This window comes from Balaenoptera physalus (genome assembly GCF_965194825.1).
Source record: "Balaenoptera physalus genome assembly, chromosome: 11".
Lineage (NCBI taxonomy): Eukaryota > Metazoa > Chordata > Mammalia > Artiodactyla > Balaenopteridae > Balaenoptera > Balaenoptera physalus.
The window spans coordinates 89,158,096-89,446,453 of NC_138896.1; the positions used below are offsets into that span (position 1 = coordinate 89,158,096).

At 39.8% G+C, this 288,358-nt stretch overlaps 1 protein-coding gene across 1 annotated transcript; it reads right to left on the bottom strand.

Annotated features, from left to right (window-relative positions):
- Positions 1–106,430: 106,430 nt before the first annotated feature.
- On the bottom strand, positions 106,431–227,732 carry TAFA4 (TAFA chemokine like family member 4). Its single transcript, XM_082412476.1, has 3 exons — positions 227,392–227,732; positions 131,165–131,320; positions 106,431–115,002 (listed from the first exon to the last, which is right to left on the bottom strand). Exons 1-3 carry the CDS (start codon positions 227,570–227,572, stop codon positions 114,851–114,853), a joined length of 489 nt encoding a protein of 162 aa, XP_082268602.1. The 5' UTR covers positions 227,573–227,732; the 3' UTR covers positions 106,431–114,850.
- Between the last annotated feature and the right edge of the window lie 60,626 nt (positions 227,733–288,358).

The following is a 288,358-nucleotide window of genomic DNA, read 5'->3' on the forward strand; positions in this document are numbered from 1 at the left end:
TCCCAGAAGAAGAAGAGAAAAAGAAAGGGACTGAGAATATATTTGAAGAGATTATAGTTGAAAACATCCCTAATATGGGAAAGGAATTAATCAATCAAGTCCAGGAAGTGCAGAGAGTCCCATACAGGATAAACCCAAGGAGAAACATACCAAGACACATATTAATCAAACTATCAAAAATTAAATACAAAGAAAAAATATTAAAAGCAGCAAGGGAAAAGCAAAAAATAACATACAAGGGAATCCCCATAAAGTTAACAGCTGATCTTTTAGCAGAAATAAGCCAGAAGGGCGTGGCAGGACATATTTAAAGTGATGAAAGGGAAAAACCTACAACCAAGATTACTCTACCCAGCAAGGATCTCATTCAGATTCAATGGAGAAATTAAAACCTTTACAGACAAGCAAAAGTTAACAGAATTCAGCACCACCAAACCAGCTTTACAACAAATGCTAAAGGAACGTCTCTAGGCAGGAAACACAAGAGAAGGAAAAGACCTACAAAAACAAACTCAAAACAATTAAGAAAATGGTAATAGGAACATACATATCAATAATTACCTTGAATGTAATTGGATTAAATGCTCTAACAAAAAGACATAGACTGGCTGACGATACAAAAACAAGACCCGTATATATGCTGTCTACAAGAGACCCACTTCAGACCTAGGGACACATACACACTGAAAGTGAGGGGATGGAAAAAGATATTCCATGCAAATGGAAAACAAAAGAAAGCTGGAGTAGCATTTCTCATATCAGACATGTAGATTTTAAAGACTATTAAAAGAGATAAAGAAGGACAGTATACATAATGGTCAAGGGATCAATCCAAGAAGATATAACCATTGTAAATATTTATGCATCCGACAAAGAAGTACCTCAATACATAAGGCAAATGCTAACAGCCATAAAAGGGGAAATCGACAGTAACACAATCATAGTAGGGGACTTTTACACCCCACTTTCACCAACGGACAGATCATCCAAAATGAAAATAAATAATGAAATACAAGCTTTAAAAGATACAATTAACAAGATGGACTTAATTGATATTTATAGGACATTCCATCCAAAAACAACAGAATACACTTTCTTCTCAAGTGCTCATGGAACATTCTCCAGAATACGTCATATCTTGGGTCACAGATCAAGCCTTGGTAAATTTAAGAAAATTGAAAGAGTACCAAGTATCTTTTCCGACCATAAAGCTATGAGACTAGATATCAATTACAGGACAAAATCTGTAAAAAATACAAACACATGGAGGCTACACAATACACTACTAAATAACCAAGAGATCACTGAAGAAAGTAAAGAAGAAATCAAAAAACACTAGAAACAAATGACACTGAAAGCATGATGACCCAAAACCTATGGGATGCAGCAAAAGCAGTTTTAAGAGGGAAGTTTATAGCAATACAATCCTACCTCAAGAAACAAGAAAAATCTCAAATAAACAAACTAATCTTACACCTAAAGCAATTAGAGAAAGAAGAACAAAAAAGAAACCCAAAGTTAGCAGAAGGAAAGAAATCATAAAAATCAGATCAGAAATAAATGAAAAAGAAATGAAGGAAACAATAGCAAAGATCAGTAAAACTAAAAGCTGGTTCATTGAGAAGATAAACAAAATTGAGAAACCACTAGCCAGACTCATCAAGAAAAAAAGGGAGAAGACTCAAATCAACAGAATTAGAAATGAAAAAGGAGAAGTAACAACTGACCCTGCAGAAACACAAAGAATTATGAGAGATTAACACAACCAACTATATGCCAATGAAATGGCCAACCTGGAAGAAATGGTCAAATTCTTAGAAAAGCACAACCTTCTGAGACTGAACCAGGAAGAAATAGAAAATATGTACAGACCAATCACAAGCGCTGAAATTGAAACTGTGATTAAAAATCTTCCATCAAACAAAAGCCCAGGACCAGATGGCTTCACACGCGAATTCTATCAAACATTTAGAGAAGAGGTAACACCTATCCTTCTCAAACTCTTCCAAAATATAGCAGAGGGAGGAACACTCCCAAACTCATTCTACAAGGCCACCATCAGCCTGATACCAAAACCAGACAAAGATGTCACACAAAAAAAGAAAACTACAGGCCAATATCACTGATGAACATAGATGCAAAAATCCTCAACAAAATGCTAGCAAACAGAATCCAACAGCATACTAAAAGGATCATACACCATGATCAAGTGGGGTTTATCCAGGAATGCAAGGGTTTTTCAATATACACAAATCAATCAATGTGATACACCATATTAACAAATTGAAGGGTAAAAACCATGTGATAATCTCAATAGATGCAGAAAAACTTTCAACAAAATTCAACACCCATTTATGATAAAAACCCTCCAGAAAGTGACATAGAGGAAACTTACCTCAGCATAATAAAGGCCATATATGACAAACCCACAGCCAACACCGTTCTCAATGGTGAAAAACTGAAACCATTTCCACTAAGATCAGGAACAAGACAAGGTTGCCCACTCTCACCACTATTATTCAACATAGTTTTGGAAGTTTTAGCCACAGCAATCAGAGAAGAAAAAGAAATAAAAGGAATCCAAATCAGAAAAGAAGAAGTAAACCTGTCACTGCTTGCAGATGACATGATACTATACATAGAGAATCCTAAAGATGCTGCCAGAAAACTACTAGAAGTAATCAATGAATTTGGTAAAGTAGCAGGATACAAAATTAATGCACAGAAATCTCTTGCATTCCTATACACTAATGATGAAAAATCTGAAAGAGAAATTAAGGAAACAGTCCCATTTACCATTGCAACAAAAAGAATAAAATACCTAGGAATAAACCTACCTAAGGAGACAAAAGACCTGTATGCAGAAAACTATAAGACACTGATGAAAGAAATTAAAGATGATACAAACAGATGGAGAGATATACCATGTTCTTGGATTGGAAGAATCAACATTGTGAAAATGACTATACTACTCAAAGCAATCTACAGATTCAGTGCAATCCCTATCAAACTACCAATGGCATTTTTCACAGAACTAGAACAAAAAATTTCACAATTTGTGTGGAAATGCAAAAGACCTGGAATAGCCAAAGCAATCTTGAGAAAGAAAAACGGAGCTGGAGGAATCAGGCTCCCTGACTTAAGACTATTCTACAAAGCTGCAGTAATCAAGACAGCATGGTACTGGCACAAAAACAGAAATATAGATCAATGGAACAGGATACAAAGCCCAGAGATAAACCCATGCACCTATGGTCAACTAATCTATGACAAAGGAGGCAAGAATATACAATGGAGAAAAGACAGCCTCTTCAATAAGTGGTGCTGGGAAAACTGGACAGCTACATGGAAAAGAATGAAATTAGACCTCTCCCTAACACCGTACACAAAAATAAACTCAAAATAGTTTAAAGACCTAAATGTAAGGCCAGACACTATAAAACTCTTAGAGGAAAACATAGGCAGAACACTCTATGACATAAATCACAGCAAGATCCTTTTTGATCCACCTCCTAGATAAATGGAAATAAAAACAAAAATAAACAAATGGGACCTAATGAAACTTAAAAGCTTTTGCACAGCAAAGGAAACCGTAAACAAGATGAAAAGACAATCCTCCGAATGGGAGAAAATATTTGCAAACGAAGCAACAGCAACTGACAAAGGATTAATCTCCAAAATTTACAAGCAGCTCATGCAGCTCAATATCCAAAAAACAAACAACCCAATCCAAAAATGGGCAGAAGACCTAAATAGACATTTCTCCAAAGAAGATACACAGATTGCCAACAAACACATGAAAGGATGCTCAACATCATTAATCATTAGACAAATGCAAATCAAAACTACAATGAGGTATCGCCTCACAGCAGTCAGAATGGCCATCATCAAAAAACTACAAACAATAAATGCTAGGGAGGGTGTGGAGAAAAGGGAACTCTCTTGCACTGTTGGTGGGAATGTAAATTGATACATCCACTATGGAGAACAGTATGGAGGTTCCTTAAAAAACTAAAAATAGAACTACCATACGACCCAGCAATCCCACTCCTGGGCATATACCCTGAGAAAATCATAATTCAAAAAGAGTCATGTGCCACAATGTTCATTGCAACTCTATTGACAATAGCCAGGACATGAGAGCAACCTAAGTGTCCAAATACAGATGAATGGATAAAGAAGATGTGGCACATAGATACAATGGAATAGTATTGAGCCATAAAAGAAACGAAATTGAGTTATTTGTAGTGAGGTAAATGGACCTAGAGTCTGTCATACAGAGTTAAGTACGTCAGAAAGACAAAAACAAATACCATATGCTAACACATATATATGGAATCTAAAAAAAAAAAAAGTGGTTCTGAAGAACCTAGGGGCTGGACAGGAATAAAGACACAGACGTAGAGAATGGACTTGAGGACACGGGGAGGGGGAAGGGTAAGCTGGGACGAAGTGAGAGAGTGGCATGGACATATATACACTACCAAATGTAAAATAGCTAGTGGGAAGCAGCTGCATAGCACAGGGAGATCAGCTCGGTGCTTTGTGACCACCTAGAGGGGTGAGATAGGGAGGGTGGGAGGGAGACGCAAGAGGGAGGGGATATGGGGATATATGTACATGTATAGCTGATTCACTTTGTTATAAAGCAGAAACTAACACACCATTGTAAAGCAATTATACTCCAATAAAGATGTTAAAAAAAATAAAAAATAAAAATAAAGGCAAGTAACCTCACCTCTTTTCCTTAATTTCTCAATCTGAGAAATATGGATAGTAATAGTATTTATCATTGTTACGATGAGCATTGAAAGAGCTAAGAAGTATCAAGTGATCTAAAAAGCACCTCACATATAGTGAGCCCTCAATACTAAATACTCTCGTTGCTATTGTTATCTTTATTTTACTGACTTCTAACTTCACCAGCTTGTGGTCCAAAATGAGGTCACGGCTTTTAATCTACAAGTGAAACGACTCTGAGCACAGTGCTTCCTGCAGAGAGAATGATGCCTTTCTTCCCTACCTGGGCCAGTCCCCCCCTCACAGTCACTCCAAGGCCCCACGAATGCTTTTTAAAGTCTGGTGGTCAATGACCCCAGCAGCAGCTAAACAGACTGACTGAACACTTCATGTATAGAAATGAATGAATAATAAGCCTACAAGGGTATCAACCAGAAGCCCAAGTCAAGCCACAATGGCTGATCATTCCCCAAAGTTTTGCATTTTGAGCTCTGACTTTTTTCAAGCAATATGTGAGGTTGTGGAGAACTGGGGATAACGTCAAGAATGCCCAGTACCAGTGGTGCAGATGAACCTATTTGTAGGGCAGGAATAGAGATGTAGATGTAGAGAACGGATATGTGGACACAGGGTGGGAAGGGGAGGGTGGGATGCATTGGGAGATTAGGTTTGACGTAAATACACTAACATGTGTAAAATAGATAGCTAGTGGGAACCTGCTGCATAGCACAGGGAGCTCAGCTCGGTGCCCTGTGATGACCTAGATGGGGGGGAAGGTGGGGAGGGAGGTGCAAGAGGGAGGGGATATAGGTATACATATAGCTGATTCACTTCATTGTGCAGCAGAAACTAACAGAACATCGTGAAGCAATTTTACTCCAATAAAAATAAAAAATCCTAGGGCTTCCCTGGTGGCGCAGTGGTTGAGAATCTGCCTGCTAATGCAGGGCACACGGGTTCGAGCCCTGGTCTGGGAAGATCCCACATGCTGCGGAGCAACTGGGCCCGTGAGCCACAACTACTGAGCCTGCGCGTCTGGAGCCTGTGCTCCGCAACAAGAGAGGCCGCGACAGTGAGAGGCCCGCGCACCGCGATGAAGAGCGGCCCCCACTTGCCGCAACTAGAGAAAGCCCTCGCACAGAAACGAAGACCCAACACAGCCATAAATAAATAAATTAATTAATTAATTAATTAAAATAAATAAATAAATAAATAATCCTGGAGATTAAAAAAAAAATTCTGTACAATCAGAAGGAAAAAGAGATAGGGTTATAGAAATGTTTTAAATTTTTCCCCATATCAGAAAAAAAATTTCTTAATTAATTTTTTGTTGACATATAGTTGACTTACAGTGTTGTGTTGATTTCTGCTGTGCAGCAAAGTGATTCAGTTATACATATACATTCTTTTTTACATTCTTTTCCATTATGGTTTATCACAGGATAGTGAATATAGTTCCCTGTGCTATACAGTAGGACCTTGTTGTTTATATGTAGAATCTAAAATATGACCAAATGAACCTATCTACAAAACAGACTTGTGGTAGCCAAGGGGGAGGGTGGCGAGGGGAGGGATGGACTGGGAGTTTGGAGTTAGCAGATGCGAAAAAAAAAAAAAAAAAGAAACTTTTAGGCCATGAAAATTAATTGTTTTGCCTACACAAAATGAAAAATAAATTGTTTACGTATTTAAAGTTAAAAAAAAGAGTGCCCAGTACCAGCATGGGTCCGCCTAAGAGACCTAGAAAGTGGGTGAGTTAGGGGACAGAGTGCTCTGACCATCTCTACGAAAGCATATATAGAAAAGCCTTTGCCAGCCTGAGCTGTTCCCAGCAGGGCTGCGTGCCCAGAGCCTGACCTCAGATTCAGAGCAGAGAAAGTAGGCTGCAGTCTGTTCCCTGACCAAAACATTGTCTAAAGTGAAGCATTTTTCCTCTTTGTTTTGACAGTACACTAGAGGTCTGTGGACCATTCTGAGCTGCGTGATAGGATGCCTGGGGCCTAAATAATTACTTGGAATTGAGAAATGCGTTCTCTTTACGCACAGTCATCGTCAGCGCTATGGCGACTGCTTTAAGACTTTGAGATTTGTTTTGCAGGCTTAAAGATTGATCACACTATCGGTTTTTTACAGTCTTTCTCTCTTTCTCATTGAGATAGAATATTGCATTCGTTTGAAGTATACAATATAATGATTTGATAGATGTATATATTACAGAATGATCACCAAAATAACATACGCCACCACACATAGTTACAATTTGTTTTCTTTTTTCTTGCTATGAGAGCTTTTAAGATCTAATCTCTTAGCAACTTTCAAATATACTATACTGTGTTATTACTTATAGTCACCATGTGGTACATTACATCTCCAGGATTTATTTATCTTATACCTGGAAGTTTGTACCTTTTGACTGCACATTCCTTTCATTTTTTAGTGTGATGGAGCCACGTAGGTAGGAAGAGATAAAATGTATCTTGAGCAAGTGATATTCACTTAATAAGTGAGAAGAATGGAGCTGAACCCCACCTGTGCACAGCTAGTGAACGTTCTAAGAGGAGTCAGGTGTGTCTCCTAAGGGAATTCCTGTTCTCAAAGAACCTGGATGGCAAGCGCTAGCACTGGCTCTTTCATGGGGTCTCATCATGTTACAAAATTGTGGGGATATGTTGTTTGTCTCTCCACTCTCTGTCCCTACTCCGCCCCACCAAAAATCAGGTCCCTGGTTTTTCTTTGGGGACATCATCCCTCAGCCCTTCTCCACGTGTTTCAGGTGGGGTTTACCTCACACCTTTGTTTCCAATCAGAGTCTCTGATGGGCGTAAGTCAAGACCCCTCCCTAAGGAATTGGCTCAAGCATGAGCATCTGACCAGATCAGAACCAATAAGATACAGGAAACATTTTGGAGGGAGGGAGGGTGTTTCCTGGAATGAGCAACCCTGGCTTTCTCAGCCCCTGTAAAGTGAGGTGAGAGGAGATGGAATCTAGCACGGCTACAGAAATACTGCTGCCATTAGAGAGCAGGAGGAGTTACTGAAGGCAAATGCAGAGCCCAAAGATGAAGGAAATTCTGCAGGTGGCAGGACAGAGGAGAGCCACGTGGGTGCTGGCAACATTGTCTGTGCCTTTGTTTTTTTTTTTTCAGTTGAATTATAGTTGATTTACAATGTTGTGTTAATTTCTTCTGTACAACAAAGTGACTCAGTTATACATATATATATATTCTTTTTTATATATATTGTTTTCCATTATGGTTTATCACAGGATATGGAATATAGTTCCCTGTGCTATACAGTTGGACCTTGTTGCTTATCCATTCTATATATAATAGTTTGCATCTGCTAATCCCAAACTCCCACTACATCCCTCCCCCACCCTCCTTCCCCCTTGGCAACCACAAGTCTGTTCTCTATGTCTGTGAGTTTGTTTCTGTTTTGTGTCATATTTTAGATTCCACATATAAGTGATATCATATGGTATTTGTCTTTCTCTTTCTGACTCTACTTCTCTTAGTATGATAACCTCTAAGTCCATCCATGTCTGCGCCTTTGAATGAAGCTTCACTTGAAATATACTATAGTCTCTAGACCAGCGCTTTCCATTGTGTGGTCCCTGGACCAGCAGAGTCAGCCTTAGCTGAGAATTTGCCTAACAATGCAAACTGTTGAGTCCCCACTCCAGACTTCTTGAATCAGAACTCTGTGCATGCAGTCTCATAATCTACATTTTATTAAGCCTTCGGGGTGATTGGGATACACACTAAAGTTTGAGAAGCACTACTGTTGACCGATACAATAGAAAGTAAGCTAATAGAAAGTTAGCTAGTCTAACTCAAGTACAGTTATTCCAGGGTTCTCAGTACCACAAGCCAATCTATGCCTTTCTTATTAAAGCTGGTCTGAATTTGCTTTTTATATTCCTCATCCTAGCTTTAATCTTTTTGTTCTAATAGTAGGAAAATCAGATGAAATGTCTTCATCAGAATTCTTCCTTATATTTCCGAAACATATTGAATTATGTGATGATTCCTGTTCCTTGGGACAGCTCTCTGAAGGACAGCAAGGACGTTCAGTATACAAACTCCTCATTGTAGGGATGAGAAAACCAAAGTGCCATCCCTTAAACCTCCTGGCTGGCTAAAAGTCTGGTCTGGTTCTTTCCACCATACTTGGCTACCTGTGCAGCTGAGTAATTAGACCCACCGCTGACGGAGTCCAGCCAACCCGCATTTATATCCTGATTCTGCTACATGGGAGCGTTCTAGCTTTTGTGTCTCAGTTTCTTTATCTGTGAAATGATGAAGACGGTTCTACTTCCTTCAGATGCCTAGTGTGAGGGATCTGTGAGAATTAGTATGGAAAGGGACAGGCTTTGGGCAAATGGTCAATAAATTGTGTCCATTCAGAATAATATTGTCAAATCCATCATTGCTACTGCACTATAAAATGCAGGGCTGCACCCACAGCAGATTGAACTGAGCCAAGGAGTGTTATCTGCGAGAAGCAGCATGTCGGTCCTGCAGGGAGGTATCCAGCCTGCTGATTTCAGGGAGCCCTCTGAATTCCCTCAGCCAGTCACCTAACTCAAGCGGCTCCAATCAGCATCATAATGTAATCTCTCCCTTCAGCTTCCCATCAGAAGCTGTGTTTCTAAACCTCATCCCCTTTAAGGCCATCTTTCTTCTGAAGGGAGTGAGGCTGCTGGTGATTAGGAGTTGTTTAAATTGCCATCAAAACAATTAAAAGGTGAATCATTCTTACTAAAGAACCGGTCTTTATTCCTGTCCTGCCCCTAGGTTCAGGATAGGAATGAAGACGTAGAGAATGGACTTGAGGACACGGGGAGGGGGAAGGGTAGGCTGGGACGAAGGGAGAGAGTAGCATTGACATATGTACACTACCACATGTAAAATAGATAGCTAGTGGGAAACAGCTGCATAGCACAGGGAGATCAGCTCGGTGCTTTGTGACCACCTAGAGGGGTGGGATAGGGAGGGTGAGAGGGAGACGTAAGAGAGAGGGGATATGGGGATATATGTATGCATATAGCTGATTCACTTTGTTATACAGCAGAAACTAACACACCATTGTAAAGCAATTATACTCCAGTAAAGATGTTTAAAAAAAAAAAAGAACCGGTGTGCTTGAATCAGTGGGTATCTCGCTCATTTCCATGGAGGCTTGATTCATGTCTCATCCACACAGAGGGAGGTGGTTTATTAAGGATTATGACGTCCTGCCTTCTCTGGGCCGTCCAGAGGTTGTGCTGCTCTGGAAGGAGAGGGACCACATTAAGCCCAGTAATATTTTTATAACTGCACTTCTCTTGCCTGGCTCTAGAGAATTCATCTGGCCTTTCAGCATGGCTACAACTTAAGTGACACATCAGGGACATTTTCCTGATAGATCTTATTTGAAGCTGAATCTTGTAGCTGCATGAATAAAATGGATATCTGTTTAATAACTGCCTGGGTTCAAATCCCAGCTTTGCCACTTAGTACCTGTGTGACTGTGAGGAAAATATTTAGCCATTTGGTGCCCTGGTTTGTCCATCTTTGAAACGGGGATAATGGAACCTACCCATAGGATAATGATTAAACAAGTTAACGTTTGTTAAACCCTTCAGTGAGTAAAAATGAATAATAATAATAAATAATAATATTTACCTTTTACTAAGAACTTACTTTGTGCCAGACTTTACGCTAAGCACTTTACATTTAACAGATAAGTTTATCCCAAACATAAATCACTGTAGCAGTGTGATAGTAGTAATAAACAATATTGATAACAGTATTAATAATAGTGGCAGAAGAAATAATAATAATAATGTGTGCACACAGAACTATAGTACTATGTCTAACCTCACAAAACCTTATTAGTGAGGTTCTATTATAATCTCCATTCTGCATATGGGTAAACTGAGCCACAGAAAGGATAAGTATCTTTCCCAAAGTCACACAACTACCAAGTGGCAGAGTTAGAATTCAAATTTCATCCTCCCCGACTACAGATCCCAAGCTTTCAATTGCCCACCAACTCAGAACCACATAAATATTGCTTTATAAAATGAAGATGTCAGTATTCACATTTTCTGGATGCATGGGATAGATCAAAAATGTCAATACCATTTTTTTCTCTAGGCAAATAATTCCAAATGGGAGACACATAAATGGAATGGAGAACTGTAAAGGCTCCCAGTTGGCTGTGGGGCAAGCCCTGTGTGCTCCATGAAAACGAGGGATTGTTTTCCAAGTGAAAAATGACTCCGTTAGTAATAGGTTTTAAAAACTATAGAGTCAGCACCTTTCAGAAGATACTCAGTTGGGTACTAAAAGAAAAAGGAGAGGCTTTTATAGCATCCAATTACATGACAAGTGAGTTACATTTAAAGGTATTGAAAAAAAGTGATTTCAAATGTGAAATGAGGGGTGTGAGCAAATGTAACTGGTCCCCATATTAAGTTCTTTCCAAGCCCATGGGGGAGGTGAAGTCATAAAGGATAAGCACGTAACCTGACTTGAACTTGATAAATCTGCATGTAAGTAAGCAGGTGTGTCTGGTGACCTGAGACAGAAGGGAAGGGTGATGTCTAGAGACATCACTCATCCGCTACCCACTCTGTGCCTACTTCTGTGTGAGGTCCTTCCCAACACGCTGTTCTGGTCCTTCCTAAAGTGTTTCCGTGGGAACCCTTATGAGCCCCATTTTACAGAAGAGGAAACTGGAACTTTGAGATAGTAAGTGACTTGCCCACGGTCCTACTGCCCGGTAAGGGGCCAAACTGGGGTTCATACTGGTGTCTGTGTACTTGAGAGCCAGCTCGCTTCCCGCCACATCATGTTTCCTTTCTAAAAAGAGACCACAAGAGAAATTCCAGGATTTGAAGGCTCAATTTTAGGGGAAATGACTTTTGATTTTCTTTGCACAATGTCACATTTAGATAGAGAGGTAATTTTTTTAGAGGTGGAGACAAATTGAAGCCTTGCTATTGTGGAAATACCTAAGAAAAGAGAGCCTAATGATAAAGATTAGGGAAAATCCCTTCTGGGACTAAGTTCAAGAGAAGCATTTGTGTATTTATCTTTATGTCCTAGTGTTTTATGCCCAGCTGGTGTAAAGTACATTCTCCATAAACGTTCACTCAGTTGGCTCGAATTTTGTTCTTTTAGTTCCCAAACCCCTTAGGCGGAGCCAAATATACTTTAAGTTCCTTGAACCCTGGGAGAATGTCTAGCATTTCTTTGATACCCACATCTGCCCTCCAAGGCACAATGGTAAGCGTGTAGGTGCTCAAATCAATGCAATTAATACAGACCCCATAGGAAATTCTGTTAGGGTTTGCTTCAAGTTCAGTGTACTTTGGGAGGCTACGAAGGACTGAGCTAGACACTGATACCAAGCTAGACCAAAATAGTAGCTGTATTCTCAGAAATTCTGATTAAGCAGGATTGAGAGAATAGAGATTGAAATTTTAAAAATAGGACTCTGTTTACTGCAAATCTGTATACGGAAAGAAGAAATGACGGAAGCCCAAAAGAACGGTGCAACTCTTCCATCTTCTTGGAATCCTGAGACTATAATCATTGTTGTATTCACCCTTATATAGAATTAACTTAGTCGCTTGAACAAGTGGCCAGAAATCTATCTAAGAGAATTGTCTTTTTGTGTGTGGTTAAGGGTGTTGTTATTTTGATTTGTTTTTCTAGAACTGCTTTTTATTTTTCTGTGGTCACAGGATTCTAGTAAAGTAGGGGAATTTGGGGCAGAGGTGTCTCAGAAATCAAGGGTGGTTTATAAATTCTTGTAGTAGAGGAAGGGAGCAAATTAATAGTTCCCCAAATATATCGATGTCCTGATCCCCCAAAACCAGTGAACATGTTACGTTTATATGGCAAACGACATTTTGCAGATGTTTAAGGGGTTACGAGGATTAAGTGAAGGGTCTTGAGATGGGAACGTTTTCTTGGATTATCCGTACGGGCTCAATCATAGGGATCCCTGTAAAATGGAGGCAGGGTGTTAGAGCCAGAGAAGGAAATGTGATTGATGGAGCAGAGGTCAGAGTACTAAGACTGCTCACCTGGAAGAGAGAAGAGAGCCACGAGCCAAGGAGTGCAGGCCGCCTCTAGAAGCTGTGAAAGGCAAGGGACAGTTTCCCCCCTGGAGCCTCCAGAAGAAATAGAGTGAGACTTCTGACCTCCAGAAGTGTAACATAATACATTTGTATTGTTTAAGCCTCCCGGTTTGTGGTAATTTGTTACAGCAGCCATAGGAAACTAAGACAAAGTTCCCCATCAGCAGCCTCGGCCAGAGAAGGGTGTTTCCTGACAGGAGCTTCAGAAAATAGTCTGCCTGATTGGAAGCCTAAGTATCATCTTTGGCTACTTGTGATTTACCTTAGGGTTTCTCAGTCTCTTCAGCCTCAGCACTGGTCATATTCTGGCTGGATGACTCCTTGTTGTGGAGCTGTCCTGTGCATTGTAGGATACTCAGCAGCGTGCTTCGCTTCTACCCAGTAGATGACAGTAGTACCTCTTCCCGTCAATTGTGACAATCACAAATGTCTCCAGACATTGCCAAAGGTCCCCTGGGGAGAGGAAGAGCAGCTAAAGTGCCTCCAGGCTGAGAACCATTGATCTAGCTTGATCATATGCTCCTCAGTTTTAAAATTTCTGGTGACAGTGAGCAAGCCATCTTTCTGCCATGGCCCTAATTCATAAATTAGCCAAACCCTAAGACACACAAAATATGCTTTAGTCAGAGTCATTTTGTTTCTCAATTATAAGGCAGAAAAATCCTCACCTCTATACTTGATAGAATAATCTCATGGCTTGTACCCAAACATCAGACAGGATTTCTTTGTGGATGAAACTCCGCTGATAACCTAAGGCAAGTTATTTATCTACTCAGCCCAGCCAGCCAACACCTTAAGCCTGTTACTCTCAGTAAATGCCAGATAAAGTGTTTTATCAAATTGAGTGAAATGGCTTTGCGGCCCTCCTCTTTATTGGTGGAAGTTAATTGGGAATCCAATTCATAACTGTTACTGGTTCAAAATTCCCAAAATGTATTGGGATGAAATGTGGTAAAGTCTGAGTAGAGGAGAGGGTACACTCTGTGCCTCGTCTGGTTCCAAGATGTGGCTGTTATTGGACATGGAAGCAGAAGCAGCCTCTAGAAAGCCAGTTCTCCCTTCTCCGAATCAACATGCCTGCCAAAGGATGCCTGAATTCAGGAGGTGGTGGGGAGGGGGAGGGGGAGGGAGAACCGATTCCAGTTCATTTACCGAAAGAAATTCACATTGCGCCATGGGTAGGTTTGGCAGAGATAAGGCAGTCAGAAGTGGGAAAAGGACAAGAGAATAAATGACACTGTTACGATCAGCTCGGATGGACGGGTAGAAGGATGTTATAGACTGAATGTCTGCATCCCCTCAAAAATGCTTATTTTAGGTGAAGTCCTAACCCCCAATGTAATGGCATATGGAGATGGGGCCTTTGGGAGGTATTAGGTTTAGATGCAGTCAAGAGAGTGGGGCCCCCAGGATGGGGTTACCGTGCTTATAAGAAGAAGAGACCAGAGCTCTTTCTCTCTCCAACATGCAAGGACACAGCAAAAAGGTAACCATCTGCAAGGCAGGACGACAGCCCTCACCAAGAACCCAACCATGTTGGCACCCTGATCTTGGACTTCCCGGCCTCCAGAACTGTGGGAAACAAGTGTCTGTTGTTTAAGCCACCCAGTCTCTGGTATTTTGTTGTAGCAGCTTGAGCAGGCTAAGATGAGCAACTGAACCACAGAAATTTTATCAAGAGCTAGAAAGATACCAACGTATTTGAGTCTCTTGGAATGACCCCCACCATCACCACCAAACATGAGACCTCTGGCTTTTTAACTAGTTCTTTGAATTTTGTAAACATGAAAATCATGTGCTAGGTTGAAGACTAGATTCTCACTAGCTCTATGAGTGTGTACAGGTCTCTTTCTTGCTTGCCTTTTTTGGTTTCTATATTAAAATGGGCATAATACTACCTGCCTTGAAAGAGCATCATAAAAAGAGAATGAAATCATAGGTGTGAAATTGATAGGTATGTGATAGGCACTCAGTAAAGGTAAGTCTTCTCCCCTCCCATCTAGCCTCATCTTGATCAACTGAAAACAGGTCAGACTTAAATGAGGCAGGTTCAGTTAGTGTATGAGTGTGAATGAGGGTATGTGAACATTTATGCCTGATTTGGATAATTACCAACACTAGTATACTCAAGTATGAAGGGTAGTTCTTCTAAGGGTCTCCTTGTGGTAAATATTTGAAAACACTGCTTTTGTAAACCCAACTTCTAGTCCCCATTCTTCTGGTAATTTCACCTTGATTCTCCTTTGAGAAGTCTCCTTTTTCTCATTCTCAGTCTATGAGTTTCGGTGGGAGCTGAGAACACTCTGTCTCATACACACACACACACACACACACACACACACACACACAAACACATCTAACTCCAGGAAAGAACACTTCCTTGGTTTGTAAATAAGATCATCTGTACCAATTATTTCAGATTCCACATATATGCATTAATTTGTTTTTCTGACTTACTTCACTCTGTATGACAGTCTCTAGGTCCATCCCTGTCTCTACAAATGACCCATTTTCGTTCCTTTTTATGGCTGAGTAATATTCCATTGTATATATGTATCATATATTCTTTATCCATTCCTCTTTTGATGGACATTTAGGTTGTTTCCATGTCCTGGCTATTGTAAATAGTGCTGCAATGAATATTGGGGTGCATGTGTCTTTTTGAATTATGGTTTTCTCTGGGTATATGCCCAGTAGTGGGGTTGCTGGGTCACATGGTAGTTCTATTTTTAGTTTTTTAAGGAACCTCCGTACTGTTCTCCATAGTGGTTGTCTCAATTTATATTCACACCAGCAGTGCAAAGCAGAAATAGAGATACAGACATAGAGAACAAACATATGGATACCAAGGGGGAAAGGGGAGGGGTGGGATGAATTGGGAGATTGGGATTGACATATATACACTATCGATACCATGTATAAAATAGATAACTAATGAGAACCTACTGTATAGCACAGGGAACACTACTCAGTGCTCTGTGTTGACCTAAATGGGAAGGAAATCCAAAAAAGAGGGGATATATGTATATGTATTGCTGGTTCACTTTGCTGTACCCTAGAGACTAACACAACATTGTAAAGCCACTATACTCCAATAAAAATTAAAAAAAAAAAACAACACTTCCTTGCGTCTGGCCAGTGAGTTTACTAATCATTACCCAAACCAGATCAGAATGAATTAAATCTCAAGAATACTGTTAGAATTCATTAAAAGGGGAAAGATTTCTTTCTGCTGGGATTGCTGGTAATAAGTGTAGTCTGAGCCTGGAGTTGTCAGGAGCCACCATAATGAGAAGGCCAGTATAAAACTTATAGGTCATCACAGAAGAAAGCAGAGCTGAGAAATGGAGAGAGAGTGATGGCAACAAGTCTCCTGGATCCAGCTATTCCTGAAGCTAGTTGGTCCCTTGACCTTCCAGGGATTTGAGCCAATTTATGTTTAAGCCAGAATGAATTCAGTATCTCTCACGCTCTACATAAAGACTCCTGAAAAATATATCCTCCCACAATTATTTCAGGATTTCACCTTGGGGTGAAATTCCCTGTGTTCAGAAATTAATTTTCTCAGCCAAAAGGAGACTCTGCGGCTGCTCTTCAAATGCTGTTAGAACCACCTCAGGGCTAATTGGTTGAGAATGTATACTGATGGCCAAGCTCCCAGCACCACCTCCATATGCCTGGGAGACTGACCACAGCTACGGTCTCAGTGCTAGTTGTAAAGAAGTTTCACTGTCAGCCAAACAAGGCCCCAGTTTGAAACTATTAAGCCTAAGCCACCCCTTTCTAATAAACAAGGAGAATTCTCCTTCCTTCCATGTGACACTGGATAAGGGATACAGAGATAGCCTCATTTTATTTAGCTACAAAGATTCCAACTGTTACTTGCTGCCTGAAGTCCCCCAAACATGAAATAGTACGGGCTACTTTTCTCCCTTCTACTCCAACCATTGTCTTTTCCAGAAGACCCAGCCAGCACTTTTCCTGTTTTAATAAGTATTTGAGAGGTTTGTCTAATCAGGGAGGAAAAAGAGACAGATAATAATAGGTCAGAAAAGAAAGCAAGGGAAGCAGAAATATGAGTGTAGGGTCCAAATGATGTGCTGTCATGATTTGTGGCAACATAGCATTTAGAAAGGAGATTCACTAATGAGAGGTTTCATTTTATTCATAAATTTTTCCTGATGTAAAAAATGTAACTTTTTCTTGCTACTTAACTGCCAAATAAACTTGGAGAAACATGTCCATAGGAATAATGACTCCCTCAGATACTGCCCCAGCCCATAACATCAAGATGAGTGCAGATATTTAGGAATCAGCAATACTTGGGTCCGTGATTGACATAACAAGCTAGCCTTTTTGTGTCTGCAATCACTGTCTACCTTTCTGTGCGCAGATATCCTTCTCTATGAATTACGTAAGATGAATCCAACTGTGCTGCTTTGACAATATTTCTTACGTAGGCACAACTTTTGTTAATTTCTCTACATTTCAAGTCAAAAAAATACGTCCTGAGTGAGTGACTATCCTTTGAAAAGGTCTAGACTAGAAGAAGGAAAGTATTTAAAGATGGGTAAGATTAAGATGCCTCTGTAATTCTCTGCATAGGTAGCTCCAGCAACGTAATTATTCTATCACTTTTATGCCAGTAGGAATGCAAAGAGAAGAGTTTGGTTTTGGAAGTGAGAAATGAAAATATAAAGTGGCTTTGATAATTAGACATGCTCTTTTTCCTTAACACTGACTAGTCTTGAAATCACTAACCTGGGAAGGAATCTGCCATGTGTCTGGAAACCAGAGACTACAGTTTCTAAGGGCCCTGGATCCCTCTCTCTCTCTAGATCCCTTTCTGCTTTTTCTAGGGCTTCCTCCAAAGGTTTCAAAGCCAACTCTCTTCCTTCCTCCCAGCTAAATGGAAATGTGGGACTGAAGCTGCCATCAACCTATATCTCTTGAAATGCGCATGTCCCAAGTTCAAGAAACAACAACCATAAATAGATTAGGATCCCTCTGTATCTCATTGCCAAATCCCAGGAGAATCTGATGGCCAAAATCGGGCCAGGTGTTCACCTCTGATCCAATCACCTCATCCAGAGGGGTGACACCGGGAAATACAAACATTGTCATTAATAACCACGGGGTTGTTTTGGAAGTAACTCCGAATCGCAGATGGTAGCTTTTCAAAAGCCATCTCTGTCGTTCCAAAATCAAAGTCCCCATTCCTTTCTGTGCTTTGCTCCCTTGCCATCTTGAGCTAATTACAGCTGTGGAGCCTGCCCTCCAAATCCTAGCCGGGAGAAAGCTTGTTTCCCCTTAAGTAGAGCTTAGCCAAATGTTGCTTCTTCCAATGCAGATTTCATACAAACAGGCCCTGAAGTTTAAGAGGTGTCTTTAAACCCCATTAAATAATGCAGTTCCTTAGCAGGAATATCTCCTGGGACGAGATGTCTTCTATTCAAATGCCATGTTATGACAAGCATGACAGACTTGATGGGGATCTGTTCTGACTCATGACATCCCTTAAATTAAGTTAGGTAGAATGTGTGCAGGCATTCTAAGAAAATCTCCTCGGGGCCCCAGTCCTATTATTTTTCTTAATAGCTCTGAGTTATGACTGTCTTCTCCTAGGGACAATAAACCCTCTTTCCACACTGGCTACATCATAGCATGTTTTTAGTACCTGATACCTTACCAGCAAAGCCAGTTGGCCTGCCACACATTAAATACTAATTTACTGTTGCATTTCTTCTCCTCTCTCTCTTCTTCCAATAGGCCAGAGTAGGCTTTCCCCACCTGAACTTTAATTTCTGCAAATGCTACAAGGGCCCCTCCTGTCTCCAATTTAACCTTCACCAAAGAGAAGAGTCCTGGGATGCCTCCTAATCCCCACCTTATGCCTCAAACCTGATTCACAGTCGCCATTTCTTTGGTGGCAAAGGCTCAACTTGCCTGTGATCATTATTGGTTATATTGGCTCTTTGATCCAATTCAGTGCATCCTCTCCATTGATGACTGTAATGTAAATCTACCTCGTTATTTTAGCTTCAAGGAAATTTGAGGCAGGACTTAATCGGTTACAAGTCATCAGGACTAAGTTTCTCTCTGTTTCTCAGTTCTGCTTTTCTATCAGGCAGCTTTGTGAAGACAGCTGGCAGCTGCAGTGTCACATGCTCCCAGCCTCAAGCCAGCAGAAGGCAAGAGTCAATTTTCCAATAGAGCCAACAAAAATTCCAGAATTTCTATTGGCTTAATGTCAGTCACTGTGGTCAGGAGAACAAGATGTTCATTGGTCAACCCTAGTTCATTGGTCTGCCCTCAGACCTTCTACTCACTAGAGGCCAGTAGCACACTTCTCCCACCACCCCCACCCCCACTGCCTCAGTTTGGACAACTAAAAATGTCTCCAGACATTGCCAAATGTCTCCTAGGGGGCAAAATGTACACCTGGCTTGAAATCATCGGCCTAGTCAAGCCATCTGAGTGGCCAACCTCTCCTTGGTTTACTACGAAATAGCCATTCAGAATCCTGGAACTCTGTCTTCTTAACCTTCTTGGAAGCATCACTTAGAAGGAATCATTGTGCATAAGAATCAACCGGATTCTCAGGGCCCACCTCCAGAGACCATAGCTTAGTAGTCACGTGTAGAGTCATAGAATTTGCAGTTTTTATAAGTACTTTGAGACCCAGTTCCATAGAGTACTATTGGTCATTTTGCCACTAGTTTCTTCATTCAAGATCTATTTACTGAGCATGTACTGTGCTAAGAATTGTCCTAGAAGCTGGAAATACAAATATCACTTCCTTCAGTGAGCTTTCATTCTAGTGGAGGAGACAGGCAATAAACATAATAAATAAGTAAATTATATAGTATAATGAAATGTGATAAGTCATATGGGAAAACATCAAACCTTAAATAGGGGTGGCGATGGTAGAGGGGGAATCCCAGGAGTGGAGATAATAGACATGGTGACCTCAATGAGGGAGTAATATGTGAGCAGGCACATGGAAGATTTGAGGAAGTATTCCAGCATGCATCTAAGGAAAGAACAGATCAGAGCCAGGACAGCCAGTGCAAAGGCCCTGAGGTGGGTGTGTGCCTGACTTACTGAAGGAGTACCAAGGAAATGACATGGATGAGGCAGAGTGAGCAAGAGGAAGAGGAGGAGGGGATGAGGGCTAAGAGTTAATGGGGGGGGGGGACTTCCCTGGTGGTCCAGTGGTAAAGACTCCACCTTACAATGCAGGGGACGCTGGTTCAATCCCTGGTCAGGGAACTAAGATCCCAAATGCCACGGGGCAACTAAGCCCACGTGCCACAACTACTGAGCTCACGTGCCCTGGAGCCTGCGTGCCACAACTAGGAAGAGAAGCCCTCACACCACAACAAAGAGCCCGCGCACCGCAACGACGGGTCCCACATGCCTCAACATAGATCTCTCATGCCACAGCTAAGACCCGAAGCAACCAAAAATAAGTAAGGAAATAAATAATAAATAAATCTTTTTTTAAAAAAAGAGTTAATGGGGGGCAGGGAGAATATCACACAGAATCTTGTATAAAATTATATGGACTTCATACAGTGAGAAGTGATAAAAGAAATTTTCACATATTGTGATATGGGGAAGTCATTTTGGCTTATACATGAGTTAACTTGAATTTTATGCGAACTCAAAGAGCCTGTTTGTGGCCTATCAAACATACATTGTACATTTGCTTTAATTATTAGAGAAAAGGACACATTGACCAAAAGTAAAGAATGTCCACGTTAAAAAAAAAGATTAAATGCCCCTCTTCCTGGGATGCCAATGCTGGTCCTCCTTTGATGATAAGACTCCCTTGCCAGGTGCCAAGGCCATACTGACTCTCTGCGTACATGCTGGTCTGTTCTTCTGGGGGGTTTTTTTCTTAATTTTATTTATTTATTTATTTATTATTTTATGGCTGTGTTTGGTCTTCGTTTCTGTGCGAGGGCTTTCTCTAGTTGCGGCAAATGGGGGCCACTCTTCATCGCGGTGCGCGGGCCTCTCACTATGGCGGCCTCTCTTGTTGCGGAGCACAGGCTCCAGACGCGCAGGCTCAGTAGTTGTGGCTCACGGGCCTAGTTGCTCCGCGGCATGTGGGATCCTCCCAGACCAGGGCTCGAACCCGTGTCCCCTGCATTAGCAGGCAGATTCTCAACCACTGTGCCACCAGGGAAGCCCCTGTAACCCTGACGTTTTAATGTTCTTTGTTCTGACAAGATATAAAAGTGCGCTGGAAACCCTGCTTCTCCAGAACAGTTCTCAGAGTAATCTGGAAAGCGGGCTCCCAGCCTAGTCTTCAGTTTGGCTCAAATAAAACTCTTTCCTATTCTTATTATTGATTGTGTATTGATTATTTTCGTCGACAGAAGACATGAACATGTTTTGAGCAGAGGTGTGACATGATCTGAATTATGTCTTGTTGCTGAGTTTAAAGTACTGTATGGGAGGCAAAGATGGGAAAAGCAAGACTAGTGAGGAGGTTAGGAGAAGCGGTGACAAGGAGTTCGTTGGTGACATCACTGAGAGCGTTTTCAGTGCAGTGATCTGTGTGAAAGCTGGGGAAAACTGATTGAACTGGTTCAGGGGGAAAGTGAAGAGTATTAGCATAAACAATGCTTAGAGGAGGTTTGCTTCAGGGAGAGCAGAAAAGTGGAGCTCCAGGGGGAAGGAGCAATGGGATCAAGGGAAACTGTTTTAAGGTGGGAGAGACGCCCGTAGTTTTACACAGCTGGGAGCAATCTAGAAGAAAGGGACGCACTGATGACGTAAGAGGGAGAGAGAGGTGAGTTGCAGGGGCGGTGTTTTCAAGCCGGAGAGAGAGGGCTGGCTCTTGTGCAAGAGGGAAGGTGTTGCCTTTGCAGAGGAGCGTGGCCAGTTTACCTACAGCGGCGAGAAGGAAGACGAGGAAGGTGAGTCAGTGCTGCGGTGGGACTTTGTGGAAGTTCTCTTGTTATTGCTTTAATCTTCTCAAAGAAAGAAGCAGCAAGGTTGTCAGCTAAGAACGATGAGCAGGAGACGTTAGCATTTTGAGAAGGGAGGAGATGTCAGAAGGAGAGTGGGAGAGGGATGCGGTGTGGTACTAATGCCAGGAGCGTGGCTTTACACCCAAAGATGGGTGAAGGAATACGAAAGTGATGGAGTCACTTTCTTCTGTGTTGTTGGAAGGAGGGTGGGGACAGGATAACGTCTTCAGCACCGGGCATGGGTTTGAGGAATGCGTTCGGGACACACCGAGTTATTCAGTGAGTCTTGGCAAACTATGGTGGAGAGGGCAAACCCTGGCAGGCAGAATTGGAATTGGGAGGCATGTGAAAAAAATGTCTTGCTGTACTGTTCGGTCTAAGTTTGATATTGGCCTTGGACTAGTTAATCTGCTGGAATATACGTGTTTGCCTTCTTGCCCTCACATCACCAGGATTTTCTCAGGGTTGGAGGTGGGGAGAAACTGTGAGAAGGTATTTGAAAGCCGTTGAACCTCTTCAGAGAACAGCTGCTATAAATCACCAAGTAGTGCTCCAGAATTAATACCAGTAGGGTTGGGGAAACACGTCTTTTAAAGTGAGGATGCTTGTAATCTCGTGGTCACCGTGTGTTGAACAATAGATAGGTGCCTATCCCTTCAGCAAAGAAAATGAGATGAAAATGCTTTTTTCCAAAGTTACGCGTTTTCAGAAGAGGACTGAGCCATCACACCCTCACCATCCTTGCATAAAGGAAGGCTCAACAGGATCAATTAAGCTCACCTGTTGACTCATCCTATTAAAATGCCTCTAGGCCTCTAGGAAAAGCTGAGCCCAAAATGCACCGTTGTCAAAGAGAAAATTGATGGATGTAAATAGACCAGCCAACCAAATTGGGTCTGAGAGGCAAGACTAGAGATTGGAAGGACTTACTTGAAAATTATATAAAACTGATGCTAAAAAGGAACTGACTGCATCTTTCTGTGTGTTCCCTTATGTCCTTTAAAAAAAAAGTGCTTTTCTTACCTCACACCTTATAATGTATGTATCCGAATAAGCTTTGCTTCCGTCACAGTAGTTGCCTTTGAAGCTTAGCATGTATCTATCCTAGTGATGTTCACATGAGATGCTGTCATAACGTATGTGGCATCCTTTTGCACCTGCCAGCTTCCCAGTACATCTCCTTCTAGGGGGATTTAATTTCAAGGAGAAGCTACCAGTTGTTCTGAGTCAAAGCTAACAAATAACATGGCTGATCAGATAGGGGATCTGAAATTTTAAAAAGAAGGGGCTTGGGCTTCCCTGGTGGTGCAGTGGTTAAGAATCCGCCTGCCAGTTCAGGGGATAGGGGTTCGAGCCCTGGTCGGGGAAGATCCCACATGCCACGGAGCAACTAAGCCCATGCACCACAACTACTGAGCCTGCGCTCTAGAGCCCACAAGCCACAACTACTGAAGCCCCCGCACCACAAGGAAGAGTAGCCCCCGCTCCCTGCAACTAGAGAAAGCCTGCACGCAGCAACAAAGACCCAACGCAGCCAAAAATAAGTAAATAAAATAAATAAATTTTTAAAGAAAGAAGAGGGCTGATTTTCTAAAACAGAATGTAAATTAAATCTACAGTTTGCAAAGTTGACTCGAGATGGGAAATCGGCTCTAGAATATAATTGTAGCCTCCTACATCTAGATTTCCCCCTAATTAGAAACAGCTTTATATCATTTCTTCTGCTTATTATTTAAACTTTATACAGAAAACATACAGATCAAGTGTAATCTCACTGCCAAGAGGCACCTGTGATTTATAGTTTTGTGTATATCTTTCTTAATTTTTCCTTGTTCCAATAGAGTTCAAAATGAGGAATTTTCTTTTGTAAATGGGATTATTATAATTTATCTTGTCGTTTATGTAAAATGAGTGCCATTCTGTGTCAAATGTAGAACTAGACATCATTTTTAATGGCAGCACAGTATTGTGCTGTAGAGCGGATTCGTAATTTACCCAGCCCGCTCCTGATGGGCGCTTAAGTGGTATCCAAAATGTTGCTACTATAAATATTACTAGGCACATTGCTGTCCTTCCTAATTCTGTTATTTACAAAAAGGCCTTAACCTGTTCTTCCTCCTCACTAATCCTCCCTCAGGCTTTCTTCTTGAGGTAACATGTTTTTGAAGGATGTCTAACTTACAGGGTTTCCATAGTCATCATTTTTTTTTAATAGATTTATTTTATTTAATTATTTATTTATTTATTTTTGGCTGTGCTGCGTCTTCGTTGCTGCGCGCGAGCTTTCTCTAGTTGCGGCGAGCAGGGGCTACTCTTCGTTGCGGTGCATGGGCTTCTCATTGTAGTGGCTTCTCTTGTTGCGGAGCACGGGCTCTAGGCACGCAGGCTCAGTAGTTGTGGCACATGGGCTCAGTCGTTGTGGCTCGCGGGCTGTAAAGCGCAGGCTAAGTAGTTGTGGTGCACGGGCTTAGTTGCCCCATGGCATGTGGGATCTTCCCGGACCAGGGCTTGAACCCGTGTCCCCTGCCTTGGCAGACGGATTCTTAACCACTGTGCCACCAGGGAAGCCATAGTCATCATTTTATAATACCAAAGTTCAAATAGAAATGACCTGTTCTGTGGCCAGCCTTGGTGTGGACGCTGGGGATTCTTATCTCAATGTCGTCCTCTTGGCCAGGAGAGGACAAATTCTGTTATCACCTAAGTCACAGTTCTAGCCAGCTGTCCCCGTGGGAAGCCCGGGGGACACACTTGAACATGTGTCACTGCATCATGCGGTGCTCTCTGGGCTCACATGATAGGGTGATACACTTAGTCTGAGAAAAAATAGAGGAACTGCTTACATATCGTCTAATCCATCCTCTGCATTCTGTAAACAAGATGACCAAGTTCCAGGAAGGTGAAGTCATACCGCCACGGTGTGTAGCAGTACCTCATTGAACTGGAGATCCAGGTTGACACCTTGATTGGATTCCCTGGAGCCCTGGTTAATAGCATTCTGTGAGTGCATTAGTCAAACTCTAAGACTCAGTTTTGGAATATGGAGTTCCAATACTTAACTCATAGGATTATTTCAAGAGCATGGACTATAGTGACTTCTCAATAGATTTTTTTCCAGCAGTAGTGGGACAGTAGTAGTTGTTGACGTCACAGTTGCTGTTGATATTGTTGTTGATATAGAAGTAGCTGCTGTTGGGGTAGAATTTGGGCAGAATTCAGGCTAGATTCCCTATTATTTCTTTCATTTTACCTGTCTTTCTAAAGTTCCCAATTCATTATTTTGAACCCTACATACAAGGCAGAATTCTCTCTGAGATCTGTGTGTGTTTCTATGGGGATAGTAATCCTCATTTTTTTCTATGATGGAGGAGAGCAAAATCACACCTACTTGTAGTTCAAATCACATCATTGGTTGTCAGTTTTCCCCAACCCCAGGGAAACTCACGTTTGGTTGAAGCTATTGGAGTGGCCATATGTTTAAAGAAGGAAGTGAAAATTATGTTTAGGACACTAATTTTTTCTATTTCATTTTTCTGTTTGCTTTTCTTGACAACGTGAGTTCCTTTGGCAAAGTGTGTGTGGCTTTAAATTTTTAAAAGGAAAGGAGGAGAAAAAAGTGTCCATAAGCAGGCAATCAATTATAATTCTCACGAATATAACAAGTGGATCACATCTGAGGTTACATTTTCAAGTCTTGTGTATGGATTTATTCATTGACTCCCCACTGACTTAATAAGTATCACACGGATAAATTACAACACGTAACATTTTTTTTAATTAAGGGCTAGACATCCACTAGGGATGCTCAAAATCAAATTATTTTTTTTCTTATGACCATATTCAGATAACCACTCTGAAGGAGAAAATAATTACCTAACCTTATAAGAAGGCTTGCAGAACTACCCTACAACTATTTTCATTTGGAATGTTCGTGTCCGAGCTTCCTCGAATTCATCTGCAGTGATTCAGCATCCAAAATGGTTGTAAGCAATGGCGCCAGTGTTTGTTTAATGTTCATTACGTGCTGCACATTGTGCTAGGGGTTTTCCCTTATGCTCTGCGTCAGTCTGGAACAGTGATTTTAAGCTGGGCGTGATTTGGCCCCCAAGAGGTACATGGTGATATTTTTGGTTGTCACAACTGGAGTGAGTGCTCCGGCATCTGGTGGGTAGAGGTCAGGGATGCTCCTGAACATTCTATCAACAAAAAATTGTACTCACTTTTTCCCATTTAAAAAAAAATTTTTTTAAGCTTTTAAAATACAATGCATCTTTGGCATGTCATATGAACATTTTTAATGATACAATGAAATATAAAAATATATGGACTATTTGAAAATTTAAAAAGAAACTAAGTAAACAAATCTATTTGACTTTCATTCCACTGAGCTTCCTAGATGTTCTTTTTTAATTAATTTTTTTATTAGAGTATGGTTGATTTACAGTGTTGTGTTAGTTTCTGCTGTACAGCAAGGTGAATCAGTGAGTCAGTTATACATACACATATATCCACTCTTTTTTAGATTCTGTACCCACATAGGTCATTACAGAGTACTGAATAGAGTTCCCTGTGCTATACAGTAGGTTCTTATTAGTTATCTATTTTATATGTAGTAGTGTGTATATGTCAATCCCAATCTCCCAATTTATCCCTCTCCCGCTTCCCCCTTGGTAACCGTAAGTTTGTTTTCTATATCTGTGACTCAATTTCTGTTTTGTAAATAAGTTCATTTGTACCAATTTTTTTAGATTCCACATATAAGCAATATCATATGATATATGTCTTTGTCTGACTTACTTCACTTATATGACAGTCTCTAGGTCCATCCATGTCACTGCAAATGGCATTATTTCATTCTTTTTAATGGCTGAGTAATATTCCATTGTATATATGTACCACATCTTCTTTATACATTCATCTGTCGATGGACATTTAGGTTGCTTCCATGTCCTGGCTATTGTAAATAGTGCTGCAGTAAATATTGGGGTGCATGTATCCTTTAGAATTATAGTTTTCCTCAGGTATATGCCCAGTAGTGGGATTGCTGGGTCATATGGTAGTTCTGTTTTTAGTTTTTTAAGGAACCTCCATACTGTTCTCCATAGTGACTGTACCAATTTACATTCCCACCAACAGTGTAGGAGGGTTCCTTTTTCTCCACACCCTTCTCAGCATTGTTTGTAGATTTTTTGATGATGGCCATTCTAAAATTGTGAGGTGATACCTCAATGTAGTTTTAATTTGCATTTCTCTAATAATTAGTGATGTTGAGCATCTTTTCATGTGCCTTTTGGCCATCTGTATGTCTTCTTTGGAAAAATGTCTCTTTAGATCTTCTGCCCCTAGATGTTAAATTATTTAACACACACAACAACCCTTTTGAGGAAATGTTGCTCATATGAATATTAATCTCAGATTAGCAGCACTGAAATCCAGTTATCTAGGGAACTGCCTTCCAGAAAAGCTGAGGAGCATGCACAGGGTGTGATGGCTAGGAAGTGGCAGAAGCAGGACTCACACAGAGAACCGAGTGTTCACACATCCCAATATAAATGTATCCCACCAGATTCCCTTGGCCTCTGCCTTTCTCTCCCTGATCCAGATGTTCACATCTCCTCTCCCTCTCAGCAACAACCCATCCAGAGGTCCCTGCCCAGCCTTGAACCAGCTACCCAAGATGAACAACCCAGAGTCAGAATCTTTATCTGAATAATAGACTTCCAATCCATTTGTTGCAGTTGGAGATAAATTACCATTTCTAACTTTTTGTAGGAGGAGATATTGCTACTATTTACAATTCCTGACTATCTTCTTAGAGGGCATAACTCAAGGAAAGCCTCTGAGCTAGTTCTGAATGTAAGAAAGCACATAAATATCAGAGAGAGTGCCCAAAACTATACTTCTAATACCTTCCCCAGATGATTCTAATACTCACAAAGTTTGAGGCTCACTTTTCCAGGAGGAGAGAGGAACATGTATCCTGGTAAATTATGGTGTAACCAGGTAAATTACTGTGTAACCAGCCAAATGTTAAAATAGGGAAAATACCCGTCTAAATTCTATTTAGCTTTCAAAGCTGAATTCCTTGTGCTCTATGAAGGGTTTTTTAGCTGCCCAGAATACATTGATCTCCAAAAATACTCATATAAACATAATTGTCTCTGTTTCTGAGTATAACGTTTTTCTTTTTCCATCTCCATGGAATCCCTTTGAGGATCATGATCTTGTATTCCCCAGAGTAAATAGGCTAATCTACTGTAAGCTTAGTCAGCTGAGCTAATTAGCTGAGCTAATCGTGGGCTGAGTGGCTATTGAATGGAATAAGTTGTATTCCTCTGTCAAGGTCCAAGGAGGGGAAATCAAGATAGAACCTATGGGCTTCCCTGGTGGCGCAGTGGTTGAGAATTTGCCTGCCAGTGCAGAGGACACGGGTTCAAGCCCTGGTCTGGGAAGATCCCACATGCCGCGGAGCAACTAGGCCCGTGCGCCACAACTACTGAGCCTGCGCATCTGGAGCCTGTGCTCCTCAACAAGAGAGGCTGCGATAGTGAGAGGCCCGTGCACCGCGATGAAGAGTGGCCCCCGCTTGCCACAACTAGAGAGAGCCCTCGCACAGAAACGAAGACCCAACACAGCCAAAAATAAATTAATTAATTAATTAATTTTAAAAAAGTTAAAAAAAAAAAATAGAACCTAACTGAAAGAAAAATAAAAAATACTTCCTAAACACTGAGATTTGTTTTCCATCCAAAATATGAGTTCACCTGGCCCAATCCTAATATTTTTGAAGTTCTTTTACTAGGGTAGATTCTTCTCCTTTTGAGGGTTTGCCAAAGAAAAATTAGCAGAACCAATCACCAACTTCTTGCAGATTTTGCTGACATGACAATCAAAATAGAAACTGCTGAGGTGTCATGGGTTCGAGGACAAGGAACGGAGACCATGAGAGAACACATCCATGTCCTGAGATCCTCCAGAATCACTTGGAATTTATCAGAGATATTGTAGTAACTACAGGCCCACTTACTAGGACATAAGTCAGGGTAAACACTCCATCTAGGGTCTTTAGGACAGCTAATGCCAAAGCTTGTTTGGATATGTGTGTGTTTATTATTTTAGTAGTCTTCAAGGCCTATCTCACATAGGAGGTAGTGCAGATATCAAGATGATTGTCTGCCATCCTATAGAAAACTCCTCGCCAAGAAAAAAACATACCTTGTGTTAAGAGAGAGTTGTGCACGTCCTCGTGGCTACTACCTGTCTGGTTAGATCTCTGACACAGGAGGGAAAAATTGACTTATTTAGAGTTACCACCATGATTTGCACAGAGCAATTTGACCATGATCAAATTTTTTTCTACACTAACACTTCAAATAGGCAGTTAAGCAATTATTCCCTTATCTGATCCATTCAGGGAGATAGTCCACTCAGTACAGCCCAAAAATGAATTTTGGAAGGTAGAATATAAATACCAATGATTTTAAAAAAGGACATGTAAGATACTGTTTCAGAATAATACAGCATTTTGCTGTTTTAATTTTTTGCCTATTGCATAAGCAACCCCAAATTAATCTTCAAACCATATTAAAACAATCCTTCCATCACTACCAACCAATCCCACCCCCCCAAGCCCAGTACACATGTATAAGATTTGAGCACAAAGTATGCAAATTGTATGCACATTTTAAAATTGTGGGTGTGTTACACTTGCGAATAAGGAATCCAACAAGTTACCAATTTGCATTTTGTGAACTGCCTACAGCTACAGTTCCCAGAACTGATGAGATGTTCAGACCCTAATACACTTTTTTTCATAATAAGGAGGTAAAAAATGGGAAAAAATACAAAAGGAGAGCTTTTATTACAAATTTCTTTCCAGCAGTTTGGTCAGGTTTAGAAATGTTTTATTGAAAGATAGGCAGCCAGAGTCTGTGATAGGGAAAAGGGTGGATAATTTTTCCAAGGCAAATGTATTCTACTTTTTCCCCTTCTTGTTCACTGTAGCACCCAAATACCAACACTTTTATCAGTATGTGGCTAGTAAATCCAACAGGAATGTCAAATTGAGAAAATTACTCTGTTCAATATTTTGTTATTGGCAGTGATCCTTAGGATCAAATACATGAGTGATGTTAGGAGTAATTCTTTAGATGGCTGAAATAAATGTTAACTCAGGGCGAACAGTTAGGAGAGAGCATGATTCATGACCCATCAGGCAAAGCCTCAAGAGAGAAGTTGACTTGGACCTTATCTAGGGTCCCTAGACATGACCTCAAAGTAGAGATTTTGCTAGAAATGAGATAATACCAAAAAAAAAAAAAGGTAGTCCTTTTGGGCACACTTCGGGTTTTGCTGACAAATGTTTATTTCAGGTTTCCAAGCACTGCCCAGATGTCTGCGCTGGTATATTGGGTAATATCTGGCTCGAAACTCACAGGCAGACAAATATGTCTTCTTGAGGTTCCTTCTAGGCCAGTGAGAGTTCAGGCTGACATAACCAAGCCACAGGAGAAGGACTTAGTCCTTCCATGCCGAAAGGAGAACTGCACTATTTCTCTCAAGCTTATAAAGAAAAATCCCCTCTCTTCATCTTTGACCTCGTGATGTTTCTCAGTTTTACCGCATTTCCTTATTTGCTGTTTATACTCATGAAATTCCAAGCAATCACTGAATAGCTGTCCAATGAGAGGAGATAAAACCTTTGAAATTACTATCTAAGGGCTAAAATATAAGAATGGCATTGCTGAACAAACTGTGAGAAACTTGCATACAGGTGGAACGTTACTTTTTATGCATGCGGACATCAGGCAAACCAGGATCAAGTGAAAGGAAATGTCTTGAAGTAACAGTGTTTGTGATTTATGCTTATCTCCTGTATTTCAAGGTAATTATCTTTGAGGTGAAAAACTAGAAAGACTTAATCTGTTTTTGAAGTTCAGCCCCATCAAATTAGGCAGAATATATATGGAGCTTCTTGCTGACGAAACTAGGATCCAGCAATTATTTAAAAATTAATAGCAACTACCTTTGTAATATTTTACTCTTTGGCAAATTTCATTTATTGATTCCTTAGAGGCTTATAATTGTTCTAACTCTCTAGGGAACCAGCTTTGTGTGCCACTGAACTCGCAGCTTCAATTTAAGAGCAGGAAAGGAAAATGGAGACTTTATTTTAATGGTGTCATTTTTAGGTAAAATGTGTAATATATGCAAAAATCTTACATATATAGTTATTAAGGCATTAAATGGTAGTGACTAAAAGTTGAAGTCTGGGATAAGTTAGACGTGGAATACAATAGAAGTTCTGGGCTTCTGTTTACTGTTTGAGCAAGTTTCTTATCCCCTCCAGCCTGTTTTGTGATCAGTAAAATGGGAATGATACAAACTTTCTAATAGGGCTGTTGCAGGTAATAAGTGCCTGGCATACAAATAAGCAAGCGTGTATGAGTAATGTTCTCTTATTTCAAGAGTATTTACCTTCCGATAAAGGAGAGGGAGACTAAATTATTGAACACCTAACTCTATGTAACAATAAAATAGGGGTTATGGCCCTCTTTGCAAATAAGAATAACGAAAAGCAAAGAGATCAATTATATGGCTGCCCTCGGTCTCACAGCTACCCTTTGGTCAAATCAGAATTCGAACTAAAGTTGTTGGACACCAAACCCCTGGGCTCTTATCCAGTGCCATGCACTGATGGGTGCCCCATGGTCCTTTTGGGGGGTTTTGGAAAGCAAACAATGACAAGGATTCAGGAAACCAGGGCCCTGAAAGAAAGGCTACTTCACTTTCTCAGGGCCACCCAGTGACAATACCAAAACTGAGACCAACTTTCTGATTCCTGCCCGTGGGCCTTTCAAATCTCCCTGGCTAGGTCTCGGAGCTTGCAGTCCCCATAATACAAAACATTTTAGGTCCTTAAAGTCAATGCCCTTTCTCATTTATATAAGCCTACTTATGCACTTAATTGTCATTCCTATAGTTAGGAATGAGCTTTATTCTTTAAAGTATAAGCCATGCTTTTCTAAGTGATGATCCCATCTATGTGAACTCAACATAACAGCTCTCTGTATTTTTTTAAAAATCTCTCTGAGAAGTTCACATCTCTACAAGAGATAGAAGCCACTTCCCCTCAAACAGCTGTTGCATTGAAAAACACTAGAATTTGAGGAGGGTTGTCTGAAAATTCATCCTTGGATTTTTTACCTAGCCATTTCAAAAACACCTGCTCTTTGGTCTCAAGAGTCTGAAATAGCAAGCCCCATCTAGACATTCTCTTCATTTATTGCTATTTTAAATTTATTTATTTATTTATTTATTTATTTATGTCTGTGTTGGGTCTTCGTTTCTGTGCGAGGGCTTTCTCTAGGTGCGGCGAGCGAAGGCCACTCTTCATCGCGGTGCGTGGGTCTCTCACTATCGTGGCCACTCTTGTTGCAGACCACAGGCTCCAGACGCGCAGGCTCAGTAATTGTGGCTCACGGGCCCAGTTGCTCCGCGGCATGTGGGATCTTCCCAGACCAGGGCTCGAACCCGTGTCCCCTGCATTGGCAGGCAGATTCTCAACCACTGCGCCACCAGGGAAGCCCCATTTATTGCTATTTTAAATGTACGATTCTCTGTGTCATTCTTTTGTAGTTATGAGACACTAGACACACCCTTTATGTGAGTTGACCTCGGAAGAGAAACCAGTATCAGCTAACCAAAGAACACTTTGTCTTCCACTTCTTTTTTCCTATTGGACCTTTCACTGTTAAGGAACCATGATTGAGTATTTAAGATTGTTTCCATCATTTGTGATTGGTGAAAATCCCTGTATTCTCAACTCACTTAATAAATCTGCTGGAAAAACTATAGTCCAATATACTCTAATTACTAATGGGAGGAGAAATATAAATATTATTCCATTTGGTTAGATTAAATCTATAGTGTAGTCACAGTTGTTTAGAAAGCTTCTGGAAAATGAGTTATTGACTAAAATATAATTGATATACAGTATTATGTTAGTTTCACATGTACAATGTCTAAATACATTATGAAATGATCACCACAATAAGTCTAATAACCATCTGTCCCCATACAAAGTTATTACAGTTTTATTGACCATATTCTTTTTGCTGTATATTATATCCCTATGACTTATTTATAACTGGAAGCTTGTACCTCTTAATTCCCTTCACCTATTTCACCCATCCTCACCCCCACTTCCCTCTGGCAACCACCCATTTGTTCTCTATATCCGTGAGTCTGTTTTCATTTTGTTTTGTCGGTTTGTTTGTTTTGTTTTTTAGATTTCAGGTATAAGTGAGGTCATACGATATTTGTCTTTCTCTGACTTATTTCTCTTAGCATAATACCCTTTACATCCATCCATGTTGTTGCAAACGGCAAGATTTCATTCTTTTAAATGGCTGAGTAATATTCCATTATATATATACACGTTATCCATTCATCCATCATTGAACACTTAGGTTGCTTCCATATCTTGGCTATTCTAAATAATGCTGCAGTGAACATTTTATCTTAAGGCCTAAGGTGGGGAGCTTCCCTGGTGGTCCAGTGGTAAAGAATCCGCCTTCCAGTGCAGGGGACACAGGTTCAATCCCTGGTCAGGGAACTAAGATCCCACATGCCACGGGGCAACTAAGCCCATGTGCCACAACTACTGAGCTCACGCGCCTCAACTAGAGAAGCTGTGTGCCACAAACTACAGAGCCCATGCGCTCTGGAACCCGCACACCACAACTAGAGAAGAGAAAACCCACATGCCACAACCAGAGAGAATCCCACCCGCTGCAATGAAAGATCCCACGTGCCTCAACGATGATCCCGCATGCCACAACTAAGACCTGACACAGCCAAAAATAAATAAATAAATAATAAATAAATCTTTAAAAAAAAAAAAAAGCCTAATATGAATTCTTCATTCTTCTGCCCTGCCTCCTGACTAATGGTTACTTTTGACATTAAAAAAAAAAAAAGAATTAACCTGTTGTTATGAATTTTTCAATATTGAAAATGAAAAAAAAATCTGGCTCTATGTAGATGAGTCCTTAAGCATACTTCTGTATCTTCTCTTTACCTACTGCCTACTAGATTGATTTTTTTAAATATTATAAATTTTCTCTTTCAAGATTTGTTTAATTTTGTGTTGTTTTGTAACCACATTCACATTAGTTATATAGAATTTCTGTTTTATTTCAGTGCTAATTATTCCTATTATGCCACAAGTAATTCATTTCAAGGTTTCATATATATATGTAAATTTTACATATATATCTAAATTTAAATGTGTATCTATATATATTCTATATATACATACATAATTGTTTTAAGGAAAGATATATGTGTGATACACTTTCTGAGCCATTAAATGTCTAAGACCATCTTGCTGTTGTCTTCAGAGATGAAAACTTATTTAGGCAGAAGTAGATTTCTTGAATTGTGTTTTTCTCAAATGTTGGTGATTCACTTATTTTCTAGCTTTAGTATTATAGAGTCTACATACAGCTGGAGTTTTGTTCCTTTGTAAGTGACATTTTTCCTGGTTATTTATAAGATGCTTTTTTAAATCCATAACATTTAAAAGATGTCATACGATAAGCCTACAATTTTGCTCTTTTCATTAATTTTTCTTTGGGCTTTTTTTTAAAGACAGAAAAATTGCCTGCTGTTGTTTTCTTTGTTATTCATTCTGCTCCATCAATTCTGTTGTCTTTCAGGGATTCCTCATATGTATTTCTTCATGTTTCTAACCTTTTCTCCCATTAATTTTATCTACTTTGCTTGAATTCTGAGTGTATTTTACAAGGTTGTTATTTTCTGCAATAATTGGTTTGCTAGGCTATTTTATCATCTTTCACTGTCTTTTTTACTGTTTTATACATTTTATATAAAATAATATTTATGAATGCTACATATTTTATTAAAGAATAATCAGAAAATACAAGAAAAAGGAAACAGTACAGTGCCATAAAAATAATTGCTGCTGTTAATATTTATTTTTCCCATCTCCAAATATTTCTTATATTTGAGAAATATCCCCTTTTAGATTTTATATACATATGTAATGTATGTTTCATAAATGTGTTCATACTACTTGTTAACCTGGTTTTTTTTAAACTTAGGAACAATTTCCCTGATGATGTATATGGATTTAGTTCAACATTGATAATAACTTCACATAAATCTAATTAGATGAATGCTCTATAACTTAATGATCCATTACCTAATTGATAGACATCTAGGAATTTTACAGATTTTTTTCTTTTTTATTGAAGTATAGTTGCTGTACAATATTATATAAGTTACAGGTGTACAATATAGTGTCACAATTTTTAAAGGTTATTTAGACTTACTATAAAATATTGGCTATGCTCCCCATGTCACACAGTATATCCTTGTAGCTTATTTTATACCGAATAGTCTATACCTCTTAATCCCCTACCCCTAAATAGCCTCTCCCCAATTCCTTTTCCCCAGTGGTAACCACTAGTTTGTTCTCTATACCTTTTAGTCTGCTGCTTTTTTTGTTATATTCACTAATTTGTGGTATTTTTTAGATTCCACATATAAGTGACATCATAGAGTATTTGTCTTTATCTGTCTGACTTATTTCACTCAGCATAATGTCCTCCAAGTCCATCCATGTTGCAGCAAATGGCAAAATTTCCTTCTTTTTCATGGCTGAGTGGTGTTTCATTGAATACCACATGTTCTTTATCCATTCTTCTGTTGATCCCTGATGATTAGTGATGTTGACTATCTTTTCATGTGCCATTTGGCCATCTGCATTTCCTCTTTGGAAAAATGTCTATTTAGTTCTTCTGCCCATTTTTTAATTGAGTTGTTGGTTTCTTTGATGTTGAGTTGTATGAGTCTATTTATATATGTTAGGTATTAACCCGTTATCAGTCATATCATTTACAAATATTTTGCCCCATTCAGTAGGTTGTCTTTTTGTTTTGTCAGTTGTTTCCTTTGCTGTACAAAAGCTTTTAAGTTTAACTAGGTCCCATTTGTTTATTTTTGCTTTTGTTTCCATTACTCTAGGAAATGGATCCAAAAAGAATATTGCCACAATTGATGTCAAAGAATGTTCTGCCTATGTTTTCCTCTAAGAGTTTTACTGTATCCAGTCTTACATTAAAGTCTTTAATACAGTTTGAGTTTATTTTTGTATATGGTGTTAGAGTATGTTCTAATTTCATTCTTTTACATGTAGCTGTTCAGTTTTCCTAGCAGCAGTTATCAAAGAGACTGTCTTCTCTCCGTTGTGTATTCTTGATTCCTTTGTCATATATTAATTGACCATAAGTGTGTGGATTTATTTTTGGACTCTATCTTGTTCTATTGATCTATGTATGTTTTTTGTGCCACTGTCATAATGTTTTGATAACTGTAGCTTTGTAGTATACCCAGAAGGCAGGGACTGTGATTCCTCCAGCTGTGTTCTTTCTCAAGATTGTTTTGGCTGTTTGGGGTCTTTGTGTTTACATACAAATTTTAAAATTATTTGTTCTAGTTCTGTGAAAAATGCCGTTGGTATTTTGATAGAGATTGCATTGAATCTGTAGATTGCCTTGGGTAGTACAGTCATTTTAACAATATTATTCTGCCAATCCAAGAACACAGTATATCTTTCTATCTGCTTGTGTCAGATTTAGTTTGCTCTTCTTTTTCTGGTTCCTTAAGATGTACAGTTAGGTTATTGATTTGAGATCTTTAAAGTCTGACTTTGAGATCTTTAAAGTCTGACTTTATAGCTATAAATTTCCCTCTTAGCACTGCTTTGCTGCATTCCATTAGTTTTAATATGTTGTGTGTTCATTTTCATTTGTCTGTAAGTATTTTCTGATTTCTCTTGTGATTTCTTCTTTGATCCATTGGTTTTGTAAGAGCTAGGCTTTTTCATGTTGCCCTTTATCAAACTGAAAGAATTAGCTTCAATTGCTGGTTTTCTTAGAGTTTTTATAATAAATGGATGTTGACTTTTTTATTATGACTAGGCATTAAATTTTGTCCAAAACTATTTATGCATATATTGAGATGATCGTGTGTCTTTTCTCCTTTATTCTACTAATACAGTGGATTGCCTTTATGATTTTCAAATGTTAAACCAAACTTGAGTTCCTCTGATAAACCCCACTTGGCCATAATATGTGATTCTTTTTTATGTATGGCTGTATTTAATTTAATTATGTTGAAGATTTTTGTGTTTTTTCTCTTAAGTGGTATGACTGTAGTTTTCTTTTTTAATGTCTTTGTCTGGTTTGGGTATTAGAATATTCCTGACCTGAAGAAGTTGGGGGGTGTTCACTACTCCTTTATTTTCTGAGGAAGTCTGTGTAGAGTTGGTTTTATTTCTTCTTTAATTGTTTGATAACACTAACCACTGATACTATCTGGACCTGGAGTATAATTTGTAGAATTCCTTTAATTCCTTTAAGAGACCTATTCAGGTTATCTATTTCTTAAGTGAGCTTTGGTAGTTTGCATCTTTCAAATAACATCTCCAGTTTTCCTATGTTATCAAATTTATTGAAATGAAGTTATTTATAATACTGCTTTATTATCCCTTTAATAATGTAGGGTTTGTAGTGCTGTCTTTGCTTTCATTCTTGCTATGGGTAATTTGTGCTTTCTTTCTTGAGGGTCATTCTGACAAGAGATTTGTCAATCTTATTGTTCTATTCAAAGATAGGCCTTTTTTTTTTTTTTTTTAGCTTTCTGAATTCTTGCATGCTTGAACATGACTTAATTCACCCCCAGACGTGATTATATAATATATATATAGTTTCTAAGTTGTTTGACATTGCTTTTCTTCAGAAATAGGAAGGTTCTGTTGTCTTCTCTCATCCAGTACTGCTGGAAGTTGAATTCCAGTCTGATTCTTGGTAGGTGACATTTTTTTTCTCTGCAAGTAGAGGGAATGGTCAGTATGACAATTCCTTTCTTTGTTGACCAGAAGGTTTCTGAATTGGCATCAATTCCTTTACATTTTATACTCTTAGGTCCTTCAAAATAGAGAGAGAGCATAGAGCAGTGGTTGAGAACACAGTTTATGGAGCCAAACTACCAAGATATGAATACCATCTCCATCATTTACTTGGTTCTGTGACCTTGGGCAACTTCTGTACCTCAGTTTCCCCAACTTTAAAATGGAAATGATAGTAATAATAGCACCAACTTCATAGAATCACTAGAATGATTCAATATTTATAGATCCTTAGAATTGTAACAAGTATACAGTAACATAGGGGTTAGCAAGCTACAACTCTTGGACCAGATCCAGCATTAGGTCTCTTTCTGTACTGCCTGTGAACTGAAAATGGTTATTACGTTTTTTATGTTACATATATTTTATTTATTTTTTTAATATCTTTATTGGAGTATAATTGCTTTACAATGTTCTGTTACTTTCTGCTGTATAACAAAGTGAAGCAGCTATAGGTATACATATATTCCCATATCCCTTCCTCTTGTATCTCCCTCCCACCCTCGCTATCCCACTCCTCTAGGTGGTCACAAAGCACCAACCTGATCTCCCCATGCAATGTAGCTTCTGGGAAGCTAGCTACCTAATTTACATTTGGTAGTGTATATATGTCAGTGTTATTCTCTCACTTCATCCCAGCTTACCCTTCCCCCTCCCCGTGTCCTTAAGTCCATTCTCTACGTCTGTGTCTTTATTCCTGTCCTGCCCCTAGGTTCTTCAGAACCATTTTTTAATTTTTTATATTCCATATATATGTGTTAGCATACAGTATTTGTTTTTCTCTTTCTGACTTACTTCACTCTGTATGACAGACTCTAGGTCCATCCACCTCACTATAAATAATTCAATTTCATTTCTTTTTATGGCTGAGTAATATTCCATTGTATATATGTGCCACATCTTCTTTATCCATTCATCTGTTGATGGACATGTAGGTTGCTTCCATGTCCTGTATTGTAAATAGTGCTGCAGTGAACATTGTGGTACATGACTCTTTTTGAATTATGGCTTTCTCAGGGTATATGCCCAGTAGTGGGATTGCTGGGTCATATGGTAGTTCTATTTTTAGTTTTTTAAGGAACTTCCGTACTGTTCTCCATAGTGGCTGTATCAATTTACATTCCAACCAACAGTTCAAGCCAGCATTTATTGTTTGTAGATTTTTTGATGATGGCCATTCTGACTGGTGTGAGGTGATACCTCATTGTAGTTTTGATTTGCATTTTTCTAATGCTTAGTAATGTTGAGCATCCTTTCATGTGTTTGTTGGCAATCTGTATATCTTCTTTGGAGAAATGTCTATTTAGGTCTTCTGCCCATTTTTGGATTGGGTTGTTTGTTTTTCTGATATTGAACTGCATGAGCTGCTTGTATATTTTGGAGATTAATCCTTTGTCAGTTGCTTCATTTGCAAATATTTTCTCCCATTCTGCGGGTTGTCTTTTCATCTTGTTTATGGTTTCCTTTGCTGTGCAAAAGCTTTTAAGTTTCATTAGGTCCCATCTGTTTATTTTTGTTTTTATTTCCATTTCTCTAGGAGGTGGGTCAAAAAGGATCTTGCTGTGATTTATGTCAGAGCGTTCTTCCTATGTTTTCCTCTAAGAATTTTATAGTGTCTGGCCTTACATTTAGGTCTTTAATCCGTTTTGAGTTTATTTTTGTGTATGGTGTTAGGGAGTGTTCTCATTTCATTCTTTTACATGTAGCTGTCCAGTTTTCCCAGCACCACTTATTGAAGAGGCTGTCTTTTCTCCATTGTATATTCTTGCCTCCTTTATCAAAAATAAGGTGACCATATGTGCGTGGGCTTATCTAGGGGCTTTCTATCCTGTTAGTTGATCTATATTTCTGTTTTTGTTCCAGTACCATACTGTCTTGATTACTGTAGCTTTGTAGTATAGTCTGAAGTCCGGGAGCCGGATTCCTCCAGCTCCGGTTTTCTTTCTCAAGATTGCTTTGACTATTCAGAGTCTTCTGTGTTTCCATACAAATTGTGCAATTTTTTGTTCTAGTTCTGTGAAAAATGCCATTGGTAGTTTGATAGGGATTGCATTGAATCTGTAGATTGTTTTGGGTAGTATATTCATTTTCACAATGTTGATTCTTCCAATCCAAGAACATGGTATATCTCTCCATCTGTTTGTATCATCTTTAGTTTCTTTCATCAGTGTCTTATAATTTTCTGCATACAGGTCTTTTGTCTCCTTAGGTAGGTTTATTCCTAGGTATTTTTTTCTTTATGTTACAATGGTAAATGGGAGTGTTTCCTTAATTTTACTTTCAGATTTTTCATCATTAGTATACAGAAATGCAAGAGATTTCTGTGCATAAACTTTGCATCCTGCTACTTTACCAAATTCATTGATTAGCTCTAGTAGTTTTCTGGTAGCATCTTTAGGATATTCTATGTATAGTATCATGTCATCTGCAAACAGTGACAGCTTTACTTCTTCTTTTCCGATTTGTATTCCTTTTATTTCTTTTTCTTCTCTGATTTCTGTGGCTAAAACTTCCAAAACTATGTTGAATAATAGCGGTGAGAGTGGGCAACCTTGTCTTGTTTCTGATCTTAGAGGAAGTGGTTTCAGTTTTTCACCATTGAGAACAATGTTAGCTGTGAGTTTGTCATATATGACCTTTATTATGTTGAGGTAAGTTCCCTCTATGCCTACTTTCTGGAGAGTTTTTATCATGAACGGGTGTTGAAATTTGTTGAAAGCTTTTTCTGCATCTATTGAGATGATCATATGGTTTTAATCCTTCAGTTTGTTAGTATGGTATATCACATTGATTGAATTGTGTATATTGAAGAATCCTTGCATTCCTGGGATAAACCCCACTTGATCATGGTGTATGATCCTTTTAATGTGCTGTTGGATTCTGTTTGCTAGTATATTGTGGAGGATTTTTGCATCTAAGTTCATCAGTGATATTGGCCTGTAGTTTTCTTTCTTTGTGACATCTTTGTCTGGTTTTGGTATCAGGGTGATGGTGGCCTCTTAGAAAGAGCTTGGGGGTGTTCCTTCCTCTGCTCTATTTTGGAAGAGTTTGAGAAGGATAGGGGTTAGCTCTTCTCTAAATGTTTGATAGAATTCGCCTGTGAAGCCATCTGGTCCTGGGCTTTTGTTTGTTGGAAGACTTTTAATCACAGTTTCAATTTCAGTGCTTGTGATTGGTCAGTTCATGTTTTCTGTTTCTTCCTGGCTCAGTCTCAGAACGTTGTGCTTTTCTAAGAATTTGTCCATTTCTTCCAGGTTGTCCATTTTATTGGCATATAGTTGCTTGTAGTAGTCTCTCATGATCCTTTGTATTTCTGCAGTGTCGGTTGTTACTTCTCCTTTTTCATTTCTAATTCTGTTGATTTGAGTCTTCTCCCTTTTTTTCTTGATGAGTCTGGCTAGTGGTTTATCAATTTTGTTTATCTTCTCAAAGAACCAGCTTTTAGTTTTATTGATCTTTGCTATTGTTTCCTTAATTTCTTTTTCATTTATTTCTGATCTGATCTTTATGATTTCTTTCCTTCTGCTAACTTTGGGGTTTTTTTGTTCTTCTTTCTCTAATTGCTGTAGGTGTAAGGTTAGGTTGTTTATTTGAGATGTTTCTTGTATCTCGAGGTAGGACATTGCTATAAACTTCCCTCTTAGAACTGCTTTTGCAGCATCCCATAGGCTTTGGGTCATCCTGTTTTCATTGTCATTTGTTTCTAGGTGTCTTTATTTCCTCTGTGATTTCTTCAGTTATCTCTTCATTATTTAGTAGCGTATGGTTAACCTCCATTTGTTTGTATTTTTTACAGTTTTTTTCCTGTAATTGATATCTAGTTTCATAGCGTTGTGGTCAGAAAAGATACTTGATACGATTTCAATTTTCTTAAATTTACCAAGGCTTGATATGTGACCCAAGATATGATCTATCCTGGAGGATGTTCCGTGAGCACTTGAGAAGAAAGCATATTCTGTTGTTTTTGGATGGAATGTCCTATAAATATCAATTAAGTCAATCTTGTTTAATGTGTCATTTAAAGATTGTGTTTCCTTATTTATTTTCATTTTGGATGACCTGTCCATTGGTGAAAGTGGGGTGTTAAAGTCCCCTACTATGATTGTGTTACTGTCGATTTCCCCTTTTATGACTGTTAGCATTTGCCTTATGTATTGAGGTGCTCCTTTGTTGGGTGCATAAATATTTACAGTTGTTATATCTTATTCTTGGATTGATCCCTTGATCTTTATGTAGTGTCCTTCTTTGTCTCTCATAATAGTCTTTATTTTAAAGTCTATTTTGTCTGATATGAGAATTGCTACTCCAGCTTTCTTTTGATTTCCATTTGCATGGAATATCTTTTTCCATCCCCTCCCTTTCAGTCTGTATGTGTCCCTAGGTCTGAAGTGGGTCTCTTGTAGACAGCATATATATGGGTCTTGTTTCTGTATCCAGTCAGCCAGTCTATGTCTTTCGGTTAGAGCATTTAATCCAGTTACATTTAAGGTAATTATTGATATTTATGTTTCTTTTATCATTTTCTTGTTTTGGGTTTGTTTTTGTAGGTCCTTTCCTTCTCTTGTGTCTCCTGCCTAGAGAAGTTTCTTTAGCATTTGCTGTAAAGCTTGTTTGGTGGTGCTGAATTCTCTTAACTTTTGCTTGTCTGTAAAGGTTTTAATTTCTCTGTCGAATCTGAATGAAATCCTTGCTGGGTAGAGTAATCTTGGTTGTAGGTTTTTGCCTTTCATCACTCTAAATATGTCCTGCCACTCCCTTCTGGCTTGCAGAGTTTCTGCTGAAAGATCAGCTGCTAACCTTATGGGGATTCCCTTGTATGTTATTTGTTGTTTTTCCCTTGCTGCTTTTAATATTTTTTCTTTGTACTTAATTTTTGATAGTTTGATTCATATGTGTCTTGGCGTGTTTCTCCTTGGATTTATCCTGTATGGGACTCTCTGTGCTTCTTGGACTTGATTGACTATTTCCTTTCCCATATTAGGGAAATTGTCAACTATAATCTCTTCAAATATTTTCTGAGACCCTTTTTCTCTTCTTCTTCTGGGACCCCTATAATTCGTATGTTGGTGAGTTTAATGTTGTTGCAGAGGCCTCTGAGACTGTCCTCAGTTCTTTTCATTCTTTTTTCTTTATTCTGCTCTGTGGTAGTTATTTCCACTATTTTATCTTCCAGGTCACTTATCCGTTCTTCTGCCTCAGTTATTCTGCTATTGATTCCTTCTAGAGAGTTTTTAATTTCATTTATTGTGTTGTTCATCATTGTTTGTTTGCTCTTTAGTTCTTCTAGGTCCTTGTTAAACGTTTCTTGTATTTTCTCCATTCTATTTCCAAGATTTTGGATCATCTTTACTATCATTACTCTGAATTCTTTTTCAGGTAGACCGCCTATTTCCTCTTCATTTGTTTGGTCTGGTGGGTTTTTACCTTTCTCCTTCATCTGCTGCATACTTCTCTGTCTTCCCATTTTGCTTAACTTACTATGTTTGAGGTCTCATTTTAGCAGGCTGCAGGTTCATAGTTCCTGTTGTTTTCAGTGTCTGCCCCCATTGGGTATTGTTGGTTCAGTGGCTTGTGGAAGGGACTGGTGCCTATGTTCTAGTGGGTGGGTCTGGATCTTGTCTTTTTGGTGGGCAGGGCTGCATCCAGTGGTGTGTTTTGGGGTGTCTGTGAACTTCTGATTTTAGGCAGCCTCTCTGCTAATGGGTGGGGTTGTGTTCCTGTCTTGCTAGACTTTTGACATGGGGCATCAAACACTGCAGCTTGCTGGCCTTTGGGTGGAGCTGGGTCTTAGTATTGAGATGGAGATCTCTGGGAGAGCTCTCGCCGATTGATATTACATGGGGCTGGGAGGTCTTTGGTGGTCCAAAGTCCTGAACTCGGCTCTCCCACCTCAGAGGCTCAGGCCTAACACCAGGTTAGAGCTCCAAGACCCTGTCAGCCACATGGCAGTTGAGTGGTTTATTACCAAGTATATTACAGCACAGGAACCAACAGCCAGATGAAGAGATTCATAGGGTGAGGTCGAGAACAAAGGAACTTCAGTCCTCTTGGAGTTTGGAGCCCAGCATGGTGGCACGTGGAGGCATTCTGCTTCACCAACCTGGAAGCTCTCTGAAACCCTTCCTTTTGGATTTTAATGGTGGCTCCACTCCAAAGATAGGCTTTTGATTATATTAGTTTTCTCTATTGTTTTTTGGTTTCCTGATCATTTGTTTTTGTTTTTGTTTTTGTTTGGTTGGGTTTTTTTGTTTGTCTTTTGGGTTTGTTTTTTTTTTTTGGTTTTTGGTTTTGTTGTGTTTTGTGGGATTTGGGGTTTTTTTCTTAAACATAGTCTTTATTTATTTGTTTGTTTATTTTTTGGCTGATCCATACGGCTTGTGGGATCTTAGTTCCCTGACCAGGGATCGAACCCCAGGCCCTTGGCAGTGAAAGCGTGGAGTCCTAACCACTGGACCGCAAGGGAATTCCCAGTTTCCTGTATCATTGGTGTCTTTTTTTTTTTTTAATTACCCTCTTCCTTCTACATGTTTGAGTATTATTTAATATCCACTTTACCTTTTCCCTGACTGTGCAGCCCTTTAGAGCTGCAGATTATTGTGGAGAGAGTCTCCTGTTAGAATCACCAATTCCTTGGGCTCTGAATTCTCCTGAGAGCTTTTCAAAGTTGAAGGGCATTGTGTCTGTTATCTGCGTAATTCTCTGCCTTCTCAGTTTTCCTTTCAGTTTTTGCCACCTAATTTCTTACTCTTCTGTTTCTCTTTGTTGTTTTAAGAAGTTTATTTTATAATTTATCCTGCATTTTTGGTTGTTTTTCATAGTAGGATTTGTCTAGAAAAGCTAGCCTTCTGTTACCAGCAGTTGGATCCCTAGTAGTTTTTCCACTTTGGAGGGCCATTGTCTCAAAAGCATTTGTGGCCCTTTCATTCCCATCTTCTCATATTCCATCAGAACCTTGATGATTGTGCTAGTTTCAGGACAATTAGGTTGAATTCAGTCTTCTGTGTCTCACATTTTTATTTTACATTTTTGGGAAAAAGTAATATTTGTATTTCCTGAGAGACCATACATGAAACTGTGTTTTCTTGATTCTAAACATAATAACTCTTGAACAATTTTTTTAAAAATGAAGAGAAAATGTCAATATCTCTTCATCCTAAAGAAAACTGCAATGAATATAATAGTGCGTTTCCTGCCAACAGGTTTTTTAACGTATTTAGATAGACAGATGCTCTGGCCACTGACTGTGTGTGTATGTGTGGGGTTTTTTTTTAACATCTTTATTGCAGTATAATTGCTTTACAATGTTGTGTTAGTTTCTGCTGTATAACAAAGTGAATCAGCTATACATATACGTATACCCCCATATCTCCTCCCTCTTGCATCTCCCTCCCTCCCTCCCTATCCCACCCCTCTAGGTGGTCACAAAGCACCGAGCTGATCTCCCTGTGCTATGCAGCTGCTCCGTGTGTCCTCAAGTCCATTCTCCATGTCTCCGTCTTTATTCTTGTCCTGCCCCTAGGTTCATCAGAATTTTTTTTTTTTTTAGATTCCATATATATGCGTTAGCGTATGGTATTTGTTTTTCTCTTTCTGACTTACTTCACTCTGTATGACAGACTCTAGGTCCAACCACCTCACTACAAATAACTCAATTTCATTTCTTTATATGGCTGAGTAATATTCCATTGTGTATGTGTGCCACATCTTCTTTATCCATTCATCTATTGATGGACACTTAGGTTGCTTCCATGTCCTGGCTATTGTAAATAGTGCTGCAGTGAACATTGTGGTACATGTCTCTTTTTGAATTATGGTTTTCTCAGGGTATATACTCAGTAGTGGGATTGCTGGGTCATATGGTAGTTCTATTTTTAGTTTTTTAAGGAACCTCCATACTGTTCTCCATACTGGTTGTATTAATTTACATTCCCACCAACAGTGCAAGAGGGTTCCCTTTTCTCCACACCCTCTCCAGCATTTACTGTTTGTAGATTTTTTGATGATGGACATTCTGACTGGTGTGAGACTGACTGTGTTTAATAAGAATCATACTATTGTACCTGCACTACCGAGTAGGTTAGCCACAAGCCTCATGTTGCTGTTGAGCGTCTGAAATGTGGATAGTCTTTTTTGAAATGTGCTTTAAGTGGGAGATATACTCCAGATTTGGAAGTTTTATTATAAAGAAAAATGAGTATAAAATATCTCATCTGTAATTTTTATTTTGATCATGTGTTGAAATAGTATTTTGGCTATATGGGTTAAATAAAATAGATTATGAAAGTTAAGTTCTCTCATTTTGTTTCTTTACTCTTTTATTAAGCATGGCTTCCAGGCATTGACAATTATTTATGTGACTCATATCTGTGTCTCTTATAATTCCTTCGGATGGAATTGATATATACTGTTTTATATTCTTTTTCACTCAGCTTTATAGAACAGGACGTTTTGCATACCGTATGAAATTCTTCAAAATTATCATTTTTAATGATAATTCAATATTTTATCATTTAGGGATACTATATAGTGTAGCATAAAGAAACTTAAAAATATTTTTAATTTATTTTATTGAAGTATGGTTAATTTACAGTGTTGTATTAATTTCTGCTGTACAGCAAAGTGATTCAGTTATATATATATATAAATATTTTTTTCATATTCTTTTCAATTATGGTTTATCACAGGATATTTAATATACTTCCCTGTGCTACACAGTAGGATCTTGTTGTTTATTCATTCTATGTGTAATAGTTTGCATCTGCTAATCTCAAACTCCCAATCCATCCCTCCCCCACTCCCCCTCCCACTCGGCAACCATAAGGCTGTTTTCTATGTCTGTGAGTCTGTTTCATAAACAAGATCATTTGTATCATATTTCAGATGCCACATATAAGTGATATCATATGGGATTTATCTTTCTCTTTCTGACTTACTTCACGTAGTGTAATCTCTATTTACATCCATGTCGTTGCAAATGGCATTACTTCATTCTTTTTTATGGCTGAGTAGTATTCCATCGTATACATGTACCACATCTTGTTTATCTATTCATCTGTCAATGTACATTTAGGTTGTTTCCATGTCTTGGCTATTGTGAATAGTGCTGCTGTGAACATAGGGGTGCATGTATCTTTTTGAGTTATAGTTTTGTTGAGATATATGCCCAGGAGTGGGATTGTGGGACGATATGGCAACTCTATTTTTAGTTTTTTAAGGAGCCTCCACACTGTTTTCCCTAGTAGCTGCACCTATTTATATTCCCACCAGTAGTGTAGGAGGGTTCCCTTTCCTCCACACCCTCTCCAGCATTTATTATTTGTAGACTTTCTGATGATGGCCATTCTGATTGGTGTGAGGTGATACCTTGCTGTAGTTTTGATTTGCATTTCTCTAATAATTAGAGATGTTGAGCATCTTTTCATGTGCCTATTTGGCCATCTGTATGTCTTCTTTGGAGAAATGTCTATTTAGGTCTTCTGCCCATTTTTTAATTGGGTTGTTGGGGGGGTTTTGTTGACTTGTATGAGCTGTTTGTATATTTGGGAAATTAAGTCCTTGTCAGTCACATCATTTGCAATATTTTTTCCCAGTCCATAAGTTGTCTTTCCATTTTGTTTATAGTTTCCTTTGCTGTACAAAAGCTTGTACGTTTGATTAGATCCCATTTGTTTACTTTTGCTTTTATCTCTTTTGGCTTGGGAGAGTGACCTAAGAAAACATTGGTACGATTTATATCAGATAATGTTTTGCTTATGTTCACTTCTAGGAGTTTTATGGTGTCATGTCTTATATTTAAGTCTTTAAGCCATTTTGAGTTTATTTTTGTGTATGGTGTGAGTATGTATTCTAACTTCACTGATTTGCATGTGGCTGTCCAACTTTCCCAGAACCATTTGCTGAAGAAACTACCTTTTTTCCATTGTGTATTCTTGCCTCCTTTGTCAAAGATTAATTGACTGTACGTGTGTGGGTTTATTTCTAGGCTCTCTATTCTATTCCATTGATCCTTATGTCTTTTTTTGTTTTTGTTTTGTTGTTTTTGTGCCAATACCACGTTTGGGTTTATGGGGGTTTTTTACACTTTGTTTTGATTACTGTAGCTTTGTAGTTTTGTCTGAAGTCTGGGAGGGTTATGCCTCCTGCTTTTTCTTTTTCCTCAGGATTGCTTTGGTAATTCTGGGTCTTTTATGGTTCCATTAAATATTACTTATGACATACTTTTTCTTGCAGTGTAAATTCTACTCCTGTTACTCAACAAACATTAATGACTCTGTGATTCCTGGTCACATACTTCTTTCTTCATTCCTTCATTGTATTTCTTTTGTTTTCCCTTCTTGTATTCATTTACCAAATATTGCTGAGGGCCCTCATAGGCAGGATAATGTAATGATGAAGCATAATTGCCTCTGGAGCCAGACTGCATGGGTTCAAATCTTAGCCCTGTCACTTAGTGGCTGGATTACTTTAGGCAAGTGACTTAATTTCTCTGGTCCAGGTTTCTCAATAATAACATGAAGCTTATAGTTGTATTTACCTCATATGTTATTAAATAGAATATAATTAATTGTAACAACACATTTTGCACACCGCCTAGCAAATTTTAAGTACCATGTAGGTTATAAGTTATTAATATCGATGTCTGCTACCTTGTAACAGTCTAGCAGGGAAGATGGGCACCAGACAAGTTACTAAAATCATGCTCACTCGTAGGAAATCTCTGAGAGATACCCCAATGAATAAGATATATTCATTGCTCTCAAGTAGTTGACAGCCTGTTAGGGGAGAAAGACATGAAGATAAATAGTCCTAGTACCGTGGGCTAAATGCTAACAGGAGTTGTATTCAAAATGCTACAGGAGGGAGGAAGGATGAGCTCACTTCCTTTGGTGGTTTGTAGAAACAGTATTTTTGAGCTGAGTCTGGAGGGATGCCTTCGGTTTTTAACTCCAGTCATTTGATCACGTGCAAAGACTCACGGAAGACATTAACATCAGTCAGCAAAATAAAATGCATTTTCACAAGCACGTTAGCAGTTGAATTGGACTAGCCAGTTGCATTTTTGTAAACAGAGCAAAGTTCACCAGTACCAGTTTCACACACTGGTACTTGGAATGGAGGAAGGGGAGACACTTCAGCAAACAAGGGATGCTCTTTCATAATAAAAGCATAAACAGATTACCAGTGTGTTGCAGGGATTATTTTCTTCTATTGCTGATGCCTGGTTATCAAGCAAAATACCAAATACCTTATCAGGTAAAGTGGGAAGCTTTTCCCTTACAATGAAAAAGAACTAAAGACTTCAAGTGTGAGCACAAGAGAAGTGTTGGGAGTTTAAGAAAAAATTAACTTAGATAAAAAATGTCCGTGATTTTAGAATGGGCAAGAACAATGTAATGATTGAAATTGATAGAATTGCTACTTACCCAGTTAAATTATCCAATCTCAGTATAATGTCCAGGTGACTTTGTGTGTTTTTCTTTTTCTTTTTTTTAAGTGATAAGAACTATACTTGAATCAACCCTCATTCAAGCCTTGAATCTGCTAAATTAACAGTCAGTTTACTGGGCAAAAACAATTTGACTAAATACTTGTCTTTGTACTGAAGAAAATATATCAGAACTAGAAAGCTTCCTTAAAGTCATATGTCTCTCTTTGTGCTCTTTTCACATCATGTTTATCTACTAAGTTAATTAATAGCAGCCAACTCTTAAACAAATAGAAGGAATGTCTAATATTGAAAGTGATAAAGATTTTGATTAAAAGCTAGTGATACAGTGTGACCTTAACTTTGCTTTGTCATTCAATTACGACTGATGAGGATTTCATTTATTTTTCTTCACCTTTTCATTAGAAAGTCAAGATGTTTATAAATCCAGATTAATGATAACAGCAGTTAGCTACACCTGCTCATAGATCTATTTGTGTTAGTGTATTTTGACAGGTGGAATGTGTTGTAATCTAACTCCCACTGTACGCATTTCTCTTTTCTTTCCAATTTATAACAATCCCAAAAAGAATGCAATAAGGGACACACTTATTCTATAATATGTTTCTGTGCTTTCATTTATTTTGTAAACTCATTTCCAATTTAGTTACAGTGCCAGCTTTGCCATGATTTATGGTTATAACTTCTTTGTTTTGGTTATATATTTCTATCTGCATGAAAATGCTCTGACTAATGTAGGCTGATAATGCTTCAAAATTAAGATGCTATGTTCTGTGCAAGTAGTTAATACATTAAAGACATTTTTAACACAGTAGCTACTTGGGACAGATAGAAATTTCTCTTAAGGCAGTCCTGAGTGATAAAATACAAGGTACATGTATATAATTTATGAAACTATCATCAAGGGATCCTGTGTTGATTTGATGTCTCTCTAACTGTTGGGTGACTAAAAGAGAACAATTGATCCGCTTTTTCCCAACAGGGGTGATTTTTCTCCCCCAGGGAACATTTGGAAACATCTGGAGATGCTTGTGGTTATCACAACTAAGGGATGGGTACTACTGGCATCCAGTGGGTAGAGAGGCCAGAGATACTGTTCAATGTTCTACAATGCACCAGCCAGCCCTCACTCTAACAAAGAATTGTTTGTCCAAAACTGCCAGTAGTGCCAAGGATGAGAAACCCTTATCTGGTCTGAAGAATTTAAATCCCCTTCATATCCTTTAAGTGTGGCCATCCATATTTCTCTAGCTATTAGCCCTTGTCAGAGCTACCCAAGTAACATCTCAGATGCATATTTGATGGTGCATACCTCTCTGGCTTGATCTAAATTGGCAAGAGTCCTGAGAAATTGAGGTGGCTGACTGAACTGGTCCCATCTGTACCTTCACTGGTATACACACACACACACACACACACACACACTCACTCTCTCTCTCTCTCTCTCATCACTCTTTGAACCCAAACATAGAGCCTATCTCTCTCATCTATATCCAGGCAGCCTGAAAGTTGCCACAGTTATTCTGACTTGCTGATAGCATGCCCCTGCCATGTTGGTTCCTTGTGGTTTTTCAATGAACCCAATGAGAGAAGCAGTGGGGAATAAGGAGAGTTAGGTGGCACCGCTGCGAGTAGTCACTTGCTTTCCAAGGTAGCTGTGATTCTTGCCAAGCCTCAGCTCTTGTCAGCCTGGCTTTTGAACACCCTTTCAGTGTGGTTCCTCTGGAGACGAGTGGCTGTGACTTCCCTTTCAAGAGGTCTACTGTGTCCAGCCTGCCATTCCCAAGGGCTTGCAGGACAGAGAAAATAATACTGAGCTATTCAGAATCAGTAATTCTGTGTTCCAGGAACTAATTCTGCAGAATGTGGCAGACGCATCTTTCTTTCCATGTACAGGGTATATATGAGTGTCTTCCTTTGAAAAGTACCAAGGGAGCTGGTAAGGTTTTATATTCTGGGTGTTGAGAGAAAAAATACTAGAAGAAAGGAAGAAATGTCATGTGGCTGCCTCTATTCAAACACCTTACTCTCTGCTCCTGGGTGTCAGTCACTCAGCATATAATTACCAAGTATTTACAGCATGCAAAGCATTCCTGTGGAACTGTTCATACAGGGGAGAAAAAAACTTCTATGAATTCCTCTGAAAGTTTGGGGGATAGGTGAAATGATCTTATGCAGGAGTGATCTCAAGGCAGGATGGGATTTATAACCAATTAAGGTGATGATAATGGATGGAAAAATTCACAAGAGGGACAGTAATACATGACAGTCTCACGTCCACTCCCCACTCCCATGCTTGAGGCAGACATAACATGTCACAGTACTCTTGCCTGCTGTACCCAGACATGGACTCAGAAATGTTTTCAACGTAGCAATGCACGTGGCTATAACCACTCAATGGGAGGAGCTGTCTGAGATGCACTCTATTTGCCATCCATGGAGTGTGGACTCAGAAGTCACAGTGGTTTGGAGAGAATAGACTGGTGGGTAGATGGAGTTTTGGTAGCACGAAGGATATTTCAGGTCTGAGAGTAACACCTTAAAATCATAGCGTACGGAAAGTATTTGGAGAAGATTTCAAAAGCATCTGAGCAGGAATCTGGGGCTTTATTAAAATAAGTGGAACAGTCAGAGAAGCTGCGAGTTTGGGGAAAACATCAATATGGAGTCTTAGAATTATGGACCTCTGCTTCTTTTTTCTTATTCCCTCCCTACATTCTGGGATTTCTTCTCCATGTCTTCTCACTTTTTCACCTTTTCTACCTTTCCTTTCTTGCCATTTTTCTTGCCCTCTCTTTCTGACATCACCCATCCCTAATGATAAGAGTGTTGAAAAGAGGAGCATAAGAATAAAGTCAGAGGCCTCTCCTTGTTTTCCTGAACTAGTTTTATAATTACCAATTTCAGCATTCTGCTTATGTAATTTTTTATTAGCTTGAGTGATTTCAGGTCTCAGTTTATTGATAACAACTATAATGATGGTAAATACTCAGAGCTAACATTTAGCAAGCACATCTCCTGTGCTAGATATACATGCATAAATTCACTTCATCTTCAGAACAACTCTTTGAGGATAGTTACTATTAACATCCCACTTTTGCAAAAGAGACTTAGTTACATAACTTGCCCAAGATCATCTACCTAGGAAACCATGGAGATGCCTGGCTCTGAAATCCATGCTATTAATAATGATGGTGTTCATCCTAGTAGAGAAAGGTCATTAAAATAAAAGATTTATCATGATGAGAAATACAGATGTATTTAAGGAACAGTGAGAAATTAAAATCTACTGTGTGTGTATGGGGTGGGTGGAAATGTGTAAGAGTGCGTGTTTTCCTCTTCATGTTCTTCTCAGAGTTCTGAAGGAAAGGGAAAAAGCTATAGATCTGCTGGATGAAGGAAACACTCAGGTGTCCCCAAATGGATCCATTTGGGAAAAACCTGAGTGACAATCAGGAGATTAACTAACAATCTGGGGGGAGGTGATCTTGTTTAACAGCGGAGGTGATCTTGTTTAACAGCAGAGTCTATTCTTCATTTGGGTAAAGTTATTGTTTCTGAGTAATTCTTTGTCCCAGACACGATCTACTTGGCACGGGTACCCGGCCACCCGTTATGTTTCTTCCAAAACCTTTGAAAAATACATTCATCTATTCTTGCATCATAGTAGTGGCTCATTAAATGCCTTCTCCCGGAGACATACACACACCTTCATTTGCCTCCATGCAAGAATGTGCAGATGAAATCAAGTCTTTCAACACCGTCCCCAGCAATCATGGAGCTGTTGGTAGATATTGCTTGTTGAGCTTTTCTTAGTCACTGCTAATGCACACACCGGCACAGTCTGAATTACTCTGTGAGTCCTTTGGATGTCTGGAAGTCAGCCACCCTTACTGTTACAAGAGTTTACTCTGTCAACGGGACAGCTACATTACCAAGTCTAATTATACACATAAAAAAGAAGGAAAATGTCCACATATCAAGCTGGATATAGAAGTCAAAGTTTAACATAAAAGAGAGGCTTTTAATTCAATATGTAGTTATCTTTTGCTGTCAGCTCATAGTTTAATTCAAGCACTCGCATTGTGAAAACACTGGGTCAAGAATCCTAGGAAAAGTACAATTTTGTTATGGTTTTAACAATATGTTATATGCAGTAAGTTTTCTGATCAAACAGAATTTCTGAATTATAATGAAAATATAAATAAAAATAATTTCACATGTGTATTTTTCACTTTAGAAATTACTTTAGGTATCATATATAGAGAAAGAGATCCTGTTATTATGTCTGATTTTTTAAAATTTTATTAAAAAATCACTTAAAAAAAAAAAAAAAAAAGTCCTTCCTCTGGAGTCCTAGGGAATACGATCATTCTTGTCCAGCTCTAGCCAGATTCTGTTTGGAGGCCATTCCCACTGCTTTAATTAGGGGGAAAAATTTAATGTTGTAAATTCATAGCGTGTCACTCCTAATTTCCACACAATCCATCACAGTCTGAGCCTGTGTGTGGCAGCTCTTTTTAATAAAGGATTTTGCAGAGCACCTGCTGGGGCTAAAACACTTTATCATCTTTGCTAGCTCCAGGAGTCCTAGCATTATTTCATGCTTGACTCCAAAAAAATATTATTATAAGCCCTGGAATTAGAAACCCAACAATGGAACTAGCTGATTTCAATTGCCCGTGAAGCTATCATATTCTGAGGAATAAAACTTGGTAAGTTTTCATTTTAATCAAGACCTATAACAGGACCTGGGGTGCTTGTCTAAAATGAATAGTTTCCACATTTCTGGATGCTATCAGATAATGGCTCTCTCATCCATGAATTAATTATAAAACTAGAAATACTCTAAGAATATAAAATTGTATCCCCCATACTTTCTTTTAATAATAACTTTGTTTCATCCACTCAGAGCTTAAAGGATGGGAGTGAAGAGCCATCAAGAGACAATTTTTAGAACATCTTTTCAGCTGCAATGCCTGGGAAGATCATCAGGGCTTGCCATGTCTCAAGCATCATCCTAGTGTAAATGGGCTTATTGAGGACTCACAAGTTATTAGGGTAACTTTCAGGGAAAACTTTTTTCCTAATAGTAGCCTTCAAGGAACATATGTAAAACTGCCTCTAGTATTTCCCAGCTGAGTAACATCTCCTTTAGTATCTAAGCCCAATTCCACAAGTTTGAGCTATTTTCTACTTATTCCAATGGTCTCTGCAATTTGTGTTGAGGCACAGTCCTGGTTGGTTTTTTTTTGGTTGTTTTTTTTTTAATTTATATATTTATATATTTAATTTTTTTTTTTTGGCTGTGTTGGGTCTTCGTTTCTGTGCGAGGGCTTTCTCCAGTTGCGGCGAGCGGGGGCCACTCTTCATCGCAGTGCACGGCCTCTCACTGTCGCGGCCTCTCCCGTTGCGGAGCACAGGCTCCAGACGCGCAGGCTCAGTAGTTGTGGCTCACGGGCTTAGTTGCTCCGCGGCATGTGGGATCTTCCCAGATCAGGGCTCGAACCCGTGTCCCCTGCATTGGCAGGCAGATTCTTAACCACTGCGCCACCAGGGAAGCCCCGTCCTGGTTGTTTTTAAATCTCATTCTCAGCTTTTCTCTCTGTGCCCCAGACCTGAATCTCACCAAAGTTAGGAGAGAACCTTCTGTCTCTAACCTGTCCCCGACCTACAAAGAAAGTAGTTCTGTCACTCACAAGCTTTAAAAGTGACTTTCCTGGAGGACTGTCTCTTGACTCCAAAGAGGGAGAGTATCTCCCAACACAGACCCCCTGGTGAGAAGTAGAGGCAATAGCTCTTTTTTGTTTTGTTTTGTTTTTTTGTTGTTGTTTGGTTTTAAGGTTTGCTTTTTTTTTTGCTTTTCTTATTGAAGTATAGTTGGTTTATGATGTTGTGTTAGTTTCAGGTGTGCAGCAAAATGATTCAGTTGTACATACATAGATATCTATTTTTTTCCAGATTCTTTTCTCTTGTAGGTTATTACAAAATACTGAGTATAGTTTTCTGTGCTATACAGGAGGTCTATGTTGGTTATCTATTTTCTATAGAGTAGTGTGTATATGTTAATCCCACACCCCTAATTTATCCCTCCCCCCCCCTCACCAATAGCTCTTCTTGCTGTACTTGTCTTATTAAGGGGGTGGAGGTGAGGTAGAGAAAAGGGGCCAGTTCTACAGTGGTGCCCTTAAGCAAGTGCTTCAAGGGAATAGCTGCCCTCTTCACTCTGACTTCAGCATATAGTATACTTCCAGATTCTTCTTCAGCTGTGGGCTTTAGCCACAATTCTGGGATGACAAGGGCAGTCTCCTGGGTACAAAGGAGACTTTATATGCGCTCTCCTCAGCAAATTAATACTGACTTTCTGAAGTAGTTTTGTTACCTTCATTAGAAAGATGTCATGGCTTGGAGAGATAACATACTATAGTGTCTATACTCTAACAGTTAAATGGACAAAGCAGTGTCAGACAGGACTTCAAGTTGTAGGCTCAGTAAATTATAACTGCTTAGTCGATCTAGGAGTTAGATGTGGGTTTGGGGTCTACCCCCTCCTCGTTTTCTATGCACTGATTCTTACCATTAGTTTCTCTACTTCTCTCCAGGCCTATTTCTTATCTGAAGCTTCCAGACATAAACCCTGCTGCTCCTAGAGATCCTGTTAATTTCCCAGATCCAAGCCTTTGCTTATGGTGATGACTTACCTTAAAAGTTTTCCCTTCCCTCTTCTTCACCCAAAACCACCAGAAGAAAAGCAATCATGAAATTATTAAGTGTGGACTTACTTAATGACTACATTTATCAGTTAGGATAAGCTGGGTTTTGCTGCAGTAACAAACAAGCCCAAAATATAAATGGTTGATAACAACACAGATTATTTCATACTCGTATAACGTGTATTAGTGTCAGTTGGTGGCTCTGCTCCAAGGCTTCCTCAGTCAGAAACAGTCTTGAGCATGTACAGAAGCTCTGTCCCAATAGATCTCTCTGTGATGAAGGGAATGGTCTATATCTGCACTGCCCAAAATGGTACCCACTAGTCACAGGCAGCAATTGAGTACTTGAAAAGTGGCTAATGTGACTGAGGATCGGAATTTTTACTTTTATTTAATTTTAATTATTTTAATTTCAGTGGCCACAATTAACCAATGGCTACTATCTTCTAGAGTGTAGGTCCAAATCATCATGCATTGCTAGGGGAGAGCGAAACGTGGACACTGACACACTGGTCCTTAAAAGCTTCTACTCAGAAGTAATAATTGCTGCACTGTCTGACATTTACTGCACCAAAGCCCCATGTCCACCTATAGATTCCAGGGATGAGACAGAGCTGTCCCGTCTTGTCCTTAGAGGAGGAGAAACAAAAGTATCAGTGATGAGCACTGATGAATTACACACCACTGCTATTCAGTATTCTGGATGTTAAGTGCAAAATGAAAGAGACATGCGCCTGGCCCTCATGGAACATAGGGTCTAATAGGGGAAGGAGGATGAGATGATCATTTGAAATACACTCCCCCTTTAACCAAGCTTTAAATGTGATTAAGAGATTGCGCTCTAGAGGCAGACACACTTGAGTTCAACCCTGCTTCTGTCTTAAGTAAGTAAAATGACATTCAATGAAATTACATGACATTTATAAGCTATTTCATTACAGTTCCAACAATAAGTTATAATTATTGTTAATTCAGACTATATGATTCTGTGTCCATAAATAAAATTTTATCTTTATGTAATAAACTGGGGTTTTTTCCCTGAGTGCAAAACAATTAAAAAATCAATAAAAATTAAAATGCACCAACAAATAACATGGTTACATATCTTTGGGACAAAATAACTGACTTATAAATAAAGGCTTGTAATTTAGCCAGGGAAGTAGGAAAGTATGAAAAAATGATGTGACTGATGAGTATGAAACGGTTCAGAGTGTGGTAAAGAGTGTTTCAGACGAAGGGAAGAGCCAGTGTGAAGGCTCTGGATTTGGAAAGTACCTGGTGGTGCCTTTTAGGAAGTAAAGGAAGGCCTGGGAGGTTGCAGCGTAGGCCCAGGGAGGAAATGGCACTGTGAGGTCTGTGTCATACACTCTGTTGTAATCTGTGGTGGGAGTTGAGAGTTGGCTCTCATTAACAGGAGGCCATTAAAGAGTTTTAAGAGAGACATGATCTCCTGTACAATTTTGAAAGGTCATTCTGGCTGCTGCTTGAACAATGGGTTTGAAGAGGCACAAGAGAGAAGGGAGAAAGCCATTTGTGGTGGTTAATTTTATGTGTCAACATGACTGTGCTAAGAGATGCCAAATAGCTGGTAAAATATTATTTCCAGGTGTCCTCTGTGAAGGTGTTTCCAGGACAGATTAGCACTTGAATCAATAGACTGGATAAAGATGATTGTCACTAATGTGGGTGGGCATCATCCAATCCATTACGGACCTGAACAGAACAAAAAGGTGGAGGAAGGGCAAACTTGCTCTCTGTTTGAGCTGAGACATTTATCTCTTCCTGCCCTGGGATATCAGCCTTCCTGGTTCTTGGGCCTTCAGATTCAGACTACATTGTACCACCATCTTTCCTGGTTCTCCAGCTTGCATACCACAGATTGTAGGACTTTCTCTGGGGAGCCTTGGTTAATACACCCCTCCTCCAGAAAGGCTTTTGTATTCATTATCTGTTGCTGCATAACAAAAAAGATGCAAACATAGTGATTGTAAACAACCCTCATTTATGATTTCCCAGTTTGAGTGGGTTAGGAGTCCCAGCATGGCTTATCTGAGTCCTCTGCTCAGGGTCTCTCCAAGCTGCAATCCAGGTGTTGGCAGAGGTACATTCTTTTCTGGAGCTCAGGATATTCTTCAGTTGGTTGTTGCCAGAATTCAGTTCCTTGTGGTTGTAGGACTGAGGTCCCCATTCTCTTAATAGATGTCTGCTGGGGTTCATTCTCAGTGCCTGCAGTTCCTTGTTGTGTGGACTTCTCACAACAAGCCAGCTTGCTACTTCAAGGCCAGCAGGAGAATCTATCTTTTCAGAACAGGCCAGTGTCTCTTTCAAGGTCTCTTACCTGATTAAGTCAGGCCCACACAGGATAATCTCCCTTTGATTAACTCAAAACCAACTGACTTGGGGCCTTAATTACATCTGTAAAAAGTCTTCAGTTTTGACACATAATCTAATCACAGGAATCATATCCCATTATATTCACAGGTCTTTTTCATATGCAAAGGGAAGAAATTATATAGGGTGTGTGTACCAGGGGCAAGAATCTCAGCTGGGGCCTGGAGTGCCATCTCAGAATTCTGCCTACCATGACTTGGTCTTTTGAGCTTACACAGCATTTGGCCTCTGAGAACCTCCCACAGCAGTTATTGTCTGTATTCGAGGGAAAAGAGAACAAAAATTAGGCAGCTTTTGACCCCTAAGAACTATTTCATTCATGTGGGTCATAAGAAGCCACAGTCTACCATTTTTTATCAACTTAACTTACTCATATATTTAGCTCTGAGAGCCTAATGTAGGCTACCCAGGCTCACAAGAGACTGACCAGTAAGCAAGAATGACATCACTATCATTTTTTTTAACTATTATTATTTTTTAATTTTTGGCTGCCTTGAGTCTTCGTTGCTGCGTGCAGGCTTTCTCTAGTTGTGGTGAGTGGAGGCTACTCTTCGTTGCAGTGCACGGGCTTCTCATTGTGGTGGCTTCTCTTGTTGTGGAGCATGGGCTCTAGGTGTACAGGCTTCAGTAGTTGCAGCACATGGGCTCAGAAGTTGCGGCTCACAGGCTCTAGAGTGCAGGCTCAGTAGCTGTGGTGCACGGGCTTAGTTGCTCCATGGCATGTGGGATCTTCCCGGACCAGGGCTCAAACCCGTGTCCCCTGCATTGGCAGGTGGATTCTTAACCACTGTGCCACCAGGGAAGTCCCTTAATTAATTTTTTTTTGGAGTATACTTGATTTACAATGTTCTGTTAGTTTCTGCTGTACAGCAAAGTGAGTCAGTTATACATACACATATATCCACTCTTTTTAGATTCTCTTCCCATATAGAATATTCAGTACTCTGAGCTCTATTCAGTACTCTGGGAAAAGAGAACAAAAAAATAGGCAGCTATTGAATATTGAATAGAGTTTCCTGTGCTATTTAGTAGGTTCTTATTAGTTATCTGTTCTATATATAGTGTGTATATGTCAATCCAAATCTCCCAATTTATCCCTCCCCCCCTTTCCCCCCTGGTAACCACAAGTTTGTTTTCTACAAATGTGACTCAACTTCTGTTTTGTAAATAGGTTCATTTGTACCATTTCTTTAGATTCCATATATAATCGATATCATATGATATTTGTCTTTCTCTGACTTACTTCACTCAGTATGACAATCTCTAGGTCCATCCATGTCGCTGCAAATGACATTATTTTGTTCTTTTTTATAACTGAGTAATATTCCATTGTATATATGTATCACATCTTCTTTATCCATTTCTCTGTTGATGGACATTTAGCTTACTTTCATGACCTGGCTATTGTAAATAGTGCTGCAATGAACATTGGGGTGCATGTATCCTTTCGAATTATGGTTTTCTCCAGGTATATGCCCAGGAGTGGGAGTGCTGGATTACATGGTAGCTCTATTTTTTAGTTTTTTAAGGAATCTCCATACTGTTCTCCATAGTGGCTGTACCAATTTACATTCCCACCAACAGTGTAGGAGAGTTCCCTTTTCTCCACTCTCTCCAGCACTTATTGTTTATAGATTTTTTTGATAATGGCCATTCTGATGAGTGTGAGATTATACCTCATTGTAGTTTTGATTTGCATTTCTCTAATAATTAGTGATGTTGAGCATCTTTTCATGTGCTTTTTAGCCATCTGTATATGTTCTTTAGAGAAATGTCTTTAGATCTTCTAACCATTTTTTGATTGGGTTTTTTGTTTTATTGACATTGAGCTGCATGAGCCGTTTGTATATTTTGGCAGTTCATCCCTTGTCAGTCACTTCATTTGCAAATATCTTCTCCAATTCTGTGGGTTTTCTTTTCATTTTGTTTATGGTTTTCTTTGCTGTGCAAAAACTTTTAAGTTTAATTAAGTCCCATTTGTTTATTTTTGTTTTTATTTTCATTACTCTTGGAGGTGGATCAAAAAAGATCTTGCTGCGATTTATGTCAGAGAGCGTTCTGCCTGTGTTTTCCTCTAAGAGTTTTATAGTATCCAGTCTTACATTTAGGTCTTTAATCCATTTTGAGTTTATTTTTGCGTATGGTGTTGGAGACTGTTCTAATTTCAAGGAACGACATCATTATCTTCTGGCACAAAATAATACTGCCAGGAAGACCAAAACAATTGTGTTAGCTAAGGAAACTGCAGAAAGTTTTCAAAGAGTTTTGGAATCAGAGAAGAAGGTTCAACATGGTCAAGTCCTTTAACTGTTCATAGCCTCAGTTTCTTCATCTGTAAAGTGGGGATCGTTTTAATCACTATGCAGCATTATTTATGGGGAAAATATGAGATAACGTATGTCAAACCCTTAACACAGGGCCTGGCACCAGATTTTTAAAAACTGGTAGCTGCTGTTATCCTCCTTATCCTCCTCACCAGGCACAGCCAAAGCCAGATAAATACATGTTTCTGTAACACAGTGGAAGGCAAGCAGCTTGGGAAGCTGCCAGGTTTTGTCCCAGGAGGGGATCCAGAGTTGAAACGAACAAGCTTACCAGTGTGTCACTAAGCCACTCCGGGCCATCATTTCCAAATCTGTCAAACCAAGATAACCTTTCCCTCCACCTCCTTTGGTTGAGGAAGTTTCTGGCAGCAGATCAACATTTGTAGAAGAAATATGTCATGGGATATTCATATAGTGATAAATACCTTGCTTCCATGTCTCTTGTTTCCTCCCAAAGCATAAAGGTATTCTTGCAGCTCTGACTAACATGGCTTGGTAACAGAACCTTCCTGAGCAATCTATCATTCCATTACTTTATAACTAGAATTTGATTATTTATTCATTTGGACTCTGCTACACACTGCTTCATACCACTGAACAGCAAGTAATCAATTAGCACTCAATTTTCCTGTTGTCACACATGTATGTTGGAATGGACACAATTTCCCCACCTTGCACCTCTGAAACCTCAGGAGTATTCTTGGAATCTTGAAGGCTCAATACTTGCCAGATATTTTCTAACACATAGTTTTATGCATTCTCAGCTAAATATGATGCGTCTTAGGATGCTCTTTCATAATTGATTTGCAGGGATTTGTTCAGAAAACAGATGCGACTCATTCAAATCCACACATAAGGATGTTTTGGTTTGAAATGAGAATATTATGTTTTCTCAGATTCATTATATGTCAGATGTCAATATGCAAGTTTCCAGTAATGTAGACATGGCTGGTAACAAAAATGGAAATGTATTTTCACATCCATGTTTTAGAACTGGAGGCATTGTAGGAGGAAGAATTGTTCTTGTAAATAAACTCATCACAAATTGGTAGATTAGAATCTCTGTAATTCAGCAAAGTTCACAATCAAAATACTTGCTGGAATTATGCAGAGGAAATAGCCCAAAAGAACACAAAGAATGATATTGATAAAAGAACCCAAGTAATAAATCACACTGCCAAAAACCATTTATCTAGACCAGGGGGTAGTAAATATGGTCCAGCCCACTGCCTGTTTTTGTAAATAAAGTTTTGCTGGAACATAATCACACTTACTTGCTTTCATGTTGTCTATAGCTGTTTCGTCACTACAGCTGTAGAGTTGAGTAGTTGTGACAGAGGCCATATGGCTTGCAGAACCTAAAATATTATTGCGTCCTTTACTGAAAAAGTTTTCAGGCCCCTGATCTAGAACATCGGTTATTAAGTTACTTTTGTAAAGACAATTACATACAAAATTCGTTTAGAATATTGCTGTATCTACATTTAACTCACAACAGGGTCCATTATGATCGAAAATGTGTCAAGAGGAGACAGGTGCACCTAACAACACAGTCCCAAAATATATGAAGCAAAAACTGACAAAACTGAAGGAAGAAATATACCATATTATTCAATAATGATAGTTAGAGACTTCAATATTCTACTTTCAATGATGGATAGAACAACTACACAAAAGATGAACAAGGAAACAGAAGACTGGAGGAATAGTATGAACCGAGTAAGCTAAGAGGCATCATCTATAGAACAGTTCCTCTGAGAATGGTTCCTCATTTTTCTCAAGTGCAGATGAAAATTTCTCCAGTCTGGAGTATATGTTTGGCAATAAAATAAGTCTTAAAAAAAATTTTTAAAGAATTGAAACCATACAAAGTATGATCTTCAACCACAATGGAATGAAATTGGAAACCATTAACAGAAGGAAACTTGGGGACTTCATAAATATGTGGGTAGCATACAGCATACTCCTAAATAACCAAGAGGTCAAAGAAGAAATCACAAGGGAAATCAAAAAATACTTTGAGATGAATGAAAACAAAAGCACAGTGTGCCAAAACTCGTGGGATGCAACTAACATAGTGCATGGAGGGAAATTTATAGCTTTAAACACCTATATTAAAAAAGAAAAATCTACAGTCAATAACCTACCCTTACACATTAAGATACCAGAAAAAGAAGAGAAAACTATGGCCAACACAAACAGAAGGAAGGAAATAATAAAGATAAGAGCCAAAATAATGGAAATAGAGTATAGAAGAAAACACAGAGGAAATCAGCAAAAGCAAAAGTTGATTCCTGGAAAAGGTCAGTGAAATGGACAATTCCTTAGCTAGACTGGCCAAGAAAAAAAGACTCAAAATAATAAAATCATGAATAAAAGAGGGGCCATTACTATGAACTTTACAGGAGTAAAAAGGATTATAACAGAATACTATAAATAATTATATGCCAATATATTAGGTAATCTATGTGAAATGAAAAAATTCCTACAAAGAAACACACTACTGGAACTGACTCAAGAAGAAATAGAAAATAGACCTGAATATACTTGTAAAAAGTAAGGAGATTGAATTAGTATTCAAAAACTTTCCACAATAAAAAGCCAAAGAGAAAATGGCTTCACTGGCAAATTCTGTCAAATATTTAAAGAATAATTAACACTCAAACTTCTCAAACTCTTCCCAAAGATAGAAAAGGTGAGAACATTTCCCAACTCATTCCATGAGTCAGAAGTATCCTGATACCTGATACTCATTGGTCAAACTCTGAAAACTTTTTCCCTAAGATCAGGAACAAGACATGGATGTTTACTCTTTCCACTTCTATTCAACATTGCCCTGGAGGCTCTAGCCAGAGTAATTAGGCAAGAAAATAAAATAAAAAGCATCCAGATTGTAAAGAAAGAAGTAAAACTCTCTCTGTTTGCAGGCAACATGATCTTGAATGATGGAAATCCTAAGGAATCCACACAAAAAGTATTATAGTTAATAACTAGGTTCAGCAAGTTTGCAGGATACAAGAACATTATTCAAAAATCAGTTGTATTTCTGTACATTAGTCATGAACAATAAAAATGAAATTAAAAATTCCACTTAAACAGCAATAAAATGAATAAAGGCTTAGGAATAAATTTAGCAAAAGAAGTGTAAGATTTTTAAAATCTTACAAATCATGATCTTAAATCATTGAAAGAAATTTTAGAAGACCTAAGTAAATGAAAAATGACCCCATGTTTATGAGTTAGAAGATTTAATATTGTCAACATGGTGATGGTCCCCAAATTGATAGATTGCATGCAATTTGTATAACAAATCCCAGCTGACTGTTTGACAGAAATTTACAAACAGATCCAAAAATTCAGAAGGGAATGCAAGAGACCTAGAATAGCCAAAAAGTCTTGAAAAAGAACACAACTGGAAGATCCACAGTCACAAATTTCAATATTTAATACAAATCTAGACAAGTGTGGTACTGATGTAAGAATAGACATAAACATCAATAAAAGAATTGAGGGATCAGAAAAAATAAACATATTTATGGTCAGCTGATTGTCAACAAGTGTGACAAAACAATTCAATGAGGGAATTAACAGCTTTTTCAAAAACAAATGCTGAGACAACTGGATAGTCACATGGAAAAACAATGAAGTTGTACCCCTACTGTGGTAAGCTGAATAATGATTCCCAAAGGTATTCCAGTCCTGTTTACAGGAACTTGCAAATGTGACTTTGTTTGGAAAAGGGGTATTTGCAGGTGTGATTAAGGATTTTGAAATGTGGGAATTATGGGTTATTAGGGTGGCCCAAAACGCTATCACGTGTATCGTTATAAAAAGGAAGCAGATGGAGACTTGACACAGTCAAAAGAGTACAAGGCATGTGACCATGAAGGTAGAGATTGGAGCGATGGAGTCACAAGCAAGAAATGCCAGAGGTGGAGGTGACAAGAATGGTTCTGTCCTTGAGCTTCCAGTGGGCACACAACCTGTGGACACCTTGATTCTGGCCCAGTAAAACTGGTTTCAGGCATCTGGCCTCAAGAACTATGAGAGAATAAATTTCTGTTGTTTTAAGCCACCAAATTTGTGATAACTTGTTACAGAAGCCATAGGAAACTAAGAGGCCTATCTTGCATCATGTACAAACAATAGCTCAAAATAGATCAAAGACTAAAATGCAAGAGTCCAAACTATATAACAGGTAAAAAAAAAACACTGTCATAACTTTTGGTGACCTTTTATTAGGTAATGGTTTCTTAGATAAGACATCTAAAGCACATGCAGCAAAAGAAAAAATAAATTGAACTTCATCACAGTTAAAGATTTTGTGGATCAAAGGACACTTGAAAGTGTGGAAAGACAACCCACAAAATGGAAAAAAAGTTTGCAAATCGTATATTTGATAAGGGTCTAATATCCAGAATATATAAAGAACACTTTCATCTCAACAATAAAATGACAAATAACCAAATTTTAAAATGTGTGATTAAAATATCGGCAGAAGAACTGAATAGACAGTTTTCCAAAGAGGAAATGCAGATGGCCAACAGGCATATGAAAAGATGCTCAACATCACTAATCATCAGGGAAATGCAAATCAAAACCACAATGAGATATCACCTCACACCTGTCAGATGGCTATCATCAAAAAGAACACAAATAACAAATGTTGATGAGGATATGAAGAAAAGGGAAACTTCTGTTGGGAATATAAATGGGTGCAGCCACTGGGGAAAACAGTATGGAGATCTCTGAAAAACCTAAAAATGGACCTACTGTATGACCCAGCAATCTTCTTCTGGATATATATCCTAAAAAAACCCCCACTAATTTGAAAAGATACATGCACCCAGTGTTCATAGCAGCATTATCTACAATCACCAGGTATGGAAGCAGCCTAAGTGTCTATCAACAGATGAATGGATAAAGAGGTGCTACATATAATATAAACAATGGAATACTACTCAGCCATAAAAAATTAAATTTTTCCATTGGCAGCAACATGGATGGACTTGGAGGGTATTACCATAAGTGAAATAAGTCAGACAGAGAAAGACAAGTAATGTATGATGTCACTTATATGTGGGATCTAAAAAATACAACAAACTAGTGAATATAACAAAAAAAGAAACAGACTCAGATATAGAGAACAAACTAGTGGTTACCAATGGGGAGAGGGAAGTGGGGGGAGGGGCAAGATAGGGATAGGGGATTAAGAGGAACAAACTATAATGTATAAAATAAGGTACAGGTATATATTGTACAGCACAAGGAATATAGCCAGTATTTTATAATAACTATAAATGGAGTATAACCTTTAAAAATCGTGAGTCACTATATTGTACACCTGTAACCTACGTAATATTGTACAGCAACTATACTTCAACTAAAAAAAATTTTTTTAGGGACTTCCCTGGTGGTCCAGTGGGTGACTCCACACTCCCAATGCAGGGGGCCCGGGTTCAATCCCTGGTCAGGGAACTAGATGCCACATACATGCCGCAACTAAGAATTTGCATGCCGCAATTAAGAAGCCCACATGACGCAACTAAAGATCCCGCATGCTGCAACTAAACATGCCACAAGGAAGACCCCGCGTGCCACAACTAAGACCCGGTGCAGCCTAAATAAATAAATATTTTTTTAAAAAATTTTTTTAAATGGGCAAAGTATTTGAACTGATACTTCTCCAGAGAAAATATACAAATGGCCAATAAGCACATGAAAAGATATTCCCATCATTAGTCATTACTGGAATGCAAATGAAACTATTAGATGAAAGCACTTCATATTCACTAGTATGGCTATAATTTAAAAAAGAAAAGAAGAAGAAAATGAGAATGTGAAGAAATTGGACTCCTCATACATTGCTGATGGGAATGCGAAACAATGCAGTCACTTTAGAAAACACTTTGCCAGTTCCTCAAAAACTTAAAAACAGAAGTACCATATGATCCAACAGTTCCACTACTAAGTGTATACCCATGAGAATTGAAAACGTATGTCCAAACAAAAACTTGAACACAAATGTTCATAGCAGCATTATTCATCATAGGTAAAAAGTAGAAACAACCCAAATATCCATCAACTGAGTGAATAAACAAAATCTGGATAAACAGTATCTATACAATGAAATATTAATCAGTCACAAGAAGAATGAAATATTTATATATGCTACAACATGGATGAACCTCAAAAATTATGCTAAGTGAAAGAACCCTGGCACGTATATATGATTCCACATGTGTGAAATGTCCAGAATAGTCAAATCTATAGACAGAAAGTAACTTAGTGAGGGGTATGGGAAGGAAGGACTGTGGAGTGACCATAATGGGTATGGGATTTCATTCTGCGGTAACAAAAATGTTCTGAATTAGATGGTGGTGGTGGTTATAGAACTCTTTGGATAAACTAAAAACTCACTGAATTACATACTTTAAAATTGTGCATTTTATGGTATATGAATTATATCTCAGTAGAATAAAAACGAAACAAACACAAAGCAGGTGGCGTAGGTTGTTCATCACTGGACCCAAAGCCTCACATCCACTGATGTCTAAGACAGAACAGTTCACTAGAATTTGCCATTTTTCCCCTTTCTCATAAACACATTTCTTCTTGGATTCCCATAAGGTTAAAATCCTGTGGGAAACTTCAACTTCTGGGAAGATGGATTCTATGTACTTTTCCTTATTTGTCCTAATAAGTACAAATAAAAACTCTGGAAAAATATAACAAAATCTGAAAAGTAGAAAGAAGAAGGCAGACTAGCTAGGGAGTTTGGGATTCAGGGAACGTGATAGTGAGTTCCATGGATTTTCTCTCTGCCTCATGTATATCTGAGACTGGGTGCTGGAGAAACCAGCAACCTCAAAACACCAGTAGGTACAGGCAGAGACATCTCAAGGTGCACATGGTTTCACTAGAGAGAAGTCTACCAAAATTTTAAAGAATTAGTACCAATTTTAAAAAGTCTCCGACAGAAAATAGAAAGGAACACTTTGCAATTCATTTTATGAAACTAGTATTATTCTAAATCCAAACCAGACAAAGGCAATACAAAGAAAAAGGAAAGCTACACACCAACATCCATCAAGGACATAAACACAAAAATCCTTAACAAAATATTTACAAATAGAATTCAAGAATTTATGAAAACAAATATACACCATGGCCAATTGGGGTTTATTCTGGGGATGCAAGGTTGTCAAGATATTCAGATATCAATTGATATAACTCACTCTATTAACAGATTAAAGAAGAAACATAATAAGATCATATCAGTCAATGCAGGAAAAAGCATTTGACAACATTCAACACCTATTTGTGAATTTAAATATCTACCAGAAAAATATTCCTAGAATTAATGAGTTCAGTGAGGTATCAGGAAACACAAGCAACTTACAAAAATCAATTGTATTTCTATATAGTACCAGTGAACAAATGGAAAACAAAGTTTAAAATATAATACCGGTTACAATTACTCCAAAAACATGAAATAATTAGGTTTAAATCCATCAAAACCTGCATAAAACTTGTATGCTGAAAACTAATACAGTGCTACAAAAGAAATCAAACACAATCTAAATAAATGGAGAGATAGTCCACGTTCTTGGACTGGAAGACTCCAATTAGTAAAAACCAATTCTCCTAGAATGAATACACAGGTTTAACACAATCATATTTTTTTGGATATAGGCAAGACTACTCTAAAATTTATATAGAAGGGCAACAGGACTACAATAAGTAAAAAAATAATTAGGATTATATAGTAATCTTGACTTATGTTTGATGGAGGGATGAATGCACAGATAAATGGAACTGAATAGAGAATCCAGAAATAGACTCACACAAGTATGGCCAACTGATATTTTTTAATTAAGTTTTTTCTTTTTTTGTCTGCAGCTAGCATTTATTTCATATTTACTCTCTGCTCCATGAAGTCACGCAGGGACTCAAGGTTCCTTCCACAGAGTGGCTCCATCCATGCAGGAGGCCATACGGCCTTTTATTTTATATTGGAGTATAGTTGATTTCCAGTGCTGTGTTAGTTGCAGGTGTACAGCAAGATGATTCATTTATGCATATAAGTATATCCATTCTTTTTCAGATTCTTTCCCATACAGCTTATTACAAAATATTGAGTAGATTTCCCTATGCTATACACTAGGTCCTTGTTGACTGTCTATTTTATATATATATTAGTGTATATATGTAAATAACAACCTCCTAATATATCCTACACCCCAAATTTTCCCCTAAGTTTGTTCTCCAAGTCCCTGAGTCTGTTTCAGTTTTGTAAATTAGTTCATTTGTATCCATTTTTAGATTCCACATAGAAGTTGTATCATACGATATTTGTCCTTCTCTGTATGACTTCCTTCACTTCGTGTGATCATCTGCAGGTCCTTCCATGTTGCTGCAAATGGCAGTATTTCATTCTTTTTGATGGCTGAGTCATATTCTATTGTATATATGTACCCCATTTTCTTTATCCATTCATCTGTTGATGGACATTTTGTTTGCTTCTGTGTCTTGGTTATTGTATACAGGGCTGCAACGCATGTTGAGGTGCATGTACTTTTTCGAACTATGGTTTTCTCCAGGTATTTGGCCAGAAATGGGATTACTGGATCATACGGTAGCTCTGTTTTTCGTTAGTGAAGGACCCTCCATATTTTTCTCCCCAATTTAGATTACCCCAAACAGTGTAGAAGGGTTCCCTCTTCTCCATGCCCTCTCCAGATTGCATTGTTTGGAGACTTTTTGATGGTCATTCTGACTGGTGTGAGATGATACCTTGGTGTAGTTTTGATTTGCATTTCTCTAATAATTAGCGACCTTCAGCATCTTTCCATGGGCTTTTTTGTAAACACTGTGAGTAAAACTGACCTCTTGAAATTGGCTTCTTGTGTGTCTGCCCTGTTTTCAATTCTTTTTTGACTAAATATCTCAGGGCATTTCTTGACGGCAGCTATTATTTATTTCTAGCCCCGTAGGTCTTGTGAATATGAAGTGCCCAAAGCATCGGGTTTCAAGTTGTTGTTACGGGAAACAGCCACAAGGCAGCAGATTTCTCCTTGCCACATTTGGTTCCTTGGGCAACCAGAGCCTTAGCGAAAGAAAGTCCTGATCCTGGGTTGTAACTTAGAGTTGGATGTGCCTGAACAAACACCCAAGGGCTTGTGTCTCATTACTTCTTGCCCTTACCCTTCACCCTCCAGACAAATACTCACCCTGCAAAACTACTATGATGATGGTGCCGAGGGTAATCTTGGTGGGGCAACTCTAAGGCAGGAGGCCGGAGGTGGGAACCTCACCACCGGGAGACATGGAGGCCAGGTGACTTTTGAAAGCTCTTGCAGCCCAGAGGGTCCACCCTCCTTTGGGTGCAGTAGGCTTGGGTTTGGTGTAGGAGGGGCCCCCTGGATCTGGAGATTGCAGTCCCTTCCAGAGTGGACCAGGCACTACAGGTGCAAGAGGGGCTTATTGGCACATTCTTCCCAGCCCCCTCAGCCCCACGACTGTCCAGTCTTGGGACCCAGCCTGCTCAGACTCTAGGGATGGGACACCAACCCAGTTCCAGAAGGCCTCAGGAAATTATGATGGCCTATTTTTTTTCCTTTAATTAAATATGTATTTTATTTAGGAGTATACTTGATTTACCATGTTGCGTTGTAGGTGTACAGGGATGTGATTCTGACATACATATACATACATCGATTTTTTTTCGCCTTCAATTCCCATATGGATTCTGACAGTGTTGAGTAGAGTTCCCTGTGCTGTACATTAGTTCCTTTGGATTATCTATTATATATAGGTTCATGTTACACGGTAATGCCAACCTCCTAATGTATCCCTCCACCCCACCTTACCCTTTGGTAACCCTAAGTTTCTTTTCGAAGTCTGTTGCTGTTTTGTAAATTAGTTCATTTGTTTCAATTTTTAGATTCCACATAGAAGTGATATCATATGATATTTGTTGTTCTCTGTCTGACATACTTCACTTCCTGTGATCATCTGCAGGTCCTTCCATGTTGCTGCAAATGGCAGTATTTCATTCTTTTTTATGGCAGTCATATTCCACTGTATATATTTACCGCATCTTCTTTAACCATTCATCTGTCCATGGACATTTTGGTTGCTTTTTTGTCTTGGTTATTGTATACAAGGCTACAATGAACGTTTAGTGTGCGTGTACCTTTTAAACTATGGTTTTCTCCAGATATTCACCCAGATGTGGGATTACCAGATCAAATAGTAGCTCTGTTTTTCATTATTGAAGGAACCTCCATACTTTTCTCCCCAGTGGCTGTACAAGTTTATATTACCCCCAACATTGTAGAACAGCTCCATTTTCGCCATGCTCTCTCCAGCTTTTATTGTTTGGAGACTCTTTGATGATGGCCATTTTGATGGGTGTGAGATGATACCTTGGTGCACTTTTGATATGCATTTCTCTAATAATTAGTGATCTTGAGTATCTTTCAATGGGCTTCATCGTAAAGAGTGGGAGTAAAATTGGCCTCTTGAAATGGGCTTCTTGAGTGTCTGCCCTGTTTTCTTTTTTTTTTTTTTTTTTTTACAGACTTTATTGGACCATAGTTGCTTTACAATGTTGTGTTAGTCTCTGCTGTATAACAAAGTGAATCCACTATATGTATACGTATATCCCCATATCCCCTCCCTCTTGGGTCTCCCTCCCACCCTCCCTATCCCATCCCTCTAGGTGGTCACAAAGCACTGAGCTGATCGCCTTGTGCTATGCAGCTGCTTCAACTAGCTATCTCTTTTACATCTGGTAGTGTATATATGTCAATGCCACTCTCTCACTTCGTCCCAGCTTACCCTTCCCCCTCCCCATGTCCTCAAGTCCATTCTCTACGTCTGCGTCTTTATTCCTGTCCTGCCCCTAGGTTCATCACAACCTTTTTTTTTTTTTAGATTCAATATATATGTGTTAGCATACGGTATTTGTTTTTCTCTTTCTGACTTACTTCACTCTGTATGACAGACTCTAGGTCCATCCACCTCACTACAAATAGCTCGATTTTGTTTCTTTTTATGGCTGAGTAATATTCCATTGTATATACGTGCCACATGTTCTTTATCCATTCATCTGTTGATGGACACTTAGGTTGCTTCCATGTCCTGGCTATTGTAAATGGAGCTGCAATGAACATTGTGGTACATGACTCTTTTTGAATTATGGTTTTCTCAGGGCATATGGCCAGTAGTGGGATTCCTGGGTCATATGGTAGTTCTATTTTTAGTTTTTTAAGGAACCTCCATACTGTTCTTCATAGTGGCTGTATCAATTTACATTCCCACCAACAGTGCAAGAGGGTTCCCTTTTCTCCACACCCTCTCCAGTATTTATTGTTTGTAGATTTTTTGATGATGGCCATTCTGACTGGTGTGAGGTGATACCTCATTGTAGTTTTGATTTGCATTTCTCTAATGATTAGTGATGTTGAGCATCACTAATGTAAGTTCCCTCTATGCTTACTTTCTGGAGAGTTTTTATCATAAATGAGTGTTGAATTTTGTCAAAAGCTTTTTCTGCATCTATTGAGATGATCATATGGTTTTTACCCTTCAATTTGTTAATATGCTGTATCACATTGATTGATTTGCATATATTGAAGAATCCTTGCATTCCTGAGATAAACCCCACTTGATCATGGTGTATGATCCATTTAATGTGCTGTTGGATTCTGTTTGCTAGTATTTTGTTGAGGATTTTTTCATCTATGTTCATCAGTGATATCGGCCTGTAGTTTTCTTTCTTTGTAACATCTTTGTCTGGTTTTGGTATCAGGGTGATGGGGGCCTCGTAGAATGAGTTTGGGAGTGTTCCTCCCTCTGCTCCATTTTGGAAGAGTTTGAGAAGGATAGGTGTTAGCTCTTCTCTAAATGTTTGATAGAATTCGCCTGTGAAGCTATCTGGTCCTGGCTTTTGTTTCTTGGAAGATTTTTAATCACAGTTTCAATTTCAGTACTTGTGATTGGTCTGTTTATATTTTCTATTTCTTCCTGGTCTAGTCTCGGAAGGTTGTGCTTTTCTAAGAATTTGTCCATTTCTTCTAGGTTGGCCATTTTACTGGCATATAGTTGCTTGTAGTAATCTTTCATGATCCTTTGTATTTCTGCAGGGTCAGTTGTTACTCCTCCTTTTTCATTTCTAATTCTGTTGAATTGAGTCTTTTCCCTTATTTTCTTGATGTGTCTGGCTAATGGTTTATCAATTTTGTTTATCTTCTCAAAGAACCAGCTTTTAGTTTTATTGATCTTTGCTACTGTTTCCTTCATTTCTTTTTCATTTAATTCTGATTTGATCTTTATGATTTCTTTCCTTCTGCTAACTTTGGGTTTCTTTTCTGTTCTTTCTCTAATTGCTTTAGGTGTAAGATTAGGTTGTTTATTTGAGAATTTTCTTGTTTCTTGAGGTAGGATTGTATTGCTATAAACTTCCCTCTTAGAACTGCTTTTGCTGCATCCCATAGGTTTTGGGTCATCGTGTTTTCATTGTCATTTGTTTCTAGGTATTTTTTTATTTCCTCAGTGATCTCTTGGTTGTTTAGTAGCATATTGTTTAGCCTCCATGTGTCTGTGTTTTTTGCAGTTTTTTCCTGTGATTGATATCTAGTCTCATAGCATTCTGGTTGGAAAAGATACTTGATACGATTTCAATTGTCTTAAATATACCAAGGCTTGATTTGTGACGCAAGATATGATCTATCCTGGAGAATGTTCCATAAGCACTTGAGAAAAAAGTGTATTCTTTTGTTTTTGGATAGAATGTCCTATAAATATCAATTAAGTCCATCTTGTCTAATGTGTCATTTAAAGCTTGTGTTTCCTTATTTATTTTCATTTTGGATGATCTGTCCACTGGTGAAAGTGGAGTGTTAAAGTCCCCTACCATTATTGTGTTACTGTTGATTTCCCCTTTTATGCCTGTTAGCATTTGCCTTATGTATTGAGGTGCTCCTATGTTGGGTGCATAAATATTTACAATTGTTATATCTTCTTCTTAGATGGATCCCTTGATCATTATGTATAGTGTCCTTCTTTGTCTCTTGTAATAGTCTTTATTTTAAAGTCAGTCTTGTGTGATATGAGATTTGCTACTCCAGCTTTCTTTTGATTTCCATTTGCAGGGAATATCTTTGTCCATCCCCTCATTTTCAGTCTGTATGTGTCCCTAGGTCTGAGGTGGATCTCTTGTCGATAGCATATAAGTGGGTCTTGTTTTTGTATCCATTCAGCAAGCCTGTGTCTCTTGGTTGGAGCATTTAATCCATTCATGTTTAAGGTCATCATTGATATGTATGTTCCTATTACCATTTTCTTAATTGTTATGGGTTTGTTTTTGTAGGTCCTTTTCTTTTGTGTGTTTCCTGCCTAGAGAAGTTCCTTTAGCATTTGTTGTAGAGCTGGTTTGGTGGTGCTGAATTCTCTTAGCTTTTGCTTGCCTGTAAAGCTTTTGATTTCTCCGTTGAATCTGAATGAGATCCTTGCCGGGTAGAGTAATCTTGGTTGTAGGTTTTTCCTTTCATCACTTTAAATATGTCCTGCCACTCCCTTCTGGCTTGCAGAGTTTCTGCTGAAAAATCAACTGTTAACCTTATGGGAATTCCCTTGTATGTTGTTTGTTGCTTTTCCATTGCTGCTTTTAATATTTTTTCTTTGTATTTAATGTTTGATAGTTTGAGTAATATGTGTCTTGGCGTGTTTCTCCTTGGATTTATCCTGTATGGGACACTCTGCGCTTCCTGGACTTGATTGACTATTTCCTTTCTCATGTTAGGGAAGTTTACAACTATTATCTCTTCAAATATTTTCGCAGATCCTTTCTCTTTCTCTTATTCTTCTGGGACCCCTATAATTTGTATGTTGGTGAGTTTACTGTTGTCACAGAGGTCTCTGAGACTGTCCCCAAATCTTTTCATTCTTTTTTCTTTATTCTGCTCTGTGGTAGTTATTTCCACTATTTTATCTTCCAGGTCACTTATCCGTTCTTCTGCCTCAGTTATTCTGCTATTGATTCCTTCTAGAGAATTGTTAATTTCATTTTGTGTTGTTCATCATTGTTTGTTTGCTCTTTAGTTCTTCTAGGTCCTTGTTAAATGTTTCTTGTATTTTCTCCATTCTATTTCCAAGATTTTGGATCATCTTTACTATCATTACTCTGAATTCTTTTTCAGGTAGACTGCCTATTTCTTCTTCATTTGTCTGGTCTGGTGGGTTTTTACCTTGTTCCTTCATCTGTTGCATATTTCTCTGTCTTCTCTTTTTGCTTAACTTACTGCGTTTGGGGTCTCCTTTTTGCAGGCTGCAGGTTCATAGTTCCCCTTGTTTTTGGTGTCTGCCCGCAGTGGGTAAGGTTGGTTCAGTGGCTTGTGTAGGCTTCCTGGTGGAGGGGACTGGTGCCTGTATTCTGGTGGGTGGGGCTGGATCTTGTCTTTCTGGTGGGCAGGGCCACATCTGGTGGTGTGTTTGGGGGTGTCTGTGACCTTATTATGATTTTAGGCAGCCTCTCTGCTAACGGGTGGGGTGATGTGCCTGTCTTGCTAGTTGTTTGGCATGGGGTGTCCAGCACTGGAGCTTGCTGGCCATTGGGTTGAGCTGGCTCTTAGCGTTGAGACGGAGATACCTGGGAGAGCTCTCGCCGATTGATATTATGTGGGGCTGGGAGGTCTCTGGTGGTCCAATGTCCTGAACTCAGCTCTCCCACCTCAGAGGCTCAGGCCTGACACCAGGCTGGAGCACCTAGACCCTGTCAGCCACATGGCTCAGAAGAAAAGGGAGAAAAAAAGAAAGAAAATAAATAATAATAAATTTAACAAAAATGTTTTATTATTAACATAAAATAATAATCTTTTAAAAAAGAGAGCAACCAAACCAATAAACAAATCCACCAATGATAACAAGCGCTAAAAACTAAACTAAGATAAACGTAAATATCAGAAACAAATCATTCACAGACAGCAAACCCCAAGTCTACAGTTGTTCCAAAAGTCCACTGCCTCAATTTTGGGATGATTCATTGTCTATTCAGGTATTCCACAGATGCAGGGTACATCAAGTTGATTGTGGGGATTTAATCCGCTGCTCCTGAGTCTTTTGGGAAGTCTGAGGTCTTCTGCCAGCGTTCAGTAGGTGTTCTGTAGGAGTTGTTCCACATGTAGATGTATTTTTGATGTATTTGTGGGGAGGAAGGTGATCTCCACAACTTACTCCTCTGCCATCTTGATGGTCTCCATTTTCCCCATATTGTAGCTAGGAAGTTCCATGCCAAAACACTCAGGCCAGGAGAGAGGAGACTAAAAGTCAACACTTCACCCAGACGAACTCTGTTCCTCTGTTTTCATTTTTTTTTTGACTACCTACCTTAGGGCATTCCTTGAGGGCAGGTGTTATTTATTTCCAGCCCCCTAGGCCTTGTGCATATGAAGTGCCTGGAAGCATGGGATTTCAGGTTGTTGTTATGAGAAATGGCCACAAGCCGGCAGGATTTCTTCCTGCCCTCTTTGGTTCCTTGGGCAACCAGAGCCTTAGCAAAAGAAAGTCATGTTCCTGCACTGTAACTTAGAGTTGCATGTGCCTGAACAAACACCCAAGGGCTGTGTCTCATTACTTCTTGCCCGTTACCCTTCACCCCCTAGACAAATCCCCACCCCTGCAAAGCTGCTATCCTGAGGGTCCTGAAAGTAATCTAAGTGGGGCAATTCTAAGGCAGGAGGCTGGAGGTGGGAACCCCACCACCAGGTGATGTGGAGACTAGGTGACTTTTGAAAGCTCTTGTAGCCCAGACATTCCACCCTCATTTGGGTGCAGTAGGCTTGGTTAAGCTGTAGGAGGGCCCACCTAAATCTGAAGATTGTGGTCCCTTCTGGAGTAAACAAGGCACTCCAGGTCTAAGGGCTGCTGATTTCCTGGCAGCTCCTCCCCAGCTACCTTTTCCCCATGACAGTCCCCACTTGGGACCCAGCCTGCTTGGGTTCCAGAATTGTGATACCAGCCTGGGACCCCGAGGCCTGAGGTAATCATAGTACACATTTCTTTCTTTCTTTACTTTTTTTGTCTTTAATTGAACTTTCCTTTTATTTTGGATTATACTTAGTTTACTATATAGTATTTATTTTTTTTGTGTTAAGTAATGTGATTTCTGTTCTACATACACATATACCTATTCTTTTTCATATTCTTTTCCCATGTAGATTTTGACAGTGTTGACTACAGTTTCCAGGTTCTAGAGTAGGTCCCTGTGGATTATCTGTTGTATACCGGTTTATTTGTGCATGGTAATGCCAACCTCCTAATGTATCCATCCATCCCACCGTTCCTCGTTTCTTTTCTAAGTTGTGAGTCTGTTTCAGTTTTGTAAATTAGTTCATTTGCGTCAATTTTTAGATTCCACATATAAGTGATATTATTTGGTATTTGTCATTCTTTGGCTGACTTACTTCACTTCGTGTGATCATATGTAGGCCCTTACCTGTAGCTGCAAATGGCTGTGTTTCATTGTTTTTTATTGCTGAGTAATATTGAATCGTATATATGTACTACATCTTCTTCATCTGTTCATCTATTGATTGACATTTTGGTTGTTTCCATGTTTTGGCTATTGTGAATATTACTTCTATGAACACAGGGGTGCCATTACCTTTTTTTTTTTTTTAACATCTTTATTGGAGTATAATTGCTTTACAATGGTGTGTTAGTTTCTGCTTTATAACAAAGTGAATCAGCTATATTTATACATATATCCTCATATCCCCTCCCTCTTGCGTCTCCCTCCCACCCCACCCCCATCCCACCCCTCTAGGTGGTCACAAAGCACCAAGCTGATCTTCCCACTAGCTATCTATTTTACATTTGTTAGTATATAAGCCCATGCCACTCTCTCACTTCATCCCAGCTTACCCTTCCCCCCTCCCCCTGTCCTCAAGTCCATTCTCAAGTCTGCGTCTGTATTCCTGTCCTGCCCCTAGGTTCTCTGGAAACTTTTTTTTTTTTTTCCATATATATGTGTTAGCATACGGTATTTATTTTTCTCTTTCTTACTTCACTCTGTATGACAGTCTCTAGGTCCATCCACCTCACTACGTTTCTTTTTATGGCTGAGTAATATTCCATTGTATATATGTACCACATGTTGTTTATCCATTCATCTGTTGATGGACATTTAGGTTGCTTCCATGCCCTGGCTATTGTAAATGGAGCTGCAATGAACATTGCAGTACATGACTCTTTTTGAATTATGGTTTTCTCAGGGTATATGCCCAGTAGTGGGATTGCTGGGTCATATGGTAGTTCTATTTTTAGTTTTTTAAGGAAGCTCCATACTGTTCTCCATAGTGGCTGTATCAATTTACATTCCCACCAACAGTGCAAGAGGGTTCCCTTTTCTCCACACCCTCTTCAGCATTTATTGTTTGTAGATTTTTTGATGATGGCCATTCTGACCAGTGTGAGGTGATACCTCATTGTAGTTTTGACTTGCATTTCTCTAATGATTAGTGATGTTGAGCATCTATTCATGTGTTTGTTGGCAATTTGTATATCTTCTTTGGAGAAATGCCTATTTAGGTCTTCTGCCCATTTTTGGATTGGGTTGTTTGTTTTTTTTTTGGTATTGAGCTGCATGAGCTGCTTGTAAATTTTGGAGATTAATCCTTTGTCAGTTGCTTCATTTGCAAATATTTTCTCCCATTCTGAGGGTTGTCTTTTCATCTTGTTTATGGTTTCCTTGGCTGTGCAAAAACTTTAAAGTTTCATTAGGTCCCATTTGCTTATTTTTGTTTTTATTTCCATTTCCCTAGGAGGTGGGTCAAACAGGATCTTGCTGTGATTTATGTCATAGAGTGTTCTGCCTATGTTTTTCCTCTAAGAGTTTGATAGTGTCTGGCCTTACATTTAGGTCTTTAATCCATTTTGAGTTTATTTTTGTGTATGGTGTTAGGGAGTGTTCTAATTTCATTCTTTTACATGTAGCCGTCCAGTTTTCCCAGCACCACTTATTGAAGAGGCTGTCTTTTCTCCATTGTATATTCTTGCCTCCTTTATCAAAAATAAGGCGACCATATGTGCGTGGGCTTACCTATGGGCTTTCTATCCTGTTCGTTGATCTATATTTCTGTTTTTGTGCCAGTACCGTACTGTCTTGATGACTGCAGCTTTGTAGTATAGTGTGAAGTCTGGGAGCATGATTCCTCCAGCTCCAGTTTTCTTTCTCAGGATTGCTTTGGCTCTTTGGGGTCTTTTGTGTTTCCATACAAATTGTGCAATTTTTTGTTCTAGTTCTGTGAAAAATGCCATTGGTAGTTTAATAGGGATTGCACTGAATCTGTAGATTGCTTTGAGTAGTATAGTCATTTTCACAATGTTGATTCTTCCAATCCAAGAACATGGTATATCTCTCCATCTGTTTGTATCATCTTTAATTTCTTTCATCAGTGTCTTATAGTTTTCTGCATACAGGTCTTTTGCCTCCTTAGGTAGGTTTATTCCTCGGTATTTTTTTCTTTATGTTACAATGGTAAATGGGAGTGTTTCCTTAATTTCTCTTTCAGATTTTTCATCATTAGTGTATAGGAATGCAAGAGATTTCTGTGCATTAATTTTGTATCCTGCTACTCTACCAAATTCATTGATTAGCTCTAGTAGTTTTCTGGTAGCATCTTTAGGATTCTCTATGTATAGTATCATGTCATCTGCAAACAGTGACAGTTTTATTTCTTCTTTTCTGATTTGGATTCCTTTTATTTCTTTTTCTTCTCTGATTGCCGTGGCTAAAACTTCCAAAACTATGTTGAATAATAGTGGTGAGAGTGGGCAACCTTGTCTTGTTCCTGATCTTAGAGGAAATGGTTTCAGTTTTTCACCATTGTGAACGATATTGGCTGTGGGTTTGTTGTATATGGCCTTTATTATGTTAAGGTAGGTTCCCTCTATGCCCACTTTCTGGAGAGTTTTTATCATAAATGGGTGTTGAATTTTGTCAGAAGCTTTTTCTACATCTATTGAGATGATCATATGGTTTTTCTTCTTCAATTTGTTAGTATGTTTTATCACATTGGTTGATTTGCCTATATTGAAGAATCCTTGCATTCCTGGGATAAGCCCCACTTGATCATGGTGTATGACCCTTTTCATGTGCTGTTGGATTCTGTTTGCTAGTATATTGTGGAGAATTTTTGCATCTAAGTTCATCAGTGATATTGGCCTGTATTTTTCTTTCTTTGTGATATCTTTGTCTGATTTTGGTATCAGGGTGATGGTGGCCTCACAGAATGAGTTTGGGACTGTTCCTCCCTCTGCTCTATTTTGGAAGAGTTTGAGAAGGAGAGGTGTTAGCTCTTCTCTAAATGTTTGATAGAATTCACCTGTGAAGCCATCTGGTCCTGGGCTTTTGTTTGTTGGAAGGTTTTTAATCACAGTTTCAATTTCAGTGCTTGTGATTGGTCTGTTTATATATTCTATTTCTTCCTGGTTTAGTCTCAGAAGGTTGTGCTTTTCTAAGAATTTGTCCACTTCTTCCAGGTTGTGCATTTTATTGGCATATAGTTGCTTGTAGTAATCTCTCATGATCCTTTGTATTTCTGCAGGGTCAGTTGTTACTTCTCCTTTTTCATTTCTAACTCTATTGATTTGAGTTTTCTCCCTTTTTTTCTTGATGAATCTGGCTAATGGTTATCCTTTTAATTATAGTATTTTCTGGGTATATGTCCCAAAATGTGATTGCTGGATCATATTGCAGTTCTATTCTTAGTTTTCTTGGCACCCCCATAGTGTTTTTTACAGTGGCTGTGCCAACTTATATTTCCCCCAACTGTGTTGGGAGGGTCCCTTTTCACCAAACCCTCTGCAGAATTTGTTATTTTTAGACTGTTTAATGATTACTGTTCTGACCTGTTTGAGATGGTACCTCATTGCAGTTTTGATTTGCATTTCATTAATAATTATAATAATAAAGATGTTCAGCATCTTTTCATATGCCCACTGGCCATCTGTATTTCTACTTGGGATAAATGTTTGTTTAGGTCTCTGCCCATTTTTCAATTGGGTTGTTTGTTTTGTTGTTTTTGTGTTGTATGAACTGTTTGTATATTTTGGAGATTAAGCTGTTGTCGGTTGCATCATTTGCAGATATTTTCTTCCATTCTGTAGGTTGTCTTTTCGTCTTGTTTATGGTTTCCTTTGCTATGGAAAAGCTTGTAATTTTATTAGGTCCCATTGTTATTTTTGTTTTTATTTGTATTGCCTTGGGAGAGCAACTGAAGACAACATTGGTATGATTCTTTTCACAGAATGTTTTGCCTATGTTCACTTGTATGAGTTTTATGGAATCATGTCTTATATTTAAGTGTTTAAGCCATTTTGAGTTTATTTTTGTGTATGGTGTGAGTGTGTGTTCTAACTTTATTGAGTTACATGTGGTTGTCCAAGTTTCTCAACACCACTTGCTGAAGAGGCTGACTTTTTTCATTGTATATTTTGTCAAAGATTAACTAACCATACGTGTGTGGGTTTATATTTGGGCTCTCTATTCTCTTCCCTTTATCCTTATGTTTGTTTTTGTACCAATACCACACCATTTTGATTACTGTAGCTTTTTAATCTGAAGTCTGGGACAGTTTTGCCAACTGCTTTGGTTTCTTTTCTTTCTGGATTGCTTTGACAATTCTGGGTCTTTCATAATTCCATATAAATTTTCAGATTATTCTGGTTTTGTGAAAAATGTCATAGGTATTTTGATCTGGTTCACATTAAATCTGTAGGTTGCTTCGGGTAGTATTATCAGTTTAACAATATCTGTATTTCCAATCCAAGAGCATGCAATATCTTTCCATTTCTGTCAATCCTCTTTAACTTCCTTATTAAAGTTTTATAGTTCTCAGCATATAAGTCTTTCACCTCCTTCATCAGGTTTATTCCTAAGTGGGTTGTTTTCTTTTTTTTTTTTTTTTTTTTTGGTTTTTTGGGGGTTTGTTTTGGTGCGATTTTAAAAGGTGTTTTGTTTTGTTTTGTTTTTTCCCTTCCTGATATTTCATTGCTAGTGAGAAATGCAACAGAATTCTGAATGTTAATCTTGTGTCCTGTTACTTTGCTGAATTCATTTATTAGATCTAGTAGTTTTTGTGTGGAGTCCTTAGGGTTTTCTATGTATAGTATCATATCATCTGCATATAATCACAATTTTACCACTTCCCTTCCAATTTAGATACCTTTTGTTTCTTTTTCTTGTATGATTTCTGTGGCTGGGACTTCCAATATTATGTTGAATAGAAGAGGTGAGAGTGGCCATCCTTGTCTTGTTCCAGATTTTAGTGGGAAGCCTTTTGGTTTTTCACCATTGAGTATTACTTTGTCTGTGGATTTGTCATAAATAACTTTTACTTTTTGAGATATGTTCCCTCTATACACACTTCAGTAAGAATTTTTATCAGGTATGGATGTTGAATTTTGTCAGATGCTTTTTCTGCATCATCTATTGAGATGATCGTGTGGTTTTTGTCTTGTCTTTTGTTTATGTGGTGCCTCACATTGATTTATGTGCAAATGTTGAACCATATTTGTGAACTTGGGATGCATCCCACTTGGTCATGCTTTATGATCTTTTTTATATATTGTTGGATTCAGTTTGCTAATGTTTTGTTGATAAGTCTTGCATCTATATTCATCAAATATATTGACCTGAAATTTTCTTTTTTGGTGGTATGTTCGACTGGTTTTGGTATCAGGGTGATGGCTTCATAGAATGTCTTTGGGAGTGTTCCCTCCTCTTTAATCTTTTGGAAGAGTTTGAGACGAATTTGTTTAAGTTCTTCTTTGTATGTTTGGTAGAATTCACCTGTGAAGCCATCTGGTCCTGGATTTTTGTTTGTAGGGGTTTTTTAATTACAGATTCTATTTTAGTTCTAGTGATTGTTCTGTTCAGATTATCTTTCTTCTTGATTCAATTTTGGTGAGCTGAGTGTTCCTAGAAACTTGTCCATTTCTTCTAGGTTGTCGAATTTGTTGGAATATCATTGTTCATTTTATTCCCCTATGGCTTTTTGTATTTCTGCAGTATCAGCTCTTATGTCTCCTTTTTCATTTCCTACTTTGTTTATTTGGGTTCTCTCTCTTTTCTTCTTGGTGAGCCTGGCCAGAGGTTTGTCAGTCTTGTTTATCTGTTCAAAGAACCAGCTCTTGTTATTTAATCTCTCTTTGATTTATTTCCTCTGTGATCTTTATTATTTCCTTCCTTCTACTGACTTTAGATTTTGTTTGTTCTTCTTTTTCTAATTCTTTTAAGTGGTAGGTAAGCAAGATTTTTTTGTTTGTTTTCTGAAGAAGTCCTGTATTGCTATAAACTTCACTGTAAGAACTGCTTTTGCTGCATCCCATAGATTATGTATGGTTGTGTTTTCATTGTCATTTGTCTCAATGTGTTTTTAAAAACAATTTCCTCTTTGATTTCATCATTGACCCATTGGTTTTTTAGTAGCATGTTGTTTAGTCTCCATGTAATCGTTTTGTTCTCATTTCATTTTCTGTGGTTAATTTCTACTTTCATGCCATTGTGGTCAGAAAAGATGCTAGAGATAATTTCTATACTCTTAAATTTATTGAGCTTTGTTTTGTGCCCTAGTATGTGGTCAATCCTAGAGAATGTCCCATGTGCACTTGAAAAGTATGTGTATTCTGTTTTTTGTTTGTTTGTTTTTGTGGGGAGGGGGTGTAATGTCCTGGAAATATCAATTAAGTCTGTTTTATTGTATCATTTAGTATCGCTGTTGTGTTATTGATTCTCTGTCTGTAAGATCTGATCGTTGGTGTGACTGTGGTGTTAAAGTCTCCTATTATTATTGTATTCCTGTCAGTTTCTCCCTTTATGTCTGTCAGTATTTGTTTTATACAGTTGGGTGCTCCTATATTAGGTGCATATATGTTGACAAGTGTAAAATCCTCTTCTTGTATTGATCCTTTTATCATTATATAGTGTCCTTCTTTATCTTTCTTTATAGCCTTTGCTTTAAAGTCTATTTTGGCTTATAAAAGTATTGCAACTCCTGCTTTCTTGTCATTTCTGTTTGCATGAAATATCTTTTTCCATCCCTTCACTTTCAATCAATGTGTGTCCATTGCCCTAAAGTTGGTCTCTTGTAGGCAGCAAATTGTAGGCTCTTGTTTTTTATTTTTTTAATAGATCTTTATTGGAGTATAATTGCTTCACAATACTGTGTTAGTTTCTGTTATACACCAAGGTGAATCAGCTATATGCATACATATGTCCCCATATCCCCTCCCTCTTGAGCCTCCCTCCCATCCTCCCTATCCCACCCCTCTAGGTCATTGCAAAGCACCAAGTTGATCTCCCTGTGCTATGCTGCTGCTTCCCACAAATCTGCCACTCTGTGTCCTTTGACTGGAGCATTTAGTCCATTGACATTTTAGGTAATTATTGATAGATATGTATTTATTGCCATTTTAAACCTTGTTTTCCCACTGATGTTATATTTCTCCTTTGTCCCTTTCTTTATCTTTTTCTTTTTCCTTTTCTGGATTGATGATTTTATTTTGTATGACACGTTTTCTTCTTTTTGGTTTTTGTGCATCAGTTGTATGTTTTTGATTTGTGGTTACCCTGTTTTTCAAGTTTGTTAACCCCTTCCTATATCTACTTGCCTTAGATTGATAGTCATATAGGCTCAAACACATTCTAGAAAAACAAAATTCTACATTTTCTTACTCTCCCTCCCACCCCATATTTTATGATTTTGATGTCCTCTTTTATGTCTTCATGTTCATTCTTTTGCTGTTCATTGTGGTTCAAACACATTCTAGAAAAAAATTCTGCATTTTCTTACTCTCCTCCCTGACATTTTATGATTTTGATGTCCTCTTTTACATCTTCATGTTCATCCTTTTGCTGTTAATTGTGGTTATCATCACTTTCACAGAAAATTTTTTGATTTTTTTTTTTTAATCTGTGTACTGGCTTTTTAAAGTGATTTATTTTCCAGTTGTGATTTTCTCTTTCCTATAGATTCTTACTTCTTTTCTACTTAGAGAAGACCTTTCAATATTTATTTTAGGATAGGTTTAGTATTGCTATATTCCTCTAGTTTTTGCATGTCTGAAAAATTCTTTATTTTTCTCTTATTTTAAATGACAATCTTGCTGGGTGTAGTATCCTAGATTGCAATTTTTTTTCCTTTCAGGCCTTTGAATGTATCTTGCCCCTCTTTTCTGGCCTGCAACATTTCTGTAGACAAATCAACTGATAGCCTTATGTGGGTTCCCTTGTAATGAACTCTTTTGTTTTCCTCTTGCTGCCTTTAGAATCCTCTCTTTGTCTTTAACTTTTGCCATTTTTATTATAATATGCCTTGGTGTAGGTCTGTTTGGGTTTATCTTGTTTGGGACTCTCTGTGCTTTCTGTACCTGGTTATCTGTTTCCTTCTTTAGGTTTGGGAATTTTTCAACCATAATTTTTTCAAATACATTTTCGATCCCCTTTTCTCTTTCTTCCCCTTCTGGAATCCCTATTATGTGTAGGTTAGCAAGCTTTATATCATCCCATAGGTCTCTTATATTGATTTCACTTTTTTAAATTTGGCTTTCTGTCTGCTGTCCTGATTGGGTGATTTCCATTAGTCTATCTTCCAGGTCACTTATTCATTCTTCTGCATTATTCATTCTGCTATTCGTTGCCTTTAGCTCAGCTTTTGTCTCCGCAAATGAGTTTTCTCATATTTCTTGGATCCTCTTTATAGTTTCTAGTTCCTTCTTACAGTACTCTGCATTTCTGATGATAACCTTCCTTAATTCCTTCAGTATTTTCATTATCTCCTTTTTGAAATCGGTGTCTGTTAGACTGAAGAGGTGTGCTTTATTGTTTGTTCTTTCAGTGGAATGCTCTTGATCTTTTAACTGGAAATGGTTCCTCTGCTTCTTCATTTTATTTATATTTGTCTTACCCTGTGAGTTTAAGAGAAACAATTATGTACTGTGTTCTGGGAGGGCTCTTTACACGTGGAGTCGTCCCTGTGTAGCTTTAGTGGGTTTAATATATTTGGTGCAAGGGCTGTTTTTAGCATGGAAGCCTGTTGCCTCTTTCCTCAGCATGTGCTGGTTGTTATTCCCTTGATAGCGGTGTGCAGATGTGGTGGCTGGTGCCTGGTCTTGGGGATCTTGGCAGCAGTGGGCAGCTCAGGCACACCCCTGGGGCACAGGATGGGAGCAGAGAAGGCTCACAACCACTCCAGGCATCTGGGAGGGAGGCAGCGAGGGTCCATGACTGCTCCTGGGGTCTGGGCAAGTGGCAGCAGCGGCCCGCAACTGTTCCCGGGGTCTGGGTGGGCAGCAGTGGAGGCTCTCGACCGCCCCTGGAGCCCATGCAGGCAGTGTCCTGCCCTCTATGAGCTCACGCACAGGGAAAAAGTCTACAATCTGGGTCTCACACCTCCCCTCGTGCACCCCCCCCAAACAATGGCCACTGGCCTCTAAGGGGACCCAACCTTCCTCCACATACACCTCCAGCCGAGGTCGCACTGGATTCCAACCCCTACCCCAGTCTGTCTCCACACAGCCAACACCAATCCTCTCCCTGATTCTGATCTTTGAAGCCTGAGTTCAAGCACCCAGCCCTTGCCAGCACCGAGTGGACACATGTGTCAGTCTAGGGAGTGCAGGGCCATGGCACTTACCTTCTGTGCAGTACTCCCTCTGCTCTGGTTTGCTTCTGGCTGCAGCAATCCAGTTGCTGCACTCTCCTCCCAGGCTCTGAAGCTCCCCTTAGGTCCCAGCCAATCTCCCCGCTAGTGAGGGGGCTTCCCAGGGTGCAGGAACCGTTCCTCTTTCACGGTTCCCTCCCAGTGGCACAGGTCCTATCCCGATTCCTTTCTTTCTTTTTATTTCTTTCCTCCTACCCAGTTACATGGAGATTTTCTTGCCCTTTCAGCAGTCTGAGGTCTTTTGCCAGCAGTCAGTAGATATTCTGTGAGAATCATTGCATGTGTAGATATATTTTTGTTGTAGTTGTGGGGGAGGTGAGCTTAACATCCAACTACTCCACCATCTTGATCACTCCCCTCGGGTTCTATTTTCATTACTCTAGGAGGTAGATCCAAAAAGATATTGCTACAATTTATGTCAAAGAGCATTCTGCCTCTCTTTTCCTCTAAGAGTTTTATAGTATCCAGCCTTACATTTAGGTCTTTAATCCATTTTGAGTTTATTTTTGTGTATGGTGTTAGGGAGTGTTATAATTTCATTCTTTTACATGTATCTGTCCAGTTTTCCCAGCACCACTTATTGAAGAGACTGTCTTTTCTCCACTGTATATTCTTGCCTCCTTTGTCATAGATTAGGTGGCCATAAGTGCATGGGTTTACTTCTGGGCTTTCTATACGATTCCATGGGTCTATATTTCTGTTTATGTGCTAGTACCATACTGTTTTAATGACTGTAGCTTTGTAATATAGCCGGAAGTCACAGAGTCTGATTCCTCCAGCTCAGTTTTTCTTTCTCAGGATTGCTTTGGCTCTTCAGGGTCTTTTGCCTTTCTGTACAAATTGTAAAATTTTTTGTTCTAATTCCATGAAAAATGCCATTGGTGATTTGATACAGATTGCACCGAATCTGTAAATTGCCTTGGATAGTATAGTCATTTTCACAATATTGACTCTTCCAATCCAAGAACACGGTATATTTTTCCATCTATTTGTGTCATCTTTGATTTCTTTCATCACTGTCTTATAGTTTTCATAGTACAGGTCTTTTGCCTCCATAGGTAGGTTTATTCCTAGGTATTTTATTCTTTTTGATGCAATGGTAAATGGGATTGTTTCCTTCATTTCTCTTTCTGATCTTTTGTTGTTAGTGTATAGGAATGCAAGTGATTTCTGTGTATTAGTTTTGTATCCTGCAACTTTACCGAATTCACTGATGAGCTCTAGTAGTTTTCTGGTGGCATCTTTAGGATTTTCTATGTATAGTATCATGTCATCTGCAAATACTGACAGTTTTACTTCTTCTTTTACAGTTTGGATTCCTTTTACTTCTTTTTCTTCTCTGATTGCTCTGGCTAGGACTTCCATAACTATGTTGAATAAAAGTGGCAAGAGTGGACATCCTTGTCCTGTTCCTGATCTTAGAGGAAACACTCTCGGCTTTTCACTGCTGAGAATGATGTTAGCTATAGGTTTGCCATATCTGGCCTTTATTATGTTGAGATAGGTTCCGTCTATGCCCACTTTCTGGAGAGTTTTTATCATAAATAAGTGTTGGATTTTGTCAAAAGCTTTTTCTGCATCTATTGAGATGATCATATGGTTTCTCTCCTTCAATTTGTTAATATGGTGTATCACATTGGTTGATTTGCAGATATTGAAGAATCTTTGCATCCCTGGGATAAATCCCACTTGATCATGGTGTATGATCTTTTTAATGTATTGTTGGATTCTGTTTGCTAGTATTTTGTGGAGGATTTTTGCATCTATGTTCATCAGTGATATTGGCCTGTAATTTTCTTTTTTTGTGGTGTCTTTGTCTGGTTATGGTATCAGGGTGATGGTGGCTTCATAGAATGAGTTTGGGAGTGTTCCTTCCCCTGAAAAGTTTTGGAAGAGTTTGAGAAGGATAGGTGTTAACTCTTCTCTAAATGTTTGACAGAATTCTCCTGTGAAGCCATCTGGTTCTGGACTTTTCTTTGTTGGTAGTTTTTTAATCACAGTTTCAATTTCAGTACTTCTGATTGGTCTGCTCATATTTTCGATTTTATCTTGGTTCACTCTTGGAAGGTCGTACCTTTCTAAGAATTTGTCCATTTCTTCTAGGTTGTCCATTTTATTGGCATATAATAATCTTTTATGACCCTTTGTATTTCTGTGGTGTCTCTTGTAACTTCTCCATTTTCATTTCTAATTTTACTGATTTAAGCCCTCTCCCTTTTTTTCTTGATGAGTCTGGCTAAAGGTTTATCTATTTTGTTTATCTTTTCAAAGAACCAGCTTTTAGTTTCACTGATCTTTTTGATTGTCTTCTTTGTCTCTATTTCATGTATTTCTGCTCTGACCTTTATGATTTCTTTCCTTCTACTGACTGTGGGTTCTGTTTGTTCTTCTTTCTCTAGTTGCTTTAGGTGTTAGGCTAAGTTGTTTATTTGAGATTTTTCTTGTTTCCTGAGGCAAGATTGTATTGCTATAAACTTCCCTCTTAGAATTGCTTTTGCTGTGTTCTGTAGGTTTTGGATTGTTGTGTTTTCATTGTCATTTTTCTCTAGGTATTTTTTGATTTCCTCTTTGATTTCTTCAGTGATCCATTGGTTGCTTAGTAACATATTGTTTAGCCTCCACGTGTTTGTGTGTTTTGCAGGGTTTTTTTTTCTTGTGATTGGTTTCTAATCTCTTGACACTGTGGTCCAAAAAGATGCTTAATATGATTTCAATTTTCTTAAATGTACCAAGGCTTGATTTGTGGCCCAGCATGTGATTGAGCCTGGAGAATGTTCCATGTGCACTTGAGAAGAATGTGTATTCTGCTGCTTTTGAATGGAATGTTGTATAAATATCAGTTAAGTCCATCTGGCCTCATGTGTCATTTAAGGCCTGTGCTTCCTTATTGATTTTCTGTCTGGATGATCTGTCCATTGATCAAAGTGGGGTGTTCAAGTCCCCCACTATTATTGTGTTACTGTCAATTTCTCTTTTTATGGCTCTTAGCATTTGCCTTATATAATGAGGTTCTCCTGTGTTGGGTGCATATATACTTATAACTGTTCTGTCTTCTTCTTGAATTGATCCCTCGATCATTATGTAGTGTCCTTCTTTGTCTCTTGTAACACTGTTTATTCTAAAGTCTACCTTGTCTTATATGAGTATTGCTACTTCAGCTTTCTTTTGATTTCCATTTGCATGGAATACCTTCTTCCATCTCCTCACTTTCAGTCTGTATGTGACCCTAGATCTGAAGTGGGTCTCTTGTAGACAGTATACATATGGGTCTTGTTTTCATATCCATTCAACCAGTTTATGTCTTTTGGTTGGAGCATTTACTCCATTTACGTTTTAAGGTAGTTATCAATATGTATGTTCTTATTGCCATCTTGTTTATTGTTTTGGATTTGTTTTTGTAGGTCTTTTTTCTTCCCTTCCTCTTTTGTTCTCTTCTCTTGTGATCTGATGACTCTCTTTAGCATTCTGTTAGGATTGCTTTTCCTTTTGTGTGTGTATATCTATTGTAGATTTTTGGTTTCTGGTTCCCAAGAGGTTTTGATATAGCAGTCTGTATATAAAAAAGATTGTTTTAAATTGCTGGTCTCTTAATTACAAATACATTTCCAATATCCTGCATTTTTACTCTCCTCTTCTTATGACTGCTGGCTTTGATATCATATTTGTGTGTGGATGATTTCCTTCCTTTACTATATGTTTGCCTTTACTGGTGAGCTTTCCCATTCATAATTTTCTTGTTGCTAATTGTGGCCTTTTCTTTTCCACCTAGAGAAGTTCCTCTAGCGTTTGTTGTAGAGCTGGTTTGGCGGTGCTGAATTCTCTTCGCTTTTGCTTGTCTGTAAAGCTTTTGATTTATCTGTCAAATCTGAACGAGACCCTTGATGGGTAGAGTATTCTTGCTTGTAGGTGTTTCCCTTTTATCACTTTAAATATATCATACCACTCCCTTCTTGGCCAACTGATTTTTGACAGTGGTGCACAGGCAACTCAATGGAGGAAGTGTAGTCTCTTCAGCACATCGTGCTGGAGCAACTGAACATCCATAGGCAAAAAATGAATCTTGACTTAAATCTCATATATTATAGAAAATTTAACTCAAAATGGATTATAGATTCAAATGTACAACTATAAAACTTTAGAAGACAACATGAAAGAAAATCTTAAGGACCTACCAGGGCTTGTTGAAATATTGTTAAACATGACACAAAGAGCATGATCACTGAGAAAAATTGATAAACTGGACTTCATCAAAATGTAAAACTTGGGGCTTCCCTGGTGGTGCAGTGGTTGAGAATCTGCCTGCCAATGCAGGGGACACAGGTTCGAGCCCTGGTCTGGGAAGATCCCACATGCCGTGGAGCATCTAGGCCCGTGAGCCACAGCTACTGAGCCTGTGCGTCTGGAGCCTGTGCTCCACAACGAGAGACCTGCGCACCGCGATGAAGAGTGGCCCCCACTCGCCACAACTAGAGAAAGCCCTCGCACAGAAACGAAGACCCAACACAGCCAAAAATAAATAAATAAATAAATAAATAAATAAATTTACTTTTTTAAAAACTGTAAAACTTTTACTCTGTGAAAGACCCAGTTAAGAAAAGACAAGCTACAGACTAGAAGAAAATATTTGTATACGTTCCTATCAAAGGATTCCGATCTCTAATGCATAAAGAACACTTGAACTCACCATGCAAAATGGTGTAGCCACGCTAGAAAAAAAATTACACATACACTTACCATATGACCCAGGAATTGCACTCCGGGGCATTTGTCCCAGAGAAATAAAAACCTAATGTCCACCCAAAAACTTACACAAAATTGTTCACAGCAAACGTAATTGTAATAGCCAGAAACTGGAAACAATCAAAACATGCCTTAATAGGTGAATAGGCTAAACAAACTGTAGTTCATCCATACCATGGAATACTACTCAGCAATAAAAATGAATGAACCAGGTCACCTTATCTTTGATAAAGGAGGCAAAAATATACAATGGAGAAAAGACAGCCCCTTCAATAAGTGTTGCTGGGAAAACTGGACAGCTACATGTAAAAGAATGAAATTAGAACACTCCCTAACACCATACACAAAAATGAACTCAAAATGGATTAAAGACCTAAATGTAAGGCCAGACACTATCAAACTCTTAGAGGACAACATAGGCAGAACACTCTATGACATAAGTCACAGCAAGATCCTTTTTGACCCACCTCCTAGAGAAATGGAAATAAAAACAAAAATAAACAGATGGGACCTAATGAAACTTAAAAGCTTTTTCACAGCAAAGAAAACCATAAACAAGACGAAAAGACAACCCTCAGAATGTGAGAAAATATTTGCAAATGAAGCAACTGACAAAGGATTAATCTCCAAAATTTACAAGCAGCTCATGCAGTTCAATATCAGAAAAACAAACAACCCAATCCAAAAATGGGCAGAAGACCTAAATAGACATTTCTCCAAAGAAGATATACAGATTGCCAACAAACACATGAAAGGATGCTCAACATCACTAATCATCAGAGAAATGCAAATCAAAACTACACTGAGATATCATCTCACACCAGTCAGAATGGCCATCATCAAAAAATCTACAAACAATAAATGCTGGGGAGGGTGTGGAGAAAAGGGAACCCTCTTGCACTGTGGGTGGGAATGTAAATTGATAAGCCACTATGGAGAACAGTATGGAGGTTCCTTAAAAAACTAAAAATAGAACTACCATACGACCCAGCTATCCCAGTACTGGGCATATACCCTGAGAAAACCATAATTCAAAAAGAGTCATATACCAAAATGTTCACTGCAGCTCTATTTACAAAAGCCAGGACATGAGAGCAACCTAAGTGTCTATCGACACTTGATGCTGAATGAATAAAGAAGATGTGTCACATATATACAATGAAATATTACTCAGCCATAAAAAGAAATGAAATTGAGTTATTTATAGTGAGGTCGATGGACCTAGAGTCTGTCATACAGAGTGAAGTAAGAAAGACAAAAACAAATACCGTATGCTAACACATATATATGGAATCTAAAAAAAAAAAAAAAAAAAATGGTCATGAAGAACCTAGGGGCAAGATGGGAATAAAGACACAGACCTACTAGAGAATGGACCTGAGGATACTGGGAGGGGGAAGGGTAAGCTGGGACAAAGTGAGAGAGTGGTATGGACGTATATACACTACCAAACGTAAAATAGATAGCTAGTGGGAAGCAGCCACATAGCACAGGGAGATCAGCTCGGTGCTTTGTGACCACCTAGAGGGGTGGAATAGGGAGTGTGGGAAGGAGGGAGATGCAAGAGGGAAGAGATATGGGAACATATGTATATGTATAACTGATTCACTTTGTTATAAAGCAGAAACTAACACACCATTGTAAAGCAATTATACTCCAATAAAGATGTTTTTTAAAAAAATGAATGAACTGTTGACACATGATGATTTCAAGGGCATCAGGCTGAATTTTTATAGAGATAGAATTCAAAGTTAGTAGTTATCAAGGGTTAGGAATGGTGACTGACAGGGGTAGTGTGACAAAAATGGGTGCTATGAGTGAGCTCTGGAGTAATTGAATAGTTTTATATCTAACATTGTGCACACACACACAAACATTGAACCAATGTGAAATTCCTGGTTTTGACACTGTGCTAGGATTACATCAGATGGAACCAGTGGATGATCTGGGTGAAAGGTACAAGGGACCCATTCTCTGCTATCTTTACAACTCCTATAATTATTTCAAAATAAAAAGTTGAAAAATAAACCCAAGGGAAAACCATTCACCCTGGAGGGGCTCAATTGTCAACATACTATTTTCCTAACAACTCTCACCACTATTTAAAGAGTCAAGTTTCCTGAGATTTATCTGCCTACCCTTCAAAACCCTTCAGATTTTAATGGGCAAATTGACTACATGTCTCCTTCAGTATCTTGGTGCTGTCTGGACAACCAAAATTCAGATACAATTGGAAGATGAAAACAGCAGGAAAATTGAAGATGAAGTGCTGTAGTATCTTAACCTCCACGAGATGAGCACAGAATTATTCGGAATGATTAAATCCATGTACCTGTTGAATGTATGTCGCATAGAAAGGCATCCCTAGCGATTGATCTGTACCGCATCACAGATGTTCCAAAGATCAGAAGAAAACGAAAGGAAACTTTTCTTTGTTTAGTGACTCTTCCTGCTTCTTAACTGTGAACTAGAGAGTTACTATTGCTTCTCCATGTCCATTGAAATATTAAAACAGAGCTCACACATTACATATGCTCAAATGTTTAATCATATCATTAGGCACTTTTACCTACAAAGGCTTTACCTTGATTCATTAAATCACCCTCCACTAGGGGTTCTCCCTGGAGGTACCATAAAACAGGGCTTGGTTTTGTAATCTGTCCTTTTGAATATCTATATTTGATTTCAAATGCAGTCATTAGAACTGACTTGATATCAGCCATGATAGCACAATACTTACTATCTTTATGAAGGGAACTTTTCAGATAAAAAGATAAAGGGAATTCTCCTTTGTTAGGGAAAGATTTTGCGAAAGTACAATGAAGATATTTATTGAAAAATAAATATGGCTTCAAGGCTTCATAGGAGATAAAATGAAAATATGCCTCTTTTTCTCCCATGCCTTTATTTTGTTATTGCTTCTCTGGACCAGTGCTTGGAGCAGTGGCCCAGCTTGAGGGGATACCTTTCTCTAACTGGAAGAAATGTTCGACTGACCAAGGAAATCTTATGTTTGATGTTCAGATCACAAAGCAGGTGGTCATCACTTGCATAGCTGCGAAACCAGAAGAGATTTTTCCCCAGGCCCTACCTGATCCTCCTCTTAGCCTGTGAAAAACAACCTCCTTTCAGCTAATTGCATCCTGTTGGCTCCGATTTTCTGCTGAGCCAGGGTCTCAGCAGTTGAAATGACGTTCCATTAAACTCAAAGACATGTACTTTCTCATTTCAGCAGTCTTGCTGACTATACCTCACATAATGTCTTTTTACTAAAACCAATTAGTATCTTATCAAATTTTTAGTTAAGTAATTCTCATTTAAATTTATTTACTTTCTAAGAACTCACATTCCCCGTTCTGGACAGTCTTATGTAATTACAAAATTAATTATAGCATTAGGCTCCAAGTCTCTCTCCTTTTGACTTCTATTATCACCACCCTGATGTGGCTTTATTTTTACAGTGCCTTCTCTGGGGGGAGGCGGGTTGCTCAAGCTCTAAGGCATTGAGAATGACTTGAGGTTCCTGACATTACTATTTACTAACATTTTCTCGCAAATTGCAAACCTCTAAGAAAGACTAGGTAGGAACATGACAAAAGGTGTGAATCTTAGCTCTGACACTTTCTGTGTCTTCAGGGTGGCTTTTCATTCTTTCTAAGACTCGGTCTTTTCATCTGGAAAATACTGGTGAGCTACAATGTTGCGCCTTACTCATACTGGATGTTCAATAAATATCAGTTCCCTTTTTCTCTCTAGTGATTTCTGTACCCTGGAACCAAAGATGTTTTGGGCTTGCGTCAAAATCTAGAATGTGAGGGATCAGATGGAAAGATAACAGATGAACTCTGATGGCTATACAAATCTCTTTCCAAACATTCTGACACATGACATCTCTAGGTTGGTGAGACTTCTGAGAGATCAAGTTGAAAGTGATCATCTTGGAGAGTTTTAACAGCCAAACAGAATGTCATTTCTAGCTACCTGGATTGTCCTCCCTGCAATGGAATAATAACTCAGTTTAAGTTAGAATGACTAGGTAAACCAAGGGAATATCTGAAGGGAGATCAGTTGGAGATTAAATATATTAGTGAACCTGTCTCAAAGAAAGATTGTGTAAAGAAGGAACTTAAAGCCACCCATCCTCCTTCTGCCTAACATTTTATATATGAGATCCATGCCTGTATTTTAATAAACTGGGATTATACTAGATAGTTCAATATAAATCAATACCATTTTAATGGCTCTATAATACTTATTGCTTGGAGATACCATATTTAGCCACCCCTTCTTTATAATAACCTTTTATTTTGAAATCGTTTAAGAGTCACAGATAGTTACAAAGACAGTAAAGTTTATGTGTACCTCTTAACCAGATTCTTCTAATAATAATATCTTACATAACTATAGTATCATGTCAAAACCAGAAAAGTGATGGTAGCTTAATCAGTCCTTATTATTCATGGATTCTGAATAGTGAGGTTCTCAAATTTGTGAATTTGTCTACTGGCCAATATTTATTTGTAACCCCAAAGTCAATACTCTCAGTGCTTTCATAGTCATTTGGACATGTGTCTGCACAGAGCGGTGAAAAATTTTAGTCACCCAAAGCAAATGTTCACAGTGGAGGTTGAGCATGGGGTCACTCTGCCTTCTTGTTTCAGCTCTCGTACTGTAAATGAGTGTCCTTTATGCAGTCTATTTAGCACCACGTTTTCTTGCCTTCTTGTGCTTTTTTGTTGGTGAACTCACTGTTAAAATGACCTCCTGGCTAGTGCTTCTACACACAAGAAGGCTGCGATGTGCCTTATGGAGAAAATATGTGTGTTAGATAAGCTTCGTTCCAGCACAAGTTATAGTGCTGTTGGCCATGAGTTCAGTGTTCATCAGTCCACATTCACATATTACATCGGGTGTCCTTAAACAGAAAGATACATTGAAAAAGGTAATGTACTGATCCGTTGATGAAAATGTTGTGACTGGAGGCCCATAGGAAGATAGTCCTGTGTTTGCCATAGAAGCAGTGATTCAGCATCCATTCATTGAGTGGTCCTGGTGATGCTGCAGATCATAACTACCATGAAAAATCAGAATCACCTGTACGAAGCTGGTGAGGATGTAGAGTAACTAGATTTCTCACACAGTGCTGGTGGAAATGTAGGATGGTACCACACTCTGTAAAAGTTTGGCAACTTATAAAGTTAAACATACATTTACCACGCAACCCAGTAAGTGTACCCCTGGGTATTTATCCCAGAGAAACAAAAACTTACATTCACACATGTACTGTTGAATCTGTAAGTTTATGTCTGTAATCAAATTTGGGAAGTTTTCAGCCATTTTTAAAGTATTTTTTGAGCTCCATATTCTTTCTACTCTCCTTGTGGGTCTCCGAGGACGTGAATGTTAGATCTCTTGTTACTGCATCACGAGTCCCTGGGGCTCAGTTTATTTTATTTCAATCAATTTCCTCTCTGTTGTTCAGATTAGATGATTTCTATTAGCCTATCTTCAAGTTCACTGAGTCTTATTTCAATTCTGCCATGAAACCCATCCAGTGAGTTTTTTAAACTTTTTATCTACTGTGTTTTTCAATTCTAAAATTTTAATTTGGTTCTTCTTTATGTCATCTATTTTATTGTTGAGATAGGCTATTTTTAAATTTGTTTCTTGAGTGTTCATAATTGCCTGTTGCAGCATTTTTATGACAGCTGCTTGAAAAACATTAGAAAATTGCAAAATCTGTGTCTTCTCCATGTTGGCGTCCGTTGATCACATTTTCTAATTTGAGTTGAGATTTTCCTTTTTCTTGGTATGATCAGTAATTGTGGATGGCATCCTAGGCTTTGGAATATTACATTAGTAGAATCTGGTTCCTATTTAAATCTTCTAATCAACCTATTAGGTTCTAAAGGCATATCCCAGTTCACTCTTGTGGTTCATGGTTCAAATATCAGTTTAGTTTTTAAAACCTGTGCAGTGGTTTTATAAACCTGTTCCCCTCACTTGCGTGTTACTTAAATGGTAGGAGTCCACTCTATAGTGTCCCCAGTGGTGGCTGGAGGTGGGAAGGGGAGAGACACATATCATTCCTGCAGGATGGGGAAAGAGGACAGAGTCTTATGCAGTGACAGACCTAGGGCAGGAGGGGTCACCTTGTTCCTGAAGAGAAGATTGAATCAAAATTTTGCCCACAGGCTCCATGGGGCCAAAGTCTGCCCTCATTATCACCGTGGTGGCATGAGGGTACAAGTCAGAGTTCTGCCTACAGAAGAGGAAAGTTGCCTTATTATTTTCCACTCCATGGTGAAAACAGGCTCAGATTTTTGCCAGCAGGCTGTATGCGGAAGGAGTGCTGTCTGATTACCATAGGGAATGCAGGAGACAGGGCTCTGCCCATGGGCTACAAAGGAGGGCGGTACACCGCGTTCCCACCACAAGAAAGCGGAGGAAGTGTGAGTTCATCCCCCAGCCCTGCAGGGAAGGGACACGCTCAACACTGGGAGATGGGGATGAAGGACAGAGTTCCACCCGCAGACCCCCCAGCTGCAGTACCCATTTGGGGAGGGAGGAGCCACAGAGGGTTTTCATGGTGTTCACTCAAGAACAGGCAGATACAGCTAATGGTTTCTGCTCTTTTGGATTGCCCTTTTCTCAGTCCTTGGCGTGAGGGGCTATGTTTTGTCTGCACCCTTTGGCATTTCTGGGTTGCAGGCTTCTCCAGCACCCAGCTGGGTTACACAGAACACAAGAAATTTAAAAAAAACAACTCCAGAACCTCACTCCTGGGTTATTCCTTGTGTCAACTGAAAAAGAAAAAAAAAAAAAGCACAACGTGCGAGTTGTGAGTTATGTTTTATCTGGGGCAAAATGAGGACTATAGCCTGGGAGATGGCCTCTCAGATAACTCTGAAGAACGGCTCTAGAGAGGTAGGGGGGAGGTCAGTATATGGTGATTTTGGTGAAGGGGGGTACGTGCAGTCAAGCACACAATTTGGCAGAAGGTTACAAGAAGTTTGCTGCTAGTTCAAAGGAGCATATATCTCCATTAATGATTTTAGTGCTTTTCTAGATATGAGAAGATGCAAGAATTTGGGCTCATAAAATCTTCTCCTGAAAAATGTCTTACTGCCTGAAGTCCTGTTCTGCCAGTTTTTCCCAGAGCCCAGAGCACCTCCTTCCTGATATCCACCCTGAACTCCTTTAGAGTGTATTGAAGATTAGTGGCTGCAGTGGCCAGTGACTTCATTCTTACATAACCAGATGGCAAGTGACAATTTTTAGTTGGCACTTGAGTCCCAAGGTCCCTAGCTAGTCTGCCTGTCGTCCATCTTTGACCCTGCCAGGATTTTAATGTGTTTTGTCCAGGGATTTCTGTTGAGATCAGCAGGAGTGAAATGGAAGCACTGTGCCCAGAACCAGAAGTACAGCCCTTTTTGATGATGATGTAGGATTTCTGATTGCTTGCCCTTATGAACAATTCTGGGATTCATATTCTTGCTCGTGCCACTTGGCTTCTTAATTTCTTATGTTCCTGCAAGTAGAAACCTTGAGTCAGGAAGGTTGACTGCTAAGCCTCTTGATGCAATAGGTACAGGGTAACATCACACCCCTGCAACTCCTGTTAGATATTCTTTCTTTTTAATATCGGCCAAACTGACTTGAAAGACTGTTCAATCTCAACTACTCATCAAAAAGTGCAAACCATTTGGCCTTTTTGTATTTCTTCTTTTGTGAATTATTACACCATTTGTTTGCTTTTCTATTGAGGTGCTCATCTTTTGCTTCCCAGTTTATAAAAGTTTTGCATGTATGGATATTAATATTTGTCTGCCTATAGAAGCTCCAAATACTTTTCCCAGTTTGACTTTTAGTTGGGTTTATGTGGTTTGGTCATGCACAAAGTTTTGCTTTGTATGGAGTCAAATCTATCAATTTCTACAAATCTTTTCCTGTTGAGTAGATCTGCCTTCCAGGTGCTACTCTGAGCCTGAAGAGATTTCCCTTCCCCCTTTTGACCCCTTTTTGCATTTGAAATGGCAGGAGGGAGAAGAGAAACTGACACAGCTCTCTTTAAAGCCCAGGAAGATGAATGGAGTAACAAATGGGAAAGACCTTCTACACCAGTCTTCTATCTAATCAGAAGTCAAATAAGAGCCCTCCAAGAGCACACGCAAACCCCTTTCTACTTTACTCTCTCTGACCACAGCCCGAGTGCCTACATCACCAAGGCAGAGCCATCTGTACTGATTTGACACAGGCAAAGTCCCTTCCCCTCGAGAATATCAGACATAGCATCTTTTAAAGATCCCCTCCTCTATTCCCACTCTTCATCTGTGCTCTAGTAGCGAATCAGAAAAGACAGTGATTGACATAGCATATGGCAGCATTAAATACCAATTTTTCTGACTCTGACAGTTTCAAGAGTTGTCACTAACTTTTTCTCCAGCTGAGACTTAGTGGTTTTACTCCCCTTTCTTTACTGTGGCACTAAGGATCTGTTTCAGCCCTCTGTCAGATATATGGAGCTCATAAATATTTAAATGTTCCAAAGTATTGTCCTGATTCCTATTTCAACCCATGCCCCCACTGAGCTGACCTAAGTAGTCCACTCTATTGACTTGTGTGTGAAGAGAGACAGTATGAATTATTTTTTATGTTTTCTTTTCAGTTATTGCAATGCTGAAATAGTAAGGGCATGATTAAATTCTCTGTGACATCTGTGAAGGGGCTGTAAAACACTCAATGTTGAACTTAATAGATGTAACAAAGCAAGGCTGAAGATGCAATTCAGAAAGAGGGCAGGCAGGTTCAGAGATGCAGACTGAACTCCTGAGAGTAGGATTTCAGATTTGGAAGTAGAGGACCCAAGTTCATTTGCTTGCTTCCATTCCTTGGTTGTTAATTACAATTATTCAATTAATAATTCAGTGTCCTGAACTATTGTGATAACTTCTCATTAAGAAAATCAAAGCTGATCATTAAGCGACAGGTCACAGACCCTATCCCCAGAGAGCAAAGGTCCAGGTGAACAATACGAAAGAAATACCACTGCACACTCCTCACATGGAAGCAGGCTATGAATATTGATAGCAACAAAGAGGAGAGGAAAAAATCTCAAGCATGAGGTTGCAGTGCCCTGCTTTGTTCACAGCCCCAAATCAATACTACAAAGACTGTCCAATATGCTTCAGTAACTATTCATCAATTATTTAAGGGGCTCTTTTGTTCAAAGTTTCTGTTTACAAGATTACTTTGTAACTTGAAATGATCGTTTCCTTTCATGTAGCTGCTGGATGGGGCTTGAGTTTTTTACACGATGAACCTGAAAGAACGGTGTTCATGTGTATGTCCTACATCTGTCACCTCGGGTTGCAGATTTAAATCAGCATCCCTGTGTAGTACATCTTTCTTTGCAGTGGTGCTCTGACTTCTACCAGGTAGGTATTACAGACTCAAGACATTGACGTGTCCATGCAGAAAGCATAAGCGTCTTCAGTTCTCTGCCAAATAGAGAGCCAACGTTAAGGGGAAGCAGTGTTCCTTGAGTTGTTTGCCGAGTTTGTCCTTGCTCTGCTTTCTCAGAGTTTTTACTGACTTGAAAACAGGGAGAGAACACTTTAAGATCTAGTCTTGTCTGGCCCCAAGTTTCTGTCAGTGGTGTCCACTTAAACCTTACACCCCCGTTTTGAGCCCAGGGCGTGCCGTTTGCTTCTCTTTTTTTGTGTGAAGTGACTACTTGGATTATGAATTACTCATAACAGAGGCACAACTTTATCAAGAGCCTATTATTTGCTCACCACCATGCTAAGAGTTTGTTGATAGAAAATTCTTATCAAAAAACTCCTGCGGGGTGTATATATCATTATCCCAATATCCCCATTTTATAAAGGAACTGCAATTGATGGAGTAGAAAGCTTTGAAAGATGAGTAGCAGAGCCCGTATTCATACTTCGATTTGTCTGCCTCCAGAGCCTCAAATCTTAGCCATTCTGTTACCAGGTTCCAGTGAACTCATACAACAACATCATGTTCTTCCATTGTATAGAACACAAACTGGCCAACTTTTCTGTAAAGGAGCAAAGACTAAATATTTTAGAATTTGTGGGTCTTGTGGGCTCTATCACAACTAGTCTTCTCTGCTGTTGTAGTGCAAAACCCCAGATGCTACACAAATGAACGGTATGGCTGTGTTCTAACACACCTTTATTAACAAACCCGGGCAGGCTGGATGTGACCGCAGTTTGCCAACACCTAGTATAGAAGAACCCACAGGCTTTAGGTACAACTCTTAATAATGCTTTGCCTATTTCAGAGAGACCCAAAATGGTGAAGGTAGTTACCAGACTAGCTGTGGATTAATCCTTGGTCAGTGAGTCCCTAATTGCCCATCACTAGGAATTCTGTGCAGAAATATTTTCCAATCTTGGAGAAATTATCTATGACATAGGCATTTTGGTGAGGTTGTTTCCACAGGTATTGGCAGGAGTCAATTCCCAACCTTGTGCACCAACAAATTCTTTCCAAAATTCCACAGTATGAGCAAAAATTCAAGTGAGGGGGGCTGGCCAAGTAGTCATGGCATTGGACCGGGGGGTGGGTTGTGCATACCCATCGAAGGGGCTGCCGTCTCCCCTCCACCCAATAGCATTGACGTGGAAGAATATGGGCTCAGTGTCGCTGCATCTTCAGGAAACCTTCAAAATCCGTGTAACGTATACCTGGGATGCATCTGCCCTTATGCAGCCTCTAACTAAAAATTATGTGGAGAAGGGCTGGTGTTCTGCCAGTGTGCACAGCGGTATATGGAACCTTATAGTTGCTTACAGTCTAAGTCATAGTAATGAGCAGTTCAATTTTTTAGTCATTTTATCCCAGGCCAACAGTATTTTAATTGTTCTTTGTTTTTTATTTAAAATTTTATTGGAGTATAGTTGACTTAGTGTTGTTAGTTTCAGATGTACAGCAAAGTGATTCAGTTATACATATATATATATATATTCATTCTTTTTTTAGATTCTTGTCTCAATACAGGTTATTACAGGATACTGAGTAGAGTTCCCTGTGCTATACAGTAGGTCCCTGTTGGTTATCTATCTTATGTATAGAAGGGTGTATGTGTTTATCCCAAGCTCCTGATTTATCCCTCCCCCCACCCCATGTTTCCCCTTTGGTAACTGTAAGTTTGTTTCCGATATCTGTAGGTCTGTTTCTCTTTTGTAAGTAAGTTCATTTGTATCACTTGTAAAAAATTAGATTCCACATATGAGTGATAGCATATAATATTTGTCTTTCTCTGTCTGACTTAATTCCCTTTGTATGATAATCTCTAGGTCCATCCATGTTGCTGCAAATGGCATTATTTCCTTCTTTTTTGTGGCTGAGTAGTATTCCATCGTATATATGCACCACATCTTCTTTACCCATTCCTCTGTTGATGGACGTTTAGGTTGCTTCCATGTCTTGGCTATTGTAAATAGTGCTGCAGTGAACATTGGGGTGCATGTATCTTTTCGAATTATGTTTTTTTTCTGAATATATACCCAGGAGTGGGACTGCTGGATCAAATGGTAGCTCTATTTTTAGTTTTTTAAGGAAACTCCATAGTGGCTGTACCAATTTACATTTTCCCCTACAGTGTAGGAGGGTTCCCTTTTCTCCACACCCTCTCCAGCAGTTATTATTGTTTGTAGACTTTTTGATGATGGCCATTCTGATTTGCAGTTTTGATTTGCATTTCCTTAAAAATTAGAGACGTTGAGCATCTTTTCATGTGCTTTTTTAAAAAAAATCGTTTGAGTAAAATTTACCACTTGAAATTGGCTTCTGGCAAGTCAGCCCTGTTTTGAATTCTTCTTGGATTACCTACCCCAGGGCATTTCTTGAGCGCAGGTGTCCTTTACAGCCCTGCAGGCCTTGTGACTCTGAAGTGTGAAATTGTTGTTATGGAAAATGGCCACAAGGCGGCAGCATTTCTTTATGCCCAACTCTGGTTACTCAGGCAACCAGAGCCTTAGCGTTCCTGGGTTATAACTTAGAGTTGAAGGTGCCAGCACAAACACCCAAGGGCTTGTGTCTCGTTACTTCTTTCCCCTTGCCTTTCACCACCCACCCTGCCCCGGGGAAAATCCCAACCCTGCATAACCGCTGTGGCAAAGGTGCTGTCCTGTGCAGGTGAGGGGACTCTAAGGAAGGAGGCTGGAGGGTGGGAACCCCACCACCAGGAGACATGGAGACCTGGGGACATTTCAAAGCTAATGCAACCCAGAGGCTCCACCATCCTTTGCGTGCACTGGGCTTGCTTTAGCTGTAGGAGGGCCCATCTGGATCTGGAGATTGTGGTACCATCCAGAGGGAAGTAGGCACTCCAGGTCCAAGGGGGGGCTCATTTGCTGGCACATCCTCCCCAGTTCCCTTAGAACCAGGACAGTCCTTAGACCCCAAGCCTGCTCAGGCTCCAGGGATGTGACAGCCGCCCAGTTTTTTGAGGCCTGAGGGGAGTAGGGTAGGCATGTCTTTATTTTTTTTAATTAATTGGGGGTGGGTGCTACAGATGATTTATAATGTTGTGTGTGTTTATGGTGTGCAGCAACATGATGCCATTCTATATATACAGATATCTGTTCTTTTTCGGAATCTTTTCCCATATAGGTTATTACAGAGTGTTGAGTAGAGTTCCCTGTGCTCTACAGTAGGTCCTTCTTGATTATCTATTTTGTATATATTAGTGCATATATGTTAATCCCAACCTCCTAATTTATCCCTCCTCCCACCTTTCCCCTTTGGTAACCATAAGTTTGTTTTCTAAGCCTGTGAGTCTGATTCTCTTTTGCAAATTAGTTCATTGGTATCAATTTTTAAATTCCACCTGTAAGTGATATCATATGATACTTATCTTTCTCTGACTTACTTCACTTAGTATGATCATCTCTAGGTCCTTCCATGTTGCTGCAAATGGCAGTATTTCATTCTTTTTTATGACTAATAGCTCATTGTATATATGTACCATATCTTCTTTATCCACTCCTCTGTTGATGGACACGTAGGTTGCTTCCATGTCCTGGCTATTGTAAATAGAGCTGCAATGAACATTTTGGTACATGACTCTTTTTGAATTATGGTTTTCTCAGGGTATATGCCCAGTAGTGGGATTGCTGGGTCGTATGGTACTTCTATTTTCAGTTTTTTAAGGAACCTCCATACTGTTCTCCATAGTGGCTATATCAATTTACATTCCCACCAACAGTGCAAGAGGGTTCCCTTTTCTCCACACCCTCTCCAGCATTAATTGTTTGTAGACTTTTTGATGATGGCCATTCTGACTGGTGTGAGGTGATACTTCATTGTAGTTTTGATTTGCATGTCTCTGATAATTAGTGATGTTGAGCATCTTTTCATGTGCTTTTTGGCCATCTGTATGTCTTCTTTGGAGAAATCTGTTTAGATCTTCAGCCCCTTTTTTGATGGTTTTTTTTTTTTTTTTTTGACATAGAGCTGCATGAGCTGTTTGTATATTTTGGAGATTAATCCCTCATTGGTCACTATGTTTGCAAATATTTTCTCCCATCCTGTGGGTTGTCTTTTTGTTTTGTTTATGGTTTCCTTTGCTGTGCAAAAGCTTCTAAGTTTAATTAGGTCCCATTTGTTTATTTTTGTTTTTATTTTCATTACTCTAGGAGGTGGATCAAGAAAGATACTGCTGCAATTAATGTCAAAGGCTGTTCCGTCTATGTTTTCCTCTAAGAGTTTTATAGTGTCTGGCCTTACATTTAGGGCTTTGGTCCATTTACTTTTGTGGATGGTGGTAGACAATGTTCTAATTTCTTTTACATGTAGCTGTCCCGTTTTCCCAGCACCACTTATTGAAGAGGCTGTCTTTTCTCCATTGCGTATTCTTGCCTCCTTTGTTGTGGATTAATTGACCATAGGTGCATGGGTTTATTTCTGGGATTTCTCATCCTGTTCCATTGATCTATATTTCTGTTTTTGTGCTAATACCATACTGTTTTGATGACTATAGCTTTGTAGTATAGTCTGAAGTCAGGGAGTCCAATTTCTCCAGCTCCATTGTTCTTTCTCAGGATTGCTTTGGCTTTTTGGGGTCTTTTGTGTTTCCATACAAATTGTGAAAAATTTTTGTTCTAATTCTGTGAAAAATGCCATTGGTAACTTGATAGGGATTGCACTGAATCTGTCAATTGCTTTGAGTAGTATAGTCATTTTCACAGTATTGATTTTTCCACTCCAAGAACATGGAATATCCTTCCATCTGTTTGTGTCATCTCCAATTTCTTTCATCACTGTCTTATAACTTTCAGAGTAGAGGTCTCTTGTCTCCTTAGGTAGGTTTATTCCTAGGTATTTTATTCTTTTTGATGCAATGGTAAATCAGATTGTTTCTTGAATTTCTCTTTCTGATCTTTCATTGACAGTGTACAGAAATGCAACAGATTTGTGTGTATTAATTTTGTATTCTGCAACTTTACTGAATTCATTGATGAGCTCTCGTAGTTTTCTGGTAGCATCTTCAGGATTTTCTATGTATAGTATCATGTCATCTGCAAACAGTGACACTTTTACGTCTTCTTTTCTGATTTGGATTCCTTTTATTTTTTTCTTCTCTGAAAAAGAAGGACTTCCAAAACTATGTTGAATAAAAGTGGTGACAATGGACATCCTTGCCTTTTTCCTGATCTTAGAGGGAATGCTTTCAGTTTTTCACTGCTGGGAATGATGTTAGCTGTGGGTTTCCAATAGTCTTTTTTTAATAAATAAAAAAGAATGCAGTTATTCTTTTAAACTCAAGTAGAAATTCAATAGTATAGTACACAAAGGGTCAGATAGATACGTTTGTGTGTATAAGGGTGGACAATTTCCCCAACAACTCCGAGGGGTCTTGGGAAGGTTTGTTAAGTGCTGTCGAATTTAAAGTGTGAACAGAGTTCCACCTTTCCAAGCGTGTGTGCTAAAAGGGTATATATGTTTTAGAGCAGCAGATCGGAACCTGAGAGAGTTCTCTAAAAAATCAAGGAGGTCGCAGGTTGCTTTGGAGAGACCCTGGCTGAGTCCACAGCCTAGCTGGGCAGCTGAAAGTTCTAAGATATAAGAATTGAATGTCTCTCGGGTATTGAGACCACATGTGCCACAATCAGAGGGCCTGAGCCTGACATGGCTGATATCCTCCTTTGGTATCTTTGCTTTAAATTTTGTAAAAATACAGGAAAGTCTCCTATCTACTCCCCTACAGGAAAAGAAAAGGAATGATAACATTAAAATGCTTCTCAAAGAAAGCCCCATTTCAGGGCTAACTTGTGAACTAGGTAAAAAGAACACTTGGAAGCAATAATGGATGAAATGGCAGCCTTGACACCTGCCATTTTCCCAAATGGACTATTTATTCCCTGGTAGTAGTTTATATCCTAGAAACGAACCTCACGGTGAAGCAGTGTCATTTTTACTTGATCTTATTTGGGGTACAAGATCAGATGTGTGGCTGAAAAACTAAGACATTATTTCATGTGCCATAAAATCTTCTCTTTTTTTTAACTCGCTTTCTTACAGCGGAAGGTCTTATACACTAAAGGCAGCAGAATACACGTAGAACATCATGAATGTGCCTCAACTTAATAAAATCTTCCTACATTTTAAATTCTCCTTACTGCTAGATAGGTTTGGGAGAAGAAACTAAGTAGTAATCTATATATAAATGCCAAGTTTGCCATAGTAAACATCCCCAACATGAAACTTTGTGTAAAGTTGTTTTTCACATTTATAATAAAAATTTGCAAGCCTAAGAATGTTAACACCAAGTCTTAAGGCATAAAATAATCACAGAAACGTATATACGCCATACACCATCAGTAAAATGAATTTTTTACTTACTAACATGAGAGTGACAATTCTGGTCAGCGTCTAGTCAGTCAAATTCAAACAAATAGCTATCACCTCATCCCATTCCTTCTGCAAGAATAAAATCAAATAGATGTAATTGTTACTGCTACAAACAATATGATAGTATTATTTTCCCCTGTAACTGTGAAAGGACACGGATAATCAACAGCGCAGAAAGTATGTTTTTGGCATTTCTTAGTATGTAAAATGTATGCCATATTATTATAATGGTATGTGTTTTAATAACATTATGCATTTAAAATCTGGGTCACTTACTTTTCATCTGTAAAATGTTTCTGCATGACAGCATCTGCGAATATGTGGGGACACGTCTGCTGCAAAATCATTAAACCAAGAAAAAAATGACTCAGGTTTTACTTACATTTAAAGAAAGAAGATGAGTAACACATAAGTAGGGAAGGAGCTAGGAATAAATCACAGTCTAAAAATTCTGCATTTAAAGGCTTCTGTCTTGGAGTTAACAAAATACTGTAATATAATTGCCATAAACTGGATCTAAGAAATCACCCTTGATCTAAACAGAAACTGTTTTATATTTTCAATGATTGATTTACCTCTCTGACTACACTGCAGCCATAAAAATCCCAACAGGTTTTCTTTCTGTTGTGGATATGTCATGATTGATAGAGCTTTGGTTATAAAATATTGGAATTGATACCCTTCCTTCGTGCTCGGTAAAACGGCGCACAGAAGTTAAAATGGGAGCATTTTATTTCTGCTAACCTGCCAATAGAACCTCTAATGCAAAGATTTTAGATCGTCGAAAGCAATAATACAACTGCACACACAACAACCCCAGGATAAGTCCTTCTATTCTTCCAGGTTTATAAACTAAATTTTCATCACCAGTTAATCAGAGTTCTTTAATCTATATATGCCAAAATGTTTTGTCCTTTGGACCCCTTTCAGACTTCCTTCAGCCCTTGCGTTAAAGTAAAGTTCAAGAGAGGAAGAGAATGAGATCCTCGGAAACAGGTCCGTGCTCCTTTGTAAATGTAGAAAGAAACTGAAGACCCGGTATTCCTTCAGAGGTGATCCATTCTGAAACCTCTAGTTTGCTCCTCCAGAGTTTCTTGGAGGTATGTTCCTTAGTAATCCAGATAGGATGTCAGTTGTGTGTGCGGCAGCCCATAGGTATAATTCACTGTAATAAAATCAGGAAGCAGAGAAGGCTGGGACAGTTAAGTAAATGCCACCCTTCAGAGCACAGATATGCAAATGTGATGTGGGTGAAATCCAAGACAATTTCCTGCAAAGAGTCCAGGACAGCAGTCCAAACAAGAGATCGCTGCATCCTGTCGCTCCTCCAGGGTTGAAGCACACCTCTCTCTTTGCTACCGCGTTACCTAAAATGAATTTTAAAAGTTAGCATTCGACACCCCATACCCACCAAAGATAACCCTGTTACCGGACCCATAAATCCCTGTCTGTGTCACATGCATAGAATTTAATAGTGGGCATCTTTATCAGTAACCAACTTCGCCAAATCAGCTGTTCAAATCAAATTCTTCTTTACTTGTCTTGCTTTTAGGTTGCAAAGAAAAACACACCCAAAGCCTTCTACAACATGGTATTAGCGCCCTAGCTCTGTATCTTGGTGAGTTATAAAAAATCCCATCAGATTAGGTACATTCATTGCCCATCAAGTTAACTCATGCATGCTAAGCATGCTTTGTTAATGGGGCTAAAATATATCCAAATGAATGCTGATTGAAATCAGCGTATGTCAAGATCAGAATGTTGCCTTTCTTCGTTTTTTTTTTTTAAGGTTGTTAACTTACATTAACTTTCTTTTTCAAAAATAGGTCATTTTATTAAACTACTGTATTTACTGGAAACATACATCCATCAAAAAGTGTGTTGTTTCTTCCATTTTGAAGCACCCAGGCTCATCATGGCTTAGGATCTAAGGCAACAGGCCTGCGGTTTCTATAGTTTGATTTCATCATGTAAGAAATTGTACAGGTTAGATCATCAATACACCAGCTGGGGATACATAAATAAAAACATAATACTTTAACCTGTCTACACCATCAAAATACTTTTAAAGTAAATTATATTATTTGATCACACAGTCGTCATGCCTGGGCTTTAGACCCAATCAGGTATTTTTTCAAACCTCAGATATGTTTTAACTGACAGACGGCCTTGATTGATGTATTCTACACTATAATTGCTCTTTTGTTTGTGCTGGGAAAGACTATATAGCAAACAAAATTAAAATCCCTGTCCTCATAGAACTTAGTTAGAACAGGGATTGGTATACTTTTTCTCTAAAAGACCAAACAGTAAAATATTTTCCATTTTGCAGGCCATGTAGTCTCTATCACAACTTCTCAGCTCTGCCTTTATACCACGAAAGCAGCCATAGACAATACATAAATTAATGGGCATTGCTTTATCCCAATACTACTTTACTTATGGATGTCGAAATGTGGATTTCATATAATTCTCATGTGTTATAAAATATATTCCTTTGGCTTTTTTTTTCCCAACCATTTAAAACGTAAAGCTCCTTCTTCCTCTGTTTTTTGTTGTTGTTGTTAATGGCCTGTGAGCTAAAGGCTGCATCTGGCTTGCAAGACATCGCTTGCCGATTCCTATTCTAGAGGAAAAGGGCTGGACAAATAGGTGAATAGTATGTCAGCAGGTGATATGAGCTATGGAGGAAAGTAAAGCAATACTCTGGAGACCAATACTGGGGCAGGGAGGGGAGAAGCCTAGTGTTTCATAGAGGGTTGTCAGGGAAGGAGGTATTTACGGAGGTACTTGATGGAAAGGAGCCAGCCCTGACTCTGGGGGAAGAACTTTCCAGGGAGAGGTAAATGCAAGGGCCAACGCAAGGGCCAATGCAAGGACTTCGGCCTTTTTCTGACTGAGGCGGAAAGATGAGACAAGGGAGGCAGGGCCAGGCTATCCACTTAAAGGGCTCCCTTTGGCTGAAGTGATAAAAGAGGAAGGCGGCAGGGTTTGTGACAAATAAAGGGTGTAAGAGAAAGAGGAAGCAAGGACAACTCCAAGGTCTTTGGCCTGAGCGACCAGATGATGAAGCTGGTCATTTTCTGAGCTGGGAGGGACTCTCTGTCCGCCTAAGCTGCTTCTTCATCTGCTAAGTGGAGGACAGTAGCATCGGCCCCCTTCAGTTGTAGTAAAAAGGGAATGAAAAGCACACGAGGTTAGTGCTCAGGAAATGGTGGCTCTTGTCATGTTAGCTCTTTCTGGATCTTTCTTTCATGCATCTATTTAAAACCCAACCATGTTTATAGCCAGCCAACTATCAATCTACATCTAGGATGTAATTCTCAAAAGCATCTTATTTGAGAGGAAGCTCATTCTCCATGCCCAGCTTGTTCTGGAGCCTCTCTGCACTGAAGGTCGGATGATAAGCCATTGATACTTTCCGATTTAGTTTCTTTTGAAATACTTGTTGTGCTGATTGTATATGGAAGGTTCGTTGTTATTTTGGTGGATAAACAGTTGCTATCGTGTCGCTATTAGCTCCAGTCTCATGTGACAGGGTACCCTGAGGAGTTCAGGCTCTGGCTCTAGGGATCAGAGAAGATAAGAGTTCAGGATAAAGGAGTCATCTCGGCTAGACCTTGAAAGACAGGTAAAATTTTAGAAGTGGGAGGAGATGAGGAGGAAGGCCATGGGGTATGGAAATACATGGCCTATTTGGTGAGCGGCCGTGAAAGCCCATCCCAAGATGCTTATACTCTATATTTTCTACCAGTTACCAAGGGGAATCTATCGCTGGTCTCTCACCAGGGAGGAACCTGGGCGGGGAGTTTACCCTGGTGGCACAGAAAGCAGAGTAAAGGCCAGTTAAAGGCAAGAACAGAGAGCAGGTGGGGAGCTCAGAAAACTAGGGAGCCCGGCATACTGCTTGCTCGTCAGAATCACCCTAAGAACAATTTCTTCAAAGTATGGTTTTTTAAGCCCCATCCAGAAACATCCTATAATGAGGCTCAAAATAGTTTGTTTTTGACAAGTTCCCATGATGATTTTCCTGTAGCCACTGATACCATTAAGTAATTTAACACTGTGGTAGAGAGGATGACCTGTCGCAGTAGTCCAAGAGACAGAGGAAAAAGGTATCGATTTGAGTCATGTGAGGAAGATACTAGAAGGACGTTGGTCATCTTAGATGTTGAGGGTGAGGGAGGTTTTGAAGAGAAAGCCTGTTGTTTAATTTCTTACCTCCTACCTCTAGGTTTTCCAGTACGAAATATTGGAAACAAAACAACTGGACACGTAATAGAAAGTTTGAAGAACAAAAGGAAGTAAGAAAGAATCAGGTAGGACGCTTACAAACAGCTACTAAAGAAAACGACCCTATTCTAGAAAGCACAGTTTTTCAACCTCAGCACCACAGCCGTGTGGGGCTATATAACTCTTTGTTGTGGGCACCGTGCTGTGCATTTTAGGATGTTGAGCAGTATCTCTGGCCTCTACCCACACAAGATGCCCATGGCAAGCCCCCTCCCCGATGTGTGACAACTAAAAATGTCCTCAGACGTTGCCAAATGTCCCCTTGAGGGCAGACTTGCCCCTCATTGAGAATTACTGCTCTAAACACATACCACTTCACTCTTAGTAGACGTTTTAAAATCAGGAACATTTAAAAATCTAAAACTTCTCAAAATTCAGTGTGAATTGCTTACATTTGCAAAGGACAAAAAGCCCGGGCAAGTCATTGCCTTTGGTGCTAAGAGGACATTGCACACGTGTTAGGAGCCTTAATACAACTCAAATAGGGAGAAATGATTTAGCACATTTAGCAGGGTGGAGGTAATAAAACTCAGGAGTGAATTAAGGAAAATTGAGGCAGGATGACAGAGAGTCAGTTATATTTTCCCACAAAGCAGTAGCTGCCCCCTCTCTGGGGATACTGAAAACTATACCAGCGGAATAAAGTCAATGCCAACCTTCCTGGTTAGGGAATTGTCTCCTCTCGCATTCCTATCATCTTCATCTAAGGCTATTAATTAATATCTCAAGTTGACTGCTAACTTTGTCACATTTGCACTTAAGTGGAATATAAAATTCAGGCCTAGATGGCTTACTGCAGATAATCTGATTTTTTAGGCTTTCTGTGTTTTGATACTGCTGTGCATCAACTGTTAAGGACAATGGAGACTATTTGGTTATATAGTTAATAACCCCCTCGAGGGAGGTAATTGTTCTACCTTTATAGGACTGCTGTCTCACCTGGGGTGTAAGGTCCAGTGTCGATGTTAAGGTACAGCTTCTGTGAGTACCAAGCTCTTCACTGAAGCCAGTCACGGCTCCACAAATGAAGTCACTCTATGTACAGAAGCTCCATAAAAGACGTAAAATGTTTTATATAGTTCAAGTCACACTGACTTGGATTAATAAAGGAAAGAAAGTTTTATGACTTAGAGATTATCCTCCAGTGCTGTATCACTTTAAAAAAAAAAAAAGTAGCTACGTATTATGAGGGCTGGGGGAACTGTATTATACTTCTACAACTTTCCCAAGTGCTAAATGAAACGTCACTACCGTGGAGCATGTAGCTTGAGCAAACTTCTAACCCCCAGCACACAGAGCCAAAATGGCCCTCAAGGTTTGCTTCCTGCAACTGCCCTCGCTCTCGGCACATAAATAGAGAGGGAGCTGCTGGAGCAGGGGACCCCTTAGACACATTCATTTCTGGAACACAGCTGGCTGGTGCTCGTGTTCTTATTTTATATTTACATGTAAGAGTCAGTACAGGAATAATCTTGCAAAATGTAATTTCCTAGTCGACAAGAAACACATTGAAGGACATTTTTTTTTTATCATTGATGGATTTAAGACCCTGGCTCCTTTGGCCACTCCAAGATTTTGATTTAGGAGGGGGTGAGGGAAGAAGGGCTCGAAAGGGGCGCATTGGGAAAGGATGGTGGAATCATCTTAAGGCGGGATTTGCTTAACAAGCACACTTGGGTTTACACAGATTGGAAGTGTATGGGGAGTTGGTTAGAAGAAGAGCTGATAAAAAGGATGGCAGTGCCAACCTCCTTCCCCCTCCAGCAACCTCCACGAGCTTCTACTGCCCTGGACATAAAAGCATAGATCAGGTCATTTAACCTAGTTATCATGCTATCACTAACAAGGACACGTTAGTTGATAATTGCAATTAATGTTAAAATGGTCTTGATTTTGAAATTATTTTACCTAGATAATAAGGAAGTAATCAAATCACTTACTATATACTATTGGTAATTTGCGGTATGACAAATATCAGCTAAAATCTACATTTAAAATGTATTATAAAACTTGTTTTATAATCGTATGTTGTAGAGGTAATCTTTTATTAATGACATATTTAAATATTTATTTTATAAAATCTTGTTTATTATAATACCCCACGTACACACATAGGAGGAGAACTCACCTGCTCTTGACCTCAGGGGTTGAAAATGATTGAGAGCGCAAGTAATTCCAAATACTCATAAAGGGGAAACTGTAAGCAAGATGAGAAACGCTTCAAGAGATGTTATACCTCCTCAGGGGCCAAAGCTGACACAGCAACCAGAACTAAACAGACATCCCATTCCAGTGTGCCTAGCTCATTAGAATCCTAGAATGACCGGTTTTATTAATATCTCCATTCGAGCAATAGTCGCGGAGACATTCAGCTGGCTCTGGGACGATCTGGGTAAGGAAAACAGCGAGGGGCCCTGACTTCACAGCTCTCCTCCTAAACAGAAAGCTGTCAGTATGAAGCAAATAAGTGTAGCACTCCCTGTAAAATGTAACTATAGTACCATGCTCAGAGATACAGGGAGCGTGAATCCTATCAGTGAAGGATTCCCTGAAGAAATAACAGTGAACTAGAAAAGAAAGGCGGAAGGCACATTCCTTTGCAACTGTAAAGGCGCCACAGAAAGAAGGACTAACAGAAGGCCGAGACGGTTGGAGCAGAAAGAATGAAGGGAGGTAGGTAGTTTGCCAGGTTATTTATCTAGGGGCAGAGAAGCAGAGGCTAGCTAAGGAACCCAGAGAAGCCACTGAAAAATGTGGAGGTGACTAGCTTAGTAGATCTGCAATTCGCAAAAACGACTAGAGTCATCCTGTGGAGAATAGACTGGGAGGGAATCAAGAGCGGATGTGAGGCCGCAACCTCAGTCATCCAGATGAGACACAATGGCGGACCTCACGGGGTATGTAACTACGGGGACACAGAATCGTGGAGGGATTTGGGAGTAACAATCCCAAAGACAAAAATAATAGACTGGACAGGGGGAGATGAGGAAGAAGTTAAATTTCTGGCTCAAGAACTGGGTGGAAAATGGAGTCTTTCAGAGCCAGAAAGAGGATGATTTGGGGAGGAAACTTTTGACTCACAAGGCTTGAATTAGAGTCTTCAACCATTAAGTCTCCTCTTAGGCAGTAGGTCTTTCTGTTTCAGTAAATCATCTGGAGGTGGATTCCTGCCATACTGTTTTGATACACGGGATTGTCAACTCTGAAACCTTTACTTGAAATCGGCCCGTGAAGGAGCTGAACTGAATTCAGTAGCCCTGCCTAAAATAATGCGTTTCCCCACCAAATCACTGCTCTAGAAAATCTGAAACTAAGGGTGGTGCTGAGAAATGGGCTTTTCAAAGGGCCAAGGTCATAGAGGGGCCCTGCCCAAGCAGGTTTATCAACATAAAAGAAGGCTGTCCTCTTGATGGCAGGATGAAATGAAGGGGGGGGAGACCCCGCAGGTAATGATATACTGAGATTGTAAATTACAGTTGGGTTTTGTCTATACTTGCCTTTGTAGTTTTGACTTTATTGCCACTGCTACAGGACCAACCTGAGTGATCTGGCAGCACTTTGCAATCCTCTCCTTCCAAACAAGGATTCATGTGGCACCACCATTTCTGAATCACAATGGAAGCTGGAAGACAAAGCCAAATAATATTTGGGACATTGTTTCTTCCTCCAAATACAGATAACATAAAGCTCAACATTGATGAGTACACTGGCTTCCAAGATTGCTTATGGTGAAATCTTGTAAGTAAAGAATCAGCCATATATTGTACAGAAAAAAATTATTTCTTTTTATGCAGTTGGCTAACCGATGATGATGTAGTTAGTGAGCTCTCACACTGTGCAGTAAGCCTGCCCGGGTTTGAATTTGGCTGTGCTACCTTTTTTGAAGGACCTTGGACTAGCTTTTTTACCCTCAGCTTCAGTTTCTTCATCTGTACGATGGGAATAAAAACAGAGCCTTGCCAGAAGATGGCAAGAGGATAAAGCCAATCTGTGTGAAAGTCTTGGCTGACTTTGGACCAGTCACTATGTTGTCAGAAAATGTTCACTATTATCGTGGTCTCCATCTCTGGTTGCAGGTTATACTGGTGGATGCGGATACTGCAGTTGTGTTTGATACTCTTTGTTTTCAACAGCAGAGACTAAGAACAGTCAACATTTTCAGCACACAGGGTGCCTCATCTCTCCACGCCATTCCAGGAGGTGAGTAACCACTTGAGTCAACTACTAGACGCAAGTTAAGATGGGAGGGGCGGGCCACCCCCTCACATGCCTACATTCTCGACTAGTCAGTTAGCTTCCCTGTGAATTCCCTTTCCTCTTCATCTCACCATCCCCACAGCAGTCTGCCAATAAAATGATTGATGTTTTAAGCCCCTGAATCAGAAACTAGCACCCCAGATCTCTGGGTTTGCAGGCAGATGAAGAGAAGTTAAGAAAAAACCAACACCTTGATGGTTATTCCCATAGATTTCAAAGGACGAAAAAGATTGTGATTGATTGATTTTTAAAGGTGAACCCCCCCTGCAGGCTGGTATAGGACAAAGCTCCAAAGCTGGGGATAGTATGTGTGGATTGGGGGTGGAGGTAGTTTAGCCTTGTTTTTTTTTTTCTTTTTTTTGGGTCGAAACAGTAACGCATTGACTAAAAAAAACAATTATACCCCGATGGATTTTACCACTGCCTCAGAAGTCTGAAACTAAAGTTCAAGAAAAAGCAGGCATCCACAGGCCCACCTTGGAGAAATCCAGACCACTACCATAAAGTAAGTGACACCAATTTTATGACTTCCCAGTGCCTAGAAAAGTTAGGTTTACACTACACTGTAGTCTATTAAAGGTGCAATAGCCTTATATCTAAAAAAAAAAAACAAAAAAAAAAACCTCGGTGTACCTACTATAATTAAAAAGTATTTTATTGCTCAAAATTGCTAACCATCACCTGAGCATTTAGCGAGTCATATTCTTTTTGCCAGTGGAGGGTTTGAAATACTGCAGGAACTACCAAAATGTGACACAAATACACAAAGTAAGCAAAGGCGGTTGGAAAAATGGCACTGATAGACCACTGCCTCAAACCATCAGTTTGTAAAAACGCAGTATCTGAAGTACAATGAAATGAGGTATGACTGTAAATCCTAAGAGCTACTTTTTCTTGAATGCAGGACACGTGGCCAGATGTCCTGCCTGCATTTGCTAATTTCAAATTCACTACAACTCTGAGGTTCAAAGTGGTTATTTTTTTTTCTGCATTTTACAGAGAGGAGAAAACTGAGGTCTGGTGGTATTAAGTGAGTGGCCCAGAGTCACCCTTTTTCCAAGTAGCCAAGCAGCATTTGAACAGAGGCAATCTAACGCTGCTGCCAACACTTAATACATACCCACTTCCTCACAGCAGAGATCTCTAATAGAGGCAATGACAAAAGTAGGTAATGGAGGAAGCCAGTGCATTCAAAACTCTCGTCCTGTCAGGCAAATGCGATGAGGCAGGATGAGGGCATAGGATTGTTCCATTATTGGCTGAAGTAACCAGATACTGTATTTTCTCCACATGCAGCCACCGTTCCAGATTCTGGCCAAATACTGAGCTATGTATCCAATGAGTCCCATCCAAACCAATAGTACATGAGTCAGGCAGATTTGTGATCTAGAATAACCAAGTGCTATTTAAATCAGGAAGTGCCAACACTGAGAAAGGCACGTAGCTAAATGGGTTATTTATTTTATCAGAGACTGACACTGCACTTGAGTGGACGGACACACTGGGGCCATGTCTGACAAAGTTACATTCTTTTCAGCCCCCGACATCACAACGGTTTCACCTTACAATTGTACGGAGCTGTGTCATTTTTCAAAGCACTTTTATGTACTCTTCCCTTGTGATGGTCCCAAGAACCTTCAGAAGCAAGAAGGGGAGGCAGAGGGTTCCAGATACAAAAACCAGAGCTTTCCACAAAGTGAGTAATACTTGAATCGAGACTCTGTATCCATCAGTCTTTCTACTTATACCACAATTTGCAGTAATAGTTTAGATTAATAAGTGCTACACAAAACTGACCATCTTCATAGGGCCGACCAGTCATTCAGTATTTTCTGAGTACCTTAGTTTGGCCCCAAGTAGATATAAAGATAAACAAGAGGTGGTTCCCAGCCCTCAATTTAAAATGCCATCTGCAGGACTGGAAAAGTTATATAAACGTTGACAGAGCTTAGTTATATTTGCACAGAGGTGAAAGTGAAGCTGAGATACTTTTTAAAAAGTCTTTAAAACTGTTCCTTAGACAAACTTTCTTCCACTCAGCAGTGGAAACCTATGTACTCTTGACAGGTATCAGAGCTACATGGATGATTGAAAAGAAGCTTTGACAGATGGCTAGTGATCTGTCCAGGTGAAGGCAGGAGGGGCAGTGAACGGCCACCTGGAAGCCAGGAGACCCACGTGGCTCAAGTGAGGGGTCAGCAGGGAAACAGTGGACGTTCAGCTGAGAAAGGCGGTCTGGGAAACAAACTTTAGGGACTGTCAAGGACAAATCAGGACTTGATTCTCTAAGCAGTGGGAAGCCATGGAAAGTTTCTGAGCAAGGTAGTACAACAAGCCAGGGAAACCTATGTCCCTAGAAGGGTGAGTCTGGCAGGGACGATGAAAGAATTTAGAACAAAAAGGTGCCTGACAGGGAAGACCAACTGAGGTGTGAGTGAGGGGAGAAATCTGGGAATAAACTCCCCGCAGAGGAAATAGATTGAATTAGATATTATCTCAGCTTCACAGCAGAGGAACGCTGGTACCTGCTCACTGGACTCAGGGGAATCTGAAATAATCCGGATGCCAAATCTAGAAAAGGAGCTTGAGGTGGGGAAAATGATGGATTCAGGCTTTCATCACAGAAAAATATGCCAATTCTCAACTAGAGCATTGCCTAGTATTTTGTTTAAGGATTTAAGTGTAATAATTTATTTAAATAAATACAAGAAGGAAGCGTACACAATCAAGCCCTTTGGAAACTATTTACCGCTGTCCTTTCATTTCGTTGGGAAATACGGAGTGATAAAGACAGATTCACAATAGACTCCTTAAAATAGCAGGCTGCCCTGGAATTTCAAATATTTCTATTTGTAAAAAAGACATCATGTTCATATTTGATAGAATACATTGAGTGAGGAGCCCTATGGGTAGACACTTTATCCAGATAAAGTTTCTTCGTGAAAGACTTAATCGCAAATGTTCTTTCAGAAAAGAGAGACATGATAAGAGCCATCCCAGTGGCCAAAATACAGGTTTCAAATTCCTTTATGAGTTAAGGATTGACTAAGGAACTCCCAGCTAAGCTGAAAACCAACAGAGGGTTTGACCCGACAATGACTAAGGTGATTAAACAGCCCGGAAGTTTCCAGCTTTGAGTGCATACGGGGTAGGGCTATGAGCTGAGACAAAAGACTCAGAAGTAGGATTCTATTAAAATAACTCTTGAGAACATCTGCCCACTTAACTGAGTCTTGCCTCCACAGGAAAATAAGTTTGTAGGAGGCATACATGTTTTTTTTTCCTGGTGCCAAATACCATAATATACTTTACATGAGAAAGTGTCTTGTCACTTCTATTTTTAAAATGAAATTCTTTAAAAAGCCCCCTGCCTTAGGAAAATACAAAATATCCCTATTTGTCTATCTCCAAGCTGCCGAGCTCTAACGAATTTCTAGCTTTATGCAGAAACGAACTTTAAAAAAGACAGGCAACTAGTACTTTCTATAATGTTGTTTTTTAGGTGAAAATGTAAGGTGACTAAGTAGCTATTGTGCTCCTGGTGCATTTTCTTTACTCTCTGTTGTATGAAATAGATGGAGGTTTTTTGTTTCTAGCCCTTGTCCCAAATAAATACCACTCTATTAAATAAAACACAATATGTATTTATACAGCTATTTAGATAAGCCCGCCTTCGAATAAGACCAACAGGCTCACTTCTCAATAGCTGGCATCTCCTTTGTGGATTTAGCGTGGTTGTATTTACACAGCTTTAAGGCTTTTCTAAAGAAAAGTGTATTTTTACCCTGAAACTACAGACAGAGAACACATCTTCTGGGAATATATATCATCTAGAAAATGGGAACAGTCACAAGCATAGGTTCTGAGGTTTTAACGTACTGTATCTTTAGCTATTTTGCTCTCACCACTGTTATTTCAAGACACTCACTGTGTTCTTTAAAAATTAAGCCATTTTTTATTAACTTTTATTAACCTTTAAGATAGATAGGTAGGTAGGTGGAAAGCCCTGCCAATTTATATTTCTGGTTATTCAAAGAAAAGAAGCCATTCCAACCTGACCCAGGTAACATGCATAAAAGCAGTAGGGAGAAGACTATGACTTTTTTAAGGAAGCTTTTCCTTGTTCCCACATTTCACAAATGACACAGTATTGTTATCTGCACAGAGTACGGCGGGAGGCTGGGGATGAGGACGTACAGACTACTCGTCCGTGATCCAGGTTTGTCTTCCCAGCTAAATGCCCTCTCACACAAGCACATGCACATTTGGCAGACACCGCTAAGGCGGGGTCTCTTGACCTACGTTTGGGACCAGATCATTCTTCACTGGGGGTGTCTATCCTGTGCATTCACCATGGCTATTCAGCAGTATCCCTGGCCTCTACCTGCTAGATGCCAGTAGCACCCTCTTCCCCCAGCATAACCACCAGAAGTGTCACCAGACATGGTCAAATGTCCCCCGGGGTGCGCGGAGAAAATCACCCCCGGCTGAGAAACACTGATCTGTGGTTATCTATGGTGATGATTTAGATGTACTCGGCCCAACATGAGAGGCTATGCTAGTTCATCAGACCTCATCAAAGCTTTGGCTGGTGAAAGTAGTACTAATTCATGGTAAATATCATCATGCCACCTCCATTCCATGCCTTCCGTCCTCCCTCCACTGTGGGCAATTCCACAAGTCTAACCTTTGTATCTCTCTTTCACACACACAAATCCTGGCTAATCCTGGGCTCACTACGCAGACAGACAGTCTATGTGACCTGTCAGATTCAGAGATCACATTTTTCCTGCTCAGAAACCTCAGGGTATTTTATATGCACTTTGTTCCTAGCACTTCATACCCTTTCTTATCGGCAGAGTCTGCTTCATCCATTCTCCTTGAATACAAATTCCCAGCAGGCAGGCAGTAAGTCCTAAAATTTGATTTGCTCTAAGGCCTTTAATATCCCAGGCTCTGTTTACGTCTCCAGCTTTGTCTTCTACCATTTCTGAGCCGGACGAGCTGATTCCGCTTCCCAAGGCTGTCCCCTTCATTCTCAGGTGCTCTGCACGCCTGCCCTCCCTATAGCTCCTTCCTACCTGGTAAAGTCAGACCGATGGCTTCTCATGGGCACCACTGCTGACCCCTCTTCTGCTTTCTCCATGAGCCCTTCATTTACTAGAGTTTAATTACCGAGTAAACTCTGGGCTCCTTGAAAGCAGGACCTGAGTCTAATTATTATGCTACCCTCCAGCATCTAGGACATGCCAGGCACAAATGCGCTAAATTAAAACTTGATAAATGAACAAACATACGCAAGGGGCATGTCCTTCCAAAGTATTTTGTAAAGAATACTTCATTGTCATTTACCTGACCAACACTGAGAAGAACTCAGAAAACTGCTTCGTCTGTCAGGTGGCACAGAGAACATAACTGGTAACAAAACCTTGTGAACTCACAACGTAAAGACAGACCCTGCCTCTCACCACACAATCCATAAAGCCATGAAAGATGTCTGCAATACACACAGTAACTCTTGTCCTTAAATAAGCGAAATCTGACATCTCAGGAAAGATATTTGGGCATCATCAAAAGGAAAAGAAAAATAGCTTTAAAAAGTAACTGTCTTCCATTTCTAGGCTTTCGTCTTATTAAGTTTTTTTAAAACCGATGTTTAGAAAGCATTCACTTTGACAAAATAAACTAAGTTTCATTGTACTACACATTTATCTCATTTTATCCTAAAACGATTCAGCATTCTCTCTTGATAAATGTGTAGAATACGGTTCCTACCACAAAACAGCCTTGTCTATGCCAGTAGACGAGTCAAAAGCAAGAATGCTTAACAGCTAAATAGTTTCTGTTTTAGGATCCAAGTAATCATAGCTTTAATCAAACAATTCCCCATCCCTTCTCCCAAATCCCAAATGTGTATTACAGACACATTTCAATAATTCAGGGGGATTTCATAAGTTAATTATAACAAGCCTGATGGGAGGGAAAAAAAAAGCTATTTTTTTCTCCCTTTTTAACTAGTAAAAGCTATGATTTTATGGAAGAGCAACAAAAAACACCAGATAAGTATCTGTGGTGTGGATTAACAAAAATGCATAAAGATAGTCCAGTGTCTGTCTATACCAACATTAATAAGTGCCCCCCCCAATGTCTTCTCGCCTTGGTTTTAATTTAAATGTAAATTCAAGTAAATTTTATATTTTAGATCCTCTCTATTCTTAGTGACAAATAAGACAAAAGGAACATATCAGCAGAGACTAGGACTTCCCACATGCCAATTAGCAGCATGATACTGCATAATTATTATGGGATAAAGATTAAGCAGGTAAAGCTAAAAAGCCCTAATCAAAACATATTCAGGTAAGGAACAGATGATCAGGGAGATATGAAAACAGACATACATCCTAACTAGAGCCTAAACTACAACTTCCTACACCTCCTCCGTGACTTTGAGCCAATAAACATTGACTGAGCACCGACTATTTGCCATGCAATGCTAGTGCAGGGAACACAAATATGAAGACACAATTACAATCCCATCTTTCAGGGTTTTGGTATGCTCTGGCCACCAAATGTTGCACTAAAGTTACAGATTTACATAAAGCTTCTCCTGCACTGCCCAATATAGAAGCTTCTAGTCACAAGTTCCCATGTAAATTTACACTAGTCACATCTCAAATGCTCAAGGGCCACCTGTGCTTAGCGGCAACCAATCATACTGGACACATACATCATGCCATATAGATAGGGAGATATACAGAAAGAACATTTGCATCACCAGAGAAATTCTACTGTACAGACTCTGCTCTGACACCAAATAATTGGTCTCCATCACTTACTGATCCTCTGCACTAGGGAAATCATGGACCCTGTGAGTGTGTTTCCTTTGCCACAGACATAACCAAAATGTCTTTCAGTAGAAGAACAGATAAATAAATTATAACCTGTCCAATATAATGGGTGCTGTGGAGTGATTAAAAAAACAGGTCAGTAGGTACTAGCACACAAAGAGCTCCACAGCCTAATACGAATAGGAATAATGCACATTGGATTAAGAAATATCCAGAGTGATAGCCATTTGTGTAAAACACATTCATACTGAAATCTACCACATTTTCTACAGACCTGTCTTACTTAAATACACAAGTATATGGAAAATATATTGACCAAACCCATAGGGTACCCATAGGGTAGAGGCCAAAAGGGATTTTTCCCATATACAAAATTTAAAACAAGCTAGTTTATGATAAGGTATTAATATTTCCTTTACTAAGAGACAGATGCTAATAGGAACTATTACCCTATCTGTACTTTCCAGGCATCGATAAAAGTGCTTTGAGTATTGTAAAACATTATTTAGATATGTAAGATTTTTATATCCAAATATTCTAAACTAGACAGTATAAATAGAGTTTGTTATGATTCGTGAGCTCCTGTAGAAGTTTAAAATATACAGAGGCGATGTTGGTTCTGGATAAAATGGCAGAATAGGAAGATCCTGAGCTTACCTCCTCCCATGGACACACCAAAACTACAAATACCTATAGAACAACTATTTCTGAGCATGACCTAGAGACTAGGAGAACATATTTTCTACAACTGAGGCTATAAAGAAAAGGCCACGAAGGGCAGGTACGAAGGGCAGAGATGTGGTCTAGTCAGAACCCCACACCCCTGGTGCGGGGACCCACACGCAGGAGGGCTATCACAACCATGAAGCTCCCTGCCGAGGAGCAAAGGGTCTGAGCCCCACATCAACTGCCCCAGCCCGGGGGTCCTGCACCAGGAAGATGAGCCCTTAGAACATCTGGCCTTGAAAACTAGTGGAGCTTATGTCTAGGAGAGCTTTAGGAATGGAGAAAACTGAGACACCACTCTTGAAGGATTCACACACAAACTCACTTGCTCCAAGTCCCAGTACAGAGGCACCAGCTTGCAAAGTGCCTGTGTGACACAAGAAGGAAATTCATCGACTAAATTTAGGACACATGCCAGAGGGGCAGGGATCCGGTGGAACTTTCTCCAGGGACAGAAGTGCTGGCAGGAACTGTTGTTTTTTTTTAGCTCTCCTTATACCTAGCTTGCCCAGCACTGATGTGCACCATTTCCGTAACTCTCCATCTACCTAGCTAACACTGTGTGCCCCACTCCAGCATTCCCCTAAGACCCTACCCCGCTGTGATCAGTCCCTCCAAAGTAGCTCCTGTCCTACCTGCTGGGCCACCTCAGCCGTTACCAGTGCCCCTGCAAAATGGTTCTTGCCCCCTACCCCACCCAGCAGCTTGACTGGCACTGGTGTCCCTCCAAAGCAGCTCGCATTCGGAGAGCTCCGCACACCAGCAGTCCCACAAGAGTCATGATCAGGCCTCACAGCCAGTTGTGCCAGAGACGAGTTCTACACATCAACGTGCCCCATAACAGTCCTGGCCAACCCATGCAACCAGCCAGCCTGGGGGTCAGCCCTGCCCACCAGCCAGTGTGTCTGTAGCAATCAAGACTCAACCATAAAAGGAGGGTGCATACAGCCCACACCGGTGATACCTCTGGAGCACCTGGCTCTGGTGACCAAGGGTGACTGTGCCACTGGGCCCCACAGGGCACCTTGTACATAAGGCCACTCTTTCAAGACTGGGAGACATAGCTGACATACCTCATATATGTAGTTAGCCAAAATGAGGAGACAAACACCTTCCAAGTGGAAATAAACAGGAAAAAACACAGAAAAAGAACTAAATGAAATGGAGGTAACCGATTTACCAGCTAAAGAGTTTAAAGTAATAGTCATAAAGACACTCACTGAACAAAGGAGAAGAATGAATGAACTCAGTGAGAACTTCAAAAAAGGGATAGAACTTCAAAAAAAACTCAACTAAAGAATACAGTAACTTCTACTCAGTACTCTGTAATGGCCTGTATGGGAAAAGAATCTAAAAAAGAGTGGATGTATGTATATGTATAACTGATTCACTTTGCTGTACACCTGAAACTATCACAACATTGTAAATCAACTATACTCTGATTAAAAAAAAAAATACAGTAACTTAAATGAAAAATACACTAAAGGGAATCAACAGCAGATGTAGCAATACTTAGAATAGACTCTAAAACAAAAACTGTAAACAGAGACAAAGAAGGATATTACCTAATAATAAAGGGATCAATCCAACAAGGTATAATGCTTATAAATATCTATGCACCCAACAGAGGAGCACCTAAACACATAAAGTAAATATTAACAGATATAAAGGTAGAACTTGACAGGTATAATAGGAGGACGTGAACACCCCACTTACCTCAATGGACAGATCATCCAGACCAAAAAATCAATAATGAAACATTGGCCTTAAGTGACACATTAGATCAGATGACCTTAATAGATACAGTCCACCAAAAAAAAAGCACACAAAAAAAGTAAACTCAAGATGGATTAAAGACCTAAATGTAAGACCAGATACTATAAAACTCTTAGAGGAAAACATAGGCAGAACACTCTTTGACACAGATCACAGCAATATCTTTTTCGATCCGTCTCCCAGAGTAATGGAAATAAAAACAAAAATAAACAAATGTGACCTAATTAAACTCAAAAGCTTTTGCACAGCAAAGGAAACCATAAACAAAATGAAAAGAGAACCCACAGAATGGGAGAAAATGTTTGCAAATGATTCGACCAACAAGGGATTAGTCTCCAAAATTTACAAACAGCTCATGTGACTCAGTATCAAAAACACAAACAACCCAATCAAAAGATGGGCAGAAGACCTAAATAGACATTTCTCCAAAGAAGACATACAGAAGGCCAAGAGGCACATGAAAAGATGCTCAACATCACTAATTACTAGAGAAATGCAAATCAAAATTATGAGATATCACCTCACACCAGTCAGAACGGCCATCATCAAAATATCTGCAAACAATAAATGCTGTAGAGGGGGTGGAGAAAAGGGAACCCTCCTACACTGTTTGTGGGAATGTAAATTGGTAGAGCCACTATGGAAAACCATATTGAGGTTCCTTACAAACGGAAAAATAGAGCTACCATATGTTCCAGCTCTCCCACTCCTGGGCATATATCCAGAGAAAACCATGGTTCAAAAGGATACGGCACCCAATGTTCATTGCAGCACTGTTTACAGTAGCCAAGACATGGAAGCAAACCTAAATGTCCATCAACAGATGAACGGATAAAGAAGATGTGGTACATATAGACAATGAAATATTACTCAGCCATTAAAATGAATGGAATAATGCCATTTGCAGCAACATGGATGGACCTAGAGATTATCATATTACGTGAAGTAAGTCAGAAAGAGAAAGACAAATATCATATAATATCGCTTATATATGGAATCTAAGAAAACGGATACAAATGAACTTATTTACAAAACAGAAACAGAATCACAGACTTAGAGAAGGAACTTATAGATACTAGGGGGAAGGGTGGGGGGAGGGATAGATTGGGAGTTTAGGCTTGACATGTACACATCTCTATATTTAAAATAGATAACCAACAAGGACCTACTGTATAGCAGCAGGGAACTCCGCTCCATACTCTGTAATAAGGTAAATGGGAAAAGAATTTGAAAAAGAGTAGAAACATGTATATGTATAACTGAATCACTTTGCTATACACCTGAAACTAACACAACTGTTAATCAACTGTACTCCAGTATAAAATAAAGTTTCCTATAAAAGCAGAAAAAACACATACATTTCAAGAGCACATGGAACATTCTCCAGGATAGGTCACATTATTCCATAACACAAGTCTCAATAAATTTAAGACAACTGAAATCAAGCACTTTCAACCACCCACAGAGGTATGAAACAAGAAATCAAATTACAAAAAGAAACCTGGATAAAACACAAATGCGTGGAGACTAAACAACATGTTACCAAAAAACCAATTTGTCAATGAAGAAGTCAAAGAGGAAATCAGAAAATATCTCAAAACAAATAAAAATAAAATACAATTTTCCAGAATCTACAGGACGCAGCAAATGTAGTTCTAAGAGGGAAATTTAGTGATACAGGCCTACCTCAAGAAACAAGAAAAATCTCAAACAACCTAACTTACCATCTAAAGGAATTAGAAGAAGAGGAACAAAGAAAGCCCAAAGTCAGCAGAAGGAAGGAAATAATAAATATTAGAGCAGAAATAAATGAAATAGAGACTAAAAAGAAAATAGACAACGTCAATGAAACTGAGAGCTTGTTCTTTGAAAATATAAACAAAATTGATTAACGTTTAGCCATACTCATCAAGCAAAAAAAAAAGGGCCCAAATAAATAAAATCAGAAATGAAAGAGAAGTTACAACCAACACCACAGAAATACAAAGAATCATAAGAGGTTAGTAGAAATAATTATATACCAACAAACTGAACAACCTCAAAGAAATACATAAACTCCTAGAAACATACATTCTTCTAAGACAATCAGGAAGAAATAGAAAATCTGAACAAATTGATTACTAGTATTGAAATTGAATCAATAATCCAAAAACTCACAACAGGATACCAAGGGAGAAGGGGGGGTTGGGATGAATTGGGAGATTGGGATTGACAATATATACACTATCAATACCAAGTATAAAATAGATAACTAATGAGAACCTACTATATGGCACAGGGAACTCTACCTTCGTGCTCTGCGGTGACCTAAATGGGAAGGAAATCCACAAATCAGGGGATATGTGTATACATATGGCTGATTCACTTTGCTGTACAGCAGAAACTGACACAGCAGTGTAAAGCAAGTATACTCCAAAAAACAAAACAAAAAAACCCCTCACAACAAAGTCCAGGACCAGATGTCTTCAGAGATGAATTCTATAAAACATTTAAAGAAGAGTTAATACTTATCCTTTTCAAATTATTCCAAAAAGTTAAAGAGGAAGGAATGCTTCCAAACGCATTATCCTTATACTAAAACTATAGACAAAGACTCTTCACCAAAAAAAGAAAAAAGAAAGACAATTACTGGCCAACATCCCTGATGAAGATAGAAGCAAAAAACCTCAACAAAATATTAGCATACCTAATTCAACAGTACATTAAAAAGACCATATGCCATGATCAAGTGGGATTTATTCCAGGAATTCAAGGATGGTTCAATATCTGCAAATCAATCAATGTGATGCACCACATTTACAAAATAAATGAGAAGATCATACAGTCATCTCAATAGATAAAGAAAAAGCACTTGACAAAATTCAACATCCAGTTATGATTAAAAACTCTCAACAAAGTGAGTATAGAGAGAATGTACCTCAACATAATAAAGGCCATATACAATAAACCCACAGTTAACATCACACTCAATGGTGAAATGCTGAAAGCTTTTCCTCTAAGATTAGGAACAAGACAAGGATCCCTACTATCACGACTTTTACTCAACACAGTGTGGGAAGTCCTAGCCACAACAATCAGACAAGAAAAAGAAATAAAAGTTATCCAAATTAGAAAAACAGAAGCAAAACTGTCACTGTTTGCAGATGACATGATAGTATAATATTAAAAAAACCTTAAAGGCTCCACCAAAAAACTATTAAAACTGATAAGTGGATTCAGTAAAGTTGCAGGATACAAAAATCAATATACATAAATCTATTGTATTTCCATAGACTAATAACAAACTAAGAAAAATTAAGAAAACAATCATGTGTGGGATAAGCGAACCCTCATACACTGTTGTTGGGAATTTAAATTGGTGCAGCCACTATGGAAAACAGTATGGAGATTCCTCAAAATACTAAGAATAGAACTACCATATGATCCAGCAGCTGCCCCACTTCTGGCTATCTACCCACAGAATACAAAAACACTAACCGGAAAAGAAATATGTGCCTCTATGTTCACTGCAGCATTATTTACAATAGCCAATGTATGGAAATAATCTAACTGCCCATCAACAGATGAATGGATAAAGAAGATGTGGTGTATATATATACAATGGAATATTACTCAGCCATAAAAAAGAAGAAAATTCTGTCATTTGCAACAATGTGAATGTATCTAGAGGGTATTATGCTAAGTGAAATAAGTCAGACAAAGAAAGACAAATAACATATTATTTCACTTATATGTGGAATCTAAAAAAAAAAAAAAAAAGAAAAAAAAGAACAACAAACAAAACCAAACAGAAACAGACTCACAGATGCAGAAAAAAACTGGTGGTCTCCAGAGGGGAGAAGTGTGGGAGGTTGGACAAAATAGGTGAAGAGAATTAAGAGGTACAAACTTCCAGTTATAAAATAAGCCATGGGGATGTAATATACAGCACAGGGAATATAGTCAATAATACTGTAATAATTTTGTATGGCAACAGATCGTTGACTTATCCTGGTGATCAGTATGTAATGTTTATCAGTGTCAAACCACTATGTTGTGCACCTAAAACTACCATAATATTGTATGTCAACTACACTTCAATAAAAACATTAAAAATCTTTACAACTGTTAATTAAAAATTAAATAAAATCTACAGAGGCAAGCAACCATTGTTGTTACCTTTTGAAATGAATCTGTGCTTAGTGAAGATGAAATTACTCTCTCCTGTGCTAAAACTCATCATGCACCAGCCACTGCGGGGAGATGTAAATAAGAAACCCAGTTCCCATCCTCAAGCAACTTGCAGACTAATGGGAAGCATACATTCGACAAGTTTTTACAACAAAACAAGATGCACATCATGAACTGGAAGTATGGGGAGATACAAGAACATATAGAAGACTTGAAAGGAGACTAGGCATTAAGTGGACAAATGTGTGTTGGGGGGATGAAGGCAACGATTCAGGCAATGGATATAGACAGGGGAAGTGCAGAGATGAAAGGGAACAGAAAAGACTCCAGTTTGCCTGGGGTACAGTAGTTCAAAGAAAAAAGTAAGACAGAACGAGATTACGCAGGGCTTCATCAGCCAAGCCGTGGTAAGGAATTTGGATTTCATTTTAAAGACGGTGGAAAGTCACTGAAGTGTGGCTTTAAATATGGGAGTGACGTAATGAGTTCTGTTTCTGTAGAAGGATCATTCTGGCTACAGCGTGAAAATTGGAAGACGAAGAGTAGTAAGCTCAGCAAAATGTAATTAGGCCCTTAGACTTGTGGAGGTGACAGTGGGGTAGAGAAGAGTGGACTGATTTGAGAGAGAGCAAGGAGACAAAATGAGTATGATCTGGATTCAGTAATGGATGGATTCAGTATATTCAGTAAATATATACACTAAACTGTCCCAAACTTAGCAATTTTTTTTAATGTTAAAGATCCTTACCTTTTTTTAATAGGCCTACAATCCTTTATCTTTAAGCCCCAAATCCAGAAAGCTCTGAAAATGGCAAGAATTTCTTTAGAATGGCAGCAATACCTGACTTGAATTAACATGAGGTTCTTCATCTTGCCTTATCCCATCCGGCATGAATATTCATATATTTGACTGTATAAATATTAATATCTGTGATTATGGGGTGCAACTGCAGAAGACATTAGGTCTGTTAGGTAATAGATGGCATATGCACTGTGTTGCCTTAACTAAATCTGACAGAATCGGAATTCAGCAACACATTTGGCCCCCGGGGTTTCTGGTGAGGAATTCGAGATGGGAAATTTTCCACGTTCACTTTCCAGTTTGAAAGGTGGCTGAGGTCATGCTGATACAAAGCACTGGTATGTGTACAATACATGTACACCATACAGTCTATAAATGTGTGTCTGTTTGGTAGGGCAGGTGGGATGTGCTTAATTATTGTCGACTGTATGATTCTAGAGATAAGAATGTGTGTGTGTTTTAACTGCTGACCTTTAGAAATGCATCAGATAAGACAGGAAGTGTTCGTTTTCAGGGAGGTTTCACACCACTGCAGAGAAACTGCTACAAGACTTAATCTCATGCATCTGTCCCCCTGGGGACTGATACTTGTTTCTAACTAGGTGTCTGCTGGAAGGAGCCAGGGGGCATCAAAAGGAATCAATCCCAGGCCTCCACCCACAACCATCAACATTGATTCATTTTTTCCCTAAACCGCTGGCACCGTATTCTGCTACGGGATAGGGAAACAACAAATGAATGATATCCCAAACTGTTCTCAGGGAACTTGCTCCAAAGATGCTGTATAAATAGTAAACTAGAAATAAAGAGAATATTAGCCTAGAACATCAAACACGAGGTGAGAAAACCAGGTTGCTGACTTTCTGAATAGAGTTTTAGAGGAGGCAGAAGAGCATGTCTAGGGAAGAAACTGCTCCAGTGGGTGATATTTGGAGAGACAGTTGGGCAAGCAGAAATCAAAGCATATCTTCCTGATTGTCCAGTAACAGAACTCCTCATTGGTACCTCTTGGGAGACATCATTAATGCCCTACTCATTAAGAAATTTGTGGGGTTATATTTATGTTCATTTTTTAAATGACACTGACATAGTTGACGTAGGTGCAGCCCTAAGTTTTCTTTGAGTTGCAAAGACAACAAAGTAAGGGGGTTCTTTAGTGTTAGGTCCTTTTGCAACATTAGGGAAACTGACCAGAAAGGTCTTACCTTCAACGCAAGAAGGCTGAGCCCGAGTTGTGCCAGCAACCTGTCCTGGGAAGCAAGAACACTTGACCGTTTGTGATCGCTCCTCTATGCGGTTCTTGTTACAGCACCTGTGCACTGCGACCACCTCACAGGTCCCTTGCTTGATTTGGTGGTGACCTGGTGGGTAACAGGGGAGCAAAACAGACCCAGTGCTGTTAGGAAGAAATGAAAGTACCAAGGCCGTGAATGATGCCATGACTACATTTCCCAATTCCATGTGTACTATGCTTATGAATCCTTTTTGTTTGTTTGTTTTGATGTAAATTTAAACTTATATAAAGGTGGCAAGAATAGTGCAAAAAAACTCCTATAAAACTGAGATAGACAGAAATTTGGCTTCCAGGACCTTTAGCCCCTGGTATCACACCAATGGCTATGTTATGTTACTTACATGGCAAAAGAGATTTTGCGGATGTAATTAAGATTATTAATTGGTTAAGTTTAAGAGAGGGAGATTATCCTGGATTATCCCTGTAGAGCTAAGGTGATGAGCCCTTCAAAGCAGAGAGATGAAACAGAAGGCGAATTCAGATTTAAACCATGAGGAGGACTCAAAGCACCATTGCTGGCTTGAAAATGGAGGGGCCAAGAGTCAAGGAAATGGAGACTTCAGTCCTACAACCACAAGGGACTGAATTCTGCCAAAAACCAGGATGTGCTTGGAAGCAGATTCTTCCCCAGGGTCCCCATAAAGGAATGCTCTCCTGCGGATACCTTGATTTTAACCCAGAGAAACCAGCCAAACTGTGCCAGACTTCTCACCTACAGAAACAAGCCGCTAAATTTATGGTAATTTGTCACAGCAACAGTAGCAAACTGATATAAGACCTTTTACCTAGATTCCCTAATTGTTAACATGTGACCCCAATTTGCTTTATCATTCACTCTCTTTCATATATTTTTCTGAGCCATTTGAGAGTAAGTTGCAGACATGACACTCCTTCACCCCTAAATACTGTGTATTTCCCAAGAATAAAGACTTTCTCTGACATAATTAACGAATTCAGGACATTTAACATTAATACAGTGCTATTATATAACTGACAATCTACAGTCAAATTTTTCCACTTGTCCCAAAAATGTCCTTTAGAGCCATTTCCCCCCCTGCTCAGGATCCAATGCAGAAGCCTACATTATATTTAGTTCACATTTCTTTAGCCTTCTTTAATCAGAAACTATTCCTCAGCCTTTATCTTTCTTGACCTTGACATTTTTAAAGAACACATGTCAGTTATTTTGTAGAATGTTCCTCAGTTTGGATTTGTCTGATGTCTCCTCCTGATTAGAGTCAGGTAATGCACTTTTAGCAGATTACCCCAGAAGTGACACTATGTTCTTCTCAGTGCATCATATCAGGAGGCACATAATGTCATTTATCCAGCTTTTGGTGCTGTTACTTTTAATCACATGCTTAAGGTGGTGGCTGCCAGATTTCTCCATTTCTAAAGGTACTATTTTGCCCTTTGTAATTAATAAGCATTTTAAGGGGAAATACATTCAAACTATGTAAACACCCCACTCTTCAAACTCTGACCCACTATTTTTAGCATCCATTGATGACTTCCACCAGAACCAATTATTAATATTATGGTTGCAAAACTGATTCTATATTAATATTCAAATTATCTCAGATCTAGACAGGAGGAACCCCTTCATACCGGCAGCTGTGTCATTTTGACATATCCCCATTATTCTTTGAGATCTTAACTAACTTTCTGGCTCAAAAGATGTGCCAGATTTTCCCTGCCCTCATCATTTTTCTCCGAGCAGTCCGGATTGTTTTTAGTGGGGCTTCAGATTTAGAAACCAGGACCTTGGCACAAAGGTTTATTCATTGCTACTAGGAAGTGATTTGGGGCTGAAAGGGCAGATAGACCTAGGAAGTGTGTGTGTGTGTGTGTGTGTGTGTGTGTGTGTGTGTGTGTGTGTGTGTGTGCAGCGTTAGTCCACAGCATAAGTCCACACTGGCATCTCCAATTCCAACCTAGCACCACAGGTTCTCACTGCTCTGTCCACAATTCTATATTTCTATCTCCCATCACCAACAGTGATAAAACTGACTTCCATAGTCCTGTAACAAACAGAAAATGGTTTACGTTTAATTTACATTGGAGTTCATTTTATCAGTTAGGAGTCTTTTAACAATGGAAAGTGATCTAAGCTCACTTAAGCCAAAGAGAATTTATTGGAAAATTATCAGGAGATTGTAAAACCAAGAGAGAACTTAGCTTAACACTAAGTGGACCCATTCTCATGGCTGGACCTGAGGGAATGATTCCACTCCATGAGTCTGTCGTTTCGTTCAAGGTCATGTCAGCTGTGGCAGCCACCATCTAAGATGGTCCCTAATGCTCCCTGCCTCCTACTGTCCACACGTTTGTGCAGTCCCTTCCCACATGGTACCAGCGTTGGTCTTTATGACCAATAGCGTGCAGAGGAAATGATGATATGTCACTTCCAAAATTAGGTGGTCACCATTTCTGTGCCTTTTGGATCACTCACTCAAAGGAAACCATGGGATAAGTGGCCCTACAAAGGGGCCCTTGTGGCAAGGAACTGAAGTCTCTTGCCAACAACCCTGTAAGTAAGTTTCTAGGTATATTCCCTCCTACACCGCACAAGCATTGGTGGTGCTTTGGCACTGTGTGCCAGTGCCAATAGCATACATCAGAAGTGATGGTTTATCACTTCCACAGTCAGGTTATAAAAGACAGCGGTGCAGTCCCTTGCTTGCTCATCAGTCACTCTGGAGGAAATCATGCTGTGTGCTGCCATGAGTGAGTTTGGAAGTGGATCCTACAGCCCTAGTCAAGGCTTCAAAGACTACAATCCCAGCCAACAGCTCAACTGCAGTCTAACAACCCTGAGTCTGGACCACCCAGCTAAGCCATTCCCAGATTCCTGCTGCTCAAAGACTGTGTAAAATAATATATAGTTGACCTGTGAACGATGCAGGAGTTAGAAGCGCTGACCCCACACACCCAGTCGAAAACCTGAGTATAACTTATGGTTGGCCCTCCTTACTTGTAGTTATGCATCCATGGATTCAGCCAACCACAGGTCGTATGGTACTATAGTACATATTTATTGAAGAAAATCAGAGTAGAGTGGACCTGCACAGTTCAAACCTATGTTCAAGAGCCAACTGTTTGTTGATTGTTTCAAGCATCTAAGATGGGGGCTAATTTGTTACACAGCAATGGATAACTAATACACCAACTCTGGTTATACCAAGATGGAAAGACTTACCTTTGCTCTGATAAAAAAAAAATTGAAACAAGATTGTAGAGGCAATGTTTAGAAATTATTAATGAAAGGCAAGCTTTTCAGGCACCCTCGAGCACCTCATGATTTTCAGATACACCATTTACATATAAATTGTTCTGTGAATTACAAGAAATCTCATCTACTCATTAAAACAGGTTTCCCCAAGGATTCCCACAGGTTAATGCTTTGTTTGGTTTCTGTTGTTTGGTGTATGTGCTTCGAATAACAAAGCTCCTTTTTAAAATTCTGTATTTCAGATTTTTAATCCATAAAGATAGACCTTCTACAAAGTAACCTCTATATCATGGTGAATTTTTTCTGGCCCTTCCCTGTCATACTATCTTAAATGGTGGAAGCAAAATCCAATTAGTGGTGAGAACAAACACTAAGGCAAAGTTTCATTTGTAAAATACATAAAAGCGGAACCCGTACCCAGAGAGTCAAATCGCCAGCATGAGAGAACGTTTTCAATCCACTACAGAGGAAAACATAAATATGAAAGGAGTAATTAAAACTATAAACCTAATTAAATGTTCGAAAGAAGAGTGTTGATTTCCCATAGGTAGTTGTGTACAGTTGTAAATAAGTAAAAAATAAAGAGTAATTACAATGTCAGTAAAGTAGCATGGGACTTTAGCACCAAGTAAGCAGAAAAGTGAGGATTGGGAAGAGTTCATGGGGAGATCCTTTCTGTAGTTTCCAATTGCAAATAAGCACTTCAGATCAAACAGTCCTGGAGAGGTAATGAGTAGCCACGGAGGGGGAAGAGGGGTGGCCGGGATGAATTCATCCTCAGTCTTCTCTCAGTGACCACCCTCCCTGTTGGCCATTGTCTCAGTTTGCTCAGCTGCCACAACAAACTACCACAGACTGGGTGGCTTCAACAACAGACATTTATTTCTCAGAGTTCTGGAAGCCAGAAATCCAAGATCAAGGTGCTGGCCAATTCAATTCCTGGTGAGAGCTCTTTTCCTGGCTTTAAACAGCCTCCTTCTTACCATGTCCTCACATGGCAGAGAGAGAGAGAGCACGTGCTCTGGTGTCTCCTCCTTTTTTTCCTAAGGACACCAGCCCTATTAAATTAGGGCCCGCCTTATGACCTCCTTTAACCTCTATCACCTCCTCACAGACGCTCTTTCCAGATACAGCCACATTTGGGGGTTAGAGCTTCAACATATGAATTTGGTGGGCGGTGGGGGGGTGCACAAACACTCAGTCTGTAACAGCCATCATGCCTTAATTAGATTTTTAATGGTCCTAGAGAGTCTATAATGAAAGCAGCTCTAAACCTCATTAAGAAAATAAAAGAAGTATGCTTTAGTAACTTCTTAGAATAGTCAAGAAGTGATGTGAACATTCATTAATATTACAGTTTGCTTAGAATTTTGTTGCTATTTAGATAACCATCCACAAATGCAAATAGTTTTTTTTTTTCTATTCAATCTTGTCTCTGAATAATCAGCTTGCCTGGTCTAGAATTTTATTCATTTATATAGCACCAACTATGGTACTTCATTGATTTTAAGATACATATTTTAACATGTCAGGATGTGTCACAACTGATAGCATCTTACCATTATAATTGGCATTGCTTTTCTTTCTTTGAAATACACAAAACAGCAGTATAGTTCACAATTGACAGCATCTTAGATTTGATAAAATATGGTAGGTTGCAGGCACTCTTCTAAACTTTCTACAAGTATTCTATGTAATCTTTTAAACTGCTACAATACAGGCACTATTTTTATTCCTATTTTACATTAACAAAATGTCCAGAAATTTATTTGCCCAAGTTAACACAACTAGAAAATAGAAAGAGATTCAAACCCAGGCAGTGTCTATGCTCTCACAGCAGAAAATGTAGTAGCTATGGTAGCTAATATTTCACCAAGTACAGCCAAAATAGTATCTCTACCTCAGCAAGTCACAAGATATGGCTCAGTTTCCCACATAAACACCTTTTCTACTTGCTAACAATGTTTGTGTGGCTCCATTTAGACAGTCTTTCTAGAAATGTGTGTACTGTTGACATGTGACAGTAATCTTTGAATAAGGATGTGCCTCGTTTCTTTGTAATCTTTGCTCCTGGAACAGGAGATGGGTTCTCAGAAACAGGTACTTAAAACTGCTGAAGGAATGATGGCAGAAGATAGGGATCCAGTGTGGGCTGATGCACAGAAATCACTGATTATACATGCTTGAGCAGCTCACGTGTTAACATTGTATTAGTCAGTGTTCTCCAAAGAAAGGGAGGCCAACAAGATGTGTCCAAGGGTGGACAGATTCATGATGCAGTGAGAGCTGATGTTTCAGTTTGAGTGCAAAAACAGGAAAAGGTACGTCCCAATTCAAAGCCTGGAAGAATTCTCTCTTATTCAAGGGGAAGGTTAGGCTTTTTGCTCTATTCGGGCCTTCAGCTGATTGGATGAGGCCCACCCACGCTAGGGAGGGCAATCTGCTTCACTCAGTCTATAGATTCAAATATTAATCTTATCCAAAACACCCTCACAGAAACACCCAGAATAATGTGTGACTGGGCACCCTGCCAGTCAAGTTGACATATAAATGTAACCATCGTAAATATCATACAGCTATGTAGTATAGTGTTGCTGGATGAAAAAAAAAAATGAAAGTAGAAAACAGACAAGAAACTAGTGGCTTAGTTCTCTAAAAACATACAAAAGGGATACCTTGTTCAATAAGCTTAGTACCAGAAAGTGGCCACTTCAGGTAAATTCACTTAAAACAAAGATGCATTTTCTCTCTTAAACTGCAGGGAACATTTCAGTTGGGGATCTGTCTTGAAAACTACAGCTAAATACATATACATAAGACCTGTGCAATAAGTGAGAAGTTGTAGCTGAAATCTTTCATTTCTCTTACTTTAGAGCTTCAAGGTGTGAATTGGAGTATATACGAATGAATTATCCAGAAGTGGAGCCAGGTTCACTGGACAGAAACTGGCCAAAGAGGGGGAAAAAAAAACTGTCCTTTTTTTTGCTGTTAACCTTGTCAGTTTCTGGGCCATTTTCCTTCCAGTTTTGTCTGGGCAGGTAGATGGAAGCATATTTATTGCTATTTATTTACCCAACACTTTCATACAGTATACTATGTGGCAGACACTAGTCTCAGTGTTCTTGGAGACATATTTTATAAGTGGGGAAACTTGAAACTTCCTTGATTCCTTTCCACACTTCTGAACTTGCAATCAGGTTGTATATGTTCTTTTCAAAAAAGGTGACTCAAAATTAATATTTGCAGAATTGTAAAATTTAAGATGCCTGGTTCCTCACTCACCTGAATAATTGATGTATATAACATTAAAAGAGTTATGACAATCCTTACAAAAAAAATTGATTGCTTTGGGATTGCTATAGAGGATGGATTAACTTTATCTGCTTAAATACATATCTTTTTTTCTTATTAAATATACTTTTAAACTGAAACCATTTCCACTAAGATCAGGAACAAGACAAGGTTGCCCACTCTCACCACTATCATTCAACATAGTTTTGGAAGTTTTAGCCACAGCAGTCAGAAAAGAAAAAGAAATAAAAGGAATCCAAATCAGAAAAGAAGAAGTAAAACTGTCACTGTTTGCAAATGACATGATACTATACATAGAAAATCCTAAAGATGCTACCAGAAAACTACTAGAGCTAATCAATGAATTTGGTAAAGTAGCAGGATGCAAAGTTAATGCACAGAAATCTCTTGCATTCCTATACACTAATGATGAAAAATCTGAAAGAGAAATTATGGAAACACTCCCATTTACCACTGCAACAAAAAGAATAAAATACCTAGGAATAAACCTACCTAAGGAGACAAAAGACCTGTATGCAGAAAAACTATAAGACACTGATGAAAGAAATTAAAGATGCTACAAACAGATGGAGAGATATACCATGTTCTTGGATTGGAAGAATCAACATTGTGAAAATGACTCTACTACCCAAAGCAATCTACAGATTCTGTGTAATCCCTATCAAACTACCAATGGCCTTTTTCACAGAACTAGAACAAAAAATTGCACAATTTGTAGGGAAACACAAAAGACCCTGAAGAGCCAAAGCAGTCTTGAGAAAGAAAGTCAGAGCTGGAGGAATCAGGCTCCCTGACTTCAGACTATACTACAAAGCTACAGCCATCAAGACAGTATGGTACTGGCACAAAAACAGAAATACAAATCAATGAACAGGATACAAAGCCCAGAGATAAACCCACTCACATACGGTCACCTTATCTTTGATAAAGGAGGCAAAAATATACAATGGAGAAAAGACAGCCTCTTCAATAAGTGGTGCTGGGAAAACTGGACAGCTACGTGTAAAAGAATGAAATTACAACACTCCCTAACACCATATACAAAAATAAACTCAAAATGGATTAAAGACCTAAATGTAAGGCCAGACACTATCAAACTCTTAGAGGAAAACACAGGCAGAACACTCTATGACAAAAATCACAGCAAGATCCTTTTTGACCCACCTCCTAGAGAAATGGAAATAAAAACAAAAATAAACAAACGGGACCTAATGAAACTTAAAAGCTTTTGCACAGCAAAGGAAACCATAAACAAGACGAAAAGACAACCCGCAGAATGGGAGCAAATATTTGCAAATGAAGCAACTGACAAAGGATTAATCTCCAAAATTTACAAGCAGCTCATGCAGCTCAATATCAAAAAAACCAAACAACCCAATCCATAAATGGGCAGAAGACCTAAATCGACATTTCTCCAAAGAAGATATACAGATTGCCAACAAACACATGAAAGGATGCTCAACATCACTAATCATTAGAGAAATTCAAATCAAAACTACAATGAGGTATCGCCTCACACCAGTCAGAATGGCCATCATCAAAAAATCTAAAACAATAAATGCTGGAGGGGGTGTGGAGAAAAGGGAACCTTCTTGCACTGTTGGTGGGAATGTAAATTGATACAGCCACTATGGAGAACAGTATGGAGGTTCCTTAAAAACTAAAGATAGAACTACCATACGACCCAGCAATCCCACTACTGGGCATATACCCTGAGAAAGCCATAATTCAGAAAGAGTCATGTACCACATTGTTCACTGCAGCTCTATTTACAACAGCCAGGACATGGAAGCAACCTAAGTGTCCATCAACGATGAATGGATAAAGAAGATGTGGCACATATATACAGTGGAATATTACTCAGCCATAAAAAGAAATGAAATTGAGTTATTTGTAGTGATGTGGATGGACCTAGAGTCTGTCATACAGAGTGAAGTAAGTCAGAAAGAGAAAAACAAATACCGTATGCTAACACATATATATGGAATCTAAAAAAAACAAAAAGGGTTCTGTAGAACCTAGGGGCAGGACAGGAATAAAGACGCAGACGTAGGGAATGGACTTCAGGACACGGGGAGGGGGAAGGGTAAGCTGGGACGAAGTGAGAGAGTGGCATGGACATATATACACTACCAAATGTAAAATAGATAGCTAGTGGGAAGCAGCCACATAGCACAGGGAGACCAGCAGGGTGCTTTGTGACCACCTAGAGGGGTGGGATAGGGAGGATGGGAGGGAGACGCAAGAGGGAGGAGATATGGGGATATATGTATATGTATAGCTGATTGACTTTGTTATACAGCAGAAACTAACACAACAATGTAAAGCAATTATACTCCAATAAAGATGTTAAAAAAAATTGTTTTTAATAAATAAATAAATAAATATGCTTTTAAGAAAAGTTGCAAACAGCAGAGTAAATAACTATTTGTCCCAGTGCAGTCAGGGCTTTCCCAGTGTAAAGGAGGTAAAATATAAAACCACGTTTGCAATAAAAGTTCTTTGGCTGAAACTACTTGAAAGCTGATGGAGAGACAGAAGGCATCAGATTAGGGTGACTTTTTGTTTATCCTATTATTTCCCTTGAATCCTTTTCCTTTTGTTTAAATCCTTTTTTCCCTTCCTCCTCCAGCCCAGCACAAGAAAATACACCCTCAGAGGGAAGCGTCACACTCCAGTGATCTTAGAAGGCATTTATTTGATTTGAGCAAGGTATTCTCTATGGCATTCTCAGCCTCCCCCCTCCATGGAAGCAGAACAGAGGAAACAAAAGGCTGAAAGCAAGATTTCACGAAATGAAAGCAGAGAATGAGGCCGTGGCTAGTCACCTGCCTTTGGGAAACATGCCCAGTATTCCTAGTTGTGCTTCCCTTATAATTCTCAACTTTCTTCCCCTATCCCAGCTCCAGCTTGGCTTTTTGTCAAAAAGAGAGACATCACAGAAGTTAAGACTATGGTAGCCATGGGACCATCAGCTGGACAAAGATGGTAACTTAGCTGTGCAGACAAATATCCTCTGAGCCCCTACTATGAGCCAGGCCCTCTGCTGGGGTTGAGGACACAGTAGTAAAAAAAGAGAGATGCTTCTGGCCTCAACAAGTAGAGATACCAAATGGAAATATCTAACGATTCTCCTAAGGTGGAAATGGAATTCTTCCCTGTTGGTAACCAAGGGGAGAGCCCTGGGCTTGGAGTCAGAATTGCTGAAATGGAATGCCAGCTTCCCCACTTGGGGAATTCAACTGAGTAATTCAGTCTCATTTTTCTGATACACAACTAGTACATTATCTATCACACATGATGGTTATGAAGTTTCAATTAAAGTGCTTAATGAATGAAAAGTGTTTAATTGTGAGCTACTTACACCATAGATGTTGAATCAATGACTTTGGGTTTTTTGTTTACATATTTATTCAATAAATATTCGTTGAGCACTTGCTCTGTGCCAGACACACGGGAATGTAACACTGAACAAAACAGGACAAAAAAACCCTCTTCCTCAAGAATCTTTCGTATTTTTGTGATGAAAGAAACACAAAGCATGAAAAATGGAATTTAAAACAGGGAGGGCCTAAGAAACTAACACGTCAGTGTGAAATTAAAGCAGGTGAGAGACTATTACTTGCAGATATCTGAGGGAAAGAGGCCCTTTACCTGGAGCTATGTGAGAGAAGGGAAGATTAGTAGGAGATGATGTCTGAAAGATAATGCAGGGTGAATGGGCAGGTTACCCAGAGCCTCATGGGTCACCGTGAGGCTCACGACCGGATCGGAAGCCCCTGGGAAGTCTGAACTTAGGATGACCGGATATGACAAATATTTGTAAAGGATCTACTGTAATAAGCACAGACTAACGAGGAACAAGGATGGAAGCAGGGACACAGCTCCTGTCACCATAACCCAGGGAGAGGTGATGATGGCTCGGTCCAGGTGGTAGCAGTGGAGATGTAAGAAAAGGTGGCATTCTGGATATATTTAGAAGGTAGAGGTGACAGGATGTGTTGATGGGTTAAATGTACGATGTGACAGGAAGAGAGGAGTCGATGCAGACTCTGAGGTTGTTGCCTTCAACAACGAGAAGGGTGGGGCTGACTCTTAACTTAATGAGGGCAAACCAGGAGCTTGCTTGTTAGGTGATAGGTTCCTAACTGAAGAACGTCAAATAGGCAGTTAGATTAGACGTTTGAGTCTGGAGTTTAAGAGAGAAGGCTGGTTTCAAGCTAGACATCTGTTCATCATTAGAATATGTGGATGGTATTTAAAGCCAACAGACTGGGTAAAAATCCCCAAGGAAATAGCTGTCACTCGAGAATTTTTTAAAAGGTTCATTTCAGTGCTAAGAGTTTGGGAGAAGAGAAGCAGTGGCCAGGGGCCTAAAAACAGAACCAAGGAGGAATGTGGGGTGCTCTGCAAGCCCAGGGGACAAAGGTTTCAAGGATAAGGGAGTGATCGTGTTAACTGCTGTTCTGAGTTCAAGTAAGATGAGGACCACTGGACACTGCAGTATTAAGGTCAGGGGTGGCCTTCACAAGAAAAGTATCAGAAAAACAGTGGAGGCAAATCATGATTGGAATGGGTTTCAGAGAAAGCATACAGTGAGAAATTGGAGACAATAATTATAGCTAGAAATTGTGTTGTAAAAGGAAGAAGAGAAATGAGACTGTATAGGGTATGCAGGTGTTAGCAATTTTTTTTTTAAGATATGAGCATTTACAGCAAACATGTATGCTGTTGGGAAAAATCTGAGAGAGAGGGAAAGCTGCTAGAGGGATGTCTGAGTAGGTAGGAGGTAATGGGTGGAACCTAAATGAAGAGGCAGGCATTTGATAGGGGCACAGACAGTTCATTTATAACCCTCCTCTTCCCAGTTTTCTGTGTGCCACCCTTGTGCTGGATGGTCTATATGGAAGCTGTGTTAATTGCTATGTGAGTATTCATTAACGTCATCAGAATAAAAAAATATGCCTAGTCACACATAAAACTAGTCCCCACTCAACACCAGGGACTGTCCTGTCAAGGCTGTCAGCGAGCCTCTCGGCGATGGTCCAAAACATCCTATGATGCAAATGTTACAAAGGATGAAGCATTTCATAAGGTCATTGAAAGTGACAATAGTAGAGCTGCTTGAATACCACTCAAAGCCGTTCACTGAGAATATGGCAGATTTAGCCCAATAATTAAAGAGGAGAAAGTCACCGGGAAAGACTTCACAAAAGAGAATGGCTGAAGTGGCAAAGGGCTAAAGAGCAGCTCGTGGGGAAATTGGGGAAGCTCCCGAATGCTTTTGTAGACATTTATGATCATGCGGCAAAAGGCAATGATAAAATAAAAGATGATCCATTACACTATGTTACAATTTTTCCCTGAAAAGCCAAATCTAATCCAGTCTAAGAATTATATCCCAACTACCTTTTCCGTTCCTGCCCAAGATCGTCCACCTGCGCTCAAAAAATACAACTTTCCTCCAGAAAAATTTCCCATCTACCTGGAACACTGTCTTTGTGGGGAAAACTATTATTACCCTATTCTTATAGACATTACAAATACAATCTTTCAATAACTGATTAAAAGTCAAAACAATAATATGTTCTGACATTAACACAACCCAGCCACTTACCTTAGATTTTAGAATATCTAAAAATCTCCCATACTCAGCATTCCTAATTCATCTTAAGAAAATTTTTCTTCTGACATTATTCAAAATAATACACCTATTCTAGGGACAAAACATTCCCAAACGATGTGACTGACAAGGGATTAATCTCCAAAATTTACAAACAGCTCATGCGACTCAATATCAAAACAACAAACAACCCGATCAAAAAATGGGCAGAAGACCTAAATAGACATTCCTCCAAAGAAGACAGACAAATGGCCAAAAGCACATGAAAAGATGCTCAACATCACTAATTATTAGAGAAATGCAAATCAAAACTACAATGAAATATCACCTCACACCAGTCAGAATGGGTATCATCATAAAGTCTACAAACAATAAATGCTGGAGAGGGTGTGGAGAAAAGGGAACACTCCTACACTATTGGTGGGAATGAAAATTGGTACAGCCACTATGGAGAACAGTATGGAGGTTCCTTAGAAAGCAAAAAATAGAGCTACCATATGATCCAGCAATCCCACTCCTGGGCATATATCCGGAGAAAAACATGGTTCAAAAGGACACATGCACCCCAATGTTCACTGCAGCACTGTTCACAATAGCCAAGACATGGAAGCAAACTAAATGTCCCTCGACAGATAAATGGATAGAGAAGATGTGGCACATATATACAATGGAATATTACTCAGCCATTAAAATGAATGAAATAATGCCATTTGCAGCAACATGGATGGACCTAGAGATTATCATACTAAGTGAAGTAAGTCAGACAGAAAAAGACAAATATCATATATCGCTTATAAGTGGAATCTAAAAAAAATGATGCAAATGAACTTATTTACAAAACAGAAACAGACTCACAGACTTAGAGAACGAACTTATGGTTACCAGGGGGAAGGCTGGGGAGAGGGATAGATTGGGAGTTTGGGATTGACACGTACACACTGCTATATTTAAAATAGATAACCAACAAGAACCTATTGTAAAAGAAATAAATTTTTTTAAAAAACACGTATTCTAAAGACTTGCCCTCCACACTTTTCTTAAGCAAATCTACTATCTCTTCGCCATTCTTGTCAAGAATACCATCAACTAGGGCTTCCCTGGTGGCGCAGTGGTTGAGAATCTGCCTGCTAATGCAGGGGACACAGGTTCGAGCCCTGGTCTGGGAAGATCCCACATGCCACGGAACAACTGGGCCCGTGAGCCACAACTACCGAGCCTGCGCGTCTGGAGCCTGTGCTCCGCAACAAGAGAGGCCGCGATAGTGAGAGGCCCACGCACCGCGATGAAGAGTGGCCCCCGCTTGCCACAACTAGAGAAAATCCTCGCACAGAAACGAAGACCCAACACAGCCAAAAATAAAATAAAATAAATAAAATAGAATGTCATTAAAAAAAAAAAAAGAATACCATCAACTAGAAGATACATATAAGAAGATGATAAGATGATAAGCACCATGGAATAAATGCTCTGAGAGGATCTCATCATTAGATGAATATATATCACATTATATATATATATATAGTCTTTCTGATTATTTATATATATAAACTAGAAATAGTTCCCAGTTTAATTATAATATAAAAGCTGTCTGTAATTAATAACATATACTTTCACATGTTACACTGAGATGCTACTTTCTAGTAGACTTAATCTTCCCATATTTCAGAAGTATTCCTTCAAAACGTCTGTCATAGACTGAATTATACCCCCTCTGCGCAAAATGTATATGTTGAATCCCTAACCCCCAATGTGACAGTACATGGAGATAGGGCCTTTCGGGAGGTAATTCAGGTTAAATGAGGTCTAAAGGGCAGGTCCCTCACAACAGGACTAGTGTTCTTATAAGAAGAGGAGGAGATACCAGAGAGCCTGCCCTTTCCACACACGCACACAGAACAGGCCACGTGAGGACGCAGTGAGAAGGGGGCTTTCTGCAAGCCAGGAAGAGAGACCACACCAGAAAAGGAATGTGCTGGCACCTTGATCTTGGACTTCTAACTTCAAGAACGGTGAGAAAATAAATTTCTGTTGTTTAAGCCACCCAGCCTGTGGTAATTTGTTACGGCAGCCTGAGATGACTGATACATTGTCACTCACTAATTCTAACTTCACGGACTGAAAAAGGTGACATGCTTCACATCAAGGGGTATCACAGTGAAAACATGACTGGACAAAATAAATCTTTTGGGATCATTCATGTTTCTGAAAAAGTGTCTGTCTGCGTGTGTGTATGGTAAATGGGATTTTTAAACCCAATTCATTATCTGCCTTAGTTTATGGCCACATAGTTTATTACAGTAGCAAACTGTATTGGAGAATGGTCTTGTTCTTGGGAAATATATGCAGTTTGCCACTTACTTTGAAACAATTCAGAAAAAAGAAAAGAATAGCTGCATAGGCATAGGAGTATGTAGTTGGCAGCTCTAATGCGATAGGATCTCATAAGGGATATAAAGATGTACTTTTCACTCAACCTTTCTTTAGATTTGAGAAGTTTCCAAATAAGCAGCTAGGGTTAGCTAACATTGCGAGAAATAACTTGAAGTCATTACAGTCATTAAAGACACCAGGTGCCTCTGTTTCGATAGCTATCCTGCCATCTCTCTACTTCTGGGAGGTTTTCAACAAGTGACTTCACTTCTCTTTGCCTCGGTTTCCATATCTGCAAAATAATAAGCCTTCAGAGGTCTGATGTGAGGATAAATAGTAATATAGATAAAGTGTCAAGAATGCTGCCTGGTGTATAGTAAGTGCTCAATAAATATTGGTAGTGCTAGATGCAAACTAGTTTATATAGGATGGATAAACAACAAGCTCCTACTATATAGCACAGGGAACTATATTCAATATCCTGTGATAAGCCAGAATGGAAAATATGAAAAAGAATATATATATATGTGTATATATATATATTCTTAAAACTGAATCCCTTTGCTGTAAGCGGAAACTAACACAACCTTGTAAATCAACTATACTTCAATAAAAATTTTAAAAATATTTGTGGTGCTAATAATAATAAGTATGACAGTAAAATTACTGCTATTATTATTATAGACTACTTAAATAACGGTTAAACTGGGAAGATCTAGGAAGAAATGCAAAGAACTGAATTCAATTCATTTTTTAAAAATTATACTTCTCAGAATAAGGAAAAAGTAAGTGCCTCTAAGAGCAAAACATCCACCTTATAATGGTCCCCTTACCCAACGGATATTTATTGAATTAAAGATTTGAAACAGTCAGCAACCTTTGTTTTAATTTTTCCCCACCTGGTGCATGAATTCCTTATTTCCCGAAAAGTTTTCATTTAATGCCTCCTTAAACCCTTAGCTCTCCCATTAAAAGCCTGTTGCTGCCAAATTTAGGGCATCTCCAACGATGTGAATCATGACTCCCATCTCCACTGCACTGGACTACACTGGGCCCTCCAGTTTCTATCTCTCTGGCTCCCGGTTTCATCATTGCCTAGTACTTTCAAAGGTTTTAAACTCAGCAGGATCACTGGGGCACAGGAAATCAAATAAAGTGGCTCCCTATGTTCAGTTGATCAGACTGAGCCCCTTTTTCTTTTGAAAGGAGAACATAATTGCAGAAAGATAGGAGAGATTGCCAAAAGCCTCTCCCATAGTGGTAGCTGATGAAGTAGAGAACTGACATTACGATTTACTGGCACCTTCCCTCCCAGCCCCAGACATGCTCCCCCCGCCCCTTTCCTAGCACTCCCACAAATCAGGGGGCTAGCTAAGTATAAGAAAGAAAGAAAGAAAAAGAAGACAGAAGGAGGAATGAAACTGCTGTGTTCAGTTTCAAAGAGGCTGTTACACAACTAGTGTATATATATGCTAAAGTTAGAATAAAGCCAAATGGAGAGTTAAAAGATAAAAATAAACAAGAGGACTTGTTTTAGTCCCTGCAAGTCCCTTCATGCACAGTTGGATAGATTTCTTAACCGTTCTTCTACTAAATTTATATGCAGAACCATCTCAGTGGACAAAAATAAATAAATCTATGTGCATGTAGAACTTGGTGATAAGCTTCCACTTGTACATTTTAAACATAAAAAGTATATATATATATTTTAACATTTTCCCTCAGAAAATTTTGTTCTATTTTACTTCTAACTAAAACAGACTCCAGCAAAATGCTGCATGTTTTTTTTATCATAACCTAAACAATATTTCAGTTGTTATTTAAACTCTTATAAACATTATTTTTGTTCTCATGTTATACATGTCACTAAGTATCTAAGCCCAGAATTATCAATAAAATAGCATTCTGATATGCTACCCTGACATGTCACCATGAACCTTTCCTTAACGGCAACTTAGCAGAACCAGTTTTCAATAGATGTTTTAATTTTTCAATTCCCAAAAAATGGTAAATCACCCACCTATGTTGATGTTCTCTCCTTCCTAAGACCCAATAAATACTACAGTTAAGGAACACAAAAGATTTGAACTCGCAAGAGCAAAGAATAAAAGTGGAGATATCAACAAGTGAGAAACATTTAATAGTGTTTTGGGAGATGGAAAGAAGGTGAATTAGGAGTGACTGATTGAGACAGCAGGAGTGGGGGAATGAGACTGATTCACTTCCAAGGACCTCAATAGGTTCTTCAAGGCATAGGGCTCAAAGCAGAAGGCTTGGCTGACCACCAATATACTCAGAAACAAATTCCACGGGTCACCAAGTCCTACACATATTCAGAGATTCCACTCTTCTATAAGGAGGAACGACACTGAGAGAAAGTCTCCAATATGAAAAAGACTAAAATAAACAAAACAGAAAAAATAAAACTAGAGGACACAGAGTTAATTCAAGGAATAGACAAAGACCTAAGAGTACGAATAATAGCAGTATGACTCCAAAAGAAAAGGAGGAGGAGGAGGAAATGATTAACATTTAGGATGTGCCAAATAGCCTGTTTATTAATATTTAATATATAATATATACCTCTACTTGTTTTATATATATTATAATATATATAAAATCTCATAGAATATATACATATGTGTATAGATAGATATAGAGATATAGAGATAGAGATATATTCTCATTAACTCTTTGACAATAGGTAAGGGAAGGGAATAAAACAAAACTTTACGAAGCCATCTATCAAGTATTCAAAAAACAACAACGAACCACAGCTCAAATCCAGGTAATCTGATACTGCAAAATGCTATGATAACAAAATCAACCTGATAATGAAAAAGCACTCTTGGGAATTTTTTAACAGATGAAACCAATGAAAATCTCTCATAAAATTCAAAAAATGAAGATAAAGAGATGGAAATCATTAATGCAAACAGTAAATGCTTATAAAAACAATCCAAACGTCCCAATATCCTATTCCAGAGATAGAAAACAACAACAACGAAAAGTGTAATGAGGATATCATCAAAGCGATACATGTCCAAATCAGAAGGACTTGAATCCAGTTAGTGCCCAGAAACACAGAATGAAGAGCAGACCTATGCCAAGATACATCTGCATGAAATTTTAGACTTCTCAGAATAACAACAGCAAAAACAAAACAAAAGGGCAATAGCTTTGAAAAGCCAGGGGGAAAATACTCACATGTGGAAAAAGAATAAAACAATTTTATTAGACTTCCCAAAAACAACACTATATGCTAAAAAGCAATTGAGTTATGCTTTCAAAATTCTAAAGGAAAAGATTGCTAAACCCAACAAAACTATCAATAAATTTTCAGACATTGTCTCAAACGTTTTACTTTCATGAACCCAATTGTTTAGGAATTTACTGAAGGATATGCTGCAGCAAAAAAAACAAAAAACAAAAGCGTAAAGCTCAAAAAGAGAGAGACAAGGGAAAAGAAGGAAATCAATCCAAAAGACACATGAAACAGAAACAAAGCCACAGGGTCAGTCTTTCAGCTAGGCACAATGGAAGAAGCAGCCAGAATGGAGACGATCTCTGAAACAAAAAGGAATTTGATATGATGCATAAGCTAAAAACATTTATGCATGCAAATAAACAATAAAACTATCCAAGAAGGGACATGTATTCTTTATCTAGAAGTTTAATACATAAGATCTAAAATTGTTGAATCAATAAATCACAGTATATGCATATTGCTTAGAAATGTGATATTAACAAAATCTAAGATGTAAAAAAAAGAAAACAGTATTTGCAGCTGTTTTGTAGCCATATTTCTGGAGAAAACCATAATTCAAAAAGATACATGCACCCCAATGTCCACTGCAGCACTATGTACAATAGCCAGGCCACAGAAGCAAACTAAATGTCCCTCGACAGACAAATGGATAAAGAAGATGTGGTACATATATACAATGGAATATTACTCGGCCATGAAAAAGGATGAAATAATGCCATTTGCAGCAATGTGGATGGACCTAGAGATTATCATACTAAGTGAAGTAAGTCAGAGAAAGACAAATATCATATGATACCACTTCTATGTGGAATCTAAAAAGTGATACAAATGAACTTATTTACAAAACAGACTCACAGCCATAGAAAACAAACTTATGGTTACCAAAGGGGAAAGGTGGGGGGTGGGAGGGATAAACTGGGAATTTGGGATTAACGTGTACACACTACTATATATAAAATACATAATCAACAAGGACCTACTGTATAGAACAGGGAACTCGACTCAATATTCTGTAATAACCTATATGGGAAAGGAATCTGAAAAAGAATGGATATATGTATATGTATAACTGAATCACTTTGCTGTACACCTGAAAGTAACACAACATTGTAAATCAAGTATACTCCAATATAAAATAAAAATTTAAAAATAAAATAAAATCTTAAAAAAAAAAGGAAAACAGCATTTGCAGCTGGAGAATGGGACCAGGGACAGAGAGCTGAGGCTGATGCTTTTTCAAATAGACACCAGTATTACTTTGATAAATTTAATCATGTATTTTGAAATTTTAACCAGCCAGATGATTTCCAAAGCCACAGTATCTTACATTCATAGCTAAGTCCTTACATACATCCATGCATACATACATACACGTACATGTGTGCATACATACATACACATACATTAATTGACTCCTTAGCACTTGATAACTATGTCTAAGTAAGCTTTCTATTTTCAGTAAAGGTTTTCTATAATACTAAAGTTATTTTCAGGTAAAAAAAAAATTTATCTTTATGAGCATTTCTCAGATCTACTTAAGCAGTCACACACCCGTGTGCATACACAATTCCTTACGTGAATACTGACTAAAAATTCTTGTTAAAACTTCCAAGACAAAAGAGAAAATCCCAGGGAGTATAAAATAATACTTAATTGACATTAATTTTTTTTCTGGGCACCATCTCTTAGACTATCAGTTTCATCAGGGTAGGGAACACAACTCCCTTATTCATGATTGGATCCCTATTGTAAGCAGTAAGTTCTTCTTGAATTAAGGAGCTCATCCTTTCAATTTTCTTTTGCATATATGGCTTACACTAATACTGGAAGATAACTGCTACACAAAGCTTCATCGGTGGCCAACAAACCTGAACCAGTAGTATCTTTATATCGTGAAAACCCAGGGAAGAGACTGTGTGCCTGTCCTCTAGGCTCATCATGGATTCAGACTCATTTTTAAAAATCCAAATATAATTACATTCAAATCCCAAACGTTTTATATCCTGGATTTTAATTTGTTAGTTCATTTGGGATCTTTGTTTTGTTTCATTTGCTTTTAATGAAATTCTAGGTAAAAACACTTTGTCAAAAATGGCTCCCACCTAAAAACATGATGGCTTTACAAATGAAGTTCAAAGAGAGGTAAAAGTAGGGTTAACTTGTGGGGATTATACATTTTAAATGCTGTAAGGGTAGAGAAGTTTGTGACCACTCAGGGCAAGTTGATGCTAACATGTTTTGAAATGGTCAGAAAAAATCTAGTACAGTAAACCACTGCTGATAACAATGATTATCTCTGAGGAATGAGACTGAGGAAGAGAAGTTTTTGAATAGGCCAGGATTCATTCTTATAATTAAAGAAAATAAAATCAATTATAAAAATGGAAATCAATAAAGCCGAAGCTCTCTTAAGCAATGTTCTAAAATAGCAGTTTTCAAATGAGGGTATGTGAACCCTTAGAAATACACAGACTTTCCAAGGGGTACCCCCATATTCAGCTTTAAGGGAGTCAATGTCTAGGCTATACTCCAAACATCTTTTTAACCGAAAAATGTAGGATGTGCCCATGATGAAGGTACATGCCTGCTCTCCAAACCCACCTCACCTTCTCTAACTTTACAAAGAAAGAATAACTTCTGGGCAGCCCATATCTCACTATGGGATTAGGAATAAACATTTCTGAATTAACACCCAATAAAAGGAGAGTTTGAAATGTGGTGTTATGGACAGTCCCCTCTCCAATATCCATCTCATGAAGAGATGCTATTCCAATAAAATTTTACAAACGAGGAAGAATTTTTAGATGTCAACCTAGAGTATGCAGAAAGGTCCCAAGTTGTTCTAAGTGTGATTACTACACTCCCCAATGACTTTCTAGACTTTTCTGATGAATCGCCACGGCACACTGAATGCTCTGACACAGGGGGAGCAACAGCTGAGCTGCCTACTCATCAAAATTAAGAGTGTATTACCAAACACACTGATACCATTTGTAGTGTAACTGGAATTATGTGACTTAATTGAATATTATGTAAGCTGAAAGAGTTATTTCCTCTCCAAAAAGGAAGACTTATTCTTGGAAAGACTCAAAGGCAAATTGTGAAAATGCAATCAAATAACATGTAGGCAATTGGGATTTCCCTGGCGGTCCAGTGGTTAAGACTCCGTGCTCCCAATGCAGGGGGCACAGGTTCAACCCTTGGTCAGAGAACTAAGATCCCGCATGCCACACAGCTCAGCCCAAAAAAAAAAAAAAAAAAATTGTAGTCAAGGCAAATGTAAGAGAAGGTAACAGAGATTTTTTTTTCTTTAATTTTGTAAGGCTTCACGCATATCTTAGGTCCACACTTCATTTTTACAAAGAACCCAGAATTTGCGGATGACACACAGTAGGTGAGCTTTATGGCAACAAGACCATATGGAATTCAGACATTAGATCTGTGCTCAAAGAAAAGATCTTAATCTAACATCAAATGATTGGTAAATGAATGTATACTTACAGGTATTAAGTTCAAATAAAATATTTAAGCATATTTTACTTTTTTAACAATTCCTTCTCTAAGTGACTTTCTCACTTAGCCAATTATTGGTCTCAATCACCTAGATAAGAAAGCATCTACTAAAATAAAAAGTAAGATTTAACTTCAGCTATAAGTTGAAGAGTCATTCCCAAAAGAGTACGTGGTATACCCCCTATAACAAGGAGGAGTCCCTTTAAGACCAGAAACTCAATTTTCACCCCAGCTGGGTCATACTGTAATACAATTCTGACATAGTCCCACAGGTTAAGGGCAAAATCCTCTACAAGACTGCCCCCACTTCAGACGCCAGGTCACCTGGCACTGTGGACAACTTGGCTACAAATTTGGGGGCTCCCATGAACCCCTTAGCTTTAATAATTCTCCATAACTACTTGCAGAACTCACGAAGCACTATGCTTATAATTACAGTTTTATTATAAAAAATGCACATTGGGTCAAGTCTGGAAGGGTCCTGGACAAGGAGCTTCCAACACCCTCTCCCCTTGGATCCAGGGCACATCTCCCTCGTGGCACATCAGTATGTTCACCAACCAGGAAGCTCCTCTAAACTTCAGTGTCTGAAGTTTTTATTGAGATTTCATTGCACAATCATGATTGATTAAATCTGACCATATAAGTGAACTCAATCTCCAGTTCTCCTCCTCTACCCAGAGGTCAGGAGGCTCAATCTTCCAACCTTCTGATCACATGACTGATCTTTCTGGTGACCAGTCTCCATTCTGAAGTTATCTTGGGACCCACAATGAGTCACCTCATTAGGATAACAAACACAGTCCTATCACTCAGGAAATCCCAAGGGTCTCTGAAGCTCTGTGCCAGGAATCAGGGACAAAGACCAGATATATCCTTCCTTATACTACAACAGGTAAATTAATATTGTGTAATAGAGACAATTTCATTAAAATTTTAATGAAATTTGGGGGAGAGGGCAGACTAAGAGTAGGGGAGCTTAAGAAGAGGTAAGGAGGAGAGGAAGCAAGGAAGACCGAGAACAGTGATGAAGGAACACAGAGCCAGTGAGAGAACTGGACCAAGGAGTCAGCGATGGACTAAGATAGAATAGTGTTGTCAACATTTTTGCCGAAAAAATAGTGTTTATACAGAAACGAAGCATCTGGAAGGAGAAACCAAGCACAAATAGACCTTGCTTCTTCATCTAGGAGATGAACTAGACTGACCACTCTAGACCTAGGGTAGATGTTGGGAAGGCTAGCGATAACAGTAGGAATCTCCCTGCCAAGCTCCCGTCCTAGAAGAGGTGTCAATACTTGGAAAGGAAGCCTCTGGAAGGAGAAGTTCACTCCTAGAATTACCAGTTATGTTCAATCAGCAACGAAACACTGGAATTCACAAATGATGCCTAACACAGTATATTGTTAGCATTACAGAATTCTTTCGTTCTGTCCCAAGGATTAGGTAGGTGGAAATTACCGCTTACTTCAGTAGGAGACTATGCTTTACTGAGTATTTAATACGTATTATCCCATTTGAAATTGTTCTTGAACTGGAAGGAGAGGAAGATAAAACCATGAACACAGATGCACTGCTTGTGGAGAGGAAAACTCTCTCCATGCTGTGTACTCTCAAGCAACAACATCAGAAAGTAAATAAAGACTATGTGCTTAAATGGGATACCAGTAAAGTTTAAGCATGACCTGAATCCTGCCTTCCACGCCTTAATAGCACATGTGTGAGAAGCAGTAGATCAAAGATGAAATCAACAAATGGTATTAGGTCAACTAGACAGCCACTCGGAAAAAATCAATCTGAATTAATATATAATGCTACACACCAATGCACACTCCAGGTGGATGCAAAAATTGAACATAAAATAATAAAATGTAGATGCACTATTAGAAAACATGAGAGGTATTTTTCTCATTTTGTAGTAAGGACACCCTTTCTAGTCAAAACATAAACCTCAGAGGCCTATGGGAGAAAACTTATATGTTTGCGTAAAAAGGAAATTATGTGGCAAAACCAAAAATAAACAGTTGAACACAGGAGGGGGCTCTGCTTGTGAAAATGACAAAAGAAAGCCGCTCCCACCATAAAAAAACAAAAGCCAGATCACCTACAGAGTCACAAGTTTCCTGAGCCTATCAGAGAGTCACAAAGAACCTGGGTGAACTGAATTCCAAAGGATGGCAAGTACCTCTGAGGACATGAATTGTGTGACTTTTGTCAGAAGAGGGGGAAAAAAGGTGGCTGTCACAAAAGCAGACGAGGAGAAAACAACTGAAATGTTAACCATTTCTTGAAGGCCCAATGTAAGCGGGGAGCGCCAGGCACAAGGGAAATTTGCACTCACTCTTTTCCAAGGTCTCCACTGGGTGCTCACGAGCAAGACTAGGGACAGGCTAGGACAGAGAGAAACTCCCAAGGCAGTACAGATGTGAGACTGGTGATCAGCAGTCACTGGGGAACACACAAGACTCACTGTTCTAGAACCTTCTCTCATACTATGCAGAAATTATGTGCAGTCCCAGACAAAGGTTGTGATCACCGTCAAGGAGGTTGGAAGCCTGAGTGCGCTTGCCCACCCTGCCATCAGACAAAAGCCACTTGCCACTGGGGGGAAAAATAGGAAAACCCACTCATTGCCAGGATCCTATAAAGATCAAAAGCACTGGTCGGAGCGGGCAGAGGAGAAAGGCAGGCGACCTACTCCCTCCCACATAACCTTCCCCCACAGATACCAGAGTAAGTTCAGACACCATGGAGCGAGGAGCAGGAGCAAGGGCTTTGACAAAGCCCCACCCTTGAAGCTCAGGCATGCAGGACCTGCCTGAGACTGAAGCTGGAGTCGAAGAGACAAGAAGCCCTGCTCCCCACAGGACATACCGTGAATAATGAGCACCATCAGTCTACCACTGCGGAGGGGACAAGAGCAGGGAGGGAGGCTGCCACATGTCATGGGTGTATGGGACCTGCTGGGGCTGAAGCAGAAACAATGGAGAAAAATGCTCTGATAAAACAGGTCCCCCACTAAGCATAAGGTGGCATCGCTCCACTGCTGAAGGGATGGGAAGGCTCGGAGGCACTGAGGGTAATAAGAGCAACAAGAAAAAACAAATCCGGCTCAACTGACAGACTAGACTGACTCGACTTACGGCCTGATAGAAGAAGAGAAGGGCCTATTTCTAGTCATAAATAGCGTCTATCTTAGTCTCCTGTTCTATACACACTGTCTCATATTCAGTTAAAAAAAAAAACAACAACAACAAAAAAGAAAAAAATTTATGAGATTCACACAAGAAATCAAGAAAAAATGACCCAGAAGACAATGGAGCAACATGATTAAAGTACAGAGAGAAAAACTGTCAACCCAGAATTCTGTGTTCAAAATCGAAGGCAAAACACAACAGGAAAATTAAAGTAGAATTCCAAAAAATTATTCAAAAATGACAGGAAGGAGGAAATGGAGGGACAGAAAAAGAGAAGGAGCAAGAAAAAACTAAAAATAAACTGGTATACTCAAACCCAAACAGAGCAATACTTAGAGTAAATGGTAGTGGATTATGGAATTCAGTTAAAAGGCAGAGACTCTCAGAAAGGACAGAATAAAAACAAGGCCCAAATATCTGCTATCTACAAGAGTCACCCCTTAAGGGACAGAAAGGTAGGAAGTAACTGAACTGAAAAAAGATATATCATGAAAAGAGTAAGCATAAAAAGATTCAAATCATTTTATTAATAGTAGATAGATTATATTTCTAAACAATATGCATTGCCATGAATAAAGAGGGACATTTCATTATTTTAAAAAAAAGGTAAATTTAACAGAGAGAAATAGAAAACATTAAACTGTATACAATAGAGCTTAAAAATACACGAAGCAAAGTCATGGAATAAAAGGAAAAATAGATAAATCTAACCTTCAAAGTGAAAATTTTCACCCCTTCTCTCAACAACTATTAGAACAACAAGATGAAATCAACAAAGACACAGAAAATCAGAACAGCGCTATCAACCAACTTGACTTAATATTTAACGAACACTCTACTCAACAACAGAAAAAACGTACATATGTGTCCAAAGTAATGTATATCAGAATAGACCATATTGTGTGCCATAATTAAGTCTCAATTAATTTAGAATTATTGAAATCATGAAAAGCATGATAACTGAACACAGTTTAATTAAACTGGAAACAAATAATACTAAGATAACCAGGAAAAACATTTGGATATTAAACAACATACTACTAAATAATCATTGAGTCAAGAAGAAATCATGAAAAAAATTAGAATATGTCTTGACCTGAATAGTAAGAAAAAGAGAAGGCAAAATAAAAACTTTCTCAAACAAAAGCCAAGAGAAATTAATGCCAGCAGATCAGCAAAACAGAATAATAAGAGAGTTTCTCTGGGGAGAAGGAATTTAACACTGGATGGAAATATGGATTCATACAGATAAATAAGGTGTGTTGGAAATGGTAGAAATGTAATTAAATACGAGAGAAATTTTTCTTACTTTTAATCTCTTTAAATCCTAACTGACCATCTAAGGCAAAAATAGTAATATATTAAAGGGTTTAAACCATAACACAAAAGATGGATGAAATGAAAGCACACTACTGTAAGGCTCTTACACTGTACACGGATTGGTATATTATGTAAAGCTAGACTATAAGAAATTAAAGTTTTCTATGTTAAACGCCAGAGCAGTACTATACAAGAAAACATTCTTTGATGATGGAAATGTTTCAAATCTGTCCTATCCAATACAATAGCCACTAGCCACATGTGAATACTGCACACGGGAAATGTGGTTAGTCCACCTAAGGATATGAAATGTTAATTATATTTAACTTCAATTAATTAAAAAATTAAATTTAACTGGCCGTACATGGATACTGCCTACCAATTTGGATAGTGTAGGCCAGGTGAAGAATAACCACTAAAAAATTGTGTAAGAAAAAGGCATAGATAATTACTAATAATGGAGGGAAAAATACAATCATGAAAAATACTCAATTCAAAACAGGCAAGAAAAGAGAAAAAAAGAAAAACATATGAAAGAAGGAGAAAAAAAAATAATGTAATAGATTTAAAACCAAACATGTATATCAATGTTGAATATAAATCATTAAATATACCAATTAAAAGGGATTGTTAGAATGTATATACAACAAAACCCAACTATATGCTATCTACTTTAAATATAAAGATATAGACTGCTTAAAAGGAAAAGGATGGAAAAAATATACCATGCAAAAATACACCACTAATGAAAGAAAAGCTGGAGTAGCTATCTTATTATTAGACCACATGAATTTCAGAAAAAGTAATATTACTAGAAGTAAAAATCGGAACTTTGTGGTCATAGAAAGGTTAATATATATCAAGAGGACATAATAATCCTAAATGTGTATGCATCCAATACCAAAGTTTCAAAATACACAAAGCAAAAACTCATGCAACAAAGAGAATAGAAAAATGCACAATTGTAAGAAGCTTTAAACCTCTACTACTAGTAATGAATAAATCAGTAAAAAAAAATAATTAGCGTAACTGACATTTATGGAACAATGTCCAGGAAACATCAAAATACACATTTTTAGGTGCACATGGAACATTCACCAAGATAAATTATATTCTAGGCCATTTTAAAAAATCTCTAAAAACTTAAAACGACAGAAATCATGCAAAGTATGTTCTCTGTCCACAAAGGAATTAAACTAGAAATAAGTAACAGAAAAATATTTGGAAAATATTCCAACTATTGAAATTAAACTACACATTTTTTAATTGGTCAAATAAATCACAAGAGTAAGTCAAAAACATATTGAATTGAATGAAAATGAAAACACAACATGTCAAAAATTCGTGGGACACAGCTAGCTCAAGTAAACTTATATAACTAGGTACTTGTATTAAGAAAAAAGAAAAGCCTCAAGTTTAAAGTTTATGATTTCATATGAAGAAACTATAAAAAGAAAAGCAGATTAAACCCAAAACAAGCAAAAGGAAGAAAATAACAAGAGCATACAGTAATGAAAGAAATCACAGAAAAATAATTGAGGATAAAAAGTAAAACAAAAGTTTGCTCTTTGAAAAGGCCAATTAACTTCTTAAATTTCCCCAGAATGATCAAGAACAAAAGAGAAAAAAATTCATAATACCAATATCAATAACAGAAGAGGAAACATCACTACAGGTCTTACTGACATTAAAAGGATAAGTGAATATTATGAACAACTTTATGCCAGTAAATTTGATAACTTATCAGAAGAATGCCCTGAAAAACACAAACTTACCAAAGCTCATTCAAAAAGATATAGATAACCTGAGTATCCTTATACCTAATTAAGAGAATGAATTTTTATTTTAAAACCTTTCCAAGAAAACCAGATGTTAGATGATTTTACTGCTGAATTTCTAGAAACATTTACGGAAGAATTAATACTTATTCTTCATAAACCCTGCCAGGAAACAGAAGATATGGGAACATTTACTAACTACGTCATTTTATGTGACCAGCATTACCCTGATGCCAAAACCAAACAAAAACACTATAATCAAAGAAAATCACAGACCAATATCTCTCATAAACATAGACGTAAATGTGCATTTAAAATCTAGCAAATCAATAATAGCTAAAACTTTAAAACTTTTATAAGAAAACATAGGAGTAGTGAGGTAGATGGACCTAGAGTCTGTCATACAGAGTGAAGTAAGTCAGAAAGAGAAAAGCAAATACCGTATGCTAACACATATACATGGAATTAAAAAAAAAAAAAATGGTTCTGAAGAACCTAGGGGCACAGCACAGGAATAAAGACGCAGACATAGAGAACGGACTTGAGGACACGGGGAGGGGGAAGGGTAAGCTGGGACGAAGTGAGAGAGTGGCATGGACATATACACTACCAAATGTAAAACAGATAGCTAGTGAGAAGCAGCTGCATAGCACAGGGAGATCAGCTCGGTGCTCTGTGACGACCTAGAGGGGTGGGATAGGGAGGTGGGAGAGAGACGCAAGAGGGAGGAGATATGGGGATATATGTATACATATAGCTGATTCACTTTGATATAAAGCAGAAACTAACACACCATTGTAAAGCGATTATACTCCAATAAAGATGTTAAAAAAAAAATAAAGAGGGCAAAAAAAAAAAAAAAGAAAACATAGGAGTAAATCTTCACAAGGGTGGATTAGAAATGGATTCTTATGACACCAAAATTATATGCCAGGAACCAAAAATAGATAAAACGGACTACTTGAGAATTAAAAACTCATCAAAAAACATTTAAAAATTAAATTATAAGACACATATTGGGAAAAATAATTTGGAAAACATATCTAATAAATGGCTTTTATCTAGAATATATAAAGAACTCTTCCAACTCAATAATAAGGCAAAAAAAAAACACATCCTCTCACTGAAAAACAGACACAACATTAAAGAGACATTTCAACAAAGAAAATTTATGAATAGACAATTTAACATATGAAAGTATTCACAACACCAACAGTTATCAGAGGAATGCAAATTACAGCCAAGGTAAGATACCACTAGGTATCTACTAGAATGGCTAAAATCATAAAAGTGACAAAACCAACTGCTGTTGAGAATGAGGACCAGCTAGAATTCTCATACATTATTGGTGGGAATGCAAAATGGTATAGGCACTATGGGAAGCAAGTTTGCAGTTTATTACAAAGTTAGCCATATGATTACCATACAACCCAGGAATCTAATTCCTCAGTATTCGCCCAAGAGAAATGAAAACATATTTCTATACAAAGACATATATGAATGATTATAGCAGTTTTTTTCATAATAGTCAAAAAGTGTAAACATCCCCAATGTCCATCATCTGGTGAATAGTTAAACTGTGGTATATCCATACAATGGAATACTATTACTGAACAATAAAAATGAATTACTGACACACAACAACATGGACGAATGTTAAGTGCCTTATGTGAGTGAAAGAAGCCAGACTCTGAAGTCTACACACTGTATGATTCTATCTATATGTCAATCTAGAAATAGCAAAATTATAAGGACAGAAATCAGAGCTGGGTGTTGGGGGACAGGGTAGATGTCATAAGTGCCCAAGGATAATTTTGGGGGTGATGGAAATTTTCTGTATCTCGATTATGATGATTAAACAAACTATATATATTTATCAAAACTCATCAAACTGTACATTGAAAAGGGTAATTGTGTATATGTAAATTATGTCTTAATAAACCTGACTTTTAAAAAAAACAACAACAATGCAAGCTGAGAGGCAGAGAGTGATCCTAAAGTCTAATAATTACGTCCCCAATAACAAACCAAAACAAAATCAGACAGTCTCAGAATCAGACAAATATAGACAAAGGAGCTCCATCCAGCTTGGAATCTTCAGCGATGCGAGCAAAGATCAAACAGGGAGAGGCCCATTTACAGCCTCCCTAGAGAAACAAGAAAAGGATCCTTACAAGCACTGAGGATCTTCCTTTTTAAAGAAAATGGAAAAAGGGAGGTGATACAAACAAGTTAATGGATGTGCTTCAGAGCTTCCCACCTAGTTTTTTGACACTCCAGGTGGCTCCAGAAACTGCAAGATAAAACAAACTTTGAAACACAATTATCACATACACTCACACATACAAGAAAAAGACTAGAACTTTCAACAAAAAAACAAAAGTGGTCACTAAATGACAGAATTATGGTGACTGCCATTTTCTTCTTTTTGCTTTTCAGATTTTCCCAACTTTAATCTTATAATTGAGACGGGCTGGGACCTGGGACCCTTTGCTGAAGTGCTACAATGCTTGCACATGGACACACCTCTCCTCCAGCAACAAAATACAGAGAAAACCGTATGGGACTAAAAATAACTGTGCGCATGCAGTTGGGGCAAATTCTGGACCCAAAAGATACAAAGAGACCTAAAAACCTAACTGCCACTTTTGAAGAGCCTGGAGCAAAATCAGGGTGTCCGGAGCAAAAGCAGGGTACTGCGCATGCCCCCTGCACACAACAGCACCTAAGGGGTGGGCAAAACACCTAAGCCACCCCTCTGCCCCAACCCCTGGACACACCCCTACCCTCACTCCATGTAAGGAACAAGCTCGCCTCCCCTCAGTGAGCAAGCAAGCAAGGGCAACTGTTGTTTGCTCTGGTTCCCCGCTGCTGCAGCAGGGGCCCCAATAAAGCTTTGCTCCTATTTCTTGTCTGGCCTCTAGTCAATTTCTATTGATTGGGGAAGACCAAGAACCCTGGTCGGTATCATAATGACCATGTTTACTCTTGTAATAAAAATTGGGTTTTTTTTTAATGAAAAAAGGTCAAAACACAAATGATACATTGGGGAAAATACTTGCAACAGGACAGATATGTTCTTCAACACACAGGGTTCTTAAAGTTATTAAGAGAATAAAAAAAACATAAATAACAGAACAGAGAACTGTAAATGAAATATTGATACAAATTGCTTATAACCATATGAAAAGATGATCAACCTCACTAATTAAAGAAATGCAAATTAAAACAACTCAGACTGTCAATTTAAAAAAGCTTTATGATTTAATGTATTAGACTAGTTGTAAGGGAAGGTGTAATCTTTCACGTATACTGTTATACTGTGTAAATATTGTAGTGAAATAATAGGACACCTTTAGAAATATGCATCAAAATTTTAAATGCATCTACCTGATAGCTCAGCAATTCTACTCCTAGGAATTTGCCTATCTGTCTAGAAACAGGCGTATTTCCAATATATATGCAAAGATCATGTACAAGGCTCTTCAGGCCAGTACTCTTCTGTAGTTCTAAAAAACTGTAAACAACCTAAATGTCCACCAATAGGGGCTGGTTAAATAAACTATGCTAAGTCCCCACAATGTAGGAGGGAAAGCTGCAGGACCTGTGATCATATATGTTCAATTTCCACCCACACAATTAAGTAAATAAAGCAAGTTGCAGAACTATGGAGAACATTATCTTCTTTGTTAAGGGAAAAGAGAAAAAAAAACAACTATAGACAAGTTTGAACATGCATGGAAAACTACTGGAAGAAATGCATGAAAATGGTTAACTATGTTTACCTCTAGGTAGGGAAACTCTTGTGTATCCTTAGTACTGTTTCAAATTTTACTATTTACATGTATTAGTTTTTATAACCATTTAAACTTGACCATCAATCTTGGTTTTCTACTTTGTAAAGTGGTAATAATACTTGTTGGGCTCACCTCAGAAGATATTTGTGAATACTAAATGAGAAAATGCAGATGCATTGAAAGTGATTTGTAAGGTTTATATAGTAATGCACAAACCGCATAAAAGTTGGGTATTATCGCTAATGATTTTTTTTTAAGCTATAGGAAATCATTTTATGACCCAGGATTTACAACGGATAGGTATGAAGAAAAGTTAATTTAAGGGAAAAGGATAAATGAGAAATAAAGGCTAAGAACATTGCTACAAAATATATGAGTGGAAAAAGGCTTTTTTGTCTTGTTTGCCTTTAAGGTCAGAGTAGAAAAAATAAAAAGGGTCCAAAAATATACATACAAGTGCTCATGTGAACTTAAAAAATTCTCTGCTAAATAAAAACTTAATCCTGTAAAACATTTTTAAGGTCCTTAAAAATGAAGATAAAAACCTTATGCGAAGTTCCACAGGAGCCTTATAATTAAAGGAGAGTCAGTTGAGACCAAGGTGATCCAAAGAGAAATATGTTCCCTCCATGCAGAGTGAATTTTAAACAGGTGTTTGCAGATATCAATAAAGCTAATGTTAAAGAGAAACAGAAAAACAAGGAGACCTCAGAGTATTCAGTGGAGAGTGAAATTGCAACAAACTAACCCCCTACACTCACTATTAAAAGCTCATTAACTCCCAGCTGTTCATCCATTAGGCTAAGAAGAAGAAAAAATGCATGCCCTTCCTGTCACATATTTACACCAGAGGTTTTCATCTAATAAAAGGGAGAGTGAGGAAAGATGAGAAGATAACAATCATACTTATATCACCAGGCTGTAGAGAAAGCTGTGCTAAGTGTAATAAACCTCTCGGCAATAAAGTCAGATGAATGTCCAAACTCTGCCACGTAAGGAGGAAAGAAGGGTGGAGTGGACACCCAGAGGCATCACGGGACTCATCCTTGAACCACTTACAAACCGGAGGCCCACGACCCGCCCCGCCAGGGGGTAAACATCTGATCTACACTACAGACAGCTACACCGGCAAAGAAAACATTTTTCACCTTGACTACAACATTAAACAGAAGAGGGCATAGGAGCGCAAATCAGATTTAAAATAATCTATGCACAAACTGCTGTTTTCTTTAAAGAGTGGTGGAATGGAGCTGCTTATTGTATGACAAAGCTTCCAGGCCAGCACTTATACAAAGGCAGCCCAATTCTGGCCCATGGGTGTTATGTTTGGCTCAGAGCTCCAAAAAATGTGTAATTTTTCGGTTGTCGGTATTTACAAGTCGAGACAAGTAACTGAATGGTCTATCTCCAGCTTGTTCGGCAAAATTGGAAGATTGCATTGCTAGGCCTACACTTACATATTTCAGTAGAAGACAAGACTAGTCTTAGGTATTTGAGTTTTTTGACCCTTATTATAGCCCAAGAAGAGTGAAGTATTAAAAATAAAATACAGCTTTCCCTACATCAGTCTCATGCTGTGGTGTAATAAATTGTTGGTCTTTCTTAAATCTTTTTCACAGTACCATCTCTATGGCCACATCTTCACTTATCTGGCACTATTCCTGCATGCCTCTCCACGCTTCTTCCTCACTACCAGGGTCACACTGGCCTCCTTGCTGCTCCTCACACATACCAGTCACCCTCTGTCTCAGGACATCTGCACTTGCTGCTCCCTCACCTAGAACATTCTTCCCCCATATATTATCAGGGCTGGTTCCTTCACCTGATTTGAGTCTTTACTCTCACACTCCCTTCTCAGAGAGGTCATCTTTTTGACCAACCTTTTTAAAAGTCCATCTCTGACCCCTGCTCTATTTTTTCACATAGAACTCATGACATCTGACTCACCATGCTTTATTTGCTTATTTGTTGCCTATCTCCCTCCACACATGATGTAAGCCTCAAGAGAGCAAAGTTATTTTTCTGTTTTGTTCACTGTCTGATGAATATCAGTGCTGGGCACACAAGAGGCATGGAAAAAAGAAATTCCCATTGGACAAATTAACTTTGGTTCTCATCGGGAAACAAAAGAAAAACACACATTCAACACATACTCACACATATCAATGAAACCATGGTGACCGCATACCTCTAAAAGGAGAGTACAATTTGTCAGGACAGATTTTCCCTGAAAGAAAAGCTAAAGGATATTCTTCAGGCTAAAGGGAAAGCATACCAGAGGGAAATTTGGAACTTCATCACTGAAGGAAGAGCACCAGGTAAGTGGTAAATATCTGAGTATATAGTCTATTTCTCTCCTGTTCAGTTTTTAAAAATGTGGATGACTGTTGAAAGCAAAAAATATAACACTATCTGGTAGGGTTTTCAATGTACATAGATGTAATATATTACATATGTAATATATAAAGTAATATAATATAAATATAATATAAAGTAATATAAAGAAAGGAGGCTAAATGGACCTATATGCTTGTAAGCCTTCTACATTTTGCTCATTGTGTCAAAATATTAACTGTAAAGTGACTGTGAAAGATTAGTAGGTACCTTTTAAGCCTTAGAGCAATCCCTTAAAAAATGCAAAGAGATATAGCCAAAAAGCTGATAGATTAAAATAGAATGTATTAAAAATTATTCAAATGACCCCAAAGAAGGCAAGAGAGGGGAACAAAGAAAAACAGAAGTTACAATCAGAAAACAAAGAATAAAATGGTAGACCTAAGTCCAAATATATCAATAATTACATTAAATGTAAATGATTGAAACACACTGATTAGAAGACAGAGATTATCAGATTAGCTAAAATGAGAATACTTACAATTTAACCAAAGAAGAACCCTTTCTGTGTTGAAGAACAAGGCTGACTATACTCAGGTGACTTGCATTACACAGTAAATTCTCAGATGGAAAGTCAGAGCCACATTTACATAGATATGGGAATACCCTGAATTAATTGTACAAATGACCTCAAATTAGACATAAGTGGAGCAACCAACCAGGAACTATTACAATGGCACAGTAATAAAGCAAAATGGCTGAAACCATTGGATTCAGAAACTTGGGGTCAAATGGGAGAGGATGAACCAGAATCAGTAAAAATATTTAAAAGAATCTCTCCCACCTTTTGTGTCACCTCAACACTAATGAAGGAAGGAAGAAAGCATCAGGAATCCTACTTTGGTAACTTTTGGCTCTGAGGCATCCATGCCCACTCCCTAACAGCATACTGATTTCCTTTTGAAATATTTATGGCAACCCCTCAATATGTGCAGTGGCTTAATGGGAGGATAAGACAGCTGCGTATAGATAGAGACTCTTATAGAGACATGTGATCGAAACAGTAAAGAATATGGTAAAGAACTAAAACAAGGTCACTGGGCTGGAGTCATCTATTACTGTGGGTTGGTATGAGGTGACATGGTCCACAAAAGGGCTTCACCCTAACCACCTCACTACCTATGGCCCAGGAGCCATTGGTCATGCTGGTTCTGCTCTCTGTTCAATGCAAGTGATGTGTGTTGAATTGTGTCCCCCAAAAAGACATGCTGAAATCCTAACCCTCAGCACCTGTAAATGTGACCTTGTTTGGAAATAAGGTTTCAGCAGATGTAATCAAGTTAATATGAGGTCTAATCTAATATGACTGGTGTCCTTATAAATAAGAAGAGGCAAATGCCATGTGAAGAAAGAGATGCACAGAGTGTGATGATGGAGGCAGAGACTGAAGTGCTGCAGCATCCACCCAAGGACAACCCTTGGAAGAGGCAAGGAAGGACACTCCCCTGGAGCCTTCAAGGGGAGCATGGCACTGTCAACACCTCAATTTCAGACTTTTAGCCTCCAGAAATGATAGAATAAATTTCTGTTGTTTAAAGTTACCCTGTTTGTGGTACTTTGTTATGGCAGCCTTAGGAAACTACTACAGCAAAGGATGATATTCCTCTTTGTTGGAACACACCATCATTTGAAGAGGGTAAAGGAGAAGAAAAAATATAGCTTTGTTTCCATCAGAAGAACCGGACACCCAAGGGAAAAAAAAAAAAAAAAAAAACTATATCCTGCCTCACATGAAGCAACAATCTTAAAGACTATAAAGTAAATGAGAGGAACAGCCATATAACCTAATAGGGCACAGAAACAAATGGGAGCATCTCTTGTCTAGGCACAGTTGTTCATAGAAGTCTCTTATGATCTTTTGTATTTCTGTTGTATCAGTCGTAATGTCTCCTCTTCCATTTCTGATTTTATTTGAGTCCCCTCTCTTTTTCTCTTGGTGAGTCTAGCTAAAGGTTTGTCAGTTTTGTTTATCTTTTCAAGAACCAGCACTTATTTTCATTGATCTTTCCCATTGTCTTTGTAATCTTTATTTCATTTATTTCCACTCTAATCTTTATTATTTCCTTTCTTCTACTAACCTTGGGCTTCATCTGTTCTTTGTCTAGTTCCTTGAAGTGTACAGTTGGGTTGTTTATTTGAGATTTTTCTTGTTTCTTGATGTAGGCATTTATCACTATGAACTTTCCCATTAGAACTGCTTTTGCTGCATCTTTTAAGTTTGGTATGTTGTATTTCCATTTTCATTTGTCTTAAGGTATTTTTTGATTTCTCTTTTGATTTCTTCTTTGACCAATTGGTTGTTCAGTCGTATGTGATATAATCTCCACATACTTTTGAATTTTCCAGTTTTCTTCCTGAAATTGATTTCTAGTTTTATATGACTGTGGTTGGAAAAGATGCTGGATATGATTTCAATCTTAAATTTATTATGATTGTTTGGTGGCCTAACATATGAGCTATCCTAGAGAACGTTCCATGTGCACTGGAGAAGAATATGTATTCTGTTGCTTTTGGATGACATGTTCTATGTATATCTGTTAAAACCACCTAATCTAAGAAGATATGCTAATATTTTGATAGAAACTAGAAATCAGGATTTTGACGTGATATTCCCACACTGAAACATTGTGCAGGCTGAAAACAGCACATATTTGGGCCAAACATGTCTCACAAGCCACCAGCTTACAATCCCTCCTGTCAATCACACTCCTGCACCCCAACACAGAGATTCACATTCTAACAAAACCCTTAGACTAGCAGAAAAATCACGTTACTTTCAAAACTCAACAATCTACCAATGGATTTCATTAGTTGTCTAGAGTTTCTGAAGTATTAAGCAATCTTAATTGTTCTTAGAAAAATACCTTCAACATCCATCCTTGCAAGCTCATTTCACTTATTCATAAAATGAAATGCTGGTCTGATACCACATTATTAAATAGTACTTATCAAGGATAGAGGTTCATAGACAAAAAACCCATAACTCATCATCATTAGTAGAAAGAAAACATCAAATATAACCTTATTTCTATTTTTGGTTGAGACCATTAGCTACAACTACATATGTAGACTCACCCATTCACAGTCATTTTCTTCCTCAATAAGTCAAAGAAATTTTTTGGAAGAGACAGAAATGAAATTTCAATTTTGGTGGCACATATCCTGATTTCATGGTCTGGGATATGACCTGAGCATCAGGATTTTTTAAAACTTCCCTGATGATCCTAGCATGCAGCAAATTTTGCAAACGTCTACAACAGACAATGGAATGAAGGGCTTTTTCTAACACTGAGATACCATTCTTTATTTAAAATTCAAAATATGATGCACTCATACCCCAAAGATAATCCCTGCAAAGCTTTCAAAGTTTCAGGAAAAAAAATCAGATTGATTTATGCTGTCTCTTGCCCTGATTTTGGTTAATGAAAATCTTCTAGGTTCCTAAAATGCTCTAAAGTTGCCCATGTCATTTTATAATCATTGTTCTTCATGCAGCAATAATTTTCATCTAAAATGTTTTCAAATTAACTAGATTAAAAGAAATGCCATTTATAATGAACAAAATGTGTCCTGAAGATACAACTTTGCTTCCATTCCTAATGAAACTCAGACCTTTCATCTTAAATTCGAGCAGAATCTCAGACACTAAAATGAAATGAGTTTGATACTTTCATATTTCTATTAAATTGATGGCCATCTACACACAGGTAAAAAGCCTCCTTGGCCTCTTCATTATCGCTGTACAGCTGTGCTACTACTTCTGTGAGATCAATGGGTTATGCTGTCTCTTAATAGTGGGATTACATTTTTCCTGTATTTCTGCTTTTATTATTCTGGACCTCGCAAAGTATCTCAACTTTGGCAAGCAAATACAGGCAGTGAATCGCTCTCTGATGTCAGGGAAGTAGAAGCTGACTTATCCAAAACCTCCACTGGGAGACAGATCTTCGGATGAGATCGTTTGAAAAATTCAGAAAAAAGAAGATAGTCCGTGGGCATGACCCCAACATTTGCTAAACAGAAAAGGGGACTGGACTATTGTTTTTAAATTCCACTAAGAAGATTGCATAATTAAGAGAATATAGGCCCAATAAGTGCACTCAGATGATCATTGCTCTACTGAAAAACGCCCTCTGTTTTCATTGCTTGCTTGTAATTCGTTTCAGGGTTTGGGTTTGCAGCAAACTGTTTCAGATAAGCAATGCTATTTGGTGGTTCAGAGATAGGCAGCCCAATACGGAAATCCAACTGCCACTTAGGCAATGATTAGTCATAAAGCTAAATGGCAAAAATGGCATTTTAATTTTGAGCAAGAGAACATTAAAAACATTTAGCATGAACCAACGCTCTCCTGCAACAGTTAGATGAGCTTCACGGAGAGTAACAATTACGATCTTTTGCAAAAGGAATGAGTGAGACTTTGAGCCAGTTTTTTAAAAAAGGGAGCTGCCATTTTTATTGCTGTGCCTGAGTTATGGATTTTTAAAACTCCGTCTCGTATGCAAGTTTAATTCAGTCTATAACAATGAATCAAATGTAAGCACATAAAGAGGGATTCCAAATCAGATAAAGTGAAATTCAGAAAATGCCATCTTTACCTGCCAATCTACATAATAACTCAAGAGGTAGCCTCACTGTATTTAATGGCGTAATCAAAAAAAAAAAAAAAAAAATCAAGACACTGGAATGGTGAAGCGGCTCCACTTACGCCCTGTCCCCGATGAGTCATTTAAAAGTGGGCAGGGAATTCCCTGGTGGTCCAGTGGTTGGGTGTCAGTGCTTCCACTGCAGGGGGCCTGGGTTCGATCCCTGGTCGGGGAACTAAGATCCCGCAAGCTGCGTGGCGTGACCAAAAAAAAAAAAAAAACTTTAAAAAATAAATAAAAGTGGGCGGGTTGTCCCGATCAATGGAACATAAACACCTCTTATTCCCTGAGATGCTGCTAGGGTCCTGACCTAATAATGCAACCCATTATTTTTTCAAACTCCTCTCTTTGGAATAAAAGGTGCTCTTGAAAATTCTAGGATCTTTTACCAAACATTGGTAGGCATATGGCGATTGATTTTGCCATTGATGAGAATGAGTCATGACAATGACTTCATGTTATAAGGAGTCACTTGTCCATGAATACAAGCTAAGGAAAGACGGCACCAGTTACTTGGTGTCATTTTTTTTCCCCTCGACTTACACCTTCCTGGAGAACTAATCACGAACACGCGGAGGTCTGTCTTCACCCTGGCTGTTTTCCTTTCTTACCTTGTACTTTGAAAAGCTATAGGGTGTATAAAGATCACTGTATTTGACTCATGTTAAATACATGCTGCATTAGTATAAAGTAACACAGGTAACTTTAAAGACCCTCACTCGCAATTAAATAAAAACAGGGAAAGCTCTGGCCTTCAGATGACTTTCTCTTCTTCCCCCGATTGACCACTGGTCTGCTCTCCCATCTCCTTACATTTCCACATCACTTCTCCCTGCTTTCCATGGCTCCCTCCTTTCTTCACATTTCTTTCAAAATTCCACATTATGTACTGATCTTAGTGAACGGCTTAGGCCTACCTGAAGTTATAAGGGTAACTGAGAGCCAAGAAGATGCCTTTGTTAATCATTTGGAATCAAGGGGTGGGGATATATATATATATACATACATACACTCCACCCCTCAGAAAGCATGCTGTAACCCCTTTATTGAATGTGGCCCAACGATTCTGATTCTTTTTTTTATTATTTTTAATGATCATCCACTTAACCCCACTAAGGCAAAGAGTAGTAGGAATTGACCCCATCAAAGACAAAGACAAAAAAAAAAAATGCAGCTACTGTAGAACCAAGTGTTGATGCAGATGAAAAAACATAGGCTACCAAGAGTTATACAGCCTAAAGTAAGCCTGTGCTTTTGAATCAGCTTTATGCTTCAATAGGGAAATCACAATTAATTTTGAAAAATTAAATTCAGAGTGCTATAATTGCTTTACTAGCACTCAAAAACATACTTGGATTTTTATTGTGACTTGGACAAGAACTGAAGGTTACAGAAAGAATAAGCATAAAATACACTTTTCTGGCAGAAGTGTTTCTCCAGATATGGAAATTCCTGAGGAATTAGAGTGAGGAGCAAAGGAAGTAGCCTTTGAAAGGAAGCTGGTTTTCGGATGTGCTTCCGCATGTCTTGCTTAGAGAAGAAACTCAGATGTATGAGTCCATGAACTACAGAATAAATCCCAAGGGCTCCCTCTTTCAACAAATAGGTATTTGAAGGCCACTGTGTATCCAACATGGTGCGAGTACCAGGGATGCAGCTCTGAGTGGAAGAGATCCCATCCCCATGGAGCACACAAGCTTCTCTACTCCATTCACTGGATAAATATGAGATAACAATGGACATCACAACACCGTATATTGTTAGTAGAATTACAAATCATCTTGACCTACACACACACAAAGGACACACACAAAGGACCGAGGCCAAAGCGCAAGGTCTTAACATACATGATTATCAAATGCGTCACAGCAGGAAGAACCAGGGTGTGTAGATGTTATTCTTCAGGTAGGACTTTCCGGAACAGGGACGTTCTGAGCAAGGTTTATTTGTAAGGAAATGAAGAACATGGAGTAAGAGTTCATGTGTAGCAAAACTGGTGCTATGACTTGATCAAACTCAGGCAGGTGACAAAATTGAAAAGAGGATGATTTTACTTAATTAGACACCAAATATGTGCCTAAGAGGTAGAAATCACCGTTCAAGGTGTTGGGCGATACTTTCTTACACTTTATAACGCTCTCTGTCCTATATGTATATTCTGGTTGGGAGCAGATGACATGAACACACAAGTTAACTGACTGTGCCTCACTCTTACTTCTCCCTCACCTTCCACATTCAATCACCAATGTCCTGACAACACTGTCTCCTATCTCATAAATCCATCATGGTGGATTGCCAACTTGGCCACAAATTCCTCCCCTCCTTTCATCTGTGCCCTTGCAATGTGACTTGGTAACTTCTCCCATCAAGAGGTGGAGTCTTTTTCTACACCTGAATCAGGGTTAGACTTGTGACTTGCTTTGGCCAATACGACATCAGCGAACATTGAAAAAGCACTTGCCTGTTAAGACTTGCCTTCTTGCTGCTCTTTTAACTCGCTGCCCTGTGAACAAGCCCTGGATAATTCTGGACAACAAGAGACACGTGACCCCCTCACCCCCTCACCCAGCCAGCAGCCACCCAACCTCAGACAAGTAAGTGGAACCATCCTGAGCAGTCAGCCCCCAGCTGACCTTCCAAGTGACCTCAGACACACAAGCAAACGCAATCAAACCAATGGCCTGTCACAAACCGAGAGAACTGTCCAGAAGAAGTGTGAGCTGAATAAATGCTAATGTTTTAAGCCATAAGTTTTGAGGCAAAAGCTTATACATCGAGTTACTCATCTCTTTCCTCTGCCATCATAATTTCTCACCTAGACTATTACATCTTCCATCTTGCCCTCGCCAATCCACTCACCACAATGCAGCCAGATGGATCTTTGAAATTATATACATATGAGTCTACATGTGTATATATATATATATATATATACACACAATGTATGTACTATATAAATAATATATTTTTATATATTAAATATATATAGGGACTTCTCTGGGGGAGCAGTGGTTAAGACTCTGTGCTCCCAATGCAGGGGGCCTGGGTTCAATCCCTGGTCAGAGAACTAGATCCCACATGCATGCCTTAACTGGGAGTTCTCACGTCACAACTAAGGAGCCCGAGAGCCACAACTAAGGAGACTACCTGCCACAACTAAGGAGCCCACGTACCACAGCTAAGGAGCCGGAAAGCCACAACTAAGGAGCTGGCGAGCTGCAACTAAGACCCGGTGCAACCAAATAAATGAATATTTTTTTTAAGTGCCATCTTTAAAAATAAATATATGTATAATATACATATGTACATATAAATACAAACATAGAAATTTGATGAACACACTCAATGGTGTATGGTAAGTATTTAACAACCCTCTCAAGGGCAGGAAGAGTGACTTGTGGCATTTGCCAATTTCCACTGTGTAAACAGTCCCACCATGGCAGATTTCAAGCTACCAATGGTTTAACCAATTGCTTGCACAAATTTTGAAAAAGGAACAATCAGCTTTCATGAGCCAGTATCAAGCCCACTCTAGCAAAACACTCTTCTCTCCTTAAAACTTTCAATGGTTTCCCATTAAATTCCGGATAAAATCCAAACCTCACACGCCATATCCTATAAGGTCTGTAGGACCAGACTTTGCTTCTCTTTCCTTCCCAAGTTCTACAGTCTAGTCCTGTTAAATTTCTTTCATTTCCTTTAAGGGTGTTTCTCAAAGCATGGGCTTAAAAACATTGGCAAAAGAATCTCATGGAAGGAACACTGGTTAAAAATCGGGATAACAAAGCTTCATCCCGGCGATCTCAAGTTAGAACTTCTTGGGAGTGGAGTCCAGAGATTACAAGTTTTAACTACCTAAACAGATTCAAGTGCAGCAGAGGTAGCAAACCTAGACAAAGGACCACTTTAGCCCGCAGAATTTTATTTTGCCCATACAGTGTTTTAAAAATTTTAATCCATTGCCAAAATCTTTGAATTGGCAGATGTGAAATAAAAACTCTTCAAAAACAGAAGATCTGGCAACCTGGACTGGAGCGGAGAGAACAAAGCTACTTGAAATAGCCTTTTGACTCACAACCCTGCCAACATGCATTGTCCTAATCCTGGCCTGCTTCTTTCAATTATTCATCCTCCCAGACAGAGAGGAGTTTGAGACCCTTGGTATATGACAGTTTCTGGGCCTTTCTACTTCCTCCCATCTACAATAATCCATTCCCCTTATCCTCAACTATCCTCATCTGCATCGAGGTAATTCTGGGATTCACGTTAAATAACACCTCCTCACGGAAGCCCTCTCAGATCCCCCAGAATAAACGTTCCTGTTAAATTCTCCCACCCCTTCTCCTGCTGTAACACTCATCACACCTATAATTACCTGTGAAATGCCAGTCACCTCCACTACATAGAAAGTCCCTCAGAGGAAATAATCGGCATTTCTGTGCTCAGCACACAGGGTCTGAGAGATGAACATACTTTAGATGTTTGTTAAATGAATGGATAGAGTCATAAATAATCAGATAAATTTCAGATCATTTTGTGCTGGGAGTCCTGCAGGAAGGACTCTGAGAAGAGGTAAAGTTTTAGCTAGACATTAAAGAACAGGTGCAGATACTAATAACAGAGAAGGCAGAAAGCATTCTAGATGGGCCAATTCCAACAGCTGTTAATTTGGGGCCACTCAGCATCCACTGCCTTCAATGCTAGTAAGAGCATGTTTTTCCTTCAGTAAAAGGCCTTCCCTATTTTCAATCTCATGATTCAGGCGGGGCCCTACCTTCCAGCTCCAGTTACAGATCCTATGACCCAAACCTAAGATGTCAGTGCCTTGCATTTGCCCCCCGTGTCACAATAATTGGTTTAGTAAACAATAAGATCTTACTGTATAGCACAGGGAACTATATGCAATATCCTGTGATAAACCATAATGGAAAAGAATATGAAAAAGAATATATATGTGTATAACTGAATCACTTTACTGTACAGCAGAAATTAACACAACATTGTAAATCAACTATACTTCAATAACATTAAAAAAAAACAAAAAAACGAAAACAATAATTGGTTTAGTGATGAGTTCAAGTCTACCCAAGCAGGCCCAGTTCGAGCTAACCCAGTCTTATACCCAACTAACAAGTATATTGCTCCATTCCATGACAGTGAAACTTGAATGGATGTAAGGATTGAGCTACTATCTTGCCACCACATGGACCCTAAAAATAAAAATAAAATCCAGAAGAAAGCACAGGCAAAAAGCAGAGAAAAACTGCATCTTGGAGCTATTGTTTGAAGCTCAATCAAGCTATAAACACAGCAGACTCTGCCTTCACAAGCGTCACCATATGCTCCTTTTGCTCAAGACAAACTGGATGAGTTTCTGCCAGTTGGAGAGAGACCTAAATAAAACAAGGAATTATACGAACAAATTTACAAAACCTCCATACCCTAAAGAAACCACATGCTGGTTGCAGATTTATAGGCTGGTGACTAGGGGATGGAGCTGAAAAAAAATTGTTTTTTTTTTTTTGGCCAAACTATAGAGGAGCAAAGGCCTGATTGTAGGGTGCCAATACCTTACTACTTCCAAAAAGAAAATAGGGGGCTTCCCTGGTGGCGCAGTGGTTGAGAATCTGCCTGCCAATGCAGGGGACACGGGTTCGAGGCCTGGTCTGGGAAGATCCCACATGCCGCAGAGCAACTAGGCCCCTGAGCCCCTGAGCCACAACTACTGAGCCTGCGTGTCTGGAGCCTGTGCTCCGCAACAAGAGAGGCCGCGATAGTGAGAGGCCCGCGCACCGCGATGAAGAGTGGCCCCCGCTTGCCGCAACTACAGAAAGCCCTCGCACAGAAACGAAGACCCAACACAGCCAAAAATAAATAAATAAATAAATAAATAGATTCTCAATACAAATTCCATGAGATTAAAAAAAAAAAGAAAATAGGGGTGCTACTCAGTATTTTTAAAATCTATATACAGAAAGGTGATATTGTGATTTATCATAAGAAATATATATATTTGGTCTTTGTTTCCATTTCCGGCACAGAGCTCTCCAAACCTTTGGAATTTCCTAAGTGCTGAGAGTGATAAAGGTGTCCTTTATTATGCTAATAAGGTGACTTGTGGACTGTACATAGGATGGAACTGGTTGCTAATAGAGCCAGCCCTATGATCAGAGGGTCAGAATTTCCAGTCACATCCCCTAACCTCTGAGGAGGGGAGAAGGGCTGGAGATCGAGTTCAATCACCAATGGCCAGTGATTTAATCAATCATGGCTACATAATGAAGCCTCCATAAAAACCCCAAAGGATGGGGTTCAGAGAGCTTCTTGGTTGATGAATATGTGGAGGGGCTGGGAGCAGCTGGGAGAGGGCAAGGAAGCACCGACCCTTCCCCATACCTAACCCTAACCCTACACATCTCTTCCACCTGAATGTTCATCTGCATCCTTTATCATACCCTTTAACAAACTAATAAATGTAGGTAAGTGTTTCTCTGAGTTCTGAGAGCTGCTCTAGCAGATGAATCGAACCCAAGGAGAGGGCTGTTAGAACCTCCAATCTCTTGCCAGTTAGTCAAAATAACCTGGGCTTGCAACTGATGTCTGAGGTGTGCATGGGGGCAGCCAGGGGGCAGTCTTGTGGGGCTGAGCCCTTAACCGGTGAGGTCTGACCATACCTCTGGGAAAACTGTGTCAGAATGGCATTAATTTCATATACACACTACTATATATAAAATAGATAATCAACAAGCACCTACTGCATAGCACAGACAACTCTACTCAACACTTGGTAATAACCTATATGGGAAAAGAATCTGAAAAAGAATAGACATGTGTATATGTATAACTGAATTAGGTTGCTGTACACCCCAAACAAACACAACATTGTAAATCAACTATATTCCAATATAAAATAAGAAGAAAAATTTTAAAAGAAAGTTAGGGAGGGACGGAGGGAAGGAGAGAGGGAGGAAGGAAGGAAGGAAGGAAGGAAGGGAGGGAGGGAAGAAGGAAGGCCTACAGTATTCCCCTCAGGCCTCAGTGACCTGGGCTGGTGTCACATCCCGAAAGCCTGAGCGGGCTTGGGTTCCAAGGCTGGGCTGTCATGGGGCAGAGGGAGCTGGGGAGGATGTGCCAGCAAATGAGCCCCCCTTGGACCTGGAGTGCCTGGTCCCCTGCGGATGAGACCACAATCTCCAGATCCAGGCAGGCCCTCCTACAGCTAAAGCAAGCCTAGGGCACAGAAAGGACGGTGGACCCTCTGGGCTGGAAGAGCTCTGAAAGGTCCCCTGGTCTCCAAGTCTCCTGGTGGTGGGGTTCCCACAGGCAGCCTCCTTCCTCGGGGTCTCCCCACCTAAGTACGACGGCAAGCTCAGCATAGCGGTTTTGGGAGGGGTTGGGATTTGTCTGCCAGGGTGAAGGGTAAGGGGGAAGAAGTAAGGAGACACGAGCCCTGGGTTGTTTCTTCTGACACATTCCACTCAAATCTACAACCCAAGAACAAGACTTTCTCTAAGGCTCTGGTGGCCGGGGTAACCCTAGTGGGGCATGAGGAAATGCTGCCCCCTTGTGGACATTTCCCGTAACAACAACTTTACAACAGGTGCTTATGGACACTTCATATTCGCAAGGCCCGCGGGGCTGTGAAGGACACCTGCCCTCAAGAAATGTCCTGGGGTAGGTAATCAAAAAAGAATTCAAAACAGGGCGGGCCTTCAAGAAGCCAATTTCAAGAGGTAAATTTAATGCACACTGTTTTTGTTTTTGTTTTTTAAAGCACATGAAAAGCTGCTCCCTATCGCTAATTGTTAGAGAACTCCAAATCAAAACTACAACGAGGTATCACCTCTCACCAGTCAGAATGGCCATCATCAAAAAGACTACAAACAATAAATGTGGGAGAAGGCATGGAGAAAGGGAACACTCCTATGCTGTTTTTGGGAATGTAAATTGGTTACAGCCACGATGGAGAACAGTATGGAGTCTCCTTAAAAAACTGAAAATAGAACTACCATATGATCCATAAATCGCACTCCTCGCGTATACCCAGAAAAAATCATTCACGTGGACCTAGGTGTACACCTGAAACTAACACAACATTGTAAATCAACTATACTCCAATAAAAATAAAACTTAAAGAAAAGAATTGCATTAAATTGTAGGACACCCAGCTGGTGTCACAGAGAATTGCTCGATGTGGGGAAAAAACCTTCACACATTTGGTGACCAGAAGTGTCAGAAGTGAAGTACTCTCTTGAAGGTAAAGGAGACACACAGGAAAGAAGACATAATAGGGAAGAACTGGGTTTTTCCTTAGATAGAAAGATAGAAAACTGTAAACGTATTCATTTACAAGAATAAAATCATCAACCTCTTTCCAAAAAAGCAGAACTAGTAAAATTAAGTTATACAAAATAAAATAGGACCAAGGAAAATAATAAAATATGCAAATTTAAATTTCCACATGGTTATTGCAATTAAGTTTAAACATGTCACTGAGTTTCCTGATAACCAGTTTTCTTGCAGTCTTTGTTTTATTTTTAAAAGAAAGATGCATCTTGAAAATAGTTTACTCTCTGGGCTACAGGGAACGATCAAAGGGTTTTTGAACAGAGACATGTTAGGAGTATGTGGTGGACAGAACAAAGCCATCCCTCCCCCTGCCCCGCCCAACCCCCCAAGATGTCTGCATCCTAATTCTCAGAACCTGTGAATACATTACCTTACCTGGCAAAGGGACTTTGCAAGTGTGACCAACTTAATGATCTTGAAATGGGGAGATTATTCTGGATTCTTCTGGTAATCACAAGGGTCCTTGTAAGAGGGAGGCAGGAGCCTCAGAGTCAGAGACAAGGCAATGTGACAAGGGAAGCAGAGAGAGAAAAGGCAAAATGATGGGAGGACACACACCAAGGAATGAGGACAGCCTCTAGTAGCTGGAAAGGGCAAAGAAATAAATTCTCCCCCAGAGAATCCAGAAGGAACCAGCCCTGCGGACACCTTGATTTTAGGACTTCTCACCTCTAGAGCTATAAAATGATACACTTGTGTTATTTTAGGCACTGAAGTTTGTGGTATAAAGCCCATTTTCTTAGACACACTCTATGTTACTGTCACTTACAGAATCAAACTTTTAAACAAATGGAAGCATGGCATGGATTTTGTGAAAATCCAGTTTGGCTTATATGGAAAAAAGTGAGTCGGGGAGCGTCGAAGCAACCCGCCAAGCTCAGAAAGTGTGAGTCTCGGCCTCCCAGTTCACATTCATCTCTGTAACAGGTTTGCTCCACAGGTGCTTTGAGTTCTCCAGGGCCTGGCACCAGAACGCAAAGGCTGCTTTTGAAGAATTTCATTAAGGCATGTTTGAAAGACTTGTCACAGCTTAAAGGGAGAAAGAAAAGCAAGTTCTTCTTCCAGGTGCATCTTCCACAAATTTAATGAGAACTGAAGCACGTGAAGAAATGAATTGGGATCATTATTAACGAGATGTGGAATTGAAAACAAGGCTAAGGGCAGGACAAAGTCATGAGATCAAAATGATGGGACGTCAGCTTTGTCACCAAAGCCATGAGCATGTGGCAAGTATTGAGGGGAAGAGAGCAGGTGCCACCCCTTCGATAGTTGCAGAGCTAATAGGGCTTGCAAGGGTCAAATGGTCACAGCTGCCTGGTACGAAAGAGCCCCCCCGTTAACTTGCATGACCTCAAGACCCCAGAGTCTCACAGCCAGATCTGCTCTGGATTTACGTTCCAGGAAAGGTTACTCCCCTACCTTCCAAGGTCATGAGTTTTACTTTTACGGAGTTAGGAGATTTAATAAATACTGTTTTCAGTTACTGTCGCTGGCATGTAGATTTCTAAGTGAAATTCACACCCATGTCCTCACTGGCCAAAATATTAGCAAAAATTACCATTTTGCTGATGCGTCCCTATTTCATTCTGTCTTTGCCTAATTGACCATCCCTTGTGGCTCTGAAACAGCCCTAATCCCTGTGGATTTTGTGGCAGCCTTTGGGGGGAATATGCAGGTTTAGGTTGACGACCGCTCTCATCTCTTTTCCACTGATGGCTGTTCAGTGGCTTATGTGAAAAGCTGGGATTAAGAACCTTCTTAGTTTATAAAGTTTCTCCACTCACAACACCAACTGCAGTGGTGCTTTGCTTACTACAGTTATCTGTTGATGGCAGCATGAATGTGGCCCAGAAAGGCATTTTTTATCTACTACGTATCTATCATGGCAATGCAACTAAGCAGAGTTTTATCACCACAATCTAGATCAGAGGTTGGCAAACTTTTTCTTAAGAGACCAAACAATAAATATGTTAGGCTTTGAGGGCCAAGAAGCAGAATCAAGGCTATCATATCAATGCCTAAATAATCATTTGAAATATGACCATTTAAAAATGTAAAGAATATTCTTAGCTCACAGACCATACAGAAAGATATAGTGGACCAGAGTTAGCACAAGGGCCATACTTTGCCAACCTCTAACCTAGATAATTAAGAAAGCCTGTTCATAGGTGGGGGGTGGGGGGTAAACCCTGGAATTTGAATTTTGAAGTGTTCCCTTAATCATTCAGATTCTTTACATAAAATCCATGTAGTTTTTTTTTTTTCCTGGAGCCCAGAAATCAATGGTGTGTATAAGATGCAAACCAGCCACTGGGAGCTTCAGGGTTTTTTGCAGGTAAATACAGTTAAGGAATACTGATACACACTTAGGTTCACAAGATTTTTTGAACTAACAGGGTAGGGATTACATTATATTTTTACTCTATTGCAAAATGATAATAGTGGTATTAAGCAACACGGAAAGCTATTCTAATTGATATCGCCAGTTAGCTAACTCTTATATGCAGTTTAGCCTCCTCTAATTGACATTTTATAAATGGTATCTGCTTCTAAGCGTTCCATTTTGATTCACACCAATCTGTTGGCATTACACAGGAAATGGAAGAAAATACGGAGCCTTCTGTTTCAAGCACCCTCATTTACATGCTAAATCAGAAGGTCAAAATGAATCTTTGTCGTATTTAGAGCCCCATACGTTGGCCCAGAAATAAAAGGCAGCATGTTGATTTTTTTTTTTTCTTTTTTTGGTGGCAGGAAGGATAATTCCCCCAAAAAAAGCAGCAAGTCATAACTCAGTGTGAGTTTAGAACAACAAAATCTAGTACACTGGAAGATGAATACTGTGGAAAGTGTTTTGGCATGATGAGTATGGCTCTGCTGAAGTTGAAAATTCTTCTTCATTCTGATAGTAGTTGAGGAACACATGGCCTGAAGTCATCATAAATATGTGAGCCCTAGAAGTGTTCTGCATTGAATAGCAGCCAAAACACAACAGTGTTGAACTACACAGACCACAGAGAAAACCGTCTGACACCTATAGAAGAATGCGAAGCCTTCCCCCATACAGTATGATTTCTAAGCACAGAAGAACATCTGAGACACCACCTAGCCTTCCCACACAGCAGTAGTGCATAGAGCAGCCCCATTTTTGAAAGCCTCCGTGGTGACGAAGTTAGCCTTTCTTTCAATTAAATTACCACATTTTCGCGACATGGAACTTGAAATAGAACTTCAAGTGCTTTCTTCTTTGGAAACTTGCTGTCAAAATCGAAGCTTACTAGTACGATGAAGAGCTGTACATTGCAAAGGAGGACTCTAACAGGATGGTTTGCTTCAGCTTAAGTGTAACTTTCCACGCTTCTCTAGGCGCTGTGATTATTTTCCCCTTTTTCCTGTCTGCCTAACTGAGTACCTGAAATGCCACCCAAAGAGATCTTTATTGAAAATTCCCTTCACTGATGAATTATGAAGGTAGCTCACTTTATATCTATGGCAGCTACAGCCATAATATTTTGTAGTTATCAGGCTTCAATAAATAAATACACATGAGATCCATCCATTTGTTAATGCCTATTATGTGCTATGCCAGATAATGAGAAATACAGAGATGAATAGTTTACAGAGAGCAATACTCCTCTCCCTGTGTTGCTACAGAATTGGTTTGAAACTACTGCCTTCTCACACTCAGTCCTCCAAATGGGAAAAGGAGGAACTGATTTGACTGGTGAAATAACGAGAATCCAAAATCCCTGGTCCATCATTTGGTCCTGGGCAAGGTTGATTTATTCACAATTGCTCTGCTGACCAAGACCATGGTCCACCACGATGCTGCACGTGGGTTGTTGGATAACTGTCTGTTCTGCCACTTAACTGACTACAGTACAGTGTAAACATAACTTTTATATGTGCTGGGAAACCAAAAAATTAGTGTGGCTCGCTTTATTGCAATATTTTCTTTATTGCGGTGGTCTGGAATCAAACCTACATTATCCCTGAGGTATGCCCGTATTCTGTTCTAATATGATGATCGCGGTGGATCTGAACATTTTAAAGTACAATCAAAACGCTGGATCAGTATGAATCAGAGCCAATAGTGTCTCTTTTGGATTGCCAGTTTGTGAACTCAGTTTACCAATGCAATGAAATTCTAGTACAACAAAACAATTTGGACATGGATTTAAAGTTCATTATGACAGTATGGAGTTTAGAGTTATGCATCTAGAAATATAACTTGTTGTCAACATAATTTGGTTGCTTCTTTTTGGCAGTTCTGAAATATACAATTTTGATATAGTAAGATATGAAATATTATTAAAGTTTCACTATATATACAAAGTTAACCCTTCACAATTAAACAAAAGGCGAAGAATTTCATTTCAAAGTTGTTGAGCCATGGAAACTATAAACAGTTTGTGCTATACCATATGAAGGTGCCAATTTAGCTGGTATGCAGATACAGACTTTGTTAGCACTGTGGAAACCAATTCTGCAAATTATTTTACCAGCTTTCATGGCTGTTGTTTTAACAGTTAATACTTACAAATTAAATTTTTTTTAATCTATAAGAATGTCATCCATACATTCACTGATGCTGAAGAACGCGGCCAAAAATCAATAGCTTTTGAACCACTGCCAACATATACCATGCTGTTAATTTAAGTACAAATTCTGAGCTATTAGAGATAATACTGAGGAAATAAACACAGTGTCAAAGCAACAATAAGATATGATGGCTGTAGATTTACGGACCATGAAGACAACCCCATGTGATTTTTTTTTTCCCCAGAAGAAAATCAGTCTCAGAGGCATTGTGCATTGTGAATTATGTGAGCTCTTCAGGCATCACTCCTCACAATAAACCCCACTGCCACTCAGTTTTAAACCTTGCCACGAAGAGTGAATCCATGAGGGCACATTCCCAATAACTATGCCTCATGGGGGTGTTTTGTCCCTATGTAACTTTTTATCCGAAAGACGAATGAGAAAATATTGACTGTTTAAACCATGGTAAGTAACTAAGAACTCTCTGTCTTCTATTTCAAGACATGGCTGTCAAATCCATCACTTACAAAGACACTTGCGAGTCCTTCCTCCAGTAAATCTGCAATGGAAACCGCCTGCAGAAAAGCTCTACTGGTATTAATTCTGCAATCCCATTGAGTCTCATGTTAACAAAATAAAAATGTATCTTGCTCGCTCCTGTTATATGGCAGGTGTGGACAGCTTTGAAAAGCTACATGTTTACTTGTGGCTGCCATAGCTTTCTAAATTATCCAGTGAAAACAAATATTGACTTTTCAAAAAATGTCATCCAGGTAGTGAATATGGTGTAAAATGTTCTTGAGTCAAACCAATTTGACAACCATGAGCATGTCTACTATGTGCAAAGCCAGGTGCCATATTTAAGCCCAAAACTCTCACCAAATAAGCTATCTGATATGCTAGCTAATGAGTTCCTCTTAGGAACTCTAGTTGAAGCTCACCTGCGGATACTGCTCAGTGACAATGGTCAGCACAATTTAATGGACCTTCTTACTCATTCTTGGTCAAGAAAATTTTCCTGACTACTGTTATTTAACCAAAATTGCCTCTAAGAAGCAACTACACTGAAATTCTTATAACACTATTCATTCCTTTCATTGTGTTTAATGCTTTTTTTTAATCTATAAGAATGTCATCCACACATTCACTGATGCTGAGGAACGCGGCCAACATGGAATTAATTTCACTCTCACTACCCTATCTTACTGTTTATTTGATAGGTCTTCTCTCCTGGTAAGTTAGCTTTATAAATAATGTTTCAAACCATGAAACCCAAATAAAATGCAATTGGGTTTACAAGAATGGCTTTGCCCTTTTCCAAATGAAACAGAGCAGTCATTTCCTTGTCCTAACAGACCTACAGTCCCTTCGATCCTCAAGGATTTACAGAATACACACTGACTCTTGATATAAGTATTAAGATCTTGAAGTTTCACTACACTGCCTTGTGGTCTTTCCAAAATGCCCTTCCCAGGGATTCATACCCCAAGGGGGTCCACAGTCAGAAATGGAGTTGGAAGCCACGGCAACTGAACCAGGATGGGGAAAAATTACATTTTCATTCCATAAGCTCAAACTGAACTCTACCAGTTCCTCCAATGATGAGGCAATGAAATGCAATAGTATCAGCAGTACCTGTGGTTTTATCACCAAAAGATAGCATGAATATTTTCATCTCACATTTCAGTTTTTGGAGATGCGTTGAAATATCATTTATGCTCATTACAACTTCTAAAGTACAGTAGATTTAAGGTCTGCCACAAGATCTTTTTTAATGTGTTACTAAGGTTCAAACATCACTTTAATGCAACATTTGGGGTTTTTTTTTTAGTATTTGCTAAGTGTAATTCAATATAATGGAATATCTGGGTCATAGTACTGATTTTATTAACTAAAAAGAGAGTTATGAGAACAGTCCATAGACTTTACATAATGCACTGCCGAAGGGGTCCATGGCTCAGAAAAAGAACCGAAATAGGTGCAGTACAGTGACGGTACGTGAGTACCAATGAGAACCTAAAGCTTAGAAATTCTGTGAGCTGCCCTCGTTGCTTGGCTCACTGCCCCTTCCATCTTCACAGCCAGCAGTCACATCACTCCAGCCTCTGCTTCTGTCATCCCAGCTCCTGACTCTGACACTCCCACCTCCCTCTTTCACTCACAAGGGCTCTTGTGATTACACTGGGCCACCCAAATCACCCAAGACAATCTCCCCACCCCAAAATCCTTAATTTAATCTCATCTGCAAAGTCCCTTTTCCCATGTAAAATAATATTCACACAGGTTCCAGGGATTAGGATGTGGATCTCTTTGGGGAACTATTATTCTACCTACCACCCTGGCCCTATTTCCTTCCAGCCATGCTTTACATGGCATAACAATCCAATGAGTTTGAAAGTATCATCTTCAGTGTAACAGATGAGAAGTCTGAGATTTTAAGTTCAGAGTTCAAAGTCATACAGCCAGCAAGGGGTAGAAACAAGAACCAGTCCTCTTAGACACCAGACATTTTGGGGTGCATTCTATGTATCAGATGTTTATATCCAGTTTCCCTTATCCTTTACCCTCCAGACTTGCTGTCCCATACTCTCTAGACCAACTCTCATTTACACTTGGACTCAAAGTTTAATGCTTTCTTTCATGGCTCTCGGGGGGCTGGTACTTTCACTGACATGTCCCCCCATCTGTCCCTGAATTTTACTTTTACTCATCCATTATCTTACCACACATACTTTAGCATAGGGGGGAAGCAAAAAGGAGAGGCTCACTTAGCAGCATCTTTATCCTTTGATGAACTTGGTCCTCATAACTCATAAAATGCAACCTTTGAAGGGACTGACTTTCAGTATCTGTAAGGCCTTCTACAGGGAGTCTCAGGTCAATTCAATGACCATCTCTGCCCTCTGGTGCAAGACTTTATATTGGATTCTATTGGGGACACAGAAAGGTGTTCACCCCTGCTCACAAACTGTTTATAACATAAGGGATGGGAGAGGGATAAGCAGAAATCAACTCGTGCAAACGTGACTATTTGACAGGGAGGGACGCAGTCAGTGACCCAGGCTACAGGTCAGCATCATGAAGGGGCTTTTAATAAGAGAATAAATCAAACCAGCAGGACCTTCCTTTGGAACAGGCAGGGAGCTCGGCAGAACAAAGAGGGTTTTGCAAGTGAGTGATGGCTGTTGGGTTGAAATCATGGCATAGCTCAGGGAAGAGTGTTATTTGGGCTGAAGAGAGGAGGTGAGACAGGAACAGACCACTGGACCTGGAATCAGAAGGCTGAGGTTTGAGGAGTCAGCTCTGCCACTACCTGTATAACCACAAATACTTGATTATCTCAAGTTTTCTCGTCCATAAAAAGGGATAAGAAGGCTAATTCAGAGGGGTGGTATGATTAAAATGAAATGAAATAAAATAAATAAAATGTAAAGTAAAATAAGTGAGCCTGTGTAAATGTTCTTCTGAATTTGAGGGTAGAATCCCAATAAAAGAGCATCACCTGGAAACGAAGGAGAAGAGGAGACACAGTATAGTCTGCAGAGACTCAAGAATAAGGAAAACCCACCTTCCTTCTGAAGACTCAATACTTTTCTACTCCAACCTCTTTCTTACTCAGTAATATGACAGCAAACACGTGTAAGAATAAATAACAGGTCTTGTATTATTTCAGAAGATTTCTATTTTACAGGAAGTCAGCTCTTCTCAAAAGATCATAGAATAATCACAGAATCAGCAGATGTACGCAGAGACAGAGTCTAGAATTTTCCATGACTGAAATCTGACTTCGTATGAAATATGGCACCCACATTTATAGTACCATGTCTTGTCTAAGGAGCCCCAATAACAGTGCCAATGTAATAATTATTTTGAATATCTGAAGCATTCAGGTACTTGGGAATAAAAGTGAGAGTAAAAAAATAAATAAATAATTTTTTAAAATACAAAAAAAAAAAAGTGAGAGTAAAGATTGGTTCAACATGGCGGAGTAGAAGGACATGCGCTCACTCCCTCTTGCAAGAACACTGGAATCAAAATTAACTGCTGAATAGTCGTCGACAGGAAGACACTAGAACTCACCAAAAAAGATACCCCACATCCAAAGACAAAGGAGAAGCCACAAAGAGATGGTAGAAGGGGCACAATCACAATAAAGTCAAATCCCATAAATGCTAGGTGGGTGACTCACAAACTGGAGAATACTTATACCACAGAAATCCACCCACTGGAGTAAAGGTTCTGAGCCCCACATCTGGCTTCCCAACCTGGGGGTGAGGCAATGGGAGGAGGAATTCTTAGAGAATCAGACTTTGAAGGCTAGCAGGATTGGATTGCAGAACTTCGACAGGACTGGGGGAAACAGAGACTCCACTCTTGGAGGGCACACACAAAGTAGTGTGCAAATCGGAACACAGGGGAAGGAGCAGTGACCCCATAGGAGACTGAAACAGACCTACCTGATAGTGTTCGAGGGCCTCCTGCAGATGTGGGGGGTGGCTGTGTCTCACCACAGAGACAAGGACACTGGCAGCAGAAGTTCTGGGAAGTACTACTTGGCGTGAGCCCTCCTAGAGTCTGCCATTAGTCCCACCAAAGAGCCGGGTAGGCTCCAGTTCTGGGTTGCCTCAGGCCAAACAACCAAAGGGAGGGAACCCAGCCCCAGCCATCAGCAGATAAGCGGATTAAAGTTTTACTGAGCTCTGCCCACCAGCCCAACACCCAGCTCTACCCACCACCAGTCCCTCCCATCAGGAAGCTTGCACAAGCCTCTTAAATAGCCTCATCTGCCAGAGGGCAGACAGCAGAAGCAAGAAGAATTACAATCCTGCAGCCTGTAGAACAAAAACCACATTCACAGAAAGACAGACAAAATGAAAAGGCAGAGGACTATGTACCAGATGAAGGAACAAGATAAAACCCCAGAAAAACAACTAAATGAAGTGGAGATGGGCAACCTTCCAGAAAAAGGATTCAGAATGATGATACTGAAGATGATCCAGGACCTTGGAAAAACAATGGAGGCAAAGATAGAGAAGATGCAAGAAATGTTTAACAAAGACCTAGAAGAATTAAAGAACAAACACCTAGCAGAAGTAAAGAACAAACAAACAGAGATGAACAATACAATAACTGAAATGAAAACTACACTAGAAGGAATCAACAGCAGAATAACTGAGGCAGAAGAAAGGATAAGTGACCTGGAAGACAGAAAGGTGGAATTCACTGTTGTGGAATAGAATAAAGAAAAAAGAATGAAAAGGAATGAAGACAGCCTAAGAGACCTCTGGGATAACATTAAATGCAACAACATTTGCATTATAGGGGTCCCAGAAGGAGAACAGAGAGAGAATGGACCCGAGAAAATATTTGAAGAGGTTATAGTCGAAAACTTCCCAAACAAGAGAAAGGAAATAGCCACCCAAGTCCAGGAAGTGCAGAGAGTCCCATACAGGATAAACCCAAGGAGAAACACACTGAGACACATAGTAATCAAACTAACAAAAATTAAAGACAAAGAAAAATTATTGAAAGCAATAAGGGAAAAACGACAACTAACATACAAGGGAATTCTCACAAGGTTAACAGCTGATTTCTCAGCAGAAACTCTGCAAGCCAGAAGGGTGTGGCAGGACATATTTAAAGTGATGAAATGGAAGAACCAACAACCAAGATTACTCTACCCAGCAAGGATCTCATTCAGATTCAACGAAGAAATCAAAAGCTTTACAGACAAGCAAAACCTAAGAGAATTCAGCACCACCAAACCACCTTTATAACAAATGCTAAAGAAACTTCTCTAAGTGGGAAAAACAAGAGAAGAAAAGGACCTACAAAAACAAACCCATAACAATTAAGGAAATGGTAATAGGTACATATCGATAATTACCTTAAATGTGAATGGATTAAATGCTCCAACCAAAAGACACAGTATTGCAGAATGGATACAAAAAGAAGAACCATATATATGCTGTCTACAAGAGACCCAATTCAGACACATACAGACTGAAAGTGAGGGAATAGAAAAAGATATTCCATGCAAATGGAAATCAAAAGAAAGCTGGAGTAGCAATACTCATATCAGTTAACATAGACTTTAAAACACAGAATGTTACGAGAGACAAGGAAGGACACTACATAATGATCAAGGGATCAATCCAAGAAGAAGATATAACAATTATAAATATATATGCACCCAACATAGGAGCACCTCAATACATAAGACAACTGCTAACAGCTATAAAAGAGGAAATCAACAGTAACACACTACTAATGGGGGACTGAAACACCTCACTTACACCAATGGACAGATCATCCAGACAGAAAATTAATAAGGAAACACAAGCTTTAAATGACACAACAGACCAGATAGATTTAATTGATATTTATAGGACATTCCATCCAAAAACAGCAGATTACACTTTCTTCTCAAGTTCACACGGTCATTCTCCAGGATAGATCACATCTTGGGTCACAAATCAAGCATCAGTAAATTTAAGAAAACTGAAATCATATCAAGCATCTTTTCTGACCACAACACTATGAGATTAGAAGTCAATTACAAGGAAAAACATGTAAAAAACACAAACACATGGAGGCTAAACAATATGTTACTAAATAACCATGAGATCACTGAAGAAATCAAAGAGGAAATCAAAAAATACCTAGAGACAAATGAAAATGAAAACAGGACAATCCAAAACCTATGGGATGCAGCAAAAGCAGTTATAAGAGGGAAGTATATAGCAATACAATCTTACCTCAAGAAACAAGAAAAATCTCAAATAAACATTCTAACGTTACACCTAAAGGAACTAGAGAAAGAAGAACAACAAAAACCCAAAGTTAGCAGAAGGAAAGAAATCATAACGATCAGAGCAGAAATAAATGAAATAGAAACAAAGAAAACAATAGCGAAGATCAATAAAACTAAAAGCTGGTTCTTTGAGAAGATAAACAAAATTGATAAACCTTTAGTCAGACTCTTCAAGAAAAAGAGAGACAACTCAAATCAATAAAATTAGAAATCAAAAAGGAGAAGTTACAATGGACACCACAGAAATACAAAGCATCATAAGAGACTACTACAAGCAACTCTATGACAATAAAATGGACAACCTGGAAGAAATGGACAAATTCTTAGAAAGGTATAACCTTCCAAGACTGAACCAGGAAGAAACAGAAAATATGAACAGACCAATCACAAGTAATGAAATTGAAACTGTGATTAACCATCTTCCAACAAACCAAAGTCCAGGACAGATGGCTTCACAGGTGAATTCTATCAAACATTTAGAGAGGAGCTAACACCCATCCTTCTCAATCTCTTCCAAAAAATTGCAGAGGAAGGAACACTCCCAAACTCATTCTATGAGGCCACCATCACACTGATACCAAAACCAGACAAAGATACTACAAAAAAAGAAAATTACAGACCAATATCACTGATGAATATAGATGCAAAAATCCTCAACAAAATACTAGCAAACAGAATCCAACAACACATTAAAAGGATCATACACCACGATCAAGTGGGATTTATCCCAGGGATGCAAGGATTCTTCAATATACGCAAATCAATCAATGTGATACACCATATTAACAAATTGAAGAAGAAAAACCATATGATCATCTCAATAGACGCAGAAAAAGCTTTTGACAAAATTCAACACCCATTTATGATAAAAACCCTCCAGAAAGTGGGCATAGAGGGAACCTACCTCAACATAATAAAGGCCATATACAACAAACTCACAGCAAACATCATTCTCAATGGTGATAAACTGAAAGCATTACCTCTAAGATCAGGAACAAGACAAGGATGTCCACTCTCGTCACTATGATTCAACATAGTTTTGGAAGTCCTAACCACAGCAATCAGAGAAGAAAAAGAAATAAAAGGAATACAAATTGGAAACCAAGAAGTAAAACTGTCTCTGTCTGCAGATGACATGATACTCTACATAGAGAATCCTAAAGATGCCACCAGAAAATTACTAGAGCTAATCAACAAATTTGGTAAAGTTGCAGGATACAAAATTAATACACAGAAATCTCTTGCATTCCTATACACTAACAACAAAAGATCAGAAAGAGAAATGAAGGAAACAATCCCTTCACCATTGCAACACAAAAAATAAAATACCTAGGAATAAACCTACCTAAGAAGGTCAAAGACCTGTACTCAGAAAACTATAAGACACTGATGAAAGAAATCAAAGATAACACAAACAGATGGAGAGATATACTATGTTCTTGGATTGGAAGAATCAATATTGTGAAAATGACTATACTACCCAAAGCAATCTACAGATTCAATGCAATCCCTATCAAATTACCAATGGCATTTTTTACGGAACTAGAACAAAAATCTTAAAATTTGTATGGAGACACAAAAGACCCCTAATATCCAAAGCAGTCTTGAGGGAAAAAAAACGGAGCTGGAGGAATCAGACTCCCTGACTTCAGACTATACTACAAAGCTACAGGAATCAAGACAATATGGTACTGGTGCAAAAACAGAAATATAGATCAAAGGAATAGGATAGAAAGCCCAGAGATAAACCCATGCACCTATGGTCAACTAATCTATGACAAAGGAGGCAAGGATACACAATGGAGAAAAGACAGTCTCTTCAACAAGTGGTGCTGGGAAAACTGGACAGCTACATGTAAAAGAATGAAATTAGAACACTCCCTAGCGCCACACAAAAAAATAAACTCAAAATGGATTAAAGACCTAAATGTAAGGCCAGACACTATCAAACTCTTAGAGAAAAACATAGGCAGAACACTCTATGACATAAATCACAGGAAGATCCTTTTTGACCCACCTCCTAGAGAAATGGAAATAAAAACAAAAATAAACAAATGGGAATGAAACTTAATGAAACTTAAAAGCTTTTGCACAGCAAAGGAAACCATAAAGAAGACGAAAAGACAACCCTCGGAATGGGAGAAAATATTTGCAAACGAAGCAACTGACAAAGGATTAATCTCCAAAATATACAAGCAGCTCATGCAGCTCAATATCAAAAAAACAAACAACCCAATCCAAAAATGGGCAGAAGACCTAAATCGACATTTCTCCAAAGAAGATATACAGACTGCCAACAAACACATGAAAGGATGCTCAACATCACTAATAATTAGAGAAATGCAAATCAAAACTACAGTGAGGTATCACCTCACACCAGTTAGAATGGGCATCATCAGAAAATCTACAAACAATAAATGCTGGAGAGGGTGTGGAGAAAAGGGAACCCTCTTGCACTGTTGGTGGGGATGTAAATTGATACAGCCACTATGGAAAACACTATGGAGGTTCCTTAAAAAACTAAAAATAGAATTACCATATGACCCAGCAATCCCACTACTGGGCATATACCCAGAGAAAACCATAATTCAAAAAGACACATGCACCCCAATATTCACTGCAGCACTACTTACAATAGCCAGGTCATGGAAGCAACCTAAATGCCCATCGACAGACGAATGGATAAAGAAGATGTGGTATATATATACAATGGAATACTACTCAGCCATAAAAAGAACGAAATTGGATCATTTGTAGAGACCTGGATGGACCTAGAGACTGCCCTACAGAGTGAAGTAAGCCAGAAAGAGAAAAAGAAATATCGTATATTAAGGCATATATGTGGAATCCAGAAAAACGGTACAGATGAACCAGTTTGCAGGGCAGTAATAGAGACACAGATGTAGAGAACAAAGTATGGACACCACAGCGGGAAAGCGGCAGGGGCGGTGGTGGTGGTCGGATGAACTGGGAGATTGGGATTGACATATATACACTAATATATATAAAATGAATAACTAATAAGAAAAAAAGTGAGAGTAAAAAGTTTTGCTCAAAATAAGTCCAATGAGAATGAATAGTCCACAGTCTTTTTTATTTAAATTGCATCTAAATATTTAATGTGGTTGGAAAAACAACTTTTCTAAATTCTTTTGTGACTTTGAATACAAGTTTCCCTCAACTGGTGTCCACGCTAAACACTCCATCAGCAATAACAAAAACCAACACTTTCATGTCTATAGTTTAAAAAAAAATAATAAAATGATCTCTCCTTCGCTAGTTCATTTCTTTACGAAACATAGCAGAGGAACTAAAGACAAGTGTCAAATCACACAGAAGTCTTCCCATTGCAAACTATACGATCTTAGGTAAAGTAGCATCTTTAAGTGTGAGTTGCCTCATCTATAAAATGGTGATAAAAATGTGGAGATTGCTTGAAACAATTAGTGTAAAGAATCTAACACTCGGGCTTCCCTGGTGGCGCAGTGGTTGAGAATCTGCCTGCCAATGCAGGGGACACGGGCTCGAGCCCTTGTCTGGGAGGATCCCACATGCCACGGAGTGGCTGGGCCCGTGAGCCACAGCTGCTGAGCCTGCGCGTCTGGAGCCTGTGCTCCGCAACAAGAGAGGCCGCGATAGTGAGAGGCCCGCGCACCGTGATGAAGAGTGGCCCCCGCTTGCCACAACTAGAGAAAGCCCTCGCACAGAAACGAAGACCCAACACAGCCATAAATAAATAAATAAAATAATAAATAAATAAAAATAAATAAATAAAATATGACCCCAGCATCCAACTGTTTATGGAGAATATTTCTGAACCTCAGTCACTGGCATTATTCTAAAAAAAAAAAAAAAAAAAGAATCTAACACTCAATTAGATGGGTACTGGGGAGATAAGTATTCCCAACTCCTGATGCTCCATTAGCTAGAGTTAGTGCTCACCCTGGCTTCTCTCCCCAAACCTCAGGAGCCCCTCTCTAGAGGAAGAAGAATGACTTATGCATTGACTGCTTGGCAAGTTTAAGGAGAAGGAAGTGACTTTCAAGGTCTGTCTGTGATAAGCGTTCATTTAAGATCTGCTTACCTGAGCAGACGCTAACATTCTGATCTGCTCGGTACCTCCATGCAGTAAGGGACCCACCCCTGAAAATGTCCACCTTGACCATGCCTGGTAGAAAAGCCTACCTGACTCAAGAGTAAAGTATGGTCAAGTCCACTTTGCCATAGACACGTTCTCTAATCCTGTGGTTATCAGCAATAAAGTTGAAATTTCAATTCTCTAACTGTACAGTTTTTGTTTCAATGTATCACTTGGTTCTGAATGCAGACACATGAAACAGAATGTTCTTTATTGTGTTCATACACTCAAGTAATAGGCACTCAATCTTAACAGCTCTCATTACCATCATCTTCCGAATCCTCCATATGACCTCCACCACCACACATCCACGTGCCTTCCTGACCTCTTCATTTGAGTAGCTCATCAGCATTTCAGCTCAACATGCCCCAAATCAAACTCCTGATGTCCATGTCCACCCCCCACCCCTGTTCCTCCCATACACTCCCTCATCTCAGAAATAGCTTCACCTCCCTTCTGGTTGCTCAAGCCCAAAATATTTGCCTCATCCGTGATCCCTCTCTTTCTCTATCTATATTCCATCTGTCAGCAATCGTGTTGGCTCCATTTCACAACATTTTCAGAGTCTACTCAGTCCTTGCCATCTCTAGCGCTACTGCCCTCATCCAAGCCACCCATGTTTCTTGCTAGGAATTATTTCAACAGCCTCCTAACTCGTCTCCCTGCTCCAGCTCTCACCCTTCTACTTATCAACACACCACCAGAGTGATGCTTTTAAAGTGTAAGTCAGATACAGTCCTCTCTGCTCAAAACCCTCCAAAGTCTTGCATCTCATTCAGGGTAGAAGCCAATGTCTTCACAATGGCCTATGAGGCCCAATACTATCTATGTTCCCATGCAGGGGCAGGAAGGGCAGTATTCACTCCATTGAACTCTCTGTTCCTTTCCCTCCTCCCTCACAGCCTTCAATTTGTCATGCACCCCACCTGGAACACTCACTCCCACTCATCCTCAGGACTTCATCTAAATGGTACCCCAGCAAAACCTTCCCTGATGGCCCTATGTGAAATAGCTACCACCTCCCACATCCACCCTGCTCCCCTCAATCCCTTGAACCTGTGTAATTTTTCTCCTTAGAACTCATAACCATCTGATGTTCACTTTTATCTGTTTGTTGATTACCTATCTCCACTCACTAGCATCAGAAACTCCTTGAAGGCAAAGACTTTGTTTCCCCGGAATGAGAACACTACCTGATACACAGTCAGCATGCAAATATTTGTGGAACGAATGAATCAAAGAATGAATGAATGAGGTCAACGTACATGATAGAAACAAATGTAAATATTTCTTCCTTGCTAGCTGGCTTCTGCAAGGTCTGATAATAATAAATATCATGAATAAATAAACCCCCAGATTGTAATGTCTCGATTTTTCTATCAAAGGTAGTCTAGTCAAGTTAGCTGCTCAAGTACAGTACAAAGAGAACACTCTTGGACTTCCCTGGTGGCGCAGTGGTTAAGAATCCGCCTGCCAATGCAGGGGATACGGGTTCGAGCCCTGGTCCGGGAAGATCCCACATGCCACAGACCAACTGAGCCCATGCGCCACAACTACTGAGCCTGCACTCTAGAGCCTGCGAGCCACAACTACTGAGCCCACGTGCCACAACTACTGAAGCCCATGCACCACAACTACTGAAGCCCATGCGCTCTAGGGCCTGTGCTCAGCAACAAGAGAAGCCACCCAATGAGAAGCCCGCACACCGCAACGAAGAGTAGCCCCCCGCTCGCCGCAACTAGAGAAAGCCTGCACGCAGCAACAAAGACCCAACACAGCCAAAAAAAAAAAAAATGAGAGATAGAGAGAGAACACTCTCGTAAGAAATTTCACTACAAAGCCCAGACATCCGTAGCAGTCTTGCATGGACACAAAGTTGGCTTGCAGGTGACATCATTAGGTCACCTGAGGCAAGAAGGCTTAGAAATGCTAAAGAATTTGATACAACTTCTCAAGTTAGTGTCCTTGTAGCTTTAGCAGCTGCGCCTTCCCTCTTGCTTCCTCAGGATCGAAAGCCCAACTCCCAGCCTTCCAGCAGCATCTCTACTTTAGTAAATTCCACTTTAAGCAGCCATTTTGTCTTCTTCACATACCCTTCTTCAAAAATTATATGTGATGCTTTAAACACACCTGCCAAATTGCCCTTCCCTTTGTGTCAGAAGAACCTTGTACAAATTATAGTGTGTTTTCTAGCAATACGCAATATGGTTACCAAGAAACCCATTCCAGCAAGGTCTGTGGATTTCATTTTAGAATCTTACTAAGTGTCCTAAAATGAGAAACTCCAGAGAACAAAGAAGAAAAGGGTGTATTACCCTTGTCCGGCCCCTTATTTCTTCTGATTGGTGACGTGACAATTGACTATTGATTTTGTTTTGGAGGAACTCCCCATGAGAAGATGATAGGAGTTTTGCCTGGGATCTCTTGCTCCAGGAATAGTCCTTGATTCATTCCTCCATTCACCAGGAGGTTTGCCAGAAAACAATTTTATTCCCAATGCTGAGAAGGGAGTGAAGGCTTAAAATTAAGAGGGGGTAGTATCTGTTTGAAGCTACACGGTAATGACTTAGGTCCTTGCAAATTATATTTATCAAACTTAAGTGCACCGCCGAGCATGAAGGAGCCTGAGCGTAGAAAAATCTGCTTCCTAGGACTTGCAATGAGGTTTACTAACTGTATTACGGGTTGCATTGCTTTACCTCAAAAATCCCTTCCCATAAAACACTATTATTAGAAGTGGGAAATCATGAAATAGCCAGTCATTCAATAAATGTTTATTGAGCACCTACTATGTTCCAAGCCCTCTTCTAGGCAGTGAGGATACCGAGAGAACCAAAGATATAAATTCTTGCCCTCATGAAATGTACATTCCTCCAGTCCTTCAAAAGAAAAGTTATTTCCAAAGCAAGATTTATTGCTAATGTGGAACCCACAGTGTATAAAAGAAAAAACACTCAGATTGTAGTCCAGAGGTCAGGGCTCAAATCTCAGCTCTGCCACCTGCTAGCTGTGCATCCTTGAGAACGTTCCTTAATTAACATTTCAGAAGTAGTTTTGTGGGAAAAAAAATTACTTAGAGTAGTTCCAGGCAAATCATACACTCCCAGTGAATTTTAGCTATTTTCATTTTCTCAGCTTTTGGATTCATCAGTTCAGCTTTTAAAAACATGAAAAACCTGGAATGACCATAAACTATTGATCTTAAAAATAAGGCATTGTGAATTCATTTAAAGTGCATGCACTCATCCCTAAATTACATCACAAAAATAGACTACTTTAGTAATACACATATAGATCAATGAAACAAAATACAGGACCCAAAAATGGGCCCACATAAATAAAATTTTAAAAATTAAAAAAAAAAAGAAGTAGTTTTGCATATGCTACCAGGATACAAATGAATGAAACCACCTTCCAAATGACCTCTCACATGAAAGGTGCTCAGTAATTCTGAAGAACAGTAATAATAATTGGTATGATTTTCTAACCCAGAGTTGGCAAAGCATGGCCCTCAGGGCCAAATCTGACTGGCCACCTGTTTTTGTAAATAAAGTTTTATTGGGACATAGCCCATTTATAATTTATGTATAATCTATGGCTGCCTTGGCGCTACAATGGCAGAGTTGAGTAGTTGAGACAGAAGCTTTATGACCTGCAAAGCCTAATACTTTTACTCTCTCACCCTTTAGGGAAAAAATTTGACAGCTCCTGCTCTAATCCCCTGTTATGCTAAATGAGGTTCAAAAACAGATGCAGGTACCATCACCTGGCAGCTTATTTGAAATGCAGAATCTGAAGCCCCACTCCAGACCTGCATCAGCATCTATTACATTATAACAAGATCCCCACCTGTGATTTGTATGACATGGAAGCCTGGGAAACACTGGCAGGGAGTCTGCCATGATGATGACAGCATCCTTGCCCTACAATGATACGGTAACTTTCACCCTTCCCCTTCCTCCCAATATTTGAATTCGGAACAATGATTTTCCACCTTAGTAAACATCAGAATCACATATGGAGCTTGTTAGAAATATAAAGTCCTGGGACCCCCCTCCAGTGATTCTGATTCAGTGTGTCTGAGGTGGAGTCAAAGACTCAAAATATTTTTAAACAAGTACCCCCTGAGGAGATTCAGACACAAGTGACCCTGGGACATCACTCTGGAAACACTGCTTGAAAAGAGTAGACTTTTATATCCTGTAGAGTTGGGGCCAAAATCAAGAAGCATCATTTGTGTCCGCCACTATTTATGTTTTTCTTTTGGATACTTAAAATACCACCAGGAGATCTGTCAGCTACAGTTTATTGTAAAGTAGTGACTCATGGGGCTTCCGTGCCTACCAAGGGGGTCAAGTCCCGTAACTCTGAGCCACAATAAATATTTTACCACAGTTACTGTTTTCAGTGACAGGAATCCAGTTTTATATCTTCACAGCCTTGTTCAAGACACTTTACTCAACACCAGATGTTTGTGAGACATCATTCTAGGTAGATGGAGAGTCCAAAATTGAGGGACCCAAGTGACATTCCTTCATTGCACAAATATTTGTTGAGGGTTGGCTCAACAGCCAGGCACTGTTGTAGGTCAGGGGTCAGCACATGTTTTCTCTAAGGGGTCAGCACATGTTTTCTCTAAAGGGTAGATGGTCAATATTTTAGGCTTTGTGGGCCACACAGAGTCTCTGTTGCATACTATTCCTCCTGGTTGTTTTTTTGTTTGTTTGTTTTTTACCCCTTTTATAACCCTATAAAAAAACAAAAATCATTCTTGGTTCTTAGGCAGTACACAAAGACAAAGGGCCAGATGTGGTCTGTGGGTTGTCGTTTATCGATCCCTAGTCCAGGTGATAGGAATACAGGAGTGAATAAAAGTCCCTGCCCTCATGGAGATTACAATCTAGCATAAGGACATATATAATAAACCAACAAATACAGTAAAATGACGGTAGCAATTAAGTTCTATGAAGAAAAATGTTAAAGGAATTATAGAGTGACACCAGAAGAGGGTAGCCAAGGAAGGTGACATTTAAGCAGAGATTTGAATGAAGTGGGGAAATGTGTACTCCTCTTCCAGATATGGCAACACCTGCTCACGTTAAATTATCATCATGGGGAATAATGTTAACACCACTTGGGAAGAGTGGAAACAATGTCCAAAACAAACAGAAGTCATTCATCATGAAATGGGCTTCAGGCCACAAACATGAACAGTCAGGGTGGAAGTGAAATGTTTCAAACAGGGCCTGGAAAAGTCGCACCAACCAAGCTGCATTAATAGCCAGATGCAATTCACAACCTTTTCATAGTGAGAAATGTTCCCCTGCCTCTTAAAAAAACATTCTAATCCCTCCTTTCCCTGACAAATGGCGTGTTGCTCTGCTTTCCAACCTCTTGTTAATCCATTAGAAGTGTTAACTTTGAGATCAGTGGGTCCTCACCACAGAATTTTGTTGCAAAGGAGCTGCTGAGTCTTGGAAGTTACAGTTAAGGGGAAAAATCTAAAGACAGCAACTCCTTAAGCTAACTGGAAGTTTCATAGGTCAGATAGACCATCAGCTATAGTCACAGAGGCGCTGGGATGGGATGGGAGGAAAATGGGAGAGACTTTTGATGGGTCCACCATGAAAATGTAGCACTGGCCACAGATTTAACACACAGTTAGAAAGCTTTCTTAGACTCTCTTCACCTCCCTTGGCTTCCAGGTAGAAGCTGTGATATGACACTGTCTTTCCTCCTCAAAGAAGCTTTTGTTCCCTTAGGCTAAAGTCTCAAGAAAAGATGGTGATTGTGAGACAGAGGACCGCATGGAAAATGTGGGCTGCATCAGTAAACCTTCCCTGGCTAGAAATCACGGTCCTGCCACTTAGTAGTTTTAGAAGTACCATCTGTTGGTACAAATGAACTTATTTAAAAAACAGAAACACTCACAGACTTAGAGAACGAACTTATGGTTACCAGGGGGAAAGAGTGGGAGGGAGATAGACTGGGAGTTCGGAATTGACATGTACACACTACTACATTTAAAATAGATAACCAGCAAGGACCTACTGTATGGCACAGGGAACCAGGCTCAATATTCTGTAATAAGCTAAATGGGAAAAGAATTTGAAAAAGAATGGATACTTGTATGGGTATAACTAACACATCATTGTTAATCAACTCCAATATAAAATAAAAATTAAAAACAAAAATAAACTGCCAAAAAAAAAAGAAATACCATTTGTACGTCTAGGTCAGCTGTCTCCCCAAGAAACGCTGGAGAGATACAACACACATGACTTTTAAAAATTAAATTCAAACTCTAAAATTCTGTTTCCTTAAATACCCAAAGACAAAAGCTGAGAAGCTGGCAGATGACATTTATGTGTACCCAATATGGTGATGGAGAAGGGAAAATGGAGGCCGAGCCCTTCCCCATGCGGATAAATTATAGTTCCACAGTTGTTTTAGCAGCAGACACTCTGCCTGGGTGACGAGCCTTTCATAGTTTGTCCGTAGGTGCCACCATGCCTGCCAAACACCACGCTGGGCACGTTGCCCCTACTATAGCTAGAATGACTCTTGCTTCAGTCACTGTTACTTCCTGAAATACTGAACTAAGTAGTTTCTTTCTAATGCTGGACTTGCCCTGTCTCACATTCCCTACCTCAGCAGTCAAGACAATAACACTGTAATCGGTGCAAAAACCTAACAACACTCAAAGGCTTTCATCCTTTCTTGACAAGTCTAAATGGAAGGTGATCTTCCAAGGGGGGAAAGTGGTGGTGGGGATGGTGGTGGTGGGATGAACTGGGAGATGGGGATTGACATGTATACACTAATATGTATAAAATAGGTAAGTAATAAGAACCTGCTGTATAAAAATAAAGTAAAATAAAATTCAAAAATTCAAGAAAAAAAGAGGGAGGGGATATGGGGATATATGTATATATATAGCTGATTCACTTTGTTATAAAGCAGAAACTAACACACCATTCTAAAGCAATTATACTCCAATAAAGATGTTTAAAAAAAATAAAATAAATTGAAGGTGATCTTAAACACACACACACACATACACACACACACACACATGCACAGGCGTGCACGCGTGCCAAAAAAAACAAAACAAAACAAAAAAAGAAACCTTTTCATTTTCATTGAGTCTCTGTGGTTCCACAACTGTCTGGCACTGTTCTTGCCTTTCTTCCCTGACAGCACAAGGCCACCAGCCCCTGAGCTAAATCACAAGGCGTGACTATCACCCTACACAATTCATGCAATGTCACCTTCAACTGATTGACTAGAGGGGTTTGAGAGGAACTGAGCTTCTCAAAGGCCACAAGTTCCAAATTAGTAGATTTGAGCACAGTAAGGTATAAAATCACTTGGTCATAAAATTCACATTAATTTCCCAGATGTACAGCATGTTCTGAAAACATTTACTACCTTTGCCTGTACTTCCTGCTTTGCCTTGTCCTCCAAAGTGTAAGTGAAACACATGCAGAATTCACTCATCTAACATTCTGAAGTCCCTACTTTGTGCCAAGAATTAATGCTAGGAATTACTCTAGAAAAGATAAACACCACTACTGCTAATAGCTACCGCTTTCATAGCATTTTGTCCACTTTACATGCAACCATGTACTTAATCTTCACACCTCTACCAAAAGGTGAATGCTGTTGTTAGCCTCATTTTATAGGTGAGGAAACTAAGGCAAAGAAAGATTAAGTAATTCATCTTAATGTGTACAGCTATTAAATGGCAGAACCAAGACCTGAACACAAGAAGTCTGGCTTCAGGATCTGTGCCATTAACTGCTCCACTATACCACCTTGTGACATCTGTGGAAATGTGTCTTCTCCATATTTAAGTGGAATACACACAAAATTAAACTGTCCAGCATTTTCTGAGGCTCTACCCTCTATATGACTCCATTTCTAGACATGGGACAAGAGACAAGAGATAGGACAGTATATTCTCTCTACTCCCAGCCATGTTTGAGCAAATAAAAATAATGATCTCCACTCATATTTTTTGGTTTTTTAAGCACATGATCTAACTGGCGTTTCCTATCGCTTATATGCCTTTCCCCTGCAAAGCAGGTAGCCTAGATCAATAAGGCAGAGACTTTCAACAGCCTTTCCGTCCTGCTGTCCAGCCTTTCCACGGACCGTGGGTGCTCACTGACTTGGTGGCAATGGTACCATGAACTTAGATGAAAGGTAAAAATGGACATGCATATTTAATTACATCACGTCCCCCATGCCCTTCGAACATCTCCCACACCCAGTGCCCGTGGCTCAGACAATCATTTCTATTGGCACCTCCAGAGGAAACGAAGCCTGCACTACACCACTCTCCTCCCCAAGACCAAGGTCCCTAGCTCCTCTGCCACTTTCTCAGGCATGACTGTTTCAGGATGGGAACACACAGTTCATAGTACATGGAATGTGGCAGACTGTCTCCCTTCCACCTCATTAGTTCACCATACAAAAATCAACTTGATTCACTGGAATGGTTTGCCAAGGAGAGTGCCAGCTTACAAAGAAAAATACCTAGGAAGGAAAATAAAAATACTCCTCTAAAAGTTCTCTCTGCAACAGATTTCCCACCTTTAGCACAAGTTATCCTTCCAGAGAAATGGAGCAATGAAAACTACAGCTGATGAATATAACGCATATATCATTTTTCTATTAAGTATCTTTCCCTGGCTATTCTAGTAGGATTCTTGCTTTCAAACCCCTACTTCCTTCTTCTCAGATCTCTTAAATTCCTTTTGGCCAACAGATGCATCAAAAAGTGGAGGTAAGTCATTGTGGCAGATGAAAGATGGCTGCCAATGCTTTGACGCCCCTCTGAGGGAGAAGTGGGGATCTATGTCCCCTCCTTTGAAGATGATGTGCTCTGTGACCACTCTGAATAACAGAATATGGGAGAAATGACACTGTGCCAGTTTCTGGGCCCAGGCCTTAAAAGACTGGCAGCTCCCACTCCTTGGCTTTTGGAAAGTTTGTTCTTGAGTTCTGAACCACTATTGAGAAGTACTATAACCTCCCCCCCGCACCGGGAAGACCACGTGGAGAGACCCTGAGACTCATGCAAAGGGACCCAGCTGACTGCCGTCTCCCAGCTGTCAACCAATGTGGCATTAACATGAGTGAAGGCACGTGAATCCTTCAAACTAGCCAGATGTCATCTGAATATCACCGAGCTACCCAGTCCATGTGGAGACCACCCCTAACCAAGTGTCCAGAATTCCTGATCTGCCATCACGACATATGATAAAACACTGTTTTAAGTCACAAGTTTTGGAGTCGTATCTCATATTGCATTAAATAACTGGAACACCAGTCCTTCCACAAAACCCCAACTTTCATTCATGTTGCCTCACTCGCCTCCTTCTCCGAAGGGATCCGCTACTGAACAGCTCACTCACTGTGTCATGGCCTTATGGTTGTCCAATGCTGCCAGCAACAGGGTAGAGAAGTCCTAATCCAGGCACAAGCATTAGCAAGCCCCTGTGGCTATAGACGTGAAGGCACATTCTCCAGCCAGCTTGAACAGTGCCCAAGGCGACATGCTCATCTCCACTTGCCTGACTCCATAGCTCTCTCTCAACCAGTTCAACCAGTAACCACCCAGGGGGTGCAAGTTCCCAGGCGTCTCAAAACTTTAAAAGTTTTGAGTTGAACTGACCAAGCTTCAGCTTCTGCATAAAAGTCAATACACATTGGTCATCAATTTCCTTTCAGATTTACTAAGCCTGGATCCTTAGTCATTGAAATTCATTAACCAAGTCCCCGAACACTATTAGTCCACCTTCAACTTAGCCTCGTCATCGACTAAAAAGAAAGCAAACTAGCAAGACTGAGCTCCTTGGTTCTTGAAGAGCGGGGGGTGCGGGGTTGGGGAGGCGGAGAAAACAAAACAAAAAACGAAAAAACAACTCCCTCATCTCATATTCATGATCGGACTAGATAATCCTTTTGAATCTAAAAACTCTACATGTTTCCCAACAGTGTTCTGAAATAATTCCTCCTTAATGAACTCTTCTCCTTTCAAAGGAAAACTGATGATTCTTTTTTTCCCCTTTTTCTATGAGTTTGTTTGCTTCTTTTTATCTAATTTTTAACTTTATATACAGTTTTAAAGGTTACAATCCATTTACAGTTATTAGAAAATATTGGCTTTATTCCCGGTGTTGTACAATACATCCTTGAGCCTACCTGACACCCAGCAGTTTGTACCTCTCACTCTCCCGCCCCTATATTGTGCCCCGCCGACTGGTAACCACTAGTTCATTCTCTATATCTGTGAGTCTGCTTCTTCTTTGTTATATTCACTACTTTGTTGTACTTTTTAGATTCCACAGAAATGCGAAGGTTCGGGTGTGATTCCCTTGAGTCTTTTGCAAGTACATGGTAAGAATGTACGAAGCAATGTGATTTCTGCATAAGTAAATTATACTTGAATTTACAATGTCAAATAGATATAAAGTTGAAGTGTCACAATGTTTATATATCTATTAGCCTTAATTATTATCATTATCTACTACAGAGTTAAGGGGGAAAAAAATTTTCTCCCTTGCCAGTGTTCTAAAAATAAATCTTCAGGTGTTAATAGATATGACCTCGTTGTGTTTTTAAGACAGGAGAGTGTGACTCCGTAACACCCATCTTCCTTTTACTACCTTTAAGTCTATTTTAAGTCATGTTTTAAATGCATGATTTATTGTTTTTATTAATTTCCTCTGGAAGGCCCACATTTCCCCCTCTCTTAAAATCCAGGTAAGCCCCTTCTCCCCTTTGAGGTGGGGTTGGGGTGAGGGAGGTGTTGGGTCATGACCCTTCCTTTCCCCAGATCATACCTTGGCTAATTCCTACCCTACTTCTAACATATACAGCACAATTATCACCCCTCCACATGCTTCTTTAGCCTCTTACCATCCATTTTCCATAACATGGCCCTTTATTATTCATTCCAATACAATAAATATTTATTGAATGCCTACTGTAGGCAAAGACAGGGCAGTGAAGTGGTTAAGGGATCACAGAACACCCAAGTACAAGGATCCTCCACTTACTACCTGCTTGACTTTGGGCTAGCTGGTCAACCTCTGTGCCTCAGCTTCCTTCTTTGTACAAAGACAGCTAATAGTCTGACCTACCTCAAAGGTTCTTTAAACAAATTAATACTTGCAAAGCACTTGGAACAGGGCTTGGAGTGCAGCAAGCTTCAGTAAACATTAGCTGTTACTGTTATCACTACTGCTAATCATATTCCTGGGCTCAGGGAGTACAGAAATAAACAGGGCATGGTGCCTTTTCATATTTTAGAACTCATTCACTCATTTAGCAAAGATTTACTGAGCACCTACTATGTGCCAGACACTATTCAGGGGATGTGACTGTGAAAATTCTCTGTCTCAGTGAGAGAGAAAAACAATAACCGGTAGAAAACTAATTGAAGATACAATAGGATGTCAGATAATGATGAGTTCCATGAAGAATTATAAAGCAGAGTAAGGGGAGAGGGAGATATAGCAGGAAAGGGGACACCAGAAGAGATGACATTTAAGCAAAGTCCTCAATGAAATGGGACAGTGAACATGCAAGAAGGGTTCAGGGCAGAGGGAACACAAGCCCAAGATGAGAATGTTATGTGAGGAAGGGCAACGAGGCCAGTGTGGCCAGAAAAAGTGAGTAAGAAAGAGAAAGGCAGGAGATGATGCCAGGGATGTAGCCAGGGCCCAGACCAAACAGGGCCTTGGAGGTCACAGAAAAGACTACAGCTTTATTCTAAGGATCACAGGAAGCTGCTAGAGGGTTACATGCAGGGGAGTGACATCATCTGCCATGTGGAGAATATACTAGAATCACATACATACATTTTCACTAATTGTCAAAATGCTGTATGTTCACTAGTTGCTCCTGTGAGCTCTCTGAGCTACTTATAGGCAGGTACCAAGTCTTAAATTTCTGGGACTCTCATACAGTTCACATGCAGCGAGGAACAGACACATGATAAAAACCTTACTGATTGGAAAAATCATCTTCGCCTCTTGTTTGATGCAGTTTTTTTAAAAAAATCAAGTATTTTCTAATATGTTTGTCTCTCTGTTCTGTTTCTTTGCGGGGTTTGCTTATGTTTGCCTCTGTTCCTAACCAACGTTCAAAGAAAGTTGAACAACAATTTCACCTTCACAGAAGTCCATTTTCCAACAACCTCAAGCTTCTGGAACAGTCTTGAAAAACCAAACAAGAAACATTCCACTAAGCTCTCCAAGAATCAATCATGACTTCCTAACACACAATCTCTGTATTTTACTTGTAATCATCTGGATACACTCCCATTCACTCGTAGTTAACATACAACTCTAACACCTCTGGGCCCAAACCCCCAACAGAATAAAAATCTTAACAGAGGATAGTGGAGTTCTTAGGCGCCAGAAAACTGACAATGATAAGTGAAAGATAACTCTGTGGAAGCTAAGTAAGAAAGAGAATCTAAATTAGAGCAGAGCTATGCTCGGTGCTCCCACAAAACTCAAAACTAGTTGTTTCTAAACTTGCTGACACCAAAGCATTCAATTATGTTCTGTATCTTTTCATTTACAAAAGAAAAAACTAAAAAAAAGGAAACAGTAAAATATCACCTAGATGGATTTCTACGCAAAATGGTTAAAATCAGCAAAGTTTTGGTATATGACAGGAATGGCTTGATTTACTCTTGTACTTTAGATGTAATGGGAAGAAAATTTGATTTCTATAATGAAGCCCAATAAATTACTAACGTAACAAACTGACAAGTAGGGAAAACAAGTTGCAGAACAATATCTAGAATATACATCATTTATGTGAGAGAGAGAGAGAGAGAGAGATTTTATGCATACTTACACAGGTACATAAATTCATTGAAAAAGAATGAATGGATAAGAGACACTGGTAAAACCAACCCAACATCCCTTTGTCCCATATTCCTTACTATGAGAAACATGATTTTTTTCCTAAGTGGTCATGTGACAACATTCTGCCCAATGAATGTAAACAGATTTCACTGGGCATGGTCTCCAGAAAAGCTACTGTTTTCCTAACAAAAAGGACCAGAATCAGTTGCCATGCACCTATTTCTGTTTGTCCTTTCCTGTTTTTCCTGCTCAAAATGCACAAAAGCCTATCCAGAACTAGAGCAGTCACCTTGCCACCAGGAGGACAAAAGTCACAACTAAGGATGGTGAGGCAGAAAGAGAGGAGTCGATCTCTGAACAGTTGTACCACCCTGGAGTACACACCCCTAGATTCCTTGTTAGGAGGCAAAAATAAACTGATTTGTTAAGTTTAGTTGATTACATGCAGAGGAAAACAATCCTAACTGATTCATACACCAAACTAATGAAGAAAACTGGGTTAGGGGCACAGTGGGAGAAGAGGATTGGGAGCTCTAAGACCGCTTTATGTGTTTAAATGTTTTAAACTAACAATACTTTATTATTTATGTCATATTTAATTAAAAAATAGATGACAGATGGTGACTATACTTATCATGGTGATCATTTCACAATGTATAAAAATATCGAAGCACTGTGTTGTACACCTGAAACTAATATAATACTATAAAGTCTATTATACTTCAATAAAAATAAATAATAATAGAATAGAGGATCATTCTGAGAGTCTGTGAATAATATGGCACAAATGAGTACGACAGCCACTACGGCTGCCCTACACAGCATCCCTCTCCAAAGATTGAGATGGTCTCAAACACACCTAACTTGTCTGACTAATCCCTCTTAGAACATTCTTCCAGAGTCTTATGGAAATTTCTCTTGACCTGTGTTTTCAACCCAGTAGGCAGCCTTTTGGGGTAACAAACTTCACAAGCTATGGAGCAGTAAACTTCACGTGATTTTCAAATTAACTCCAAAGAGTGGTACTCAGGCAGGAAGCTTAAGCTGGAAAACAGACCCAGTTCCGCTCTCACCTCTAGCACGCCTCGGTACTGGGAAAGTCACTCAACCCAAGTGGAGCTGTCAGCATTCCTATGGATGGAGTAAACGATAACTCCACCTCACCCATCCTCGGGGAGGTGCAGGTGAGAACACAACATAGAAATAAAAATGTGTCACTGAAAAAAAAAAAAAAATGTGTCACTGGTGAAGCACTGGGGTGTGGAGGGGAAGGATATGGGCTCTGGAGGGGAACTGGTGCCATTCCAGCCGCAGCCCCACCACTGCTGGCTGTGTGATGTTGGGCCAGTCGCTGAACGAGTCTGAGCCTCAGTGCAAATATGAGAGGATAACAACGCAGACCTCCAGGACCTCGAGTAAGTCAAACGGGATGCATATAGGGCAGAGGATTTGGCCCCGCGGCTGTTAATAATATCATAATAGGTATTAGCATTAATTAAACTCATCAGCATGTAAATAACATTCTTCCTGAATTAAACTTAAATTGCTGAGTATCCTTATTATCAGCTTCCCCGCACCTGTTATATGTTCAAAACGTGGCAATCAGATTCCCTTTCCCCATGGCGTTGCACGATGCTCCCACTTGGTGCAAACTGTCAAAATGTAGCCACATAGCCATTTCTGAAAACTCAAAGATATATTGGTGGCACAACTGTTAAGTACCACAGCACAGCTAAAGGACAAAGTCTCTCTTAATAAAGAAACATCATGGCCTGTTGATTCGCTAAGCACCTTATGCATACACAGACTGTTGGAAGGAAACACAGTGAAACACGGAAACACAATGCCTGTACCCTAAGGTATGGAACTTATTTGAAAAGAGGATAAACAGGAAATAACGGTAGATGTTAGCTAATTAGAACCCATGGATGTAAACCTTTCATCACCATACGATTCATCATTATATAATGCTCTTAACTGCCATTAAAACAATTTCAAATTATTGAAATTAAAAATGGCTTTTACATACTATGATTGCTTTACTAATTTATCATTACCTAAAAAATACATTATGTAGGAGAGAAATGTAAATTCATATACATATATGTAGTGTATATCTATACACACATATACACATACTATAGTTAAATGTTATTAATTTTCCTTGAGTTTTAGAGCTCCAGAGGAAAAAAACCACTCAGAAATGCACTTAGTTTTAGCGCTAAATAGCTTTGGAAGCCAACATCATCTTTTAAAATAAGGAGGGGGGTGGGGAAAAGCCATATTAGCTGAAGAAATACAATGTATTAAGCTCTGATTCTAGTCAAGAGAGGACATAACGACTAAAGCAGGCCAATTTATCTCCATCTCATTCCATCATTCAGTAATTTAAATCTGATTTCTGATTCTCCACCTGCTTATCAAACACCAAACACCGCCATGAGATGCTATCTCTGAGAGTAACCCTGCTTTCCTTCCCCTGTGGACTGTCAGATCCTGCACACTTTACCCATCAGCCTGGCATTATCTCCACCTCCTCAGGTGGAGCGTGGAAGCCGTCACCTAAAGCCATCTGATTCACGTGTAAGGAACAAGGCTCGCGCTTATGAGCAAAATGCTTTGTGAAAACGCTTTGGCATCCTTTCTACACGTACCAGCCCCTCAAGTCTCACTGCTTGGGAGGACAGCAAGAGCAGGATAATGTCCATCAGCTTTGACGACTTCTTTTTGTAGTTAAGTCAGAATGGAGTTAAAAACAGTATCGGACTTCCCTGGTGGCGCAGTGGTTGAGAATCCGCCTGCCAATGCGGGGGACACGGGTTCAAGCCCTGGTCTGGGAAGATCCCACATGCCGCGGAGCAACTGGGCCCGTGAGCCACAACTACTGAGCCTGCGCGTCTGCAGCCTGTGCTCCGCAACAAGAGGCCGCGACAGTGAGAGGCCCGCGCACCGCGATGAAGAGTGGCCCCCGCTCGTCGCAACTAGAGAGAGCCCTCGCACAGAAACGAAAGACACAACACAGCCAAAAATAAATAAATAAATTTATCCAAAAAAAACCCAGTATCAACCTAGCATACCTGCAAATTTTAAGAAACATCACATGAAGCCAAAAAATATTACTTTTTGCCTTTTTCAGCTGATGAGAAATGGAAGAGAAATTATTCTTTTATTTACCAATTAAATTTTCTTTTTCAACCAAACTGTCTTTTTAAATATTGATTCTAAATATTTGATGAGTTAGCATGAACAAGGCACTATTCTAAGTGGTATTTGTGTGTGTATCTGTGTGTGTATGCGTGTGTGTTAGTATTTAATGGATACACAACCACACAGATGCCGATGGAATCCTCACAGCAACCTTAGGAGGCAGATACAACTGCTGTCCAATTTAAATGAGAAAACTAGTGTTCAGAGAGGTTAAGTAGACTTTTTAAGGTCACACAGCTAAACTGGAAGAAACCAGCACTTGTTTCCATGCAATTTTGATTCCAGAGCCCCAACTCTTAACCACTGTGCTATAAAATAACAAAGATGCATGAAACCTGAAAGAAAATCTTCTAGTTATTTTTATCTTCATTTTGAAACATGTGAGTCAAGGCTCTCAAACTCAATTGCTTATATTTCAGGGTCAAGGGGGTCAACATAAATGAAGGAAACAGGTGACAAAGATGAAAAATGCCCCATATGCTGGGAGCGGCCAGCAGTCAGCTACAGCAAACTGTTACAAAGCAGAAAGAAAAACCCAGTGTTGTCCCAAATCTGGATTTATATGTGAAATCCTGTGATTTTCAAACAATGCAACCAATTTTTAAAACACTTTTTAAACATAATCTGAGCCAAACAAAACACATCTGTGGGCCTAATTTACCTGTGGGCCGCCATGTTGAGACCTCTGCTTCAGACCATAACTTAATCAAATTTTGGGTGGGAAAAAACATATCAAATCACTGGCAATAAATAACTGGTAACATTCACATTTCATTGCAGGTATCTATTTGGTATCTGTTTGATTCTCTTTATTTCTGAATATCTTGAATCCCTCCCTCCCCCCGAGATGTTTAACTCAACCTGTTTCTTCACTCATGTCTTCCTGCTGCAAAGTTTACCTTTGGTCAGGTAGAAAATGACCTCGTTGGTTCTATTTATTATTTCACAGAACTCAGTCTCAAAATCCTTGTCAGAATCCATAATAAAATAGAGAGAGCAAAACTTAATCGGCTATAAATGTACAGTAGTTAGCGTTCACTGCAAAATGCCAATAATATTTTTCGAGAATGCCATTTCTCTTCTTGGCCTTTGACCAAGTTGGTTAATGGACTGAGACTTGGGAAATAATGGAAATAATTTAGGCAGAGAACTTCCAAACCATGCATCAACCTCGAATTGCATTGCATCCGAGCAGAGAAAGCTGCACCAAGAGGGCCCATCACACAGCTTTGCCAAGAGCTCACCAACCAGCGTGAACACTTGTAGCTCTGACAAAAGGAGAATCTAATATTTCATTCTCAAGTGGCCAATACCCACGTTTTAAGTATTCCTAGCACCAAATTTTCTTACAATACTATGAATTTAAAATTGAATGCCTATTATGTATGCAGAATGCTTGAATCCTATGGCTGTAAAGAATAGTTTAAGTCCACAAGCACTTATGTAGTACTTAGGACCCTAACCCAGAATGCTAATCACATATGCTAATCAGTGGGCTATGACCCCTATGAAACTGATCAAGCGAAGCATGGAAATTATTTTCTAAAATCTTTGCCTTCAAATTCTTTCCTTTCAAAGAGGACATCTCACACACAGCTTCTGGGACTGTTAAGGAGAGTGGCCACTGTGGCCGGCCATGTGTTAGTATTTTGTAATGTTAAGTATGCACTCCCTTTCTTGGCAACCCAATAATCCCTCCCACCTATCCGTATATCCCCAAAATTCCTGAACAGGTCCACACAGGGGCATTTACATGGGTTGTCACGAGTGCACTTTTCTTGTTGTTTGTTTTGTTTTTGTTTGGGGATAGTGGAGAGCGGGAGCAATCTAACCGTCCGTTACAAAGAGAATGAAGAAATTCATCTGTGATGGACATTCACGATGGAATATTCCACAGCAACCGGAATCTTGGTTTGTTCTTCATTCACTCTCAGGAACTAACTCGCGAAAGTCTCTCCCACTTGTATCCTGAAAAGCTGAGATGATAGGCCCTGGGAAATTTTACCTTAGGAGAGAAAACATCCTATGATATTCAATACTCACTCACTCTGTTAATTTTTTTTAATCATATTGTGCCAGGTACCTTCAGAAACAAAAATAAGATACCTCTGCCTACCCTGTAGGAAGTCTTGCCTTGAAAGGGAGACTGAACAAATCATGCTCACACCCAATGATAAAGGCCACAAAAGATGTGTATACCCATGCAGGGAAAGCGCTGAAGGTGCTGGCTCTACCGCAGGATGCCTGCAGAGAGTAGGACACGCTGCTGGAACTTGCCATGGAGGAGAGCGTGCCCACCTCCCTGGAGCCCAGCTCCACAGCCTCTGAGAAAATCCCACAGCCCTGGAGATGTTCAAGCACTTACTTGCTCCTCTCTCCACGAAGAGAAAAGGGCACAAGGACTCACCAGAAAACCAAGCCACCTGTGACCTGTCATCTGATTCCCACCTGCTGGAAACGCAGATTGAGACAACAAGTGTCAGGAATGGAGATTCAATACTGGACACCTGATGGGGTGGAAGTCCTACAATGACAACTTTACTGATGGCCCCCGAATCAGTCACATATAAGCTCCATGTCCCAACATCACAATATGATGCAATTTATTCCACTTCTGCCTCCTGCTGTTCCCTTTCCCCGCTGGCCTGAGGGGAAGCTCATCTTTGTGGATACCTGACGTCATGATAGAGCAGCTTCCCACGTGACCACCAAATCACTTCCCTGTAGGGAAAGAGTTCTCTGATGAAGCCGTAAGATGCCTCTGTTACCAGCAACCCTTACCGACTTAGGGGACTTGTGAAGGGCAGGTAGGCTAAGATGCAGCTGGAAACGCTCACAGCAATTCCTCATCTTTTTTGTGCCATGGTGAGTCTACAAACTTCCTCTCAGAACAAATATTGTAAATGCATAAAATAAAACTCATAGGATGGTAAAGGAAATTAGTTATATTAAAATACTCTAAACAGTTTGTAAATACCACATATGATGTGTCTGTGTGTGTGTGTAAAGACATGTAACTGTTAGTAAAAATAAGCAGAGAGCAACATATAGATCACACGACAGTCCCTACAAGGATGTGTCATTTCACCCTAATTAACCTGTTTTTTAAACATGTTCCTGAGGGTTTCCAAGCTAGCACATGTTATAGGAGAGGTTCTAACTCTACCCTTCAGCCCAAGCTATGAAAATACTCTAACAGTGATATACATCACCACCCATGCCACCTTCTGAGCCATCAGCAGTGTGGATGGAGAAGAGTGAGGAACACTGTCAGGGGCCAGTGAGGACAGTTGAGACATTTACTAACCTGGGACTGGAACCATCAGAACAAACTGGCATCTCAGCGATGCTAAAACCCACCAGCCACAAATGCTGATCAACTAGGACCTCACAGCCTCATTACATCTCGAAGCTTGAAAGACTCTTAGTAGAAGATCATTTAGATACAGGTTTTCCCATCTAAAATGAGTAAGACTACATTTTACTAGGAAGAATAAAGTTTGTATGTCCAATCAGACAGTGGTTGCACTGCTGTACTCCTTGATTATGAAAATGTAGACCTGACACAGCATTAATAGGAAGTCAAAGCCCCTTTAAGTCAATTTCTATTTTCTTCAAAAAAGGCCATCAACACATGCTTGACAAATGAGCTACCCACAGCTGAGGGACATCTAACCAATCTAGTCAATTATTGGTACCAAGATGAATATAAAGACCCGTAAGAATCTGCCCACCCCTAGTGGGCAGAGCTGCACACTGTGAACATAAAAGCTCATCTAACTTCTGTGTATGACAGCTGTAGAAACTGACGCCAAGAGATTAAACAACTTGTCATGGTCTATACAACTGGTTATTGCCCAAGTCTGAAGGAAGAGCTGGTCTCCTGGCTTCCACGTTGATGGTCCTCTCACTGTTCAGAGCTTCAGAAATGTGCTCTGTTTCAAATATTCTTACCTGAAGAGCTATATTGTTTAAATTATTGCACATCTTTATTTTAACTCACTAATTCACACTAATTAGTGTGGAACTAACAGTCTGGCTCATTAAAATGCCTAAGTTGTTGAAAAATAAATCTATGATTTTATTATTTTTGAGTACTCTCAGCAACTTCACCTAGGTAACAGGGAGAATTTATAATGAGCAGTATTTTCTTACCTACGCAAACTGCATTAAAGTACATCATATAGAGAGGGCAGACAGCAGAAGCAAGAAGAACTACAATCCTGCAGCCTGTGGAACAAAAACCACATTCACAGAAAGATAGACAAGATGAAAAGGCAGAAGGCTATGTACCAGATGAAAGAACAAGATAAAACCCCAGAAAAACAACTAAATGAAGCGGAGATAGGCAACCTTCCAGAAAAAGAATTCAGAATAATGGTAGTGAAGACGATCCAGGACCTTGGAAAAAGAATGGAGGCAAAGATTGAGAAGATGCAAGAAATGTTTAATAAAGACCTAGAAGAATTAAAGAACAAACACCTAGCAGAAGTAAAGAACAAACAAACAGAGACGAACAATACAATAACTGAAATGAAAACTACACTAGAAGGAATCAACAGCAGAATAACTGAGGCAGAAGAAAGGATAAGTGACCTGGAAGACAGAATGGTGGAAAGTCAAAGTCCCCACCTCATACCCCAATCTCCCAACTCTTCACTCAAAGGCATTTGCTGTTAAGGGTGATATATATCCTTCTATGCATTGTTTGTATATAGAATTGCTTGAGTGAATGAAAAGACAAAGTCCTAGGAATGGAATTTTGGAGTGAAAGTTTTGTGTATTTCAAATGTTGAAAGAAAATGCCAACTGTATACTAAGCCTTTTAAATGAACATGATCAATCCATATAAACGCAGAGCTAGGGTGAAGTGAGAACTCAGTCTGGCCCCATCTCTCCAACTGCGCTGGGCCAGCTCAAAGATGGTAGACCAGTACTGCCCCACAGGTGCTTTGGAAATTTGTAGGAGAAAGGGTATTCTGTTGCCACAATGATTGGGAGGGTGGAATAAGGGGCTGGGACATTAGACATGTTGCAGTGCATAGGGCAGTCTCACCAAAGGAACAATTGTCCTGTGTCCCATACAATCTACAAATGTCTTGGTGGGCATTCATGTTGGTGAAGAATCTTTATTATCCTGGGCCCAGAGCCTGGCTACATTTTACATATAAATTCATCCACAGTTTTTTGTTGGTTTTTTTTCCTTTGTCATGTTTTTAATATACATTGAATTTTCCAGGAATACAGCCACGATGTAAATAGAGAGTTAAACATTTTGGAAAGTTGCATCACTGTGGCATTTTAAGTCCTAAACCAACATATTTTTATTGGTCTCTATTTATAACGAGTGCGTTCACAGTGATTCTATTTGTAATCTGACTATGCTACCACTATACCCAAGCTTATACATAATGATATATATGTTTATTATATAAACTACTTGCCTTTTGGTTTCTTTAAAAAAAAAAAAAAAAAAGCCTGCCACCAGATGCAGCTGTACAATATAAAAAATAAATTTTAAAAATAAATAAAAATAAATAAATACAGTACATCATATACACAAATTAACTCAAAATTAATCACAGACCTAAATGTAAAGACTAAAATTAAAACATATCATAGAAAACAAGCTTTGTGACCTTAGGTTAAAGGCAAAAAGACACCAAAAGTATGGTACATAAAAGAACAAACTGGTAAGTGGGACTTCATCAAAAAAAAATCTGCTTTTCAAAAGACACTGTTATGAGAATGAAGAGACTGGGAGAAAATATTTGCAATTCATTTCTCTGATGAAGAAATTATATTGAGAATATAAAAAGAACACTCAAAATTCAATATTAAGAAAACAATCCAACTTTTTAAAAAATGGGCAAATGATTTGAATAGACACTTCACAGATATACAGATAAGCAAATGGTAAGATGTACAACATCATTAGTCAGTAGGGAAATGCAAATTAAAACCACCATGTGATATCACTACTCACCTAGTGAAAGGGCTAAAATTAGAAATACAGATCATACCAAGTGCTGACAGGAATGTGAAGGAACTAAGACTCTCCTATTCTGTTGGCGGGAGTGTGAGCTGGTACAACCACATTGGAAAACCGTTTGACAGTTTCTTGAAAAGTCAATCATACATCTACCATATGAACCAGCCATTCTGTTCCCTAGGTACTTCCTTAAGAGAAATGAAAGCATATGTTCATATAAGCACTTGTAAGAAATGTTCATAATACCTCTACTTGTAATAGTCAAAACTGGAAACACCCCCAAACATCCATCAACAGGTGAATGGATACACAGTGTGTGACACAGCATGGGCTGCTATTCAGCAATTAAAAGAAATGAGCTGGGCCTCCCTGGTGGCGCAGTGGTTGAGAATCTGCCTGCCAATGCAGGGGACACGGGTTCGAGCCCTGGTCTGGGAAGATCCCACATGCCGCGGAGTGACGGGGCCCGTGAGCCACAACTACTGAGCCTGAGCGTCTGGAGCCTCTGCTCCGCAACAAGAGAGGCCGCGATAGTGAGAGGCCCGCGCACCGCGATGAAGAGTGGCCCCTGCTCGCCGCAACTGGAGAAAGCCCTCACACAGAAACGAAGACCCAACACAGCCAAAAATAAACATAATAAATAAATAATAAATAAAAATTAAAAAAAAAAAAAGAAATGAGCTACTGATGCACAGGACACCACGGATAAACCATAAAGCAACTATGCAGAAAGAAATCAAACAAAAAAAGAATACATCCTGTATGATTTTACTTAAACACGATTCCAGAAAATGCAAACTCATCTATAATGGCAAAAAGATCAGTAGTTGCCTGGCAACGGTGGAGGTAGGGGCAAGAGGGACTGATTACAAAGGGGCTCAAGAGAACTTTCAGGGGTGATTGGTATATTCATTATTTTGATCATGGAGATGGTTTTCATGGGTGTGTGTATATATATATATATACACACACATATACATTATATATGTTAAAACTTACCAAATTGTACACTTATAAATATGCAAAGTTTACTGTATGTCAATTACACCTCAATAAAGCTGTTTAAAAAAAAAACAAAATCAAAATAATGCATTAAGTTCCCCATGTAATCCCTAACTTTTCCCCTGAACTATTTTATTTAAACCTCACGAAAACACTTTGAGATAGAGGGTGCTGTTATACCCATTTCCAGGAAAAGCAAACTGAGCAAAAGTCTCAGAGAGATTGAATACCTGTTATTCAATAACTCACATAGCTAGGACTTCACAGAGCCAAGGCACAAGCATTTTTATTTCATGTTAAATAAACGCTTCCAAAGCACTTGACAATTTTTTAAGATAACTTCAACAGCTCCCAGGCAAACATATTTACACTATTTATTTGCTTAGCAAATCTCCTTTCGTAGACAGCACATGGGTAAATGTCAACCCTATCATTTCAGGATCATCACAAATTCTAAAATTAATAGGGTTCAATTTAAGGTTTCAGTGACTTAGAGAAAAAATCCAGGTTCCAACGTGTCACACACCCAAGAGTCACCAAGTCAGCACATTGGAAAACAAACTCAAGATCAGCACAACATACAGTAGAAGAGACAGGCTAATAACCTTTTTGGTACCACTTGGAGAGATCAAACTCCGTAATTTTTCTTCCGGAGTACACGCACACACACACACACACACGCACACACGCACACACACACCTGGCAACCAAAATGCTGAGTGTGAATGTTTCAAATTTCTAGATGTCCACTAACTAGAAAAACATTGTTGATTGTTGCTGTTTTGTTTTACATACAGTCATTATTTCCTATCAAATAAGATTGACCAGCAAAAGCTCAAATACATAGAATATCCCCCATTAAAAGTCGCTGGACTCCCCTGGTCGACAGTTTGGAAGTCTGCTAATGACTGCAGGACATCTGTGGAGGGGGAAAGGCAGAGAAAACTGCAACAAGTTCACTTCTATGGCTCAAATCCAATCAGACTCTCAATGCTCCTCTTGCAAAAAATGACTTCCACAATGCCTTGCAAACGCTTCCCCAATAGCAAAGCGTACAACTGTGTTTGGTTTGGGGGAAGAAGACACACACCTTAACTCTGTGCCAAGTTCAAGCTGTTCAAGTCCCCCACCCCCTCCCTGGATTGCTGGTATTAATTTCCAGCCCTTCAGCAGGTAGCTGTGCAAAGTCAGTGACAAACTACAGAACAATGACCTGCAGGTGGATTTATTCATTTATTTCATTTTGTGCCCATATTATTTTTTTTCCTGAAACAAAGTTCTCTCCTGTTTCCCTTTCTGACTCTCCACAACAGATAAGAAACAGGAAAAGAGAGCACAGTCCAAGATGCTCCCACCTTCAGGCCCTCCTAGCCTGTTCAAATTGGTTAAAGTTCTTATCTGATTTCAGACATTCCCTAAAACATATGCATTGATGGCACATGGCATAAGGAGTGGAAAAGTTTTTAACTGTTGAACACACAGTCTTCTCAGAGTGAATTAATCTGCTTTAATGGATTTTTGAATATCCCTTCAATAATATTAATATTAATTAATTAATATTAATATTATTAATAATATTATTTGTGCTATTCTGAGACCACCATATGGGCCAAAATATTTCAAGCATCCAACCTACACCTAGAAAGACACAAAACCTCTTTTTCCTTCCCGTGCCATCTTTACCCCTCCTGATTCTTCTTACCAAATGATTTTATTTTCCTTATATGGGACAAAAGATTCTTATTTCCTCAGATAATGCTGACAGATGACATACTGACCCCTGGCTTTTGAAACCCCAAATTGTAGGCTTTCTTTAGATAAGTTCAAGTGCATGGCTTGAAAGAAGAAAGAGGAACTTTCTTCTCAAGGGTAAGGAGAATCTTTTTCCTAACCACCCAGAGAACTCTTCCAAGGCCGTGGGTTGCCACTTCTGCCTCAAAGACACAAAAAGGGGCAGGAGAAAAAGCCTGCTCTGCCACATAGGGTGGCTCACAAGTTCATTTAAGGAACTGAAATTCTTTACTCTCCTGTCAGTGAAACAACCCTTCCTCCCCACGAAAAAGAATGTGAAGCACACTCATTTGTCAGCTATTTTGCAAAGCTGACCTTGACGGTGGCACTGGGACTTGAACTTGCAGGCGAGGAGATGAGAAGTCAAATATTAACACCTCACATAATCTGTTCCTTTCCCTTCTTATGAAACATCGAGAATAAGACGAGCCTATCAAGATGGAACTAGAGAAAAATAATGAAGGATCCAAGGGAGGTCAATGGAATCCCTCACAGTACAAGCTTTTAGCATCCAGGAACAGCCCTGCCAGTGCAAAATGACCAAGCATTTTCACAGTCCTTCCTAAGAGGTGGATACAGAGGTCACCGTTAGAGGGAGAATACACACCTCTGCACAGCCTGGCAACATGCAGTGAGAATGAAATGGAGACTCGTCACCACCGGAATCAAACTGTAGCTTAACAAGAGCTTGAGTCAAACCTGATTTTTTGTTCTTCTGAATCAGTGGTTCTGATACTCACCAGGCAACTATTAAATAATACAGTTGACTGGGCTCCACCTTGCAAGATTCAAATATAATGTAGATATGGTAGGGCCTCCAAGTTTTTTAGTGGAAAAGCTCCCCAGATAGAGAATCAAGTAAGCATCACCACATAGATGCCCTCTTCACTACCAAACCACAGGCTTTTCTCCCGTTCCAAAATCTTTTTCTTGTTTATAAAATAGAGGTTATTCCTGTGGAGTTGCCTACATAAAAATATACCCATACAGTTAAAGAAGTAACCATTTATTGGGGGCAGGGCAGGAAGATGGAAACAGTTATGGAAGAAACCATATTAAAACTGTATCACTGGATTTCACTCCAGTGGGTAAACGCGGATTATGGGTCAAAGTAAGCTTCCAGGGAGTAACTTTAAGACTTAATGGCTGGGCTTCCCTGGTGGCACAGTGGTTAAGAATCCGCCTGCCAATGCAAGGGACACGGGTTCGAGCCCTGGTCCAGGAAGATCCCACATGCCGCGAAGCAACTAAGCCCGTGCAACACAACTACTAAGCCTGTGCTCTAGAGCCCGCGAGCCACAACTACTGAGCCTGCATGCCACAACTACTGAAGCCCACACGACTAGAGCCCATGCTCCTCAACAAGAGAAGCCACCGCAACGAGAAGCCCGCGCACCGCAGCAAAGAGTAGCCCCCGCTCGCCGCAACTAGAGAAAGCCCGCGTGCAGCAAAGACCCAACACAGCCAAAAATAAATAAATAAATAAATTTATTTAAAAAAGACTTGATGGCTGAAGCCATCACTCACACCAACACACACACATACGCTTTCAAATTATCCTGCTACTTCTCTCTCCCTAAAAAATATGCTCTTGCAAAGAATGATCATATGGGCAGTTCATTAGGAAATGGAAACATTTTTGCCACCCTTTATGAGGGCTACAAACCCCACTTACCTGGTACTTTTCCTGAATTTAGATGCAATCATTTAGCAAAAAATTAAAAAGAACTAAAACCAAAAACATGAAAAGAAATTAAGTGAAATAAAGGGAGATAAAACATTGTGCCCTAGGATTGACCCATGAAAATACAAATCAGTCATAATTCTAATCTTTCAGAAAGTAATGTTAAAATCCAATTCATTACCCTGTACTAAACAGATTACACTGGCCTCTGGCTGCATGTAGCTATTGAGTGCTTAGAACGTGGCTTGGGCCACAGGTTGAAATGATCATATTTGGGTGTATTAGATTAAATAAAATATATTACTAAAATTAACCTCACGTGTTTCTTTTTACTTTTTAAATGTGGTTATAAAACATTTTAAATTACATATGTGGCTCCCCTATTTCTGTTAGACAATGGCTGCATCAGGCTAGCGTTCTGCTTCTCGCTATTTAGCTCTTCTAAGCCTTGCCTGCCCCCTAGTGTCAGAACTCTGGCAATGCAGACAAAATATTTTTCAAAACCATCTGTATTGCTTGGAAAGAAATAGAAGTTTCTTCTATTAGGAAGATTAGGGCTAAAATAGTCATTCCAATCAAAATCATCAGCAGCGTTCCTATAAAAATTCAGCCTTTATAGGGGACAGAAATATGAGCCCAAACTTAGGTGCAGTTACTCTTCCTACAATTTAACCAAAGTTATAAACAACACAAGGCACCAAAGCACACAAGCCCAACATTCATATTCTGCATATATCATTTATAACAGAGAAAACAGAAAACCTAAATTTTCATAAATTTAAACATTACAGAATCTCTATAAAACGGGATTCACTCAAAACGAGAAGGCAGTTCTCAATAAAGATGACTAACATTTATTAAACACTTACTGCGCAAACACAATTCTTAGCACTTTCCCGGTATTAACTGACTCCTCATTGCAACTCTTTAAGGATGACTTTTATTGTTTATTATTCCCACTTTACAGAAGAAGAGACTGAGCCCCAAAGAGGTTTTGTAACCAGCCCAAGTATGAAAGGAGAATGTAAGCTAACCTGGATGCCTGCTGCTTTGTGTGGAGTGAGAATAAATCCTTCTTCTATGACCCAGGGATCTCATGTCTTCTGCAAGCATCCAGGAAACTGACATGCTATCCTGTTAGCTTGCAAGAAATCTCAGACCCATCACAATTTTTGACACCAGCCCCCAGTTAGTGAGGTGCCCCCTTTACAGAAGATCTGGCTGAAGGCCAGCAGGTAAAAGGGCTCTCAGCATCCCTGGGTCACTCTGTTTTCAGCTTTTGAAGCCTTGTGTGTTAGAAATTTCTTTTTTCTTAAGGTTGGGCTGAAACCCCAGTCTTCATAAAGAAATTCTCTTCACTATAGTCAGCTTTTAGGACAATGAAAAACAAGCCTTTTTCTCTTGTACACAATAAAGCTTCAAACCTTAAGCCACTGATCACATCTCCCTACACATACAAAGCCGTCAATCATTCCTTGAAAATTTCCAGACTCCTTTTCATTTTGGATGTCTCTAAATATGAAAATAGCTACCATTTATTGAGTGTTTACTATGTACTAATCCCTTCACCTACTTTCTTAGCTAATCATTCCAATAACCCCATAAGGTAGGCATGTACATCATTCCATTTTTATAGATAATGAAGCAAATTCAGAGAGGTTAAGTGACCTGGATAAGGTCACACAGCTGGGATGTGGCATAACCAGGGTTATGTTTGACTCCAGACCCCCTGTGCTTTGCTGCCTCAATCTCAGTTGTGCTCCAGTTTCTTGGGCCCTTAATACTTTGGACAGACTATATTAAATAAGAGATTTTACACCAAAACAGAGTATATTAAATAGCAGCTAGGCACCATGGCGTATGCTGGAATGAAAACACCCCAAACCAGTCGTACTTAAAGATCTCTGGAGAAATGGAACTATTAAAATGAACTTGTAAACCAGCAGCACCCCAGTTCCCAACTCTCTCAGCTATAACGGAAAAGTAGCTATGCTTCTGTTTTCAAAGGGGAAAATTTTAATTTTTGAAGTGTCCAAATATTCCCAGGGACAAATCTCCAGGATGTAGGGTGTTTTGTGTCCCAAACTCATCATGTAACCAGCCAATTAATTTCAAATGACTCTCAAGTTTCTGAACCTATCAGCATCTTTCCACTGTATTACATTTGCTGCCTTCTTGTGGGGAAATGTTACATACGGGGGTGGGGAGGGGCGAGACAGGGAACAAAAGGACAAATTGCTAACTGAAGAAATAATAGAGTTAACTCTGGCTTCCATTTAAAAGAAACTAACCTACCAAATGGCCCTCACACCTTTCCTACAGATAGGGGCTACAGAAGCCCATGTCTCCTACTCAATTATTATGGCAGGTAGAATTTTAAAAGCAACAAAGTGGCCTTTTGTGTTTTCTAATTCCTTAAGAATACTACCTCTGGACTATTGTGAAAGATTATCAATGCCATTTGCCTTAAAGAAAGATTCCTACCACCAATCCTGTGAAAATTAGGTGTGTTTTTGTTTTTTACACTTGAACTAAAATGAAACTTCGGTCCACACCTAGCAATACCCCATCCCATCTGCCCAGATTAGGGGTGGCATCCCACATTCTTCCCCTCCCTCTCTGTCGTAGAGGTATGGGTGGAGATAGGATTGTAAAATATCTCCTTGTTCATACACAACCATCAACAAGCCACTCTCCTAATCTGAACCAATAAAAGCATCCAAAACACTTCCAACTAGGGTTTCCTAGGGACACAGTTCCTTAACTGGCCAGCATGAACCACAAAGCTCTTGGGACGGTGTCAGGGGTCCTTCTGGACACTGCACAGAGGCTTCTTCGGTTAACTCTCTGCAACTTGCTCCTGCTCTCAGGCTGTTTCAGATACACCCAAAAATCTGACCAGAGTTTCTCAGGTCTGACCCTTGACTTTGTCACCAGCTGAGCTCAATTCCGGGAAGAAACTCCACGTGGCCACTGCAAGGTCATAAGAGAAATGTACAACACCTCCCTCCCACCGCCATTTCCCTCTCTGTCCATCTCTCTCTCTCTCTCTCTCTCTCACACACACACACTCACACACACACACACACATACACACACATTCACTCACACAGCCTGCTGGAATACACAGCCTTGCTAGAACGGGAGTAGTGGGCAAAGCAAAAGCAGGAAGAAACATCAACAATTGATGGTCAAAGTACTCGGGTGTCCTCAATTTTCAAAGAGCTTCCACAAATCGACAAGTAAACTATCAATAGAGCCAAGACAAAAACGGATAAAGGATAAGATAGTGCAAAGAAGAACAAATACAAATAGTCCCCCAGCACGCTGAGTCCTTAGTCAAAAAGAGTTGCAAGACAAGACAATCCGACAGCAGTTTTCATTACCACATTTGCAAAACAGTAAGACCTGATAGCACCCAGAGTTGATGAGGGTCTGGGGAAACGGGAGTTATCATACTACTACTGCTGGTGTAAGTATAACTAAGTCCAGAAGTTTTGGAGGGCACTTTGCACTATTAAACCCTTAATGCGTTGTGTCAAAGGCTGCAGGATACTCACCAAAAATCATTGTCTCCTCTTGGACGTGGACCCACAGCTAGGGTATGTTTCCCAGCAGCCCTGGCAGTAAGGTGTGGCCATGGGCCTCAGCTGCAGCCAATGTCAGGACAATTCAAGGGATGCAGTCAGCATCTAACCCCGTTCATCAACACCTCCCAGGTGTATCCCCCATGCCCATTTCCCTTCCAGCTGGCTGGAATGAAGACCACTCTAGAACAACCTCTAAGGCCATGGGCTGAAAACAGTAGAACTCCAATCCACTGTGGTTCCAAAAAGACCACAGTAGAGGAGAACATCCAGCTGATATATTACCCACCCAGCACTCATGAGCAAGAAATACAATTTCTTTTATTTAAGCCATTATGTATATTTACTTGGTCTATGTGTCACAGAAATTAGCCTACTCCTATACATTTACATGCACTTTAATTCAGCAATTTCAATATTAGGAATTCATCTGAAGTCAGGACATATATATTTGTACAAATATGGTAAAAAGCTATATGTCCACCAAAATTGGGAGTGATCAAATAACCTACGGCACATCCATCCAATAGATGACTATGCAGTGTTACAGAGAGTGATATAGGTCTGCACGCACTCACATGAAAAGACCTCTAAACTTTATTGTTAAATGTGGAAAAAAATCAAGGTACAAAACAGGGTGCACAAAGAGACATCTGTGTATACACACATACTGGTATATATATGCCTTTTTCTAGAAGGATAGGTGTGTGGATACATAAAATCTAAAATAGTATAGAAAATATATAAAATATAGATGACTATATAAAACAATACCTAGAAGGCTATATGAAATTAACAATGTGACTGGGCCAGGGGACACCCAGATATCTGCTTAAACATTATTTCTGTATGTATCTGTAAAGGTGTTTCTGGAAGAGGTTAGCATTTGAGCTGGGGGCTGAGTGAAGCCAGTGGCCCTCCCCATTGTGGGTGAGCCTCATCCAATCCCTTGAGGACTTGAATAGAACAAAAAAGCAGAAGAAGGTTGAATTTGTTCTTTGCCTGATTGTTGAGCTGGGACATTGACCATCTCCTGTCCTCTGTGCTCCTGGACCTCAGGCCTTCAGACTCAGGCTGGAATCTACACCATTGCCTCTCTGGCTCTCAGGCCTTTGAACCACATCATTGGTTTTCCTGGGTCTCCAGCTTGCAGACTGCAGGTCATGAGACTTCTCAACCTCCATAGCTGTGTGAGCCAATACCTTATATCAATAATAAATTGGTTGTGTTGGTTCTGTTTCTCTGGAGAACCCTAATAGTCAACAAAAAGTTAAAAGCCTATCTTTTCACGCCTGCCTATTATTTTCTGGAATTTTTACCACCAGGAGAAAACTACGTAATTGATCACAGGGTGACAAATGGGCAAAATCAGCCTATTAATAAATATTCATTTAGCACCCATTACATTCCAGGCATCAAGGACACAGCTTAAGAAACCCGCGAGGGAATAAGACTTCACAGTAGGATTCAGGAGCCCTCATCTGCGGTTATGCAAAGGGTACAGGCAGGCCTCAGGGATTTTGCCAATTTGATTCCAGACCCGCGCAATAAAGTGAATATCGCAATAAAGCAAGACGTGAATTTTTTGGTTTCCTAGTGCATATAAAAGTTATGTTTATACTATACTGTAGTCAATTAAGTATGCAATAGGATTATGTCTGAAAAAACAATACACATACCTTAATTTTAAAATATTTCATAGCTGTAAATGCTACCCATCATCTGAAACTTCAACGAGCCATAATATTTTTGCAAGGGTCACATCAAAGATTACGGATCACAGATCACCACAACGAATAGAGTAAAAACGGAAAAGTCTGAAATACTGCAAAGATCACCAAAACGTGACACAGAGACATGAAGTGAGCAAATGCTGTCGGAAAAATGGCACCAAAAGACGCTGGATTTGTAAAAAACGCAAAGTCTGCAAAGTGTAAGAAAGAAGCTAAGTGCAATAAAATGAGGCATGCCTGTATTTCAATAAAACGAGGCATGCCTGTACTTCTGTGAAGATGGTTCTTCATGCAGCCTGCAGCCCCAGTGAGAGAACAGAGCCCCTTGTGGGCAGGAACCAGTCCTGATTGCTTTGATGGTTGTTAAGATAAGGGGTGAGAAGGACTTAAATTCCAAAAACGAAAGCAGGAAGAATCCCCCAGAAGTCAAAGAGAAACCAAAAATGGGCTGAGAATCCAAATAAAATCATCTAGAAATTCTAGGATGAAAATTTCATTTCTTGAGCAAAACTTGCCAAGACTTCTCACCCTCCCTGTTGCAGGAGAGTCTTTGCTTATATGGAAGACACTGCATCTCTTGTGTACACAATTCTAATCTTAACTTAGATTTATCCCTACTGTTCCACGTTTTCCAAATGTAAAGGGTTATGGTATGAAATGAGGATTGCCACAAAGATTTAAAAGTGAAGGTTCACATAAAGACTACCAATGTCAGGGGGTGGGGGGCTGGTGGGATAAATTGGGAGGTTGGGATTGACATATATACACTAATATGTATAAAACAGATAACTAATAAAAAAATAGGTAACTAACAATAACCTGCTGTATAGCACAGGGAACTCTACCCAATACTCTGTGATGGCCTGTATGGGAAAAGAATCTAAAAAAAGAATGGATATATGTATATGTATAACAGATTCACTTTGTTGTACACCTGAAACTAACACAACATTGTAAATCAACTATATTCCAATAAAAATTTTTTAAAAAGAAGAAAAAAAAAAAAAGACTACTAGTGTGTATATCTTGGGTGTGGAGGGGTGATAAAAATAAGTAATCTAACCTGGAAGAAAAATAACCAAAGTATAATGCCTTTCAATAAGTGAATATTGAAAAGAAAGAAAAATTGAAGGTTCAGTCATGTCCCCCGTTTCCTCCAAGTTTAATCATTTTTCATCATAATCTCTCTGAAATCTGGAAATGTGCTGGTGATAACCCCCCACCCCGAAATGCTTTGCTTCTTTACTAGCCTGACTCTCTACCTGCACCCAAGAAAAGAGATATGTATCAAACAGATAAGACTGATGACTTCAAATGCTCTATCCTTGAGGGCAAGCTCATCAAAATATACACAGCACAATAACCAAGCAGCCCTGGGCACTTTCACAGCAGCCAAATGGTATTGATTTTATGCTGATTCATTAAAATTTCAATCATTAATTTTCTTGTCTTCTTGAAACTGTTGCTTAAGGACAACTGAGTCATGAGAGAGTTTAAAAACTTAAGCCTAGGACTTCCCTGGTGGTGCAATGGTTAAGAATCCGCCTGCCAATGCAGGCGACACAGGTTCGAGCCCTGGTCCAGGAAGATCCCACATGCCGCGGAGCGACTAAGCCTGTGCACCACAACTACTGAGCCTGAGCTCTAGAGCCCGCGAGCCACAACTACTGAGCCCACGTGCCACAACTACTGAAGCCCGTGTGCCTAGAGGCCGTGCTCCGCAACAAGAGAAGCCATCGCAATGAGAAGCCCGCGCACCGCAATGAAGAGTAGCTCCCTGCTCACTGCAACTAGAGAAAGTCCACGCGCAGCAACGAAGACCCAACGCAGCCAAAAATAAATAAATTAAATTAAATTTAAAAATTAAAAAAATAATAAAATAAAATGTGGGCTTTGGTGTTTGAAAGGGTTTTATTAATTGATCTCAGTGGCGCATAACGAGCTTAAAGAGCTTACCTGCGTGTCCCCGGAGGTGCTGGCTGGAGGCAGACATCAGCTTACAGCACACCATTAACACATAGGCCAGAAAGAGCCAGTGAGACAGCAAGACCGACCTAGCACAGATTCTCATCCTGGAAAGAAAGCAGGACGCAGTTAGTGAGGGCTGAGTGACACAAGGCTTTTCAGCAAACACCATCCTGAGAAGGTGGGGAAAGCAGTGGAGGATGCTCAACGATGGACTTCTTCCCCCACAAGGAAACTGAAGGCCAATCAAACCTTATTTGCACTGTGCATTCATTCAATTTTCAATAAATACCTTTTTTTTTAACATCTTTATTGGAGTATAATTGCTTTACAGTGTTGTGTTAGTTTCTGCTGTATAGCAAAGTGAATTAGCTATATACATACGTATATCCCCATATCCCCTCCCTCTTGCGTCTCCCTCCCACCCTCCCTATCCCACCCCTCTAGGTGGTCACAAAGCACTGAGCTGATCTCCCTGTGTAAAAGTTTTCCAAGTTAGCTACATGCCTCGGTGAGAAGTCTATTTATGAATCCCTAGAGTGTAGCCTGAGTGGCCCTGATAGAACATGGGGGTTATATACTATTTTATAGCATGAAATTTAAAAAGGGACATACTTAGAGCTGGATTCAAATAGAAGATATGTGGTTTCCTCATCTGAAAGAAACCACAGAAATTTTCACATCAGGCTCGAGAGATTTCCCCTGGTTTCTCTGACTGTTTATTAATGCCCTCTGCCCAGAAGACTGGCTGAATAGTTTATTAATCCAATCTCAAAGTTTGATGGGAATATGAGCAAGTAAGGTGAATATAAAAACAACTTCATATAGATATCAACAGATAAATGGATAAAGAAGATGTGAGATAGATATGATGAAATATTATTCAGCAATGAGAAAAAAGGAAATCTTGCCATATACAAAATTTTAGATGGACCTTGAGGGCATTATTGCTAAGTGAAATAAGTCAGATAAAGACAAATACTGTATGATCTCACTTACATGTGGAATCTAAAAAAGACAAACTCAGAGAAACAGGTTAAGTAGCATGGTGGTTACCAAGGGTTGAGGGTGAGGGAAGTGGGTAGTTATTAGTCAAAGGTCAAATATTTCAGTTACATGATTAACAAGTTTGGGGATTTAATGTACAGCATGGTGATTATAGTTAATCATACTATATCATATACTTGAATGTTGCTAAGAAAAATGTTCTCACCACCAAAAAAAAAAAAAAAGGTAACTATGTGATAGTAGGAAGGTGGTAGCTGATACTATGCTGAGAATCATTTTGCAATTGACAAACATATTAAATCAACACATTGTACACCTTAAACATACACAGTGTTATGTGTCAATTACATCTCAATAAACCTGGGAAAATAAAGTTCACCTCATATGAGTGGACAATACCCAAACAGTTGCTCAAAGACAATTCAGTTCACAGATATTGTTGTGTGGTCTATTCTAAAACAACCCCTCCCCCAAAAAAGAGTAAGTAAAAAGAAAATAGCCAGTATGCATTCCACCCCCCTCCCTAACTTTCTGCCCTTTTTGATATTATAGGGAAATTAGATAGCACTTGACTAACCTTTATGTTTGCTTTTTTTTTTTTAATTAACTTTTTCAAGCAAGAGTCAGAGCTCTTGGCGTTTGAAACTCCAGTGATACTAGGTTCTGCCTGGCACATGTCTCATGGTATTTAGGATAAAAGATCCACCAAAGAGGATCAAAGGAACCCCCTTTTCATATACACAAGATGTATAAACACTCATGGGCAGACGATAAAGACATAGCCCATGGGGATGGATCCCTGTTTGGGTAACACTAGAGGCAAAGCTTCTGAGGAAATCCTGGAAGGAAGGGTCTAGCCACCCCGTGGCTGTCAGCTGCACAGTGCCTCAAGCAGAACCGTGATTCCATGCTCAAGGGAAGGCACAGACTTGGGGACCTGGTGCCCACATCACACTCTGGGAAGTAGGCTGTGGTCTTTCACAAGTTAGACAAATCGACCTTGTTGAAAGATCTCGTATTGCTCCCTGATTTGAGATTCAATCTGCCTTTGAAGCAACCACAGTAAGACAAGATTCTAAGATTATCTTTGGAGAGCACGGTGTTAAAAGGGACTCAAAGCTTGACATCTTTTTGCCCCCTGCCTTGGAAACCCTGAAAATTTTAAACTGACATGGAAACATAGGGTCTCTTTGCTTTGAAGGGCCTGCACATGCCTTAATTTTACAAAGCACGTCTTCTATCTCCCCCACCTCGGCACACACACATGGTAAGTAGAAACCCTAAGATCAGTCTGAAAGGTGACAAAGAATATACACGTAAGCCTATGTGAGCTTGAGGTGCTATTATTTAATTATATTTTCACTTCAGGAAATTGATTATTAATTTATTACTAACAGGGAAAGCATGGAGGTTCAGAATTCCATATTTGCTGAATTTTTGAATGAGGTGCTCTATCTCACCGATACTGTTTTCAAATTTCAGTTGTTAACCCCAATATCAGTTATTGATCTAATTGTTACAAAGGCTTATCCCTCTTACTCAAGGATCAAAAATTCAAATATCTCCAAATAAATGTGTAGGCTGCCTGGGTCAAAAGCACTGGTGAACAGTAGGGAGTGTAGAGACCTGTCTAGGAGCAGTTGCTCCAAGTGATGCCAGGAACGACTTTTAAAGAAAAGCCGTTTTCTGATACGTGGTCTACACACTTTATATGTCAGCAAGTAATTCCATTTTCTTTGTTTTAAAAACACAATGCAGAGCTTCCCTGGCGGAGCAGTGGTTAAGAATCCGCCTGCCAATGCAGGGATCACGGGTTCGAGCCCTGGTCCAGAAAGATCCAACATGTCATGGAGCAACTAAGCCCGTGAGCCACAACTACTGAGCCTACACTGTAGAGTCCGCGAGCCACAACTACTGAAGCCCGCGTGCCTGGAGCCCGCGCTCCACAACAAGACAAGCCACCACAATGAGAAGCCCATGCACCACAACGAAGAGTAGCCCCTGCTCGCCACAACTAGAGAAAGCCCACACGCAGCAGTGAAGACCCAACACAGCCAAAAATAAAAATAAATAAATAGATTTTTAAATAAATTAAAAAAAAAAAAAAAACCACAGTGCAGACTGAACAAAACACATTTGCAAGCTGGATCAGGTACCTCGGTTTCCAGTTTGTAGCAATTAGTAGCCCAAAAAGCAAAATTTCAAGGAGTCAGATGAATGGAGTACTAGTTTTCTATTGCTGTATAACAAATCTGCCAAGTTTAACAGTTTAAAACAACGGGTCTCCTCCTGGCTTCTTAACTTTTCTATCCTCCACTTTTTCCTGCTTGGTGGGTTGGCTCCCCTCCCTCTAACCACAGTGCCCCCCCAATTTCGAGTCTCTAAATTCAGACTCGGTCTTTCAGGTGAGCTATAATCCCTCCCACCTAAAGTATAAGTGAAATTCAGTTTCCATGCGTTTATCAGTCACTGCATCACCTAATCTTGTCTGAATGGAGTTTACCAAATCTGGAGAGTATGTCTGAGATGATCAGAGTCTCAAAGGTTGGTTACCCTGGGAAGCCAACTGTGAGATGGAAATTGATGAGCAGGGGGTTATTTAAAGGATGCTCTAGGGAGAATCACCTGTGGAAGGGGAGGGGCGAGAAGAAGGCAGGACAGAAGGAGGAAACGGCCTCAGATAACCCTATGGAGAGTTCCAAAGCTGAGACGCCCCTTCTCTGCGGTACCAAGTTGGAGCGAGGGGCCAGGCCTTTATACTTGGACATAAGGGAAAATCTTAAATCTTCAGCAAGGAGGCTCTTTGTTTTGTTTGTTTGTTTGTTTTTGGCCACACCACGTGGCACGTGGGATCTTAGTTCCCTGACCAGGGATCGAACCTGCGCCCCCTGCAGTGGAAGTGTGGAGTCCTAACCACTGGACCGTTGGGCGAGTGCCCCAGCAGGAAGGAGGCTGTGAATCGAGGACAATTCAAAGAAGCTGTAGGCCAGCTTCCGCAACACTTCCAACAGTTGAGGGAATGAATCCTTCATTCCCGAAGGGCGTTCTGGGCAGTGCATCACACTCTACTGCTGTCCATCTTCCGACGGAAGATCCCAGGGCATATGCATAATTTACCTGGTGGGGCTGTGAGAATCGGCCTCAAGAGAAGACTCATCCTCTGAGGTAGAAAAGCCTGTGCCATGCTCTTTAAAATGTCATGGGAAGAGGTTTCAAATATAAACTCCATGCCAGCCTGGGCCTGTTTTGCCCTCAGAACCATCCTTTCCCCTTCCCCTGGGTGACACCTATACATTGCATTTCCCAGCCTCCTGAATCACCTGGCTCCTGGCTCGGTTTAACCAGTAGGAGACCCTGGCTGGAGCCTGGAGGGTGGAAGGGAAAGGGCAGGGTATTTCTCCCCCCCGCACTTCTCTGTCTTGGTAGGTTCTATGGAGTGGCCATTTCTCCTCCACAGTGTCAATTTCCAAGAGAAGGGCCCACTGCGGATCCAGCTCCCACGGAAGGTCCCTTCCCCTAAGCACTGGTCAGCAGTACTGTCTTCCTTTGTCCCACCAGCCTCAGGATGGCAGAAGCTTCCTGCTGTTGCTGATCTCTGGGCTGCCTCTGTATCTTCTGCTTGACGTCTCTGACTCTCCCATCACATGTGTAACCAGCTCCCTGAATTCACTTCCCTCTGTTCCACATTATCAGGATGGTTTCTGTTTTCCTGGTTGGATCCCAACAGCAAACCCCAAATCAAAAGTCTCAAGGGCCACTGTTCAAACCTCGGGTGATCATTCCTGATCTAACTTCTTCTTCATGGACAATTCTACGTACCGGTGCGGGGTGAATAGTTACAAGTTCCCTGTGCCTAAAACAAGTATTTACTTAACAATAGCTATGAGTCCCCAGAGAAATGCCTATGGGTAAGGGGGCAGCTATTGAGCAGTGATTCTTTATTTCATTCAATAATCTAGGACCCCCTCCCCCACTAAAAGGATTTCTCACCTACTACATCTACTGTGATACCTCAATTTCTTCTACATTGAACAATTTTGCCCAAATGTAAAGCAAAATTGGTTTACCTTAAAAATATCACCATTTACCCTGCTGAATAGCTGAAACACTGCTTTACAAACTGAAATAATTTCAAAGATGAGAGCTAAAATTTTTTAAACTCCCCAAATGCCCAAAAATTCAACGTAAAAAGAAAGCTTTTATAAAGGATCATCAACTCTAAGATACTCAGTTTGGCTAAATTCTTTATGCTTCGTAAAGATATCATCTCTAGGTATGTGTTAAAATCATTTTACCTTGGAGACTTCATAAGATTTGGTTCCAGTCAAACACAATTATTCCAGCATGTATTTCAGAGTGACTCCAAATTCCCATTGGTAGCTAGGACCAATTCTGCAGTTCCAAAAAATTATCTTAGCTTGGAAGACCTATTTGAAAAAACAAAAAAGACAGGAAGCCATTAGCATGTTAATGTTGAAATGATGCAGATTTCCAGTAGCAAAACTGTGGGTTTTTTACAATGCCGCCTGCATTTTCAGGCAAGCGGTAGACAGCCAAACACATCCACGTTTGTAAAGTGTCCTAATAGACGGAGGGGAGGCGAGGAAGATACAGATTTCTACACTTATTAACTAGTCACATATTAGTTAACATAATATAGTTTTAAAGTAGAAGTTCCCTCCAGAGCAAAGGCATCCCCAAGTTGACAAGAGCGTCTAAATCATTCATGATGCAAAATTTCACTCTCATTTCATTAACCATGGGATGAAAATGAAATTGGAGGTAATCCAATCCCAAGAGTCCTACAACTTGCCCAAGTTCACAGAGCAGTGGAAAAGCCAGCATGAAGATCCGAGTTCCTATGTTTGTGTGATATAAACCTGATGACGCTGAACAATTTGCAAGACACACTACCATGCATAAAATAACCAACAAGGACCTACTGTATAGCACAGGGAACTATGCTCAATATTCTGTAATAACCTGTAGGGGAAAAGAATCTAAAAAAGAATATATATATACAAAAATATATATACATATATAGATATGTATATATGTATAACTGAATCGCTTTGCTATACACCTGAAACTCACATGATATTGTAAATCAACTATACCTCAATTAAAATTTTTTTAAAAAAACAATTTTCAAGGATGCTTTTTGAAAAATGTGGATGGGAGGCAGAAAGCAAAAATCTTTCCAACATAAAACACCACACCAAAATACAGAAAAATTTGTTAATACCATAATTGACACTCAACACCGTCCTTTAATGCACAGACCTAAAAGGACTTTTCTACTCCGTGAAAACATTTTTCAGGAAAGACTCAGATGACTTCAAACCAAAAGACATCTCAAGAAAAAGAAAAAACAAACAAACAAAAAAATCCCACGAGGGCTTCCCTCGTGGCGCAGTGGTTGAGAGTCTGCCTGCCAATGCAGGGGACACGGGTTCGAGCCCTGGTCTGGGAAGATCCCACATGCCGTGGAGCAACTGGGCCCGTGAGCCACAACTACTGAGCCTGCGCGCCTGGAGCCTGTGCTCCGCAACAAGAGAGGCCGCGATAGTGAGAGGCCCGCGCACCGCGATGAAGAGTGGCCCCCACTTGCCGCAACTAGAGAAAGCCCTCGCACAGAAACGAAGACCCAACACAGCCATAAATAAATAAATTAATTAATTAATTAAAAAAAAAAAAAGAGAAACATTTCATTAAAAAAAAAAACCGACGAAACTACCCATTTTTAATGTTGCTAAATTAAATACATCTCTCCCAGGGGTGGAGATCAGATAGAAATAATGATGGGCAACAATAAATATTTAAGTTGCAAATATGACATAAAAATTATCCTTGCAACACAGTCTAATTACTATTGAATCCTGTGGAACCCATTAAAAATCCACCACCAAGCACAACTGAGATTCTTCTCTTCTTTGGACGCCCCTGAATGTAATTACAGATGTTTGTCTAGAGACCACTTTAGGTGATAGACTTGAGATCCATCCTTTCAGGGCTACAGGAGAGACAGAGGAGGCCTTGAGTCATTAGCGCTATGAGAGGGAAGTAGCTTTGAATAACTGTATAAATATAAGGTATTTGAAAAAAAAAAAAAACCACTGGAAAATAGTCATCTCCCAGATGCTCCAACTTTATTAAGTATGTTTGTCCTGATGTCCACCCAAGGGCACAATGTGACCTTCTGTTATCGGAAAGAAGTACACAGCATAATTTATCAGAACCCATCCTAATGAACTCCCCACATACTGGAAACCAAAATGACCTTTCCTAGCTAATATTTACCTTTTTTTCTTCACACAAAGGGAACCACTGGGGATTCTTTTTTCAATTCATTAAAAAAAAAAAATGTATCCATCCGTGAAAAGAAATGTGATCCAATAGTTCGTATGCCAGACAAAAAGCCAGGAGTTTAATTTTAGGCTGAGCAGTAACTCATTCAGTCAGATTTTCCCAGGGTGAACCCTAGGCACCTGCTTAAAAGGATTAACGCTTTCTTGTCACTTCCAAACTTCAGTACGTTCAAGACCATCAGTAATTTTGTGCATTACGCCAAAAGCATTGACTTCCGGTCACTTTACTTCCCTCTCCGTTGTTTCGCATCAATAGCACGGTCCTTTCTATCATTTGCTTTAAAAGTCATTCATTTATCTATTATATATCTAATGGATAACTAACAAGGTCCTACTGCATAGCACAGAGAAGTATATTCAATATCCTGTGATAAGCCATAATGGAAAAGAATATAAAAAAGAATGTATATATACATATATATACATAAACATATATATATGTATAACTGAATCCCTTTGCTGTACAGCAGAAATTAACACAACACTGTAAATCAACTCTACTTCGATAAAAAATAAAATATTCAACCTAAAAAATAAAGTAATTCATTTTTAAAGAGTCTGGGTGTTTATAATGATGAAAGGCATTGCCCATATCTAGACTACAAATAAATTTTAACGTGTCTGGTCATTGTCAGAATGAAAAAAAACTCAGCATTTAGATGCTAGGTTACATTTTTCATCTTTCACCTTACGTGTTGGTCTTACGTGGAGACAGTCACTCTTTTACAACAGAAGAGCAGGATGCCTGTTTATGTTTCCTGGTACCAAGATATTTTGAGTTCTCCAGACAGAGGAGACCATTCTTCAGATGTTTATTTCTGTTGTACACAAGAAAGAATTCTGCCTGCGCTTGATTTCTTTTCAAGGAAAAAGCAAGGCTCTAACTCTTGATCTACCTGCCTTCACTATTAGTAGAGTGAATTCCCTAAAAGGATTATTTTGGGAGAATACAGTTATTTACTCGTTGCAAATAAGCATCCTCAGAATACCTCTTATGCGAGTTTCGCTACACCCACCTCACTCCACGCATGTCAATCTATGCAGCATGAGGTGCTCCTCATCTTTTCATTCCAAAAATCTACAATGGTGACATATCACCGTTCCTTTTAAAACCGTAAGACACAATGACCTTAAACCTGGACCTAATCGTGAGGAAAAACCAGACTAACTCAGATTTGAGGGACATTCTGGAACGTAATTGCTCTGTATTCTTAAAAAGTTTCCAGGTTATGAGAGACAAAAATAATTTGAGGAATGGTTAAAATTAAAGAAGTGATACAGGGCAACTAAATGAAATTGTGACCCTATGTTGGATCTTAGATCAGGAAAAATATACACACATAGTCATTCTCAGAATGAACTGCGTGTACACACACATATATACACACATACACACACATATACACATACACACATATGTTTACACACATATAGCTATAAAGGACATTACTGGGACAATTAAAAATTTCTAAATATAGCCTACAGATTAAATTACAGTGTTGTATCAACATTAAATTTCTTGATTTTGGTCATTGTATTACAGTTAAGAGAGAGAATGTCCTTTAGAGAACAGACTTATGATTGCTAAGGAGGAGGAAGTTTGGGGAAGAATGGACTGGGAGGTTGGAGATAGTAGATGCAAACTATTATATACAGAATGGATAAACAACAAGGTCCTACTGTATAGCACAGAGAACTATATTCAATATCCTATGATAAACCGTAATGGAAAAGAATATTAAAAAAAAGAACGTGTATATATGTATAACTGAACCACTTAGCTGTACAGAAATTAACACAACATTGTAAATCAACTATATTTCAATAAAATAATAAAATAAAAACAAAGAAAAAAAGGAGAGAGAATGTCCTTGTTATTAAAAATACACCCTGAAATATTTAAGAATAATGGGGCAAATGTCTCCAACTTATTTTCAAATGATTCTGAGGGAAAAAAATAGACATGAAAAAGGGAAGAGGAAAGGAAGGAAGGAAGAGAAGAGTGAATGAATGAATGAACACAAAAACAAAGAAAATGCAAGCAATTGGTGAATCAGGGTAAGGGGTTATATGGGAGTTCTTTGTACTCTTCTTTTGACTTTTCATTAAGTCAGAAATTATATCAAAATAAGACAATAAATATTCACTAAAAGACTTCAGTTTATCACATATACTAAAATGATTTAGAAGTTATTACCAATCTTAAACAATAAGGAGAGTTGACAGTTGAAATCTTCTGGTTAATTCAACTCTCTGAACACTCACCCAAGGCCCCGGAGGAAGTTTCTTTGTTTTTATTTAAAAAGCACTTCTGCGGTGGGGCTCATGGCAGACTGGGAGGGCTCATGCCAAGGAGTGCTTCCCAGAACTTCTGCTGCCAGGGTCCTTGCCCTCGCGGTGAGACACAGCCGCCCCCCGCCTCTGCAGGAGACCCTCCAACACTAGCAGTGGCTGCAGTCATAAACAGCACACCGCGATGGACTGCCTTCAACATCTGAGCTGCTAGACTTGACCTCCCCACCAGCTTTAGGATGACAACACTGAAACCCCACCAGGTGGGAGAAGTTAACTGCATGCTGCCCACAAGCACGGAGACCCCAGACCAGCTGGAACCAGAAGGTTGATGATGCTGACGCCCACTTACCTCCCACCAGCCAATCAGAAGAAGCTGATCACGCCCTCTTTGAACCATTACTATAAAAGTCCTCACTACCCCCTCCAGGTCGGGGGACACAGTTTTGAGGGCATTAGCCCACTGTGGCCCCCTTTGCCTGGCAAAGCAATAAAGTGATTCTTTTCTACTTCACCCAAAATAAATAAATAAATAAAAATAAATAGAAAGCACTTATGTAGTGACTACTATGGGCCAGGCACTTAACATAATAACTCACTTAAAAGTAGGATTTATTTCTATCCTGCTGTACAGATGAGGAGAGTGAGGCACAGTGATGACAGGGGACTTGCCCGAGGTCACTCAGCTAGCAAGTGGCTAAGCCAGGATGCAAATTCAAGCCGTCTGGCACCAAGGTACCTACTGTTTCAATTCTTGTAAAAATATTTTCAAAAAGCATTTGTCCTTTTTCATGCTTTAGTAAACAGACTGAAAATAAATCTATCTTTCTTCAGGAATTCAAGACATTGATCATCAACCTAAAAATAAAAATTCTGTCTGTGGACCCACATGTGTAGACAATTGGACTGAATTAGCTACCAGACCCTGGCTTGGAGCCTAAGCTATTTTATATTAACCCCTAAATAATTTCGGCCTCATCTCTGAGAAGCTGGTGAACAACAGTGATTCTGATTTGCTGCAGGGTTCTGCTTTACTGCAGATTAAAGGCTTATGTCATTTTCCAAATTAAGACCAAACATACAAGAATCCTAAAGACCTTGAGCACTTAAGCTGCCATTTTTCAAACAGATGGAAAACGACCGCACTTCAGATCAGAACTCCTAGAAGACACTTCAGTGAAAATATAGCAGAGCCACAACGTAAGGCTAAATGACTTCTGTCCATTTCTATGAAGGAATTCAGCATGGAAACAAAACAAAATGGATTTTTCTCAGTGCATCCACTCAGACTCATTTCCTGATAAACTCCAATTCAGAAGCATTTTTGCAACAATGTAGCAAGGCAGATTCTGGCTTAATAACAAGACAGACAGTCCTCCAGCTACCAATCAGCACTGCCCTTTCCTGCCGGCCCACTCACCTAGGAGGTTTCCAAGCACTGTCTTGCGTCACCTGCGGAGTGGGGAATGTTTGAATAACTATTTCCAGACTCACCATCAGTTCAGCTGACCTCCCGGAGTGGGATCTACTGGGATGATCTGGTAACTGTGGTTCTCAGCCCCTCAGGTATCAGGGCACGAGTAAGGAATAATTCTTCCAGCTAATGATGTAAGAGGTGATACCCTTAAGAGTTTAGACACCACTGTAAATCATTTTTCCACACTAATTTCAAATCGGTCAAGACGGAAGATGATAGAAACTAGAAGTGTTTCATAAATTAGCAACCTGGGCTTGGGGAGTAAAAACAGAGTTTTATGAGTGGAAAAGGGTTAAAAGGATGGTCCCCCAAGTGAGGTCTTGTCTGATAACCAATGGAAATGTTGAAACAGAAGTTGCCTCCATGAAATAATTCATCATTTCTCCAGACAGAGAGGAGGAAAGATGCTTCCATTTCTAGTTGCTTAAATAACACAACCACATTGCATTGTCTTCTGGAAATTTTCAAACAGCCTTTCCACAAAAGTATGCAAAGCAAATGTAACCTCTCTCTTGACAAATTTATGCTGGAACAAGACAAGTATTAATGAGCGTCTGATATTTAAGAGGGTGCTGATGAAAAGCAAACGTACTTGCTAGGTTATCGATGCTTTTGTGAATGTATTTCAAGCGCTGATATATGGTTGATGCCTCAGCTGGGCTATCACTTATAACTGTCACATGATGTGTGGGATTACTTTGTAATTTAGAGCATGTTCAGGGTCATACGTTCAAGGGGACATGTTTTGCTGCCAAAATGTGGTATAGACATGTCATAAGTTGCTTTTTTTTTTAATGCTAACTTAAAAAACATCAATGAGGGCTTCCCTGGTGGCGCAGTGGTTGAGAATCTGCCTGCCAATGCAGGGGACACGGGTTCGAGCCCTGGTCTGGGAAGATCCCACATGCCGTGGAGCGACTAGGCCCGTGAGCCACAATTGCTGAGCCTGCGCGTCTGGAGCCTGTGCTCCCCAACAAGAGAGGCCGCGATAGTGAGAGGCCCGCGCACCGCGATGAAGAGTGGACCCCACTTGCCACAACTAGAGGAAGCCCTCGCACAGAAACGAAGACCCAACACAACCATAAATTAATTAATTAATTAATTTAAAAAAAAAAAAGAATAAAGAGACTTTATTAAAAAAAAACAAACATCAATGAAGAATTTACTCCTTCACTTTACAGTATGCCAAAGCATGTTCTAAGTGAGCCACTGAAGATAATAACTGTGTCTGTTAAATGTTAAAGAATTTTATAAAATTTTATACATGGCACTTTAATTTCAAGTGTTGCCAATACCATCTCATTTAAATTAGGTGGTTGAGGTCTTCAAAAGGGCCCTTCTGGTCAGAGATGATTCAAATACATTAAATAGACATGCTGTGATCTCCTAAGGTTCACATTCTGTCACTTTAAGAACTGAAAAATTCCTTACAAACCCCGCAGTATCTTTATTTCCATGCAGTGACATGTTCCTTTCCAATGGAAGTGTGGGCAAAAAAATGCATTTTGTTAATGAATAAAAACTCTAGCCTACAAGTGACCATGAAATGTACAAAAGCAATCATCGCTAAGTGATGATGGTTCAGTGAGAGCCATTATCAGTCACAAAACAGAGAAAACAAACCTGAGAGTGACATAAAATAAAATGCACTCACCAAATTCAGGGACAGTCAGCATGATTCCACAGCTCTTTGTCCAAGTGAAACTGGCCACGTCTGGGGCTGAACAAATGTGAGCGGTAATGGCAATTTAGCCATAAATCTCTCAAGGCCCAATTATCCTTACGGCTAAGGGTTTCTTTCTTTTAATTAGACCAGTTTTTAATTGGAAATTTTCCTCTCTTTTCTCAATTTTCAAAGAATCAAAACAGTGTCCAAGGATTTTATTTAGCATAACAAATAACCAACGTAATATTTTGGAGGCTACCCGCAAGTCACCAAGCACTGGAACTTTTATTTTAAAAAATTTTATGTGATATGATCTAACTTCTACATAGTATTATAAAAATACAGTAAGTTGTACGTAAGTATCAGTAACAGAATTTCTATGACATGAATAGTTACCTTGGTGTGGTGGAGGTTGTCTGTTCATTTACAAACAGAATGTAAAGCTCTTGAGGGGAGAGATGATGTCTTACTTCTCTTCCACCCTAATCCCTAACATAATGCCCTGCACATCATGGGTGTTAAATACATTTCGTTGAATAAATGAATAAATGTAAGTCTCTAGTTTTACTCCCAAATGAATGGTCATTTCACTTCTATGCTTCCCTAATTCCTCACCTGTAAACTAATATAGTTCAACTACATGATCACCGAAGTGCCTTCCAGCTGTAACAAGCCTCACAGAGCATTTTAGGAAAAATACAGTAAGATGCAGCTATTGATAACTTACAGCTCATGAACATATATACACAGTAAATTCAACTGCAACAAGATTACACAGCAAGACAATGCCCATCACAGGAAATATTAGCCATTTTAATCCATTAGTGGGATAAATGCTTCTTAAAAGCTTAATCTAAACCATTACTAAATTTCCAAACTTAGTCATCTTTTGTTTGACAACAGTGCCCTCCTGTGGCCAAAAAAGGAAGTCTTTTGACGGTGCTAACATGATAATCTGATTTACACGTTTTTATTATAAGTACGTTTTAATTTTTTTTAATAAAGTCATATTTATAAACAGAATGAAAACTATCCTTAAATAAGCATAAGATACTTATAGTTAAATAACAATTTCACACTAAATGGCATCACAAAAACAGTTAAGTCAAAATATAGTAAAAAGCTTCTAAATGAGATGGTAATTATTTATGTGGAAAACTACACAAAATAAGCACAAGCATAATGGGATTCAGTATTTATTGGTTCTCCCAGTTACTTCTACAACACAAATCCATGATACAATCTATGAAAGCTCCCCAAGCTACTTAAAGATGCTCTAAACACAGCCTATACATACAAAAGCATACTGAGTTCTGGCTTTATACCAAGACACGCTGAGGGAAATCAAGAATAAGACTAATTCCTGTCTATGCAAAAATGACAAACTAATTGGAAAAGACATACATGCGGCAACCAAGAGAGTAGGTCATTAATATTTGCCATTGTCTTTTGGAATAATGAAAATAAAGACTTCAACGATGTTGAGAAGAGTAAGATTGGTGAGGACTGCTGCAATCCAGGAAAACTTCCTGGAGGAGGCAACAACACAAGATGTAAAGGAGTGTTTGGGGGGAAAGAGTAAAGAGGTGTTCAGGAATTTTAAAATTTTTGTTTGGTTGGTTGGTTGGTTCTTGTTGAGGGGAAAAGATCTGCCTATGTGTGTGTTTGTTTTGTTTTGTTCTGATTTGACCTGGTGGATAAGGTGAAAGGGCCACTAAAGGAAACCACACAGAGAAAGGGGGAAGGGAGGGGAGGTAGGTAAGGCACTCTGACCATATGTGGAAGTCATACAGAGCAGGTGAGCAGTCTTCCATATTCTACCCCACGCTCAACAGGTCACCTCTGCATGATTCCTTCAACACGTATTTTTTGATCAGCTCTTTTGCACCAGGCCCTGTGTGGGTGCTGGGCACAGAAGGTGGTGGTAAGGTCCTGGGTACCCTGGAGCTTGCACTGCAGCATGGGAAGACAGACAAACAAGTAAATGGGCGTGAATAAGATAACTGTGGGTTGAGATAAGTGTGACAGAGAAAACAAAAGTGAATAGTGTGACAGAGACTGTCTGGGTTTGGAGGAAGAGAGGCTGCATGGATGGGGTGTTCCGGGAAGGAACCTCTTTGAGAAGGTGACTCTTGACATGATGACGGATAATACGATGTGACTTCCGGGGGAAGAGGGTCCCCGATAGAGAAACAGCGTGGCCCTGTAGGAGCCTAATGCCAAAATAAGCTGGATGTGGTCAGGAGCAGAGAGGCAGTCAGAAGGGCTCGAGGAAAGTGAGTGAGGCAGAGAGGTAGGGGGGTGATGTTGGGGAGGTCCTGAGAGCAGATCACGTGGGAGTTTGCAGCCCACAGTGTGGAGTTGGGATTTGGTTCCAAATGTGATGTGAGACTTGTAAGCAGGAGAGAAATAGGAGATGGTTTAGGTTTGCACAAGAGCCCTCCAGCTGCTGGGTGGAGAAGGCCCTCTGCGGAGCAAGAGTAGAAAATGAGAGACTACTGCAGTCGTCCAAGCAACGGATGGCGATGGCTTGATGCAGATGGCGACAAAAGAAACAAAGAAAAATTGATGTGGCGAGTTCCCTGGCGGTCCAGTGGTTAGGACTCAGCGTTTTCACTGCCAGGGCCCGGGTTTGATCCCTGGTTGGGGAACTAAGATCCTGCAAGCTGCGTGGGGCAGCCAAAAAAAAAAAAATTGATGTTCCTGTGCCTAAAACAGAGCCTAGCATACAACAGGTTTTAATAAATATTTGTGAATGAATGAGTGAGTGCTTAAATGAGCAAGTGAGCAAACTCCCATTTTGCAATCTCCCATTTGTCCCTCATTAATTCTCTCTAGGACTGGAGTCTGCCTGACATGTAAGTGCAACAAAATTACTGCCTTATCTAGGCCCTCAAGAAAAGAAAAACTGGCAAAACATTTTATCATCTGCTTGCTTGGGTCAGACTAAGGTCTCAGCCTAGAAGTACAAGAGAACGAATCTGGCCAGATGTCTGAAGACCACAGCGCTAAGGAAGTCAGGCCTCTTTAGCAAGAGTTCTTTTAACATACACACCGCTGGGTATCTTAGACCCTCCACCCGGAGTCAAACTACTGAACTAACTTGCAAGGTTCAAGTGTCAGGTACTGGTACCAAGAATACTAGTTTTGATCTTATGGAGCTGTACATCTTATACTCAATTGTTTTTCACTCTTCACTTTGGCAGCTAGGAAGCTCAGAGCCAAACTTAGAGTCCACCTTCAATAAGTGAAGAGGACCTTTCGCCAAGCATATCATATGATAACCTTCTGCTTAGTTGTCCTTATTTTCTCTTTATCTCCAATTTCATAAAATATTTTTAAAAGTTTTCTCAAGTCTGCTTTGATGGGGACAGGTACACATACATGAATATATCAACAAGACACCGTATGCCTTAAAAGGTCCAACTTGTCCTGTCTCTTCATCTGCTTCCCTTTTTTCTACCCATTCTACTTGCCAGACCAAAACGCAAAACTCCCACCTTGACATGGCTGCCTCAGGGAAAAGCATTATTTCCAAATAATAAAATGAAACACATTATCTAGACTACACAGCCTAGAAACTAACGAGCGATGAATCACTTTGGGATTCATTGATGGATTTCTCGGTAGACTGCAGGATGTGAATGAATGGGACAGAGGACAGACTTGGTAACTTTTGGTTTAAGGTGAGTAAGAATGTGAGGGACAAGCTCTAATGCCTGCAGTACAGGGAAGTGAGCACAGTCAGGGGACCCAGAGGAAGACAAGGGGAAAACAGGATGGGATGGAAAGGGACCCGAGGACACACATTTAAAAAAGATCAGTCCCGGCCAGCGGTGATTCATAACCAATCACTACCTCTGATATTAAGATCACATTATATATAATCTAAGAATCCAGAAAAGTGTTCACAGGACATAGAAAACACTAGAAAGCCATATCTGACTGTTCTGTACCTTACTTAAGTCAAGAGAAGAGAATCAAGGAATCTAACATCATGATAATAATTTAGCAGCTGGATACTCTGAGCCAAGCATTAGATCAGACACCATCACTTCTCATCTCATGGAACCCTCAGAAAAACCCATAGGACAGTTTTACTTTATTTTGTTTTAAATCTCTAACATGGGAGAATACAAGTAATTCCACTTACCCAGGAGCACAAAACAAGCAAGTAGTTAGTGGACCCAGGATTCCAAACTAGGCTGGGATATTCCCCACGCTGGGAGGAAAAGGGAGGGTAAAATAGGAAAAAGTCTGGGAAAACCAGAGAGCGGGCTGGAGGTGTAAAGTAGTCAGCCAAGGCTGTTTCAAGACTGGAATTTGCACAGTACAGAAAATCCAACTCAGAACGTCTCCCAGTTCAACAATGGAGTTGTTAAAAAAGACGGAGTCCCCCAGACAACTGGCCATATTTGAGGAAGGAATACATCACATAATTTCAGTCACATATCCACTTTTTCTGATGTAAACATTACAAGATAAATGAAATGCCTATCAAACATTTCCAATGAAAATTTACCATCTGAGTTAAGATGCGCTCTAAGTATTAAAAAAAAACACATAGGATCATAAAGACTTAGAACCAAAAAAGAACTCCCTCATTAAAGTTTTAATATTAATTACTTGTTGAAATGACAGTAGTATAGATGTAGCGGATTAAAAGCAATACATTATGAAAGTTACAAACAAAACTCAGGCTTACGGGTATCACCACAAACTGTCATCTGTAGACAACAATACACTCTGGATTATTTGTTTCTTCATTTGGGAAAATCTCTTGGCTTCCACAGCAGTTGTCTTCAATTCCTCCCATGGCTTGACATCACTGACTCATATAAAAGCCTATGAGGCCACTCCTCTTATTCAGGCTCTAAATAAGACACAGCTCACTTTTTTTTTTTTTAATTTTATTTATTTATTTATGGCTGTGTTGGGTCTTCGTTTCTGTGTGAGGGCTTTCTCCAGTTGCGGCAAGCCGGGGCCACTCTTCATCGCGGTGCGCGGGCCTCTCACTATCGCGGCCTCTCTTGTTGCGGAGCACAGGCTCCAGACGCGCAGGCTCAGTAGTTGTGGCTCACGGGCTCAGCAATTGTGGCTCACGGGCCTAGTCGCTCCGCAGCATGTGGGATCTTCCCAGACCAGGGCTCGAACCCGTATCCCCTGCATTGGCAGGCAGATTCTCAACCACTGCGCCACCAGGGAAGCCCACAGCTCACACTTACAATGCATTACAGTCAGAACCTGAGTTCTAAGAAATTTCTACATCTCGTTCACATTTCCATACAAGAATTCACTAATCACACTTCATTCAGGCATCAGGGAAACATTCTGGCAGCAAGTACGCCCATATAATGAAATATTAGGTCATGATCCTATAATTCCAGTGCACAAGAGATGCACCACACTTTAGGAGGCTTTCATTTATTTTTTTAAGTATTTTTTTAAATTTTTATTTATTTTATTTATTTATTTTTGCCTGCATTGGGCCTTCGCTGCTGCGTGCGGGCTTTCTCTAGTTGCGGGGAGCAGGGGCTACTCTTCGTCGCGGTGCGCGGGCTTCTCACTGCGGTGGCTTCTCTTGTGGCGGAGCACGGGCTCTAGGTGTGCGGGCTTCAGTAGTTGTGGCGCGTGGGCTCAGTAGTTGTGGCTCGTGGGCTCTAGAGCGCAGGCTCAGTAGTTGTGGCGCATGGGCTTAGTTGCTCCGCGGCATGTGGGATCTTCCCAGACCAGGGCTTGAACCCGTGTCCCCTGCATTGGCAGGCGGATTCTTAACCACTGCTCTACCAGGGAAGCCCTAGGAGACTTTTAAAGCAGAAAAACACAGGAGGCCAGCAAGAATGACCTCTCTTTCCAGGGACCAGTTTATACCTTCCAGGTAACAAATGCACTCTTCATCCCCAGAAGGGAGAAATGCGTGTGAAAACAAAGATTATCATAATCTGCTGTGTAACATAAAAATGCACAAAATGCAGATTTATCTTCGTGACCTATAGGACCTTCACCTTTTAATTAAAATGACAGAGTCCCCTGAAAACCCATCAATTATAGTCAATGCCAAAGTATTTTTGGTAACTGGGGCCAGGGGAGCAGAAACAATAAAATTCTCACATGAACCAAGTGAAGTTTCCTCTTCTAGAACTTAGAACGGAGCCTGAGAGACAGCAAATCATTCTGGAATAAGCTGCTGAAGGAGGGAGATACACATTTGGGGGTTGTGGGGTGGCCATCCTTCTCTCATCACATGCGGGGCGAAAAAAGAAAGCGTGTCTTCACAGAGACGAGATCAGCACAGATGTGCCAGGAGCAGAAATGACCCAGAAGAGCGTGATCATGACCCTGAAGATCGTTCTATTTTTAGCCTTTCCTTGGCCTGCTTTTATTCCTTCCCTTGGATTCCACAGAATGGCTATCACTTTTCAAAAAATAATAACATTTTTGTTTGGCCTCGCTAGAGTGAATTTTTATTTGTCATTTTTGTTTGGCCTCGCTAGAGTGAATTTTTATTGTCCCATTTCATAGATAGGGAAACTGAGCCCTCAGGAATTATCTTCCCCAGGTGGCAAAGCTAATTGGTAGTAGAGCTGGGCTTTCCACCCAAGCCTTCTAACACAAGAGCCATTCTGTCTGCACTGTCCAACTGGTAGCTACTAGTTACATGTGGTCATTGAAGTTTAAATGAACTTAGATAAAGTCAAATTTACAACGGAGTGCATCAGTGGCCCTAGTCACAGTTCAAGGGCTCAGCAGCTCCATGGGGTCACTACTGTTGCCGTGAACAGCACAGCTACGGAACCTCTCCACCACTGCAGAAAGTTGGATGAGGTGGCGCTGGATCCCTGAAGGAATAAACCTCTTCATTTGTAAAATCTGAAACGAACTGCAAAGGCTCACTTCAGCCACTCTGCCAAATGCAGCGGGACCCACTGGAACCTGGATATATGTCTCACCATCCCAAAGCTTGGGCTCTTGTCTGCACTGCTTCATAGCCTTTCAGTGGACAAATCATTGAACCTCTCTGTACCTCAAGTTCTTCATCTCGAATATGGATTTTAAAATAGCTACTAGGGTTACTGTGGGATTCAAATGAGGTATGGTACAGGGAAGGGCTCCGTGGACTGCACCTGTACTAATGTGAGTTGTTCTAATGAATAAAGCAGCAGCTTACGACCACTTCCAGAGTCCGTATTAATGCCTGGCTCTGCTCTAAGAGTTTTCTAGGCATTAACTCTCTTCATCTTCTCTATGTGCTTGGAGGTATTTGCTATCATTATCCCCACTCACAGAGGAGGAAATTTGGATGCAGGGAAGTGATGGGATTTACCCAAGGTCAGCTACCAAGTACCAAGTGGCAGAGCTGGGATCTGAGCCCAGGTTCCAGCGGCTGCCCTCTCAACTACTGGGTACACTGCCTTTCCAATATCTAAAAATGGGCATTCACCCCTCCCTCCCTTTTACCCCACCATTTTTTCCAGCTGATACCTATATAGTTCACTTTGTGTATGTGCACTCCAGTTATAATCTTGTCTTTTGGGCTTTCTCTTCTAATATTTTTCCCTCATGCATAGATATAGATATAGATTTTGTATATGGGTATGAGAAGCTTACTAAGGACACAAAAACACTTGATGTCAAAACCAAAAGAAGGCTTGTTCACTCTATGACATTCTGCAGAGTAGTAATCAGCAAACAGATCCTGCCTGAGAAAAACTGACAAACCAAGTTAGTAAAATCACTTTCCAAAGTATTTTCAATCTAATAAGTAATTTCAGACACCATTGGTTCTCCCAATCAATGGCCATTTCTATTATAGATGAAAGGAACCATAAAAGAAAAAGCAGAGACAGGAATCCTGAGAGATAACAACCCAGCATCATCACTCTCGTTATTAACATTCACCTGACCTGTAACAACAACAGTACGTACAGTGCTCGGCGATGCTTTCCTTCAACCAACATTTGCCAAGCATCTCTCGTGAGGCAGATGCTGGAGCAAAAGGCCACCACCCACCTAGCCAACAAGAGCTTCGGCACAGGCCTGAAAGCATCTGCCAATCCTGAGAAGAGGGCTTCTGAATCTGGAGTCCTTGGGTAGAATTCAGGGGGTTCATGAACTGGGATGAGGGGAAAAAAATGACATCTTCATTTTCACTAACTCCTAGTTGAAACATCATTCCCTTCAACTATAAGTGTCAGCAACAAACCAGAGGGGCAGTTAGCAGTTCCTAGGACTTGACCACAAACAGAAACCACAGGTATTTTCAAGTCACGTGACAGTCTGTTGCAGATACCTCAAAACATGTGCCCATCACAACCTCATAATTATAGAGTTAATGGATCTGCCTGTAGGTCGTGTTGTTTAATGCATCCATGCAGAAGCATGCATGTTCTGTATCACGAACAATGTCAATGTTTTGACGACCACACTTCCGTGGAGTTGGCTCCTTCTGTAATCCTACAAACTTTGTTTTATGTGTTTTACAACATTATTTTAAGACAGGATCCACTGGCTTCACCGAGCCGCCCAGGGAATGCATGGCAAAGAAGAGGTTAAAGGATCTACATCCTAGGAGATGGCAAAACCCTATCTTCGATGTGCAATATCACAGCTGCCTTCTCCCTTTTCCCCCGACACCCACCCTACATAAGCTGAAACTTTCACCCATCAGTTCTGCCGGTACTGACACAGAAGTTTGAAAGAAAACTGACGGATGATGTAATGACTTCTGTGCAGGGCATAAACCAGTCACAAAAGTACCAGATAACAGTTGCAGAATGATTTGGAGAAGGTTTTTTAAAAAAACCGATTTGCCCTGTAAAGAAAGCACCATCATTTCAAGTACTTCTTGCAACCACCATCTGTAATGTATTCCAACTTGCAAGTGTAGAAGTGGCCTCATTATCTCCACAGAGGTCCTTCAGCAAGTCTATTTCAAAGCAAGCACCTCTGAAAGTTGGCCCACCATCTAAAAGCCAGTACTATAAATACGCATGGGAAAGCAACAGCAAGCTGGATCCCATGACTGTGTCTTCAAGAAACTAGGAGAGCTGGGGGCCGGTGGATTGCTCAGTGAACAGCTGTAAGAAAAAGGAGACGAAGTTTTTAGATCTTTAGGATAACAGGTCTCAGAAGTCCAAGAGCCCCTTGTCATCGTGAAAGAGAGAAAACACATAAGCAGGCAAACGTTCATACAGGCATTCATAAAAGGTTTCCCAATTTATACTGTAAATGTCTATGCAGGCTGTGACAAAGGACAGGCAACGACAAAGCGAAACTACCCGTGTGAATGGGGTCTTAGGGTGGGTTCTCCCCAGAGCAGAGCCTGAGACAAGGACGTAAGATAAGAGCGTGTGAATGAGGTTGCTGATGGGAGTAATGGCAACTGGATTCCCCTAGGCCCTCCCAAGAAGCGTAGAGAATGGCTCCCGGAATCATCCACCTAAAGACAGGAGGTGGAGGCATTTACACATCAGGTTTCCATCAGAGGCATGAACTCCCCGATTCTTCTGCACTGCCTCTGCTTATACGCCACTGCAACAGAGACGGTCCCGTGACAAAGGTGGAAAGACGATTGGCGAATACTAGGGACAGAACATGAGCTGTTCATCCTATCTGGTACCCCGGGTCCTCAGCTCCCCACAGAGCCACCTCTGAACCTGCTCAGGACGGTCCTTTGCAGCTGTGGGGAGCTGAGGGCTTGGACACGAGGTACCAGAGCTACGTGCTGCCCACAGCAAAGGTGGAACGTAAGCTTTTTTCTCCTAGAGTAGCCTCCCCTGTGTTAACTTTTTTTTCTTCGAGTTTTCTTGAGATATAATTGACAGACAACACCATATACGTTTAGAGTTTACAGCATAATGATTTGACTTACATGCATCATGAAATGATGCCCACAGTAAGTTTAGTGAACATGTATCATCTCATAGAGATACGACATTAATGAAAGGAAAAATGGATACATTTTCTTGTGATGAGAACTGTTAAAACTTACTCTCTTAACTTTCATACAAAATGTACAGCAGTGTTAATTATATTTATCATATATATGTATATGCACATTACACCCCTAGTACTCATTTATCTATAACTGGAAGTTTGTACCTTTTGACCGCCTTCCTCCAATTCCCCCTCCTCCCTAATACCTGCCTCTGGTAGCTACAAATCTGACCTCTTTTTCTATGACTTTGTTTATTTCTGACCTATAACTGTCCTATAACACTATGTTAGTTCCTGGTATACCACATAGTAATTCAATACTTCTATACATTTCAAAATGATCACCATGATAAGTCTAGTTACAATATGTCACCACACAAAGATATTACACAGTTATTGACTGTATTCCCCATGCTGTACATTTCCTACCTGTGACTCATTTATTTTGTAACGCGAAGTTTGTACCTCTTCATCTCCCTCACCAATGTCTGCATGGAATTTTAAAATTCATTCACTCACCAAATGTCTGTGAGCCCCAGCTATGCGCTAGGCACTGCCTCTAAGTGCTAGGACATGGCAGGGACAGGACAGATGAGGTCTGTGCCCTCATACACCTTGTAGTCCGACAGCGCTATCTGAAAAATGAGTATTCCAGATACTGACAGAAAGAGATGACAAGGGAAAGAAGGACGAGGAAAGGAGAGAGGGCAGAGAGGATAACTTAGCAAGGGTAGCTAGGAAACGCCACTTTGATTTGGAGCCTGAAAGGTGAGGAATCAGTCCTGGAACACGCAAAGGAAGAGCACAGCACAAGCAAAGACCCTGAGGTGCAAAGAAGCCAGTTAGAGCACCAGTGAGTGCAATTCCCCACAGGGTGGGTGAGGGGAGCATTTATTACCCTCAGAGTTCTCCTCTGTCAGAGAGCAAGCACTGGGGAAATCTCTTTTCAGATGGTAACGAGCTCTAGACAATACCCAGGGTCCTCTCTTTAGGCAGACCTCCAACCACACCGAAGTTTGTCTTTTCTTTTTTCCTTTTTATTTTTTTCTCACCACATTTTCACCCATGGATCACTGAACTTGGAGTTTCACAGTGTTACCCATGCTTGAACCAAAGGGAAAATCCCCAACTGCCCGTAGTCCCAGGTCATTTGGGAAAGAAGAGAACAAAAGTAAATCATAAAGTGCTTTCACATCTGAGGAAGGGAAGATAAGGAGCAAATGGGGATCGGTACACCCGTGGACCAAAATAACGTTCTGTGTACACAGCTGGCCAGATAAGGAAGCAGGATGTGGGCTTGAGGCATCTCAAAGGATCGAGTGTCCTTCCTCAAAGTGGCCAAGCCAACTCTGCATCTCCATTCCTTTCTCACATCCTGAGTGATGCTACATTGACTGGCGTAAACAGAAAATCAGGTATTGATTTCACATGTCCGTCTCCGGGCATTAGAATTGAAGATCTCGCCACAGGACTGCCCTTTAATTTCAATTATTCGGGGCCTTTTAGCCTTGAGAAACTCGGTAGGCAAATCCTAACTGCTGCCATTAGAGAGCTTTTATTTAGCATTAACTATGTGCCAAATACGATGCTGAAAACTTGTTCCATACATTAACTCATGTGAGTCTTAACAACAGCTTTCTGAGGTTGGGACCTCCTTAGAAGAAATTCAAACTCAGCAAAGTTCATCACTGGACCAAGGTCATAAAGTTGATAAGAAGGGAAGCTGGGATTTGAAGCAGCCAGGGTATGACTCCAGAGTCCCTCTCCCAACCACAAGCTCTAGGGCTTTGTTAAGTCCGTGGGAACGGCACAGCTGACCTTCTGTGGTGATGGCATTTTGAAGGTGCTGGAAGCCTGCCTATAGAGAAAACCCTGTGTCTCATCTGAACTCACAGCCATCTGGAAACCACTTCCCACAGTATATTGCACCCATCATGAAAGGGTCTCAGTAAAGTGATTTTAACCAAGAGAGAGATTTTTTTTTAACAAAAAGGCAAGGGAGAGAAGGTTTAGAGAAATTGATCCTCCGCTAATACCCAAAGTAGTCCAAGAAATTAATGCTCATTGTCTGAACCGAAGGTGGAGGCATAGATATGCACCAGCTGTCATTCTCAGTATAATAGCTTTCTATCTTGCTGGCTCCTTCAAAGTCATCTGCTTTGGAGAATGTCTTGATCCTTAAATGAAAAATCTTCCAGCTTCTGATAGGAGTGTCAGGAAGGCAAAAGGCTGGAATCAGCTGAGCCCAGCAGAAAACGCACAGGACTACAAAAGGGCTATTTTTGTTACGCTCAGGGCAAGGAGAAAAACAACAAGACATTGGTCTCCTGCTCGGAGAGGGTGGTGTGACGCTCGTAGGTGACAGCAGGCGGAATTACCCAGCCTCTGGTCTGCATCCGTGTTCTGTCAAGAGGGGTGAGATGCTTCCCATAAAGAGAACAGGGGACACTGATGAGAGGGAATTGAGGTCCAAAATAGGTGCTGCGACTGTCAGAGTGCCTGTCCTCTCTGAATGAGTCTGAGGTTCCTGGCCCTGCTGAATTAAACGCCATGCTACTGATGGCATGAGGGGGGAGGTAGCAAAAACATTGTTGGCAAACTCCGAAGAATACTGGAGAATAGGAGATACACCAGCAAATGAAAAGGAAGGAAAAGAGAGGTTCTGCCAATTATAAGTCAGTAAGCAACTGCTAATCTCACCCCAAAAATTCTTCAAACGCCATTACTTTCTCCATACTCACTGACATTGACGATCAAGAGGCTGTTATGAAACTTATGGTGACCAAAGGGGAAAGTAGGGAAGGGAGGGATAAATCAGGAGTTTGGGAGTAACACTACTATATATAAAACAGACAAACATTGGAATTTCCTGACAGTCCAGAGGTTAGGGCTCCGCGCTACCACTGCAGGGGGCACCGGTTTGATCCCTGGTCAGGGAACTAAGATCCTGCAAGCCGCGTGGCCAAAAAAAAAAAAGATAATAAGGACCTACTATATAGCACAGGGAACTATATTCATTATCTTGTAATAACCTATAATGGAAAAGAATCTGATAAAGAATATATACATATATGCATAACTGAATCACTTTGCTGTATTCCTGAAACTAACACGGCGTCGTAAATCAAACTATACTTCAATTTTTTAAAAAATTTATAACAAAAAAAAGGAGCCTGTTATGGTCATAAAATCCAGAATCCAGCAAGATACTCTGACTAGGTTTTTCATAAAATTCCAGTGCAAAGATATAAAGAAATATAGGCTAGACATAAGGAAAATAAGTAGGCTGAATAACTCACTAAAAGTTTTCTTCTGCTTAATTATATTTGTGTCCATTTAGAATGCAGTCTCTAACGGTATGCCACTGGGCTCCATCCAGAGCCCTGTCCTGTTCATCTCTTTATCGATAACTCGGATGCCAGTGTTGCCAGCATTCCAAATTGTTGCCAGATCTGAGGATGAACTGAAGCTTGGAAGGATAACAATGATTCTGAAATGTTGGAAGCAAAGTTGAAACAATTCCAATACAGTAACCACTCCGTTAAACGCTAACAAAATTAAATTCTCTAGAGGTAAATGCAAAATATTAATATGAAGCTTGGGTCTAAAAATAGAAGTAGACAACTACAGGAAATAAGAAACACTGCTCTCTTGTATCACCCGGGTAAAGATCGCTCATAAATGTCTTACGGACGTTCAATTTAAAATGAGGAATACAAAACGGCTGCTAAAATTGTTACTTTGATCTTATGTTTCATTAACAAAAGTATATGACTTACAACCAGAGAAGGGATACAGTTCACTTATATTCTGAGTTAGTTGGACCAGAATGAAACCCTCTTTTTTGGGAATGTGAAATTAAACTGAGCAAATATTTCAGGCAAAAACTGTCATCAGATCTTTTTTACATGCTTAGTAATTTAAGGGGAGGTAAGAGTTGATGTTCACCAAACGATTAGGTACCAAGCGTTAAGTTACCCTTTTAATGATGTTTTATTAGGACAAACCTATGAGGTTGGGACAATGGAATCTGATTGTACGTGGGATTTGGTGTTTAAATGTGTAAAAGAAAACTCACGTATAGTCAGATTTACTCTCTGAAAAATCCCATAAAATATTTTTGTGTACAACCCTGTAGAAGAGTCCTTAGCCCTAAAGTTTGAGAATCACTGAGCTAGTCCATAGGAAGGAACAAAACGAATGTCTCCATGGGGAAGTCTGGGCATTCAAATTTATTGAATAAATGAATGTTGAATGAATTCTGCTTATAGCTATCAAAGTTCTATAGATGGGTGATGGGTTGAGAATTCTTAAGTATTTCTCTGGCTTAAAGAGTTGGCTTGGAGATTTCTTGCTGCTTTCGCCCACGCCTCCATCATCTCATAAGACAAAGACAAAACGTCAACAATTAGGAGGTGCTGTCCAATTAGAACCAAATGCTTTTTTTTTTTTTTTAAGATTAACATTCCCTGTGGATTTGGGACTGAGAGAGTAAAAAGACAGGGGACAATAACAGAGGCATTATGTGTCAGACACTGTGCTGGACGAGGTCCGCATGCTAGGTCATTTGTACCTCACATCCACCCTAGGTGAAGGGTATGAGCAACTCCGTTTCACAGCTGAAGAAACAGAAGCTGTGAGAGAGGTCACATGGTTTGTCCAAAGCCACACACACACACACACACACACACCAAACTGCAGCTGGAAGCTAGACCCTCAAAAGAGGATCCCCTAATATAGAGCACGTCTCCAGCACAGGAGAATCCGCAAAACGAATCATCTGTTCAACAAATATTTGAAAGTCTTCCATGTGCTGGACAACCCCACCTGCTGCATGGCTTGTAAATAAACCAGAGAACCAATCAACAGGGGAGACCCAGAAATACAAGTTCACCTGTAATCTTGGGGTAGCAGATGGGGGATAGGGAAGGAAGATGGCTTAATTTATACCACTATGTCAGACAAGGTTAAACAGAAAAATAGAATGCCACAAACCTTCCTGGGGAGGGTGTCTGTATGTTGGGATGTATGTGTCAGCAGATGGGGCTGCCGTGGCTCAAAACCCTTATTAGTAGTGATATGTTTGTTACTCACGCCGAGGGCTCTAGCACCCAGCTCATCAGCCCAGGAGCTGTGAAATCATTTCAATTCTCCGCACCTCACCTCCAAGGCCTCACTCTCCTCCCGTAAGCTCTCTTGGATCAATGTTTCATCCGCTACGTTCGAGCGAATCCCTGATCCTTCTCCTTCATTCTTTTGGTCCAGGCTCGCAGAATATTTCCTGCACCTTTATTCCATCATTGCCATTCTATTATTTTGCCCACCGTCTGTTTCCCACTTCCCAAGACATTAAAGAGAAGCCCTCTCCTAAAGGGTATACAAGCCAATTTCCTTTCCTTCACCTGACAAGGCCCCTTTAATCATGAAACATCAGAAAAGACCTGCAAACTCAAATCCCCCTTCCACTTTTGCCAATCCCATCGAATCAAATCTGGGTCTTTATATTTGCCTGCAGAATAGTAGATCAAAAGAAAGGGGGGAAAAAGGAAGGGGGGGATGATTAGAAGACTGCAGCAGCTCAAGGACACAACCAAAACAGAACATGCCTGACTTAACTACTGACCACTAATTCAATGCAAAACAGTAGCGACAATGCGAAATGGGATGAGCAGCACGATATTTATTCGGTTTTCCTGTTTCCTGCACAATGAACACCCCTGGTTTCCCCCACCGCCATCCCGCTGTATTTTCAAAGTGTTTGGGACCAGATGAGCAAGTAAGCAGGACGCCGTTAATCAACCCTTACTCATCTGTGTGTGCCCCTGCGTTCTGAGAGAATTAATAATGGGTTGAGGGCTTCCCTGGTGGCGCAGAGGTTGAGAATCTGCCTGCCAATGCAGGGGACACAGGTTCGAGCCCTGGTCTGGGAAGATCCCACATGCCGCGGAGCAGCTGGGCCCGTGAGCCACAATTACTGAGCCTGCGCGTCTGGAGCCTGTGCTCCACAACAAGAGAGGCCGCGATAGTGAGAGGCCCGTGCACCGTGATGAAGAGTGGCCCCCAGTTGCCACAACTAGAGAAAGCCCTCGCACAGAAACGAAGACCCAACACAGCCATAAATAAATAAATAAACAAATACTAAAAAAAAAATAATAATAATAATAATGGGTTGAGCTAAAAACCAGGGGCCCAAGGTGCTGCTGGCCCCCATTCAAGTGCTCTCGGATTCATGGCTGTTCTTTTAAGCCCCAAGAGTTCAAACTCACTTGTTCTTCTGTTAGAGCCTGAAATATTGGAAAGCCCTACGAATACCCTCTCTCGGCTTCAGGAAACCACTGGAGATTAACAAAGTCGAAGGAAAAGACTCTGGGTTCTCAGATATTTTCCTCTGGGTGGATGTTAAACCACTTGTGGATCTCACTTTGGGGGTTCAAGGTATTTACCCAAGTTCTTAATGCAGGCAAGTTGCTGGGAAAGGCGTGAATGAAGGCAGCAGGGGAGGGAACCCAGCCCCCAAATATTTCCCCAGGCAGGTTATACTATTAAAAGATCAACTCTTGGGGTTATTAAGGAATTGTCTGTCCTGGAGGAATTAATATGGGAAGACTTTCAGCTGCCCAGTCATTCATTGAAACGGCCCTGATGACACTCATTTTGAATAACGATTAAAATAAATATTGGGTTGGCCAAAAACTTCCTTTGGGTTTTTCGCAACATCTTCTGGAAAAATCCCGAACGAACTTTTTGGCCAACCCAATAATAAACACAGCGGCCGATTCTATCTAATGAAAACTTCCTGTGTGTCAAACACCATGCTGTGAGCTGTATACACATTTCCCATCTCATGCTCCCATGATATTTTCTCCGTTTTATGGACACCTGAAAGGGTTGCACAGATAGTTAGGACTGAAGCCAAGGTTCAGGCAAGGTCCAGGCAAGTGACGCCAGAGGCCAGTTTTCTAAAGACCACCTAGTTCTGCCTCTTTACACATGGTGGCTGGGTGGCATTGCCAAACAAAGCTTGCCAACCAGGAAGAGAACAGAGGGCATCGTGGGGGTGAGGGACAGCACTGCCACCTGGGGTGACAAAGAGCCCAGGAAGAGGGGGAGAGATGTGTTGGAAGGGACAGGGAAAAGCTGACCAAGACGAAGCTTGTTCTATTTATGCAGAATAATTAAGAGTAGAGCCTTTGGAGCCATACCTCCTGGGTTCATATTCCAGCTCAAATCAGGAGCTGCTGAAGATCAACCTACAATGCTGTTCCTCCCTCACCCTCTCTCTGGCACGGGGTCCTACACAATGATAACCATTTGGAGAAATCGATGTAATTAATCTGATCGATGCTTGAAAGTCATTCTCAGTGAGAGACAGAGATAGATGGAAAGACAGAGAGAGACAGAAAGAAATTCAAGCTCTTTAAGTTACTAGCCGGTGACCCTGGCCAAATGCTCCATCACTCTGTTCCTCGGTTTCCTCATCTGTAAAATGTAGACAATAATCCTACTCACCCCATTAAGAAGGGCCGATAGATCCAAAGGATTCAAAATAGTGTTTTGCACAGGATAAGTGCTACTGAAGGGTTAACTGTGTTTTATTTTTATTTTTGTAACAATTCTGGCAATAAATAGCTCTGGCTCAAACACCCAGTCTGAGAAACATGAGGATATGCTACAGAAACGAAGGTGTATGTCAACCAAAAACATCATGAGAATGTTCACAGCAGCCCAATGAATAGGCTAGAAAAAAACCAAGTGTTCAACACTAGAATGGATGAGTAGAATGGCCCTTTTTTTTTTTGGCTGCTTTGGGTCTTCGTTGTTGCATGCGGGCTTTCTCTAGTTGTGGTGAGCGGGGGCTACTCTTCATTGTGGTGCACATGCTTCTCATTGTGGTGGCTTCTCTTGTTGCAGGCTCTAGGCCGTGAGCACTTCAGTAGTTGCGGCACATGGGCTCAGTAGGTGTGGCTCGCAGGCTCTAGAGCGCAGGCTCAGTAGTTGTGGCGCACGGGTTTAGTTGGTCCGCGGCATGTGGGAGCTTCCCAGACCAGGGATTGAACCCGTGTCCCCTGCATTGGCAGGCGGATTCTTAACCACTGCGCCACCAGGGAAGTCCCTTGGAGTGGCTTGTTAATACAAGCCACTAGTACACAGTGAAGAAGAACTACCACTATGTGCAACAGCAGACGTAAGGCAGACCAAAAAACTCAGACAGGAAGGAATACATGCTGTATGTTTCCATTTATATGAAGCTATAGAAGAGGGAAAATTAAACTCTGCTGGCAGAGGTGAACTAGAGGTCACCTGAGGGGGGTGGGTACGACTAGAGGAGGTACAAGGGACCCACCTGGGAGCTGGAATTTTGCAGTCTGTCGGGGTAGTGGTTTCATGAGGGTGTATGTGTATGCTCATGCCATTCAGGTTGGCTGCTCTCTGTACCTCCCCTGCTCAACCAGGCCCTGCTTCATTCACATGACTATCCAATCCTCTGAATTATACAGCTTAATCAGTAACCGCCTACATGTGGGCCCCCTGCCCCAGATGCTGGTTTCCCTGGTAACGGATGAGCCAATCTGACATCAATTCCCTCTATAAATGGTAGCCTCTTTCTCTCTTGAGTAGAGAAGATTGCTGCCCTGTCCTGCCTACTGTCTGCTATCAATGGTGGCGTATTGCTCCAGAACATTTTGCTTAAGATCCCTTGTCCAATAATGGGATGTCCATTGATGTCTCTGTCGCTGTGTTGGGGCTCTTTCTTCAGTCTCAAGGCTGGGCAACTACAAGGCTTGCAGGCCTGCGGGGTGCCACCCAACAGTACATATGTGCAAATTCACTAAGCTCTAATGGTTAAGATTTGGGTACTTTATTAGAAGTTACACCTCAATTTTTAAACATTAACAAAAGGGACTGAGTCTGTATGGTATGTGATGTGATTTTATGTTCCATTTTAGTAATTAATATTTAATTAATATTTAAGCAGTGGTTTATTTAGCCTTATTTCATTAATATATAATTGTTCAAGATGAGACTGAATGTAAGGCCATTTCAATAAAAATATGGAAAAATATGGTAAAAAAAACCCCAAAATCTCTCAGAGGCAGTGTGCAAAGACTGAAATTTGGAAATCACTAGGCTGTGAGCAGTACACACCTTAGCTATGGAGGGAAGTCAAAGGGGCCTTTATTCTATCCCAGACTGAAAACAACTACGCCCAAGGACCAAAGCCAGCCCACTGCCTGTTTTTTAAAACCTGGAAACTGAGAATGGTTTTTACATCTTTAAATGGTTGAGGGAAATCAAAAGGATAATATTTCTTGACACATGAAAATTAAATGAAATTCAAATTTCAGTGTTCATAAATAGAATGTTATTGGAACATAGCCTTGCTCACTCATTTACATATCGTCTCTGGCTCCGTTCCTGCTACAACGGCACAGCTGAATAGCTGTAACAGAGACCATGTGGCCCACACAGGCTAAAATATTTACTACATGGCCATGTACAGAAAAAGTCTGCTGATCCTGGCTCTAGTAGCTAATTTCCATCTTTGCCACTGATGCTGCCTGTAAAGTTGCCTCTCTCCTAATCTTCCCTCACTTAGATGCTGTCCTCAAATACCCACCATAATGAGCTCCTTGGCTCCAAATTCTGACTTTATAAAGCCACAGCATGTGTCTAAACTCTGATTTCTGACCCAGTGACAACTAGAGCATTATGAGAAGATCTTATCCACAAAAGACAATGCAGTCTCAAACTATCATGGGCAAATATTAAGAGTTAGTTTCTTTAGTTTCATTGTAAAACTGTCCATTTTTTTCCTGGAATGTTTACTCTGCCCTCAGGTTAGTTCTTGCTTAAAACCCAACCAACTATAGAGTCTTTTTTTTTGTTTTCAAGTCATTAGTGTATCTTCATAGTGTAACCATTTAAGGCTGTTGTTGGAAACTTACCAATAGAAAATAATTGAGGTGCTAATTGGCTGATAAGAAAGTTTAACTGTCTGAAGGATGAGGGAAGATGAATTTTCCCATCTCTGAAACTTCAGTAGGTTTATTTCCTCCACATGGAATATCCTTCCTCCTAGCTCCACTGTAGCTAAATCGCCCCTACCACCCTGAAAGCTCGCTGAGTATGAAATCTATATTAGAATCAAGAATCATACCCAGCCCACCACCTTATGCAAAATAAGCATTTGAGAAATACATGGAGAAAGGAAGAAACTTATAAGAGAAAGTCCGATCCTCATTCAATAAATACTGAATTGATCAAGGTATGCTGAATTTATCTGCTCATCTCCTTAGATTTTAAGTGACTACTTCTCCATTTGCAAAAGCAAGAGCTATTTTTGACAGACAAGTTCAAAATCTACCAGCGTGAATGTGTACTTTTGGAAACAGGGTAAATACCTTGTGATTGTCAATTTCTTGAGAAATTCTTTCTTGTGGAATGCTGTTTAAGAAAATGTGTGAGGTTCCTACCAGCTCTGTCTAATGTTAATCATTTATGAAATACTGTGGTGTGGAACTCAGCAATTGGAATCATTTGAGGCAGTAAATATATATTTCCTGTCAAAACACATCAAACGGACAAGGCTTCAGTTTATTTGAGAATGAGTTGTAACTAACTTCAATATTGGCAATTTGGAGAAGTCTCTGATGGCTTTTAATAGCCTTGGCTGTTTTCCTCACTTCTTGCCCTTAAACCACAGAGTATCTCTGAGTGACTCTCCCCAGAAATGGCTCTCACGATCTATCTGTGTAGTATTCATTCTTCCTTTTCCAAATCTGTTGTATAGGGTAGCCTTCCCATCAATCAGATTTTCCAGAACCAAAGCTATGTCTATACATAACTTGAAAGGGTGTTCTGGATTGACAGACTATAAATCTCTCTACTGCATTATGAACTCATTAAGGATAGTTCTAACCTTACTTGTCACTGCATTGCACCTGTATCATTTCATCTCACTGCATGTAACAGTGACAAAAAAAAATAAAGCCTTGCTCTTTTACAAAAATTAAGTCAAATGGTAAGCAGGCCAAGGCAGGTACCTCAGCTCCACACATCAGGGCCTCAGGCTACTTCCATTTTTCTCTTCAGCCATCTGCCTTTCATTCTCAAGGTCACCTCATAGTCCAAGATGGCTGCTGCAATACCAACTATTACATCACATTCCAGGATTTAAGAGATCCAGGAAGGGCTCTCCTAGCAATTTTACGAAGACGCCCCAGAAATACCACCTAATACTTCTATGTTTATCTCACATGGTGAAAGAGGCTGTAAAACACAGTCCTGATTCCATGAAGCATGTGCCTGGCTAGAAATCAGGGTTCCATGATGAAGGAAGGGGCAAAGATGTAGGCAAGTAGCATCTCTTCCACAAGCCTGTATTGTATATGTCCATTTTGTACGTATGACCATCAACAATTAAATAAATGAAAGACATGTAGATTCTCCAACATGGTGCCTTTCATCACCTCGGGAAACCTCCCAGAAGACTGCATTCCAACACCCTGGAAGGCAGCATTCACCACTATATGTATTTCTTCTCAGTTTGGACATTTCTTCTCAGATTGCTCAGTATTGCATATTTCCTTATCATGTTAACATAATAAAAGATTTCAGATGTAAATAGTACCACAACTGCACTTACCATGAGACTAACGTGTTCTATGGTTTAAATTTTTAGGTTTTGTCTTCGGTGATATTTATTGATATAAGCATAGGTGTTTCTATCTCACTGAACCCAAGAACAGAATTAAAGTCTTCTGCCCCTGACACACCCCTGTGTGTCAATGTGGAAAAGACTAAGAGTTCAGAGAAACAATGGCATTTACGTAAGATGGGATGAGAAGGCAGAAACCCAAACTCTGAATTCAGCACCTCTGAGTTTTCACTCCAATGCCCAGCCTTATGGCAGATCACTACAACTTGGCAGAAGGAACATGGCTTCTGGCAGAACTTCTGGAACAATGACAATGCATCTTGAAACACTGAGCTGCAGTTTTCCAAGGATTTCCACATAATAGCAACTGGAAACACCCACCAATGCTTTATAGAGGGCAGATTGCTGTTGCTCCAAGTAGGTAAAAGACCTAAGTACTCGAAGTAACATTTGAGACTTAAAAGATGAGAAGGAGCTGACCAGAAAAGAAAAGGAAAAAATAATAGGGAATGCACATGCCAAGGTTAAGTACAGAGCCACTGAAGAAGGAATAAGTTTAGTGCATTCTAGGGGAAAAGATGGATGGCCAGTGTCATTACAGGAAAGTAAACAAGGGGGAGAGGTCTCAGATGACATCAGACTGAAAATCAAGACACTGGCAACCATCATGTTTTGACACTACCTCTAATACAGCTTCGGCTTTTCCTACAACCAAATGCGTTTTCAACATGGGAATCTTATTTATAATCTGTCTGTCTCCATCATCCCCACTCAATCTACTGCAAAAACTGTCTTTCAAGAGAAGAAAGAGAAGATATTGTTTTAATGACAAAGCATGCCTAATTTTAAAATACATACAAAATTCCAGAAGGAGAAGACACCATTTGCTTTAATAGCAGGTTTTCCATAAACTTCCTTTAACCTCAATTTGTGTATTTTTAAAAATAAGATGTACATACAAATACACAGTCCTACTTCTTATATATCAATAGTAAACCTTCAAAATATCCCTCTGCAAGAACAGAATTCCCAACCCCTGTCATAGTATTTACACCTAGTAGGCCCTCAATTTCACTGGTTCCTTCGGCTGTGACTTGCAAGGTCCACTGCTTCAACCAGTTAGAGGAAAAGAAAAACCATTTTTTAAAAATATCTTGGCATCCATCAACTGACATTTTCAAGGGCAAGAGAACTGCAGCGCCCAAGAAGCTGTCCGAGGTGCTTAAGGTTAATGGCTGTATTTACATAGCCATCAATTCACTTTACGAACTGCCCCAGTAGAACTGTGCAGCTCCCACCAGGCCGCCTAACCAGGCAGAGTAGACAACAGTCTCTAAACGAGGGAAGAAAATGCCTGATAAATCTTAACGGCAGCACCTTGTTTTCATTAGATTATTCATCTCTTTATTTTCAGTTAAAAGGTCTTAAGCCTCTTATTGAACAAAACAGACTACACTTCCATCTCTGCATGAGTCACCTTCTAAAACATTTTGGGACAGAAGTAAAACAGTAGCTGTACTTCTAGAATGGTGACTACCTCCCGCTTGTACTGTCCAAAATGAGAGCCACTAAACACACGTGGCTATTTCAACTTAAAGTTACATTAATTAAAATTAAATAAAATTTAAAAATCAGATTCTTGGTCACAATAGCCACATTTCAAGTGCTCAGCAGTCACTTAGTGGCTATGATAGCTGACAGCATGGATTTTAGAACACTTCCCTCATCACAGAAAGTTCTACTGGAAGTTATAAAATTGTTCATCTATAAAGTCCAGGACCGCGGGCTTCCCTGGTGGCGCAGTGGTTGGGAGTCTGCCTGCCAGTGCAGGGGACACGGGTTCGAGCCCTAGTCTGGAAGGATCCCACATGCCGCGGAGCAACTAAGCCCGTGAGCCACAACTACTGAGCCTGCACGTCTGGAGCCTGTGCTCCGCAACGGGAGAGGCCGCGACAGTGAGAAGCCCGCGCACCGCGATGAAGAGTGGCCCCCGCTCGCCGCAACTGGAGAAAGCCCTCGCACAGAAACGAAGACCCAACACAGCCAAAAATAAATTAAAAAATAAATTAATTAATTAAAAAAAAAAAAAAAAAAGTCCAGGACCTGACCTGTTCTGGAGTTTGTACATCTTTTTTTTTTCTCTTTTATTTTTTTTTTCACATCTTTATTGGAGTATAATTGCTTTACAATGGTGTGTTAGTTTCTGCTGTATAACAAAGTGAATCAGCTATACGTATACATATATCCCCATACCTCCTCCCTCTTGTGTCTCCCTCCCACCCTCCCTATCCCATCCCTCTAGGTGGTCACAAAGCACCGAGCTGATCTCCCTGTGCTATGCGGCAGCTTACCACTAGCTATTTTACATTTGGTAGTGTACATATGTCAGTGCTACTCTCTCACTACGTCCCTGTCTCCCCTTCCCCCCGTGTCCTTAAGTCTGTTCTCTACATCTGTGTCTTTATTCCTGCCCTGTCACTAGGTTCATCAGTACCATTTTTCTAGATTCCATGTATATGTGTTAGCATACGGTATTTGTTTTTCTCTTTCTGATTTACTTCATTCTGTATGACAGACTCTAGGTCCATCCACCTCACTACAAATAGGAGTTTGTAAATCTTAATTCCAAGAGAACATAATGATGAAACAGGCTTTCTGCAGCCCCACATTTTCCAGATTCATCCTTAAGCAACGTGATGCTCTAAAACATAACCCTCTGACCTGGCAGTTCCACTTCTACTCCAGAAAAACATGTGCACATGGCTACAAAGAGATGTGTAACTATGAGAGGGCTTTAAACAGTAAACACTGGGTCTCAGTTAATGTCAAGTACGAATTTGTTCAAGAATGTTCTCATGATACTCTCTAATAGAAAAAATTGGAAAAAAATATGAATGCCCATCTGCAGGAGAAGAGCTAATTAAAATGTAGTACATTCATAATGGAACATTAATGGCAGAGAAATGGACAAGCGCTATGTATGTATCAACATGGAGAGACCTCAAAGACAATGATAAGTGAACACTGCAAATTATTGAACCAGATGAACCGTATGTTACTATTTAAGCAAAAAAATTCACACACGGCATTATATCTTTCATAAACATGCATAATTTAAATAACATAAGTAGAGCAGGTTAATATATTTTGATGTTTCCACATTATAAATTTCAAATAAAGTTAAATGCCAGATATGCTTCCTACTTCTGTTGATCAGCGAGCATTGACAAATCAACTTCAAATGGTTAGAGAGAGTCTACTAGGACATCATCAGTACATTTTCTCTTCACATTTGGATAATGCAGATTAACTATTTTAAATACGTGCAGAAAAATATAAGCCAAACTCTTAAGAGAATTCGGGGAGTGAAGAATAGAAAGGTGTTAGAGAGATTCTTAAAGGTGATCTGTACTTTTCATCTTACTCTAATTTTACTTTTACTGTTTTAGAACTCGTGTGTTCCCAGCGGGGCTTCCACAAAGTCGCTATGATCCTGTATGACGACTAGTGGCATCCTTGTCCGTGTGATTCAATGCTAGCAGCTGTAATAACACTGACCCGCCATTCCCAGGCAGCAGAGGACACAGTCTACACACATCAGGCTCTACAGTAAATCAAATGCCATGTGTTTTTCCTAAGTGGATATTTGTTCTTAAAAAAAAAAAAATCGGGCCATTTTGTTGTTTGGATGCTTCTGCTGTTTAGTCTTCCATGTAAGCTATCTCCCACTGTGCCCTCATCTGCCACTCAGCTTGGAAGCCTCATCTTCTAACTGTCTGGAGTTGAGCGCTGGAGCAGACAAAGGGCAAAGTGGCAGGCAGCCAAGGAGAGCCGTAGCATCTTGACAGTTGGGCAGAGATGACCAAAGTAAAAGCCTGTCGAAGGGACGACACTGACTGATGGGTCCCAAGAAAATGTTAGTACAAATCTAGTCATATGCAACATGCCACAGCCTTAGAGAAAGCACCACACTTCCACAAACCAGCTATGTAATCAAAACACAGCTCTGGAGACAGAGGAGGTTAAATGCCTTTGACCCAGCCCATCCACTCTTCTTAGTGGTTGCCAGTTCTTCCCTTCCTGCCAATACCCACACATTTCTGCAAGCCACGCTATCTCTAAAAAATCTCACAAAACCCCAATTTTTAAAAATGACTAAAGATTTTTTTTAAAATCAAGCCCCTTTCATTTGTCTTTTATTCAGAAGAGACTTCAGTCTGCAAACTTCACATTTTTTTAAATAGTACAAGACAAAGTCAAATCCACCAAAAGCTTTTCATTTAAGCAAACACAGAAGATAATTCATTCCTCTGAGTGGCAGGAGAACACAAGAAGCAAGGCATCTCGGCAAAATCTTTCCATACCCCCTGAAGTCCTATAACTCTGTCTACAACTCCATCTTCTGGTCCTGACTAAATCTTCAATTATTCCCAGAACAGATGAAACCTTAAATCCACATCAGCTTTTAACATCTGCTGAATCTTAACTATGCGGGAACAAAAACGAAATTCCTGTATGTCACCTGCCGACAGGATTACAGTTTAAGTCAGACTCAAAAGTATATGGAATTAGAAGCCAGATTTTTTCCCTAGTCAATATAGACATCAGCCAGATGACAGAAGAAGGCAATATGCTAGTTACGTGCTCCGTTCAGCAAACCTTCCTCAACATCCATTTAAAGAACTATCCAATTCTTAGTTTAAAAGTCCTCAACTACAGAAAATGCATCTTATGCTCTAAAAGAAATTTAGTGCCATAATCATCCTCAGTTTCTCATCCATAACACCGATCCAACCAACATCCAATGTGGATGTTGGGCTCAGGAACTCAAATCAATCTTCAGAATCATTCTACTTAGACAAGCTTACCAATGTATTACAAAACGTGAAACCCACCACCTAATCAACATAGCCTTGTTTTCTGAAAATCTTTGTATTAAAAATGCTAACTCTGAAAAATGAACTGTAAAAAGAGGTGTTAAGTCAAGTGTGGTCTGAGGCATGGTAGCATCAGAGCTCTGTGGGAACTTGTCAGAAATGCAGATTCTCAGGCTCCATCCCAAACTTGCTGAACCAGCAGCTCTGGGGGTGAGCCTGGGAATCTGTATTTTAATAAACCCCTCCACGTCATTCTTATGCACTGTTCTAAGTGATAATATTAAGAACCGCAATAATACCGGAACTGGGGGGCAAGCATACCAAGCAAGATGGATAATATGAAATAGACTTTTAAAAATCCAAAATTTGCAGAGGACAAAAACAAACCTGCAATCAACATGAACCTGATATCCATCTCCCCTCCTCATTTACCTCTAAGTAAATGAAGGCACTGAAACTCATGTACGGATGTAGTCAACTGCTTTTAAGTTCATGTCTATTTATGCTATGGTTCAGAAATATTTGCACATCAAACCAGAAGCTGAGTTTACACCTGGGATCCCAAGTCTTTTGTAAATGTGAAGAGAGTCAATTCGGAATCAAAATGTCTTGGAGAAATGAGTCTTCCAGGAATCTTGCCAGCCCTTTTCCTCAGGGTGACCTTAACTTTCAGACTTGAAGAGTATTTTCCTTTCCTGATTAATACTTCTGTAGGAGGATTAGTGAACTTTGGTCATGTATATGTCAGGACTAGCTGCCCCCCCCTCTGCTATCAAGAACACTAGAGCCTGCTGCCCCATCATAAAAGGGTAACCCAGTATGGTAGACCAGTTTCAATGGCAAAGCTTACTGTACTCTCTGCTCTCCTGACTCCCCCATGAAAAACGTGGAGCTGATGTGTTCCAACATTGCCAGTTTCCTTTCAGACAACACAGAAACCCTGCAAATGAACTACACACATCTGACTGTGGATTCCAGGAGGACCACCCCCCCCCCCAACCTAAACAGAGCCTTATTTCTAGGCTTTTAGAATCAAATTAGAACATTCCGTCAGATACCTACTGGTGCGGACGTTAATTTCAAGTACACTTAAATGTCTTCACATCTTGCTTTGGCTCATCACATCAAGCTGATCTGCTTCCGCTGCGTAATCACAATAATGAATAAACATGGGGTGCTTATAAAGGACCCGGGCACCACAAAACTGATCAATTGTTAATTCTCTAAAGTGACTATATGTGCCCTCTTTTGCAGTAACTCCATTAAGCTGTGTTTTTGGTGGGGAAAAAAATGCCCATGTCCTCTGCCCACTGTCTCTGTAAAGTAAAAACTCAAGCATCACTCAGATCTGACCTAAGGCTTATCCTGATCTTGATTATTTCCTTGTACTGTCTCAACCCACCACTACCCACCACCTCCAACGAGTAACAAAATCAGCATGGCATTTTATAAAAACAGAGGCTGCATGGTTACTAATTGCCAGAGGACTTGAGACGGCACTCACTAATATTAACAGCCAAAACAACCACAGTGTGTATTTACTGGCTTCTTATTATTTTGATCAAAGATCAACTTCTCAGTGAGTATTTGACCCATGTCTCACTCAGACTCTTCAGTGTGGCAGGATGGGGACTTTTAGAGCTTCTCTTTGGAATCAACATGTTTGCTACTTAGCTCTTATCCCCCATTCTTCCTGGGCCATACACAGGAGGAGTCCAGTCAATCTTTCCTGAACTGGAAGAATGGATACTCTACTGAGAGCTTTGGCTCTACCGCACTGCCTGGGTTCAACTCATGGCTCTTTCACAAGCTACCTGTGTGCCTTCATGCCAACGTGCCTCACCTTTCTCATGTACAGGATAGAGATGATGACCGTAGCTACCTCGTAGGGCTTGAAGGAGGATTAAATCAGACAGTGCAGTAAAATAATACAGACTCTATGGAAAACAGGATGGTGGGTCCTCAAAAAATTCAAAATAGAATTACCACACGACCTAGCCATTCCATTTCTGAGTATTCACCCAAAAGAAATGAAAGCAGAGACTCCAACAGATATTTGTTCACCCAGGTGCATAGCACCATTATTTGCAATAGCCAAAAGGTGGAAGCTACCCAAGTGTCCATGGACGGATAAATGCATAAACAAAATGTGGTGTATACGCACAGTGGAATAGATCCAATCTTAAAAAGGAAAGACATTCTGACACACACTACAACGTGGATGAACCTTGAAGACATCATGCTAAGTGAAATGAGCCAGTCACAAAAGGATAAATAACGTACGATGCCAGAGCAGCTCAATTCATGGAGATACAAAACAGAATTTTAATTGCCAGGGGCTGCAGGGAGGGGAAATGGGGAGTTGTAGTTTAATGGGTACAGAGTTTCAGTTTTCCAAGATGAAAAGATTTCGGTGGATAGAGGTTGCCCAACAATGTGAATGGACTTAATACCACTGAACTGTATACTTTAAAATGTTTAAGTAGGTAAATTTTATGTTATTTGTATTTTACCACAATTTTTGTAAATGTTTAGTGCAGTAGCCAGCAACATCCTTATTCAACAAATGATAGCCATCGTTACTACCATACTTTTTTGAAAGGTCAACAAAGCAAATATTTAACAAACATTCCCTAATGTAAAGATGGCAAATACCAGCAGAAAACTCTAGTAAAAGAGACATTTGCTATCAAATGTCCAACTCCATTTAAATGTCTCCTTGCCCACCCCTACTCACCCCTACCCCTCCATGCCCTTATTGGGGATGTTTAAATGTTAACCAGTTTCCCAAATCTCCTCAGCTAATCATCAGCCCCTAGGCTTTGACGTGGTGGAAATTCAGCACACGTAGAGAACGAGACTGGTACCAAGGGACAGACTCACAGCCATCCCCCAGCTTGCTTAACGGAGCTCCGTGCTCCTGAGCTGACCCGACGGTCTGCAAAGAGCACGACGGAGCACAAAAAAGATGGGAGTTTTATCCTGGGAGGACCGGGCTCATGGTAACCAATTTTATGGCTCTTTTGATTTGTGTCTGCGGATGTGTGTGTGTGGATGTGTGTGAGAGAGAGAGAGAAGAAATTAATCCAAAAATATAGATGAAGAAAGCTGTGTGTCTCCGATGTGAAGCCCGCTTGCATAATCAGTTCTGAAAGCAGAGAAAAGGTAACAGATGTTTACATTATAATCTGGCTGCTTCTGAAAGAGCTGCCAAATGATTTAAATAATAAGATGGCAAGATCGAGGGGTCCCTGTGATTTGTTGCCCCACTGATACATGCAGAGAATTCACCCCAATAATATTTTCTTCGGATGGCCTCAAACACCTCTTTGTATAAATTTTTTTTTGCCCGTCAAGGTACTTTAAATCTTAAACTGGACACCAAAAAAAAAAAAAGGTAGAACTCAAGGACTCGTTCCAACACTAACATCAGGAAACTTGCTGTCTTTGGCAAAGGGGAATGCATTAAGATGAATTTTTAAATAGCATAACGTACAGTTATGAAGACTCCGGGCTCCCAATGCAGGGGGCCCGGGTTCGATCCCTGGCCAAGGAACTAGATCCCACGTGCATGCTGCAACTAAGGAGCCCACGTGCCACAACTAAGACCCTGCACAACCAAATAAATAAATATTTTTAAAAAAGAAAAAGAATGGCATACAGCTGTTTTCACTGATTCATCATCCTTCCTAGAATGGCCCCAGAGCATATCTGAGTCTCATACGAATGCATGTAAAATGGTCACCACTGCACAGCAGGTCTCCACAGTCAAGGGGATTTTGCCTGACAGCGTGGATGTCACCTGACCACGTGGATGTCAGCCTCCTTTCCCAGCTGTGGGTTCACCAAGGGCCCTCCAGTAGCCCTTTGCCAAGTAAACAAAACAGGACACAGATTATATGATGCATGACCCCATTTATCTAAATGATTTGGTCTAAATGTCAGTATGTGGATAAAAGCAGAAGGAGGGAATTGGAAATAAATTTACTGAAATATGAAGAGGAATTGTCTCAATGTCGGGGTTGGGTTCATTTTTCTTTCCGTTTTATACCCTTCTATAGTGTTTAAATTTTCTAACCCAAACATGTGTTATCTTTATAAATTTATTAAAAAGAGAGAGAGAAACAGAGAACTCTACAAAACAGAAGCCTAGAGTGATTAAAAGAATCCTGGCTTATGTATTTAGAGACCTGGGTTCCCTGTCAGAAATAAGGCACTGGGGACATTGGCTAAGCCATTTCATGACTCTGGGCCCAAAAAGTTGCACTTCAGCAGCATTTCTCAACCTCAACACTAATGACATTTTGGGCTAGAGTATTCTTTGCTGCAGGGGCCGTCCTGTGCATTATAGGATGTTTAGCAGCACCCCTGGCCTCTACTTACTAGAGACCCACCTAACCCCACCCCAACTTGTAACACCAAAAATGACTCCAGACACGGCCAAATGTGCCCGGAGGAGCAAAACTGCCCCCAGTTGAGAACCACTGCTCTAGATGATCTTTAGGTTTCTTCCTTGCTGGAAACCTTCCTTGATTATTTTAGGAGCTGTGTCTAAAGTCTGAAGTTTTAGGCTCAGTGAGGCACAAGGAAGTACCTTTGTTATAACAAGGACACATCAATATTTTAATGATTCATTAAGCACAGGATGATATGAAAAGGAATAAATAAATAAAAAACATGAATTTTCAGAGAAAACTTTAGGACACATGGCACAGATGTAAAACTAAGAGAATTCAAGCAGACACAGTGCTTGTTACCAAACTAATAATAATAGTAACTCTAGTTTTTGACAGTTCCACCTTTAGTTAAGACAAGTGAAATGCTGCAGAAACGTTCAACTGCTTTCTAGTTTGGAATGAACTTAACAGCACTAACAAAGCCAACATAGATTATTTTTCCTGCAATGCTGTATTTTTATTTTTTTAAAAATCCTGCTGTTCTCTCTTTACTTTATAAAAATACAAAGATATCTTCCTATCTTTCTAAAAGGGATATTTTACTCTTCTGCACTAACAATACTAAGAACAATCTCATAAAAGGAGACAAATTATCCACCTTTACTATCTTTCTAAATACAGCATCTTCCTTTTATTTGGCATTTTATTAACAAGAGCTTCCTAATATCTGACACTACCATATCTCTGGATTAAAATTATTTATGCTCATGCTAATGACTTGCTACTGTAAGATCCTGACATCTTTTGGATTAAAAAGAATGCCAAAAAAAGATTCAACCTGGTTTTAAATGCATGAATCTTTGAAAATCAGTAGCTTATCTATATAAGCCATTTATTAATCCTATACCTGGCACACACTAAGTGTTCAGCAAAGGTAGGATACCATTATCAATATTCACAACCATGCTAGAAAAGAGAGGTTTACTCCAAATCACTGGTTCGGTTTTACAACAACTAAAAAGTACAAAGTATGAAAGAAGAATCTATCACACAATAAATGAATGTTCTGAGTTCTCAGACCTTAAATGATGTCTCATTTTATCATCTGTGCCTTTTCCTGTGCTCAGATAGGTCCAAATTGAGTCACCCTACCCCATCCTCATCCACCATCACCTCCCAGCGAAATGTCTCTTTTATAACTGCAGATACTATGACAGCTACCAGGCAGTGACCGAAACTAACCTGTGCATACAGTTACCAAATCCTGAGCTGGGTTCAACTAGCATAATGTTCTAACTAACTGAGCCTTGATAATGTAAGAAGTGGCTGTGGTCCTCCTCCATGGAGACAGCTGAAATGCGGGGTCCTAGCACATCACAATAGCCATTCCCTGTAGGTCTTCGCTGGAAAAGGCAGTGGGCTAGGAGTAAGTACCCTGGGATTCTAAGCCCACAGTGGATGCAAGTCACAACACCTCCTACCCTTGGTCTTCTGGAAAACTGAACTCTGAGGTACTTTCCAGATTTAAAATTCTATGAGCCTTTGAATCTTTCCTTAAACCACATTGCACAGTTAAATTTAATGCTAAACACACACACACACACACACACACACACACACAAGAGCCCTCTTAACTGACTTTATGGAGGAAAATGGGTTTAACTTGAATGGCCACTGTAAAACAGGAAGAGTTGCTTTTATTTTTTCAATAGATATTAAATACACGGAAAGCCAAAGTTAATCTTACCTTGTGAGAGGTGGGTTGCTGGAGTTCACAAAGTGAGTGGGCTGTTATTACAAAGCCCAACTCCACACACCCATTCAAGCCTACGTCGAGAAGTAAGGGCTGCCTAGGAAGGACATGAGCTTTCTCTAATAATGTTTTCAAAACAAATAATTATGAAGTCATTACAGTAGCCAAGATCATTGCACCAACCCCTTTGTGGACATCTTTTTCCTATTGCCTGTCCCCCTGCCCTCAATCCTGTATCTTCTCAACAAATTAGGATAAAGTACACTGTACAACCTCCCAGTCATTTATGATTGGCTTCAGGACTTGTAGTTATGTTGTTAATCCTTAGCAGATTTATATCCAGCACCTGATGAAATGCACACATGTACACAAACAAATAAGTCCATCACCTAGATGTTCCATCTATCTCGAGGACAAAAAAAAAAAAAAAAAATCAAAAGGTTAGTCCATTTATTATGATTTCTCTCCATATCTATAAAGAAACAGAACCAAAATGCAGGATGAAAAACTCCCAAAGAGGAAGAAAGCGTAAGGGGAAATGTACTTATGCAAATACTACAGAGGTCTATAAAACTGCAATCTGAGAATTTTATTATTAAGTTAAGCTTCTTAGTATAGAAATCCCCAAAACTCTCCAACTGGGCAATTAATTGAGAGTTAGGAAGAGCCCAAGGACTTCCCTCTTTTTCTGATTCATCACAGGCAATATAGAAACCCTTGCTGAATATGATAATGTGATTTTGTCAATGCATGTTCAAATCAGATAGACGATTGGCTGGTGATGATGTCATACCCATGGGTTAATCTCCAGTGAATGCAGTTTTAATATCATATGCCCCAACACATCATTTACATAACAAAGTATTTTATTAAGTGTACCAACAAATGAGCTGTGCAGATAAAAGCAGCTATTAGAGAAAGGCTACGTGCCACTGAAAAGTAGGTAGGGAAACAAAGCAAAGAATCTTTGTGTGTGTGTGTGTGTGTGTGTGACTAAATGGAACTAGGTCATCAAACAATACACCTCTCTAAAAAGAGCCAAAAAAGAATATTGAAATTCAAGTGACCTAGAACATTCTAGTACTAGAAATATGGAAAGGTTGCCGCCAATGAAAAATATTCAATAATCAAGTTGAGATAATTTGTAGGGTTTTTGTGTGTGTGTGTGTGTGTGTGTTTGGGGGAGAAGTAAAAAAAATCAGTCATTCAAAAATAAATGAATTGGCAGCCACTGCTTTTCTGAGAAGAGCAATTTTCTTATATTTTAACAGGGAAAACTGGCCACATCAAATCGTGACTTAAAACCTTACAATAAATTTCAAAATGTCAAAGGGTAGTTAAGATGGTATAGAGGAAAGAGAGCAAAGTCATCCAAAGCTGAAAAATGAGACAGAAGAACTGAGGAAGAAAACCTTGAAATCCAGCTTTTAGCTATGAGAATATTGATCAAGAAATGTCTACACAGATAAAGAAAGCTTTTTGCACAAATGAGCAATGCCAACTCACACGGTCAGTTTGGGAGGATGTAAGTCATCATTAGCCATAATGATTCTGAAAACTGCTCTCACGCCGCCTTATTAAGATCTGTATTTCCAGTCCAAAGGAAGTGTTGGGCTTACACACTGATTTACGACTACAAACGTAGCAGAAATGCTCCTCACTGTAAAACCCACAACGAACTGTTGAAGAATTCTTCAAGTCACACATCTGTCCTCAAATGACTGAGGGGAAAATGCAGATTATATTGGGAAGTGGACATTCTTAAATTATTTTAGACTTTTGTTTGTTTTTAAATCCAGGCCCTGACTGAACTGGGCTCAGACACACAGACAAATTGCCCTCACCTCACTGCCCCTCAGCAAGTGGCCTGGAGGGGGCCACTATGATCAGAAAACTAAGCCATCAACGTGCACAAGTTTGGGCATCTGGGTCTACAGGTAGGGGCTTCGGGTTGTTGTGGACAATCCCCAGACCACGGATATTACAGAAAGAATCAGACCGAGGCTTCGAACATATCATTCCCATACACCGGGATCGCCTGTCACATCATATCAACCTTGCCCGTCTCGGAGGGATAGCCATTGAAAAGTTAAAGGGGAACCGAGTACAGAGATACAGACGCTTCGCCAAGGGGGTCCTTAAATCCTGTGGGGGGATGGGCACATGGGTAGGTTTCAGCGAGTAACCATGAACTTATGCATATACATCTTGCTGAGAAGTTGATTCATAGCTTGGCTAAGGCTCTCACAGGGGTCCGTGGAGCCCCCAAACGTTAAGTGATACTGATTCAGGAGAAAAACGCACCAGTGGCACCGTGTCTGGCTGGGGCTGCCTCCCTAGGTGCGGGATATCAGACTTTCCACTTCATCCTCCCCGAGGATGAGCTCATAGCTTAGGGTTAAAGATGCCCTCCCTTCCAGGAACGGACTGACAGGGCAAATAAAGCAACAGCGGACGAAACTGAAAAAGAGGGAAAGAAATCTAAACACGCCGGCTTGGTGGACAAATCCGAGGTACCTAACGTGGGAAGAGACGGAACTTCCAGACCCGCTCCAGTTCACCACTTGCACGGAAGCTTTGCGCTTGCAGCTGGAAGACGTGCCCGGCGCTCACGGAGCGTCCTTCCAGCAAGAGCCCAACAACCAGGGGTTCAGGTATAGGCTAACCTGCTCCCTCCTGCAGGCCCTTAATAAGGATGTAGGCTCAGACGGAAGGGATGAAACCCCAAGGCTGGCTTCTCTAAAACAAGAGCTTGCCCTCCCCCTCCTCATATCTATCCATCAAGTGATCTCTCCCCCCATCCATGGAGCAGCCCCAGGATCTCTGAATAGCAGACACGAACCCCGAAGTTGGAAGCGTGCCACAAATCCCCACTTCGCAGCGCCGCTTCCAACTTCGGGGTGCACCGCAACTACCGCACAGGAGGTCACTCCCGCACTCCAGAGCGCCAGGATGAGCGGGCGAGCAGAGTCAAGCAGGTATCAGCCCGAGGGGCAGCTGCTGCCCAGGAGACGTACACTGAGCATGGGGTCCACAGCCACCCCAACCCCATCTTCCCACCCCCGCCTTTCCCTTTCAACCTTCCTTATTCGACTAAAGCCGGCAGCCAAGTGGGAACTGCGCGCCCAGGGCGAGGCACCAATCTCCGCCCCGGATCCGCAGGACGCTCACCATGCCGCCTCCTAGCAGGTGTCCCGGGAGCGGCCCATCGTCTCCGCAGGCTCGCTGTGAAAGGAAGCTCCCAAGTCTCTCTGAAGACAAGTCCGAAACTGCATCTGGAGAACCAACGTCTGCTGAAGCAGCGGCTTCGACTCCACTCCTCCGGTCTGGCTACAGCACCGCACAAACCCGTGCGCCCCGTCCGGGATGGCGAGCAGCCAGCAGTGCCGAGCGGAGCCTGGCGAGCGCACCCGCGGGGAGGGGCCGGGCTGCCGCGGGCCGCGCTGATTGGCCAGACTGGTTGGCTACGCACGCCCCCGCCCTGCCTGGTGGTCCACGTGGGCTGGCCCTCTCCCCGCCCCGTACCCCTGATCTGGCAGGTTGCTGCCACCGCCGGACTCCCGGTGCCTCTCCCGAGCGCCTCGCTGTGGCCACCACTCACCAGGTGCTGGGGAAAGCTCTTCTTTCTGAGTAACTGAGAGCCTCGCTGAGCCCTGCTTCAGTAAGAGGAATTTAGGGTTCGGCTCCCAATCGAAAACAATCCCCACACATGGTGCCCCCATCGGAGGACCCAAAGCAGTTTGCAAACAGGCTTCCTTAGCAGCCCTGTGCGTAGCACATGCATAACTAATCCAGCTTCTTATGTAACTTACTTGCAAGGAAAAGGAGGGAAATCCGCACAGTTATTACCTAAATACTTTCTTATTTTAAAAATTATGAAAGTACAGCTAAGGGCTTCCCTGGTGGCGCAGTGGTTAAGAATCCGCCTGCCAATGCAGGGGACACAGGTTCGAGCCCTGGTCCGGGAAGATCCCACGTGCCGCGGAGCAACTAAGCCCGTGTGCCACAACTACTGAAGCCTGCGTGCCTAGAGCCCAGGAGCCACAACAAGAGAAGCCACCGCAATGAGAAGCCCACGCACCGCAACAAAGAGTAGCCCCCGCTCCCGGCAACTAGAGAAAGCCTGCGTGCAGCAATGAAGACCCAACGCAGGCAAAAATAAAATAAATTAAAAAATAAATAAATAAGATTTTTTAAAAAAAGGAAAACACAGCTAAGACTTCTTTGCCTCACACCCCATACCAAATCCTCTTCCCTCTCCCTTCCCCAAGTAACAGCAATAATCTGCGACACTTAAATAGTATTCATTTTACAGAGAATGCCTCATCTGATCTCCATTTTATAAACAAGAAAACTGAGGCACAGACACATTAAATTACTTACTGAAGATCACACAGTTAATCAGTGGTAACTGTGTAATTTGAACCCCGGAAGTCTGGTTGCAGAATCCATGTTCTTTGATAGTCAAAGTGTATCCAGAAGAGGCATCCCCTGCGAACTTGTTAAGAATGAAGACTTTCAGACCCCACCCAGAATCAGAATCTTCATTTTAACAAGACCCCTAGGTGATTATCTGCATAAAGTTGGAGAAGCATTGCTCTCTATCACTGTGGTGTTCACTGTCATTGGTTTGCCTTATCTTCTGGTCCTCTTACTCTGCATTGACATATCATTATGCATCATCTTGCCCCAGTTGTACTCCAAAATATATTTGCCCTTCTCTGAGCTTGAACTACTGCAGGCTTCCTGCCTCTGTTCCCCATGCCTTTGGTCTACAACACACACGTCATGCCATATGATTTTATGTATCGTTTAACCTTTTCAGTCGTTTGCTATTTTAGTCTCAAAGTTGGGGCTCTGCAGCCAAAGAGAGTCATATTACCAAGATGTCACCAGTCTAAGAGGGAATTCAAGCATCAGAGGCAGGGCTTGATCTTTGAGGAGTCCCTCAACACTGAGATTCTACGAAGGACAGGGCAGATCCAAGGAAAGCCTGAAATTACATGCCAGGAGATGCCAGAGGTCTCTCCTGACAGCATTCATTCATTCACCTAATGAAACTGAAGGCATACTCTGTGTCAGGCACTGTAACAGGTGCTGATATATACGGAAGTAACAGAAGTAAATGAAACAGTAAAAATTCCTCCTCCCATGGAGCTTACCTTCTAGTGAGGGAAGACAGACAATAAAAACCGTACATAAGTGAAGTACAGAGTATGGCAGAAGGTGTGTCACAGAGAGAAATAAAGTGCAGAAAGGGAAATGAGCTCAAGGAGGTCGTGATTTTAAACACAGAGGTCAGGCTAGTTCTCACTGAGAAGATAACATGGGAACAAAGACTTGGAAGAGCTGAGAGCACAGCTCATTTGGAAGAAATCTACAGCCATTCAGTCACCAAATATTGATTGATTGAGTACTGTGTGTCAAGCATGGTTCTGGCATGGATCCGCGTGTTTACTTAAGTCCTGCTGTATTTCATGGGTCTAAGTTTCCCTGGACTGAAGTTTTCTTGTCCTGGTGGGGAAAAATATGCAAGCGATTTTGTGTGGCTCAACCTACTATCATATTTTCCCATCCTGGATGCTTAGGATTCTTAGGGGTTTGTGTCCCCAAAATTCATATGTTAACATCCTAACCCCCAGTACCTTGCAATGTGACCTTACTTGGAGACAGGATCTTTACAGAGGTAATCAAGTTAAAATGAGGTGATATGGGTGGGCCCTAATCCAACGTGACTAGTGTCCTTATCAAAAGGGGAGATTTGGAGACAGACAAATTCAGCCCTCAGAGGGAACCAACCTCACCAACTTCTTGATCTAAAATGACTACTTCCAGAACTGTGAGAAAATAAAATTCTGTTGCTTAGGCCACCCAGTTTGTGGCACTTTCTTACAGCAGCCTAACAAACTAATAAAAGTATGTTTCTAAGGTAAGATGATACTCTTAAGTGACTCATCTACAAATTTCCAATGACCTTATGCCTTTTGTGTAATAGCAAGAAGCCAAAATGATCTGAGTTGAGATTTACCAACCAAACCACCACAAGAAAAGGCAAATTATATTTTTTAAAAAGCCAAAGGAGCCCCAATTATTCAATTATTTCTTCATCGACTATCCAATGCCTGCTATCTGCCAGGCTCTGAGATATGGTGACAAACAAGGTGGACGTGGTCCCTGCCCTCATATGACTTGTGTATATAATTATGGTGAGAGTTGGACAGTAAACAAATCAACAAACATAAAGAAGCTAATTCCAGAGCAGAATAAGTGCTTAAAAGAAAATAAAATAAGGCTAGAGAATTAAAAGAACAGGGGGATGGGTTTAATTTTGATTGGCTGCCCAGGGAAGGTTCCTATGAAGGGAGTGACTTTTGAGCAAAGACCTCCATGACAAAGGCCATCCAAGCAAAGATCTGACAAAAATTGTTCCAGGCGGAAATAACAATTCCTCTTCTAAGAAAACGTCCATGCCATTTATTCTGTAACACTCTTCCTTTCTCTCTTTGCTACCCATTTTGCATCCTTTGAGGTTGTACAAAATCAGTCAATGTCTTTTTCATAAAAATGGGGTCAAAGTATTTATCTTCTTACGTAAGAACCCGTGAAGGTCGTACCAACAGGGTTTTGCACACACACACTCTCACAAAACATCCCGTGATGTGCCTCTGTGTTTACAGGTAGCGACATCACGTGACTTGAACATCGTGTTTATCTTCCTCATTTGTATAGCATCCAGCATACGACCAGGCATGTCCTGGTGATTAATCAATATGCTGATGAGTGACGGTGCCTCCGAAAGAACATTCCGAATCTCCCAGGCCTATTTTTAAAATGCTCTTATTATCAAGTGAAGCTTCAGTTCTAAATTTTTGCAATGCTCATGTACTCTGAAGGTAATTTTTACTTAAGTGACTAATAAGAATAACAACATTAATCGGGGGCTTGAACGTGGTTCACTCTGCTAAGTGCTTCCCATGGATTATTCTCTCCATCATCCTACAAGGGAAATTCTTTTTATAACATCCGTTTCACAGATAGGAAAACTGGGGATCAAAAAAGGTAAAGTAATAGGCCCAGGGTTAAAACCACTATGGAATTGCAGACTTAGGCCTCGAGCTGGTCTCTTTCATTGTGAGGCTTGCGCTAGGGTGGATGAGCTGAAAGCAAAAAGCATTTGTCTATTCTTTTGCATTTGTCTTTGAAATGTTCAAAGCACTGTTTTCTAACTTTTTTTTTTTACACGTCAGCCCTCTAGCTTTCAAGTTCACTTTTCTAGCCAGATATTTGCTTTGCTTTCTCTTGCTTCAAACCGGGAACGGCAAGAACTTTGATAAATGAAATGACAGATATACTTTTTGTTTTCAGCCTGTCTGCATTTCAGCATCCTCTGAGGAAACGCGAGTCAAGCTTCTTAGAGGTCAGCCTACTTTGACAGACATCCGTATCTCATAAACTGACAGCTCCCCATCACCAAGAGGTTCCCTCCTCTCGCTCAACTCACAGAGAAAATCGTGCCCCTGCCAGACCAAATGCTGTGCACAATGCATGATGCCAGCTCTGGCCCTCTTTACACAGATACTAATAGATCCTCCTGGCTGAGAGTGAACATCTAAAAATGGCTTCAGCTGGCCTTTGTGAATCGCTTTCTATTCTCGTGGCTTCCCCACAGTCCTGGTCAGCGACAAAGCCTGGGGAACTTGCAGTGGTGAAAAGATGTGAGGTATCTCTTGTTGGATCCTGGATTCCCCTGCCTCGCTCAGAGAGTGGGAAGTCATTTTCTCACTTCAATGACTTCCTGCCTGGGATGGCTTGGTCAGGCTTGCTCTAAACTTCCGGAACTCGGACAAGGTATCTGGCCGTTCACTTTGGAAGGCTCAGGTGGGTTTCACTATCCTTCCCTTTGCCAGCCACAACTCCTTCAATAATTTATGCCTTGGAAAAGCACAGCACTTCAGGGTAAATTAGCCTAAGAAGGATTTATGAAACCACAGTGGGAAGGCATTTTTAGAGATCGAACAAGAGCTGGTGCATGGACCATTATGAGTCAGTTCTAGGCAGGACCAGCCTCAGGTAGAATCATCAAAGAAATAATGCTCCTTTCGGTACCCTTTCTTCTTCCCATCCCTTCGACCCAGCATCTCCCAATGTGGTCATACTCCCCCAAGCTACACAGAAGACTGCTGCTGTCATTCATTAATTCATTCTTTCATTGATTCTTTCATTAACTCATATAAAATTTTTGTTTGTCAAAGACATATGTGTACATCCATGTTCATAGTAGCATTACACACAATAGCCAAAAGGTAGAAGCAATCCAAGTGTCCATAAATGCATAAACAAAATGCGATATAGACATACAATGTAATATCATCCCACCTTTAAATGGAAGGAACTTCTTACACATGCTACAAGGATGAACCTTGAGGGCATTATGCTAAGTGAAATAAACCAGTCACAAAAAGACAAATACTGTATAATGCCTTTTGTATGAGGTACCCAGAGCAGCCAAATTTATAGAAACATAAAGTAGAATGGAGTTGGAGAGGTGGTGGGGATAATGGAGAGTTACTGTTTCATGGGTACAGAGTTTCAGTTTTGCAAGATGAAAAGTGTTCAGGAGATGGATGGTGATGATGGTGGCAACCGATGTGAATGTACTTTGTCACTGAACTATACCCTTAAAAAATGGTTGTGAGTAAATTTTATTTTATGTGTATTTTACCACAATTTAAAAAATCTTTCAAACCTAGTGGAAATTCTTCTAAATCAACCTAAAATGGAAAACTTTTCAAGCTTAAAATGTGAGATGTGATTCAATTTGTATCACAACTTACCAGACTTAGACTAAACACACTTTCATGTAAACAAAAAAAAATTTTTTGAATCTTTGTGTGTGTGTGCTAGACATTGTACCAGGCAATCTAGATGCAGTTGTAAAAGACATTCATAACCCCTGACCTCAAAAAACTTACCAAAAGAATACCATGATGACCTGATGGAATCCCTTACTCAGTTCATACTTTTTCCCTCCAATGAATATTTATTGAGTTTCTACTATGTGATAGGCTCTCTGTTACCTGCTCAGATACATTGGTGAACAAGATAGAAACAGACCCAGTCCTCACAGGGCTGCCAATCTAGCAGCAGAGAAAGATAATAAACAAGAAATTAATGTTTCTCTAACTCCTCTGCTCCATCTAAATTTATTGATTCTCACTTAGACTCTTTCACGAACGACCTTATGAAGTCTATTAGTGATACCCAAGTATAAAGCTTCTAACTGTCATCCCTTCAATATTTGTAACATATACCTGCGGTAACATTAGAAACAATATATTAATCCAGTTTTTTCCAAAACGTGGCTTGCATCCCAAGGATGGTTTGCAAAATGATTTTAGCTAAAACACAGAAGAATTATTTTAACAGTTGTAACTTACTTTAATGTATATTAGGAAAAAAAGTTAAATGATAATATCAAATCTGTGATTTCCTGAAAACTGTTATTTAGAATGAGGTTAAATTAAAAGGTGATTCCAATTGAAGAAAAGTGTTATGATAACAATAATAATTTAGGCATATGGCAAAATCAGGAAGGTGAGACCCAACAAAATCAGGAAGAGAGCTGACATTTGTAAAAGTAGGAGCGACTCTATTGGCAGAAATGCTTGACCAATGATAGGCTGATGAGAATGATATTCTGGGTAAATACAGGTTTTATAGTCACCTTTATATCCCACCACAGGCCTAGCCTGGCTCCAACATTCATGTTCTCCTCCCTTTCTAACTCTGCAGCTCTTAGAGGCAGTCGCCCCACATCACACAGAGTGATGACATGTACTATGACTCTCTTCCTTCCCCATTCACCAGCTCAGCTTCTTCTGAAAAGACACAATCCAGAGGAGGATGGTGGTGAAGAATGGAAGATGGTCAAATATCTTTGGTGCTTGGGTTCTCAGCATGCTGAGTTTGTATCATGCAAATTGACATTGTAGCAAACTAACAGTAGAAACAAGAATCACATTTCCATCCTTACCTGTCTTATTTACTCTCCTAGACCTCTAGTGCAAAGTTTTGGGGAAAGCAGAAAAATAAGTATTGGGTTTTATTCCAACTTTCTTTTCACCTGCCCTATTTTAATACATGCAAAAAAAAAAAAACCCACACACCAGTTGACTTTTATTTTTGGACTTGAATTTTTTTGCCTCTACCTCAAAAGAACATTATTTAGTAAAAGGTCATGAATGTTAAAGTAGGATTTAAAAGGCTTCACTTGGACATCTGACATTTGGAACACCCTTGATCAGGGACTTAGCCACCAGGGAAGCCAAATCTATCAGTAGACCTCAAATCCCAAGGATTTAAAAACAGTGAAGGACTAGACATTTGCCTGCCTGCCAAACATCCCCTTCTGAGAAAGCATACTAGCCAGAACTCGATTGCAAGTGACAGAAACTCAACACAAACTGACATAGGCTGAAAGGGGTAACTGTCTGTTTACATAACTGAGATGCTCCAGAAGTGTTATTGGATACCGGTACTCAAGGGAGGGCACATCTTCTCCATCTCTTGGCTTTGTTTTTTTGTTTTTTGTTTTGTTTTTGCACGAATGGGCCTCATTCTTCCCAACCAAGAGGAGGCTTCTTCCCAAAGGCAGGGAAGAAGTCCTTCAACAGCTCTGTGCCATATTTTTCCAGCCAAATGACCCTAAATGCAACAAGAATTCTTCTTTGGCTTCAGGTTAAAGAAATCTGGCCCAACTTGTTTCATAAGCCCATCTACATGCCCAGTTTGGGCAGAGGAATGGCAGTCCCACCATAATCATATTATAAATTCCTCCAAAAGAGAGAGTGCTGAACAATAAAAACTAATGTCCAGGTAGGAATCTGCCCTACCTGCTGCCCTGATGGACCAACCCATACAACAACAGCTGATTAGATTAATTTGGGCTCCTAAACCAAGAACTGTCCATCCATCCAATACTTCTGACTTGTGTGGCCTGGCTAGAAAAGTGACATGGGCTAATCAGGCTTTTCCCCTGATATTTGAAAATGGGAGCCCAAGAGACTGAACATTTAGGTGGGGCAGTTGAACTAAATGACATGACAGACAATTACAGGCAATGTGCAGCTAAAGCTATGAAGAAGCCAGCCTACAGAAACTGGAGATCAGAGCAGAGAGAAACATTGACTCTGAGACCACACCACTTCTGAATGACAGGTTCAGGGAGTTGCTGACTCACCTTACTGCTTGAGGTTCTGCATGTTCTGCACTCTACCAGAAAAAGAGAGACTGGGGCAGAACTGGGGGAGATAAAAGTGATCATGCTTCTAGGTGCCCTAAGATGAAAGGGACTTCTAATAGCTTGTTTTTGAGGGCTTGGTCATTTTTCTGCCATGCTTAGGTGGCTTCATCCTCACAATGTGCCCAGTCTGAAAAATTCAAGAGAATCTCCCTTTTACACATGAATTTCTAAGCAAGCCTTGCAAATTAGCACAGGCCTAAAGGGCCAGATGGGAGAGAATGAGGTGGAACTTCAAGAAGTGGGTGTCAGGTTGAATATGGAGACCCCCCAAGGCAACACTTCCACCCAATCTTAATAAACAAGGTTCCACATTGAGTTGATTTTGCCCCTGGTGAATTGAGGATATTCTAGTATTTTAATAAGATTTTTTTAAAGCGACACAAAATAAAGTATGATTCATCATGTCAGCAGTTTATTTTGTAAGGTTATTAGCACACAGTGACATAAATTTCAAGGAATAAATAAATGTTCTGAGATGATTTTTAAAATATTCCCTTTGCTTCCTTTTATTCTATGAACCTCCATCCTCGCCCAAAACAAATTTGAGCAGCTAGACAATATGCTTACCACCCTAGGGGAAAATATACCAAAGCCAAACTCGGAGAACAAAGAGACAAAGCCATGGCTTGTGAGTTTCAAAATAGGCCGCTGAAACCCATGCCAGAGATAATAGTTGTGAAAGGGTTTCTAAGCCCCAGAAGCCAGGTTTTTGAATATCAGAAAGCCACGACATACCGTGAACAATAGATTGGAGAAAAAATAGCCTCCCCTCTAGCTTCTGGATAGAAGAGAAGATAGTTCGAAAAGAAGAAAGTCAGATGAGGGTGAGCGTTACCGAGAGAGACCGCTGTGGACAGCTGCCCCTGAGTTGTGTGAGGTCAACCAGAAGTCTGACCTAGAATGGAAATGCACAGGGCTCCTCAACCATGCTGCTATTGGCATTTTGGCTGGAAGATTCTTTGCTGGGGGTGCTGCCCTGGGCACTGTAGGATGTTTAGCAGGATCCTTGGCCTCTACCTGCTAGATGCTGATAGTACCTCCAAGTTTTGACTGCCAAAAATAACTCCAGACATTGCCAAAACTCTCCTGGGGGACTGGAGAAAAATTGCTCCTGGGTGAGAACCAATGAGATAGCGAAAGAGAGAGAGAAAGAGAGAGAGGTTCCACATACATACACACACGTATCTTTCTAATAAAAAAAAAAAGTTGTATATTCTTTATACGGAAAACTGTAAGAACACACAAAAAAATCACCCCCCCAAAATTATCTACACTCTACCCACTGAGAAATCATTATTGTTCATGTTTTGTCTACACACAATTTTTCATATACATATATATATTTCCACATAACCCAAAGTGGGTCCATATAAACATATGTTTTGTAATCGGCACTTTTTTTTACTTAACAAGATATCATGAATTTTCTTAGAGGTATAGCATTCCTTAACATACTCATAACATAATCTAATTAGCCAATCCCCTATTTCCAGACATTTAGGTTACTCCTAGTATTTCACCATCATTGGTAATGCTCTGATGAACATCTTCATATTTTCCTTTGTTTTCTTAAGATAAATTCCTAAGGAATGTTCTTAACAGAGAAAACTGATATTTGGGGGTTGTATCGATAATATTTACTATTTCACTGGTTTAAGTTATAATTTACTGATTTAAAATATACCTTTTATTCCTCTAGTGCTTTTACCTTTCCACAGTGCTTTCCACTTTACCAAGTATGCAAGGCAGCTACCAATTGTCCCTTTTTACTGATATGAAAACTGGTGTTCATGGAAGTTAAATGAATTGCCCACAGCAACACAATTATTTAGCAACACCTGAGCAACACCATCTCACCTGAGCCCTGGGTTTTTGTTACCGCTCACATTGGTAAAACATATACCGCCAAAATTGAAATAATCCAGAGAAGATCAGAATGTCCCCCGTTCACAGATGATGTGCAATTTTGTGAGCACTAGAATGTTAGAATAATTGTTGGTTATGAGTTCTGTCTCTAAGTACAATTTTGTGTAGATTCCAGAGGTCCCAAAACATAGTCAAGGCTGTGAAGTCTTGGATGAGTGAATCTACCACTTCCCATGCAAAATTCCACAACCCATCTCATCTCCCAATGCTGACTTAGAGGGATAATATTTAAAGATGCTAATTCCAACATCTGCTTCCTTTTTATCCCTGAAGCCAAATTATGTTGGTACAGTCTGTTTTTACTTCCAGTTATACTCTAACACAGATTTATTACCAATTAATTTCTTATTGAGGAGAAACAACCCCATCATACGTATTTGAGATAATGATATCTAAGTATTTTATATTGCTTTTACTATGAACAGTTAGAATACAGAGTGCATCCAGTGTTCATTTCCTCTTAATGTTTGCATTCTTTTCCATGTTTTGATTCACAAAAAAGAAAAAAGAAAATGCTACCCGCTGCCTAGCCATTTTTTAGGTTTAATGAGATTCTGAGGGGAAAAGAGTACAGCTTAATAATGTTTTAAGTGGTTTGTAGAAACATTCCTTCTACCATGGGCACAATTTTAAACCAAAGTCAACTTCTGCAGTGCCACTGAAGGCTAATGAATGCCTTAATAATATGCAGAGGAAAAAAACCGATGATTCTAGATACAGAAATCTGAGACCTCTGAAATATGATAAGAAAACAACTCAACTGTACTCAGAGACAGAACTCCTAACAAAGAATTATCCTACCATCCCAGCGATCAATTTCACTACCATTAATAATAAGTGATTTTGGCAGCATATGGAGAGGTAATTGACACTCACTGATTTGAGGGCTAGACTTTAAAGCTCCAGATAAACCTTGAACCAATTTCCCTCGGTTCTAATAATACCTAGAAAATGAGCACAGTTTGGAATGTCATATAACTTTTCTATTTTCTAAAACCTGGTTGACGCCAATCCTCCCCCCAGCTAATTAAAACTCTTTTGCAACTTTGTACTTTTATTTTTTTTTAACAAAGTATTCAACAGATTCATCTATAAATTTTATTTTACTTTTCCTGGTCACCTATCTAGTCCTAGGAACTGTTCTGTATGTGCCTGTCTCTGTGTGTGTGTCTGTAAGATTGTTACCTTCAAACATACTTGATTTCTAATAGTTAGATATCTAATTGTGTCTAACATAATGTAATGTATTTACATTACACAAACCTGAAATAAACAGAGTTTCTTACAGTCTGGCAAACTCTAAGATGGTTATTACTTGATCCTTGGAGTCTGGAACAAAGCAATACATTCGATGTGACACTGCCTGGGTAAAGAAGGCAAATATCAAATAGCATATACCGTTAGGGAGGGAGCTGTCAAAAAAAGTGAAGAATCAACAGACAGGAAAATGCAGGGAGAGCAAAAATAAAAAGGAATGAAGTACTGACACATGCTACGATACAGATGAACCTTGAGAACATTGTTTGATTCTATTATTAAATGAAACCAGCCAGTTACGAAAGTCTACATACTGTATGATTCTATTTATCTGAAGTGTTCAGAATAGGCAAATCCATAAAAAGAGAAAGTAGATCAGTAGCCAGGGGCTGGGGGAAGGGGAAACAGGAAGTGACTGCTAAATGGATAGAGGGTTTCCTTTTAGGTGATGAAAATATTCCACAAATAAGTGGTGGTGATGGTTGCATAACTCTGTCAATATACTAAAACCACTGAACTGTATAGTTTAAACAGGTGAATTTTATGGTATATGAATTCTATCTCAATAAAGCTTTTAAAAAAACAACAAAAACCCCAAAAAACAAAACAAAACAAAAAACAGGCAGACAGAAAGGAGTCAGAAGAAAAGACCTACAGGGCTGAGGGGTGCAGGAACCTCGGTCACTAAGAGAAGCTTCTTTCCTCACTGGTGTAAGTTGACTGATGCGGTTTCCAAGCAACTTTGACATAACTAATTGGAAATTTTTTTAAAAAAACAAGATAAAATCAATACTGGATCTGTGCTCACCTCAACCAGCTAGATTCAGCAAACACTGCCTAGCACCTGCTATGTGCTAACCACCGAAAAAATAAAGAGAGCTCTGCCCTCGTGGAGTCACAAGCTTTTGACTAGAAAATAACATATTTTTTTAAATAAAGGAAGAGAGTGCAAATGTTAAAAATGATTCTTTTCAGATGACGGAATTATGAGTATTTTCTTTTTTTAGTGGTCTAGCATATAATGACTTTTTATATTATAT

Coding starts and splice junctions, on each gene's coding strand:
- TAFA4 (XM_082412476.1), bottom strand. CDS start 227,572: ATGGTGTTTGCTGAAAAGCCTTGTGTCACTCAGCCCTCACTAACTGCG. Junction 131,321..227,391: donor GCACCTCCGGGGACACGCAG/GTAAGCTCTTTA, acceptor GTTACCCACCAG/GTCACCACCAAATCAAGCAA. Junction 115,003..131,164: donor TCAGCCTTCTTGCGTTGAAG/GTAAGACCTTTC, acceptor TTTGTCTTCCAG/CTTCCATTGTGATTCAGAAA.